General features: G+C 45.2%; 5 protein-coding genes across 7 annotated transcripts; 3 read left to right on the top strand and 2 right to left on the bottom strand.

The window, feature by feature from the left end:
- Positions 1-34,797: 34,797 nt before the first annotated feature.
- LOC133342191 (potassium channel subfamily K member 13-like) lies at positions 34,798-49,957 on the bottom strand. Its single transcript, XM_061551162.1, has 3 exons — positions 49,662-49,957; positions 47,368-48,535; positions 34,798-35,877 (listed from the first exon to the last, which is right to left on the bottom strand). Exons 2-3 carry the CDS (start codon positions 47,786-47,788, stop codon positions 34,889-34,891), a joined length of 1,410 nt encoding a protein of 469 aa, XP_061407146.1. The 5' UTR covers positions 47,789-48,535; positions 49,662-49,957; the 3' UTR covers positions 34,798-34,888.
- A 65,595-nt stretch (positions 49,958-115,552) lies between these two features.
- MSH6 (mutS homolog 6) lies at positions 115,553-144,921 on the top strand. Its single transcript, XM_061551500.1, has 21 exons — positions 115,553-115,902; positions 120,938-121,131; positions 121,599-121,780; positions 122,228-122,458; positions 122,682-122,973; positions 123,170-123,372; positions 124,940-125,179; positions 126,368-126,661; positions 127,584-127,709; positions 130,225-130,501; positions 131,651-131,943; positions 132,333-132,542; positions 133,339-133,557; positions 133,793-133,927; positions 135,633-135,813; positions 137,037-137,332; positions 138,337-138,454; positions 139,145-139,234; positions 139,375-139,529; positions 140,520-140,722; positions 141,418-144,921. Exons 1-21 carry the CDS (start codon positions 115,664-115,666, stop codon positions 141,494-141,496), a joined length of 4,257 nt encoding a protein of 1,418 aa, XP_061407484.1. The 5' UTR covers positions 115,553-115,663; the 3' UTR covers positions 141,497-144,921.
- An 8,207-nt stretch (positions 144,922-153,128) lies between these two features.
- On the bottom strand, positions 153,129-168,284 carry LOC133342376 (syntaxin-5-like). Its single transcript, XM_061551499.1, has 11 exons — positions 168,196-168,284; positions 164,832-165,110; positions 162,202-162,272; positions 161,637-161,692; positions 159,211-159,281; positions 158,223-158,339; positions 157,968-158,024; positions 157,758-157,842; positions 156,271-156,368; positions 155,408-155,529; positions 153,129-154,109 (listed from the first exon to the last, which is right to left on the bottom strand). Exons 2-11 carry the CDS (start codon positions 165,090-165,092, stop codon positions 153,950-153,952), a joined length of 1,098 nt encoding a protein of 365 aa, XP_061407483.1. The 5' UTR covers positions 165,093-165,110; positions 168,196-168,284; the 3' UTR covers positions 153,129-153,949.
- Positions 168,285-171,599: 3,315 nt separating this feature from the next.
- On the top strand, positions 171,600-174,012 carry LOC133342375 (ATP synthase subunit ATP5MPL, mitochondrial-like). Its single transcript, XM_061551498.1, has 4 exons — positions 171,600-171,743; positions 173,119-173,239; positions 173,625-173,645; positions 173,825-174,012. The coding sequence occupies exons 2-4, from the start codon at positions 173,119-173,121 to the stop codon at positions 173,839-173,841; spliced, it is 159 nt and encodes a 52-aa protein (XP_061407482.1). The 5' UTR covers positions 171,600-171,743; the 3' UTR covers positions 173,842-174,012.
- A 5,632-nt stretch (positions 174,013-179,644) lies between these two features.
- LOC133342374 (thyrotropin receptor-like) lies at positions 179,645-225,949 on the top strand. 3 transcript variants are annotated; one of them, XM_061551497.1, is made up of 11 exons: positions 179,645-180,410; positions 212,437-212,508; positions 216,669-216,743; positions 217,260-217,334; positions 218,101-218,175; positions 220,853-220,930; positions 222,024-222,092; positions 222,221-222,298; positions 223,369-223,557; positions 224,343-225,162; positions 225,322-225,949. In XM_061551497.1, the coding sequence occupies exons 1-11, from the start codon at positions 180,235-180,237 to the stop codon at positions 225,799-225,801; spliced, it is 2,187 nt and encodes a 728-aa protein (XP_061407481.1). In that variant the 5' UTR covers positions 179,645-180,234; the 3' UTR covers positions 225,802-225,949. The 3 variants fall into 3 exon arrangements, with proteins under 3 accessions (XP_061407481.1, XP_061407480.1, XP_061407478.1); XM_061551496.1 differs by having other exon boundaries at positions 224,346-225,949; XM_061551494.1 differs by having other exon boundaries at positions 224,343-225,949.
- Positions 225,950-288,358: the final 62,409 nt, after the last annotated feature.

Raw genomic sequence — 288,358 nt, 5'->3', positions numbered from 1 at the left:
TTAAGAGCTTAACTGCATCCTTCTTTAGAATTAGTTGAATACGATGTTTAACAAAGAGGCCAATTTAGATGCGAGAAACCGTTCCGAGTGCGAGACTTATCTTGTGCAAATCGCTGTAAAACTCGGAGAGAATATTGTTACTCAATTTGTGTTTCATCCATTGCGCCAGTTTAACGCAACCGTTGCTTCACTTGCAGCTACTTTGTGCGTATGTGTGTTGAACTTCCTTTGCACCGTACGTAGCCAAGTGTGCCAATCAAACTGGAAATTTTCATTCGTAGGACGCCTGTAATGCAAGCAACAATAATACAATTCCCCCTGAATTTCAGACACACTTTTTTCAGTTAGGGGCCGTCCATAAATGACGTCACGCAATTTTGGACGATTTTTGACCCCCCCCCCTTCGTCACACGGCGTCACAAAAAGTCAGACCCCCCCTCAAATATGACGTCACAAAGCTCTACCCCCCCCCCTCCCAAAATAAACATGCTTCAAATCGCTTTAAACTATTGTCCTTGTAGTGCGTATTTAATGTGGCGCTGCACTCTGATGTTGTAGGAGAAAACATTTATTTTAAAGTCGATTTAATTAAGTAGAACGCGTCTATATTTATTTAAAGTTGCGCATTATGATGTGACGTCATATTTCTCAACCCCCCCCCCCCCCTCGTCACACATCGTCACAAATACTCTTTGTTTTTTTCGGTAAAGTCACGTGACTTTACCGAAAGACGTCATTTATGGATGACCCCTTACACTATTTTTCAATTAAATAAAGCGTTGGGGTCTTTCTCATCATCTGTTCCGTGGCCATAAACCTGGCACACCGACACATGCAATTCACTTTTGTGTTCCGTGCCAAACCTATACCCCGCTCAGTCAGTCACGCCGCTTACAACCCGAATGGGTTTCGGCAAGTGGCTGGGCATCTACAGCAATTTACCAGCCGCTATACAACAACTAGAAAAACAACTCATTCTAAAACAACATACCGTTACATCTCCATTCACAATTTTGTAAATCGGGCAAACACATCGGGAAAACAAATGATGACGGAATGGAGCTATTTCTGGTACCAGATAATGATGATTCTGGCAGCTTTAGTGCAATACATGCATCTGAAGATGAACACGATTCATACACGATTTCCGACATGAATTGGTGCGTGTAACAAGGCAGCAAAAACCGACATCCTACGGTGATGTCGGTTTGACCACAAGCCGGCTACATCCACCTTGCTACGGCGTAGTTAAACAACCGCCAGGGCGACATGGAAATAGGTTGGAGGAGGGGTTACCGAGTGGGCAGCCGAGATTTTTCTCCGGGTTCAAGGGGGTTGATGGGGGGGGGGGACTGCCGGGATCAGATCACTGGGCAATTTTTTGTTGTAACGGAGAAAACAAAAAGCCAGCAACGAAGTGCGGCCTGATGAAGAACGCTTGTGTTGCGATCGAAACGTCGTGGGTTTTTTGCTTTTATTTGAGATTTTTTTTCTATTTACTATTTACGTGACTTTACCGAAAGAACCAAGAATATGAATTCCTGCAGTCACGAAAGTTTAAGTAAACATTTATTTCTAGATTTGAAGCTTTCGTGACTGCAATGATTCATACTCTTAGGTTTTTTCGGTAAAGTCACGTAGGAAAAATAATAATAAAAAAATGAATAATTTTATTTATTTATTTTCATTTTTTATAATTTTATTTTACCACCGAAAAAAACCTAAGAGTATACATTTATTTATTTAGTTGTTCACACTAAAATGGAGCAAACCCTCGGTGCGGCGCGGGGTGTTTTTTGGCGGCAGTGATAAATTTGTGTGGCCGTCTTGAATTCCCCGAATGCGCGTTCACGCAACGTAGCGTGCCCGTCGCGTACTCCGCTGGTCTTGGATGGGGGGCACTCCCCGACACTGATAGATGCCCCGGGTCCAGCTTGGGCAACGCCACAAAGGTTGTCGGTAAAACATTTTTCTTATTACGAGCGCGAGTGTTTTCAAGCGAGTGTTTAAAGGCAGGTGGCGGACGATATTAAATGATCATCTTCGCGAGAAAACCTGTCGCGCTGTCGGCTTAAATTACTGTTGAGTATCGAATAAGATAAATATTCATTACTCTCCGTTGCAGAAGTAAGAAATCGTACGATGTATATTTGCTTCGCTCGTGTTTGCGTGTAATTTACGTGGGGCGCTTGCGCGTTGCATGCATGCATTTATGCATCAGCTCGTGTTAATGGCATTACTGTGACCGAACGTACTATCTGTACCTTTTCCCCTCGCGTGCAACTCCGAAAGTAATGCGAACGCCGACCTGGCATTGTTCCGCTCGTTCAGATGCACACAGCGGAGGGTGGTAATTGGCAATGGGTTAGACCTGCATTTGTACAAGTCTAATCAGTGCCAAGCACCGAGCACCACGTGTGCGTGTGGACGAAGTGCACCGTCTCAAGTCAGCGTTAATACAAAACAAATTGTGATCCGGCGTTGCTGGTGGTCAATAACATCGGCCCTAAAATAAACATGTATACATATATTGTCCTGTCAAGTCAACGTTGATTTTTTATTACTCTGTCACCTTTCCAGTGTAGAGCTCACATGCAAGGTCCCATTGACATCGAACGCACAAGAATAATACAGAACAAAACACGTTTCTAATTAGAAAGCAGAAAAGGTATTAAATAAATATATACGATTGAAATCAACAAACAATTCTTACGTTTGTATAATAGCCGACGTTTTGTGCAACGGTCCCATCTTTATATCCGCGCGATGTGTCCTTGCAATTCGGCGCCGAGTTTGACTGGCATTTACAGAAGCTGTATGACCTTTAGATTTTTGATTGAGGGCCATGAGACCGAGGGACAAAGTGCTGGAGCGGTAGCCACTGCCTGGGAGAGGGGGGGTGTTAGTACAGGTTACTCTCGTGCTCACTCCACTGCTGCTGCTGCTGCGTTTTAGTCTGGTGCAGTCCTGGCTAAATCTTCGCCGGTTGGAAACATTTAGGCTGGCCTGACTACGATCCATCCTGGGTTTAACCAGGCTGGATTGTGTGAGGAGCTCACAAATCCTTGAAAGATCTGGGCAAAGTCCCATCGGTGAGCTCCTCCGGCAGGCAAGGCTGCGTTGGCTGGGTCATGTAGCCCGCATGCCCAGCCACCGCATGCCGAAACAGCTTTTGTTCGGCCGGATCGAGGGGGCTTAACGGGCGCGGCACAGGCTAGAGAAGAGATGGAGTGATGTGGTTCAGGAGGACGTGGAGCTGAGTGGACTTGCCGATGACTGGTACCAGCGGTGTCAAGATCGGCCTCTGTGGAGGAGGAGGCTTGTGAAGGACGCAACAACAACGGAGGGCAGAGGAGCGACGCTCACAACAACGAGCGGAGCGCCGGGTGGCTAAAGCACAGCAAGTTGGTACAGTAGGGGGCACAGGTGGTGCATCAGCCAGTCATCTCGGTCAGTCGACCCGTGGCACCTGGGTCTGCCCCGTGACCTTTTACCAGCGGGCGTTCGACACTTCACGTGGCCTCAAGGTGCACATGGCCTGGCACAAGCGTCATGGTGACGTCACCGCCACTTAGTGGCGAATGGCGATTGTTGTTGTTGTTGTCCTGGCTAGACTCCATCATGGGCTCTTGAGCCAAGTTCACGTGTAGTGTAGGTGCCTCCCGTGCCTGTGGACTCTGCCATCATGCCACCGCTTTCTGAATCACCAGAGGGAGGTGGGCAATGTACGTATGTGTTTTTAACTTCTTTCGCGCCGTACGTAGCCGACCGTGCTAATCGGAGGTGCGGGGAAAGGACAACAAACTAAACCCAAAAGCATTTCTAAAAGAAATGAGTTTTCAATCCAGATGTAAAAGTGCTTGCTCCAGTGTCTTCTTAATATCGGTGATAAAATAAGAAATGAAGTAACGGTTTGGCAGCTGAGATATGGAGCTCTGGCTCTTGGGGCTAGGCTCTGGGTCTCACCGTTCTCCATTTATAAACGGTGGCTATTCCTAAAATTCCACTGCTTCGCATTCCCTGGAGAGCAATGGTTTTACACTGCACAGTCTAATCACCACAATGGATAATCCCGGTTTGGATGGCGGTGGATCGCTTACGATGGTGACCCGGTCACGTGCCGTACGCATATTGCTGACAAGTACGGGAAGTCCTCAGAGGGGACGTTAAGCCTGCTATTCCATCTGCTTGTGGGACCGGGCATGTTCCCCAACGCCATTTGTTTAATTAGGTTATTGTGTGCTGGTGTCTCGGCCATTAAAAAAGATACCCCATGGGGCATGATGTGGGCTGTTAAGAAACAAAAGTAAGTGGACTTAGGCAGAGCACATCCCTAAATGGCATGATAGCTCACGGTCAAGGCTGGGGACTGAATGTCAGCCAAAGGAGGGATTGTGTCACGGTCAAAGACCATCAAAGAGCTCTAGGTGTAGAAGCTCAGCTCATATTTAGAATTTTTCAACATTTTTTATTTATTTACCAGGTGAGGCCCACTGAGCTATATAGCTCTTTTTCAGAAGCCACCTGGCCACAAATGATAGCTCAGCAATGTGGTTTGTCACTTGGAAGTTTACAGTAGCCTAAATACTCTAAATGGCGTGATGTTGATTCTAAATTTTGGAGGGAAAAAACTCGAGGACCCGGAGAGAGGAATCCACGCGACGATGGGGAGAGAGAGACATCCAAACTGCAAATATACAGCAGCAGGCGTCAGGATCGGGATCGAACCCACGACCTCCTGTATACCAGGCGAGGTAGTTAACATCTCGCCACCATCCAGGAGAGAGATGGATTGTGGCATCGCGGGACCAAGAGGATGGCAGTGACCATGGGGGAGACCTTCACTTAGCAGTGGATCGAGCTTCGCTGGTGATGATGTCAATCGATAACTCTTTTCCAGGAGAGATCGTATCCTCTAAGTCTCACAGCCATGTGAGTATAGTTTAATGACTTACGCTGGGCAGTGTATATTCAAATTAATAAATAAGTAAGGTATGCATAATGTATGCTCGATTCCAGGTGGTGATTATATAGTGTGAACAACAACTCCTGTCTGGGTGACAAACAAGGTCCTTCTTCTAGCCTGAGGGGGTTGGTTGGTTACAATGTTTAACAATTAAAAAAAATGTAAACATTCTATGACTTTCACAGGAATAAAAAATTAACCCGTAAAAACAAAGTTTTTCACTATAAATCCTTTATATGCGTGGCAGCTAGAGTCCTCTCGTCCTCTGGCTTGAGATGGCTGCCACCTATGGGTCCAGATGATTGCCTGGCACCATTAAGCAATTGGTAATTTAATATAAAAAAAATTTCCTAAAAAGTGTAAAATTTTGGAAAAATTTTTTCACGAAAATACATTGTCACGCACGAGTCTGTGTGCAAAATGTCAGCTCGATTGGATCACGGGATGTGGGTTAAAAAACGACCGAAAGATTTGCACGGTCGTAAGCGCGCAAGCAAGCAAGTGAACTTAATATAAAGGATTTAAAAATGAGTTGCGGTTCTAAAAAAAAAAATTCCAAATTTATCGGAGATAAATTTCTAAAGGGGGCCTCAGCTCTCTGGCTTCAGGTACCTCACAATGTAAATGTTGTTTATTCTCGAAGTTACATTGCAGTGTTCATTATTGCGTTATGCTGCGGGTGTGCATTATGAAGTAACGCCTCTACGAATCCACACCATGAACACGATCTCTCGCTATTTGTCTTGTAAGTGTCTTGCGTCAGCCACACGATCGCCCTCGCCCCATCTTCAACGCCATCCGTGGACTCGCTCCTGCATACCTCTCATTTCTCGTCTCTCCCCCCCCCCCCACCACGTGCTCTCTTGCAGCAACATCCGAGGCCTTCTGTCGAAGCCTCGTGTCAACCCTGGCTCCGTGGGAAGTCGCTTCCTCTGCTTCCTCTGCTGCCACGGGAAATCTGGAATTCCCTCCCGTAGGTCATCAATGCTGTTGACTCACTGGCCCCTGTTTAAGCCAAGGTTCAATATCTTTATCTATGGGACCTTTTTGCCAGTATAAAAATGATGAAAAATAGGTATTACTCCTTCTGGCAATAATTCAGGCGTTACTGCCATGAAGATGGCTGTCTCTTGTGGAGGCCAATCGGTTTAAAAGACGACGCATATTTGACCGGAGCCTGTTTGTGTGCATGTTTTGCCACACGTTTGTGTGTTTTTTGCAGACTTGATACCTTGACATAGGTATCTATGTGGTGTTTGAACGTCTTAACACCTGTTTTATTCCTTGAAAGGGTAAAGCCAATTCTTATTTTTTCATCGGTTTAAAATATTTTATTTTTCTTTGCCTGGGACCGTATTTCATCTGCTATGCTATACACGTAAAGTGCATGCATGGGATGGAGCAGTGGCATAGTGCTTAGCTTGGTTCCCGGTCATGGCTAACATCGGTGTTCAGTGGTATTTTAATCAGTCCCATCATCACCCCCCCCCCTTTTTTTAACAACCCACACTCACCAGCATGGTATGGTGAAGGATAGTCAAACAACCATGACTAACATAGTGGAGGGTAGGCCTTCATCCAGCAGTGGATTGATGAAGGACTTGAGATGATTGCTTTAATATATAAATTATCTTCTTTTTGTTCCCTGCTGGTGCACAATCCCCCAATTGTTTTGCATCAACGTCTTCGTGTGATTTTGTTTTGATGCTGTATACATTCAAATTCGCACGGCTGATCGTATTCTATCGCTAATGGGGTTAGGAGAGGCATGGTGTCATTCCTTTTACGTGCTTCCCGTGTGTGGAGAGATGAGCGGAGGCTTGTTTGTTTATTTAATCTTCAATTATGCTCCACAATAACGCGATATTAGTTTTTTTGTATGCGTTGCAGTATTGCTTTGCTTTTTTTGCATTGACCTGGAGAAAGCCCAGCATTATTGGTTTCACAGAGCTAACTCTGGCAAGATGACACCGTAAATATTGAAGCTTGCTATAACAATTAAATAAGTACATGTTCAACCGACGGTATATTATCCAGCAGCAATCGCTGCCGAGGAATATTTTGTCTGGAAAGTCAAGAGGTTGATGGGGTGTTTACCGGAAAAAAAAAATACGTTTATAAATTCTGTTGCGAGATGTACAAGAGGAGTCTAAATATATGTTTTATTTTTTAAATACGTGATTTTGTGTAGTTGTTTTTTTCTTGCTGCCGTGTAAGCCGCGTGTGTTATCCGCAAAGCTCCGGCAGCCGGCTTGCTGCCGAAGATTACCGCCGCGGTGATGGGCGCGGGATGCAATAAACGGTGACGATGGTGATGAGCCCCCCCCCCCCCCCGAATATTTCCTTTTGCCAGAAATTTGCCGAGAGATGATCCTGAGCAGCTTTCGCTCGCCTGCCAATCCGACGCGTCGCGGTTGCGCATTTGTGGCCGTTTTTATCGTCCTTGCGTTTGTCAGTCGTGTATCCAAAATTGTGTTAATTTTCGTCGAGAAAAAATATACCTAAATTTCGATTTAAAGCTTTCGGTAAAGACACGTGGAAGAGAAATAATAAAATAATAAAAATAAAACATGATAAAATAATTCTCACGACGTTTCGGTCACGAAAGACAGCGTCTTTCCGACAGACCTGTTCTTCACCTGAGGACGGCTGCTTGCGTTGTGGCCGAAACGTCGTGAGAATTATTTTATATTGTTTTATTTTTATTATTTTATTATTTCCCTTCTACGTGACTTTACTGAAAGAATCCAAGAAGAAAAATATACCTGTTCGTTTCCACCACCGTAACGAATAAGTAAAGGGGATTTTTTTCCTCTCTCTCTCACACAAAACTAAATATATCATCCCCCAGGGTGAAAAATACAGCGTCCAGGGATATAATAATAAGGCCTTATGTTGAGCGATTCCCCATCCTGAAATTCAAGCGGGTTTGTGTGGCGTTCGCACTGGAGAATGCCTCACTCGTTTAAAACGACACATGTTTTTTTGTGTCCTTTTCGCGAGGCCACGAGTCCTCGGACCTTCTCCAACGATGTTAAATTGCTGTCAAGAAGCCCTGTGATTAATGTGAACGTGGCGTCAGCAGGGGAGTGGAGGGGGGCTCACACATGTTTAGACACCTGTGCCGCGAGGGAGCGAGTGTCCTGCTTGACCCGAGAAACACCGGGCACCTTGCCACAGCTGTCGCTCAACAGCGTCCCCTCCGACACGTGGATCCTTCCTCCGTCGCTGCTCGAGGCGGTGCAAATGGTGCATGCCATTTATCCCTGGAAGGGATTGAGGGGGTGGGGGGATGTTGGGAAGGGTCACAATGATTGTAGCCGACGAGTCCCCTGGATTTAGTGGAAATGCAAATGTCATCTTGCAGTTGCTGGCTGGACAAAAAAAAACATGAAGAGCAATTGATGTGGGTGGAATTTCAGGAAAAAAAATTGTGCCCGTCAATTGTTACGCTGGATGACATTTCAACAAAGCCAGTGAAGATTTCGTGACCGATAAAACAGCGTTCTTGTCATTCCAATTGTCACACGTTAATGTGGTCTCCCATGGTCACAGAGCGCACACACAATCTTTGCATATCATCACAACAGCTTCGGCAATCATTACCTTGGTTACCTTTATTTTATTTCCGTACGGCAATCGGAAACAATTGCAAAGCCTCATGACATCACAATAACATTCAAATCCGGAGCAGATGACTTAATCGGGGCATTTTAATGTTGCGGTGGTTCACGCTGTGTAAGCACAAATCAGAGAGGCGCACCGCTGAGCCGATGTGCACGGCTATAATGGCTTGAATCTTCGCTGACAGCCAGCAAACTCGACTTGTACCAGCATCGGTGAATTACCAGTGAATTACGACCGTCTGCTGCTGAGGAGTGGCACGCGTCGGCGAGGTATTGTCCGCAAGAGTGGTCCGTCGTCGCGCGCTCACGGAATGGTCCCCAGATTGCACATTTGGAGCATCGGCCGGCGAATTCACGAATTGCACGACGATGCAACCCGCTCGTTTGCGGCTCTCGGGGTTAGAGTGTCACGTCGCGGGATCGTGAGGAATGGGGGGCAGCGATGGCTTCCTTGGGAGGTCTTCATACTAGCATTAGATTGATCACGAAGCATAATGGTGATGACGGTATGACTCCACACACTCAAACCGCTGACTCCTGTTCAGCGTGGAAGCACACGGGCCTCTCGCTTCTGCTGCAATAATTGTCGTCTTTACCTCCACATCTGGGTCTCTTTTTTCTCTCGACAATATTCATTTGCTGGCTAACACTACAGACAGATGGTTTCGTTGATTGACGCTTATTTCGTTCCTTCAACAAAACCGCTCCGCTCTGGTTCACTTCCGTGTATTTGTGTATATTTACCAGATAAAGAGAGGATTCTATCATCATGCAGCTTGTGGGAAAGCGGTTTGTAACGTTTCATCACAGTCCGCGTCATTTCCGTCAGCGTCATTCTCATCGTTATCAATGTGATTGTCAATATTTATTGCAATCACTATCGTCTATTGTCACCAGCGCACGTGTTATTGTGATGCTGTCATGTAGGGAATATTAAAATAAAGGCAGTTATTTCTCCGGGAAAGCCTGACTGAGTCTCATGGCTCTCGGTCTGGAAGGTTCTGCATTGGGATGCTTGGCCAATTCCATGAACTAGTATTTGGCATTGCAGGAGGATAACCCAGAGAACACCCACTACGCATATGAGGGGCTAACACTCAAAATGATGAACACACAAGGAGTCAAGAAATCTGTTTCTTTAATTCTACTACTCCACATGTTTTCGCGGTTGCGTTTGTATGTTGAACTTTTTTTTCACCGTACGTAGCCAACCATGCTAATCCGGAGGTGTTTGTATTGCGTGCTATTGGGTATTCCAGACGATACGTCGTATAATCCAAACGCACTTCGAAGAGATGACCTATCTATGGGACCTTTTTGCCAATATAAAAATGATGAAAAAATAAGTAATAGCCATCAACCTTTCTGGCTATAAAACAGATGTTAAGATGTTCAAACGCATGTTTTGCCACAAGTGTGTGTGGTTAATGCAGACTTGATGCCCTGCAACAAGGTACCTATTCGGTATTTGAACATCTGCACACCTGTTTTATTGCCAGAAACGGTATACAACCTTTTCTTATTTTTTTCATCGGAGACATAATCTGGTGCCCTGCTGCTGCTGCCTTTTTCCGACAACCTCGCAGGCCAAATCAAATCCCGGCTCAATCACGCTTATCTTCCGAAACATGATGGGATCGGTTTCATTCAGAGTTATGAAAAAAAACCATTGTAATTAAAGAAGCTTCATTTGCCTTGCCACGCGGGGGGATATTGGAAATTGATGCACGGTGGGTTTTTTTGGTCTGGGCAGAGGCGCTCCGTTTATGGCTTTGGCCAAGAGCCACTCCCTTGCCTGGTATACAGGAGGTCGTGGGTTCCATCCCAACCCTGACGCCGGTATATTTGGAGTTTGCGCGTTTCTCTCCCCGGCCCTCCAGTTTTTTCTCCCGGCCCTCCAGTTTTCCCTCCACATTTAGAATCCACGTGCTTTTAGAGTATTTGGCTGCTATACATTTCCACGCGATAAGCCACTTTGTTGAGCTATCGTTAGTGGCCAGGTCGCTTCTGAAAAAGAGCTATACAGCTCAGTGGACCTTACCTGGTAAAATAAAAAAGTAGTACAGTAGTAGTTGTGCATGCCTTTTGATTTTAACGGAGACGTGGAAGAAAGCTCAGGTAGAACGCTGCGGATTGCGTTTCTCCTTTTTTAATTACTTTGTCGTCACTGTCCATTTTTTCTCCTTTTAATGACAGTGTCATAATAATAATAACGGGAGACAGGGAGGGGGGGGGATTTTACTTTGCTACGCAAATCCATTGCGCCGGTTTTCAAATTAAAATTGTGAGCCGCATGTTTAAGATGGGCCGCATTGTGTCGCGTTGCTCAAACAGCGAGTGGCGTAACCCGCTATCCGTGCCTCGATGCTTCATTCGCCCTGCCGGTGCTGCGTGGGAAAACAAACGCGAGCTCGGCGGCTTAACACTAAATATGCGCATTAAATATTAATCGTGCACAGTTAAAACCGATGACCCTCCGTGGAATGTCACTGCTCCACCGGCTTTCTTCGCGAGCGCAAACACACGGAGCGGAGGGATGCACCGCAGGAGGAAGTTACGGGAGGCGGAATGATGAGAAGGGCTTCAGTGGCATGGCGGAGGTTGGGTCTATTTTAATCACCGTCATGGTGACGAGAATAATCCAATTGATTTGGTGCCGGTGACCCGTGTGAACGGGTGTGTGTGTAAACGTGCACGCCCTGAGACATTCATTGTCAGCATGTTTTATACGGATGTTATGCAAATGTGTTGTTTCTCTCTGATCCACAGCACTCGAAGGCTGCCCTCAGTATGCAAACATGAGCGCCTGCTTACCAATTGATTTTGAGGATTTATCTATGTTGAACTTCTTTCGCACCGTACGTAGCTAACCGTGCTCACCGTAGGCACGGGGGCATATCACAATAGCCTGCTTTAGATTTCTAATACGCGTCATCATAATGCTCAGCTAATTTTCTATCTACTGCTGCATGAAGGCCCCCCTCCCCAAGCAATCGTGATCCGTCATGGTCCGGTGCTGCTGCCGTCCCGGGTCAACCAGAGTGCCATGGCCTCACACGACCCCTCCACCTTAGGTCGGCACCCACACACCGTGTCCTGTAGGGCCGGCACTGGACAGCGTGGTGCCATCCAGCGATGTCACTACATCGCAACCGTGTCCCTCTCGGGCCGGCACTGCACCCACAACATGGTGACATTCAGCGATGTCACTACACATACAATTAGCACAGTTGGTTATGTACGGTGAGAAGGAAGTTCAACATACATGCACATGTATTTCCAAGCAATGCATCTCTACACATTTGTTTATGCAATTTTCAGCTCTTGTCCCATTTTTTCACGAGTGCGATTTTGCGACCCAATGTTACGATTCAAGATGGATTTTTGGGGTTGGATGGCGTTGAGTCAAAGAGTTGTCACGTGAACAAGCGCGCCGATCTGTGACTGCTTCAGCACAAGAGGAAACAAGTAAACCCGTAAAAACAAAGTTTTTCACTATAAATCCTTCATATGCGTGTCGTCCTCTGGCTTGAGATGGCTGCCACCTATGGGTCAGATGATTGTCTGCCAGTATTAAGCAATTGGTAATTAAATATTTAATTAGTTTTCCCTAAACAGTGTAAAATTTTGGAAAAAAAATTTCACAAAAATTAATTGTCACACACAACGAGTCTGTGTGGAAAATGTCAGCTCGATTGGATCACGGGATGTAGGTTAAAAAACGAACGAAAGATTTGCACGGTCCTAAGCAAGCAAGCGAACTTAATATAAAGGATTTAACAATATATTCGCCTGTGGAGGACGCGGGGATTGATCCCGCGACCTTTAGCATGGGAAGCGAGGGCGCTACCAACTGCGCTACTCCGCCACGGCCTGTGGAGGGGTTACGCTCTGGGCTCCTACACTGTGACGGTCAGCCAAAGCCATGAATGAGTTCTATTTGAATAAATGTAAAATATTTTGTTTTGCCTAAAAAGTGTTGAATTTTAGAAAAAAATTTTCACGAACATTAATTGTCTCGCACAACGAGTCTGTGTGCAAAATGTCAGCTCGATTGGATCACGGGAAGTGGGTTAAAAAACGACCGAAAGATTTGCACGGTCGTAAGCAAGCAAGCAAGCACGCAAGCACGCAAGCACGCAAGCAAGCAAGCATGCGAACTTAATATAAAGGATTTAAAAATCAGCTACCGTAACAACAGCGTCCGCAAAGTCGCAAACTCCAAGTGGGGATCGCGCCCAGCCACGATCAAGACCTCACTCACCTCATGCTACTCCAGCACGGAGCACGCCTGCCCAGCCTGGGAAAGTTTGTTAGTCAAGTGACCACTTCATGAACTGGCTGTGTCGGGTGGAGGAGGGTTTACGATGCAACATTTTACTCACACGTGTCGATCTGACCCCACAAAATCGATTGTGAATAATATACTTGGCACATTTCTTTTCAGCCCGTGTCTGTGTGCTTCTTATCAATGTCACAGCCGGCACTCTGCACTGATTGAAAACTTTCTTCTTCTGCACGCACATTTGTATTCTCCTTTTCACGATCATGTTTTGACTTTTCAAAGGCACTCCATCCTGCGCTTGTCTATATTTCAACGCTTTCATCCCAATCTGCCCGGGATACACGGAGTCTGCGTGTTTGAACTCGCGTCCCTTCGACAGTTATTTGGTTACGTTGAGAAAACCTGTTGCACGTTACGTTCGCTCGGCTCGTGTACGTCTCGAGTCCAACCTGGCAGCCTTCTTTGTAAAGGTATTTAATCATTCGTTGTAATTATGAGTAATTATTAGTAATGGAAATTGTTAAAATGTAAATGCACAAAACGCGCCGCTATTTTTTGTTGTTAAGCAACATAAATGCCTCGTCAGTGGATCTCTGATGGCTGCCGAGATTAAAGCCGTCCACATAAAAGCATGAAAAAAGCACTCGAAAATTGCTTTTTGCACTCTTGCTCCAACGGAGCAATAAACAGGGCCCAATTTCATGAGCGAACAGGGGGAGGGAGGGGAAAAAAATAAAGAAAAAAAACCTTTTCAGCTGGCGGACCAAAGCTGCGAAATCGTTAAATTGCAACGCGCAATTGCAATGTGCTCTCTGCCAGGAAACCTCACTGTGAGGATACGTCGTCGTGTGCCCAACGCGCTTCCAGAATAATATGCCACAGCTGGGATATCGTGGCCGTTGATAACAATATCGTAATTACGATGCAGATATTGTTTTTGAGAGACAAACAACAAAAATTGCCCCGAGGTTTATTTTCTTATTATGAAACGCCTCAATTGTCGTTCTCCATTACTGCGAAAATTTCCCTGAGTTTTTGTCATTAATTGTGTACGTTTCTGTCATCTAATCCCCCCCCCCCCCCACCCAACTCCTCTCTCCCCGGCCGCGTGAATGGGTTCGTCGCAGCCACTAGATCGGCTTCTTCTCCGCGGCGGGGTGAAGTGTGGGTACTCGTGCGTTTTCCGAGACGTCTAGGCCAGCATGGAAGAGTAGGCCAAAGGTACGCTTTAGAGAGGGCTCTCTAGCGCTCACTATAGCGGGGAGGCCCTTCAGCGAGCAGTGGCGTGAGCGAAACATTTCAGGACTGTACCTTTTTTTTTGTTATATTGGGGATGGGTCATTGACTGCTCAAACGACTGAGCAAAAACAAATTCGTTTTTTCAACCGCGTTTTATTTGCCCAAAGCAGCCTGCACGAGCCGTCTTCTGGTGCACATCTACACGGATCTCACAATGCTTATTACCCGAGTAAACACAGGGTACAGGAGGGAAATTGTAAAGGTGAGCGACGAGGCTAAAAGGTGGGCAGGTGATGCGTCGTGCAAAGTATCAGTCCCGTGTGTGTGTATATACGTACATTGAACTTCTTTCGCACCGTACGTAGCCAACCGTGCTAATCGGAAGTGCGGGAGGGGGGGGAGAAGGACAACAAACTAAAGACAAAAAAGGCAGTTCTAAAGAAATTAATTTTCAGCTTTAGATTATAAAGTGCATCGCTCCAGTGGCTTCCTAATGTGGAAAAGAAGAGAGCTCCGGCCGCGGACATGCGTCTGAAAAGCGCTCGATGCCGTCTTTGTACCGTGACAGCAAAAAGTGCTTGTCTTCCCAGGCGTATTCGCAAGCCACACAGCACCTGGAGCTCAGCTGTCCGTGGCTGCTCGGGGTTAAGTTAAGACGAGTTCGTGTTTTCGTTTCTATTATCCCTCGGCAAGCTCCGTGGGGGGAGGCTCGGGGTGAAGTGGGTTCCTTTCATTGTCATGCCTTTTCAGATGCCAACAATTTGCAGTTGCGTTTCACTTGACCCTGACGCCGGCTCATTTCCTATGAACAATCGGCGACCACAGCAGTGGCGATGTTGTGGTTCTGCATTCACGTTTCATTAATGTGATGCTTAATCAAATCGATTCATCCGCATGTTGTTGGCTATGTAAGGGTTTTTTTTTCGTACTCAATGTCCACTCGTAGAACAATGTTCATATGCCAAAATTCAGACCTATTAATTTGTCAGTTTGATTCAAATGTGTACCACCTTTCTTAGGTCCCCATGGTGAAAAGTATGATCTCCACATACAAGTCAGTCAACCCTTACGTTCCTTATCTCTCTCTCTCCTTGTGCAGAAAGGCCATCGTCCAAAGCATCGACCGCTTTTCATCCCTTCCTGCTACGGGGCAGGGTTGATGGCAATTAGCCCCGTTTAGCATGGTTGGCTGTGTACAGTGCGAAAGAAGGCCAACATACATACATCATGGGGATCTTTTCTGCCCCTATCAAAGGATGAAAAATAAGAATAGGTTTTACCCTTTCTGGAAATAAAACAGGTGTTAAGATAGATTTGAAGCTTTCGTAACTGCAAGGATTCATATTCTTAGGTTTTTTTCGGTAACGTCACGTAGGTAAAAATTTTATTTTTAAAGTCACGTAGGTAAAACAATTGTTTTTTCTTACGTGACCTTACCGAAAAACAACTAAGAATATAGGTGTTAAGATGTTAAAACACCAAATCGATCCCTTTTGCAAGGCATCAAGTCTGCATTAACCACACGTACTTGTGATGAACATGCAAACAAACATTCTCTGATAATATATGGCATTGTCTTGTCTGGTGTGGGCCAATCAATTTCAAAGACGATGCATATATTATCAGAGCATGTGTGTTTGCATGTTCAGCACAAGTACGTGTGGTTAATGCAGATTTGCAAAACGGATCGATTTGGTGTTTGAACATCTTAACACATGTGCTATCTTTGCGAGAAAGGGTATACAATCTATTCTAATTTCTCATACATACGTACATGCAACGGGGACGAGACTGCTGACGGAATGATAGCCAACATTGTGAGAAATCATCCCATCAGACGACCCACCGGGGAGATGGAGTGAATGACATCGGTAGCAGCTCCGGTCCTAGGAACGTGATGGCACGAAGGAAGCCTTCATCTAGCAGAGGTTCGACAATAGCTGATGAAGGGGAAGATATTTTCTTTGGGGTCCTTGTGCACCACTGCCCTCCACTTTCGATGAGCACGGCTGGCTACGTACGGCGCGAAAGAAGTTCAACATACATACATCCATACTGCCAATGCAATCTCTGAATGCGTTTGTCTCATTTGAGATAGGAGGTTCTTTCTTGGCCTCCTGGGGTTTACATGTACGCGAAGAGTAACCACCACCACCACGTCGCTTATCCCAGGTGGGCCCCCCTATCGCATTACTGCCCTGGTCTCCGCAGTGACCAATTACGGCAACGTCAATGGTAATGAAAACAACAACAGCAGCAACAGCGTATTTAAATAACACTGAGAGTGTTTGGGTTCATATGATGGATATTTGATGAGCCACTTTTGTTGACCTATCATTTGTGGTCAGGTCGCTTTTGAAGTAATAAGTTCATACCCCAGTGGGCTTTGTCCAGTAGGATGGGGATGGTTTCGTGTTGTGTTTGGGTGATGTGTTTACCTTTCTTACACTTTGCACTTCTATCATGTTTTTTGACTGTTTGTTGTTGTAACTTTCTTACCCGCCCCGACTGGACATCTGTGAAAAAGAGCTTCATAGCTCATCGGATTCCTCCAGTATGATTAAATATTCTGATTCCGAATGATCTGTGTCGAGTATTCTTCGAGTCGAACAACACGAGAAGAGTTGGAGAACGAAAAGGAAGGTCTGACCTCTGTTCCCACGTGGGCTGCTGCATGGAAGGTGATGGGCGGGCCTTGGTGATGTCATTGCATCAGCATCCAGCTGGGCGTGGCTAGTCGGGGGTTTACAGCCTTCAGCAGATAGGCTGTGGGGGCTATTTTGAGAGAGGCTCGATTAATTGGCTCCAAAAAAAATGTCGATTCATTGTTCGAGTGTACAAATCGTCCAAGTTCTAGATTACTGTACTGTGTTCAGGGCAGGGGCGGTTTCTTCATTAGGGCGATTGGGCGACGCACCACCAATGTCATTCAACCACAGAGTTACGCTCGCCGTTACTGTGCCTCTGGATATAGTCCAATCAGCGTCATGTCACGTTCTGTGGAGTACCGCCTCTTTTTGGGCGATTTCACTCTGGCTGAGAATCGCCCAGAGTGTTCCCATAGACTTACATTCAAATATGTTTTTTTTCGAACGGCGGGCGCTCCAATGCATTCTCTATGGCTTCCGGGAGGGCTCGCACTAACGTGCCTACGTCATCACACGTAAGCACGTTTCAGTCAACAATATAATTTGTCGCCACCTAGTGGAATCTTTAATAAAAGAAGCTGAGTGGATTGTAATAATAGTGAGTATAGAAACAAACAAGATGTATTGTAAGAGTCACTTTATTTTTCATTAATAGTAAAGAAGTGAAGTTGCCTTTACATGCTTAAGCTGTTAATTTATCAATTGCATGGGTGGACCTTATCCTTATCAATCATCCAGACATTTGCCCCCCCTGAGAGATTTTGCAGGAGCCGCCACTGGTTCAGGGAGACTGATGCAGGGAAAAGCCCTGATTGGCTGCTTGGTTGTTATAGCAACGATCTTGCGGTATTGTACAACATTTATCATCCACTGTAGTAGTTGTATATTATGAGAAATGAAATGAGAAAAAAGGATGAACGGAGAAGGCCCATCTTCCATTAAACATGAAAAAATGTTAAACACAAAAATATATTAATCAGCATTAGGGCCTTCTGAACCGATGGTAAATGTAATTATATTGTTTGGCTGCATCTTTCCATTCACGGTGACAAATGTCTGTCATTTAAAAAATGTTAAATGTGTACAAGCTCTATTACAATCCAGCAAAGATAGTTAATGATTAATTCTGCATGCATCTGGAATGAGTAACACTGCAAGTGTTGTCATTAGCCTCCCACTATAACAAATGAGTTGAAATTTAATCTGGGAAATTCTTACAACATCCACTGCGGCATCATTTTTCTCTCCTCTCTTCACACGCTTAAAAACAAATGTTCATGGAGATGATTTTAAACAAAAATGTTAAAAAATTCGAATTACATTCTTAAAGCACTTTTTATGTTGCTTTTATTTTTTACCATTAAATTGAATATTAATTCTCTGAAGATCTTAAGAAGAGGTTGCATTGTGCCAAATCCCTTGCACAGAGCCAGGGGACTGTGCACTGAGAGCTGCCAAAGGACTTAGGCCGAGGAGAACGGTCATTAAATACATTTTGCCAGCACAAGTATTGTCCAAATTCACCTGAGTGTAAACAGCCCATTAGGACGGCAAAGCAAATCCCCAGATAAAACAACGATATCTTTCTGGGCCTTCACGTGGCGTTTGGCATTTGTGCTGTCCTTAATTAGTATCTCCCGCGCGCTCGCTCCCTCCTTGACGGTGGGCAAACAAGCAGACCTTGTTACTCCGTCTCGCAGACGACCCTGGGAGACCTGACCCCATAAAATGTCTCTATTTAGTAATAGGTTTTTTACTCTTTCAACTGGTACAAAACTGACACCTTCATACAAGGGGTCATCTTCTTGGTTCTTTCGGTAAAGTCACGTAGAAGGGAAGTAATAAAATAATAAAAATAAAACATAATAAAATAATTTAGTAATATAATATAATAATATAACAATATAATAATATACTATAAAATAATATCATAAAATAATATAATAATATAAGGGGTCATGTTTGCAATAACCACAACACAAGCAGTCAAAATGCAAACAAAAAGAAACAACTCTGATAATATGCACTGTCCTTGAAGTTCATTGGTCCACACCTAAGACAGCTTTTCTTAGAGCCTCGTCTCCATTGGTGTCGGACCAGATGACGCCAAAAGACGTACAACTCAAAAACAGCGCACTATCAGAGTATTGAGAGCTCGGGGTAAGCCTTTACTCTATGAGACCTCCTTTACCAGTGGCAAAATATAGTAATAGGTTTTTTACCCTTTCAACTGGTACAAAATGTCTCTATTTAGCTCATTGAAATTTTTGTTATTTTTATTGTTGCTTCTTTGCCAAACCTGTATTGTACTTTGTGCTGTTGCAATCGCACCGCGAGTGAAGAGAGATTTCCTTTCGGAGCCATGCAGCTAGCAGTGTGCGTAACCCCATCTGAAAAATTTGACCCGGGAAAGATTGACGTCACAGAAGCTACTTCTGAAGTCAATGCAAGCGAGGCTTCTTTAGCCACCACTCGTTGCACACATTTTTAATGACCCTGCAAAAAAAAGTGTTTGTCACATATCAATCAAACTAAAATTTCCACTAGATTTGAAGCGTTCGTGACTGCAAGGATTCATACTCTTAGTTCTTTCGGTAAAGTCACGTAGGTAAAAAATTAAATAAAAATTAATAAAATAAAAATAAAAAACAAAAACAATAAAATCACGACGTTTCCGAGGCAACACAAGCTTCCGTCTTCAGGTGAAACTTTTTTTTATCTACGTGACTTACCGAAAGAACTAAGAGTATGAAATTCCCACGACACAAACTCAACCCATTTCTCAATAAAACTGTAGCCGTAATTGCCGTTGTACGTAATAGGTGACGTTCCGGGCATTGCCCTTCATCGTAATGCATAGAAGAAGATTGCACCGTCTCGTTATTTGTGCTTGTGCACCAGTGCCACACATGGTAAAACCAAACAATTTGTTGACAGTTCCACATCTGGTATTATATACAATTTAAGTGAAAATCCGAATTTAATTACGTGGAAGTGTTGGGACAGTGGTCATGGGTTTTGATGCGCGAAATCGTTGGTGACCGCGCCGAGACTGACAATTCACTCCACTTGAGAATGGGTCGCTGAGGCCCGAATTCCATCCCAGCATCTCAGCGGTCACGACCCCGAGTTCTCAGACCTGTAGGCAACCGATCAGCGTGGTTGGCTACATTCGATGCGAAAGAGGTTCAACATAATTCTAGATTTGAAGCTTTCGTGACTGCAAGGATTCATATTCTTAGGTTTTTTTCGGTAAAGTCACGTAGGTAAAAAAATAAAATAAAAATTAATAAAAGACAAAATTAAAATAAAATTAAAATCACGACGTTTCGGAGGCAACACAAGCCTCCGTCATCAGGTGCTGTGACGGTTCCACCTGAAGATGGAGGCTTGTGTTGCCTCCGAAACGTCGTGATTTGTATTGTATTTTTTATTTTACTTTTATTAATTTAAATTTTTTACCTACGTGACTTTACCGAAAACAACCTAAGAATAAGGTTCAACATACACACATACGAGCCCCACCCTTCGCAGGTAGAAATTTGATTTTTTTTATTCCTGTTACTAACGCGTAGGTTCTCGCGATTACGCTGCACAGCTCTCTACGACGGCTTTTTCGGGTCATGCCGCGTTCTCGTTCGGCACGATGTCCAACGTTTCGGTGCACGTGCCGCGGGGAGTTTCTTCAGCCTCGCTCTGTCCCTCGATTGGCAGCACCAGCCATCACCGTATGATTGAGGGAGAAAGCTAGCCGCTCGCTTCGCATCCCGGCGAAGCTGCCAGTGCGTCGAAGGCGAAACGTCGGACATCGTGTCGAACGACGCTGGGGAACAAATCCACAAACGCCGCGCAGAGATATTCCGTCCCGTTTTCCGTGCGGCGGCACGGTTGCTTCGTCGTCGGAAGGTATGGTGCGGACGAGTACACGAGCACGCGAACGTATTGTTGTACCTCGACGTTGCTCGGCAGCCTGGGAGCGAAGGTTCCGTACGTCTTGCACGCGGCGCGCCGCACTCGGTCTGAGTAGATGAAAGTTAATGCACAAAACACTGCAGCATCCTTTGAAATGTCAGCGTCATTCATTTCAATGCCCTTTGACCCGATGAGAGCAGCGTAAGAGCTATTTTCTTTTTATTGTTATTGTAAAAAAAAAACGTGCGGGTAGCCACTGCAGTGGCGGCATGCTACAAGCTGACGATTAAGGTGCGGTGCTGCTCATGTCACTGTTGGCGGCAGGGCCTCCACTAGAGGGAGCACAAGAAGGCCCTTCTATGTGGTATTTGGCCTCCTCTGTCTCACTGGCCAGACATCCCTGAAGAGCTGAGAGTTCCCACACTTTACTCCACCAAAAAAAACCTATGATTGACTCTGTAGCATACGTGTCATCATTAAAAGCCAAGGTCGATCTACCGCGAAATTAAGGTCTCCCCCCAAGTAGCCAGGCTTAGCCGATGTTGCGATGTAACAATCATCACTCCACCCCCTCAGTGGAAGTCTTCTCGGCTGCGTTCCAATCCGTCGACTGCCACTCTGCTATCATTCTTGACCATCATCCATCAGCCCTTACAGCGACGCGTCTTTCCCAGGCTCGCCGAACTTTCCTTAATAGTTTGGGATGATAGAATTAACCTGTGTGTGTTCTCTTAACCATGCGTTCATCTTCATGTCTCTGAATGCAATTCCTATCTTATTTGATCGTATTTTATATTTAGCCTCAACTCAAGGCGCTTTACAGAGTATAAAAGTGGCACAAAAAAATAAAGTGATTTTAATGGCAAAGGACGGTGCAAGGTGCCGAGGAATTGGTGACCATAACAGAGGTCACGTGGGGGTCACGAAAGGGCTTTATGGGAGGGACGGGGATTGAGTGGAGGGGCGAAGGGAAGAAATACTAAGGGATTTCACGAGTGTGGGTCTGTCAATGTTTCTGAAACCATGTGTAACAGCTGGGGCAGCACACGACGAGCACTTTACGCATTGTTACATGCGGTGCGACAAAATGTTTGTGGCAGAATCGCAGAATAGCGAGCGCAACGCTCCGCCGCTGTTGTTCGCGTTCTGTTGCGGTTTCTGTTGTGCGCGTCGTCACGATGACAACAGCAGGGGACAAACAAACAAATGGAATTCGCCGTGGCCGAATTTCAACGAGCGCATATATACACACGTAAAATTACAATCGTTAAGCACGTTATGTCCCAACGCCTTCTAATGAGCAACGCAGGTGGACTTTGACATAGCATGGCAGATGTGAGTCGTGTGACTGTTGATCGAAAAATGAGCAGTTTCTTTGAAGGCTCGGAGCCACTTTCTTCTCTGTGAAAAAAAAAATCCATAATGTGATTTTTCTTGGTTGCAGCCAATTAGAGTGTTTACAACTCCAACCGTGGGGACGAAAAAAAAAACATGCAGCTTATCTGATTTTTTAATTACGCCTAGCCCCAATTAAGCTCAAAGATCCGCGTTTTAATTGCGTCGAGAACGTGTGAGAGACGTAAACTGTGTGACAGAATCATACTCCAGTGCAAGGTGAATATGCAGATAGATGTATTTTTGCAACAACAAAAAAAACACTGGCTGGGAAAACACTGATCGGGAATACCCGGTTGCCTGTCACGAACAGCGTAGCAAGTAGGCCCCTGACCTCGTTTGTAAGAGTGTTTCGAGTTGTCTGGACGCTCTCTGGTTTCCCTCTGTGTGGCGAAATAGATGGTTGAGACGCAGTCCCTGCAATTCCTCGCTCACGCCACTGCCGGCGGAAGAACCTCCACTGGAAGTGGCTCTCCGATAGAGACCCGTAACTTCTTCTTGGTTCTTTCGGTAAAGTCACCACGTAGAATGGAAATAATAAAATAATACAAAATAAAACATAATACAATAATTCTCACGACGTTTCGGCCACAACGCAAGCAGCCGTCCTCAGGTGAAGAACAGGTCTGTCAGAAAGACAGCGTCTGAATGAACACCACCAGGCTTGGCAGCGTATATTTAAGCTGGGTTGGAGGGGGAAGAGCGCCTTGACAAATGAATTTGCATATCAAGAGGAATTTAGCATATTTATGGGAAATGCAGGTATGTGATTAGTACTACTTATGCCCGTGCATTATGCAGGATTAGCAGCATCAAAGGGATATAGAGTCCCCTTCCACCAGCTCGGTTAGCTTCGACTCTTCCATGCTTGATAATTTGTTTTTTTACCCTTCTATCTGGCAACAAAACTGACACCTTTTTTTTACAAGGAGTCATGTTTGCATAGACCACAATACCTGCAGCCATAATGCAAACAAAAAACACAACTCTGATAATGTATGCACTGTCCTTGAAGTTCATTGGTCCACACCCGAGACAGCTTTCCTTAGAGCCTAGTCTCATATGGTGTTGGACCAGATGACGCCAAAAGGCGCACAACTCAAAGACAATGCACCATCAGAGTATGAGAGCTCGGGGTAAGCATTTACACCATTGGAACCTCATTTGCCAGTAAAAAATATGATAATTGGGTTTTTACCCTTCTATCTGGCAACAAAACTGACACCTTTTTTTACTAGGAATCATGTTTGCATAAACCACAATACCTGCAGCCATAATGCAAACAAAAAACATAACTCTGATAATATATGCACTGTCCATGCTTGTGTGCAAAAAAAATAGTAGAGATGAAAACAATAGTTAGTCCAACATAAGCAGGACCCAGAGGGAAGAGGTCTTTGACGCCTAATGAGATTTTCTTGGGTAAATCAATTCTCTCTTTCTATCTACTGTACTAAAAATAATGTATAGATTCAGGATGTAAAATATTGCAATGTGTCAGTCCGCGCATGTGTCTGCCCATCTATTTGTCAGTCTACTCGAACTGTGTATAGGTTGTGTATGTATGAATAGATGCATATGTGTATGGGAAGTCTGAATGTTAGAATGAGTACATGGTGTGAGTGTGTGATCTACATCAACACTGTGGATACAAATATGGCCCAGCACATTGCTATAGCCACACTTCTCCAGCCTTACTTACTCAGTGCTGTCTATGGCACCTTTTTTGCCGGTCGCAAAATTATGAAAAAATAAGAATGGGCTGTACACTTTCTGGCAATAATGCAGGAGATGTGAAGATGCTCAAACACCAAATAGATATTTCAAGGCGTCAGGTCTGCATTAGCCACACGTACTTGTGGTAAAACATGCAAACAATCATGCTCTGATAGCATATGCATTGTCTTTGTACTGTTTCCCATTGGGCATTATCGGATCAAAGGCTGGTGAGACACAAGGCAGGTCGTCTCTGGTGTAGGCCAATCAGTTGCAAAGCCAGTGTGCGAACATTATCGGAGCGTGTCTTTGTTTGCATGTTTTGCCCAAACTTTGTACGATTGATGCAGACGCGTGATGCCTTGAAATAGCGGTATCTATTTGGCGTTTGGAGATCTTCACACCGACTGTGTTGATGTCGAGAAAGGGTAAAACGTCTCTTCTTCTGATTGCGCTCGCGATAAAAGTACTTGGCCCAACTGCCTTTGATCCTAAGCAAGGGGATGCATGTTTTTTTTTACAAGTATCTACTGTATTTCTTTGAGAAATTGTGCGCGTTTGCACTTTGCGAGTTCATCTGTGGAGAGATAAAGGGGGTAACTTTGGGGCGGGGGTGTGGTTTCAAACTTAAACATTTACGGTGCTTGCAAATTAAAAGACCCTCAACGTCTGTTATGTTACAAAACATTTATTGCAAAGTTCTTAGCAACTATGACATGTAATAGACCGAAGCTTGACTGTATTTGTGTAAAAGTAGGCAATTGTCTGCTAAACACATTTATGTTAAACTCCTTTTAACATTAGGGGCATGCAGCATGATTAATTTATTATTTTAAGTATAAAAGCAGCATATAGAAGGTTAGTAACACATGCAGCCATTGTTTCCATGACAGCGATATTGACACCGTAATTATTTTAATTCAACGTACATTTGGTGAGCATAAAAAGTGAAAATAATTTATCTTGTAAAACCAGAAATATCAAACAAATAACAAACAAAAAAAGCCATGGCCTAAAGTGCTTTCGAACAACCATCAGTCAACAGCTCGCTCGGCTAACTGCCGAACCTCACTTTGGCTAATTCTCTATTTCACCTCGGGGGCACAGTGGCGCGTGCCAAGCTAAATAATCCACAACCTGCATGCGTTCAATGCACAGATGGGGGGGGGGGGGGGTGGGGGGTCTCTGCTATGGCATCGCAACTGCAGCCATGGGAGTGGGAGCGTACTCATTGGGCAACAACAACAAAACGGGACAGAACGGTGGAGTTTGGGGGGGGGGGGGTGGTGGCAAGTGCGGCCGTCGAGTTACGCGTGGGGTGGTACACGGGATACACACACAGCTTCAATTGCACGCAGAAAGGTCGCCAAACTAGATGAACGCATTGAAGTTACCGTTGGGATTTTAATAAGGCATCTACAGTAGTTAGTAATTGTTAGCACGCAGCTTTGCAAGCTTTACCCGTGCCCACTAGAGTTTGCTCAATGGTCAGTCGATCACGAAACGTGCCCTTCCCCCCCTCCAGGAGCTTTGGGAATCCAGGAATCTAATTAATTGCCAAAGGCGCTGCAGCGCTCACTCGGTTATTGTTTTCCCTGTGGGCGCGAGTCGTACGACCCTGCGCGAACAACGCCATCGAGCACACAAGCATGTGATGGGGGGGGGGAGAAAATTGGCCTTCAATTGTAACTTCCAACAAATGGGAAATAATGCCTGGCATGCAGGGCTTCGCGGAAAAGAGAGGCAGAAAATAAATGGAGCATTTTATAAATACTGACGGCAATGTAATTATTTGCGTTTAAGCTGGTCATTGGATGATCGAGGGAAGGCCATAATGAGTTTAAAGAATTATGCGAAAAACTGTTTCGATGTTGAAATCCATGCTCATTGGTATAATTTGTGGCTCACAGCAAAAATGACCTGGGTTCAGCTCCCAACTCGGGCACTTTTCTGCGTGAAGTTTAGACGTTTTCCCCGATTGTGAAGGGGTTTCCTCTGGGTTCTCTGGTTTCCTTCCAATCCTAATAATAACAACAATAAACAATGCAACGGGTGTTGGCCAATTCATCCCAATGCCGAAAAATGACCTGCAAATTACTGGAATTATATTATGCTATGCGCCCTGCTGCAAAACAATGTCATGACCCTCCTGAAAATTGGTCCTGAGATTCGGTGACGCGCTCCTGGATAACGAAGCAAATTTCATCATAATAATAATTATAACAACAACATATGACGTAAAAACTGCACGGACGTTCGTAGCTGCTGTCGGGAAAAACGTAACACCGTGGTGATATGTCCAAGCGCATGCACATTCCCAGTGCTCGTGTTGTCACCGACCAGTCGTGACTACCGCTCGTAGCAGCAAACGCAATTTCATCTCGGTTTTGTGCCATCGTTAAAAGTTGCCGTTTGGCCGAAGATGTCGGGAGGTTGCGGGGGGGTGGAGGAATTGGTGGCAGCTGCCCGCCGCAGTGCCACACTTCACTAATGTTGGTTAACGCATCCGCCGTCCAAACACAAGCAGCGGGTGTCCCGGACTTAATGGTCGCGGTAAAGTGGCCATCCTGAAATTGGCCAATCATGGTCAATCACGTTCAGTGTCGTCGCATTTCCCACACGGAGAGATTTAATTGCGGTCTGCCCGCCCCGCCGCCCTTGTGCCGACAGGAATAGCAGAACTCTTCTTGACATCTCGGGGGGACGAAGAACTCGCGGATCATTCTCCAGCTCCCAAATAATTTCCACCGCCTCTTTTCTTACGTTGCGAATGCAATGGAGGGGTGGGGGGGAGGGAGCGTGGTAGGTTGAAATATTGCAATGTGAAACAGGAAGGAAGCGGCAAGGTACATTGTGGGTAAGTGAACGGATAACTAGCATACATTTAACTAATAAACTACAGTCATACCTCGGTATACGACCGCTTTGGAATACATCGAATTTGGTATACGTCCTGTTTTGACGAGAGAAAACTGTTTTGGGAAACGACGCGCTTGCTTGGGAAACGACGCGCTTGCTTGGGATACGACGCGCTTGCTTGGGATACGACGCGCTTGCTAGAACTTGTATGGGTCGTGATGAGTCACCGCGTACCCGCGTAGACCCCGTCCTCACCACCATCCTCGTAGGCCATCAACTCCTCTCAGCAAGGTAAAGTGATGTAAAAATTTTCTTTTATTTCAATTTATTTTAATTAATTTTTGCATTTATTTTAATTTCTGTATGCATTTTAGTAATAAGTAGTGTCTAAATTATTTTATACAACCCCGTTAATGTATAATAAGCCATATAAAATATCATTTCTTACACTCTGGAACGGATTATTTCCTTTCCCTTTATTTCTTATGGGAAAAATTTGTTTGGTATCTACGTCATTTTCGGTATAAGTCCTACCTTCTGGAACGAATTAACGGCGTATACCGAGGTACCACTGTATTTTTTATTTAAAGGTAAGGTCCACTGAACTATATAGCTCTTTGTCATAAGCGAACTAGCCACAAATGATAGCCCAACGAAGTTCGTTATCACGTGGAAATGCATTGCAGCCAAATACTCTAAACGCGTGACGTTGATTCTAAATGTGGAGGGAAAAACCGGAGGACCCGGAGAAAAGTCCACGCGACCACGGGGAGAACACGCACACTCCAAATGTACAGGCGTCAGGGTCGTGATTGAGCCCACGACCTCCTGTGTACCAGGCGAGGGAGTTAACATCTTGCCACCGCGGCGCCCTGTGTTGCTTTACATTGCCGAATTGGTTTTAAAACGGTTGGGAGGGTAAAAAAAAAAACTCGCTTTCACGCTGCTTGAGGCTCGACAACGTGTGACAGTAAGCAGGGCTGACGTTTTGAAGTGCCTGAGACAAAAAACTCGTCTCATGTTTTGCATGGGGCCTCTCAAGCTGTTACGTTAACGAGAATGGTTGGGGGGGGGGGGGTATTAGCTGAAGTGATAAAACTAAAGAAGGGAGTCCTCCGTGTTTCCTTGCAGTGCGTGAAGCACTTTGTACCCTTCATGTGTCCATGCTTTATGCGCCACCGGTAGCGGTGGGGGTGGTAGTGTTACAGATTGGATGATGATTCTCTATCATGTGGTCAATTATGTGACGATGACAAAAAAATATCTTCTTTTGCCTATAGTCTGCGGGAATTTATTATGAATGTAATAACAAAGAACTATCATTTACACAATTTTTCCAGTTTTTTTAACGCATTTGTGCTTTCGAGTTTGGAACTAAATTTGCTGCCAAAACAGGCGTTCTTAATCCCGAGTCAAGCTGATTATGGGCGATGCATAGAGAACGCATTGGCCATATATTTGATGAACACGTGTCACTTTGCAGAGATGTCTCATTGCATGGCACAGAAAAATAATAGGAATAATTTCCTCCTGGATAGTCATGGAGCTTGTGCCTGAAACGGAACTTTGAATGGGCAGTTTCATCACGGTCCGTTTTTCTATCTCAGTTCGAATAACCTTTTTTTCTGAACACAAGATACCATGTTCAGTGGCACAGTAGTGTGGTTGGCATACAGTGAGAGAAAAAAGTATTTGATCCCCTGCTGATTTTGTACGTTTGCCCACTGACAAATAAATTATCAGTCTATAATTTTAATGGTAGGTTTATTTGAACAGCGAGAGACAGAATAACAACAAAACAATCCAGAAAAACGCATGTCAAAAATGTTATAAATTGATTTGCATTTTATTGAGGGTAAAAAGTATTTGACCCCTCTGCAAAACATGACTTAGTAATTGGTGGCAAAACCCTTGTTGGCAATCACAGATGTCAGACGTTTCTTGTAGTTGGCCACCAGGTTTGCACACATCTCAGGAGGGATTTTGTCCCACTCCTCTTTGCAGATCTTCTCCAAGTCATTAAGGTTTCGAGGCTGACGTTTGGCAACTCGAACCTTCAGCTCCCTCCACAGATTTTCTATGGTATTAAGGTCTGGAGACTGGCTAGGCCACTCCAGGACCTTAATGTGCTTCTTTTTGAGCCACTCCTTTGTCGCCTTGGCCGTGTGTTTTGGGTCATTGTCATACTGGAATACCCATAAACGACCCATTTTAAATGCTCTGGCTGAGGGAAGGAGGTTCTCACCCAAGATTTGACGGTACATGGCCCCCGTCCATCGTCCCTTTGATGTGGTCAAGTTGTCCTGTCCCCTTAAAAGAAAATCACCCCCAAAGCATAATGTTTCCACCTCCATGTTTGACGGTGGGGATGGTGTTCTTGGGGTCATAGGCAGCATTCCTCCTTCTACAAACACGGCGAGTTGAGTTGATGCCAAAGAGCTCCATTTTGGTCTCATCTGACCACAACACTTTCACCCAGTTGTCCTCTGAATCATTCAGATGTTCATTGGCAAACTTCAGACGGGCATGTATATGTGCTTTCTTGAGCAGGGGGACCTTGCGGGTGCTGCAGGATTTCAGTCCTTCACGGTGTAGTGTGTTACCAACTGTTTTCTTGGTGACTATGGCCCCAGCTGCCTTTAGATCATTGACAAGATCCTCCCGTGTAGTTCTGGGCTGATTCCTCACCGTTCTCATGATCATTGCAACTCCACGAGGTGAGATCTTGCATGGAGCCCCAGGCTGAGGGAGATTGACAGTTCGTTTGTGTTTCTTCCATTTGCGAATAATCGCACCAACTGTTGTCACCTTCTCACAAAGCTGCTTGGCGATGGTCTTGTAGCCCATTCCAGCCTTGTGAATGTCTACAATCTTGTCCCTGACATCCTTGGAGAGCTCTTTAGTCTTGGCCATGGTGGAGAGTTTGGAATCTGATTGATTGATTGCTTCTGTGAGCAGGTGTCTTTTATACAGGTAACAAGCTGAGATTAGGAGCACTCCCTTTAAGAGTGTGCTCCTAATCTTAGCTCGTTACCTGTATAAAAGACACCTGGGAGCCAGAAATCTTTCTGATTGAGAGGGGGTCAAATACTTATTTCCCTCATAAAAATGCAAATCAATTTATAACATTTTTGATATGCGTTTTTCTGGATTTTGTTGTTGTAATTCTGTCTCTCACTGTTCAAATAAACCTTCCATTAAAATTATAGACTGATCATTTCTTTGTCAGTGGGAAAACGTACAAAATCAGCAGGGGATCAAATACTTTTTTCCCTCACTGTAGGCCCTGGCACAAGACCTGAAATGGGGGTCCTTCTCTCCAATGTCCCCCACCTGGACCCTGGCCCCCTGGTGCAGTTGCACTGCCTGCACACCGCGTCACGCGCTTCCAGGTGCACTTCGGCGGCCGTCTGGAACGCTCTTGCTTCCGATATTAGGAAGCCACTGGCGCTTTACACTTTTAAAACGTCTAGATTGACAAACGAATTTCTTTAGAACTGCTTTTGTGTTTAATTTGTTGTCCTTCTCCGGCACTTCCGATTAGCATGGGTGGCTACATACGGTGCGAAAGAAGTTCAACGTACATACATGCAAACACTGACCCTGGTGCATAGCGAAAGTTCTAAGTTTGGGAAAATCAATGAAGAGGTGAGGAACCAGAGTGAGGCGAATCTGGGGGAGTGGCAGCAAATGCACGACTCACGAGGGCTTCTCTCCACAGGCACACGGAACCTTCCCCGCTCAGTATAATGGGCCATGGGCATGTAACAGTGCATACATTCATCGATTAAAATCGATTCTTACGCGCACACACAATACGTGCATAAAATCATGACGGTAAGAATGTATTTCTCTTTCCGGTGTGTTTCCGAGTCGCGCTGCGTGCTGTTGTTAGGCGCGATGTGCGACGTCTTACTCCACGTCCTGGGAGCTTCGGCGGGAACTGGATGAATGGTTCCCGATGAAGCCCCTAGGACGTGGAGCGAAACGTCGGACGTCGTGCCGAACACCGCGTGGTGCGACCCCCAAAATACAACGGAGAGTTGTAAAGCCGAACCGCAAAAAAACATCTGCAGTTGTAAGAATGTGTTATTTTATTTTCATTCATGATCTTTGCACGTTAAGTTTATCATAAAATAATTCTAATTTTCAGTTATTTTGTCAGCCGACTACATGGATGTCGGCCTCCGTTTCCAGTCAATCATGGAGGTTGCTTGACCAAACTGCACCATGCTGGCCGCCGTGGGTTCACGAAGGGGCAAGAGAGAGGGCCCATGACCAGACAAACGTTGCACTAATGTTAGTCGTAGCAGGAAATCATCATCGATCTCAGGTCTCCGCGTTCACAGTGCAGCATGCTAACCACTGCGCCACCACTCGAGCGGATCGTGTTTTTGTGCGTTATCCATCCGATAGATTTTACGTGCACTACAAGGGCATGAAATAATCAACTTGAATTGTACGTCATAGATTGGGCCAATCGTAACAAGGCTAATAGGTCGGCGGATGACGATATGTTTTTTTGAAGATCAACGTTATCAAAAGACTCGCGCGTGTTGTTGGCGAAATGGCTGTCACTCTTGCGGTGGCTTCAGATAATCTGATCTTTGTGATGGCGTGAAACTCGCCAATACTTCACCAGGACCCTTTCATTCATTCGAATTGCAGGAACATATCCCCTCTGTACAATTGAAATGCTGCTATGGCTTCTTGTAACCCCAACGTAACATTCGTAGTACAAACATACCTTGCATACCATGCTGAGAGAAAAACACATCCTTATAATGGTCTATGCATTGTGGGTATCGCTTATTTCAAGTAAAATATAGCTTTGTAAAGTGGTAGATTCCATTTAAACTAAAAAGGGATTAATTATAATAGTTATTATTTTTACATGCCAGTGGTGTTTAAAGACCTGAGTTTTCTGGGCAGGAAATTATCAGTGTAAATTTTAAATGGTATCTTCATTACCATGTTAATAAAGCAATATGAATTCATGCTATTTGAAGTCTTTTCGTTAAAAAACCCCATCATTCAGCAAATATATGTATTATTAACAATTGGCACCATTGTATCAACACTTCTTACTAATTATGTGCAGCATATCAAAATAGATGAAACAGTTTGTATTTTGTAAGCTATATCATTATTTAGCAGAACTGTCCTTGCTGGTATATACTCTTTTTATGGTGAAACAGTTAATTCATAGAATTGAAGAATTGACATACCACATTCTTTTTAAAGAATGCTGTATCATAATGTTTTTGACTGCTTTTTTTATACTAAAAAAATATTCCAGACGTCATTGTCCCATGTTGAGGGACGGGATCGTCACATCATCAGAAACTAAGCCATATCTAAACGTCTGCGTATAATCGTACCAATTCTACCAAACACTCCAATAATGATTGAAAGCTGCCCAAAATAACTGGAAAAAAATATTCACGGCTATCTTTGGGAAGGAGGGGGAGGGAAGTGGAGGTGGGGGGGAGGGGGTTGTAGGAGGTGGGGTTAGGAATAGCAAATACCATGCAAGTCGCCACTTAATGTTGTGCAGATTGTGAAAAAAAATTGCATCCTTTTGTATTTTCAAAAAAAAACCCCCATCATCTTTATGGCCTCGTTTCCGTCTCTGCGAGAAAACAAATTGCACGCTTCGTAAAGTGTCAGCCAAAATGATTTTTTTTGTGCTCCCCATGGCTTCAATCCCCTTGTATTTGTCATGATCAGCGGGAGCTGACGTACGAATCCAGCAATGCGTCGTTCTGTGGACACGTCGAGCCTGCCAACTGCCACGGTCTAAATCGTCGGGCGTGCACAAAACAAAAGAAACATCCGAAGTAAAAAGCGTTCACGCAAGTGATTACAGATTAACATTAAGCGCCAATGGCGGGCCAATGGGTGAAAAAGAACGTGAGACAACATTTACGCTTTTTGCAATAACAGTCGAGTTGTATTGCCCGCCGCTCGTTAAAAAAAAGAAACAAGGGGCATGCTGGTGTCGCGATTGTACCGTGTACAACACGTGCCTACATCTTTTATCCCCTTCATGCGGTCACGTTGTACCGCATCCACGTTTGTAACCACATTTCTGATAAAATGAGAAATTCCGCCCCCCTCCCCTCCGCTGTGTGTGTGCAGTTCGTCTCTTTGTGAGTTACATCCAAGAAAGAAATGTTGTTTGAAACCAATGGCGGAGCCAGGATTTTCAGGTAGGGGGGGGGGGGGCAACCCCTCCAGCAATGAAACATGATAGAGGAGTTGTTAGTAAGTAAGGAGTTGTCCCTTGCTTTTTATTCGACGCGTGTGCGGCGATGGCGCAGCCATCGATCGAGGGTCGAATTCGAACCGCGTCGTGTGATCGGCATCGCGCTCGCTCAAGGTGAATGCCTTCAAGGAAGTCGTGTACTGTATACGCAACTGCGCACTATTCTGGGTCACTTATAACTGCTTTACCGTTACAAATTGCCAATTATGGACTCAGACTATTGTCCTATCATCTCATAGAGTTCCCTGGCACGTAATAATATGCTACACAGTGGCAGTGGGGGTCGCAAGATGCCGATTTATTACTAATAAACCCCAATGATCCGATCGAAATTAGGGATTTCGATCGGATCATTGGGGGGCACGTGCCACCCCCCCCCCACTGGCTCCGCCAGTGTTTGAAACGAACGTCTCTCGCTGTGTCTAACCAACGCTTAGGTTACACTTTCGTCATGCTCATCTTTCTTTGTCGCCCACAATCTTACAGACCACACACACGCCGTAAGCTACCCACCAAAGAATGACAGGAGAGCATTGACGGTACGAGGACGTTCGCATCAGACGCTGGCTGATTCATCTGGTAAAGTGAAAAAAATCTGGGTTTTGTTTTTTCAAAAGCAAGCCACGGTGATGTTTCCACATGTAGATTGGTTCTAAAAATAGCATTGGCATACATTAATCTCGCTCGCTCTGAGTCATATGGCAAACGCAATGATAATTGTTTTTTGCATTAACAATATAGGCTTAAGTGCAGTTTGGCTGTGGTTATTTCGACAATATAAACCTATTTTATAAGCCAGTATTGACACGAGTGTATTGCAGACAAGACTACGCTTCTACATTTCTTAGTTTTTCCCCAGCCTTTGAAAACTATTTACTTATTCAATGTTGATGTACAGCGCCTTTTGAGTACCCTTTTAGAAAAGCGCTTTATCAATGAAATGTAAGATTAAGATTTATATATATAAAAATGCAACTCCCTGAATCACATCCCGATCTATGTCTGATTCCGAGCACTAATAAATGAAGCCCACACTCTTAGCTTCCTCCTATCCATAGACAATGGCAGCCCGGCTGTCAAAACACAGATAATAACCCGAGCTCAAAGAAGATTATCCATGAGGCAAGCGTTAATGCAAAGCCTGTTTGTTTTTGTGATATACGATTCTTGTGGAAATTAAATTAAATAAAACAACGGTGGTGGCGGTGATGGGGGGGGGGGTAACATTTACAGCCAGTGGCACTTCGTTTCCTCGAATTGCCTCGGCGATGAGGTCCATCTCGGGGCTTCTGGTGTCGGCTGACAGCACGCACCAGGGAGGAGACATTGACAAGTGGCGACGTGAATGCAACGTGCGGGTGAATAACGCGACCGGTGCTGGACACCCACCAGGACGGCTCTCCTGGGGAAGTGCTTCCGATCATGAAGCCACACGATCACCAGCGCGTTCCGATTCCTCGACGGATCCCAGCTGCACGAGTGGCGAGAATGTTGACTACCTCGCCTGGCGTGCAGGAGGAGGGTGGCGGCTTCGATTCCGACCCTGGGGCCTGTTGTATATTTGGAGTTCACGTCTTCTCTCCGTTGCTCGCGGTGGATTTTTCTCTGGGTTCTCCCCCCTCAGTATTTATAATGAAGATGCGTTTAAGAGTAATTTGGCTGCCATGAATTTCCCCTCGATAAGCCACTTCGTTGAGTTATCATTTCGTGGACAAGTCGCTTCTGAAGAAAGAAAAAGCGTGGTATCACCCAGTGGGCCTTACCTGGCACAAAATTAAAACTCGAGTTATAGTTTATCAGCAACAGGCCAGAAACAACGCGCGGGGGGGGGGGGGGTGTCATTGCCTCTGCAAAATCTCCCCACCACCCCCTCACCCCGGGGCGCACAAAGCCGTCGCTTGCACGCAAAACCAGTGGCCAACCGAGACGCCGCCACCACCGCCACCACCACCCCTTTCTGCCACTCGCGGCGTCTCACCTATCCTCGCTGGTCTCCGCCAGCCGGTTGTTCATGATGGCCAACGCCCCGACGCCCGCTGCGAATCCGTTCTCCCGCCCGAGCGAGTGCGAGTGCACGGGCGAGCAGCGGTGCGCTACGCGGTGGTGGTGCCCGTTCGCCGCCTCCGACAGCTGCTTCTGCATGAGCGCCAGCGACACCTTGTTGGACGCCAGGAAGTCCTTCATGGAGATGAGCTCGCCCGAGAGACGACGCCCGTCCGTGTCGCTGTCGTTGCCCGCGCCGCCGCCGTCGTACCGACGGGGGCCCGGCGCGGCCACGGTCTCTACGCCGCCACCGCCGGCCCCACCGGCGGCGTTGTTGTTGTTGCGGCGTCCCCGCGGCACGCCGGGCATGACTGCGTTGCGCCGCTGGTTGCACGCGCGTAGCCTCGGCCGGCGTCGGCACAGGCGCCTGCAGTCGGCTTTGTGCAGCATCCACGTGAGCGTCTGCTTGATGACGATGGAGAGGACGTTGAAGAGCGAGTAAATGCAGCAGACGCCGGCGAGGATGAAGACGATGTTGCCCACGCGGTACCACGTCTGGTGGTCGTAGAGGTCGCGCTGGCCGGTCACGAGGTCGCCGAAGCCGATGGTGCTGAACGCCACGAAGCAGAAGTAGAGCGAGTCGACGTAGCTCCAGCCCTCGACGGCGGCGAACATCGCCGAAGCGGAGCACGCGATGACCACGGCGGCGATGCCCAGGATCATCATGACGTGGTAGACGGACGGCTTCCAGCCGGCCAGGCACTCGATGGTGTCCGACTGATCGGACGCCTTGCGTCCCGGCTGGATGACGAGCCGATTGATTTGCCGCCGGTGGCAGGAGCGCATGACGCACGCCAGCAGCGTGATGAGCCGCTCCAGGAAGAGGTTGAAGAAGAGGATGCCGGCGGCGCAGCCGAAGAGTCCGTAGAAAATGAGGAAGATCTTGCCGCTCACCGTCGTGGGCGTCGTCATGCCGAAGCCTGTGCCGGGTGGTGGTGGTGGCGGGCGGGGGGTTACAGAACGCGACGTCCGTGGGTTAACGGGGATGGTGGTGATGGTGGCGGCGGTGGTGCACCGCACCAATGCTTTGTCACTCCCAACAACAACAACAACCACCGTCATTCACCACTAAGTGGCGGGGATGTCGCCAAGGCGCTTGTGCCAGGCTAGGTGCACTTTAAGGTCAACGCCACAGCAGTTGCCACCTCCCCCCCCACTCTGCCACAAGCCGAGCAATTAATACTTGGATACTTGCGTAAAAGCAAGGTTGGCTACATATCGTGCGAAATAAGTTTAACGTAAAGCAGGCTGCTTTCTCTCGTGTAGGTCAATCAGTTTCAACGACAATGCATACATTTTCAGAGCATGTTTGTTTGCATGTATTGCCACAAGTACGTGTGGTGACTGTAGACTTGATGCCTTGCAAAAGGTAACTATTTGGTGTTTGAACATTTTCACACCTGTATTATTGCCATCATTTTTATACTGGCAAAAAAAGGTCCCATAGATGCAACAATCCATATCGTAACCCCTGCACACGATTTGAATAATCCTAGTTACATGCTCATGGCGAGTTCTCTTTTTGGCAAAGCAATAATCATAATGGACATTCAATCATCGCAAATAATTCCGTGCAGGACTCACACGGCGTATATTTGAGCTCAGCAACCCTCCCACCAACCCCTCAGGATATTTTTAAGCCCATTGCTATACCCCCCCCCCCCCCCCCGCCTATAAAAGATGCCCCCTTCAAAAAAAAAAGGTCCAGAACAATTTACTGCGTGGCCACCCATTAGTAACCCCCCCCCCCCCCCCCATCAAGCACTTAGGTAAATCCTACACAGGAATTAATCACAGCCTGCTGTTAAACTTCTTGGGGAGCAGTGGCACGGCGATTGGCGCACTGCATTGTGGATGCGGTGACGTGACTTCGAATCCAAACCTTGGGTAACTTTGGTGGCGAGAGACATCTGAAATGGTCATGGGGGACCGGGGGGGGGGGGGGTCTCTTGACCAGCGTGGTGCAGTTTGGTGAAACAATTCCCGTGACTGACGCGGCATTTGGCGACGTCCATCCAGCAGTGGCTTGAGCAAGGACTGTATATTATTTATTTATCAGCAACTGGCCAGATGGCACAGCCATACATTAGATGCCTTGGAAATGGAATGGTGTGAGTCCAAAAAAAACTCTGTGCCTCAATATTCTGGGGTGTGGGCAATTCAGATGCGATTTTTTTTCTTTGAAAAAACTCGGCCTTCCCATAGGAATGTGGAAATAAACACACACTCACTTAAATGAAAATAAAAACACGTTTACTTTCTCACCTTTGATCATGTAGTCTCTGAATTACACGGAACAAAATCATGCATTGGTCTCATGCCACCACTGACAATATCATGACTACATGCCCTCTCCATCGTCATCAGTATTTGTTATTCAGCTGCCACCAGCTGAGTATTTGAAATATAAAAAAGTAGATTTGACTGATTCCAAAGAACACAGGCTGAGCTGAAAGCTTATGGTACTGATTGCATTTTGCTGGTTATATTTACGAATAAAATATGCTATAGAGATTCATAATTGACATGTCACGTTCACAAAGGCACCATAATGACAAATGTAATCTTGCGTTCATAATGGCAGCGTCACAGAAACATCGAGTTAACACATTGGAGGCCGTCCTGGGTTTGAGCCCTGGTACTTGGGTGTCCGACCTTCTCAGTGTGTTTCAAAGTTGTCACGTTGGGTTTATAATAGCGATATCAGAACTGCTCTGCCCACACCATACTCTATTACAGATCAATTTTAGTTTTTTTTTCTTCAAATTTTCCACAATCTTATCCTGATGTGCTATCCGCGTTCTGTCATCAGATGAAGCATTCGTTCGGATGTGTCGTGGTGCAGTTGAACCGCTCCATGGCTACAGAAGCATACTCTACCGAGCTACATCTGAGATCCTTCAAAATGACCTCTGACCCACCGTGCCGCTGAGAGTGATGTTCGTCCCACAACAGTAAAACTCGTATTTTCAATTCTAGGAGTTGGAATTTTACCGCCAATGCTGAACCAAAATATAATGTGATGGGTTTTTTTTTGTGTGCAATCATTTGTGACCTTGCTTAGGTCATCACTCACACTTGTGAAAACCCGATCCTCTGAGCCACTCGGCTCACCTCTCTTTGGGTGTTTTTATTATTATTACTACTAAGAAAACCATGACCAACAGTTATAACAATAACTCATGGGACCGCCTTTATAAAATGTGAAACTTCACGTGAATAAACTGGTATTTTGCCGTGTCGGGTGGTGGAGGGTTACGACACATTTAGAAATAACGCGATCTAAACCCAAAAACGTAGATTATGAATAATATTGGTCGCGAAAGCCTACGTGTTAAACTGGTATTTTGCTGAAGGTCAGCCCTGGGGTGAATCTCCAGGTGAACTAAATGACGCTGTTTAATATGCACAGCAGTCAAGGAATTTAAAGTGCCCAGCCCCCATGGAGCCGAGCCATATCATTACTTATTAAGAAGTATCTGCACCAATTAACATTAACATTTTAAACTAGCCCCCAATTGACTTACACATTTGTTTTGGCATCGTATGTTTTGGTCTCTGCTACCCGATTAGCACCTCCCATTAGCATGGTTGGCTACCAAGGGCGCAAAAGAAGTTCCACGTACGTGCATTACATACCCTTACAATCATAATCTCTTTATCTGCACTTGCCTTCCTGAGGAATCCTCCCAAGTCCCGACATTTTATATCGAGATCCAGTCGCATTTAGCCACCGCTTGAACACAACTGTATAGTTGTTGCCAACGTTGACTATGATCAATCCACTCCTGAATGAAAGACCCCCCCCCCTCCCCACCTACTCAACTCAACTCAACCCCCCCCCCCTACCGTCATGCGGTGATCATGCGTGGTTTCAATCGGTAGGAATTGAATTGGCATGGTGGCCAAGGGCTGCTGATGAAATAGCAGCTAGAGGATACAGCGTGCTCGAGAAAGTGTCACGGCCATGTGGAGGTCGGTGCAACGAGGTCAGTCCGTGCGCAGGATGCGAATTTTGGCATCACGGGCCCAATGGCGGATGGAGACGGTACATGAGGCCTTCATCCAGCAGTGGGTAGATCATGGCTGACGACGACGATGGTGGCGTCCAATTGCACGGTATCCTCACGGTTACGATAATGTGCCCATTCTAGATTTGAAGCTTTCGTGACTGCAAGGATTCATATTCTTAGGTTTTTTCGGTAAAGTCACGTAGGTAAAACATTAAAATTAATAAAAGTAAAATAAAATAAAAATCACGATGTTTCGGAGGCAACACAAGCTTCCGTCTTCAGGTGGAACCGTCACAGCCACGACAGCTGTATCAAGTAAATGAGAGATTGCAGGAGCTACCACTCCGTTTATATAATGGTTGGAGAGGGGGGGGGGGCAAATAAAGCACACTTTTTATTCATATAGTAAGGTGAGTAAAAAGTGTGCTTTACTTGGCCCTTCCCCACCCCCCCTCTCCAACCATTATATAAACGGAGTGGTAGCTCCTGCAATCTCTCATTTACTTGATACAGCTGTCGTGGCTGTGACGGTTCCACCTGAAGACGGAAGCTTGTGTTGCCTCCGAAACGTCGTGATTTTTATGTTATTTTACTTTTATTAATTTTAATGTTTTACCTACGTGACTTTACCGAAAAAAACCTAAGGATAATGTGCCCATTTGTCTGGTGTAAAGCCGTCAAGAATTACAGCAGCTGTACTTTACAAAGAGTTCGCTAATTCTGAAAGGCACTGGATAACACATTATAGGTACCGTATTCAAGATGCGTCAGTGTTGATAACTCATGAGTAAGTGAATTGTGCGTTTAATGTGTCTCTTAGGAAAGCTCGTTTAGACTCTAAGAAACTAGGATAATAAAATACATTCTACCGTCTGATAGGGAATAAAGAAACTTAAAGTAATGAAACTTGATCTGAATTAAAAGTAATTAATCTTAGAAAACACAACGCCATTAAACGATGTCCGTTCGACCACAAAATCTGTCAATATTTTTTCATCATGGTGATTTATTTTTATTTGTGGGGTGCCGCTGTGGCGAGATGTTGACTCCCTTGCCTGTTATGCAGGAGGTCGTGGGTTTAATCCCAACCCTGACGCCAGTATATTAGGAGTTTGCATGTTCTCCCTGTGGTCGCGTGGATTTTTATCTGGGTCCTCCGATTTTTCCCTTCACATGTATAAACATGCGTTTAGAATATTTGGTTGCTATACATTTCCACTCGATAAGCCGCTTTCTTGAGCTATCTTTTGTTGGCCTGATCCAATGGCGGAGCCAGGATTTTCAGGTAGGGGAGGCAACCCCTCCAGCAATGAAAATGATAGGAGTTGTTAGTAAGTAAGGACTTGTCCCTTGCTTCTTATTCGACGCGTGTGCGGCGATGGCACAGCCATCGATCAAGGGTCGAATTCGAACCGCGTTGTGTGATCGGCATCGCGCTCGCTGAAGGTGAATGCCTTCAGGGAAGTCGTGTACTGTATACACAACTGCGCACAATTCTGTGGGTCACTTATAACTGATTATCTTTACTTATTTCCAATTATGGACTCAGACTATTGTTCTATCATCTCATAGAGTCACTGGCACGTAATAATATGCTACACGATGGCAGTGGGGGTCGCAAAATGCCGATTTATTAATAATAAACCCCAAATGATCCGATCGAAATCCCGCCAGTGGCCAAGTCGCTTCCTAAAAGGAGCTTAATAGCTCAATGGGTCTTACCTGGTAAAAGTAGCACAGTGGTATAGTGCACGAGGGGTTGACTCAGTTTCTTCATTTCTATCGGACTGATAAAAAATTAGTAGCACTGTGGGAACATCACTCATCATGGTTTCCCTATAGAAAATAAAACTTGCTCCCACCATAGAAATGTGGAATTTCCACCGCTGCCTTTGGGATGTATATTCAGACAACGAGTGCAGCCCATTGCTGAATTGAGTGGGAAACCACTTTCGACCTTTCAACAAGATTATATTTGTATTATTATTAGCATAGAGAACCAAACGGTAGAAGAGAGTGAGTCAATCCAGTGTCCTGTAAGTGAGTATGGAGGGACGTGTGTAGTGCCATCTGCAAGGCATCCCGAGGCCATCGCTGATTAAGGTCCCCATGTGAGTGGAAGGCCACTCTGCTGATGACGCAGCGCGTGGCGAGAGAGGTGCGCGCGGCAGAGGTCGCAAACAGGTTTTGATTCCTTACCCGTACCCGGCCGCACCAGGGTCGCAAACGGGTACCCGTACCCGGCCGCACCAGGGTCGCAAACGGGTACCCGTACCTGTACCCGGCCGCACCAGGGTCGCAAACGGGTACCCGTACCCGTACCCGGCCGCACCAGGGTCGCAAACGGGTACCCATACCTGGCCGTACCCGTACCCTACCCGTACCCGGCCGGACCCTACCCATACCCGGCCGGGTACGGGTACCGGCCGGGTACGGGTAGCCGGGTATCGGGTAGGATACGGGTATCGGGTTCCTGATTGCGACCTCTGGAATGAAGCCATGTTGCAGGCGCGGGAGGGTTGATTCTAGGAACTTGAATTGTGAGAAGAGACAAGACGTTTGGATATGAGTGACAAACGGTTACTCACCAGTGACTCACGGTCTACCCGTACCCGTACCCGGCCGCACCAAGGTCGCAAACGAGTAGCCGGGTATCGGGTAGGGTACGGGTATCGGGTACCCGGTTGCAACCTCTGGCGTGCGGTGTCTCCGTGAGGCCAGAGAGAGAGAGAAAGAGAGAGCGTCCTACCAACAAAGATGCAATTGTACCCCATCTCCTGAGAGCCGTCGGTTCACATCTTCTGCACAATCCTATCTCACGCGCGCAGACGACGGTCGCCGAGTGACTGACGTAAATTCTAATCGTGTCCTACGAGCGATAGACAGGTTAAACGTGGCACGTTTATTGTTAAAATTATAACGAAGATCATGTCTTTTTTTTACAAAGATGGGGCCTGAAATGTGTCAGCCTGCAGATGTAATGGTTTTACTCAGAAGGCAGAGTTAGTCTGAAGTTTAAACGTTTCTTTAAGTCTCGTTTTGACAACTTAAAACATATTCACTATCATTCGTGATGAAAGTAAATCACCATCTCTATGGGCAGCGATAATGCAAACGCATTCAAGGTGTACAGTACATGGACGCCAGGTTGCCACCTATGGAAACCTGGCGTGCATGATGCCCCCCCCCCTCCAATCCGATCACCCTCCTGCCAACTCAGCCCCACAGCCTACACGCTCTGTTAGGCATGGTGGGGTCGCCCATCAAAGCAAAGCACCACTATCCAGGCTCGACCCTGGTGAAGCTATTGAGGCTCTCACGAGATCGGGTATGATCCGGGTGATTCGTTCCTCGGCAAAAGTCGAAGTGAATTTTCTACTCCTGTTTCTTATGGCGAGGATGTGAGTCTACCCGTAGAACACCACCACTGTTGACTCCTCCCACAAAGTGGTACTCATTTATCGACCCCAGAGGGATGATGGCCTGAGTCAACCCCCAACCAAGAGTTGAACCCCCACCCTTCTGATTGCGAGCCTGCTCGCTCTACCGCTGAGCCTGCCGCCTGACCGATGATGTGTTGACTTATTTAAACACATCAACATATGTATTATTGAGAGATAAAGAAAAATAAAACTGCTTTAAAAAAAGGCACGCCTTAGAAGCATCTCCTGTCACCCAAACAGGCGCTTAAATAAGGGATGCTGAGGTCTGACCCTTGCCGTTTTCCGTTGGTCCATAAATTATTCCTCCCACCCCCCACTGACCCTTTGACCTCGCAGCTCATCATCCCTGAGATTTCGCTCAGACCCGACGTTCATTTACACTGCACAGGCATGCGAAATGTTAACTACCTCGCCTGGTGCCTGCACCAAGCCACACGCGGCTCCTTTGAGAGAGACGAGAGTCGTGAGACTTCTCTGCCAGGCCTCCAGCAAAGCAGCCAGCCTTGGCACGCCGAGACGTCACATGTTCAAGCTGCAGGGCAGCTGTTTGCTCCCAACTTGGCGAATTCGCGGTGGCGAGACGTTATCTGACTCGCCTCGTATACAGGAATGCGTGGGTTCGATCCCGACCCTTATGCCTATTGTATATTTGCAGTTTTGAGTGTCTCTATCTCGGTGGTCGCTTGGACTTTTCTCCGGGTCTTCTCGGATTTTCCCTCCACATTTAAAAACATGTTGTTTAGATTATATGGCTGCTATAAATGTCCACGTGATGATAAGCCACTTTGTTGTTGTTGTTGATCAATCATTTGTGGCCGGGGTCGCTTCTGAGAAAGAACTGCGTATGGCTCAGTGGGCTTTACCTGGTTAAAATAAAAATAGTTCGAGTGAATAGTGAATAGTAATTGAAAGCGCTCGCTGGAGCCACGTGTCAGGCAGTGGACATTGTTGACTGGGCCCCATCGCCAGGGCTAACGGCGCACTGCCCCTGCGCTCGTCGCTCGCGGTGCAACCATTCACTCGCCCACTTCTATACCCTGAACTCCCACCCGGCAATTTGACGAATTGCCAAATTGCTATGGCCACAGAATACTGTACTATATCAATGTCTTTATAAAAAATAATTGTGATGAATGCAACGGTCACTAGTGGCTGCAGGGATCACGTGAACCCATTATTACAACATTTATCCATTTGTAGGCTTTTTGTCATTCTACTCCTTGCGCAGGTCACGAAGGTCATTTGGCCAGACTGCAGTGCACGTTTGGTGAAGGTGGGACGCATTGAAGCGAGACCATAGGAGGTACAGTACAGCAAATTAATGTTTCTGCACTGCCCTCTGCTGTCCACCACGTAGCAACGAAGTCTATAACACCTTAAATTTCGATTTAAAGCTTTCGTGACTGCAGGGATTCATCTTCTTGGTTCTTTCGGTAAAGTCACGTAGAAGGGAAGTAATAAAATAATAAAAATAAAACATAATATTATATTATTTTATTATAATATTATTTTATTATGTTTTCTTTTTATTATTTTATTACTTCCCTTCTACGTGACTTTACCGAAAGAACCAAGAAGATGAATCTATAACACCTGCCATGCACAGTGGTCACCCATGCAAAGCGCTATCCAGATTGAACCCTGCTTCGCTTTCGAGATGAGATGCGATCGGGTGCACTTTGGGTAATTTGGTCACGGGCAAAACACAACGGAAAATATTTTTCATGCAAGGCAATTCGATGCATGTGTCGTGAGCTTTTATTAATCGATGTGAATCCATCAATCGATTGATAAATACACCTTGTAACCATGACCACATTTTAGTTTTGGAATTGTATTTTCTGTATGAAGAACAGTAGATCAATAGCTGTGATGAAGGTACTATCATTGGTTGGCAAGTATGCGATGCCACAGCAAAAGCCCTTTGTGCTTGATCAAAGTGGGAAGCCTTGTAATCCGCTGTTGATTAAAACTACGATGCAATCCATACTTTTTTTTGATTTAAAGCTTTCGTGACTGCAGGGATTCATCTTCTTGGTTCTTTCGGTAAAGTCACGTAGAAGGGAAATAATAAAATAATAAAAATAAAACAATTAAATAATTTTCACGACGTTTCGGCCACAACGCAAGCAGCCGTCCTCAGGTGAAGAACAGGTCTGTCATTCAGACGCTGTCTTTTCGACAGACCTGTTCTTCACTTGAGGACGGCTGCTTGCGTTGTGGCCGAAACGTCGTGAGAATTATTTTATTATGTTTTATTTTATTATTTTATTATTTCCCTTCTACGTGACTTTACCGAAAGAACCAAGATGAGCAATCCATACTCTTTGGTTCTTTCGGTAAAGTCACGTAGGTAGAAATTAAACAAAATAAATCACGACGTTTCGGACGCAACACAAGCGCCCGTCATCAGGTGAAAATCGCGTGAGCCGCGATGCCAGCTGCCAAACTTATAATCAAGATATGATGCAATCGTTAATTTGCTCCGCATGATTTCGTGCTTTGAATTCCCCCGGTGGTGTTGTCTGGATTGGGCACTCTGCTTTAAAAAAAAAAAGTTCGGCTGCTACTGAATTACAGCACAGAGAAATTGTAACACAATCATGCTCATTGTGCAGGCTAAGGTCGACTTGTTCTTTAGAATGTAGGTTTTGATTATGGATGTACTTATGTATATATAAAGACCACGATAACCAAATCTCCCGGAATGTGCACAAACTCTTCAGAGCCCATGTGACAACCCGGATTTGATTGGCTCTGTCGGTTGATCGTGGGTTATAGTAAACATATGCCACTATACCTGGACTATCTAACCCAAATTAAACGAATTATGCATTGTCGGAGCAGGGTTGAGCCTGGATAGTACTGAGACAGGCACCTGTACATAAAACAGGTGTAATAGGCTCTGTGGCTACGTTGTGGGCAACAGATGGCAGTACTGTACAGTACTCTCGTACTCCCACGTCTATGCTCCCCCCCACCTTCACGCCCCCCCCCCAACCTTCACCAATCCACACTGATCGGCGTGATGAAGATGGGCAAAAATGAAATTGTCAAATGATTCGCATGGTGTGAAAAGGCCCTCATCCATTCGCGGATTGATGAAGGGCTGCCCATGTCCATGAAAAACACCAACAACCTCGCACACCGATGCAGAACAAATTGCATTGGAAATTTTTTAAAATGTGTTGCGCTGCCCATACTGGGAGACAACGGAAGACATTCTCATTCAAGGTTTGTCCTGCCACGAAGCCAGACGTTCATATTCGCACCTCATAGGTTTCAGTGTCGCTGTCGTTTCAACTCACAGACACCGTAAACGTCAACACCAATAGATCCTCATTGTGCAGTCGCCCCTCCGTCGGTTCGCAGAGAGAGCTCTGTCGGGCCAAATGCTGGTAGTGCGTTCGGTAAAGCACAGATGATGTGATAGTTAAAGTGTGATAATGTAAACTGCAAATGGCAAAGAAACGGTTTGGTTTGGTTTCGATTGTCCGGAATCTTATCTTGACAAATGTTAATTTCCGTCATGTTTGTGTGTGCGTGAAAATGCACTGATTGCCTCCACTGCCATTAATGGAGGAGAATCACCAAAACAATATGTTTTGGCTGTTCCACAAATTGGTAAGTAATCTAGTTGTTATGACTGGCTGTGAAATTCCAGCGATTTCCATTTTTTTAACGAGAAAAAAAAACATTCAACGGCTATAATTTTGCCCGATTCCATGAATGACAATTTGTTTTATTCTTGTGGGAGGAAACCAGAATACAGAAATAAATAAATACACACTCAAGGGGTAACACTCAGCAGTGCCATCTCCTGGCCCACCCAGGCAGGCCCAAACAACCAAGCTGTTGTATCTCCCCGAGAGCTGATGGCGAGACGAGGTGCACCATCGACTTGTGGTTTGCTTATAATTCGGCAGCTCTTTTCCTCAGGGGTTAAAGCTCATTGCTCCGCCCTGGGGAACATACGTGAAGGCGCTCTCCCAGAAGGAAAACAAATACCTGTTGACCTGTCTAATGCACAAGCAATTGTTTGGCCAAAGCAAAAATCTGCACAATGCTGAAGGCACCCTACAGTTTAAATTGCGTGGGTGTATATGTGTTCTTTTTAAAAGCTACAAAGCCAGCAAAATTTGGCTCTGTTCCTTGTGAGGGGCACGTAGATTTTAATAGGTATCTGCTGTGAACTAACTTTGATTTTCATTGGCCTGAAATAAAATATGAACCTACTGCTGTGTGTAGTCACTGACAATGCGGTGACACAGCGTGTCTCACAACAAGCTACAAGAACACCGTCTCTTACAAGCTTGTACCCTGTTGCTCTGATGATGACGAAGCTGTGACATGTTATTATAGACCTTGATTTAGCTTCTGCTGTGATGCTACTGCTGATGATGCTGCTGCTATTGATCAGAGCTGTCTCAAAACGAAGTATGGCTTTACACACATGCTCGGCGGAAGAGGACTTCTCGTGAAAAAGACAGGCATGGAGGGAATACACTGGAGGGACAGAGAGACAGAAATAGAGACGGACGCATAGAGAGACATGGGAGGGACAAAGAATAGAGAAAATAGTCGGAATGTTGGGCTTCATATAGAAACAAGGCCCCTGCGTATGCACCCATATCGCCCTTGTGTAGAGATGACACTGCTGCTGTCGCTGCCGCTAATGTTGTTGCCAGTGATGATACAGCTGATGATAATGATGGTGATGCTACTGCTGCGGTTACTGATAATAATTATTAACCATCTGCGGCTGATGACGATTACGACTAAGTATTCTGCTGCCACTTCTGATCCTGTTCCTGCCACAGACTATCGCAATGCCGCAGCAGCAGCGGCAGCAGCATGCCGTTCGTTACGCCACTGCCACTGCTTCTGCCCGCTAGCTGTCGGTTTTTAATCAACGATGCCACTGACACCGCTGTTAGCCGTGCGCCGAACTCACCGATCGTTGAGACCACCGTGCCCACGAAGTAAAAAGCCCCCGTGAAGTCCCAGCGGGGGCGCAGCGGTGCCGCCCGCACGCCGGCCGTGGCGCCCAGCTCAAAGTCCCGGAGAAGCGCGTCGAGATCGGCGCGGGGCACTCCGAAGTGACGAGTGAAGTTTTCCAGGCGGTGCAGCCAGCGCTCCTGCGCCACCAGCTCGGAGGGTCGCTCCAGGGCGGAGAAGACGGCCGCTCCGCACAGCAGGTAGCAGAGGATGAGCGCGGCGAGCAGCGCGAAGCGCGCGGTGTCTTCGCCTCCCAGGGACACTCGAGCCATGGTCGTGGGGCTCCTGCTGCTGCTGCTGTTGCTGCTGCAGCTGTAAACGTTGTAAATGCTGCTGCTGTTGACGAATCTTCCGCGGGGATGCGGGCTCTGGCACATTGAGCGAGCCGCCCCGCGGCCTGCGCTCCCTCACAGAGGTGCAGCCCCGTACCACAGTGAGCACTCGCCGCGTCGCGACGACGGCGCAGGTTTGACTCGGGGGGGGTGGGGGGTAGGCAGGTGTGGGTGCTAGTGGAGAAGGGGATTGGGAAGTGAATGCTGCGACGTCTTTGTTAACGCACCAAGCCCCCACGGACGACGCATGCTACTGTAACGTTCGCCCACATGGGCTATTAGAATACCATTTTTTCGAACCGCAATATGCAGAGATAACTATTTCTACACGCATGGAGTTGTCAACAATGTGTTCGCTAGTTTTTCATGTCTTTCTCGGTCAAGACTTCTATCCGATTATAATTTCTTGACCAGGATTGTAATGTCGCCACCATAACACTGCTGATATGTTGAACCAGCCTACTGTTGTGCTGTATTATCATCCTATAGCATGCTCCAAATAGGAAACCCGTATTGTAGATAGTGCTCAGCGCATCAATGCCACTGGTGCAGCAGTTCACGTCCCTGTTCCTTGGCGCTGAAGTCCATGTGGCTGTCTTTCGTGCTGAAGTCTGTGTCGCTATCCTTGGTGCTGAAGTCCGTGTCGCTATCCTTGGTGCTGAAGTCCGTGTCGCTGGCCTTGGCACTGAAATCCGTGTCGCTTTCCTTGGCGCTGAAGGAGTCGACTTCTCAGTGAGCGCCGTTGTGCAGTGGGCGTCCATGTGCGATCACATTCCTCATAATCACTGTGCCCTGTGTGAGCGCACAGCACAGCCGGTTGAGGAATGTGTGCATGTATGTATGTATGTGTGATAAGTGTGTGTTGTTTTGTAACCTCTCTAACGAGCATCCTTCACAACCCTCCTCCTCTCCTCATAGACCCAAGCTCGTTATTCTATCTGTTGTGTGCATATAGATAGGCTCGTTATAGCATGCTTCATTTTTTCTACGAATTTGTTTGACTTTTTATTTCTAAACATTGCTTTTGCATGTTGTTATAGGACGAATTCCGTGTTGTTTTTTCGGCGTACATTTACAACTGTTGTTTATTGCCGTATTTACGCTACTCACACCACTGATATGGTTTTTTATTGCTTCCCACGTTTCAATTGGAAAATACACAGCTGCTCTCTTAATTGGTTAATTGCCGAATTGAATTTGTTTAAAAGCACATTTTATAAATGAATATGTACTGTATACGTTACTCCATATACAGTCTATTTGATTTCAGATTGACATTATTGTACTTTTAAACCAATTGCTTGGCTGCATTATTATTATTATACACTCGCCTAAACCCTGCTTCTTGTGAAAGGCAATGCTATATAATCCATATAGGTTATAATTTAATCATGGTATATGATTAGTTAATATATGTATTACTAAAACAGGCAAGAGCTCATTGAAACTGAATGTATTTCCCCCCTTCTGAGGCTTGGCTACAAACGACCAAACCTATATCGGTTTACTTCAATAGAGACATCCATACAGCATTGGTGGATGCGTTTTTAAGACATCGTTCACAACGGGCTGCCACGCACACCAACTCTCCCAGGCTCCATCCACACTGCTGTGTGTAGTTGAGCTCCGTAATGCTGCGCTAAGGCTGGCGGTGGGCGGATACGTCGTGTAAAAAGCACCTATCAATGTTACAGCACCACGCCACTAAATCTAGAATACATATTTACAATAGTACATACTATATATATCCCGCAGCTCCGATTAGTACGGGTAGCTACGTACGTTGCAAAATAAGTTTAACATACACGTGATATCCCGTACACATATGTGCACACGGCATATCGTAAATAAGGGAGTGCATTATGACCAGAACCTTAATGAATGTGAATCACGAATTTAATGCGGCAGTCTTACTCACCTCCACGATCAGAACACGCGTGATCACGGTGCACGCTTCACGCGTTGTGCCGCTTGCCTTCTCGATCCCTCCTCTTTCTCTCTCTCTTTCCCACCTATCGCTCCTCTCCCCCTTTTGTGTGAAGTTTTTTTTTTGGGGGGGGGGGGGGGAAACAAAGCCGAACCAATAACGAGAACCAGCGTCGCCTCAGATCCCGACATGGAGCTCCTTCGTGGTCAATCAAGCTCCAGTCTGGCGCACCACCGAACGCGTTTCAGCAAAGGCGCACGCTGACCAAAGCCACATCATCATTATCCTCATTCTCCTACACACCGCCGCATATGGTAGCGCTCCCCAACCCCGCACGGTGATCAACAGCCGCACGCCGCCCTCTCTACCCCTGCTGCTTGCTACCCCTTTCCATCTCCCCGCCCCTCTTCCCCACAGCCCGAGGGAATCCCCCCACCCCCACCCCACCCCACCCCCATCTCGCTCCCCCCACTCCCCATGCCCTAGCCCCAGCCTCCACCTTAAATGAAAGACGTCTCCGACAAATGACACCCGCATTAAAATAGAACACGGATCGGTTGCGCATATTAACGCCTTGAATTAATCGAATCCTGTCGGAGCACTGGGCCCGCGCTGGTAAAACGCTGGGTTCGAATCCGGGATGTGCGGTCGTCTTATAATGAGTAAATAGGGTTCTGTGGTGCAGCGACTTCACAGTATCTGTTGAATCACCAACCGCCCCTCCACCACCCCGTTGTTTTTATTTATTAATGTATTATCTTCATGCCGAATATCCTATCTCACGATTGCCATGCAGCAAACACCTCTTATGGGCCGGGAAATGCGAGGTGCGCCGCCTATTGTGGATAAGAAGCGAGGGAGAAAACGCGACTCGCGAATATTTATTTAGATGACGATATCCTCCTCACAGATCGTGTTCGCACCCCGTAGCACGGAGTGAGATCGTCCTTGCCCTTCTAACATCTGGTAATTCACTCGCGTTGGCTCGAGCTCAGCTGACGGCTGCTGATGAGATCCTGCGTGTCGAAACCAGTGGACAGTTTTTTTTTGCTTGTCTTGAATACATGCTGCTAAAAAAATATTTCGCTTCCAGACGGCCGCGCCGCTGATGAGATGTGCAATAAATACTTGTGTTTATTGCTGCTGCTGCTGTTGTTTTCTCGTGCAGAGACGGGTTTGTGCAGGAGGCGTGTTGTCTGCGTACGTTTTGTGTTATAACAGGAGGTGGTGGGGTGCTCGCTGAGAGGATTTCAAGCGGCGCACGGCTTCGTGTCATGCGTGATGTGATGCCGGCGGGTAGCACGGTGGGGCAGGAGAAAATAAATAGATCAACAAACACAATAACCTCCCCCCCACCCCCCCCCCCCCAGCGTCGAACCTGTCCGATGTGTTTGTTGTTCGGCGTGATGCCCCCGACGTTTCGCTTCGCGTTCTGCTGGGGGAGCTTCTTTAGAAGTGGAGCGAAACGTCGGACAAGATATTCCGTACGACACACCGGCAACTAACATCGCAGGAGCTGTACAGCGCAATTGCGAGACCCTACGCAGAAGGACGACCATTGTTATCAACTGTAACAATACCCGTGGTGCTACCTATTGTGTTATTTCGTCTCCCACAGACACACGAAACAATGTCACCCCCGTGCGTCTCTAGCACTTGGGGATGAGAGGGACAGACGAAGCCCGGGCGCTGTTTGTAAAACAGCTCGAAATTATATGGCAGTGCAATCAATGGGGACAAGGCGCACTCATTAACATATATTATTCAAAAGCGTCCCCGTGGCTCGGTCAAAGGTGCCTTCGGGATGAATGCATTACGGGCCGCGTCACAGGAGCGGTGTGTGTGTGTGTGTAAGAGAGTGGTGTGTGTGTGTCTAAGGGAGCAGTGTGTGTGTGTGTGTCTAAGGGGGCGGTGTGTGTGTGTGTGTCTAAGGGAGTGGTGTGTGTGTGTCTAAGGGGGAGGTGTGTGTGTGTGTCTCAGGGAGCGGTGTGTGTGTGTGTGTCTAAGGTAGCGGTGTGTGTTTGTGTGTCTAAGGTAGCGATGTGTGTGTGTATCTAAGTGAGCGGTGTGTGTGTCTAAGAGAGCGGTGTGTGTGTGTGTGTGTCTAAGAGAGCGGTGTGTGTGTGTGTGTCTAAGGGGGCGGTGTGTGTGTGTTTAAGGGGGCGGTATGTGTGTGTCTAAGGTAGCGGAGTGTGTGTGTGTCTAAGGGTGTGCGTGTCTAAGATAGTGGTGTGTGTGTGTGTCTAAGGGTGTGTGTGTGTCTAAGGGAGCGGTGTGTGTCTAAGGTAGCGGAGTGTGTGTGTGTGTGTCTAAGGTAGCAGTTTGTGTGTTTGTCTAAGAGAGCGGTGTGTGTCTAAGGGAGCGGTGTGTGTGTGTGTCTAAGGGAGCGGTGTTTGTGTGCGGTGTTTAAGGCAGTTGTTTAGCTGTCGGCGCGTTTAAGTTAATCGTGTATTTTTCACCGCGTTGATCTCTAGAGCAGAGTTAGTGTCCACCTTTGGCTCAGCGTGGTTCTCTACACACATTGACACGTGTCGGCATTGGCATCTGAAGCGTCCATACAGATAGGAAACCGCGGTGGCTAGCAGATGTTAACTACCTCGCCTGGTATACAGGAGGTCATGGTTTCGATCCCGATCCTAACGTCTTCTGTATATTTGAAATTTGCGTGTCTCTCATCATCATCATCACGGTGGCTAGAAAATGTTAACTACCTCGCCTGGATACAGGAGGTCGTGGGTTCGATCCCGACCCCGACACCTGCTGTGTACTTAGAGTTTGAGGGTCTCTCTCATCATTATCACGGTGGCTAGGAGATGTTAACTACCTCGCCTGGTATACAAGAGGCCCTAGTTTCGACCCCGATCCTGACGTCTGTTGTATATTTGGAGTTTGAATGTTTTCTCTCCCCGAGGTCGCGTAGTTTATTTCGCCGGATCCTCCGGGTTAAAATCAAACATTCATAAAAATCTAACATTCATTTAAGGTTATTTGGCTTCTATACATGTTCACATGATAAGCCACTTCTTTGAGATATAATTTGTGGCCAGGTCGCTTCTGAAAAATAGTTGGAAAGCTCAATTGGCCTTAGATGGTAAAATAAAATAATTAAGTTTTTGTTTAGTCGCAACATCATATACAAAGACAAAGATCCCCCATGATGCCTTAAGACTGTTGGGGCAAGTGTTGTTAGTGAGCACCTTTAAAGGCCGGCGCGGCACACGAGGGGGTGAGTGGCCAACACCACGTCCGGCAGCCTTTGTCTCCCCAGTGGCGATGTCTACACACCGCACCAGGTACTCATTTGAGGCCGATTCGACCTAAGGGGAGGCCCAGGACCGGTTCAGATAATCGTCACTGATGTATTGACGCTAACCGTTACACGACCGCTCCCTGCACACTCACACGTGTACGTCCGTTCGTCTGTTCGTGAAACACAATTAAACCAAGACATTATCGTACGGACAATGGCACCACATTTTGCCATGGCTTACTTTCTCTCTGCTAAATCCAGCAGCTGTTTAAACAAAACACAAAAACCTGACACCTGGCCCCCTAGGTCGGCTCTCACAGTGTCGGACCCTCTGGCTTTGTTTATGCAATTGACACATCTGTCAAGGACCCCTCTGACAGTCTCATTACCAGCATCCGGATTCAGATCTTCCTTATGGTGCCGACATCTGAATTACTCCTCCAATGCAGGTCCACAAACCTTGTCGATGCTTATCCTATTCTACACAAGCCCTTGCGGTTCATGCCACCGAATCATCGCTCATACGGAATAAGTCGCTTCATCCAAGTAGTTTGCGAAACAAGCTGAATTGTGCTTAGCGCCTGAGGTCTGATGTGATATCGTGCAGGCGCTAATGCGGCGTGTAGGCGCGTTTGTTTTGGCTGTCCCCTTATGTTCCGTGTTGTCGCCTTCTGTTAGCATAGTGAGCGAGGAAGGGCAGTGCTGGTTTGGCGGGGGCTGTGATGGAGGCGAGAGGGAGGGAGGAGGGTTGAAAGGACGCGAAGTTTCTGGTTGACGGTGCTGTATCGTTTCACTCACGAGGTCTTGGTATTTATTAAAACCATAACTCAGTTTACAGTTACATTGTGGATGAAGTTATTTTGAAGAGCCTTTAGATGTATGCATTATTTGACTCATTCTAACATTCTATAATGATAACATACAGACGTTTGGCAGTCAAGTTCCGAATAAAAGCCTTCCAAAAAAACCGTATCAGAATCTTTATTTTTTTTTTAATCAGACTCAAATCCCACGTGCTATGAAGCTATTTCTCACATATGTCCGGTCAAAGAGGCTGTTTAACCTTACTTCACCATGCTGGACAGTGTGACTTGTTGAAGGGAGGGAGGGTGCAGGATGAGTTCCGACATCACCCACCACTGATGGGGCATCGAACTCAGATAGCCGGGAATTGAACTCCGGGGTTCATAGCGCAGTGGTGACCTTAACCACTACCCAATGTTCCATCAAGCCACTCGCGAATAAAACCCACGTCCAATCGCAAACAACCTCACAGAACCGTCCACACGTGTTCACTCACCCGCAGACAACGGAGTGCAATATGACCCAGCCACCACTCTCCCCTCCTTCAGAAATTAGTGTACGTGGAGCGTCGTACACGAACAAAACATTTGGATGCGGTCGATCGATATTGATTCTGAGCCTAATCAGCTGAGAACCCGCGCGGTAAACCTTCAAGGCATCAACGTTTACTCCGTGAAATGTATTGGCGCGCGGGGTCGTGAATGATGACTCCAACGGGGGTGGTTGTCTCGACCAGTACTGTTGACGCCACGGAATCATCGCTTCCTTTGTATATCCTACCTTGAGCGTCACACCAAGGGCAACAATAATTCTATTTCCGCGTGCTGTGGTCAGCATTCCCCCCCGTCATGCCATCCAAGTGCGATGCTGTCGTGTAATGAGCCTTTAAAACCACGCTGGTTGCTACACGCCGAGTCTGGTGCAGTAATAGGGTGCTTCAAAATCATGTGAACACTTACATGGGACTATCGTTTTCGGTGGAAAAAGAACGGCTAATGCACTGTAACATGATAACAAATGTACGTTCGTAGCTTCATAAACTCAAAGAGTCTCCACTTGTTCGCCATCATTGTCAACGCGTGCCTGGAATCTTCTCCAGGTGGTCTCCAGAACCCGGGAGGTACATTTCTTGTGATTTTGTTGCAAATTCTCGGAAGTGTTCACGTTGTTTTGAAGCACCCTGTGTAAGTATGACGCTTCCATCGGCCGCTTCTCATCCGCTCCCTTTCGTATCCCCCGACCCTGTCCGCTTAAGGGTTTAAGTATGTGAACATTTGGGTTTATGAGTGTCCGCTTATGCCGGCTTATGGTTGCATTCGTCAATCTGCATGTGGCTCCGGTTCATCGCTGAATCGTGTTGCCATTCACGTCTTACGGGTTCACCCGGGAGGTGAATGGCACATACTTCACCGCGCCGGTCAAGGCAGGGAGCATCGACGAGGGAGCATACAGGGTACAGCGCAACAATACAATGCTCTGCACTTGCCCCTCCACTGCCCACAACGTAGCTCTGCAGCATCCTATGGTATATATTATGCATGATGGCGGTCACCCACCCAAGCACTATATTTAGGCTCAATACGCCAGGGATTCCGAGATCTGACAAGATATTGGGTGCGTTCCGTGAGATGTTATCAAAGGCCAACAATAAAACGTTGCTTGAACAGATACCAGATATCTGCTCCATTACCCCCGGCGCGCACTGAATTGCCCCAAGATTTCCAAACGGGCGCTCCATTGCACGACACTACGCCAATAACGCAATTGGCATAAATTGAGAAAATAAAATAAGACAATATAAAAAAAGAGCTTTTACCCGCTCATATAAATGCAATTTACTCGGCAACGTGTATTTCCCAATCTACCGGCAACGTAACAGTTCACACTCATCAGATTCCTCGGGACGCCAGGACGGAACGCTCTCGCGATTCTTTAAACCAGAGGTGGGGGGGACGGAGTGAGTGGGAGGGGAAGGCTGCGATGACTTCCCTGTTGCTGTCATGACATTCGTCGTTTGTCAAAATAAGTGGGCCCCGGGTGCTCCCCTGCCTGCAGCTGTCCGTGGCGAGCGCTCCCCACTCGGCTCCCCCGGTCCGACGAGATCATCAAAGCGACGCTCGCTCATTCTGGATTTGAGTCTTTCGTGACTGCAATGATTCATATTCGTAGGTCTTTTTCGGTAAAGTCACGTAGGTAAAAAATTAAAATTAATAAAAGTAAAATAAAATTAAAATAAAATAAAAATCACGACGTTTCGGAGGCAACATTAAGCTTCCGTCTTCAGGTGGAACCGTCACAGCACGATAGCTGTATCAAGATGAATTGATACAGCAAGCGTGCTGTGACGATTCCACCTGAAGATGGAAGCTTGTGTTGCCCTTGAAACGTCGTGATTTTTATTTTATTTTTATTTAACTTTTATTAATTTTAATTTTTTACTTACGTGACTTTACCGAAAAAAACCTACGAAAGCGACGCTCGCTCCTCGAGGAGCCAACGACAGCCCCCAGCAGCCCCCAGCGAGTCACGAAGCCCCGTGTCCCGCCGTGTATTCTCCTGGGGCCACAAGATTGCGCAGGGATATCTATCGCTGCCTCGCCTTGCCCACTTATCTGCTGACCTATATTAAATCCCCCCCCCCCCGCCCGCCTTCACAGCAGCCGCCGTGTACGCCATCCATGTTCACCGTGTCATTAAGTAAACGTTCTACACGAGCCTTGTGCACGTCCAAGGATGGGTGTGTTGCAGCGAATCTGAAACTTGCAGACGGTGACGTGCTATTCATTACATTAAGGTGCGTGAAATTTGTAAGGGCGCGGGGACACAGACCTATTTAATTTAAGGTATTAATCCCTTGTTCATCACGACGCCCGTTTTACTTTGATGTCTCAACAGCGTTACGGAGATCGCGTGACCTGAGGGTTCTGCCTTTGTAGTGAGGGTTGTGAGTTGACGCCAAGGAGGGGGGAGGAGGCGCCTCGCCCCCCCATGTGGAGTGACGTCACCCGCTAATTATTATGAATGGGGGGGGGGAGGGTGCTCCATGTGAACTGACGTCACCTGCTCATGATTATTCATGAGGGGGAGGGTGCTCCATGTGAAGTGACGTCACCTGCTCATAATTTTTCATGAGGGGGAGGGTGCTCCATGTGAAGTGACGTCACCTGCTCATGATTATTAATGAGGGGGGCTGGTCGACGTGGAGTGACGTCACGAGCATTGTACACAGACATTCTTGGCTCATTATAGTAGGTAATAATGGGGGGGGGTGCTCCATGTGAAGTGACGTCACCTGCTCATGAATATTAATGAGGGGGGTTGGTCGATGTGGAGTGACGTCACGAGCGTTAAGGACGTTCCTGGGTGATTGTAGCAGGCATTGTGTCGCCGTCATCACATTTTGTTGGATCCCCAAATCCTTTCCTACCAGCCCCCATCACACACCACCCTCCCTCGGCTATCAACCCCTGAACTCATTCTAGATTTGAAGCTTTCGTGACTGCAATGATTCATATTCTTAGATTTTTTCGGTAAAGTCACGTAGGTAAAAAACATCTCGACGCCCCCCACCAACCCCTCCCTCCCTCCACCCCTTACCCCACGAAAAAATGGAAACGAGAAGCGTCATTATCTTCACTGCATGTCGTGCTATTCATCATTTCGGGTCAAATCAATAGCCGCTTTGTCTTCCGAAGGCGTAGAAGGTTAATCGTTTGTAATGTTGCTTTAAGCCATCGTCGACGGTGTCCCTCGAGAATATTCTCGCTGTTTCCTACAAAATGTACCCGGTTTTACATACGTGCACATACACATCCACGTGCGCGTGTGTGGTCGCGGGTATCGGGGTGAGGGAGCGGTGGCGCAGCGGTTAGCGCTACGCTGCAGCCACGAACCTGACGACCCGGGTCCGATTCGCGCTCACGGCCAACACCCTAGTGACGATTATCTGAACCGGTCCTGGGCTTCCACGAGGTCGACTCAGCCTCAACTGAGTGCCTGGTGCGGCACAAGGGAGACAAATACTCTTAGTTCTTTCGGTAAAGTCACGTAGGTAAAAAATGAAATCTAAATTAATTAAAAAAATCACGACGTTTCGGAGGCAACACAAGCTTCCGTCTTCAGGTGAAACTGACAAAGACGGCCGAGCGTGTAGCTGCCCACCCACCCCCTCGTGTGCCGTGCCGGCCTTCATAGGTGCTCGCTGACAGCACTTGCCCCAGCAGTCTGTCAAGGTTATAGAGTACAGGGGATCTTTGTTGTGTGTTTTGGGGGGGGGGGGGGGGCGAGCAGTGATTAGCCTGATGCAGATTGAATCCAGCGACCCGAGTTTGATTCCCAGCTATGGTCGACATCAGCGGTGAATGATATCTGGTTGGCAACACTTGTCACACTAGTTAGTCTGTATGGCTACAATGGGCCGCTTTGCCGTTGTGCGTGTTCTTGTGTGCGTCAATGTGTAGTGGAACACAATGCTTGGGAAGATATTGCCTACTGTATAAGGGAATTGAGGGGCTGTATGGTAGAGGAAGCCACCGAAGCTATGCACTTTAACATCTAGATTGAAAACTCGTTTCCTTAGAACTGCTTTTTGTCTTTAGTTTGCTGTCCTTTCCCCGTACCTCCCGATTAGCACGGTTGGCTACGTACGGTGCGAGAGAAGTTCAACATACATGCATACAGAAGATCACAACGGTGAACTTCAGGGATGAGACTTCCCACTCACTGTGCTGAATGTGACTACCAACAGCACCACTGACAGGACAGAGCCACTCGGCCCTGCAGCTCGTGGTTGTGACGTGGTGAGAGTGATCGGCTAAAATACACGAGGTTGTCAGTCGAGGTAGTTAAACTGCAGTTCAGGGAGTTGAAAAGGAGATCCAATGGGTGGAATAGCAGTTAAGAGTCAGTTAAGCCCGGAGAAGTAGAAATAGCGGTTCGACTGTGAAAGCTCTACATAAAGTTGTATTGTAATATAAGCGTCGGAGTGATAGTAGACACGCCACGGAATGTTCCAAGTGTGGAACAGTGTGTTTTATTGATTTTTTTTCAAGTCGTTTTATCCATTTGGGTTCAAAAGTGCAATATTATTTGAGTCTTCTCTAACTTTTTATAAATGGTAAAAAAAAATAGGCGACATTACACACGCACGTTTATCTTAACGGGCGCAAGTTTGTTCTACTTATCCGTCACGTGTGTTGTTCGGCCATACCTCACCGAACCAGTCAGTGCAGCTCAGCGAAGAGAATTGGGTGCCCAGAACCGGTCCGGATATTACTCGCCGCTCGTCACGAATCAGGCTCTGGTCACTGAGTTCACAGCACAGTGCGCTCACCACTGTTCCACAAGCTCGTCGCTTATCTTAATAGGCGCTCTCTCGTAGCGCATACTCCAACATTTGCAACGGTTCAATGGACACCTTTGACTCGGTATGTCTACAAGAAACACTTGAATGCGTGCAATTCCAAACACCTGCTGCCTCTTTCACACTCAGCAAAATCACGACCCGCATGTCACGCGGGCCACACTGAGAGGTCCTGACCAGAACTCACTTGGCAATCCACGCACAAAAAATCTCGAAAAACAATCCATTTCCAAAATTACGTTTTTCTTTTCAGAGGCCGTACGATGACCTGGAAAGGAGGCAAAAGCCAACAACCCAACAAAGGATTTGTCCGATATGCGTTTGGTATAAGGCAGAGTGATAGAGAGAGAGAGGGAGAGTAAGGATTTCAATCCATTCATCAATCCATCCATTGGGGCCAATGGAGAACAACTGCAGACGACGCAGCCGCGATAGCGAGACGCCACCAAAAGTGCTGCCCAAAGCTGTCAACGCAAAGGATGCAGGTACGAGGACTCCAGCGGGTGTGCTGCCGATCAGCACCGCAGGCCGAGTCGGTTCCATCCGATCCCTCCGCGCCTTGCAGTTGAAACAATGGAGCAAGTTTTTGTTGTTCAAAGTCCCCTCCTCTGCGTGCATCCGACGGTGTGAGCGAGCGCACCGCAGTTGGTCAGTCGGCAGATCGTGCGAGGCGGACACGACTCCCGAAGACGTTCCCGTGTGTGCGTAGGGATGAACGTACGTAGCCAGTCGTGCTATTCGGAGGTGCGGAGGAAGGACAAGAGATTACGCACGAAAGAAGCGGCTGTATAGAAATTAGTTTTCAATGGCGCTTCGAAGAGGAGGCCAATTATTCCCACGGGAGGGGTTCTACAGAGCTCCTTCTAGTGGAGGCTCTCCACCAGCAGCAGCAGTAGCGGCGGACCTGAGCGAGACATCACAGGGCTACACCGTGACATCTAAAAAAAAACGCGTGCGTGTTATAATTACATTTATTTATTGTAACCGCGGCTCAAGGTCCGAACTTTACGCACGACCCGGCGCTGCGGAGGGTACAGCGAGCGGCACGCGGCACGAGTCACGAGTCACCCGGCAGCTTCATCGTCGCCGTGATGCCCGCCCCCCCGCCCCCCCCAGAAACCGGCGTCGCCACAACGGCGGTGGCGGTGGCGAGTCACGGCGGAGCGGACCGCTCCTCCTGGTGTTTGACAACAACAACAACGACGTCGCGCCCACGACGACGACGGCTCAAGTGGGTACCGCGTAATTGGTGAGGGCCACGGCGGCGCCGAAGCCGCCAACGCCGCCGCGATGGATGGAGGCGATTCAAAAATAAATAAATATATACAACCGGCTTTGGTGATGCTTTTTTATATTTTATTTCGGTGTTTTGTATTTGCCTTTGGCAATCGATGAATGGACCCCGAGTAGGCTTAGCAAACGCTGTGTAAATTTGCACACGCGTGGCCTTTCGCTGCTGGTGACGGCTCGTAATTTATCGCCGCTCCATTGTCCCCTGAATTGTCCGGTCCAAAGAGGGGGGGGGCTAAGTCGGACGATTGGCCGATACGGGGATTGCAAGATGTTGGGAACCTAGAGCCCTCCCACCCCAACACTCTCCCCCCCCCTTTCACGGAGTCTGGAAGTCGCTCACCGACTGACCCTGGCAGTTTTTTGTTCTTCTAAGCGGCTCCAGATAATGTGGCACAAAACGTTCTTCCGGGCGAATCAAATAAATGTCAATAGGGGGGGGGGCGGGGTGGGGGGCTTGCTAATTAGCGGATTTTTCATCAGTGGCAGGACAAAAATAAATAATCAAAAGGCACGTTTAATCCATCTGATATTGTTTAACGGTGATATTTAAACAACGTTTAATGAGTGTCACGTGGTATCGCGCAGTATCCTTGTTGGTATCTCTGTAACCGTTTGTTTATTTGTAGCGGGCAGCTTAGCAGAGAGTCTGTATCGATAGGGCAGCCTGTTGGATGCAGACCGAGATGACATCGAAGAAAGAGGTGAAAAAAAAAACACTGGATTTGATAACGACAAGAAACTCACCAATTTGCTGAGAAAATACAGATTTAAGTGAATGCATATTTTCCGTCGGGAGGTGTATTGGAGACTTTGAACTCTGAACGTGACAACGGAACAAAGGCTAAACACGTACAAAATTAAGCGTGACGAAGAAATCGCACTGACGGACAGAACCAGCAATGCGTTCATCGCAGCAGAAATGTATATTTATAAACATCGCATTGATCGTTAAGGAAAGCAAAGTGGCCTCTCGCAGAAACACATCGGTCAAAGGGACGGTGGCGAGTGGATGAGAATGGTGATGGAGTGACTCATGTACGTGTGGTTTAAGTACAATTTTATGTAAACCTGGATTCAGCATTAAGCAGAAATGCTCTTTCCATGTCAGCATGTACCAAATGTACTCCTGACTTATTTTATGATGCAATAACTGTGTCATGTTAAAGAGCAATAACGTCAGTTTAAATGCGATAAAAAAAAGTTTAACAGGACAAAGGGACGCGACACATCTGTGTGCTTCAAAGGGGAAGAAAAAAAATATCATCGGTGACATTGCGGGAAATGGCCCCTCGTGTTGTTCAGATGCGTGTTGAACTTCTTTCACATCGTACACAGCCAACCGCGCTAATCGGAGGTGACAGGCGGAGGAAGTGAACGCCCACCGTGGAGATGGAGTGATGAGATCGGCAGATGTGCAGAAGCGATATGGATTGTGGTGTGTAGCAGGGCCACGAAGCATGTAATCCCTGTGGGGTAGGCCTTCATCCAGCAGTGGATAGATCATGGTTGCTAATGATTCATCATCATCATCATCAGCAGCAGCAGCAGCTAGAATCTTACACACACAGGCCTCAATAAAACATATATTTTGAGATAAAGACCATTAAAACGCAAGGCCAGATTATAAATGCATGAAAAATTACCAAAAAGGGAAATGAGACAAGGTGAGATCCCTTTCCAAAAGTTAACGATAGTTACGTTAATTAATTGAACGTTTTTGTTCTAAGCATTTATGGGCAGAGAATGAAGGCAATTGGGTGGGAGGGGTAGCCACATTTAATCCCACCACGAGGATGTGTCTCTGCAGCAGCAGCTGCAGCAGCCGTTACAGAGGCAGTCACGAATTCGTAATTTTGCTTTGTGTTTCACAACCCTTTGTGGTTTCCATTTTGCTTCGTGTATCGGTGTGAAATAAGTTCAAGGTACACATATACAACCTCGACCAACTGCTGATTAACAAGAAAAAATCGAGTGCTGTTGGTGATAAACATTGGGCCCACCATTGTACAGTAGAACATTTATAAATCGAAATTGGCGATTACACGATGTTCACAAATTGTATAACTGCAATTGTATTGACGGAATAAACCGGCCAAAAACCACAAATCTCTCATCGTGGAGCCACACACCTGGGCCGTGTGCCGCAGGACTGTCCAACATGAACTTGAGGCCACATTAATGAGACGACGTTGAAATTATAGTGAAGCGAACCATTATTGTACTCCAGTTGTGTCCTTTTTTTTATTCCCAATGTTATGCAGATTAGTTGCTCTCGTTTTCACGAGCTGAAGAATCCATTGGGATGTTTCACGGATCGATGCTATGGTCCACGGAAGTAGATTTCACAGAGCTATCTCTAAGATCCCTTCAAGTGATCTCTAGTCCACTCAGCACTTTCCCACCCATCTTGCTACAGAGGGTAAGGTTTGTGACGTGACAGTAACCCCGAATTTTTAAATTCTCAGAGCTATATTTAATTCAGACAAATTAATGCAAGAACAATATTCAATGTGATGTGGCTCCTCCTCCTCCTCTTCTTTATGCGAGTAGTCATTCTTGACTAAGCTGAGACAATTAACTCTCTTCCACAAGAGGACTTGATTTAATCACGAGTGGCTTCTTGAATTCGAACCCAGGATCTCGGCGTTGCTGGCCCAAGTTCAAGTTCATGTATTAGGTATAGCCATGTGAGCCATTCGGCTCTTGAATCGGGTGCAACCGCAACAAACAAAAAAATAAAAACATGAACAATAAATCTTAAAGTGAACATGTGACTGAGTGCAAACAGAAAATCCAAGAAAAGACAGTAAAATATTGCAGAAAAAGCACCGTACACAAAAATGTGCAAAAAATCCCAGTGAGATGCAAGTCAAACAACAATAACCACAAAACAACTTAGATTAAGGTCATCAGTCTAACTCTGTACTACAACAAACAAACATGGGCAAACCAAAAAACTGATCGAAAATCACCAAAATAAAGCCATAAAAGCAATTAAACAGTGGTTATAGGAAATGTGGCCGAATTTTCACAATAAACGCCGTGAACATAATGTACTACCACCAAACTCTGCAGCCATAGCTGGCTCAGCACTCTGACCCCTGAGCCTTCCGGCTGGATCCGTGCCATGCAGCTGAATGCAGCATCAATGCAGTTATGTCACGAGGGCACATTGACGGGCACACCTTACTGACTTCAAAGATTGATTTTCGCCTTGACCAAAGCTTAAAGCTCATCTAAAGCAGCTTGGAACACAGTCTAATTGCATGTCTATAAGAAAAGAGCTGCTCGTATCGAGTTGCGTCTGCATTTAATATATCACTTTGCAGTATCTATATTGATTAACAACAACAGATTGTGTGTCTCTTACAATCGTAACGATAATATCGCCTTAAATTTTTGTGAGCATTGTAGGCACAGATGACCCGTTACAGTAATTGTGCTTCCATATGTGTACTTTAAACAAGAGGAGAAGATTGGTGTGATGTGGCGAGCACACTGCTATGTACCCAACTACCTGCGTTAGATTCCTGCCTCCATCCGGCAATGGATTAGCAAAAATTAACTCGTAAAAACAAAGTTTTTCACTATAAATCCTTTATATGCGTGTTCAATGGGCCACAACCTAGCCCACCTTGGTCTTTGAAACGGGCGGCTAGAGTCCTCTCGTCCTCTGGCTTGAGATGGCTGCCACCTATGGGTCAGATGATTGCCTGCCACCATTAAGCAATTGGTAATTAAATATAAAAAAAAATTATCTAAAAAGTGTAAAATTTAGAAAAAAATATTTCACGAAAATTAATTGTCACGCACAACGAGTCTGTGTGCAAAATATCAGCTCGATTGGATCACGGGAAGTGGGTTAAAAAACGACCGAAAGATTTGCACGGTCGTAAGCGCGCAAGCAAGCAAGCAAGTGAACTTAATATAAAGGATTTAAGAAGGGCTGCGAATTATTATTACTGTTATAATATTAATCATTGTCATTATTACATTGATCAAACTTTCATCACGTGCCTTGGAGGCATCGCCGCACGCCGCGTCTTGCAACAAACGCACTCCGAATTTTTCCGGTATGTCTCCGATTGCTCCCGCTGTTCCGGACAGCTCGGTGGCCCAAGTCAGAAACGTTTCCTTGACAACATTGATGGAGGCAAACGCATTTGATGCACTTGAATAAATCTCTTTTTTGAGACGTATATATATATTTTAAAAACAACGGATGTGCTTTCCTGAGACATCTGCACCCGAGAGAAAAGCTTACGCGTGGCGACCTTATCATTTAGTGCCCAGCCTCAGCCCATCCCACACACGCCGAGATTGATGGAGTCGCAAAGGTCTACGCAAGGGATGGATTCATCCACTAAGGGAAGCCAGTGGGGGAGGGGGAGGGGGTGGCACGTGCCCCCCCAATGATCCGATCGAAATCCCTAATTTCGATCGGATCATTGGGGTTTATTAGTAATAAATCGGCATTTTGCGACCCCCACTGCCACTGTGTAGCATATTATGATGTGCCAGGGACTCTATGAGATGATAGGACAATTATCTGAGTCCATAATTGGCAATTTGTAACGGCAAAGCAGTTATAAGTGACTTACAGAATTGTGCGCAGTTGCGTATACAGTACACGACTTCCCTGAAGGCATTCACCTTGCAGCGAGCGCGATGCCGATCACACAACGCGGTTCGAATTCGACCCTCGGTCGATGGCTGCGTCATCGCCGCACACGCGTCGAATAAAAATCAAGGGACAAGTCCTTACTTACTAACAACTCCTATCATTTTTCATTGCTGGAGGGGTTGCCCCCCCCCTACCTAAAAATCCTGGCTCGGCCAGTGGATTCATCAATGATAAAAAATGACAATTGGGAGTTGTGCCAATTTTTTTCTCTTGTGAGCACTAAACTTAAAACTAAACAATTTTAATTTTACCAGGTGAGGCCCACTGAGCTATATAGCACTTTTTTTAGCAGCCACCTGGCCATCAATGACAGTTCAACGAAGTGGCTTATCACGTGGACGTTTAGCGCAGCCAAATACTCTAAACGCGTGACGTTGATTCTAAACGTGGAGTCAAAAACCGGAGTCGCCTGTAAAATAAAAATCCACGCGACCACTGGGAGAGAGACACACCACAAACTCCAAATATACAGGCGTCAGCCAGGGTCGGGATCGAACCCACGAACCTCCTTGCATACCAGGCGAGCGAGTTCGAGCGAGTTATCATCTCGCCACCGCGGGGCAAGACCCACATCAGAAGACGGTGGTTAAACTATGAACAGAAGGTCTCGGTTGCCTCGTGTTGACCACGCAACGTCCGCAGGATTTCACGGAAGCGAAGGAATGAAGGTGAAGTAGCATCGACAGCATTGGCCATGGCGCGCGCCCCCTTCCCACCTCGCTCGTAATCAATACAGGTACAGTGGTGTCTGTTATGGATGAGCTGTCAAAAGGCATTCCCATCGAGCAAATCTTCATCGCAGCGTGTGCCACCGGTGGTCACGTGGGCGGGGTCGGGGGTAGGAGGGGATGGGGGAGGGGTGCTTCTGTAATTCGCGCTCCTGTTATCTCGTTGCGCGACACTTTCACGCCCGTTGTTCAGATAAGAGAAGTTACTTTCATAAATAAACACGGAGAATGTGATCCGCTAAGCACACCCCCCCACCCGCCAGCATGCTGCATAGTCGATGAGATGTTGTTTTACTGCTCTGCATCTGTGAGTCGAGATGTGCCCAACCCACGAGCCAAATCCATGGACTTCATATTCTTAGGCTTTTACGGTAAAGTCACGTAGGTAAAAAAATAAAATTAAAGAAAGTAAAATAAAAATAAAAATCACGACGTTTCAGAGGCAACACAAGCTTCCGTCTTCAGGTAGAACCGTCACAGCCACGACAGCTGTATCAAGTAAATGAGAGATTACAAGAGATTCCACTCCGTATATATAATGGGTGAGGGGGGAAGGGCCAGGAACGGCACACTTTTTATTAATATGGTAAGGTGATGCTTAAGACTAAGAATAGACTGCATAACAAATGACTGAGCCTTTGTTATATGAATCCTTGCAGTCACGAAAGCTTCAAATCTAGAAATCCATGGACGCTTCGCGCTGCTTATCGCAGGGCGCTGCCGACGCTTTGGCTGATGTTGCAAGGAAGATCGGAGCACACGGCGGAGACGTTTCTCTTTGAGAATTCCATTTCGCCTCTCCACCTATACATTTTTTAAAAAATCCAAATTGGTGCAAAAACGCCGTCGCGCGCCGTCGTGTGCGCCTTGCGGTGCGTTCGGAAGCTCCAGTGGAGAGGCTCTCCGGCCTCCCGCTAGAAAACGGTCCGCGGAAGCAGATAGCGCAGCACCGCGTCTGAAATGTCACCAAGTGACCTCTTACGTCCGCGTTAGGGGGGGAGGGTAGGGGGCAGAACCGTCCTGGCCGTTCTGCTACGGAGAGTAATGTTTGTCATACGACTGTCAACGTTTATACTGCATATATAGATAAAAATCGCTTCCCAAGCGCCGTTGAAATGTCAAGTACGACGTACACGAGCGTGTTTATATACACTCTAGTGTGTGCGTGTGTGTACGCACACAGCGCAATATATACACATTTGACATCCCACGTCCCACCGTGATGGACGTGCGATGATAATCCCACGGTCTTCGGAGCGATGAAGGCAGCAGCACGGCGGCTCTGCGGGGTTGACACACGCCAGTCAGCCAGTCAGCCAGCCAGCCAGTCAGGCAGGCAGCAAGGACGCTTTTTTGTCAGCTGTGGTTTTGTCCACTTTGACGGCGCGCTCCTACCTCGACAGTCGCGTCTCCACGTGGCCTCAACCCAGCTGGACGCTGAGCTCGGTCTCAAATCAAAGAGGTATAATAATAAATAAATAAATCAAGGGTGAAGGCGCAGCCCTGCAAGTGCTTGTCCACGCCACCGTTGGCAGACGGGCCTCTGCTTTGAGGGATCTTTGGAGAGTCCCCCAAGAGCGTATTGGGTTTGCCTACTCTTCCGCGCCCGACAGATTATATATTGCCAAGTGAGGCAGTACCCACTGTTTACCCTGGCACGTGTGACCTGCCGATTGACTCACGTAGGTGCGCCTCACTTGCACTCCTGGGTGGACAGAGACGGTGGTTGGGCGAGGGGATTACAGCTGCCGCGCTGAGAGGTCGACCTGGTGCTTTGTGGATTGCGATGTCCTGCTCGCCAACCATTACACCAGGGTGGCGTGCCCGTTTCGAATCATGTAATGTAAATACCGGTTAGGCTGTGGCTTCGATCGGTTGACTGAGACTAATTGAGACCACATGCGTTGTCTCTGCCTCTGACCACACATCAGCCGGAGTGCGCCTGGCCTTGTCAGATGTTGCAAGCTAAGCAGGATATATTATCCTGGACAGTGCTCTGATGTTAGACCATCGTGTATACAACGGGCGTGGCAGGCTCCTGCAGGGTTACCCTGTGGACACAATCCATTGTTGTACCGTGCTATGCTCCGTGGCCGTTCATGCTCCCCGTTTTACCAACCCCCGCACTGACCGCAGTGGTGAAGTGTGGTCGATAAGCAACAGACGCATTGCGTGGCGCGGCCCTCGTCCGGCAGTCAATCGGCAAGAGGGTCCGTACGCGAGTATTCTCGCACGCGCCATCACTGCAATCGGGGGTGGTGGTGGTGGCACAGCCATAGACAGGGTTGGCGGATCTCATGAAAACTTCACAGCCTTCTGGGCTTCCCAGGCGGGCCGTGTAGACGTGAAGAGAGTTCGGCAAGTAGGTTACGTTGTCCCCTTCTTGGTTCTTTCGGTAAAGTCACGTAGAATAGAAATAATAAAATAATAAAAATAAAATCGGCCACAACGCAAGCAGCCGTCCTCAGGTGAAGAACAGGTCTGTCAGAAAGACAGCGTCTGAATGAACACCACCAGGCTTGGCAGCGTATATTTAAGCTGGGCTGGAGGGGGAAGAGCGCCTTGACAAAGGAATTTGCATATTAAGAGGAATTTAGCATATTTATGGGAAATGCAGGTATGTGATTAGTACTACTTATGCCCGTGCATTATGCAGGATTAGCAGCATCAAAGGGAGGGGATATGGGAAATGCAGGTATGTGATTAGTACTACTTATGCCCGTGCATTATGCAGGATTAGCGTTGTCCCCCTTATGCGCGTGGATATTCCCCTAGAACGGGGGGGGGGGGTACCATTGCATCTCACGGTGGACAGTGACCCCCATGCGGGGTCAAGCAATGAGATGCATTGAGAAAATGTTGGCAGGAATTCACGTGTGAAAGGCCTCCTTGATGAGTCAATACATTCTGGAAAAAGAAGAAAGGAAATTAATTTTAAAAGGTCACCGTCAATTCAACTGGGACTACTTTATGTCGGCAGGGACCCCCTCCCCCCGGCAGAGTGATGTTGCCCAGAGAGGCACGGCCTCCCGTGGATTTGACAGCAGTCCTGATCACGCTACCTAACGAGGGTTTGAATAAATCAGGCAGGGGTGGGGTGGGGGAGGGTGTGGGAAACATAACAATACGCGTCCCATGGCTCAAATATCTACTGCTCTGTAACCAGAGAAAAACAACAAGCTATTTCGGCCGCCGCGTCCACGAAATGAAAACATTGAGAAGGGCGTGCATTTCAACATTATCCGCTCATCTTTGATAATGCTTGCAATTGGTTTTCTAACCTGCTGAAATATCACTTCCTGAAAGCAATATTTGCTGGAAATAAATCCCCCTCCTGCCTCCCCCACCCCCCACCCAACAAACCCCATTATTAAATTCATAAACAACGAAGCCTAACATTTCTGGATCTGATTGCGCGGCCCGTATTTACAATTATCGCATCATACAACTCAATTAGTGTGAGAAAACGTTGCATAATTAATTTAGCGTATTTCAATGAATTAAATTATTTCGTAATGACAGGTCTTTATCGGCGTACGTGGCAGAATTTTTAAATCTTGGCAGGTTTGTGTGTGTTGCGAACCAGTAAACAATAGGAGGATGCGATGGCGTGCTGATGAATGGGTGGGTGGGGACATATTCAGTGGGTGGTGGGAAATTTCCACGAAAAATTCTTAAGAGCTCACGAAAGAAAGACAAAAATGCACGACTAAAATAAAAACAGTTGATCAATTTTCATGAGAACATTATAAACGATGCTAACTTGATACGTTGCTACGTTTATAGGGTCGCTTTCATTTGGATTATCACGCGTTTCTATGTACGGCGCGAAAGAAGTTCAACAGACATTCCTACATTTCACCCCCGCTCCCCCCAGCTTTCTGCGCGTGACATAAGTGAACCCTCCTGTAGTTGCTTTGGATGGAGTGCGTTCAGGCAGCGAGAGTTGGAGGGGGGGGGAGTAATTGGAGGGGATGGGTCTATTCTGCTGTTGGTGTCTCAGGGATAAAGATGCTTAAATCCGCCCTTGCTGATGCAGTGTCGCGCACAGCCGGGCGCCTTCTGACCCGCTGTGCGGTGCGGCACCGAGTAAACCACGACGACACTTCTCTGCAGTAATACCCTCTCGTCCGCATCTCCCCTTTGCTGAGCCACGCGCGAATGCGCTGGGTTTCTCAATGTCATTCTCCCGTTGTCCTGTTTCCAGCAGCGACAGCTGGATGGCTCAGCAGTCAGCTCGCTTTCCGCTCAGATGCTGTGTGTGTGTGTGTGTACGGTCGCGGCGGGAACCAATCTCTCTGCCCCCTCCCCCACTCCACAATAACGGTGGTACTTGGCAAAGAAAAGTCTGTTGTGAAGTGAATATTGAGGAGCTTGCGGCATCATTCGCAGGACTTGTCACTCCGGGTGAGTGTCATGCCGAGAATTTTAAGTTATTCGCAAGAGAAGTGCCTAGCGTGTGCATGTTGGGTTTATTTCACGGCATAGCACACTGTATTTCGCGATATTAAACTTTGCGTAAATTACGTTGTGATTTAAAAAATTACATTTTCTCTGAATATTTGTTTTAAATCAATGGTGCAATCACATTGTTATTTTTTAAAGGTATACAAGCAATATTTGTACAAAGACGGCAAACACATTTACACATACATGTACACACACAAATGGTAACATGCTTATATCATTGTATCTATGTTCACATATGAATGGTGACAAATACATATATACATACGGAGGACTGACAGTGATAGATTGCTGATCAAGGTGAATGAGTGGTGTTAATTAGATGTTTGGATTTCTATTAAAGATAACATCAGGGTCGAGGTGACCAGGTCGCTCGGAGGTCAGAGCACTGAGCTGCCACCATTGACATCCTGAGTTCAAATCCAGTTGCTGTCCGTGGTGCTGACGTTAAGAAAAACCCGCCACTTTTTAAATCCTTTATATTAAGTTCGCTTGCTTGCTTGCTTGCGTGCTTGCTTGCTTGCGTGCTTGCTTGCTTGCTTACGACCGTGCAAATCTTTCGGTCGTTTTTTAACCCACTTCCCGTGATCCAATCGAGCTGACATTTTCCACACAGACTCGTTGTGCGAGACAATTAATGTTCGTGAAAAAAAAAAAATTCCCAAAATTTTACACTTTTTAGTTAAAAAATTTTATTTTACATTTATTCAAATAGAACTCATTCATGGCTTTGGCTGAACGTCACAGTGCAAGAGCCCAGAGCGTGACACGTCTACAGGCAGTGGCGGAGTAGCGCAGTTGGTAGCGCCCTCGCTTCCCATGCCAAAGGTCGTGGGATCGATCCCCGCGTCCTCCACAGGCGAATATATTTTTAAATCCTTTATATTAAGTTCGCTTGCTTGCTTAGGACCGTGCAAATCTTTCGCTCATTTTTTAACCCACTTCCCGTGATCCAATCGAGCTGACATTTTCCACAGACTCGTTGTATGTGACAATTAATTTTCGTGAAAAAAATATTCCAAAATTTTACAATGTTTAGGGAAAACAAATTAAATATTTAATTACCAAATGCTTAATGGTGGCAGACAATCATCTGACCCATAGGTGGCAGCCATCTCAAGCCAGAGGACGAGAGGACTCTAGCCGCCACGCATATAAAGGATTTATAGTGAAAAACTTTGTTTTTACGGGTTTACTTGTTTAAAATTTTCTTGCTGTGGTTTTCACACCTGATGGTGATTGCTTGTGTTGCAATCGAAACGTCGTGAGAATTTGTATTGTTTTATTTTTATTATTTTATTATTTCCCTTCTACATAACTTTACCGAGAGAACCAAGAATATAAAAATGTAAGTCCCAGCTTTTTAGAATAAAAAAACATATATTGCTCCAAATGTCATGCGAGGAACATTGCTCTGTGGCAGGTTGGAAGGGAAGCTGTTACCTATTAGTTATGTAGATCAGAGATGGCTTTAATATAGTTAAGAATGAGTTCTGAAGTAGTTCTATGATATCCGCTTTGTTCTTTAGACAAGAGGCTTGCGGTGCCCTGTGAGAATTTAGATCAGATGTTTCATCTCGTGGCATTGGCACCGATAGCAAACATTTAAATAAAATTGTGAAAATTACCAAAAAATGGTAATAAAGCATCATGGTTCAATAGGTGATATGAAGGCATTTACTTTTATAATTTTCAATTACTGTATGCAATTTCAGGAAAATGTGTTTCTTCACAATTGTGTTTTGTAAGGATCCAGAGGATTATAGAGCAGCTATTATAGCCACTTAGCAACGGGGAAACCTTCGTTTTTTAAACAAGTAACAATGAGATCCACATTTACCTGCAGAAACTCTTACTAGTGACCCGAGTAGCTTAGAATATCATTATATCCCGCGATGCCAGTAGACTTTATTCAAACTACAGCGTCTGAATATATTCCAACGAACACAGCTTATATAACGTTTATGACATTCAAACCCAACACGCGTGCATTTCATGTACAATAAAGTCCCCCAAAATACTTTTTTTTTAATGTGAGTTATGGAATTTAAATGAGGCAGGAATAAAATAAAGAAATATTTTTTATTTTATTTTAGCTGTTTGGCGAGAGAGAGGGGGGTGGAAAACGAGGAGACGTAAAATATTACGACGCAGCAATTTTCCATCAATCTTTATCACTTAGGGCTTTCCGTGGGCAGCGTGTCAGACTCTCGTGTTCCAGGGTGACCTAAGTGATTGACTCTGCGAGCCTGAGCGCCACACGCAGAACATCAATCAACCCGCGGCTGATTGTCAAGGAAGCCGTCCTGTCAGCTGCCCTCCACGAGTGATTGATTCGGCGAAAAAAAAAGAAAAGAGAAAGCCACTTGGCCGGCAGCGTCTCCGAAAGGCACCATGAGCCTCCTCCTGATACGCAGTCGTATACGCCTGCCTCTCTCCCAGATCGAGATCGATAAAGGGCACGGGTGCAGCCCTGAAACCGCTTGCTCAAGCCACTGCTGGCAGAAGAGCTTCCACTACGCAGAGCTCGAGGGACCCCCCCCCCTCCCCCGCCCCACCCCTCCCACCCCGCCACTGGAGGATATCTTGGTCGACTCTTCCACGATGACGAGAGAGACATGGAAGAGGCATGAGCACCCACACTTTATACCAACACACCAGACGTGACCTGCCATTAATGCTGCTGGGTGTACTGCGGGAGGCGTCGGGGGGAAGGGGGGGGTTGAGAAATTTTAGATCGCTTCAACTTCCTCGCCAGGAGATGGAATCGGACCGTCGGCGTCCAGTGTGCGAACCGTCACGCCAGGGCAGCGATTTGGATTCTCGATTGAACAAATAATTTCTTCAGAACTGCTTTTTGTGTTTAGTTTGTTGTCCTTTACGCGCACCTACGATTATGTACGGTTGGCTACGTATGGTACGAAAGAAGTTCAACATACATGTACAGACATACATCGCATAACAACAATTAACCGTGTGTGTATATTAAATATACGGTATTCCCTCGTTATTCACTAACTTGTTATCCGCGAGTTTGGCTATCCACGAATCGAATCTGGAATTCTACACCACTGCATCGAGAGAGAGAGAGAACGCGATGAGCTAAAAGTGATGAAAGAGATATGCGATGAGATCAAAGATGAGATAACGCGATGAGAGAGAATGTGATGAGATAAAAAATATGTAATTTTGGTAATTGCATGTATTTAATATAAGTAATTCATAAAAAAATATAGGTTTCTTTTGCAGGCTATTGTGATCTTCCGCGAAATTTGCCGTTCACGAGCATCTCCAGAACGTTTCCCTCTCAAATAACGAGGGAAATACTGTGTACGTATCAGGAGTATTATCAGGCAAGCCTTACAGCGAAAAAATATGTCTCACTCAGATAATCATTCTGCACGTAACGATGAGATCCATCGTGTTGACAGCTCAGCCCACGAAACCACCGTTGTCAGTGACGTTACTATTCTGCCTTTTACAATGAACATGTCAAGATATACTTAACCCAGCGGAGGGTGACGCAGAGAGTCTGTGTCATCGCCGTGCATATGTAAACCATTTACACTTGACTCGCTTGATTTCATAATTATCAGCAATTACGGGGCAATTTAATTTGTTTCTTTGCCAAATGTGGCTCGTGATCACGGTGGCAGCGGTGTAAAGTTAAGCGCGCCTCGCCGGCGCATCTACGGCTCTCATTTGCGACCCGTCTCTGCTCGCGCTCGCGCTGGCGCTGGCGATGTGAGAATTCTCGGAGCATTCTCATGGCAGCCATCAACCCTGAACTCTGGAGCAACTCGAGCCGGCTGCTCATTTCTTTCCTGCGAGACTGTGCGGCTCTGCGCAGCCATCGCGTGAACTGCGAGCCGTTGAGCGTCGCGGCGTTGTCCGACGCGAGGGATTCCTAAACGATCCACGTGGATTCGTTCTGCTCCATGATGTGGCATTTAAATTACACTAATCATTTAACTATATATATAGATCTCGATTTAAAGCTTTCGTGACTGCAGGGATTCATCTTCTTGTTTTTTTCGGTAAAGTCACGTAGAATGGAAATAATAAAATTTATAAAAATAAAACATAATAAAATAATTCTCACGACGTTTCGGCCACAACGCAAGCAGCCTTCCTCAGGTGGAGAACAGGTCTGTCGAGAAGACAGAGTCTGAATGACAAGCCCCAGGCTTGGAGCGACTATTTAAGCTTGTAGTAGCTAAGTTCAAGGCAGGTTAAATAGTCGCTCCAAGCCTGGGGCTTGTCATTCAGACTCTGTCTTCTCGACAGACCTGTTCTCCACCTGAGGACGGCTGCTTGCGTTTTGGCCGAAACGTCGTGAGAATTATTTAATTATGTTTTATTTTTATTATTTTATTATTTCCATTCTACGTGACTTTACCGAAAGAACCAAGAATATATATACAGATCTATCTATTTTTTCCAGGTAAGGCCCGCTGAGCTCTCTCGCTTTTTTTCAGAAGCGACCCGGCCACACATCATAGTCCCAACGAAGTGACTTATCAACGTGGACATTTAAAGCGGCCAAATGCTCTACAGGCAAGTTGATTCTCAACGTGAAAGGGAAACAAACGGAGGACCCGGAGAAAAAAAAAACACGCGACCACGGGGAGAACATGCCAACTCCAAATATACAGTAGCAGGCGTCAGGGTTGGGATGGAACCCCCGATCTCCTGTATACCAGGCGAGGCAGTTAACATCTCGCCACCGTGGCGCCTCATTGAACCCTCCCCGAGTAAGATGCCAGATTTACACTGCGTCACTTCTGCTTTGCGAACGTGGTTCCCTCCGCCCAATCCCGGGTCAGTGCGGCCCCCGCTCCTTTGCAGTGCCTCCCACCACACAAAGACAAATATCCCCGTCTTGCTGCACAGATTGTTAGTTGGAGAATAATGATGTTTGCGAGCGCCTGTTAAGGCTGTCGACATGGTGCACGTTTATTTAACTTATTTCCCCCCCCCCATTCTCATTACCCCCTCCCCCCCAGCCTCCAGCCACTTTACCGGGCGACGGTTGACGAATGTGTCGATGACGCGTCGCTGTTCTAGGGGGGGGGGCGTCCATAAATGACGTCACGCGATTTTGGACGATTTTTGACCCCCCCTTCCCTTCGTCACACGGCGTCACAAAAAGTCAGGTGTTATGTGCCCCCCCCCCCCAAGTGCAGATGTCATACAGCGCACGCAGTACTCATTTCAGGCTCAATTGACCCAGGGTAAGTTCAAGGCAGGCTTTGATGACCACGTGTCACTTGTGTTCATTGTGCCAAATTTCCAGAGGATATATTTCCCACAGAATATTTGTTTCCGCAAGAAATCAATGTTTTTCAGGAATATCGGTTCCCGTTCTAAATATGTGTACGTTCTTATTTTTTTTGGGGGACGACGACGACATAACAACCTCTTACCCTTAACACTAATTGGAACAAATGTTCTCTGATGGGATCAAATATCCATTTCCCCTGTGGGCCCACATGCTCACTGAATATATATAATCGGCAAACATGTTGTGTCCGGCGTTTGCTTCTCACGGTGCGAAGGTTTGCGAGTTCAAATCCTGTTTGGGGGGTTGAACGGCCCATCAGCCCCTCAGGGGTCGATAAAATAGCTACTACAATGGTGGTTGTCCTATGGATAGACTCGTCCTTGTAGGAATGCAGAATTCCCACGACTGGCTCAGGGATATCAATAAGACGCCAGCGCAGCCTCAATGCTCAACTGAATAGGAAAGCATGACAATAGAACATGGACAATTCATCACTGGTACAGCACTAGTGTGTAGTGTATAGTGGCTTTTATAGTAGTGTTGTGTATAATGTAGTAATCATCGAACTGTGAAGTTCCACAAAACGAGAGAGAGAGAGAGAGAGCGAGAGCTATCTGTCACCGACCGCCCGCGAGATGGCATTTACACTGACGCACAACCAAACAAGAACGCCGTCGCCACTTGTAGCAACGTGCACATGCATCGCTCGCCGGAGCGCCAATGTCTCTTTCGACTTAACAACTTAAGAGTGAGCTGCTCGTAGCTCGTACGAGTTGAACCGATCAGTATTTGTGTTGTTGTTTTTGTTGTTGTTGTTGATGTTGCGCTTAACCTAAAACAATTCTAACGAGGACGTGTTCCGCTTGTTGGCATCGCGAATAACGACAATGGATTGTGCTCATTCGTGTCCGCCGCTAAGGCCCCGTGGGTTATGTAACAGCGAGGAAAAAGGGTTTTTTCATAATAAAAGTTTTTATATTGGGGGGGGGGGGGGGGTTAGATCGCGTAAGGATAAATGTGTCGTTAAACCCGCCACCACCCGACACAGCCATTTCGTCACGTTTGTCACGTAAGCAAAACGTGTCAATTCGTTACGAGTTCAGCACGCCGGGGTGTGTTATAGAGCAAGCCCACAACATTTACAATGTTTGTACTTTAACACGTAGGCTTTCGCGACCATCATTATCCATAATCGACATGTTTTGGCTTAGATCAATGTTTCTTCTTCTTCTTCTAAACTGTGACTGTGGGCGGGAAGTGGATGCAGCGATGACTGCTTGTTTATTCTTGTCTGTTGTGTTGAGTTTATTTTGTTGCCAGTGAAAGGGTAACACGCCGAGGATCGCGTGTGAAATGGGGTGTTAAACGTACGTAGCCCTGCGCGAGGCGTGGGTTCGTGTGATGTAGGGGTAAGCGACATAGAACCCTGGATAGATGCTGTTCCCCCCCCCCCACTTCCCGCACCTCCGATTATCGCGGTTGGATACATACGGTGCGATGAAAGTTCAACATACATACATCTCTACGTCTAATCGTGAACGCTTCACTGAGCCTCAACACACTTTGTTTTTCCAGGAAAAAATCAGGGATTTCTCCGTGAGCATCAATGGAGCAAACATTATCAACACGACATAATTTTGGTCATTTTGTCAAGACGGAAATCCGGCTTTGTTGCCGCCTGGCTGTGCAATGCCAATCATTGTCAATTGTCTACGAAGGAATGTCTCGATACATACATTTCAGAAGCGTCCTGACATTGTAACGTATGGCCAAAATCCATTGATGAGTGTTTGGCTTTGTGAAAAGGCATCAGAGGACCCAGAAAAAAGCCCCCCATGAAAGTGAGGGGAGACCACTGAAAGCTCTGTCGAGATGGCCTCAAGTCGCAACTGTGCTTTGGGATCCTAGAATGGAATGCACATTATGGCCAAAACACCAACATCCAACCAATATCTTCTCGGTTCTTTCGGTAAAATCACGTGGAAGGGAAATAATAAAATAATAAAAATTAAACATTATAAAATAATTCTCACGACGTTTCGGCCACAACGCAAGCAGCCGTCCTCAGGTGAAGACAGCTGTCTCCCCGACAGACCTGGTCTTCACCTGAGGATGGCTGCTTGCATTGTGGCCGAAACGTCGTGAGAATTGTATTTTTATTATTTTATTATTTCCCTTCTACGTGACTTTACCGAAAGAACCAAGAAGATGAATCCCTGCAGTCACGAAAGCTTTAAATCGAAATCCAACAAATAATTTTTGGCTTTTCCCATTGTAAGAAATTGAATGTGATTCTTTTTTTGGCAGCTCGGTCAAAAATTCTAAAACGCATGCCCCTTATGTCCCCGCAGCCTGACCCCTGACCCAGCCTACGACCCCGCAATCCTCCCACTCCTCATCTCCTGTCTCCCTCCCGTTCCCACCAAGGTCGACACTTTGACTCTTCTCTGGCTTATCACCGGCAGCGGCCACACCACTTAGCCACCTCCGTAATATCATTGTACCGCGCCAGTGCACGTCGGACTTAACGATGCATTTGGGCGCCTTGTGAGATCATCACTGTGCACTGATTGGCATCTCCTAGCATGGAGGATCGCCAACCTGCGACTCCAGGGCCACGTGTGGCTCTTCGACGGGCTGCTTCGTCACGTGGTGTACGTATTCACGTTGCATTGCGGCTCTTGAAATATTGAGTTTTCAGTCGAATTCGAAGACAACAAAAATGTCCCTTCTTGTTATTTTAGTTGTAGATCCCTGGCCCTGTACGAGGCGTGGGTTCGTGTTGTGTCGTGACTTGGGCTGGTGGTTCGCGTGCTTTCACGATGCATTCGAAACGGATGCGGAATAAGATAATTTGGAAATTTGTGATATTAGATCTGTGACCAGCCTCAACCACGGCTCCAGAGAGCCCCCACCCCCAACCTAGAGGGAATTTTGGCCTACTCTTCCATGCTGGACAAATGTCTTGTAAGAGGTGGCAGTACTGTACCTACAATAAACCCACTATCACACGCCGCCATCTGCCTATCGACTAATTGAGGTGTATCCATTTACACTGCTGCGTGGCCAGCAGGCAGTGAAGCTGAAGACACTGTGCACCACTGTTTTCACTGCCGCTTCAGGAGATCGAATCTAACCGGCGACCACCCGATTGCAAATCCAGTGTGCCTATCCACGACACCACGTCAGCCTCCACACACACAGGCGCACGCACGCACCCTTCCACAGAGCGCATAGACGAGGCCAATAGAATGTGCACGATAATGCAGTTCACTAACCCTGCTGATGCTTCGTGTTCAAGGCAGTCCATGCTTCTATTCATTGTGTATTTAATTGTTGTGTGTGTGTGTGTGCGCACGTGCGGGGGAGCGGTAGTGCAGCGGTTAGCGCGCTCGCCTACGAACCTGGCGACCTGAGTTCAATTCTCGCTCACGGCCAACATCGATAACGCTTATCTGAACCGGTCCTGCGCTTCCCCTAGGTCGACTCAGCCTCAAATGAGTACCTGGTACACATTTGAGACAAAGGCGGCTGGGCGTAGTGCTGGACACCCACCCACCCCCTCGTGTGCCGTGCCGGCCTTCATAGGTGCTCGCTAACAGCACTTGTCCCAACAGTCGGTTGAGGCTACACGGGGGACCTTTGTCTGTCTGTATGTGGGTGCGTGAGTTGACCACGGACTCGCGTGCGGGGGTGATTTATGAAACGAGGAGGCACCGAGGACCTCATTCTGGAGGTTGTCGCCGAGGGTGGACGTGCAACAGATGGTGTTTGCTGCTGCTGCTGTACAGCTTGGCAGACGGCGGTCAAGTCGGGGTCATTCACCTCATCCTCGTGTCTGTGTGTGTCTGTGTGTCTGTGTGTGTCTGTGTGTGCTTGCGCTGCTCGATTTGTTGCATGTTTATTTAACTGATTCCCCCCCCCCCCATTCTCATTACCCCCTCCCCCCCCCAGCCTCCAGCCACTTTATCGGGCGACGGTTGACGAATGTGGTTGATGACGTGTCGCTGTTCTAGGGGGTGGGGGCGTCCATAAATGACGTCACGCGATTTTGGACGATTTTTGACCCCCCCCCCTTCCCTTCGTCACACGGCGTCACAAAAAGTCAGACCCCCCCCCCTCAAATATGACGTCACAAAGCTCTGCCCCCCCCCCAAAAATGCTTCAAATCGCTTTAAACTATTGTCATTGTAGTGCGTATTTAATGTGGCGCTGCACTCTGATGTTGTAGGAGAACACATTTATCAAAAGTATATTTAATTAAGTAGAACGTGTTGTCTATATTTATTTAAAGTTGCGCATTTTGTTGTGACGTCACATTTCTCACCCCCCCCCCCGCCCTCGTCACACATCGTCACAAATGTCTGACCCCCCCCCCCCCCCAGGTGCGTGACGTCATTTATGGGCGGCCCCTAGATTGCCCCAGGCAGACTGGAGCTTACGGGCGGGGGGGGGTGACGACTCGTCGATGTTTGCGTTGCGCGAGGATTGGTAGGATTCAGAAGCTCGCGCGATACGTGGCACGTGAATCGATGTGTATCTGTTTGTGTGCGTCGTGTAAATGGGTTATGCGCAATTGCACAGCCCCCATTACATGCAGCATTACACCGCTAGTCAATGGATAGGTTCGGCCCTGCAAGCAATTGCTTACTGTGAACGACGGTCAATGGAGGCAGCTATTGTACGTACGTTGAACTTCTTTCGCACCGTACGTGGCCAAGCGTGCAAATCGGAGGTGCTCAAAATTATATGTTTTTGTTTACCTACTCTTCCACCGCGGCCAGATGCCTTGGAGGAGGCGGCTGTACCCACATGTTTCACCAAACCACCGATAGGTGGTTTGAATTGAAATTAAATGGCTTTTCGATTTAAAACTTTCGTGACTGCAGGGATTCATCGTCTTGGTTCTTTCGGTAAAGTCACGTAGAAGGAAAATAATAAAATAATAAAAATAAAACAATAAATTATTCTCACGACGTTTCGGCCACAACGCAAGCAGCTGTCCATTCAGACTCTGTCTACTTGACAGACCTGTTCTCCACCTGAAGACGGCTGCTTGCGTTGTGGCCGAAACGTCGTGAGAATAATTTTATTATGTTTTATTTTTATTATCTTATTATTTTCCTTCTACGTGACTTTACCGAAAGAACCAAGACGAAAAATGGCTTTAATTGTGTTTTATGACCCCTGCAGTCGACTAACCCAGCGGGCGAGTGCAGGAGCACGTGAGATGACACGTGACGTAGACGTCGTCGTCGTCATTAGCGCGCTGCCACGTGGCACCCCCCTTTCAACTCACATTCAAATCTTGGCCACGCACGACACCATACAGGCAACTGCTACGTGAACTTGGACGCAACCCCATCCGAGGAGGTGGACTCGGCCTAAAATGATCCGTAAGCACGGCGTGAGGCCGACACCAGCGACCGGGAGTCAGAGGCAGCAGGGCATGCGACGTCGCTGCCGGACGTAACAATAGGTGCTCTCTCATCATAGCTGCTAAACCAGGGGTCGGCAACCTGCATGCGGCTCTTTAAGGACCGATTCCGCGACATTATTTATTAAGGGACCACCACGGTGAATTGCGGGCTCTTGAAATAGATTTTTTTTTTACCGAATTCGAAAAAAAAAATACTCATCTTGTTATTTTGGTTACCGACCCCTGGGCTAAACAAAGGATGACGTTTTGTTGTTGTTGTTGTCTTTGTGTCATGTGGTCGTTGTCACGCCACTGACAAGGGGCGGCTCTTGCGCTCAGCATGTGCGCTGTCCGTTTGGGCCCTCTGCAAGCGGCGAGTGCGCGCACCATCCACAGCGGCACAGCGCTGCTGCTGCTGCTGCAAGCCTCGGCTGTCCGCGTCAAGCCGAGCACTGTGTGGGGGCGTCGTCCTCCCTGCGTCCCCCGATCGTGTCCACGAGCCCAGAGCGAATGTTTAAAGGTTGTCTCGGTACTATTACAAACTACAAATGTAACCAAACTATTTCTTTTTATTTCACCAGGTAAGGCCCCGCTGAGCTACTGTGATTTGTAGAACACCTGACATTGCATGCAATACTTTCTTAGTTACAATGTGAATGTCCTGATACGACGAGTGCAATATTTGAGCCAGAACTGACACACATTTTCAGTTGACGTGTGTCAACTTCGGGGAACTGTGGTGTAAATGACAAAACCGTGATTTTATAGAGCGTCTAACCGTGACTCTTATCTTAAGATAATGTTTAAACCGGAAAATGCGTATCACATGGATTGAAAGGTCCGTGCTATATATATTTGCAAGATGCTATTTAAATCATGAATGTATGTTGAACTTCTTTCGCACCGTACATTGTCAACTGTGCTAATCATATTATGGACGGGAGACAGTCTGTCATGGGCAGACAGAAATGAAAGTCTTGCGCCGGGAATTGAAGACGGGCAGAGAGCGAGAGAGTATCGTATTAGCACTGTGACAGCGTTTGGTCTGCAAGTGGGGAGTGTGGAGATGGTGGATGGTGTGCAAGAGGAGGTGAGAGATGGGGAGACAGACAGAGAGAGAGAGAGATACGGCCGTACATTAGCAATCATGAATCTGATCATGGTAAGATGCCACACTCGTATATGGAACTGCGTTAGTCACGGCTAATATATTTCCTTTAAATGTAATTAATATAACAATTTACAATTTACTATTAGATATTATAATAGATATATCTTTGTCTGCAGTGAATGTTTTGGTTTATGCTTTCGGATATATCATCTTGTATCGGCAATGTTCTTTTGATTCATATATGTTATAAGTAATAGGTTTATATGATCCCTGCAGGCACGCAGGCTGCGACAAATACCACAACATAAAGACAATAATTCGCATTGCATTGACCATACGTCTGTACAAGCCACATATCTCTGCACATGTAAATATCTCCAATGCTTAATTGCAAAATTGCTGTCTCAATTCAGTCGGCAAAAAAACAGCATTTCCTCTTTCGTAACGACTTGGCTTCCAGTACAGCTATTAGCTTTGCATTACATAATTTGAAAGGGTCACCCATAATTTACACTCGTAAGCAAACACTGTGTACATATAATGCACACGTGGGCAATCAAATAAAAAAACACAGTGACAATTAGCTCGTAGCGAAAAACGCTGATTTACGACCACCAATTAAATCCAATAATCAATTGCTCATTGATGAGGGTGGCTGCCGCCAATCCGAGGAGACTCTTGTAGGACACTGCTCTCCCCAGTGAGATCCTCCTCTCGGTTACAAACGCAATTTCCCTTTCTCGGAATCTCTGAGGGTGAGACAAAAGATTGCCCTGAAATTAGATCGCAGACCCTCTCGAAGCTTTGGCAAAAGTGGAGTTTCCAGAAGAGAATGCTTTGTTTTTTGCCCCTCGCGCTGCCTAATAAAATAATCGATGTGATTGTGAGCGAATTGAAAATCCATTTCGTGCCACACACAGCAGTACTGTCAAATTGAATTTTGTGCCTCCCAGCTGTGCTTTGCAAGTGACGCTGAGGGCACCTTCAGTAATGATAATGGCGGAAGCGTACTTCCAAAGTTATTCTCATCACGGCATCATCATCATCATAGTCAGAACCGGCCCTAGACCTTTGGGGGCCCTAAGCTAAATTTGGTTGGAGGCCCCTTTGATGTATGATTTTTTTCACCCACGAGCCAGCAGTGACTCTAGTGGGCCCTCTGCTGGCCACGGGGCCCTTTGCAATTGCAAGGGTCGCTTAGTGGCTGGGCCGGCTCTGATCATAGTAGTCATAGTAGGTAGTAGTAGGTGGCCACCATCACCACCAAATTCACACTGACGTTTGCCATCATTAAAACAGAGACCATGGATATATCTGTCCTTAGAAACTGTTTTGTTTTCCGGACTGATGAGATTTATTTTGATCGTGGCATGTCTTGTTTCCACAACATCTGTATGGTGTAGACCAAACTCAGAAAGTGTGTGATCTTTATATGGTTGGGGCCTCCCAAACTCACCCCTGAAGTCTACCTAATTATTTAAACACGTAATTCAAATGATTCTCTTAATTGAGCTAATGAAACAAAGGGTTATCTTACTTTTTCACATACCCAAAACCTTAATTACTCATTGCTTATCTTTGGTTCTTTCAGTAAAGTCACGTAGAAAGAAAATAAATTTAATAATATAATACGACGTTTCGATTGCAACACAAGCAGTCGTCATCAGGTAGAACTGAATTTGAGAGAGAGACACAACACACGGACACGGAGACACACAGACAGACACACAAGCAGAGAGAGATACACAACATAGACACACAGAGAGAGAGAGACACACAACATAGACACACACAGAGAGAGACACACACCACAGAGACACACATAGAGAGATACACAACACAGACACACAGAGAGACACACAACATAGACACACACAGAAAGAAACACACAACACAGAGACACAGAGAGAGACACAGAGAGACACACAACATGGACACACACAGAGAGAGACACACAACACAGAGACACACAGAGAGAGACACACAACATAGACACACACAGAAAGAAACACAACACAGAGACACAGAGAGACACAACAGAGACACACACAGAGAGACACAACATGGACACACACAGAAAGAGACACACAACATAGACACACACAGAGAGAGACACACAACATAAACACACACAGAGAGAGACACACAACATTGACACACACAGAGAGACACACAACATAGACACACATAAATACTCATTGTTCGTTAAATTCATACATCATTTTGTTTCGAAATACATGGAATCGATTAATATAAACACAGTTGGATATTTAGGCAAAGACCGATTTTGATTCAGGAAGGCTATCATGATCAAACTATGGGATTTCCATAATTATCATTGGGGTTCACAAACGTTTTCTCGGCACGGTATTTGGAGTTTGCATGTTCTCCCGGTGTGGTTGCGCGGTTTTTTAATCTGGATCCTCTGGTTTTCCCCTCCATATTTATAATCAACATGCGTTTGAAAGTATTTGGCTGCTATAAATGTCCACACGATAACCAATTTCGCAATCATTTGTGGTCAGGTCATTTCTGAAAAACGAGCATTAATAGTTCAGTGGGCCTTACCTAGTAAAATAAAAAAAGTAAAAAAAATATTATTATCGTCGTCGTCGTCATCATCATCGTCGTCATCAACATCCTTAAATGCCAGAATCGTTTTCTATCGCTGTCAATCGCGCGTCACCATTGCCGCCCATCATCAAACGTTGACATCATCTGGTTTGAAATCGTCGTAGGTGACGGTGCCTGCGGCTGCTTGGAGTGAAGTCACGTGCCGTGCGGGTGCGGCGGCAGGCGGAGGGGATGGATGCCTGTTGCCATGTGTTGCTCTTGTGCTTGGCAACTGTTGCCGTGGGCGCTGTGGGGTAGAATGTGGAGGTCCGTTCATTCATCCACCCACCCGCCTCCAGCGAGGTGACACGAACCCACCTGGCTCCATCCATACTGCCGAGTACATCTCTTCATGACATCATCAACACAACAAACAAGCGAGTGTTTGCAGAAACGAACTCTTCAATTGTAACTAGGCAACCCGCTTGAGGTAGGGAAATTGTCAACAGAAAAATAACAGATCGTGAAACGAGAAATAATGCTTGGGAAAAAAGATAAAAAATATGATATTTGACTGGAAAACTATTATTTTTCGTGGAAGATGTAAATTGATGCATTTGCTAACAATGCGTGGATTTATAATTGTTAGTTTAGGAATCGATGTATTTGCGTATTGTAAGTCGCGGGGTCACGCGACCCTTGCAGCCACTAATCAGAAGTGGCACAAATTGAATATTCAACACTCTTCAGTGTGCGACTGTGGTCATCCAGAACAGACCAACATTTCACGATGCAAGTCCCCGATCCACAAACACAGAGGAGAGACATCACAGCGATGCACTCGGCTCCTCCTAACGCGGTTGTCTGGACTTGACGACGTGAATGTTGAAATTGCTCTGCATCGACTTCATCAGCTGTCCCAAAGACGAAGAAGAAGAAGAAGAAACGGCGCCGTTCACGGGACTTATTACGACGTCAAAAAAATCCACTGCGGTATCGAATCGCTCCCAACGACGCATCACCACAATTACATTGTGCTCACCTATAGGTGTAGGAGGTGGGAAGCGACACGTAAATAATTACACCGCCACACACACACACAAACAAATACGCATTTACATGTAAATAGGCAATGCTCATACAATTTAAATTATATCATTATAAAGGATTTGATTCGGATGATTGTAATAGCCAGTGTGCCTGAAGGGGATGCTTTCGCAACAAAGCAGAGGAGCTGGGGGGGGGGGGGGTGCACAGCGTGGCGCTAATGAACCGAGTGGCTGAGGATGGGGCATCCCGTGTGGAAGTGGCAGTGGAAATTGAAATTAACCATTTTTGTTTGTCCAACAGGTCATCATTGCCTTGGGCTTGGCGTCCGAGCAGCCAAAATTCACCAACACAGCTGCTGTCCGCTGTCCGCTACGAACACGCAACGGCACGCCGGGGAATGTTCTGTAGCCGCAGGCGTCGGATTCGATACATTTCTGTGAGATATATATATACGCGTACGTATTTATTTGTTCTGCACGGGTTCGTCATTCGCTGATTTATTCCACAACAACGCGGGTGCTCGTTATTATCCCCCGAGGTCACACCCGTGGGGGGGGGGGGGGCATCGCAACCTCTCCAGATCCGCGCATAAATTTGAGCTGAAACGCAACGCTCTTTGCGGAAGAGCACTGCGCGCTACGAATCTTGCATCCAGATTTTGAGTCTCAGCTCACGGCCGGCATCAAATCATTCAAAAGAGTCATTGATCAGCTCAAGTCGAATCCCTTACTTGCAGTGCGCACCTGCCCTGACATGCGAATGTGACCTCGGGGAACACCGTGAAACGGTTGCATAAGGTATTATCGCACGCCGACAAATCGGCTAATTGGGTACATTTTTCTTCACCTCCGCTTGGCTTTGCTTGTGTGACACCTTGCGCGTTCGTTGTGATGGTGGTAGGGAGGGGTAGTGTAGCGGTTACCGCGCTGGGCTACGCTACCCGGTGGCTCGAGTTCGATTCCCGCTCACGATCGGCACCAGTAACGATTACACTGTGTAGCACAATTTTTGTTCCTGGGTACTAAGTGTTATTTCGTAATTGCTTATGCCTAAAAAGTATAGAAAATGGCTATTATTCCCCACAAACTTTGCTTTTGTGACTAGGACAGTGATTTTTATTTAAATATCTATTTTCAATGATTAAACAGGGCGAATTTGTGTCTTTTCCTTCACATAAAGTCAGAAAACAACAACATATGAATCAAAATTAACATGTATTTAGACTAAAGTAATACAACAATTACTACAAAATATTTAGAAGTGAGTAGTTTTTCGAGATTTACGATAATACTGTAAATCACTTTCACGAATCAGCCCCCAAATGTAGTGTCCCATCATGTTCTCGTTATACTGTCGTTGGTAGCGGCGTTCAAAGTCCAGTATATCCTGTTGAAAGCGCTCGCCTTGCTCCTCCGAGTACGCTCCCATGTTCTCCTTGAATTTATCAAGATGAGCATCAAGGATATGGACTTTGAGGGACATCCTACAGCCCATTGTGCCGTAGTTCTTCACCAGAAGTCTCAACCAGCTCCACATAATTTTCGACCTTGTGATTGCCCAGGAAGCCACGAATCACTGCGACAAAGCTGTTCCAAGTCACTTTCTCCTTACTAGTGAGCTTCTTGGGGAATTCATTGCACTCCAGGATCTTCCTCATCTGTGGTCCGACGAAGACACTGGCTTTGACCTTTGCCTCAGACAGCTTAGGGAATAAGAATTGAAGGTACTTGAAGGCTGCCGACTCCTTATCTACAGGTCTGACAAATTGTTTCATAAGGCCCAATTTGATGTGCAGTGGTGGCATCAGCACCTTCCAGGGGGTCCACCAGTGGCTCCCACTTGACATTGTTCCTCGCCACAGAGAACTCGGTCCACTGTAGCCAGTCTCGCCTGATGTAGTACACCTTGGTGTCCCTGCTGTCCCAAAGCCAAAGATAGCAGGGACACTTGGTAAACCCGCCTTGGAGACCTATCAGGAATGCCACCATTTTAAAGTCTCCGATGACCTCCCAGCCATACTCATCATACTTCAAGGCGTCCAACAAGGTCTTGATGCTGTTGTAATCCTCTTTGAGGTGCACCGAGTGAGCCAGGGGAAGAGACGGCTACTTGTTACCATTATGGAGCAGCACGGCTTTGAGGCTCCTGGATGAACTGTCAACGAAGAGGCGCCACTTATTCTGGTTACAGGCGATTCCGATTGCCTCGAACAGATTGGTCCCATTGTGGCAGAAGCAGAGCCCATCTTGACGGGTGAAGAAGCTGCAAAAAGGTTGGTGACACTTCCTCTGATCTGCGACTTGCACACTTTCATCCAGCAAGTTCCACTGCTTGAGCCGAGATGTCAAAAGCTCAGCATTGGACTTGATGAGACCAAGATCGCTGATCAAGCCGTTGAGGTCTGTTTGGTTGGGGTAGTATGGGTTTCTCTCTTCAGCTCCACCTCTGAAATTGTCATCTGGATCTACAACGTCTTCCTCGCTCTCTGACTTGCTGCTCTCTTCTAAAGACGGATGCTCTCCGGAGGAGTGGGTACGGGGCGCTCAATGCAGTGTGGCACCAGGGCGATGGATGAAGGAAGGTCTGGATATGTGATAGCAGGTGCATTCTTATCAGTCCGACGTTTGGATGGGTCCACCATACAGAAGTAGCAGTTGCTTGAGTGGTCAGTGGGTTCCTGCCAAATTCTTGGGATAGCGAACTTTATGGCTCTCTTTTCCCCTCTGTACCATCCTACAAAGATACATGAATTTCACCCATGACTAATGTGCAAGAGATTCTCGCAAAAATGTTCATATATGATATATTTTTTCAATAACATTGAAAATTGTGAAACATTTTAAAATTAGAAACTTTTACAATTTTATTAATTTTAGAACATAAAATTCCGAGCAACAATTGTCCATATTCCCTTCCAGAGTTTTTTTTTGCATTGCTCGCAGGTGAAATGAGGTGCCCAGGGTTTGTCTTGATCCCCGACAGGCATGCCAAAATATGCCTTGTAGGCCTCACACATCTTAGCAGATGCTTCCACAGAGTACTTTGTCGCTCTTGTCTTGATAAATTGGCCGCAGACATTGCAAAATATGTCTGCCGAATGCTTGCAGTCTCTTGATGCCATCTCAGAAAAATGCAGATATGTATCCACTTGGGCAGCTGGAACTAAACTGAACTGGTGGGATTAAGGCTCCTGTATTTATACTACTTTTGTTTTCCTGCAAAGTTCTAGAATGTTCGAAAAGTTACTTCAATTTTACTCAGCACTGAATCTATCTGGAATGTTCTGGAAAATAGGTACATTCCAAAATATCACTGTCTTGGTCACAAAAGCAAAGTTTGTGGGGAATAATAGTAAATTTCTGTACTTTTGAGGCATAAGCAATTAGGAAATAACATCTACTCCCCAGGAACAGAAAAAAAATTGTTACACAGTATTATCTAAACCGGTCCTGGGCCTCCCCTATGTCGACTCAGCCTCAAATGAGTACCTGGTGCGGTGTGTAAACATCGCCACGAGAGAGACAAAGGCGGCCGGGCGTGGTGTCGGCCACCCATCCCAACAGTCTCTTCAGGCTATACGGGGGATCTTTGTAGTGATGGTATGTGGCATCGACCTGGGGATAGCGGTTAACAGGAACGCATGATGCAGTATTGGTCGCTGTAAATACTGAACACTACAAATCATGAAAATCATTGTCATTATCGTCATTATTGTCATCCATACAAAATCATCGTTGTGATTTATCATCAATTCATCATCATCATTGCGATCATTGTGATCCACCACATACTGTATCGTATTCATCATTATCATCATTATCCTCAGCATCGTCATCATCCATGCATCATTATCGTGGTGATCAATCAACATCATCAGTCCACTGCAGAAAAAAGCCTTGCTCATGCTCAGCCATGAAGCACTATCCAGTGCATCCACAATCCATCTCTCCCTACACATGCCCTCATGTCACTATGATCAATTATCATCAAGTCCACTGCATGACAAAGGGCGTCTCACGTTGCTCCGCCACACATTGTCCTGGGCAGCGGCTAATGCACCTGAAGGCGCGCGCGCCCCGATGCCTTTTTTAAAATCCTTTATATTAAGTTCACTTGCTTGCGTGCTTGCGTGCTTGCGTGCTTGCTTGCTTGCTTATGACCGTGCAAATCTTTCGGTCGTTTTTTAACCCACTTCCCGTGATCCAATCGAGCTGACATTTTGCACACAGACTCGTTGTGCGTGACAATTAATTTTCGTGAAATTTTTTTCTCCAAAATTTTACACTGTTTAGGGGAAAATAAATAAATATTTAATTACCAATTGCTTAATGGTGGCAGACAATCATCTGACCCATAGGTGGCAGCCATCTCAAGCCAGAGGACGAGAGGACTGTAGCCGCCCGTTTCATGATGACGCAAATGTTGACTAACCACATGGCATGAATTCCCTGCCCCCAAGCTGTACACTGGAGACTATTTATAGAGTAGTTAAATTGAAGCCGCCAGGTTCTTGAAAGTGGTAAAACGGGTCAACGCTAGTGCCCTCGGGAATATACGGGGCATGTCAAGAGGTGATCTTTCATTTTTAAATCCTTTATATTAACTTCACTTGCTTGCTTGCTTGCTTGCTTACTCAAGAAAAACAGAAATGAATAATAAAATGAAACCGATGCCACGCATATAAAGGATTTATAGTGAAAAACTTTGTTTTTACGGGTTAATTTTTTTACGAAATCTGTCAGCCCGTCGCTCGATGTATCCCTCGTTTGCCGTCCGTTTCAAACGTTCCAGCGACTCGGTTACAATCGTCGAGCTCAACGACGTGATGAAAAAAAAACGCTTCATGTAATAACAACGACGTTCATTTTAAATGTGAAATCACAAGATTCAGTTAAAACGAGCCTCAACACACATGTATGAATAGAACTACATAAAGCACTTTTTTGCCGAAAGTTTTTGCTCAGAATAAATGTATTCTGAAAAAAAGAAATAAAAGAAAATATTACTTTTGACGAGGCTGCTGGCACGAAAGAGGAAAGGATGGGGGTGGGATGCAGTCCCACCCCCACCTGCTGTAGGGCCCGGCACGCAATTGATCCCGTGGTCTATAAGCCTCACCGGGGGGTGGGGGGGGGGCTTTGAAGACATGAAAAGGGGGCCGACATTCAGGGCCCAAAAGGAAGCATTGGCTGACACCTACTCTGGTGCGCACGCTCCACGTTTGATCGAGCAAACCTTTCCGCTGGCTTTGCGATTCGAAAACTTTGGCTGGTCCGAGTTGTGTTGTTAGTTCCGTGTATCCGTCGTGGCTACGTGAATGTGATACTCATGTCGTGGTCAGTAAAGATTTTTTTGGTGGAGTTTAAGAGAGAGAAAATACAACGACAACTATGCCAATTCACTGGTGTGCAGCAACGCTGGTGCAATTGTGACCCGAGTTCAATTCTCAGTCGTGGCTAACATCGGCGGTGAACGGATATGTGAAGTTTCGATTTAAAGCTTTCGTGACTGTAGGGATTCATCTTCTTGGTTCTTTCGGTAAAGTCACGTAGAAGGGAAATAATAAAATAACAAAAATAAAACATAATAAAATAATTCTCACGACGTTTCGGCCACAACGCAAGCAGCCGTCCTCAGGTGAAGAACAGAGCTGTCGGAAAGACAGCGTTCTAATGAACACTGCTAAGCTTGGCAGCGTATTTTAAGCTGGGTGGGAGGAGCAGAGCGCCTTGACAAAGGAGTTTACATATCAACAGAGGAATTTAGCATATTGACACTAAATAACTGCTTCTACCCTACTACCATACAATAAACCGATGTGAAAAAACTAGGTATAAACTACATCAATATAATCAATGTACTCAATATACTCTCCAATAAGTTGAGCTATTAACATTAAGCAACTGGGTATACACTACACTATATAAGGTATGAACGTTCAGAGTTTCATGGAGCTTTGCTGGTTTGTTGTTGAAGGAGCTGCACCGCTGTTGACGTTGACATCAGGCGAACCAGCGGGCATTCATTGGCGAGGACACGCCAGCTATGATGATGGCACTCAGAAAATTGAAACCGGTCCAAGGGTTTGACTGCTTGAACGTATGTTGCTGGAAAACATTGGCTGAAGGGCATAAATATTACTGCGTTTGACTATTTTTCGTGATGAAACAGACCCGTGTGAATGTTATTAGTCTTTACGTTGTCACCCACAATTCAACGAGACAGCGCATGACATTTTGTCTTACAATGTTGTGGATTTACACCATCTCTGTTGGAAGAGAGGCAATGTACGATATTTCGAGATATTTGTTTTTATTGATTCCATACAGGACATTGTGTGGGATTGTGCATGATATGAAAGAGAGGAATGTAGAAGGGTTTTTTTCTGATTGCCATTGAGGTTTTAGCCAACCATCACTGTCCTCGTTTATTTAAGGATGCATTGCCCAAGAGTTCAAATGTGTTTTTAAGCCACACTTATTAAAAGACTCCAACACTGGTTCCTTATGACGGTGATGGAGAAGCACATTAAATGATATTCATTGTATCATGTTGTGCTGGGTCATTTACAGACACCATAATGTACCCGACCCCATTCCCAACGCATCCTTGTATCCAGTGTCAATCCCCGAGTCTATTTGCCTATTACTGAGGGTTGCTGATTTGGCCATAACATTGCAATGCATCGTCCCTCTCTTGCAGAGGCGCGCACCGTGCTATGATTGCCATCGTTCACGAGCTAGCGCATCTGCAGTCCCCCTAATAACACCGCATGTGACATCCGCATCGTTTCACTGCAGACGTCTATAAGGCTAAGCGGCGTTGAGTCTGGTTAGTACGCGCACGGCTGAACACCGGAGCCTGCCAGGCATCGCAGGCACGGGGCCTGCGAGGTGGTCCAGCGATTCGCAGTGCTGAGTGTCACCCCCTCCACTCGTTTGCGCGGTGGTCTTTCTCTCGCTTCGCCGGTTTTTTATTCGGCCGCGTTCTTGAAATTCCGGTTTCCTTGTCTCTCGAACTCTTTGCGCTTCATTGGCGCGCGTTGATCTGGCCGTGACACGGGAGCACAGCGGGGCACCCCACTCTCTTGCGCCGTTACGATCCTCAGCGCTCACGGAGGTCAGCAGAAGCGCATCGCCTCCTTCTCGACGCAGGCGTCGACAGTTCAAGTTCAAGGTCATTTATTAGGTATAGCCCTGTGAGCCATTCGGCTTTTGAATCGGGTGCAAAAGCAACAAACGAAAAACAAAAGCATGAACAAAAAACATCTTACAGTGAATATGTGACTAAGTGCAAACAGAAAATGCAAGAAAAGACAGCTAAATATTGCAGAAAAAAAAGCACCGTACACCAACGCTGTGTGCAAAAATCCCAGTGGGATGCAAGTCACACAACCAACAACAACCACAAGACAACTTAGATTAAGGCCATCAGTCTAACTCTGTACTACAACAAACAAACATGGCTAAACCACCAACATAACGCCATGAAAGCAATGAAACAGTGAAGGGGCTGGGACGGGGCTTGAACCGGTCCGCCCCGCGATGGTGCCAGGGAGGGCCCGGATCCATCAGGGCGCTGCTTCACATTTGACATCCCCGGCCTTGCCTCTCACGGTCATTGCCAAGAGCATTAGTGCACAAATAAAACGCCCTTAATGATACGGGTCCGCGGGTTAAAACGAATCCTCCACGACGATAGGATCACAATCATCGTATTTCTGCGACGTAGCTGACAGGCGCGCAGCGTGTAATGACCTAATGTTACAAGTTAAGAGCCTTAATGCACGTAAATTAACATTTGACGCACGTAAAATGTTCGACTCTGCCAAACAGCAAAGTTAATCTGCGTCGGCGCAGCACGGAGAATCGCTGGGTTTCACAGAGAGTGCTGCTTAACCAATGCTCATTCGCGTGTCCCCGACTCGTAAAATTACCTGTAATCATTTCAAGGTAGCGTTTATCTTGTTTTAGATGCGTCACTGTGAGAGGAATGCATTTGCTACTTCGCGTATGTGTGTGTGCATGTGTTGCTTTATAACACAGCACTTAGGACGATGCATTTTACATGTGGTGCTCTCTCTCCTGATATTGTGAGATATTGTGCTTCCCGTTGATATGCGCTGGTTGTTTGTAACTCAGGGGATGATCCTGAGCGCAGCAACAAAAAAACACGGAAGAGGCGCACACTCGCACACGTTTGGGGACAAGAAGGATGCCAATCGACGAAGCGGTCACTCGAGAAGGTAAAAGCATACTCTTAGGTTTCTTCGGTAAAGTCACGTAGGTAAAAAATTAAATTACAATTAATAAAAGAAATAATAGAAATTAAAAGATACTGTAAATCTAGCTGTGACGGTCCCACCTGATGAACGGAGATTTGTGTTGCCTCCGAAAAACGTCGTGATTTATTATTTGATTTCTATTATTACTTTTATTAATTTTAATTTTATTTTTTTACCTACGTGACTTTACCGAAGAAACCTAAGAGTGTGAATCCTTGCAGTCACGAAAGCTTCAAATCTAGAACGTAAAAGCACCCAGTCGAGACGAATTCGTGGTGAACGTGGCGGGCGGTCGCGTTCCCTTTGACGACTAAGACGGCCGCGTTTGCTGAGCTCCTCGTGCTGATGACCAAGATCCCACTCGCGGGTTGGTGTGGCGTAATGGTCACTTGCGTGCCCTGGATTCTTGTGCTGCTGCTGCTGCAGCTGCAGCATACGAAGCTAGATATGACATTGCTGACGACATTTTGCTTTGGAATACATATATAAGCTCTCCACGTGTCACTTAGAATTAGTTAATGCACAGGTGCAAGGAAGAGGGACACTTTCTAGATTTGAAGTTTTCGTGACTGCAAGGATCCACATACTCTTTGGTTCTTTCGGTAAAGTCATGTAGGTGAAAAAAAAATTAAAAATTAAAAAATATAAATAATCAAATAAAATCACGACGTTTCGGAAGCAACACAAGCTTCCGTCATCAGTTGGGACAACCACAGCAAGAAACAAAAAATTACTGTCGTGGGCAAAGATTATATCAGGTAAGAGAGGTGAGGAGCCAGGGAGGAGAGATGCAGGGTGTGAGACACAATGCCCGAGCTGGGCAATGAGAGGTATACTGGATGTGGGGTACCGGGGTGTGGAAATATGTTTTGGGCCACAGACCCAGACACACACTCGGATGAAATTAAGCCCTCTCTATATACAGTATTGTACCGTCACACCATAATGCCACCCGCACGGTATTGTGTGAAAGAAAATAAAAAAAATCTTCCTGCCATTACGAGAACACGTGGCAGGCAATTTCTGAGTTAGTGGGATATATATGAGTGATAAAATATATTTATTTCTCACCACAATATATGCTGTCGTTTTTGTTGCGTTATTACATAGCGTACATTCGTACCAAATTGGCACCGTGTACAGTAACGCGCTCCCTCGAAGCAATCTTTCTTTCATTTACAGGAACACTCCGCGTCACGCGACGAAGCAATTTAAGCGGCACTGAAAACCGCACAAAGTGTTATTAAACAGACACGGAAAACAAAAACCACCGACCATTAACGCTCGCAATTAAACCGTGCCTTCATATAATTATGCCCCATTATCAATGATGAACGATGGGAGATGGTCCAAGAGGTGTTTGCGTCAGAAGAGCAGCAGCGTGCGCTCACTCTGTTTGTCTCGTGTCAGGGCAATGTGTCTGGCCAGAATTCATCGTGAGCAATTTGCTCGAGGGGTTAAACCAGCGGTCGGCAACCTATGGCTCGCGAGAAAAAAATAAAAAAAATAAAAAATCAGTTTGGAACTGATTTTAAAATACTTGTGATATTGCTTAATAATACTGTGTCTTTTTAAAGTAAACAGAAATTAGTTTTGAAGCTAAATTTCACGGGTCACGGGTCCCGTGACCAGAAGTCGCATTAAAAGTAAGACATATTTAATGTATTATACGTTAAAATACTATATGGCTCTCAATTAAAGATATTTAGAAATATTTGGCTTTTATGGCTCTCCCAGTCAAAAAGGTTCCCGACCCCTGGGTTAAACCGTCGACTGCGACAGTGCTGAGTTTCGCTCTGTCAAACAAACCTGCGTTATTTTTTTGCCTTTGCATATTTTTCAACGGCCACCAACTTAAATATGGCATGGCGTGCATGTTATACCTGCTTAGAAATAACAACCGTGTGATGTCAACGGATAGAAATCGAGGGAGGCTATTAACGCCCGCCAGATGAAATCATGAACACAAATGCACGAGGTCAACGACGGATTGTGGGATTCCAAAGCCTGTCGTGCTGTTTTCGTGCAAGGAAAAATATACTGCGCATGCACTATTCCGGTTGGGGGAAGGACATTTGAGCATGCAAAGTCACTCGCTGACACAACTCATGGCTTCGGAATCTCACATACGACTGTGCACCTTTTTAAATCCTTTATATTAAGTTCACTTGCTTGCGTGCTTACGACCGTGCAAATCTTTCGGTCGTTTTTTTACCCACTTCCCGTGATCCAATCGAGCTGACATTTTGCACACAGACTCGTTGTGCGTGACAATTAATTTTCGTGAATTTTTTTTCTCAAAATTTTGCACTTTTTAGGATTTTTTTTATATGTAATTACCAATTGCTTAATGGTGGCAGGCAATCATCTGACCCATAGGTTGCAGCCATCTCAAGCCAGAGGACGAGAGGACTCTAGCCGCCACGCATATAAAGGATTTATAGTGAAAAACTTTGTTTTTACGGGTTAATTTTTTTTGTTGTACGTGGTTAACATGCGACGTTCGCATTGCTACGCCGCACTTGCAAGCTCAGCGGAGTTACGCTTGAGTGGCTGCCATTGCTTGCCAGGTGCTGTAGTCAAGGGGCTGTGAGGTAGCCACGTGGTGGCGGTGCTGAGTTTCGCCCTGTCCAATGATGCTGGGTTTCTCTCGGTGTCCTCCAGTTTCGTGACACATTAAGCCACTCGCTCGTGGAATTGGCCAAACATCCCAACAATGCAGGACTCTCCTGAAAATGAGCCTTTCTCGGCGCAAAAAAAAAACGCGCATCGATGTTTTGTCATTTGTTATTATTACTGCTACATTTAAAATGTGTACAAAAGGAAGATTTGCTCGAGGTATGCTCCAAATGATTAATTAGACACTTCTGTCGGTGGTAGTGTTTGTGTTCACAGTGACAAGAGTGGACTTGCCATGTGCAAATATCTCTGTCGCTTCGAGAGTTTAATTGTGGACATGCGTCCTTGATGACTTTGGTCGTGATAATTGGATGTGGCGCGTGAAGGAAATAACACGCAGTTTATAGAAATAGCGAGTGAATTGTTATTTATTTAATTGAGAATTGCTATTGAACTATTTTATTTATTTTCCACTTTATTTTTGCAAAAGCTCTTTGTAAAATGTATTTAGAATTATACTTTTTCTCCTCATTACTATAAATGTTTCCTTTTTACCATAATTATCTACCAATCGTGCTATTGGTCTCATGAAACAAATTTCCCTTCATATTACGGAACGGCCTTGGAAGATGAATGGACACAACTACTGCCGAATTCAGTCCAATAGAAGTCTATAACCACACACGAGTCCACATTTTAAACGTTCTGCCAATTATCAGTCCTGAAATTATGTTTAAATAAAACTAATTCAATGGCTTTCTCAGCACTAGAATGAAGTAAAATTATGCATTTTTTTAAATTATTGTTTTGTTCTGTCCAGGCATTGCTAACTGAGTGGGGACAATAAACTTACTACGATTGAGAATTTGCTTTAATAATGTCTGGATTCAAACTCAGGGCATCAGCAGTGCTCGCTTAGTGCTCTGATCCCTATAGTACCCACCCACATCTCGGGTGCAGCTCTTAAAGGCACAACGAGCATTGCACCTTTAAGAATCATTATCCAATGTTCGTACCGCCTCTTGCCACGCGGCTGCGCTCCTGTCTCCGTGTTGATGCTTGCTTTCTCACACCTCGTTTGTTGCACACATTCGGTTAATTTAATTCGGCGGTGCTCTCAAAAGTGCACCGGGACATTTAACGGCCGTGCAGGAAATGTATTTTTTTTTGTATTGTAGAATAACAAATAAACTTACAAGTGTTTGCGTTACCTTGTAAATCAAATAGCATTCGGTCCTTCGCAGTGTCTCGGCCTTTGGAACCCACAATGTTTGTTTAGACAGGACAATTCTGAGTCCCGTGTTGGTTTTTATGGCTGCGCATCATGAATGTTGTACAACTCAGCTGTAGCGCCCAGTTGCTAAGCTATCGAGTATGCAGGCAGTGCAACTGCACCAGGATCCATTCCCAGCTCGCTACGCTGCTGGTGATGCTTGCACACAACGGCCAACCGACACGAGGATAGTTGTGGCAGTGTTCACAAGTTGACTGAGCTGTCCGTCTGTTACTTCTGAAACAAAGCCCTATTCATTTGTGGTCGTAGCAGTAAAACTTTGTAATCAGGTGAGAGCCCATTAAAGATAAAAGTCTCTATTTCAAGGGAAACCTGGGCTACAGAAAACAAACACGACAATTTGAAAGATTTACGTATACCATATCAGAATAAACGTTATCTACTGATGACAATTTACCATAACAGGCAATAGAAAAAATCCTTATAGTACACCTAACATTAAGCAATAATGCAATTCACTTGTGTGAAATAAATAAAATATCAGCAAAGCTGTCAATAAAAATTAGGCAGGAGGAAGACAGCCTGTGACCACATCACCCAGAATGCACCTTATCTCATCACATCTCAGAAGCCAAGCAGAGTAGAGCCTGATAGTGCTTGTATGGGTGACCAACATGCATACCATATTGTATAGGCTGCAGGGCTACGTTATGGGGATCGCAGGTCAGTGTATAACAACCAATCGTTTTCATGTAGTTAGTTCTATGCTTGCCGTGTCTATGCTCCCCGCCTTCACAAACCCACACTGGTCAAATAACCGCCAAGGACCCGTACGACGTTGAGCAGCCCTCATCCAGCAGTGGACTGACAAAGGAGTGGTCCATGTAGAGGAGGAAAAAACTTCAGGCACAGCATTAATCCTATCATCGTGTCCTTGGAAAATGTAAAAACTGTAAGCAAAGGTAAACTTCAGCTGTTGGCACAAATGTCGGGTGGGTGACCGTGTTGTAGGAACAGTTGAAGGTTTATTTTTGTAACGTAAAAAGGACAAGGTTGCAGAGGTGGGACAAAGTCATTGTTATGCAAGTCCAAGTCGAGTCTGAAGTCATCAAATTCATGACTCGAGTCTGACTCGAGTCCAAGTCACATGACTCGAGTCCACACCTCTGCAAGGTTGTAATTGACAAATGCCTAAGAAAAGAATAACAATGCTTGCATTTTGTCATTTTTAACCGACCATAACATTACATAATATAATGCATCCATATCAGAGGACACGAAAATCCTTGGGTAAAAAAAGATTTTAAAATTTCCTGCCATAGAAAATAACTGATTGTACAGTGGGGGGGGGGGGGGGGACTGGTGATGGTTACATTTGTGAAGACATAAGGTGAACCGCTTCACGGTTCACCTTATAGATCCAATGAATGTTGTTGGAAAAAAAAGTAGGCCATTGTGTGGTGGGTATCACAGTACAAACTGATCAAATTAGAAAAATGACCTGCAAACGACTAAATTGGGTAAAATGACATCGCAAAATTGTCCCCTATTGACAGACTCTACCCATCTGTGAAACAACCTTCGCCATAGCCTTAGACTTTTTGTAAACAATTCGAGGATGAATCTTGATTAAAAGCTTTCGTGACTGCAGGAATTCATACTCTTTGGCTCTTTCGGTAAAGTCACGTAAATATAAATAATAGATCACGACGTTTCTATCGCAACGCCGGCAATCGTCATTTCTATTTACGTGCCTTGACCGAAAGACCCAAAGAGTATGAATTCGAGGATGGTGACTGCCTGCCCTGTGCTGCAGGCTACGCGTTCCCTGGCCCGCTACACCCGCTGCCCCACCTGTGCCCGCGTCCTGCCCCGTACCTCGATAACTTACTGTTCAGGACATCTGGCAAAGGCTGATGATTCTGATCCATGAAGTGAAATGGGTGACATGGTCACACGAGGCTTAACATCTCTGGGATACAAACAATCCCAGGGCATACCATGGGAAGAAGAATATCTCAGAACACCGGAAAGTGGGGAGAGCTACATGCAAATGCATCGTCTTTGGTGGTGTGTTAAGCAACTGGCAAAAAAAACTGGGACTTTAGTGTTTCAGGAATACGTGCAGATTTACCAGGACAGCTAATATCAAAACAAAATTTACGATTCTGTAAGAAAAAAAAACCTCACTAAGGATAGGTGGCAACCCTGGGTCACAGGCACCATGAAAAGATGATGAAAAGAAAGTGATTACAACCAGCACCTCTCCATGATCTCTTGCAATTCCTCTCTTCGGACCGAAGCCAATTACTGTCGTGAGTGCAACAGAGGGAGATGTGAAAGCCACGAGGCAGACGATTCCGAGCAAGGTGAGAGAGCCCGCACAGCTCGGGCCTCGGGTAGCATTGAAGAATTGAGATTTTTGGAGTGGTCGTGCTTCCTCTCAATCAGCACTGCCCCTATTTCCATGCTATAAGTGCCAAGAAACTAGAGCACCCTGAGATACAAAAAAAAAACCCACGAGGGACAGAACACTCCAATTCCACATGGACAGGGTCAGCAACGGACTTGATGAAATGACAGAGGCATGCACTTCGGGACCGCTGCGGGTGATCCAGCATACCACGATTCATCTTCGCGTGTCAAACTATGCCAACATACAATATATATACAGTTCCACGCTATAAAAAAGACGGTGGGTGATTTTCAGGCAGCAATCGGGTACTCTGGAAAACTGCACTTTAATATTTGCCAAGTTACCCAGCCATCCAATGACAATACAACGTTGCATTACCGACACGCCGAGGTAGAGAGATGGCTCGGTGAAATGGTCGCGTGTGTGACTATGAATAGAAAATGAAAATTACACGTACACATACTGCCCCGGGTGCGGCCGGTTAATTGGTCAGGGCAGATATGTGACGGTGGTCTATGCGACGCTGGACTTGATAGTCGGCTCTATGGTGACCAGTCGCTGGGAAATGAGCAGTGGTGTTCCAATGGAGAGAACGGTCCTGCAACAACAACAACAACAAAAACCCAACAGGGAGGGTGAAATTTCCACGCCGCCCCCACCATGGTCGTTTGAGCAGCGGCGCTGACTCCTTTTGCGAATGCCGTGAACACCCAGAGCGCAACGACTCAGGTGGCTGAGCGCGGTTCAAAGTTCAAAGTTCATTTATTAGGTATAGCCCTGTGAGCCATTCGGCTCTTGAATCGGGTGCAACCGCAACAAACAAAAAACAAAAACATGAACAAGAAAACATCTTAAAGTGACCGTGCAAACAAAAAATCCAAGAAAAGACAGCAAAATATTGCAGAAAAATCACCGTACACCAACCCTGTGCAAATATCCCAGTGGGATGCAAGTCAAACAACAACAACCACAAGACAACTTAGATTAAGGCCATCAGTCTAACTCTGTACTACAACAAACAAACATGGCCAAACCAAAAAACTTTTCGAAAATCACCAAAATAAAGCCATAAAAGCAATGAAACAGTGGTCATAGGAACTGTGACCGAATTTTCGCAATAAACGACGTAAACAACATGTACTACCAAACTCTGCAGCCATAGCTGGCTACATGAGTCACTCCACAACAGCAGGAGCATCAGTCGGAGTATCAACATTTTTCAATGCCCTGCGAGTGTAACGCCGCCACCCAAAAGGTCTTCGCTTGCAACGTGAATCCTGACCGCTGCTAGCGAGCGTTCACTGCATGAAAAGTAGTAAATAAATATACACATGAAAATGAATGTTATTGTTTGTAGGATAAGAGGGGTATGGTGTATTTGAAGGTATAACATGAAGTTGGGTGAAGCAGTGGCACAGTGGTTGTCGCATTGTGCTGTAAAACTGGCGACCTGGCTTTGATTCCTGGCTATGTCCGATAACAGTGGTGAGTGAAATTTGAAACAGTCCTGGGCCCTCACTCCCATTCACCAACGCACATTGATCGGCGTGGTGAAATATGATCAACAAAAAATTAAATAAAAATTAATAAAAAAAATGTTATTTCATTTTTTACCTACGTGACTTTACCGAAAGAACTAAGAGTATGAATCCTTGCAGTCACGAAAGCTTCAAATCTAGAAATGATCAACAAACCCCGAAGAGGCTCGCATGGTGTGGGGAGGGCCTCGTCCACCTGTGGATTGCTGTGAATTGAGAAAAGTGTTGTGCGTGTGCACCCTTACTAATTGGTGATGTGGCCATATATATCAAATAGAATCCCCTGCAAATTGTCACACTTAAAGTTATCTGTTTAAACACTGTTGTTATTGTCGGTATTATTAGTTCTCGTCATATGATAGGAATGAGACTCAACATTGAAACACACTGCAAAAAATACAGCGTGCACGTTTGTCACGTCCACTTCTCAAACATCACATCCTTACTCGCACGAGTGAGGATCGGTAGTGCCGATGTGCGAGGCAGACAGCGAATGCGTGCGAGTTGACACTTGGGAGCTTTGAGAGACATTCGCGACCATTAGCAGCGGGCTGGACGGGTCCGCCACGGTTAGTTGGACGGCTGGTCATGTCTGGACAGCATGGAATAAGTCAAAATCCTGTCGAGTCGAGGGCCCTTCTGCCAGCAGCTGCGTGAGCAACATATCACAGGGCTGCACATTAGCCACCTTTGCCGGATACCGTTAGGATAATAATGTACAGCATGTATGTTTAACACGGAGGCTTTCGCGACCAGTTTTATTCATAATAAAGGCTTTTGGGTTAGATTGCGACGCATTTATACTTACGCGATCGAACCCAAAAGCCTTTATTGTGTACAGTATGTATGTTGAACTTTTTTCACACCGTACGTAGCTAACCGTGCTAATCAGAGGTGCGGGGAAAGGACACACGACTACGGAGAGAGACAGGCAAACTCCAAATATACAGCAAGCGTCAGAGTTGGGATCGAACCCACGACCTCCTGTATACCAGGCGAGGGAGTTAACATATCCTAGCCACCGTGGCAGGCGCTTATACAATTGCGCCTCGAATGGGTCGCACTTTGCAGCGTCATTTTTTGAGTGTGCTTCGGAATTCAGAGCGAAACCTTCTCTCAAGATATTCCAAGGCAACTCAGCTTTCCAATTAAATTATCCGTTGACGATGCCACTGGCAACGGTGCGCAACACACAAGCAGCAAAAACAACGCAACACATTTGTCAACACTCATTTCTTTAAAACTGCGTTTTGTGTGTTAGTTTGTTGTCCTTCCCCCGCACCTCTGATTAACACAGTTAGCTAGGTACGGTGCGAAAGAAGTTCAACATACATGCAACAACACGAAGGGCCGTTGCCCGAAATGTCGCCGATTATGTGTTTTTTTTAAGCCCAGTGTTGTTGATGAATGTGTCGCGTCCTTTTGTCGGATTAAAGTTTTAATGGCATTTAAGCTGACGGTATTGCTCTTTAACATAACGCAGGCTCTTGCCTGGTGCCGTTGCACTTCGTGCATCATAAAATAAGTCACAGGGGAACATTGGGTACATGCTGACATGGAAAGAGTGTTTCTGCTTAATGCTGAATACAGGTTAACATAAATTGTAGTTTATAAATCCATGTTTCTGGTCTCATCTGCGATCTGCCTGCCACGCTTATTTATCGCCACGAAGTGCGGGAGGCCCACAACAGTGAATCAGAACGACACATTATTTTGACAACTTGCAACCGCAGTCCACTAAATCCTATCGCAGCCTGCGTGCGCTGCTGGCTTGAAGGTGAGGGTGAGGTGGAATGCGGATCGCTTATATGAATCTAAGCTAGCCCGTGATTAGAATCTGCAGCGTGTGCCACTTGACTGATTGCTGCAGATGTGACCCTCGATTCATGAGGTGTTGCTTTGACTTTGACAAAAAAACACTGTGGGGTGAGTTTATTCACGTGTTGACGTATTAACGTTATTTTCAACACCGCACCACGGATTCCCAGGAGCGCAGCATTGATTTCAGTGACCGGTTGGCTCATGGGCTTTAATACAATGTCGAGAACCCTGAGCCGACACTGCTGAGGTCCTGGTTTCGAATAAAGGTGTCAGCCACCCATGGCTAAACACCATCTTCTCAAGGGTCTGAAATTGGTTATAAATGTCTGCACAAAAAAAAATATAATCGTCATCAACAATCATGATTTATCCACTGCAGGATAAATGCGCCTCCATACCATCGCCATCCCTCATTGTCTTGTGATGTCAGTGATCCGTAAGCCAATTGCATTGCTCAGTCTCCGCTGTGGTCATCCTCTCAGCCATATCACATTTTTTTGGCTGCCATTCCATCACCAGTCTCGTCTATCATGGCCATCTTGTCTTCCATCCCCATTCCCACTCATGATAAATACGATCAATCGGATTTGCACTTCTCTTATCCACGTGTTCCTCTCTTTGCAGGGCATATGCAGTAATTGAACATTGTCATGTTTAGGCACATTGTTATATTGGTTTTCATAATCAAATTAAATGTACCAAGCATGCATTCCGGCATACTCTCACATGCCTCTTCACACCATCATTTTGACTTCAGTACACCTTCAATTAAAGACTCTGGACTTGAACACCCTCTTGTGATTTCCAGTTCGGTCTCTCCAATAATTAGTTTCTTTTGTTGAGAAAACTTTCTGTACGTGACTTTTGTTTTTCTGGTATTTATCTACAATATAACCCAATGTTGCAGTCTTCATTGCTAAATTGTTCAGTACAATCCTGTAGTTCATCTCTGTTGGTTATTTATAACGACTGTGTCCTCAGAAAATTCGAGATGGTTCATACTTTCTCCATAAAATGTTCATGGGTTTATTGCCAAATACATTTTTCAGATTTGTTTTTATCACGTCGCTGTGAATGGCCTTGATGAGAGTACATCCCGTGGCCTGACCTCCTCGGCTAATTTTAGTATGAAGTTATTTTCTACATGTAACTGCAATTTAGCTGCTTAAATTTGCAAACATAGTTTCCATAATTTAGATATACATGGCATAGAAAATATTATTTAGGCCTCACTCTGTGAGGGCCCGAATGCCTGTATGAAGTTCTACTAAATTAAATTCATTTTTATAGTCTCCAAAATACATTCCCACGTTATATTTGATCTTCATTTGTTTGTTCTAGAATATGATTGTACTGTTTTACATTCAACGTATCATCTCAGTGTAGCTGTTTCATCTTTATACATTATTTATATGTATATAATTTTAAGGCCTTGGTTTGTTAGAGCTTTGATGGTTGCATCTAGTTTGCTCTGAATAAAATGTTGTACACTACAAAAGTCAGGCATAATGGTATTTGATATGGATTTGTCTCCTCTGGAATCTGAAAATATGTGCTTGATAATACAAAACAATGTTTCTCCATCCTGCTTGCTCACGTGGTTGATTGGTCTCTAAATTGCAAATAATTACATTTTATATAATCTCTTCTGAGAAACAAAAATAAAAGAAACAGGCTAATGGGTGTTTAATTACTAAAATGTCATATCTCGTTCTTGTAATATAAGAACAAATGAGGCATAATTTCACAATTGAGATAATTTATTTCTATGGAAACATTTAGGAAATAGGTCTACACATTTGCAATTAACAGCTGATCCCACTTATTTGATGGTATCCACATGTATTCCACTTGGTCTGGAAACTTCGCCCTGTTTTCATGGCAATTGTGCTGTGAGAATAATTCCATGATGCGAATATATAGTCCATTAAAATTCACACAAAGCAATGCCTCACCTCATTTTAGAGCATGGCCTGCATCAAATGATACCACATAACTACTTCTGAGATCCCTTAAATTGACATCTTACCCACACTAGGAGACATTGTGCTTTCCCATATGTCCTGCTGTCAGGGCCAGATTAAGGTTCTTGTAGGGCCCAGGCACTTCTGTTTCGTAGGCCTTCAGTTATAACTTTCTACCTACAGTTCATTCTACTGCCCATGTTACTTCTGTCACTCGCTTGTTTCATGCGGTACTTCGTCCAGCTGCTGGAAAAATGTCGTGACTGATACGTTAATTATTTAGTCTGTGCCATAATTCGATAGGAGCACTCTGTGTGCCGCAGATAAGCAGATTTAATTTGAAATTATTAAATTAAAAAAGGAAGGTAAGCCTAAAAATATTGTTATAAGTGAAAAGTTCTTCAGCTATTTTACTATGATTATCATATAGAATGTCGCAGCTTTAAAGGGATGCCGTTCATTATAATCGATAACAAAACAGATTGAAAAGTAAATTTCTCTCACCTTATGAAAAAAAGATTGACATTGGCATGACTCGGTCTCTCTGTATATATAAATATATTTATTCAAGATTATATTTTGGTAAAACGTTTTTTTTATCATACAAAAAAACATGGTCAAAAATGTTACGTGTAGGCCCTCTAGTTTTCGTAGGCCCTAGGCATGGTGCACCCAGTGTGTCTATTGGATAATACAGTGTCGTTAAACCCGCCACCACCCGACACAGCCAACTAGTAAGGGTTGTCACGTAAACAGAACATGGCAATTTGTCACTAGTACAGCACTAACCGGTGTGTTGGAAAGCCAAGCCACAACATTTACAATCTGAGGGCGATATTTCGCCAGTAATTACAACGAGCTTCATCAGGTGATAGCCAAATTTGTAGAGAAGTCCACCTGTTTCGTTCCTTATAAAGAGGGATCTATACAAGGAATGAAACAGGAAGACTTCTCTATCTAAGGATCGAAATTGGTGGACTTCTCTATAAATCTGGCTGTCGCCTGATTAAGCTAGTCGTACTCGGATTGTAAATGTTGTGGCTTGGCTTTCCAACACACCTGTGTGCTGTTCTAGTGACGAATTGCCATGCTATGTTTACGTGACAACCCTTACTAGTTCGCTGTGTTGGGTGGTAGCGGGTTTAATGAAACATTTATATATTTACGCGATCTACCCCAAAAAAACCTCTTATGGATAATATTGGTCGTAAAAGCCTATGTGTTAAACTGGATAATATGGCCATACTGTACAGATGTTCGTCGCATGGCAGTCAAATAAAATACATTTTTTTATTTGCTTGCCAATACGATATTGTGTAATGTTTATTTGAGCAAACATTAGTATAGGGGCTGAGAAAATTAAATAAATACACTTAAACAAACCTGGTTTAAACAAGAACGGTTTAAATCTGGCCCAGTGTTTTTTGACTTCTGAGCCACCCTGTCTCCTCAATCTAATACTTTTTTTGAGTGGTTTAAGTGAATTCCTACTTCACTGTGGGTGTGATACCAGTTAAATGGGTTAACAACCCTTCAGCTATACCCATGAAACTGCAGCACATAAGCCATTAGTGAATGAAAACCACTGTTCACAACTTTGACAGCCATGCTCGTGCAATTATCGTCAGGGCAATGATGTTGTGCAGTTGTGAATTCCCAGTTGTAATTTTGCTCGCTATGGTTGAGACTGCAGTCGTGACCACGAACTGAAAATTCTCGTCAATAATCCCCATCGAGTAACGGAATATTGAGCTGGGCTCGCCCCATAGGGAGAATGAGCGAGAAGGTAAATTGGAAGTTACGTGATTTTAAATCAAATACTGTACACAACAAATTCGTCAACAACGCTGCCTTCATAGGAAAAAAGGTATGGTGATGTTTCAGGAAATGGCCCTTCTTTATAGGAAATGTTATCTACGTGTTATGTGTGCTTGTACACGCCACCGTCCACGAAGTACCACATGGACTCTTCGCCATAGGTAAGGTAAAAAAGTGCCACGTCAATTATTTCACGCCTCTGCTACTCGAAGGCCCTCAAGAATGGCGAACTCTAGTGGGCATTTCGTTGACCACGTTGACCAGATGTGTTGCAAGAGGTGGACGTATCCACACTTGACCCCAGTGGTTCTGAACCGGGCGGGGTACGCGAACCCATAGGGGTACGCATGGCAATGCCCCATGGGGGTAACGTGAGGTGATTTATAAATGTGTGAAATTATATCATACATGAGAGTTATTGGTGAATAATCGCGTATGAATCTGATCATATCAAATAAGTTCGGTAAAATGTTTTTTTTATCCATATGGTAACCTGGTTTTCACGAGCAACCATAAAATTGCGTCGTGCATGCAGAGCGTCCGTTGACATTTTTGTTCATTCGCTTGCAGTTACTAACTGGTTCGGATTCCTCGCAAAATGGACAATTGGTTAAAATATTGATGTTCATTATTCATGCATTTATTTTTCAGAGCAATTTAGGTTCAGGCAAGGTTGGGGTACTCGGTTGAAACAAAATTCAAGAAGGGGGAACTGCTGCTTTACCCCACCACAACCGACTTGATGCTGACCTGCTGTGATGCACAGAAACTGGGGGGGGGGGGGGGGGGGGGGGGGGGTTTGGGGGGGGGGTATCACACCAACGACCTCAGGACTGTAAGTCCATTGTGCCAACCATGACAGCATTGCAGCTCCCATTGTCAATTGTGGGTGGAAATGTCCCCCCTTCCTGATAATCCTTGAGAGGGCTGAGGAGGTCAAGGAGTGCTGCCACGATCGGCCCTTTCCCTTGTATGCTCCCCATTTGATGCTTTGGATGTGCTTCGGTCACCACGTAAGCCAGGATATAAAGCCAGCATGTCCTCGTCCAGATTTTTTTTTCATTACACAGATCGGTTTGTTCATGTGTTGCCGAGTACTCGATTGATAAAGTAAATACAAACGATGGAGGCAACGAAAATGCACTTTTGCAATGTTTTTAATGCAATACCTTTCCTATGACAAGATTTAACAAAAAATGCGAAGTGGTGCTTGAGCTTTACAATCAAGTGGCTTGGCAATGAATCCAGCAGTTCGTGTTATGGCGCAATACGCTTGAGCTGTACGACGAGTGAGTAGAAACATGCGACGCTACTTCACCACACTGGTTATTGCCAGCTGGCGAAGATACTCACCTGAGGCGGGGAAGCACACGGTGAAGGGAGGATGGCCGATAAATAAGAAAAATAAATGATGAGGCTGAGAGATTTTGTACATGCAACAACACACCAAATTTTTGTGTTTTGTTAAATATATTTGTTTTCAGCCTGCGTACATATTTATGCTGCAATGGGATTTATTGTCACTTACAGATTTGAAAAATAATAATAATGATAACGACAGAGTGGCAGCCGAGGAACGAAACTCGTGCTGGAAGACGTCCAACCGAGATGCAGCGGATGAGATCACGGCATGGGTAGATCTTACTCCAGTTGGATCGCAGAATGGTGAGAGGCGGGGTGGCCTTCATCTAGCAGTGGAGAGGCGGCGACGGCTGATGGCGATTATTAGCACGTGCACAACTTTCTGCGTTGGGTTCGGTAGGGCGGTCTCGTCTCATTAGTGCCAGATTTGAGGCTTTATTCCCAAGGTCATGCTCACTGGCCAGCAAAGAAGGTAAAAATAAATGCAGCTTTCACAACATCGTGAAGAGAGAGACATTTTTTGAAAAATATATCTTAAAAATTTACACACGCTAATTAGTCTTTGGAGACTTTCAAATCAACGCTGTACGGTAATGATAAAAGTTCCTTGGCGCTTAATTTTCACCTTGGGTGGCCTGCCGAACGTAATTATCTGAAGATTATTTACGTGAAATATTTTAGCAGGAAGCGGAGACGAGGTGTACCACAATTTACTGCTTAAGGCCGACGATGACATGGGGTTATTTTGCTATTTGACTGTATCATTTCAAATTGTTTCATTAGAAAATGGCAGAATAAACAAAATGTATTTTAGGAATGTGATTCACTCAAATAGCACGCGCACACACAGATACACGACGAGTTTAAAGGTGATGGTTTTAACTGAGTTTATAGGACAATGATAATTCTGATTGTTATCCTACTGGACGCAATGTGATTTGGATTGTTTCGTGTCCAGTTGTAACTGCTTCTCAAGAGTATGTGTCAAACAATAGGGACATGCACATCTTGAGAGATAGAGAGAGGGAGATCTTTTATGTTATTTTCAGAGGGGTACAAGGCTTCAGGGTGAAGAGGGAAAGAAGACACCTCGTTGAGGCAGTCAGTCATAGCGAAAGAAGAAGAATGTCCTGACTCTGGACATGAATAAAGGAAAAGTCTTAAATATGCATAGCGCAATTGAAGGCGCAATCTCAAATCAACTTTAAAATCATCCTCACTGCCTTGCTGATCATCCATGGCCTCGCCCCTGCCTACTTCTCCCTTCTCATTGTAACAACTCGCTCCCACCACGTGCTCTCTGCCCAAGCAACAAGGCCTTCTATTTAAACCCCCGTTTAATTATTATTTGCTCAGTGAGAGGTCGATCTTTTTTTTGCTGCTCTATGCTCTAGAACCCCCTTGCCCCAGCCGTCCGTGCTGTTTGACCACCTGCCCCCGTGTTCGAGTCCAAGCTCAAGACCTCCCTCTGCCTTTTTTCATTTGCCTTTGACCGTTACATTCTCTCTATTTGAACAAATTCAGCTTCATTTACCCGACTATGTTCATATCCCGATGTTATTGTACAGAAGGCTTTGATTGCTACAGCAGAGGGCGCGTGAGTGGGTGTAGGAAAACGGGGAGGAGCGGAGTGAAACGAGCGTGGAGAAGTGGGGGGGGGGGAGGTCAGTGGGGACTTAAAGATGGTGGGGGCAATCTCATTGTTGATCCGGGATTGAGTTGCAAGCTATTGAAGGGATCTGAGGATTTGGGCGATGTGGGTGAAGAGTTTGGCTGCGACATTCTAGATCATTAAGTATTTTATAGGTAAAGGATTTCTGTAGACGTCATAGGAGAGTTAGAATCGTGACTGCACCGCACGCTTTCAAATGCTCTTCTGCATCCGTCTGGAATGCTCTCCCTTCCGATATTAGGAAGCCACTGGAGCTATGCACTTTTAAATCTTGATTGAAAGCGCATTTCTTTAGAACTGCCTTTTGTATTTAGTTTGTTGTCCTTCCCCCGCACCTCCGGTTAGCACGGTTGGCTACGTATGGTGCGAAAGAAGTTCAACATATATCCATACAGAGGGAGGTGGTGACAATATTTATCTCGGTCGCAGCAGTAGACGGGACAAATAAACAACCGTTGAATGATCACCTTTGAGAAAGATGTCAGTTTTGGCAATGTCTAGTTGGATGAAGTTTGAACCAATCCACAATTCATCTTCTTGGTTCTTTCGGTAAAGTCACGTAGAAGGGAAGTAATAAAATAATCAAAATAAAACATAATAAAATAATTCTCACGACGTTACGGCCACAACACAAGTAGCCGTCCTCAGGTGAAGACAGGTCTGCAGTCACGCAAGCTTTAAATCGAAATTCAATCCACGATTGTCAGAGACTACAATGCAGGTGGGTTTTGTTGAGTCGATGAAAAGCAGAGCTCGGTGACATTAGCAAAGACGTGAAGGTTTATGTTGAAGCTGGAGGATGAGCAAATGCCCAAAAATGAAATGTCATGCAACACCACTGCAGACAGGTATTTTTGTGAAGATGACAGCTCATATATGGAAAAATACAAATATTAATTTGAGAGGCCAGAGTAGAAGCAGGAGAGATGTGTGCCGGAGACACCTACACAGTTATGGTTCCATCAGTGGTCTTTGCAACCGTTAATTGGATGTCCTTTATATTTTGTGATATTTATTTTGTCTATTCTCATGAGTAGTGCTGATGAATGACTGCACTTGCAATGTGAGATAATCCCACTGCTCGGAGGAATTTGTGCAGATTGTCTCATTACCCCTCGCTTCCACTATTTACTCGTATTGCCCCGCTGGGGATTGTGCTGAACACCGGTTTAATGCTTCCTGGAAAGACAAAGAAATATTAATAGATTTTTTAAAATATTGTAAAAGTTACTCAATAGATCCACGCTGGGATCTGGGGGTGTTAATGTTGAAAAAGGTCATTTTTACTCCGTGCATTTTTTAAATGAATGCCAGCGAATTACAAGCATTTAGATTGTTGTGCAATGCTATATTTAATTATCGGCATGTAATAACAACTTACAACAGTACTAAGTTGTTATGCACTGAGAATTTATATATAAAAAAATAAATATATCTTTGGCACAGTCAAAGTATGTATTTATGGTCGTAAAACACATGTACATTCAGGTGAAAAAACAGCACGCTTTAAGTTTGATAGATGTTTATTTTGCTGTTCATTGCACCGCTAAAAATAAGACTTGCGAAACGGCACAACTCTGTAAGAGCATGCAATTTGTCATCACAATTAGCCACGGCCAATCCGCTGCTGAATTAAGGCTTTCGCAGGCCGCTTGCCATCTCTCGCAATCCTCGACGTTAAAATGCAATTTTTAGTCGGTTCTCATTCTCAATGGAACAATCCAGCAATCGTGAGATCCCTGGTCAAACGGAGAGCGCGCACCACGTGTCACTCCAAACAGCTCACACGCTCTGTTGGATGCAATTAAATACACCCATTGTTGTTAACGTGCACATCTTGCAAGCGTGACTTCGCACTCGGCAAAGGCGGGTGCATCTTGGCAGTTGCAGTGATACGGGCTGTAGAGGTCATTTGGGTCTGTTAAGCCCATTCCACCGTGGACCTCATGGGACTCCTCCTGCTAAAAGACATCCTCTAACCACTATTGAAGGAGTACGGCTCGGCCCAATGAATGCTCATATACGTCCCTGGAGAGGCTCGTGAAAAAGACGGGACACGGAGTCAAACTTTATGATCGACGTGCCCTTCAGCATTCGCAATGTCTCCTCTAAATTGTCTCGACACCTCGGGTGGGAGACAATTCCAGGAACATGGCGGTCGATTCAGGGGGGGTGGGGGATGGTGGTGGAGCGCTTGGCAAGTCATTTTGCATGGCGCGGCGTTCACATTCCCAGGTGCTGGGCTCCACGCGTGAAACACTATCAAGAATAAACTAAACAATTATTTAATTTTACCAGATAAAGTCCACTGGGCTCTGTAGCTATTTTTCAGAAACCACGAATGATAGCTCAACGAAGTGGCTTATCACGTGGAAATGTATAGCCGGCAAATACTCTAAACGCATGTTGATTCTAAATGAGGGAGGGAAAAACCGGAGAACCCGGAGAAATATCCACGCAACCACGGGGAGAACATGCACACTCCAAATGTACAAGCGTCAGGGTCGGGAACGAACCCACGACCTCCTTTATACCAGGCGATGTAGTTCATATCTCGCCACCGTGGCGCCACAGGGATTAGGTTTGATGGTAGCAATGCACATCGTTATTCTGTGATGATAATAACCAAAATTACCGAAACTGATTTATCAGCGATGCAGTGTTGTCTTTCAACCATTATAAAGCAGTATAGCATACACGTTTGGGATCCCCTTAAAAATCCCACCACCTCCCCCGGGCTGCTGCCGCTAAAGCCCCTGCTTTAATCGAGCCCTGCAAAGCACAGCATCGCAAACGGAGCCCTCAGCCATCTTGACCATACCCTCCCACACCCTCCCTCTTGTGGTCGCTATTTCGTTTTTTTAAAGTGGTCCGCAGCAGTGAGCGACGTGAAGTTGGAGACAGCCTGGCACATTGTAGCAGCTGTTGGTGCATCGCCTGTTTTCCTAATGAGACATTGCGGTGCAAGTGGCGCTTTTGCCTGGTTTTAAACGAGCACTGCTGGTAATGCTTTTAGGCAATATCCAACTGGCTCTGTTTATGAAAAGCTCAGGTCCAGACAGGTGGCACATGACATTTGGTGTGGCAGGTTATGCACAGTGCCACGCACACCCATATAATGAGGCCGGTACAAAGGCATGCTCTTTAAAGGGATATGAACCTCCGTGATTTCCAAGATAGGGGCTTATTAACCATCTGCAAGGCACTAATATATCTCCTACCACTTAAGGGATTGTCTCACATCGGTGCTCGAGCACTCTGAACTATTGACACTGTGCAATTGTTATAGTCGCTGTTATGTGACATTAAATTGCAGGATGCATATCAAGCAAGCACAAAGCAGAATTCTTATGAAGGGCATCATCCCAGTGGCACACATGCGAGAGGCATTCATCGCACCCGAGCAAAAATGTTTTCTTTGGTCAATATTGCAGCATGTCATTTCAACCACTTATGATAATTTCAATTGTGTGGTTCATCTTTTTACCGAACAAAAAAATGAGTGGACATTATTCATTCAATTATTTCTCTTTTAGCCACCACAGTCTTGTCCATAAGATGTATCCTTGACTGCCAACAAATCCTGGCTCCCTGTCAACATTCCCAACACACCCAGTGCTGTTCCATGAGCTCTGAAGATTGTTGTTGTGACTGCCATCAGCAAAATCCCACATTGGGATCCAACATCCCTGCAAATTTTCATCCTGCCACAAACCTCCCCATGTCCTTGGAAAAGTCATATATCCCCAGAAAGCGTTATACAGGAACGGTGTATCCCAGCTCACCAACATGGCTTGAGAAAGCATCCAACAATCGATCGAAAAATGTATGTAACCTGTAATTGTAATGTATCGCTTTATGAGTTTTCACAATGTAAAACTTCATTGGAAATTATCGACTCATATGCGTACGATGTGATGCTTATATCTTTAGTGCAAGCTAAATTTTATTTTGATGAAAATGGTGCCAAGTCATCAAATACATTTTTCCACGTGGAACTCTTTGATGGCAGTGCACGCTACCTGGTCTAAGAAAACAGCTCTGAGATGGGACAACGGTAATTCTATACTGCAGTTACTTATAGAGGCTTCGTGTTCACCCTGGTGGCACACTTTTAGAGTTATACTCCTTGGTTCTTTCGGTAAAATTACGTAGGTAGAAAAATAATAGATCACGACGTTTCGATCGCAACACAAGCAATCGTCATCAGGTGGGACAACTACGGCAAGAACAAACTGCTGAAGTAGGCGAGAGATCTGCCGTGGCACGAGGTTATGTAGTAGGCCTCGGCAGTAGCGGGGGGAGAGCGAGGCAGAAAGTAGACCCCGCAGCAGCAACCGACGGCTTAGGCGAGGTCCCTCATCCAGCAGTGGATTGCACGCGTGCGTCACATGATAAGCGTGTGAAGGCCATTCGTGGCACAGTCTGTGCATAATTGTCCTGAGACCATCAACTCAATGCGCTTGGCAATCTGGTTTAACCGTGGGTGGAATGAACCCTGGATTTGAACTCAGGTTCTCAACGGTGTTGGACATTTTTAAATCCTTTATATTAAGTTCACTTGCTTGCTTGCGTGCTTACGTGCTTACGACCGTGCAAATCTTTCGGTCGTTTTTTAACCCACTTCCCGTGATCCAATCGAGCTGACATTTTGCACACAGACTCGTTGTGCGTAACAAGTTATTTTCGTGAAAAACAATGTCCATAACTTTACACTTTTTAGGAAATGTTTTTTTATATTTAATTACCAATTGCTTAATGGTGGCAGGCAATCATCTGACCCATAGGTGGCAGCCATCTCAAGCCAGAGGACGAGAGGACTCTAGCCGCCACGCATATAAAGGATTTATAGTGAAAAACTTTGTTTTTACGTGTTAATTTTTTACGATCCCTCTAAGCCACCAAACCCCACCTTCTCCTAGATGCACGGCACTGTTATTGTGCCACAAATCCTAAAGGACGGGGGCAACATCGTTGTCGTTGCAATTGTGTGCGGTGTAAATCTTGACTTGAAGCTTGCCTGACTGCAGGAATTCATGTTTGTGCGGGGTCTTTCATTCATTCATTCGCTGCAAAGGAATGAAATTCCCAAACACCTCATTGGCCAGCGGCGCGTGACGTCACGTTTATAATTTCGCGGGAAAAATCACAGCTGACCGCGTGTGGCAGCAGCAGCAGCAGCGTCGGTAACTACACCATTGGCAGTGTTGTAAGAACAACACCACTCTCGTTAAGCTTCAGCCCGCACGGTCTCCTCAACATGTCACAGAAGAACACGCTCTTCAAGTACTTCAACAAATCGCCGGGCCTGACCACCAAGGCCAAGAGCGCTGGCTCGCCCACCGAGGCCGACCCGCCTCCCCCGGGGGCCTCGTCTCCGCCTACCGAGAAGGAGCGCGGTCCGCGGGCAGCGAACGCTAAGCAAGAGCGCGGCTCCGATGGGGCCCAGGCCCGAGAGGCGGCGAAGGCGCCAAAGACGCCAAAGTCTTCGGAAGAGAGGCGAGTTTAGGCGCGGACGTGCAGTTGCGTTCCTGAACATTCTGCGTGCGGGATAAACGAGAGCGATTAGTCTGTTAAATATAGCAGTCTACTGCAGATACGGGGAAGAAGGGCCAGAGATGGTGGAGAGAGATAAAAAAACAATAACAAGAGAGCGATATTATGGGACAGACGCGGGGGGGGGGGAGGGGAATACCGGACAGATATAAGGAGAGACACGGATATAAATATAAAGTTGCATGGAGAGACGGACACGGAGACACAAATACAAGGGGACAGGCACCGCGAGACACAGACATAGAGAGACAGATGGACAAATACGAAGACTCAATTTCTCCTTCATAAGCCTATTGTGTGCTGATTTTTTTTTGTCATGTCTATATTCCACAGCGACGCTAATGATTATTTTTTAGAGATACTGTAGTCGTACACCTTTGCAGGCGGCCAGGGTACCGAGGCAATTAAATATTTTATTTCTGGGACACTATTTTTGTCCAGGGGTGTACTTAACTCCGCGACTGGGGTCCCAATCAATCCGAAATCAGTGCCAAACTCGGCGATATCGAAACGCAGCGAGGACGATTGCGCTGAAACCCTGAACGCTCGCGGTACATTGTGTACAGCTCGTTGAGATGAGTCGATTGCCGCATCGCCGACCATCAACAGACTAAAAACGACTGCATCACGGACATAGTGCGAGAGCCGGGGTACTATGGTACCGCCATAAGGTTCAGATCACGGAGATGGGGACAGACAACATTTAGACACGCAGGAGACACGTGTAGATAGCGATGGAGAGAGGCACCAGTCCCACCATAACACCCGACTTTAAGGGTCATTCGCACAAACTCGTCGATGTTGTAGCAAACATTTCTTGTTGCTGATATCTGTCATTGTGTAGCGACTGCAACCTCCCAGTTAGCACGGTTGGCTACGTACGGTGCGAAAGAAGTTGAACATGCTGTACATACAGACCGTGAAAGATCCATAATTTCATTAGCTCCACGGTGCAAAGTGGACACATGTTTCTCACACTACCCAAACGTTATCAATAATGTTTTGAGCTGTTAAAAGATGCTGGCTGGCAAGTTTCACTTAATTGGCTCTCTCCTGCGTGTAAACGAATGCACGAAATACAGCTTGGTTGGCATTTGTCGCATGCCAATTTGAGTCTGAAGACCTACAGGGTTCATGAATGATGGAAAATGTTGCAGGAGGAATGGCCGCGGAATACGGGTGCTAGTTTTAATTTCCAAATAAAAATGTGCAAAGGCTAAAGACAGTTGATAACGTAACTCTGGTTTAAAGAAATACGTTTTAACAAAGTCTAATTCGAAAAATTGTTTTTTGTTCCTTACTACAGCTGTTAAAGTTATAACTTATTCCTCGCGTGCAACTGCATTTTTCGACTTTTTAACCGTCCCATTGCATTCTAAGTGCATCTATTCGGCAAAACATAAACGTCATACCCAAGATGCTTTTTGAAAAGGTCGTGCACGTGTTTGTATTCACCCCTGCCGTTTTCGGTAACACTTGAAAATGTAAAAAAAACATCATCTGTTGGCATTCCAGTAAACGTGTCGGTGTGTGTTCGCCGTTGTTGCTACACTGCTCTCCCATGGGTTTTCGGTTATATGGCGCCGTGTTCGTTATCGAACGCGTAGCCCATGGAAAGACCGATTACCAGAGGTGGGACAAAGTCATTGTTATGCAAGTCCAAGTCGAGTCTGAAGTCATCAAATTCATGACTCGAGTCTGACTCGAGTCCAAGTCACATGACTCGAGTCCACACCTCAGAGGTGGGACAAAGTCATTGTTATGCAAGTCCAAGTCGAGTCTGAAGTCATCAAATTCATGACTCGAGTCTGACTCGAGTCCAAGTCACATGACTCGAGTCCACACCTCTGCCGATTACCTTGATTCGAACAAAACTGAGGTTTAACCCCCCTCCCCCCCCCAGGTAATTGGCTGCGTGATTGTTTGCACGATAATGGTGCAGAGCGGGAAGGCCACACAAGTGTAGGTGTCGTGTATGTGGGACGCCATGTGGACGAGATGTTAACTACCTCGCCTGGTATAATACAGAGGAGGAGGTCGTGGATTCGAATTCCGACCTTGACGCCTGCTGTCTATTTGGAAGTCTGCATGTACTCCCCGTGGTCGCGTCGATTTTTCTTCAGGTCCTCCGTTTTTTTAAATCCTTTATATTAAGTTCGCTTGCTTGCGTGCTTGCATGCTTGCATGCTTGCTTGCTTACGACCGTGCAAATCTTTCGGTCGTTTTTTAACACAGTTCCCGTGATCCAATCGAGCTGACATTTTGCACACAGACTCGTTGTGCGTGACAATTAATTTTCGTGATTTTTTTTTTCTCCAAATTTTACACTGTTTAGGGAAATGTTTTTAAATATTTAATTACCAATTGCTTAATGCTGGCAGACAATCATCTGACCCATAGGTGGCAGCCATCTCAAGCCAGAGGACGAGAGGACTCTAGCCGCCACGCATATAAAGGATTTAGAGTGAAAATCTTTGTTTTTACGGGTTAATTTTTCCCCTCCACATTTAGAATCAACGTGCGTTTTTAGAGTATTTGGCTGCTAGTACATGTCCACACAAGCCACTTATTTGGGCTGTCATTTGTGGCCAAGTCGTTTCTGAAAACGAGCTACATGGCTCGATGGGCCTTGGTAAAATAAAAATAGTTGATAGTAGTTTTTTATATCCTGTTCCTACTCTAAAACCACGCCCACAGATTGCGCGCTCACTCCACCTGTCAACAATGGAGACGTTTATCAACTGCACACATGATTAGAATCTGTATGTATGCTGGTGGAATCCGATGAGCTATAAAGCTACTTTTTAAATACAAACGTCCAGTAGGGGCTGGTCAAAAGGTTACAACAAACGATGACAAAAACACGATAGGAGTGCAAAGTATAGGAATAGTAAACAAATCACCACTGCCCCCTCCTCCCAGTGGCTCCGCTGCGGAGGGAGTGGTGGTATCAGCCTGCCAGCAAATTGGTTCCTGCAGACACTTCAGCTGTTATTTGTTACTTTCTTTGAACCTATCTACGTGACTTTACCGAAAGACCCCAAGAATATGTTATTACAGTACTGTATAATCAAAGCATGCCCTCTGCTGTTCAGCAGATGCTACTAAACCCCGACATTTACTTACATGGAAACACGTGTCCCGTGTCTTGTGTTTGTATCCTCAATTGTATTGTTCTAAACGATCCACATTAAATAATTTACGATTTTTATTTCTAATGTATCCATGAATGCAATTTAATTCCATAGGAATTGTTGAGTCCCACGACTGTTTTCTGGAGGGTTCTTGGAGCGGAAATATTTGACTAACACTTTTTTAAGGGTTGGCTTGTGGGAGGAAACCAAAGTAACACGGAGAAACCCCTCATTTTCTTCTCCTGGTCACCTCTCAGTCCCATTGTCGCCCATCCAAGAATTAACCAAGACTAAAACCTTGCTTGGCTTGCGATATTGATGAGATCAGATACGTACGTGTTGTTTGCTTTGGCTAGCCATCGAGCAAAGACTGGTCGGATCACTGCATCACGCGCTTTCAGATGCAATTCTGCGGCCGTCTGGAACGCTCTTCTGATGTTCGGAAGCCACTGCAGCTATGCAATTTTAAATAATCTGGATTGAAAACTAATTTCTTTAACTGCTTTTTGTGTTTAGTTTTTTTGACCTTCCTCTGTACCTCCATTTAGCATGGTTGACTACGTACGGTGCGAAATAAGTTTAACATACATTTTCTCATAGGGTAAGCCACACATGCCCTTGGCTATGGCTACGGCTATCGAAAGCCAAAAGTCAAAGTGTGTTTCCCCACTGAGACAAACATGTGGTGGCGCTCATCTCCTGTTTATGACCCTGGGCAGCATTTGTATCTAGGACCACCAGTGGTGACTTCCCTCGTAGCGGCACTCCTCATTGTATTGACCCTGGAGGGATGTACAGCTGAGTTCACCCCTCTTCCCGGACAAGATTTGACCGATCAACCCTCGTGATTGATCGGTCTTTGCCGAGCCTTGTTCTCTAATCACTGAGCCACCCCCGCAACACGTGGTTTCTGCTTCAACAGATGCAGTAAAACATTTTTGGTGAAAACGAATTCGTTCAGACTTACCTTTGAATGTCAAACCTTTGGTACCCCATCGTCTTGAGTGAAATATCTTCAGGCTGTGTGTTATATTTTGTTAATGATGCGACCTGTGATGTGTTTTTTGGAATTTCTATTACCCGTGTGTGTGGTGTTAATATCAAAACTATTTTTAGCGCTTCAGCACCTGCCACGCAGATTTTGAGGCACAATTTAAAAATAGATGATGGCGACGATATGAATGGTTACTCAGGGGTCTCTTAAGAATTATGTCTAAATGTGTGTTTACCAGGAGACAGTCGTGTGTAAAGGGCAGTGCAAAGTTACTAAACTAAACACTTGAAAGCAGAGTCGGTGCATAATCGTAACATTTAATGGAGCTGAACGGCTGCTCAGTGCCTATGCCTGAGGACACTGCATGTTTTCACGATAATTCTAAGATCGCTAAACCGATCACTACGAAACTCACCACACAGCCTGCCCAAAGTGGTTGCATTTATAGAATGTAAATGCGTTCACGTGCGTGTACCGCCACTTTTGTCAGCTGACTGCTGGATGAGGGCCTCCCCCACACTGAGTTATGGGTGGGCTATTTACGCGTAGGCTACCATGCTGGCCAGTGCCAGTTGGTGAAGTCGGTGATCGGAGACATGGGCACATAGATCTACAGTGTACAGCTGTTGATATTGCTGCACGTAGCGCCGCAGCCATCTATGACAACCTGGCATGCATGTTCGTTGCTCATCCAAGCACTCTCCTCGCTCAAGCATTCTTAGCTTTCATTATTTGACATCAAGCGAATTCCGAGTGGTTTGGCCAAAAACTGAGTAATCCTAGATCGCTGGAAGCAACACCAAAATGCTGACCCATTTGTGTTTTCTCTCCTGTGGGTGCAACGTTTCAGTGAGTTCCAACCAGGTGACTTGCTGTGGGCCAAGCTGGAGGGATACCCGTGGTGGCCCAGCCTGGTGTATGACCACCCCGAGTCCGGAGCACACACACGGGGCCGCGGAAAGTCCCTGAGAATCCACGTGCAGTTTTTTGATACTCCTCCTACCCGCAGCTGGGTCGGTGCAAAGTACTGCAAGCTCTACAATGGTACGCCGCACGTTTGTACACGTTGCATCCCTTGTGTATTAATTTACTACTTGAACGAGGACCTCCTAATCTCCATGACCGACGGGATCTGGAGACAGCCTTAAGTGGGTTTTTTGTGGTCGAGCTGGACAGCTCTCCGATGTGTTTTTGGGGCTGCAGTGCGTGCTTGTTGATAGGAGCGAATGTCAGACACTTCGCTGTATGTGCCGGTGGCTTCATTGGGAACTGGAGAAACCCCAACCTGTTGGCACATTACAGTAATGCAATTGTATTATAAAGAAAGTGATTTCCTGCGCACATATATATTTGAGCCAGTGATGATCACCTCTTTACAGCCCTAAGCCAGTGGTAAAAATGATAAATTCCCATGTCCATTGGACAACTGATGTTGGTTCGCTAGCAGTGGTTCTCAACATTATAGTACAGCATCGAATTGCAATTCAATAGAGTTGCACGCATCTCCGTAGGATCCAGCTCAAAGGAAGCGCAGAGGGGAGGCGTCTTCTTCAGCACCAATCCTCAGATCCTGGGGGCCATGAAGCAGGCCGACAAGGCGATTCCGCTGAGCATGGAAAAGCGCCTAGACCTCGCCGTGTGTGTGGAGCCGTCGGATGAAGAGGACGACGATGAAGCTGATGAAGAGATGGAGGCATGACTCTCTTCATTGTTTCATGCTTAGCGGTTGAACTGATTTATTTACAGCAAATGCTTCACTTATTTAGTGATGTTTGTTGTAATGTAGATATCTTTGCATGTGCGTTGGGAATTAGAATTCAAGACTGCTTAACCAAAAGCTTCTCAAACTGTAGTCCTTACTACCTTCCCTCTCGGTGCAATCTTCCTTAATTTCCAACCAAAAGGTGCATGTAGCGTGACTACAAAAATAATATAAAAGATTGGTAATCGCAGTAAGCAGCACCAATGGCGGGTAGTCGGACGAGGGTTGCGATTTCCTAATTTCCACAAATAAGCCTTTTCTGAAACATTGTTGGGGAAAAAAAAAACACGCGCACATCAATAACCGAGCCTCAGGTGTTTTCTCTCCCGAGAAAACCAGCTGCTGCGCGTCTGGTTATTAAAACACCACTGCGTGCAGGTGGATGCGACTGCGTCGGACGTGGAAGCGAACGGAAAGGGTGACGGCGAGGAGGAAGAGGAGGAGGACGACGGCGGAAGTGATGGCACCGCGTGCGAGACGCGCACCCCTTCGCGCTCGACGCGCAAAACGGCACTCGAGAAAAACGGTCGGAAGAACAAGCGCCGCCGCATCGTGATGCCCTCCGACACCGAGGATAGCGACGCCGAGTTCAAACCGGACACGGTCAATGTAAGCGCCTGTTTGTAGATCGTTGTGAAGTGCGAAAAAAGTTCAACATCGACACATACCTACACATACATTGTGCAATCGCTGCACTTTTGTTGTCCTTCCCCCGCACCTCCGATTAGCATTGTTGGCTATGTACGGTGTGAAAGAAGTTTAACGTACACGTGGACCTAGAGACCCGCGAACCCGAACTGCTCTGATTCGTGTTGTGCCGCGTGCTCCGTAGGCGAGCAGCGACGAGGCGAGCAGCGGTGTCGATGAGAAGGAAGCAAGCGAGCCCGAGTCCGCCTCCGACCCGGAGTCGCCCGTCAAGAAGCGCAAGCGCACCGCAACCAAGGCTCCCGCCATAACGCCCAGGCGCGAGCCGATGATGCTGGGTCTGAGCAGCGTTGCGTCGTCCGGAAAGGCGGCGACCCCCAAGCAAGCCCAAACGGGTTCCAATGCCAAGGCCAAGCTGTCCGCCTTCTCGTCGGACGCCCTCGAGAGCCAGAATGGCGGGGGGCAGGATGGCGGAAAAGGCGAGTCTTCATTGTGTGTCTGCGCTGCGTGTGTTGGCCATCGCGGAGAATGATGCTCGTTTGTCTGCGAAGTTGCATCTAAATTTCCGTGACGGCAGAGGTTTATACGCGCAGGGGTTGCAGATAATAGGATTTTTCACGGACTCTGCATCTGATTTTGGATAACCTGAATTTGTGTGTGAACATCCATCCCAAGAGGGTGGCGGGTGGGACCATGAGAAGCTGGACTGGCTGCGGGACGGCAAGCGTCGCGACGGCAAGAGGCGGCTCCAGTCGGACCCCGAGTACGACCCTTCCTCCATCTACGTCCCCGATTCCTTCCTGTCCGCGTGCACGCCTGGCATGCGGCGCTGGTGGGAGATCAAAAGCACGTTGTTCGACACCGTGCTCTTCTTCAAGGTGAATTCAAACTCGCCCTCCCCACACTCACCCAGAAACCAAACACCCCCCCTCCCCGTTGTCCATGCCCAAGTGAGCGTCATGTCTTAAAGTCTCCAAAGCCAATTTCCACCACTCGTCGTCGGAGGTTTGGGTTACTGAGACACTCAGCCCATCTCCAAGGTGGCATGTCTTAATCCTCATTTTACATTTTTATCCCTCTCTTTTGTTGAAATAAATTTGCCTAAACATTACCAGTCTCAGCAGAGGACATTGGGGTTGTGAGAGAGGTAAGAATAATAATGCCATGTTTTATCAGAAAGCTTTACTTGAATCTCAATACCTATTGAAAAGGATTCTTCATTGCGATGTTTGTCCTGTTTCATAGTGGAGTGTTTTGTTTGTGGAAGAGTACCGCAGCTTGTAAGGAAATGGAAGTATTGGTGATACACCGGTGCAGGTATAACACTCCTGTCCTCCTGAAACAGTCCGAAATCTAAATTTGAACTGACATTCGTCTTCCGACTGCTTCAACATCACGAGAACTGATTTTGACACACCACCACCCCGCAAGATTTTCTGACTGGGGTTGCGAATTGCGGGAAAAGAACATTTTATTGTGAAAAATGTGCTTTTATTTTCATACCGCGCACCACCGGTGTACCAGTTTAACACGTTGTAGGCTTACAATTTGAGTACGACGTTTTTTCCGACAATTACAACTAGCATCATCAGGCGACAGCCTATAAATGTTGTGGATTTGCTCTCCAACATACTGGTGTGCTGTACTATTAACGAATTGGCAAGCCTTACTAATCGGACGTGTCGGGTGGTGGCAGGTTTCACGGCACATTTATATTCGCGCGATCTAACCCAAAGAAAACCTCTTATACACCGGTGCACTACCAATACGTTCAAATAGCGCTCCAAGTCGACAAGTGCACGACCCCACGAACTGTACTGCCTCCTCCTGGCCAGCAACGGGATCGAGAGTTTCACAAATCCGTGAGATCAACCAACGCTCTCCGCCAAACGTCATCGTTGAGTTTGTTTCAACGGGTGAGAAGTCAAGCGACTCGGGGAGTCGGTCAAATTCGTCAAGGACAATTAAAATAATTGGAGCAGAACTGTGTTACAGGAGAATTCAAAATAGTGCACAAATATATATTGGTGTTAAAAAAAATCCCATAATATAATATTGCTGGTTTACAGGTGTCAGTCCACACCTATAAAAGGTGGGAAGTGTTACCTTAGGCCAGGTGGCTCAGCAGTGAAGCGGACAGCTCACAAGAGGAAGGTTGCAAGTTCAAATCCTGGTTGCAAGTTCAAATCCCGGTTGCAAGTTCAAATCCCGGTTGCGGGTCAATAAATGAGTACAACTTTGTGGGAAAGTCAGTAGTGGTACTATAGATTAGACTTGCGAGCACGAGAACAATATGTAATTTTCACCACTGATTCAGGGCTAGAAGTGTGAGATTAGCACCGCGGCAAATCGCTTTGACGTTTCGTCTTAATTGGACGCAGTTGACGGAACGAGCGTTGGGCAGCTTTTATCGTTTGTGACTTTGTTGGTGTGGTGCGTCGGCAGGTGGGCAAGTTCTACGAGCTGTACCACATGGACGCGCAGACGGGCGTGTCGGAGCTGGGCCTGCTCTTCATGAAGGGCTCATGGGCCCACTCGGGCTTCCCAGAGATCTCCTTTGCGCGCTTCTCCGACGGGCTGGTGCAGAAGGGCTACAAGGTGGCGCGAGTGGAGCAGACGGAGACGCCCGACATGATGGAGGCTCGCTGCCGCACCATGGCTCGCCCAGCCACAAAGTTTGACAAGGTTCGTCACCGGCAGTTTTATTTTTATTCAAAAGAACGTAAATTTAGCTTTAGATTTACATTTTCTCCGCTAATTATATCAGTGTTGTTCGGGTTTATTTCACGTACAGGACGGAGGGTTTTTTTCTCATTTCAAATCAAAATCAGCTTCTGTTTAGGGAGCAAACAATCTTCACCAAATTAAGTTTCAAACTTATTTTCTTCATTGGGCTTGTATGATACTGACACTGGATGTGGCCGGGTGGCTAGAGGGGTCAGAGCACTGAAACGGTACTGCCGAGATCCCAGGTTCAAGTCAGCGTTGGAACCCCAGGGTCTTGTGTGTGGTGAGCTGATGTGTCAGGCCAATGCCGGCAAAATAATACAAATCAATCCTTGACATATTTCTTCAGTTAATTGGTAAAATTTCAGTGCTGAGAATTAAAATATTCCAATAGAGCATGACGCAAAATGCAGTTCCATTTCTGAAGGTTTTATTTACTTAATTGCTATAAATAGGGTTTAGCTGTTAATGTGATTATGGATATTATTAGTATTGTACAGTATTGTGCGATGCAATTTGGATGCATGACCGCTATATACAATCAAAATTATTATGAGTTTTGTGATATGGTCTTTCACCTCCGTTTGGTAATCTGAGGCATTGCATGGCTCTCGAAGTTCCAATTGGACACGTCTTTGTTTAATAATTTGATCCTAACACTTGGAATTCAGTTTGGGGGAAAAATACAACGTAAAGAGAAAAGAAAAACGCTGACACAAAGTTGGGTGCCACGGTGGCTAGGAGATGTTAACTACATCGCCTGGTATACAGGAGGTTGTAGGTTCGATCCCGACTCTGGCGCCCATTCTTCCTGTGGTCGAATGGATTTTTATCCGGGTCCTTCAGTTTTTCCTTCTAGATTTATAAACATGCGTTAAGAGTATTTGTTTGGCTGCTATACATTTCCACATCATGAGCCACTTCGTTGAGCTATCATATGTAGCCAGGTCACTTCTGAAAAAAAGCTACATAGCTCAGTGGGTGTTACTTGGTAAAATAAAAATAGTTGAGTTTATTTGTATCTTGCGCAATTCGCGAAAACGTTGCTCTTTGCACAATTCTGCTTGGCTCAATTGTGCGGGTGGCTTGGTATCACGGGCATTGCATTGAAATAGGCCGACAGCCGCGAAACTTTTTTCCGCGCAGGTGGTGAAGCGCGAGGTTTGCCGCATCATCACCAAGGGCACGCAGACGTACAGCATCCTCGACGGCGATCCCTCAGACGCGCAGAACAAATTCCTGCTGGCCGTACGCGAGAGGGAGGGCCCGACCGGCGGCAGTGGCAGCAATGGCGGCGCCAACGAGACGGGGGCGTCCGTGCGCACGTACGGCGTGTGTTTCGTCGACACGTCTGTCGGGGATTTCCACCTGGGCCAGTTCACGGACGACCGCCACTGCTCGCGCTTCCGTACGCTCGTGGCGCACCACGCACCCGCGCAGGTGAACGACCATGGAGACAAATCGTGCATACCCGTGGACTCTTTCACACTTTTTGTTCAACGTGTTTGTCCTCGAAGTGTTCATTCGAGTAGCTGTCAAGGGAAAAAAATATCTTTCTTTAGCGTGAGATGCACCGCAAAACACACATCACCTTCCCAGCACAAGAGTACTCGCTGAGGTGTGCAGCCAATAGCGCTGGGAAGACGAAGGCCATCGAGTGCTGGCCACACACACCGCCCTATTCTGCATTGTGCTTGCCTTCATAATAGCTGCGCACTCCAAGGCTATACAGGGTGGAGTTTGGTTTTGCATTGTATATAGCGTGTGCATCTGTGTGTGTGTAAATATAGGGAGCGGTAGTGTAGTGGGTGGCGCAATGCGCTATGAGTCCGGTGACCCGGGTTCGATTCTCGCTCACCGCCACCACCTCCATCAGTGACGATTATCTGAACTGATCCTGGGCCTCCCTCAACTCGACTCATCCTGAAATGAGTTCCTGATGCGGCTGGGCTTGGTGCTGACCAACCACCCTGTCGTGTGCCGTGCCGGCCTTCATAGGTGCTCACCAACAGCACTTGCCCCAGCAGTCTGTTAAGGCTTCACGGCAGTCGGGGGGTCTTTATTTTCGTGTAAATACGTGGAGAATGATTTGGTGGTCGGGTGTGGAACAAATCCAGAGTGGGTTCAAAATGCAAGGAATAACAAAGCGGGGGCACACAGGTCACGGGAGGTAGGGGTTGCTCTCGAAGTTCAGAGGGGCCTAGGACAGGCTGCAGGTCTCAAGGCTACCCACCTCTATTTTCCCACGCTTTGCTCCCTGCATGTGAAGCCTAAATGCATCGGGTTTTACAGTTTTTGTTTTGAAATGGGTGTAAGCGTGTTTTTGTTGTTGTGGTTATAACTGATTCTCTTTCTGTTCTAGGTATTGTACGAGCGCGGGGGCTTGTCAGCCGAGACGCAGAAGATTGTCCGTGTGACGCTGGCATCGGCACTGCAGGATGCTCTGACGCCCTCCACTCAGTTCTGGGATGCCACCAAGACGCTCAAGGTGGGTTTGAGTGTGATCTTTCGTACGTACGTTGAACTTGTTTCGCACCGTACCTAACTAACCGTGCTATCGTCTTGGTTCTTTCGGTAAAGTCACGTAGAATGAAAATAATAAAACAATACAATTTAAACATAATAAAATAATTCTCACGACGTTTCGGCCACAACGCAAGCAGCCGTCCTCAGGTGTAAATCGAAATTTAACCGTGCTAGTCGTATGTTCAGAACACGCATCGTCAATCGAGGTTGAATTTGTGGCTGGGAGGCTTGGGGATTGAGGCGTAGTTGTTACCTACCGTCTGTGTCAGCGCTGACGTTCACCACTTTTTTCTGTGTTGTGTTTGATAGCCTCAGACCGATTAGCAGTGATTGCCCAAACATGTGCAATGTTTTATTTTACAGATCGCATCTCTGGGGGATGAAGTATTTTCTGTTCAGACTTGCTGTACGCAGTACAATGGGTTGTTGTTGTTGTTGGTTGTTGTATTGAGATCGGCCTCTTGAGGCACTGGGATTGGTTGAGTTTTGTGACCTTAACTTCTTTAGCCAATATAATATCAGGCTCGACCAATCGTAGGGTGTTAATAAAATGGATGTTTATTTATTGAAGGACAGCGTGTTGTCTTGGTGTGGTCTGGGGCTGTTTTTGCTGTTGCTTGCAGCCTTGCCCAAGCTTAGCTTGGGAATTGGTGCACCTTTATTTATTTTAAGTGATTGGTTTACCCTTTCTATACTTTGCATTCATATCGTTAGTTTGTATGGTTTGTTGTAACTGTGACCCACCTCTACTGGACATCTATGAAAAAGAGCTTTGTAGATCATCGGATTTCTCCAGGATTAATAACGATTTTGATTCTCACTGCAGGACCACAGTCGCAATGTGCAGCAGTAGGTGCAAAAATTTTACATCTGCAAGCACTTGATACAATAATGCAGTGAATAATTTTATCTTTGGAACCTTTTTGCCAGTATCAAAATAATGAAACAATAAGAATATGTTTTACCCTTTCTGGCAATAATACAGTTGCGTCGGAAGCAGAATTGGAGCCGATGAATTTTGATGGTCCGCTTGAACTCGTATGGTTTGTGTCTTGCCAAAGCTTTCTAATTATAGTGATTGTACTTGTCACTGTATGGTGCCGGGTTTGCGAAGTCACAGCCGGTAGCGTTGTGATTACGGGCAGCCCGGGTTATGGGCTGCAGTACCAACTCTAGCGGTGGTTGGGTGAGCGCTGGTTAGCGCGGAGGCACCGCGAGCAGTGTGCGGTGCCGAGGGGGTGTCAGCCAGCCAGGGTTACTCTGGGGCACGACTCTCTGGCTGACCTGTTGTCACGTGACCGGACGATACTGGAGGGAGGCCACCGGTGGACGAGGGCCGAGTGGTGGTCACGTGGTTTCGAGGGGCTCCCGGGAACATTCGAGAAGGAGTTCGAGAAGCCTGGAAGGTGGGCGGGGCTGAGGGCGGAGCCAGCCCCAGCCCGGGAGCATCTAACGAGAACTCCGTGAGGATCTCGGGGTTCTTCGTGTGCTGGTGTTACGAAGATCCACGTGGGGGAGAAGAAGCCTCTAGCCATGTGGTCCGGGACCCAGCTTGTGGTCCGGACCGGGATAGCGAACCATATCTAGTTCTGCCATAGCCTGGCTCGATGGGCATTCGAGACCCGAGCGTAGTTTGTGTTACTTTACGTGTTGGTGTTAATAAATAGTGTTGCTCCCGAGATAACGTCTGCGACTCAGTTGGATTCACTACATAATGCAGACTAGTGTAATGGACATGGGTGTGAAATGGTGAGTTATTTCTAAACGTTTTGTTCCTGCATTGACTGCCATTTATCTGTTGCCTATAATTAGATCTGTAGACCGAATTACTTTCAGTCATTCATAATTAATTATGTCATTTGTTTGAGACCTGGTTGAAATCGATGCCACAACATATAACAAATGTGGGCTCTGAATCATTTAACGGGAAACTAAGTCGAGCCAACTTCTAAGTCTCAACCTGCGGAAGAAGCATGACCTAAACGCATTTGACATATTGGAAAATGGCAGTCACCTGCAGATGAGGGTCTGGGCAATTGACTGCACGAGATGTGGACCCGGAGTCTTTGTATCGTGGCTGCAATAAATGGCAGTCGCACAACGCTTCGGTGTTTAATTTCTCCCTTCGCCTTGCTGATGGTGCCAGCTTGCCCAACAGAAATTGGGCAGGAGGCAACACGGTAGAGTTGAGTGGCTCACATTCAGAAGGTTGTGAGTTTAAATCCTGGTTGGAGGTTGACTCACAACCCTCCCATCATCCCTCTGGGGTCAATAAATGAATGACTACTGTATGGGGGAAGTCAAAGTGATTATTTTATGGAGGAACTTGCCCTAGCCATAGCAACGTGAGGAATTTACAGCGCTGGTTCAGGGATGTAAACAGTAGAGTAGCCCATCTCCGATGCTTATTTGAGCTCAAAATCATTTCATTGTTGACCTTTGTCTCAATTTGCTTGGCAATGTGACCTGGCGAGCAGATGCTTGCGGAGGAAGGCTACTTCAAGGTCGAGGACGAGCACGGAGGCAGCAGTGGGGGCAGTGGCGGTGCCCTGCCGCCCGTGCTGCGCGCCATGACGTCCGCCAGCGACTCGCTGGGCTTGGCGGCGGCGGACGAGGCGGAGCTGGCGCTCTCCGCCCTGGGGGCCGTGCTCTTCTACCTTCGCAAGTGCCTCATCGACCACGAGCTCCTCTCCATGGGCAACTTCCGCCGCTACCAGCCGCCCGACCTTGCGCTCGCCGGCGACGCGCACAACGGTGGTTACCGCCAAGTGCCCAGCTTCTCTTGTTGTGTGTCTGTTTCTGTGAAACAGAGCTGTATAGCTCGGTGGGCCTTACCTGGTTACATAATTAATAGTTTATAGTTGTACGTTTGATGAATTTCTTTCGCACTGTACGTTACCCAACAGTGCTAATCGTGGGTGCGGGGGAAGCACAGTAAAGGATATTACGCAGTATAATACACCAATGGTAATTGAGGCATCGCTGCAATAGACAAGTGAGAAACACAGCACGTGCAACATGTACATAGGTAGGTGTTTAGGTGTTTGTATGTTGAAATTCTTTCGCACCGTACGTTAGCCAACAATGCTAATCGTGGGTGCGGGGGAAGCACAGTAAAGGATATTATGCAGTATAATGCACCAATGGTAATTGAGGCATCAGTGCAATAGACACGTGAGAAACACAGCACGTGCAACATGCACATAGGTAGGTGTTTAGGTGTTTGTATGTTGAAATTCTTTTCACCGTACGTAGCCATCCGTGCTAATCGGAAGTGTGGGGGAAGGACAAACTAAACACAAAAAGCAGTTCTAAAGAAATGAGAGGTTAGGAGCCTCGATTCCTAGCGATGATTCCTTTGCATGATCACAATGCATGGTAAGCACCTATCTTAAAACGAGGCATGTAGCGATTGTTTATTTTCCGTCTCGTTATTGTACCGTCTCTATTGTTTAATGTTTTTTCTGTATGGTTGTGTTCGCATGATCACCCTAAATCTATCAGAAAAAATATAATGTTCACTTAATTTGCATAATTCCTTCATAACTGATGATTAATATCAGGAAGTAAAATGTGAATCAAATGTATCATTACTTGCCAACTTAACACAAACCATCTGCGCATTCTCGGCCATGCAAACCTGTTTAATGGTGTGAAGAGACGTGTGGCAGCAGGGAGCATTGATTATTGTACTGTACGTTGAGTCGTGATGAGGACGAAACCGGTCAACAGTTAATGATGTTTCACTGCTGCCTGTTGGTTGTCCACACAACTCATTATGTTTGAAATCAAAAGGACAAAACGACTTCGCTGGCGGTCTGGATAAGGCCGGAATCATTTTGCTACTCGCAACGCACGCGTTATCGTCCGCTAACCATAGCGCTGACGGTGCGTCGCACCCAGGCCACCATGACGGCGACGAGGATGATGATGAGGAGGAGGTGGGCAGCACGGGACTCGCGACTCGCCGCATGGTGCTGGACGGCGTGACGCTCACCAACCTGGAGGTTCTGCAGAGCAGCACGACGGGCGGCGTGGAGGGCACGCTGCTGGTGCGCCTCGACTCGTGCCTCACGCCGTTCGGGCGCCGCCTGCTGCGCGCCTGGCTGGTGGCACCGCCGTGCGACCCGCGAGCCATCGACGACCGCCTCGACGCGCTGGAGGACCTCATGGCCGTCCCCGACAAGGTGGCGCAGGTGAGCGCGAGGGATCGTAACGTTACCGTTGTCACCGTAATGTTGCTAGGGGGTCTGTAGCACTAATAGTTAAGTTTACATTGTGCTTGCCACGAATGAACCACAATACCTTTCTGATCTCGTCAAGGAGCATAAACCATCACGCAAACTCTGGCCCATCCTCCATTCAGCCGACAACTCCCATGTAATCTCGAGAGCATGAGCCGCTCCACGCAGTTCCTGCAGAAGCTCCCAGTGCGTGTAGCGAGAAACGTCTGACAGGCCGAACAACCCCACGGTACAACTCCCAACACATCCGAGAGCAATGCAGGGAGCTTCCTTTGCCGTGGTGGCTAAAGTCACATTCTGCGGCTCGGTGGTGCCTCTTATGCGGTGGTGCCTTGCAACAGGTGAAGGATCTCCTGCGCAAAATGCCCGACCTGGAGCGGCTGCTGAGCAAGATCCACGGACTGGGCACCCCGCTGCGCGCGAGCCGCGACCACCCGGACAGCCGTGCCGTCCTCTACGAGGAAACGGCCTACAGCAAGCGCAAGATCGCCGACTTCCTGTCCACTCTCGAGGGCTTCCGCGCCGCCAGCCAGGCTGCTGGCCTGCTGCAGGCACGCACAAAGACAAAGACCCCCCCCCCCCCCGTATATAGCTTTCGTAGCTTGCTGCATAAACCAGTGCGCCACTGTTCTGCGCTCTCCCGCTACACTCTCTCCCACACTCACACACGCAGCCTCTCCAAACAAAGATAAAGACCCCCTGTATAGCATTAACAGACTGTTGGGGCAAGTGCTGTTAGGGGGTGGATGGCCAACACCACGCCCGGCCGCCTTTGTCACATAGCATCAGGTACTCAATTGAGTCAACCTATGGCAGGCCCAGGACCGGTTCAAATAATCGTCGCTGGTGTTGGCCATGGGCAGGAATCGAACCCGAGTCGCTGGATTTGTAGCGCAGTGCACTAATTGCCAAACTACCGCTCCCCACACACATCTCCCATATATAGCCTTCGTAGCTTACTCCATAAACCACTTCGCCACTATTTTTACACTCTCCCACTACACTCAATCCCACACTCGCGCACACACTCTCCTCCACTCACACACCCAGCCTCTCCAAAGACCAAGACAAGTCTACATTGAAAACTCATTCCTTGATAACTGCGTTTTGTGTTTAGTTAGTTGTTGTTCCCCCACACCTCTGATGAGCACGGTTGCCTGCGTACGATGCGAAAGAAGTTCAACGTACATACATACTCGTCTGAGAGATCTGAATGGAGGTGACAGTAGCAGCACAATTTAGATAAAATTAGGTGGAAAAGTCCAAAGATGTGTGGCAGCGTACGCTGCACCGCGCTGCTTTCTGGCCATGTGTAATAATTCACCGTTGTCGTTTCCTGCGGCCCAGAAGTGCGTGGGCGACTTCAAGTCGCGGCTTCTGCGCAAGGTGGTGTCTACGGAAGACGGGGGGCACTTCCCAGACCTGTCCCCCGAGCTGCAGCGCTGGGACACGGCGTTCGACCACCAGAAGGCGCGCAGCTCAGGCGTCATCACCCCACGTCCAGGCTTCGACCCCGAGTATGACCAGGCGCTCCTGGACATCTCCGCCAACAAAAAATTGCTCGATGTACGTGTGTGCCTGTATGTGTTTGTGTGTGAAATTCCTCGCTTGGTATAGAGGATTGCAACCGTCTTTGTTCAATGGCTAACCAAAAGCCGCTGCAAGGATGACCAGAGTTTGCGAGATGGTTTATGCTCCTTGACGAGATCGGCAAGGTATTGTGATTGTATTTGTGGCAAGCACTTTGTGTGTAATGAGTGCGACCTTGTTGCTGTTGCTGCTGCTTCCCTCCCTGCGGCAGGAATACTTGGAGAAGCAGCGCAAGCGTCTGAGCTGCAAGTCCATCGTCTTCTGGGGCACTGGTCGCAACCGCTTCCAGATGGAGGTGCCGGACGCCGTGGCGCAGAGGAACACTCCCGAGGAGTACCAGCTCAAGGTGTGTTCACACTCGCACCTCGTCTCTCTTACCCTGTCAGCAGGGACACATTTGTCAAGAGTACTGAGCCGAGCTCTTCTGAAACCAGGCTCTCGCGTCTCGCGAGCTGATGATCTCAGGCTCGGGTCACCGATGACGTTTTTTTTTGTTGCAACATAACAAGAGCCTGATACAAGGCTCAAACTGAAACAAGAGGAATTGGATATAAAAACTCCGTGGGCTAAAGCCCCAACTCGCTACTCCTAGGGCTAAAGATGGGGAGGAGATAACGCCGCTCTCACTACAACTGTCACACGGGGAACCGGTGACATTTATTGAGCAGAGAACCTTGCTCGCTGAGTTGCTGACTGTTCTGTAGAGCTGGACTTGAAATTGTCTGCTCAGTTTGAGTTCAGTACGGAATTAGTTTTATTCAAAGTCAAATACACCCAGTGTAGACATTCAGTTATTTTAATCCAATCTAGATTTGAAGCTTTCGTGACTGCAGGAATCCATACTCTTTGGTTCTTTCGGTAAAGTCACGTAGGTATGAAATAATTTATTTTATTTTATACCTACCTGACTTTACCAAAAGAACCAAACAATATTGATTGATTTTCTTCTGCAAGATTAGCTCATTTGTAATGTTCATTGATAATGGTACTGCTTGGGGAATGTGACCAGCCCATTTGTCAACCCACTGCTGGATGAAGACCTCCCCCATACCTTGCTTGTTGTGGGGCAATTTAACCATACTGCACCCAGCTGATCCGTGCGGATTTATGAAGGTGGGGAGCATAGACGCAGGAATATAGAAGGACAATCCAAAAAATGTATTTTGCTATACTTCCCTCTGCTGCCCATCATGTAGCTCTGCAGCAGCACTTGATCATTGTTACATTGCTTATGGCTTTATTTTGGTGATTTCGAAAAGTTTTTTGGTTTGGCCATGTTTGTTTGTTGTAGTACGGAGTTAGAATGATGGCTTTAATCTAAGTTGTCTTGTGGTTGTTATTGTTTGACTTGCATCCCACTGGGAATTTTGCACAGCGTTGGTGTACGGTGCTTTTTTTCTGGAAGACTTGGAAGTTTTTTCCTGGATTTTTCTGTTTGCGCATAGTCACTTTAAGATGTTATACCAAATAAATTAAACTGAAACTGTCCAGGCTATATTGTATTTACGTTCAGAGATCTGATGTGACCAGATGTTGTTCTGGGTGATTTCAATTTTATTTTGTTGAATCGGGGTGAGAACTCAAGAGACCAGCATCGTCTCATTCGCAAGAGTGGCCTGGGTCACCAAATGACAAACAGAACAATTAAATCAAAACAAAAACAACCGTATCACATGACGAATTGAAAACCTTGCACGCTTTAATTCCCTGCCACGTGAATTTACTTGGACAGGCTGCCTTCAGATTAAGCACGGAACAAATTGAAAAACTAAGCAACAGAAACATTTTCCATTTAAACAGATATAGGGTGACCATAGTACTAAACAAACGATGTACGTCTAATGCAATTGCAAGTTTTGGTTATAGGCAGGAGAAACATAATGGGGGAAAATGCATGAACATGCAACATTTGTACAAAGATCTCCACAATTCAGAATTGAACAGCAACACTGACAAGAAACCAAAGTCGTCAGCTCTTGCTCCTGCTCCTCCTGGCCCCTCCCTCCCTCCACATACCATCAACTCGCCGCCACCTCCCCCCCCCCCCACAGTCGACCAAGAAGGGCTTCCGGCGATTCTACTCGCCCGAGATCGAGCGGCTGATGGCACTTCTCTCGGACGCCGAGGAGCGGCGCGACATAGCCATGCGCGACTGCATGCGCCGCCTCTTCTACAACTTCGACACCAGCTACAAGCAGTGGAGCGCCGCCATGCACTGCATGGCCGTCCTCGGTAACTGCTTCGTTTTTTTTACATACTCCAGGGTTTTGTCTGCTAGATGGAGCCTCCAGGAATAAAACTCGTGACTTTCACGGCAGACTCAAATGATGCCGCGTATGTACGAACGATTCTGGGCAAGTATCAAGTTTGCTGCATCTGTTTGCTGTGGAGTAAACGGTGGACGAGGTGCAGTCATGCACTTGCTCATGGCAACTTTTGGTGGAACGGGGAGAGAACCAGAGAGACTCTCTAGAGAGAGTATTTTGGTCGACTGTTCCACGCTGGTCAGACGTCTTGGAAGAGGTGGGAATATTGATCGATTATAATTATCTCTGGTGTACCCATTTATACTGCTGGGTGGACAAGGGACCTGGGGTGGGAGGGGGGGGTATAAGGGATTTAAGAAACTTTCACCATGATTACAGCTACCGTGCCAGAAGATGGAATCGATCTGGTGACCTCTGGATTGCAAGTTGCACGGTTGGCTACGTACGGAGCGAAATAAGTTCAACATACAGACACACATTCAAGTCGAGTGTGAGCACCATGACACCACAGCAGCATCGCTTACGTGTAATGTTTGATAAAGTGTCTTGACAATTTTGTCGACTCTATAAATAGTCTTTATCGAGTAACATCTAGTGGCTTTTTTGAGGTGCATATAAAGCAGTGGATTATTTTCCTTCGTGGTGGGCAACCTCTCGTGCACACAAAACAAAGACAAACATCCCCCGTATATGTAGCCTTAACAGACTGTTGGGGCAAGTACTGTTAGTAAACACCAATGAAGACTGGCACGGCACACGAGTGGGTGGGTCTTCAACACCACATGTGGCCTCCCCAATGGTGATCTTAACACACACCAGGTACTCATTTGAGGCTGAGTCGACTTAGAGGAGGCCCAGGACCGGTTCAGATAATCGTCACTGGTGTTGGCCATGAGCGGGAATCGAACTCGGGTCGTCGGGTTCGTAGTGCAGTTCTATACTACCGTTCCCCACACAAACAGCTCGGTCACACAAAACATGATGTTGATGCCAGGTCAAAAGTAGTGCAGCCAAGATGCTTGCGGGTGACATACAAATATCATTTGCAGGCCATTTCTAAGCGGTAAACCTCACGTGTGCATGACATCGGTTAACGAAGTACAATACTCAAAACAACGGCGGCATGGGCAGATAAGAAATTACAATACCCCCCCCCCCAACCCCCGACTTTGTTTTATATCGACACAGACGTGCTCCTCAGCCTGGCTCACTACAGCGAGCAGGGCGGAGAGGGCGCCAACCCCATGTGCCGCCCGAGCGTGCGGCCGCCCCCCTCGGAGGGCGGCTCGTCGGGGGGGGGGCCCTTCCTGGAGCTGCGTGGCTCCCGCCACCCCTGCGTCTCCACCACCTTTCTGGGCGACAGCTTCATCCCCAACGACGTGGTGGTGGGCCTTTCGGACGGAGCCGACGACGACGGTGGCGGCGCTCGTTGCGTGCTCGTCACGGGACCCAACATGGGCGGCAAGTCGACGCTCATGCGCCAGGTCCGGGGAAAGCCGGCGAACGCAACCATTTTCGCAATCGTCGTAACGTTTATTTTTATTTATTGAGCTTGGGTTTATTTGTTTACACAGGCGATAACGTTTTGCCAGTTTCGTGAATCTTTTGTAAAGAAGGTCCGTGATGCGTGAGCAACTAAAACAACAGAAGACAAAAATGTCGTTGTTGCTGAGAATGAGCGAGCACAGGTTTCGTTGTTAGGTTTTTTGTGTGGTTGTGCTGCCATAGTTTTGCAATGTGTTTTCGGGTTGTACCTTGCGCTGTTCGGCACGTCAGATGCTTGGCTCCACGTGCTTCAGTACCCTAAAAAGCTACCATCATGCCAAACGTGCCCTAACAACATGTGGTATAACCACAAAAAAACGAGAGAACCATTGTATTGTGGCCCTTTACGACAACACCATTTACAGTGGCTATGCAACGATGCATCCGTTTTTATCTATGAGCCCACTGTGAGTCCACTGCTGGATGATGGCCTCCTTGCGCCGTGACACTCGTAGGGGTCTGATGATAACGTCGCCACGCTGGTCTATCATTTCCATAAAAAGAAAACGCTAATGTTTACATTTTTACAGTTAACAAAAACGTACACATTCTTTGGGTCTTTTGGTAAAGTCACATAAAGAATATTAATTCCTGCAGTCACGAAAGCTTTAAGTCAAGATTAAAAACTTACAAAATGTACTTTTCAGTATGAAATAAAAAATCAGGTTGTTTATTTTAACATATCAATGCTTTATTAACACCGAATCCATCTGAAAGCGTGGTGTAAAATAATTGAGCCTTATCTTTGTATATCTGTGAAACAAAAATCTTAAAGCGTTTTGCTTCTCCTTCTCTACCGTGTCTCTTGCATGACAAAAAAGAAAACCTTTTCCTTTATTCCACCAATTTTGTGTTACCGCTCGGCTCTGGCGGTATGAGGGGGGGGCGGCATGCGACTCGTTGACCCCGACGATGGTGAGAACGAGGTGTGGGTCTTCCACAGGCGGGGCTCATCGTCATCATGGCACAGCTGGGCTGCTACGTGCCGGCCGAGGCGTGCCGCCTGACGCCCGTGGACCGCGTGTTCACGCGGCTGGGGGCGTCTGACCGCATCATGTCTGGTGAGGCCCGTGCGTGCGTCAGTACCGCGGCGCGAAGGTTGCCGATTCTCTCTGTTCCTAGGTGTCCGTCGGTCTCGGCTTGTTGACAATGCTTCAAAATATTGATCGATTGCTATGTTGTTTCCCCCAAAATGTAATTATTGCGTGGTATGTAAAATGTGTCGCTTTGTTTCAAAGTGTTTGGTGGCTTCCGCAGTGTAACGCTAGATCTCCTCGCTGGAGCCAATATCAGCCATCGTAGGGCAGCGCCCCTCTGCCTTGACTGGTCCTGACACCGGCCTCGACTCAAGAAGCTTCCACCTCCGTGATGGCATCTCGAGTCCTGGCCTGGAGTCCAAGACTAGTGATTGTCCAGCTTGATCAATTTGTCCAGGTTTTTACTTATTTGTGCCGATTTGTTCCATTGACTTCCCTCACGAAATAGTGACTCATTAGATTGATTCCTTGACAAGTGATGGGCTGCGGGAATATGATACACGCACAACAGTGTGCGCCACCGTTCCGCCCCCATTAATTGAATATGGCGGTGTGTTTGCGACGACTGTGCTCCTAAACTTACACGGCAAGTTATAAAAACAACAAAGTGTAGAGGGCGTCGTTGTACGTACGTTTCTACGTACGCGTGTCGAACTTGTTTCGCACCGTACTTTGCCAAGCGCGCTAATCGGAGGTGCCGTGTGCGACGCGCAGGGGAGAGCACGTTCTTCGTGGAGCTGAGCGAGACGTCCAGCATCCTGCAGCACGCGACGCGCCACTCTCTCGTGCTGCTCGACGAGCTCGGTGTGAAACCCCCCCCCCCCCCACATCGCACAACACGATGAACGCGGAACCAACGCGGAACCGACGCAGCGCGCGAAGCCCAAGCCGTGATGCTCACGGTGCCGTTTGTCTTTCGTTGGGTTTTTTTTTGCGCCCCCGAGGCCGCGGCACGGCGACGTACGACGGGACGGCGATCGCGAGCGCCGTGGTGCACGAGCTGGCCGAGGGCGTGCGCTGCCGCACCCTCTTCTCCACACACTACCACTCGCTCGTGGAGGACTTCGCGGCCAGCCCACACGTGCGCCTGGGCCACATGGTACGCGCCCGCACGTTTCCCCCCTCCGCTTCGTCGTCACGGTTGTTGCACGCACTAAACGCCTGATGGTTGCTGAACAAAAGCACCCCCCTACCACGTGCGTCTGGGCCACATGGTACGCGCCCGCACGTTTTACCCTTGTCAACAGCATTAACATATTATAATGAAGTTGTTTCACGCTGTTACGCGCCTGATGATTGCTAAACGCTATTGGAAAGCTTTTGACATAGTTTCTGATCACCAACCGGGCTTGCTTGAATCAATGCTGGTGGTGAACCGTCAGATGTTATCTGTGAGGGACCGACTCTTTACGATTTTAAGTTACAAAATGCATGACAAAACATAATTATTGGCGTTGTCATGGACAACATGAGTAGCACAACAGGTAAGCAGATAATATGTACTCTCCATTCTCCCCTCTCTTCCCCCACGCTTTCCCACTCGTTTTCCCGCACACTTGCACTGAGATGAGTACTTCACCTCGCCCAGTCACTCACCTCTTGTTTTGTACCTGATGCTTGAATGAATTCATGTGGTTATGCACGTTTGCATTTGTATATTTTTATAATATTTTTTTTTTTGTTAAACAGGTCAGCGACTGTGGGCGAAGCAGACTTATTTTACGTGTGTGTGTCTATATTTATGTCATGTGTCTAAATGGTGAATTTTTTTATCTCCTACTGAGATATGGTCGTCAGCGGACTGCATTACAGAAAATTGCATTATTACGCTCCAATGCCCACGCTGCCAATTTTCACCAACCTACACCGACCAGCGTTGGTCTAAGTATGGCCTATTATCCTCCACGATCCACAGAGTGTGCAGAGGCCCTCATCAGTGGAATGACTTAATGGCTGTGCATGTGCTTCAAGCAAAACAATTCCGACCTCATTTTACGTTTTGCGCGCGTAACTGCCGGAGGATTATATCTGTGTACGAGTGCCGAGGCGCTAAGTTGGGGCCCGCCGGGGATACGCCGGGTTCTTGCAGGCGTGCATGGTGGAGCAGGAGAATGACGACGACCCCAGCCAGGAGACCATCACCTTCCTCTACAAGTTCGTTGCCGGCGCGTGCCCCAAGAGCTACGGCTTCAACGCCGCCCGTCTGGCCGGGCTGCCCGACACGGTTGTGCGGGCAGGACACCGCAAGGCACGCGAGTTCGAGAGCAACACCAACGCCCTACGTGCATTCAGGTGCCGCCGCCACTCACGGCCAAGCCGCTCGCTCGCTCACCGCGCTACCTGCCAACACGCTCGCTCGCCGTGCCAGACGCTCGCGACGCGACGCCACTCACCGCACCACTCGCTTACATCGTCACTCGCCGTGCCACTCACCATCTCACCACTCACCGCCATGCCACTCACTGAGCCACTCACCACGCCACTCATCTCTGCTATATGCTTTCTGCCCCTTTTTGGTGTGGTGGCAGCTCTCAGCTGTGTTATTGATATTGGGCATTCTCCATGTCAGAGCAAAATGGGGGGCGAAAATGTCGCTTTGAGAATGGGATGATTTTCCATCGTCTTTATGTCCTTGCTGGCATGGATATGGTTTCGGTGAACGGTTTTCTGTTGCCTTGGGTCGAATTTCCTATGTGTTACATTCTGTGGATGTTATTTTTTTTTGCTGCTACTGTATTTTGGACTTTGCCGGTGTGGATATGGTTTGGCCAAACAGTTTTGTCTTGTTTTGGGCATACTTGATTCACATTGTACACGTGTAACCAAGCTGATTATCTACTGCATGATGCCTTGAAAACATCAGATAACATTTGCTCGGCTTAGTATTTTTCCGACACGGCAGTAGTAAAGGCTTGCGGCGCGCCGGTTTTCTTTTAGCTGTCGTAGCCCTGCGAGGTGACCCTGTGCGCTGTGGGGTGTCTTTGCAGGATGCTGTGTTCCATGTCGGAGGGGAGCTTTCACCTTGAGAAGCTGAAGGACATTCAGAGGATGATCGGCGAGCTGTGAGGGCTGATGAATGTTTGCGCTCCTTTGCTTTCTGCGCGTGTTCCCCTTGCTGTTTCGTTTCAAGAGAAGCAAATATTACAGGGCAAAATACAATTTGATGTACGCTTGTCAGGGAACAATTATGCGTTTGTAATGGCTACACTTCCTTAGTTTTGTAGAATGTGGACTTTACGTGCCGACGAGCTGATTGTTAAAAATAATTCCGTGAAATCTGGTGGCCAAAACTAGGTGCAAGAATGTGCGGCAACACGCGAGATTATTTAAATCCATCGCCACAAGTAATCTGTAAGTGATGGGATTTTCATCGTCATTTTCATATTTTAATTATTGTTGACGAGGCAAGCGTGGATGAGGTCAGCATAGTGTAAAGGTACAAGCCGTCTGGATGTGGGGGTCCCAGAGGCATAGTGCAGCAGCGAATGTTGATGGCTTACTGATGAGTGCTCATGCGGATGAAACCGGGTCCATTTGTCCGTTTCACTGCTGCCAAGTTGGCATGACCACATTTTCTCAACCCTTTTGATCCGTTGGTCCAAATGACATTTGCCACACGTATTGAGCTTGTGGTCTGGATAAGCTTTTGTACTTTCAATGCATAACTTAGTATTTTACAGATTCCCATGTGATGCTATGTATTTGAACGGATAATTGTTAATGAACAAAAGATTAACAGTATTAACGTCAGGAGGATACAACTGGCTACAGAACAAAAGAAAATTCACTGACTGTCAATAAAGGAAAATAGACAATATTACAAACATTTAAATATGTTGTAGAATATAAAAAATATTTTATAAAAAACTATACATGTTGTGATTCAACTACCGATAATTTGATGAAGCGCCAGATTTCAGTTACAAATCGATCAAGTGTTGTCTTAGTTTTGTCTCTCCTCATGCCAGTCTCGTATGTTCTATTTTGGTTTGTTATGCCCATTAGCCTAAATATATTTGCAGATTAGAATATAATTAACATTGATCATAAATAATTTAGATATTTTTACACACATTCAATGCATGTATCAGGATCATGAGAATCCATTAAAATAGTTCATCGGTGAATTTTTGTACAGGGCTAGTTAGATATGTACCCGTACCCAAGTAGACTGTTTGACGTCGGTTTTTGAAGCGTCATCATCAGCCATGATCAATCCCCACCACTGGATGAAGACTTCAAGCCATTGCCGGCGGTCATGCCATGCAACAATACATCGGGCACCTTACGCAAGCCGATTTTAGATCTCCTTGTTCCCTCCTTAGCTTGCCTACTTCGTTGGTCGTCTCGACCACCAGCCGTCATCCCTTATCGCGAGCTGTTCTGCCAGAGCACACTTTTCTTAACGGTCAATGTTGGAATGTTCTCTAAGTCCGTGTGCTCTTCTTTCTGCCTCCGATTGTAATTGCAATCGTGCATCTCTCCGTTCCTCTTTGCAAACATTAACGCGCTCCGTTTGCTTTGTCAACGTCCGTGTTTCTCGTGAGAGAAGAATACTTTAAAATCCCAACCAGAAGTGTTGAGCGATATCACTGCAATAACTTTTGTTGTTGTTTAAACACAGGACTGATGTCGGTAGTGCGTGCCTGTGAATGTAAGGCCTTTGTATCACTACGTTTCAACCTCGTGTTGAGCAGCTTGGAGTGCAGCGTAATTACTATCTGCAAATGAAAACATTTTTGGATTGCGTTTTCCAGTTACGCCGACCAAAACGGCCGTCCACGGATGAGTTTATTGTTGTTGCAACGTCTGTTTGATGGCAATATTGTAAAATTCGGTGCAGCAACAATCTTATCTTCAAGTAGGCTTGAGGGGCCTCCACGTTGTGTCTTCGCCTTATTGTGCCTTAGTTAAATATATAACGAGAAGAAGTTGTACATTTTGTGAGTTTACTCTCCAACACACCACTCTACTAAACTAACTAATGGGCACGTTTTGTCTAAGTGACAAACCTTACTAATGGGCTGCGTCGGGTGGTGGTGGGTTTAACGACACACATATATATTTACGCGATCTAACCCAAAAAAACCTCTTGTGAAAGAAAAGAAAGATTAAGCGTTGATGCGATGTCATGTCGGCGACACTGGCGGGGAAACGCTGCGGGTGCTTGCTTTGTGCAGTGTTTGTGTTTGTGGCTTGATGTTTTTTTTCTTTTCTTTAAACGTAATGAGCCCTGATATACACGTGTTAGGCCGTCATTTCTCAGGTATCCGAGTGGTTTCTATCGCGAGCCGATCGTCTCCACTCATTCACACGTACGTTGGACCGAGGGACGGCATCTAGGTTAAGTAATGTGCATGACATAGTCCAGCTCAATTTCACGTTTGTTATACTTTGTTTTCACTCATGCGACGTTTAGCTCCTGAACAAACACAAAAATAGAATTGTAACTCGGTTATGAAACGTGTGAATGTGCTTAGCCGTCCTTTGTTATTTTGTGTTTTTGTTGTGTTTGTCAAAACTACATTGTGAAAGGATGCAAAGGTCTGTCCTGTCACTCTGGTTCCTCCAGCAGGAGTAGAATTGTCCCAATAGCTCGCTCGCCTCTGTAAATGCTCTACGGCAATGCACAACGAGTTTATGTACGGTATTGCTTTTTTCTCCATTTAGCGACGTCCCGTAGTTTATATGGAGTGCTTTGAAGCCGATAAAATCTGGTCATACCGGCAGTATTTGCTTGACAATCAGATGGAGTAGCGAGAAAGTTGAAACAGGTCCAGTTGCTTAAACAAAATGCTGCTTGATAATATTTGGAAAGCCAAAAGGGGGATTACTTTGTTTTAAGTCACCAAGTTGTGCTTGTATATATTCAGTTACCCATGGTTTTCCGTTTGAGAGCATAATGAGTGTGTGTCAAGTGGAATTCGCCGAGAGTAAATGCATGCCCGTGTCAAAGAACCACTTTAATTTGCGGAGGGGAAAATCGGGCCAAACAAAGGGCTTGCATTAGGCACTGACCAATGACGGACACCTTTAAAAGTAAATGTTAAATAAGGCGTCATTGTACGGCAGGAAATAACTCACAAGGATACGTATGACTCGTGTAGTTTCAACACTGGCAACATTTAATGCAAACGTTGCAGCTTTTTTTTGTTCAGTTAAGAGTGCAAGATGTAATTTTGAGTTCATGAAAATATATTTTTAGATCATTCCAACACTTGTAACGCTTTTTCTTCTGTACATATGCTTTTCTTGTAAACGTGGACACCAATTTGCTTTTAAGTGCAACTCTTTACCGTTTCACGAACGTCTTCCACGTGTAGTAAACATGCCCAGAAAGTACTCTTGAACCGTGTTTAAGTTGCCAAACGTTAACGTTGAAGCCAGCTGCCAATTGGGCTCACTAGACGACGTTTCGATGTTGCCATTTGTGTTGTATATTCATTGCGTTCAGGTAGACATCGTTTGAAATAAAGTTACGAAGAAACCAATTTTGCTTTTTGACAATTTGGTGACCTTTTGATTCACTAACTTGAGTTTGTTGAGATGCTTTTATTTTTCAGTCGGGCTATGGCCCGCACAATGAACATCAACATGTTCAAGGAGAACGCTGATGAACAGTGGAACAACGTGGACTTGGAGGACGAAAATGTATTCCAGACCCAAACAAAACGTCCCTCCTGTCTGACATTCCTTGACGATTCTGGTGTGTTCACCATCATCTGCAACAGAACATCAACAGAGGCCGATGCATGCATTACCATCATAAATAGAAAAATCTACGACCAGCCACGGCGGAGCGATTGTGGCCATGTAAGCCAAACTATGGGGCCATAGGGTAAATGACTGCACTCTCCGCTGCTTTAACAAAGGACTAGCGACAACGACACGAACACTCTTCTCAAGCACTCGTGGCGAGCAGATCTCGACAATGGCATTTAGCTGCTGAACTTATCGCCATGCGTAATATTAGAATGCGTTCAAATGTAATGTGTCGTAACAATGCAAATTAAACATCTAAAAGTATGCGTATGTAGGCTATTTTCTTGAACTGACATCTGTAATTGGATGGACTTCTACGTGACTTTACCAAAAGAACCAAGAAGATGAATCCCTGCAGTCACGAAAGCTTTAAATCGAAATTGGATGAACTAAGGTTGGAACAAGTGGAGCGCGATGTATATTGATTCTTAAGCTCGCAATACATGGATTGTATCGCGTGCAGGAATCCCATGTGTTTCAACTTGAAAGTAGAGTTTGCAATGTGTCACCCCTGCAGCCCGCATGAGGCTATTTTTCACCGCAGCGTTAAAACATTTTACATCGTGCTCTTCCAATGCGACGATTCATGAAATATTTCAACCTGGAATTATAACCGACACGCTCGCCTGATCCAAGGGCTGTTTAAACAGTTTAGTGAAGCGTATTTAATTGAGCGATTTTGCACGATGGAAACTAAAGAATCTATTATCAAGCACATTTTGGATGACCTTGGTGGGAACACATTTAACCACACATTGGAAGTTATAAGAACTGGAGGGTTGACCTACCCAGAAAAAATAAAGTTTGTCAGCCCTAAATCTCTGCGGAAAAGGATATGGCAGGTCCGGTCACCATCGATGGAAGATGAAGAGCATTCTGCAATCTGATGCCTGCAGTCACCAGAGCCAGACCATCAATTATGGAATCCAGCACTGCCCGCACCGCCGATTCGCGGTCAACATCACTGTCATCCACAAAGCTTCCGCAGAGGCGACTGAATGGCTTGATAACCTTTAAACACACAATGTTGCAAGTTTCACCTTTGCCATATGAAATAATTCGTCTTCTAAGTTCACGATCTCGGATATGTGTTTTTTTTACGCCACTTTGAATAGCATCACGTTTACCATACACACATTGCCCCGGTAATGTTGATTGTGTCGCTACGTACAATGCAACGGTGACGTTTTATAAATTGTAATTTTAACAACGCATGGCTCGTTGAGCAGAACGTCTTCTGATCTCCCCCCAGGGGTTCGATGCCACAGCACAAGGGAGCCTGGCGCTTTAATATAAAATGCACATTTAATATTTATTACGCTTTTTTAAAGTATTGTAATTGTCCCCCTTTGTTCATACTGATTTGTATAATTGGTGTCGTATCATGAGACCGTCAATTCGGGTCTCAAAGCAGTGCAACCATCATGTTAGAGAGTGGCATTTGGGAGTGGATATCACAGAGCTTACCGGGGTTGAAGACTTGTGAAGACGACGGGTTCCATTTCCAAACCGCAGCAGCCCCGACCCAGCGTCGGGGCCTCCCTTTTATCCTCCCCAGCGTGGCCTGGCTCCGCCCTCAGCCACGCCCCCTTCTGGAACCTCCCAGAAGGTTCTGGGCTCTTCCCCACGTGTCCCCTCACCTACATCCGTTACAATCACGTGCCCTACTGGCAGACCTGCCGCTGTATCCTCAAATGCCCTTCACTGCTAGCAACCGAGGCTACGGACCCCAGTCGCACACTTTACCGACCCTGCTGGTAGGCCGGGCTATTACACCCACGATCCCACTCTCTACCAGTAACCAGCGCTACGTGCCGTAGTGGCCCATTCGATGTCACTACACTCGTATGAATGTGCTAAATAAAGATACCGTAATTTGATCTCGTTTGCGACCCTGGAAATTGGAACGGATAACTTGGAGAGACAACACAAAGAGATGACGTGCATAATAATTATTAATAACCTCAGGGTTGCGCTGTACAGCTCTCCAATGGATTTCCGTGTTGTTGCTGCGTGTGTCGTTTGGCACGCTGCGAAATATCAGACGTCTTGTGAAAAATAAGAATAGGTTTTACCCTTTCTGGTAATAGAACAAGTGTTAAGATGTTCAGCCACCAAATAGATACCTTCAGCAAGGAATCGGGTTGGCATGTTCACCACACACCTATGGTGAACACACTTGTGGTGAACATGCAAACCAACGTGATCTGATAATATAGTGCATCGAATTTGAAACTGATTGGCCTACACCAGAGACAGCCTTTATGGCCCTGTCGCACCAGTTTCAGAGCAGAGAACGCCAAAAGGCGAACAGCACAAAGGCAATGCCACACGTATCAAGAGCATTCATAGCTCGGGATGGTGTCAGCTTGACTGCAGAGGTCTGATATCATGGGACCTTTTTTGCCAGTATAAAAAAATAGGTTAAACCTATTCTTATTTGTGAATACTTTGACATGCCTGCGAATCCACGTGGTTTACCCGTATTCTTGTACAGCGATATTGAGTTTTCAAGTCATTATGGCGGACAGCCATTTCAATACAGGCAAAACATTAATTGTCTTTGTTCGTGTTTCTCCCTTGTGATGGGACTGTTTAGGATGAACGTTGAGATGTATAAGGGGACGGGGTGACGAATAACACTGGTCAAAAAAAAAATCTGGCCTAGACTTTTACAGCTGTTTTAGACTAATTTCATGGTGCCGATTCCAAATCTTGATTCCAGATTTGCTCTATCACATCTCATTTTTATGCTATCGGCATACCCCATTTTCATTGATTTTACCCGAAAATAACTCTGTCACTTATGATTGCAAGTTGTTGCAATATTTGATTTCTCAAAAACCTGATGTGATAGACAAAAACTGATGCCAGATTTGGAATCCGCACCCCAAAATTACATTAAGACCGTTGGAATACCTTATGCTAGAAAAAGTGTGTTGACCAGTGTAAGGTCTGAATTGGTCTGTAATGAGGTAGGCACTGATACGGGCTTGACAGGTTTGCTTTTGTAAGGGAAAAAATGTTCCATGATATTAGACATCTCGCTAGCTTGTTGAGCTGCAGTCAAACGGACCGTTCTGCATTTTTACAGCGTGACGATCTGGAGCAGCCGCAGAATACCGCCATCGGGGGGGGACTCGACACGGTTGTCAACGTACGGTGCGAAAGAAGTCCAACGTTTGTACTTCACGCAGCCTCTACTCGGCACGTCGTGAACAAGGGACTTTGAGGGCCGTCTAAGACATTGAAGATTGCAGCGCACCCAAGTGGAACTTCATGCGGGCAATGGGGATAAGTATACAATTATATTACATTTCCAGAACCTTTACAAATGGCAATGGCCCCATAGTTTTATCATGTGTTTAATATATAAATTTAACGAGTCATTTAAAAATTTAGAGCCCTGTTTTGCATACTGTGGATTAAGGTTTGTAAACATGTTTAAGCCAAAAAGGCTGAAATTATTGATAAGGCGTGGGTTAAATTATTCAAGCCAGTTACTGTCTACCCACAAGGCATTGTACTACCATGCATTAAACTCCTGCAACTTGAGGCTGCTTCAGCTCACGCAAGTTTACAACCACATGCAAGAACTATGAAGTAATTGTATGTATAAACGGAGTGGTCGCTTCTGCAATCATTTACTTGATACAGCTGTCGTGGCTGTGACGGTACCACCTGAAGACGGAAGCTTGTGTTGCCTCCGAAACGTTGTGATTTTTTATTTTATTTTACTTTTTAATGTTTTTACCTACGTGACTTTACCGAAAAAAACCTAAGAATATAATTGTATGTAATTTGGTGCTATGCTCGCATACCACTACAGTGCTTGTTACCTAATATATTTTAAGCACAAATAACTTATATACTTAATTGTATTTATTTTTTGCGGTTTACTTTCCTTTCTTATATTGTGCAGTTTTTGTAGTCATATTCTTGGTTTTTTTCGGTAAAGTCACGTAGAAGGGAAATAATATTATTGTTTTATATTTTTATTATTTTATTATTTCCCTTCCTACGTGACTTTACCGAAAGAACCAAGAATATGAATCCCTGCAGTCACGAAAGCTTTAAATAAAAAAGTTTTTGTATTGTTTGTTGTAAGTTTCTGACCAGCCCCTACTGGACATCTGTGAAGAAAAGCGCTTCACAGCTCATCGGATTTATCCAGGATAAATATTCTGATTTTGGTTTTGACATTATACAGATCCCGTTTCCCAGCAGTTGTACATCAAGAGGTGAAGCAGTTCAGTATGGGATACTGAACAAGTAATCGAGTACGTACGTAAAAAATGTTTGCATTTGGGGCCGTCCATAAATGACGTCACGCACCTGGGGGGGGTCAGACATTTGTGACGATGTGTGAGGAGGGGGGGGGGGGTTGAGAAATGTGACGTCACATCAAAATGCGCAACTTTTAATAAATAGACAACACGTTCTACTTAATTAAATATACTTTTTAATGTTTTCTCCTACAACATCAGAATGCAGCGCCACATTAAATACGCACTACTATGACAATAGTTTAAAGCGATTTGAAGCATGTTTTATTTTGGGGGGGGGGGGGGCAGAGCTTTGTGACGTCATATTTGAGTGGGGTCTGACTTTGTGACGCCGTGTGACGAGGGGGGGGGGGGTCAAAAATCGTCAAGTCGCGTGACGTCATTATGGTTGGAAGCTGCAGCCAATTGCTCGGCCCTGAACTTATTTGCCTTTTAAAAACAGAGACACAAAAATGTCACAACTGAAATAATGCTCTCAAAATTTAAAAGGTTAAACTCGGGTTTGATGGCCAGTAGTTTTATAAACACGTATTACATGCTGCATACAGATTAACAAACGTTTCATCAAGATATTTACCAAAGTATATTAAGTGCTCGAGTGTCGTCAACGCTTTTCATGAAGCAAACGTTTATTTTCAACGTGTACATTTAAACATAAGAGGTTTATGGGTTAGATCGTGTCAATATAAATGCATTCATTGATAGTTCGTTTACACTTAAAAAAAATGAACACGGCAAAGACATTGTTAAAGATGGACAGTGCACAGCGATCCAGATTTTTCAAACCTTTATTTTTCAACACGTGTGCCCGTTTTTAAGGTTTCTTATGTGTATGCCCCCTGCCGAACGACCTGATTTTATGAATACCTTACACTACTTAAGATTTCGAATATCTTCCCAATACTCTATTGAAAATAAGTGCCTGAATATGCATAGCGTGGTTGTGACCACAGTCTATAAAGCACCGGTTTCCTATAAAAAAAAAACCTTGCCTCACTACTCCCTGGTCTTGCACTGATGGCTCTGGTAGAACCCGACGCAGCAGCGTCACTCAAAATCTGTTTCAAACACCAAAGGTCTAGAACTGTTCTAGCCTCACGTCAGTTCTCTGCTGTCGTCCCCTTAATGTGGAACTCTCTGTCCCTTTGCACATCCGCAACATCAAATGCACTCTTGACTTTTAAGAAAAATCGAAAGGCCCTCTTCTTATCTGTTGGGCTCAGGCTTTTGAGCAGCCCGAAGCTTTGCTCCGCGCCTCTTAAGGTTGTTGACTTGTCTGCAAAATCTGGCGCGTTTATAAATGTCATTATCATTATCTCTTTCCGCGAGTTTGCTTATTAAAATAAAAATAAATCGTGTTTTCAAAATAAAAGTTAAATTATATACGAGTCCATGGATACAAAAAAAATATTTTTTCACACTCGTGGCTTAGAGGTCAGCACCGACCAGATCCTGAGTTTGAATTCAGACAGCTGTCCGTGATTATAACGTCCAAATGACGGGCCACTTTGTTGAGCTAACATTTGTGGCCAGGTCGCTTCTGAAAAACAAGTTAACACCTCGGTGGGCTTTGTCTGGTAGGATGGGGTTGGTTTAGTTGTATTTGATGTATTTGTTCGGGTGATTTGTTTACCTTTCTTGTACTTTGTACGACTATCATGTTTTTGTTTGTCGTAACGTTCTTATCCGCCCCTACTGGACATGTGATAAGTAAACCCGTAAAAACAAAGTTTTTCACTCTAAATCCTTTATATGCGTGGCGGCTTGAGTCCTCTCGTCCTCTGGCTTGAGATGGCTGCCACCTATGGGTCAGATGATTGTCTGCAGTATTAAACAATTGGTAATTAAATATAATATTTTTGTCCTATAAAGTGTAACATTTTTGAAAAATTTTTCACGAACATTAATTGTCACGCACAACAAGTCTGTGTGGAAAATGTCAACTCGATTGGATCATGGGAAGTGGGTTAAAAAACGACCGAAAGATTTACACGGTCGTAAGCAAGCAAGCAAGCAAGCGAACTTAATATAAAGGATTTAAAAAAAGAGCTTTCTCGCTCATCGGATTCCTCCAGTGTTAATACATATTCTCAATCTGCAGTGAAGTTGTTGATTGCAGCCCGATGACCAATGACTTGCACAACAAAAACAAACCTCATTCAATCTGGCTCTCCAAGTTATGACTGGATGTTACTTCTCAGAAAACCACGTTGATAGCAAAATCAGGATACAACTGGAGATAAACGCAAATAGTATTTAAAATATATATTATACAATGAATTAAATGTGTTTAACATTCGGTTTCATTACAATGGATTCTTACGCTCACAATCATCCCTGCATTCAACGGTGCCAGTAAGAACATGATTTTTAATGTGCTTGACGAGTGTGGTTTGTTCACGTGACCTCTGCAGGCACAAAAGGCACTGCAATGTATCACAATGTAAAACAGTAATTTATTCTTAAATATAATCACGACCGCTTAACTGTGACAGTTCATGAAACCAAGAGGGGCCTAATGTCTTACAGGTGGCGTCCATCCCAAGACGTCTACTTTTGATGTTATCGTACAAGTAATGAACGACTGTTAAAAAAATACCTAGGTGAATACATGTAGCCAACAGCGAGTTAACACATTCCTGCGGAGGGAGCTGGTAGGAACGTTGGGTTGCTCGGTCAATGGCCAGGGTCAACGGCGGCGTGGTGTATTCCGCAAATATGCCCGACTGAGGGCGGGCACAAGCCGGCGTGAGTAGGTTAAACGTTGAGTTTTATAAGGGCACCACGGGGTGACCAGCCCCTCCCCACCCAGCCCCACCCCTCCCACTCCCCACCCAGCCCCACCCTCCTCTCCCCACCCAGCCCCTCCCTCCCCACCCAGCCCCTCCCTGTACGACGGACGGATACAATAATCCCCTGTGTGCTGGTGGAACCAGTGGGTTCCTACCAGTAACACTCGCCACTACATGACTACAAGACAAATAGCAGCTTACATCTTGTTTCAAAGCCTTGCACAAGAGTGATACAAATATTAGTCCATCTCAGTGAGCTGTGAAACACTGTGTCAATGAGTTATTCAAGAATAATTGGTCCTTGGGAATGACAACAAAAGTTAAGGATGAAACACTATGGAGTAGGCTTTTTACAATAAATCGATGAAACTATAAATTACTGCGCTCACATTTGATGCTTCAAATCGTGCGCATTGTAATTGATTACTTACAATTCACGTACATTTTATGCAAATATTACATTTTAAATCATGAAGCAGATACGACCTAACAAACAAGAAACTGTAAAAACGAAACCAAAAATAAATGGATTCTCGAATCGAATGGCGATGCTAAATCGGGACAATTTACTTAACGTGTGGTCAAGGCAGGAGTGGATCATCACATCTGACAGAGAGCTGAACAATCTGAATTATACAACTGAGGCACAGCTGAGGATGAATCTAAATTCTGATTGTGACATCAGTGCCCCGCAAGTGCACCCAACAGTGCAGTCCTTTTTTTATCGGCGCTTCATGGCACACATTCATTGCTTCGGGGGACACACTAAGCACAATTGGCGGCAGTGTGGTGCATGGGCAGCTATGGGGTTTTATTGGAATGGTACAGAGTAATTTTACAGTCAGGTGGGTAGTAATGCATGATCTTCATCTTTTATTGCAACATTTGCACGAGTCAGTAAGTACAGCTTGATAATCCAAAAATCGATTCTATTCAGTTCACATTTAAACCAGTAATTAACGACGTATGTATTTTTAATCGGTGGATACTCAGCCCAGCCTGGATGTTGTGGTGTGCCGACGTAAAGCTTGAATGTATAGGTGTAACCACAATAGGGCTCTTTTGCAAAAAACGAACTTGTTGATTCTTTTATATCATGAACAAACACCACCTTTGCATTGTGGAACACATCAATGGACAAGAAGAGCTAAGAAAGGGTTAGTACTTCCTGTGCAATTGATCAAGACGTGCAGCAGTTTGAGTAGGCATCAACATTACAAATATAATGGTGGCACAACTAAAAACCTGCTGGAGATTTTTCATCCTCCATGGTGAGCTGCCCTCCGCGATCCTGCTTCCGTAAAACCGTTGAGAGCGGCACGAAGTGGATGCATGGGACTGTTGTACGTTGGCTGAACTTCTTTCGCACCGTACCTAGCCAACCGTCCTAATCGGAGGTGTGGGGGAAGGGCAACTTAAACACAAAAAGCAGTTCTGTGTTCATTGTTGTCGAGGGCTTGGCAACACAGACGCGACCGATTGCGTACGTGTCCTGCCATCGCAGGCATGAAGAAGTCTGTGCTGGTGGCTTCGTTATTGCTCGTCCGCAGGTACTCGCAAAGACAGGCACGTGGTGCCACGAAGCATCCCGTACGCCTGGACGCCGAGGCGAATCTTTTTTTTTATCTTCACCGACGCGTAGTCGCCGCTCGCAGTACACAGTCGTGCGAGGTCGCCCACTAGCCCAAGAACATCGCGACGATGATGAAAATTAGGATGAGGATGGCGAAGAGCTTAATCATGAGCCATCGGTTGGAGGAAACGGAGCGAAAATACTTGAGAATCTCGGTGTGGGCGCCTTCCACGTTGAGTTGTGTGTCCTCTATGCTCGAGTCAATTCTGAGAAGGGACACACGCCAGTTGAATGAGAAAACTCACGAAAATCATTATTAAGCAAAACAGATAAAACAACATACTTCAGAGTAAATAAGAATTGACTCGTCAGGTCCAAACAACACTACAGATTAAATTGCGCTCAAATTACTCCGAACCAATTGTCTAATGATCCCAAAAACACGAACATCTTAAATGTGATTATTATTATGCAAATGACTGCAGTGCTCATTTCGCCAAACGGGGTAAACAAAGAGCGAACTTTACGATGTGTTTCTGGTGATATGCCGGGTGTTGTTCAGCAGGTTGTTGACATTCTCCCCACATGCTGGGGATAACTTCAGCTCCCAGCACATGGGAGTAAAATATTGGGGCATTATTGCCGAACAACACGCGGCACAACCCTAAAGCACATCGGAGAGCTACACTGGACAACTGCAAAAGAACCTAAACAATAGTAAAGAGAACATATATATTCAGTTTTAGGATTGCTAAATCAGTTTTTCCCAAAATGTTCAACTGTGTGCAACTGCTAGACTCTTAAGTATCAAAAATACTCGACACATGCTTCAAATGCACTGCTTTAAATGTAAAAGTACGTGCACAAAGATGCTCGGCCTATGACAAAATCACCCAAGATGTTTCCGACCTCGTCAAACCTCATGCCGGGCATGGTTGAGCCTGAATAGCACTAGGATGGCTTCCCACCAGGCGCAGCAGGTTGTGTTATAGGCTGTGCGGATGCACGGCGGGGCTGCACAGAACAAACCCCACTCTGACCAGTGTTGTGAGGTATGGCCAAATGACCTCCATGGTTCACATGGCATGGAGATGCCTTCATCTAGCGATGGATCCACAAAGGGCTGCGCGTGTTCAAAGACTTGTCCGCTTAGCACAGAACGTTCTTGCGTGCCGTGATTCTCGCCTGCGACCCACAACTTTGGAAGCAAGCGTATACAGGAGGTCGTGGGTTCAATTCCGACCCTGATGCCTATATATTTGGAGTGTGCATGTTTTCCCGGAGGTTGTGTGGATTTTTCTCCGGGTCCTCTGGTTTTTCCCTCCACATTTAGAATCAACGTCACGCGTTTAGAATATTTGGCTGCTATAAATTTCCACGTGATAAGCCACTTCGTTAAGCTATCACGGTGCAAAACAAGTTCCACATCCATACATAAGTATTGAGACTCGGTGAAGCTTTTCTGGATAAATTACAAGATGATTATTATTTTGAAGAACAATTCCTAACGTGCTGAGACCCCCCCCCCCACCCACGTGATTAGACGCTGTGTGAATCCACTGACCGTTGTATCGTCTCCTCCTGTTCAGTGACCATGTGGGCGAGCTGCTGGAAAATGGATCCCAGCTCCACAATGGTCGACTGAATGGCACTCATAGCATCTGTTCGCTCCTGTATGTACGACTCCTGGACAAAACAGGCACTCGTTAATGCGTGCACAATAAGGGACAGATATGTTTTTGTCGAGCTCTATTATTCTACTCAAGACACTGTAAATTGCAAGGGAAATTTGACTGAAAAGAAATATACAAACAAATTGCTTTTTGAAAAAATCTTCAGACATGGGGTTGAATTGCGAAAATCCAGATCGCAAAAATATATCGCCAAAAAAGTTTAGAACGCTGATTTCAGCACTTTGATATGCAATATGCACAACAAAAAACAAACCTGTGAATTGAACATTTGTACTGTTGGCACAAGTCGCTTTTTAAAATATAACACAATTTGAATGTATTACAGTGTCTAAATGCGAACACATCTCACAACCTTGTATATGAAGAGAGATGCAGAAAATCAAAGGCATGGAAAAAAAAGGCTTGAGCCTGACCTCGAACAGGGAGTCTACAGCACGGATTGCTGGGGGAAGTGAGTTCCAGAATGCGGGAGTTAAAGACTGAATAGCCTCCCACTGAATACTCGAATTCTACTCAATAAATACATCGCTACGTGAGATGAGCTCTCCTATGAACGTTTCCAGACCACACGTAGCCAACCGATTAGCATGGTTGGCTACGTACGGTGCGAAAGAAGTTCAACATACATACAGTGAGGATAAGCAATGATAACACACTCAAGGCACGTTGCATAGCTTTGAAACAACAACGGTGAAGAATTATGCACGTGTGTGTGTGAACGTGGCTGACGGACCTGTTTTGCCAAGAGTTGTGCCTGTGGGGATCTCTGCGTGTCCATGTCGATAGAGACTTGCCCCCCGAGCGAGCCGTCGTCCTGCATCGCAGCCAGGCCTGTGCGCCGACGCGAACGCACGAGGGGTCATGGCACTGCCTCGTCACTAATCCACGGCGCACGCAAGGACCTCTGCGCAAAGCTTCAACTTGGGATCCATTGAATTGCTTGATGGCGCAGCCCTGAAATCAATTGCTTGTTCATTACCACTTCTGTCGTAAGTGCCCTCCGTTAGAGGGAGCTTTCGAGAGAGATGGCATTTGGCATACTGCTCCACGCTGGCCAGACATGTTCAAAGAGGTGGGAGTGCCCATACTTGAGCCCACAATACATGACCTGCCGATTGACTAATTGTGGTGGGTGGGCAGAGGCGGGTGGCTTTAATACATTTGCACCACTGTTTCAACTGCCGCAGAGGGAGATTGAATGAATCAAGCTGGTGACCTTTGATGGATTTATCCAGCTTTTTTTGTATTAGACAGCTCCATCCTGTAAAATGCATGAATTAATTAATTTGCCAGCCATGTTGGGTAGGATGTGCCTTGACGGCCATGTGCACCCATCCAGCCAATCGGAGCATTTGTAGCATAGGCACCAAAATACGTTTCAATTTTTTTTAACAGAGGTGTGCTACGCGCAGCTTTATTTATTCGGTGTTGCGGGCTATTTAAATTGGTGCAACAACACGGCAGTTTGCATTCATATAAGCAGTGTTATCTAAGGTACAAGATCATGCCGTGTTTAGTAAGCTTTAGGTATTTACGCTGAAACGGAGTACATTGATTGCATAAGTCTGGCACCAGGTGGAGTTGGCAGGCTGTAAACATTGTTGTTGCATACTTGCACATGGCCTCTCCTAAAGTACTCTACATGCTGTCGTTTACACACGGAACTCATTATTTATAGCATACCACGCAAACAGCCTCTTCACCATATGGTGAGAAATATAATTGGAGGACATCATTAACGAGCTGCAAATAAATATATATAAAACATGTTGTCCATATTCAGATGCTCCAGAAAATGGGACGTATCCCACCCCAAACTTGTGCCCGGTGTTTAAATTATGAAAGTATGATCACACACACACATAGCACATATCGGATTCTGAGACATGCCCACAACTTGTACTTTAAATTAAAGGGGAAAAAAGTTTGTCCTATAATCCAGCGAACATGGTTACAGTACTCTTAGAAAATGCAAATACGGATCTTCTGGTTTTTCCATCCACATTTAAAATCAACATCACGCATTTAGGAGTATAAAAAATATTAAATGTCCACGTGACAAGCCACTTCGTTGAGCTATCATTTGTGGCAAGGTCACTTCTGAAAAAGAGCTCTATAGCTCAAGTGGGTCTTATCTGGTAAAATTTATTAAAAATACAAATTAAAAGTCAGAAGAGGCTGCTGGTGTGCGGTGTGTGGCTTGGAGGAGGTGAGGCATACCATGTCCTGTCACCTGCGTGAATGGAACGCCCATTGAGGAACTCTGGGCAAACTGCTCTTTCCTCCTCTGCATCTGCCTCAAGCTCTAAAGACAACATGGAGTTTTGACAGAAAATCAGCAAATCGTACTATTTTTTGTTTTTAAATCATACATTGCCATAATCAAATGTCACGTAAAATATCACAGAAAGCAATCCATTCAATGCTCACCTCCGTTCTAACTTCCAGAACCGATTTGAATTCATTTGACATGCCAGCAAGTCGAGACTAAAAAAAAGGCCCAGAAAAAAAACACCTAAAAGTTACACAACACACACCACAGTGACATTTGTTCATTTCATGAACTGGTGAAAAACGTGATTTGGTGCCTGCCAAGCCTTCTTCCATCCATGCCAGGCTATGACTATAGCCGGGAGCTTGTTACAATGAGTCACTCTGACCCTAGCGGGTGCCACGTTGTCTTACCTGCAGTGCCACGACCACCGTGCTGGCGTGAGAGTGGGCATGCCGTCCATTCTGAGCACCACGGCTCCTCACGAATGCCTGCAGTTGTGCGATCTGCTTGTTCAGGCTGTTTATGTCCTGCAAGGCAGAAAGGAATTTTGCATGGCGGGTGCTTACGGAGCTATCAGAAGTCAGCTAGGAGTGAGGCTCAGCTGTTGAACAGAACTGAGCTTTGAATTGTTAAACAGTTGCATATACATCCATAAATACTATTTTAAAAAGTACTCTGTGAAAGAACAAAAGCTGATTACACTGATATTGTTTTTGTGCATTACCTACTATAATCACCCAGAAATGTCTGTCCGTCCCCCGTGTGTGACGTCACTCCACATGAGGCCCACCCCCCACGTGACGTCACTCCACGAGGCCCACCTCCCTCTTTAATATTCATGAGTGGGTGGATTTTTACACTAACGCAGAAGATCTAGCTGAATTAAATAATGTATTACGCAGTCGCTTCAAGTTATGACGTTTCTTTACAAAAAGTGACGGTAAAAAATGAATCTACGCAGCACAGTGCTACATCTGTGCGTGACGTCACTGCAAAAGAGCCCCCCCCCCCCTTTAATTAATATTCATGCACGCGTGGAAATTTACGCACAAGGTCGCGCACTCCACATGCCGCACCCCTCCCCTCATTAATAATCATAAGTGGGTGACGTCACTCCACATGCCGCACCCCTCCCCTCATTATTAATCATGAGTGGGTGACGTCAATCCACATGCCGCACCCCTCCACAATAACCATGAGGGGGTAACGTCACTCCACATGGGGCAACCCCCCCCCCCCCCTCATTAATAATCATGACCGGAAATCATTTTTCTATTGAATATTTCAGATTTACTGCAATATACACCCGTCATTGGATGTGCAAAAAAGCTCGCTACATTTATTTGACATACGTTCGAGTAAGCCTTCTATAATTCAAATGTAGAAATCAGGTTTTACCTGTTTGATGATGTAGGTGAGTTCCCCAATCTCTCCAGATTTCTCATCTTGAAGTGACATATTTTTCGTCACTGCAACAGCCAACAAGACAGTGACAGAATGCATCTTCTTTATTTTCTTGGCTAAAGAGTGTCTATGGTTTACGGTTAGAGGTTAAGTGGCTAATGCTACCCTCAGCACTTATTGCTATCTTGAGAAAAATTACATTGAACCATCAAGGACACCTCACACATTTTCACAAACACTTAAAACCACGTACAAATTCATATAAAAAATGCCACATAGCTTATTAATAACACTGTGTCTAGATCAGACAAGGCAAAATAACACTTGGCATGGCAATATGATTAGTGCACTTGCGCTATAACATGTGCTGGTCCTTTTGCACGTTAATATACACAAACACACGCACGCATTTCTTCGCGTGATCAAATCGTCTAACTAAAATGTCTGCTTAATAGACTGGTGTGCCAGCTTGATCTCATTACCAATGCTTCAAAGTCATAGCAGGCAGCCTGGCACAGGTGAGGTGCGTAACTACACGAGCTGGGTTTGTTTTGTCCTTTAACTGCAACTCAAAACCACGGCAGTCCATTGCCTCTTGAGCCAGCCTTTGTGTGATGATAAGAAAAAAAAACATTACAGCCCTTTGTCGATTCACTACAGAATTAAGGGAGCTTTACTCCATGCCGTTAATGGGGGTTGTTTGACAGTACCTCACCATACTGGTATTTGTGAGTTCGGTGAAGGGTGTAATCCCAGGATCCATTCAGATATCACTAGCCACTGATGTTAGCCGTGGCTGGATGTTGAACTCGGGTCTCTGTCGGTACACCCATTGTGTCATACGTAATTTAATTATGTATTCTATTTTAATTTATTATGACTATATAATAAGATCAGCGGGGACTTATTTTCGGGGGAGGGGGTGTATTTTGTTAATTTTACCATCAGTCAGAACTAGTTTGCATATCATCGTAATCATATTGCATACATCTGTTGCAATATTATTCCGATTAAATCTCTCAACACGCAATGAAAGTTTAAATGAGGTGAATGCAGCATCGACTGTCTTGTTCATTTAATGGATAATTTATAAGCTATTACAGTGTTGAAAAATGAGTGCCATTTAACACATCCGTTAAACATATACAGAGCTTTGTAAATATGAACATCAAAAATATTCAAAGCCATTGTTGAGATTAATGTGTAAAATTACTTTAGTCAGGTTTGTTTTAATGTACATAATTCGGAGCCTGTGCACTTATTAAGTAGGTAGATATCACTACTTGGCAACTATTTACATTCTCTTAAGGCAATCCGGAAAGTAAAAGGCACCCCACTCGTTTGTTTTATAATGGTGTTATGGAGCGCCGTCTTGAGGAAGATGATTATGACTGCACTTCTATAAAAATAGGAAAATATGATGTATTCAAGACTATTCTGTATAGCTGCTATGGAGAACGATCTTAAGGAAAATTAGCTCCGAACATCTAGACTAAAACATGTCTTCCGGAATAAATGCATTCTGCGGCTTGCAAGGCGCATTCCTATTTTGTTTTAAAATATTGGGGAGGAATAAAAGTGTGTTATTCTGGAGAATATTGGAATTTCAAAAAACGGTAATAAGTGCGAGTTAGCTTGGGGGGGTAATTTGTGCCATGTATTCCAATAACCTCAGCAACCCCGCACGTCAAATGTGCCCAAAAAGCACACTGCTCAGCGGCCCGTAACGCCTCGTAAAAAAAAAAAAACACCGCAGGAAAGCCTGGCACAAACATTGCTGCCAAGACCCATTACGGAAGGCTGCCACTCGTCCAACACCACAGCGGCTGACGCGGGTGGGGTGGGTGGGCAATCCCAATGGAGGCAGGAACGTCACCGTGGCTTTTAGCGTGGCAACGTTGGCATTCCGAGTCTGCGGAATCCGTTTGTTTGAATTCCAGAATGTTACATCGGGTCTCTTTTTTTTCTCCCCATCTCCTAATTCCATCAGTTTGATTGCACGGCGGAAAGTGCCAATGTTTGTGAAGCTGAATTGGATCTGCTGCATGCCAATTCCAAATATATATACTGCAATGCTCTGCTTATGCATTCCATTGTTTTGCATTGTGATTGAGCACGCAGTAACATTTTACGCCATCCTCTTAATTATCATAATATTTACACTTAAAGCAAAAACTGCCATATTCTTTGGGAAGGGTACGAGCAGGAATTATACAAAAATAAGAGCCTCATCTTTACCAGACATGGAATGTGCGACGGATGATGGATGAACAAACAGAATTGGTTGCAGGTGTTAATGCTCGGGGTCATGAATGCAGAATGGACCCATGCCTCTCATAAGTGAACACATTGGCGATGCATCCAACGGTACATTCCTGTCTCGGTGCCATCACAAAATGAGGGCCACATGCCAGACTTACAAAACGTCAGTTTTTCCAGCTTGCCAAATGTGTTGCTCAAGTCCCTTCCAATTCGCCTGGGAGAAAGGGCAGCAGTAATTAGTGCTTTGCTTGTGCTTTTTGGCTTCATCCTCCCACTGCCAAGCTTCTAAAACGAGATTAATAACAATTAATGTGTTTGCTTTTCTGTTGCAGCCAATTCAAATTGCTTGCCTCCATAACGGATAGACTGCACACTGCAGATGAATTCAATCCAAGTTAACAACTCCCGCTGTACTTAAATGCAATTAGTTTTTAATCAAGTTAGTTTCTGCACGTCTGTGCAAGCAGAAAAGCCACGATGGCCGAATTAAATCCGTTTACTAAATTGTCAAAATTCCAACAAAAACAGTAATTTGAACAAATAATAAATCTGCAAGCAAACGAGCAGGTGTGTTTGTTCTCATAGTGCTGTTTCTTTAACATGAGATCACTCGGTGTATGTGCTACAATAGGTGTGCAATGTATTTTATTGCAGTCAGCTGCACAATATTTAAGTGCGAATTCAGCTTAAAGTAACAATTTACTCATAGCTGTCCCAACTTACTTGGCCATTAAGCTGAATTCGCTCATCTGTCTTAAAGTTCTGTTGTTCTGACCGTCAACATAAGCTCCGTTCTGCAAAAGAAAAACACTTGCAAAATTAATTTTATATTCTCACGTGGCTTTACCGAAAGACCCAAAGAATATGAATTCATGCAGTCAAGAAATATTAATTTTAGTTATGATATAAAAAATGAGTCCTTTATCAGCATACTTCTCTATGAAGGGCTCCCCACACCATATCAGACGTGGAGGTTGTTCAACCATACTTCACCATTCTGGTCAGCATGGGATGACGAAGATGCGGGGTGGCAGGGCATGACACCACTGATGTTATCCATGACCAGGAATTAAACTCGGATTCATAAGCACGGTGCGCTAACCGCTGCACCACCACTCCCGTGGATGTTAAATATATGGCAATTACTGATAAGCCATGATGCTTATTATGCAAATCCCAGTCTGTAGACATTGTGCTTGGTATGGGTAAACTGAGGATCAAGAAAGCAACTCTTGCCATCACAAACATAAGGATTCTGCCAATTTTAATGAAAGCGTGTACTTTCAGGGCTTGCACTGTCAGCAGTTTAGAGGCACAGGCTGGGAAGCATTTACCACCATATTCATTACTAAACACTTCAGTGTATACACACTTGGAATTGCAATTGATGAGCCAGCATTTGTTATTGATGACATGGGAAACCTTTTTTTCTCCATCGACCTGCAAGCCACCGTGACTTCAGTTCTGATTCCATCAGAATCCTGTAATTCAAATCCCAGGCAACTTAACCCCTCATCCCTCTGGGTTAATACAATTTACATTGCGTCATGGGGAGTCAACGTTGGTTATCATTTGCAGAAAGTGGTCACTCGCCATAGAAATGTGGAATTTCCACAACTGGATTTGGACGGCCAACAATGATGTGCACTCCCAAACACTGTCTTGGGTATGAAGATACTGGATTTTTAAGGCAGACAATACCACGAAACGAGGTTTTATCTACAAAATAAAAACGGCCATTGTTTCTCTGCAACGTCTTGAGATGTGGCTACAATTGCATGCTATCATGGCCATCAGCCATCATCAATTCACTGCTGGATGAAGGCCTCTGCACTATACCACCCTCTCTCTCTCCGAATCCTATTATGTCCACCTAACACCTGCGCAAGAGCTGATTCTATTTGCGTCATATCAGTGGATGTCTTCTCAGATGCGTTCTCTTCCCTGGCTGCCAATCTCTCTTTATTCTGGACAATCTGCCATCATTCCTTCAAGCATTCCCTGCCCAAGCCCATTTACTTTATTTATTTATTAGACCCATTGCACATGGGTCCAATACTCGGTAGGGGGTAGGGCGACCTGTGGCTTGTGACCTCTCTAGGGTAAGTATTCGCATGAAGGAGGAACAATTTCTGGTTAAGTGGGAGGAGGGGAGTGGAGTAGGGCAACTGGAGAGAAAAAAATGAGCGCAGGTTCCAGGACTGGCTGCAAGGTGGAGGGGGTCAAGGTGACGTCATTCATAATAATTTCCCTCTGTCCTCTCCCTCGGATTCTTGTCAGTCTATTCGGGAGCCGTTCACCTCCTTTCTCCGAATTCATTCTCTTTCCATCCTCCTAGAGAAGCTTCCGGGGTGTGCGGGGGTAGGTTGAGTGGGCTGTTAAGGAAATGATCCCATACTGCCTCCAAGTATGTCTCATTTCCTTTTAGTTTATGGGGAGGAGTGAATTGGGGGGTACCATAGTCCATTTACTTTGATTGGACACTACCATATCTCAAACCAAAAGAAAATAGCTATAATCTTGCAAATACATATAAAGGCTCTATGTCCGAGGTTGGCATGGGTTTGACGCTTTGTTCATGAAAAACACATTTTTATACCTCTAGTCAGGCACTGTTATAGTGCAACGTTGCTACATTATTGTGCTAAAACATATGGGAATAATTTCACAGTACTATGACGTAAGTCCTATAAATACATCCCTGATCTCAAAGTCTTGCTTCTCATTAATGAAGCCTCCAAACTCGTGCCAGATAGCCTGGAACATACTGCCTAGTAGGCATGTAACCTTCTGGCAATGTGTTACCTTCCGTTGATTAATAAATAAAAGTTAATTCTTAAGCTTACAACAATATTAATAATTTCAACTTGTAGCGTGCAGTATTCGCTAACTCTCGAAGAGAGGGAACGACTCAGGGGTGCGTGGAACCACGGACAAGCTGGTAAGCAGCCAGGTAGTGAGCCGCCACCAGTAATTGCCCAAGCTCTGCTGTCCTCTATATATTAAGGAGTTATTTGCCAAATAATGAGTGTTAACATACGAGGAAACTGGAGCACCCGGGTAAAACCCACATGTGCGACGGGGCTACACTCTATCCCATATAGATGGAAGAGGTGGAGTTCACATTTTTGTTGTACGGTGTTCTCCTGGCAAGGCAGGGTATAGCCCCTTTGCACCCTAGCGAGGGGTGTTTCAGAACATTTGTGTGATCCATCAACCCTCTCCTCCACAGTGCTGGAGTACAGGCATGTCCCATCACCGCCAATATACACATACTGTCCTTTTTCAATCCACTGGCTGGTTTTAGGATTGTGTATATTCCTTGCAGTGCCAGGCAATGTCTGCTCGCTCACATGTCTGCCCTTCATGGACTTGCAGGCTGCCAAGAATTCCGAAGTCCGGTCCTGGCCCGACGACGCACCCATGGCCGGCGGGCCAAGCTGGCTCTGCGACGTGGGTACAGCCTGCGGGGGCGCCGATTCCAGTGATGATCTGGCCGGGTCAAGGGTGCCTGGGACGGAGGCCGCTGGGGCGGAGTGCGAGAACATCTGCTTGGGCCCCAAGTAGATGCCCTGATCGGTGCTGCTGGGCCCATGTCTCCGTCTGGCATTCATCACGGCTCATTTAGTGTCCTTGCAAAAAAAGAAAATAAAACGAGCATTAATTTGCGTTGAAACGCACGTGCCGCACGGTTTGCGAGCCGGTGTGTTTTCTTTGCGACACTGTTTTTGTTGTGCGGTGTTTCAGGCACCCCTTATTAAAGGAGGCATTCCAACATCAAAGCATTAATAAGGCCAATACTTACAACAGAGACCATTACTCAAGGTGTGCAAATAATTAAAGCAATTTTAGATTTTTGCAAGCTCAATGTTAAATAGTTCAGTTATTTTTAAACACTGTCTAAATAGAAAATAGCTGAATTTTTAACGCTCTGGTATATTTAATAGCAAACACGTTTGAAGACCCACTGCAATCTTGCTGGTTTGTCAGTCCTTAGTATGTCATTATGTGAGAATATATTTCTAACTAGTGTGCGGTTATGTCAGTGCAATATGAGTGAGGTAAACCATGAGCATGTTTAATATTTGCATATTGTTATGAATATGAATTGCCTGTTTGTATTATTCAGGTGTTAACATATATACTACAAAATATTCAGAATGGCAACATACAAATACTAACTATAAAGAATAGAAGTAGTTAAAAGTAATATCCTTTCTCTAATAAACGTGAATGCACACCTCCCCACTTGGAGGTTTACTTTATGTAATCTAAAACTTATGTAAAGGATTAGCGTGTACTATTGTGAATTGTGTCCATACAAATATGGCTTAACAAGACCAAAGTTTTCTCAGCATACAGTCTAACCACGTAGCAAGTCATTTACACTTTACTCCGATATAATTACGTGCCGAACTTCACTCTTCCATGCTTGGCCTCGTGGCAACACTGTCAGTCAGCCGAGTTCCACCTCACCCCCTCTACCAGAGGAATAAAGCACACAGACTCTTTGTGTTGAACAAAGTCCCACATTTTATATGGAGGGCTCTTGCCAATAACTGGGAAATAGCAGAATTAGTTTCACACATCTTACTATGCTGATACCCAGATGCTCGACACTGGTTGAGATTCTGCTTGCTAAAAAAAATGCCTTAGGGTTTTTATATATTGGTCTGGAAAGCCAATTGGATGTAGGAAAAAATAATGTCTTATTTGTAGACAGATTGGAGTTGTGCTTATATTTCAATTTACATATATGCTACTGTAATACCAATCAGCAGACCTATTTTATTATTTCCCTTCTACGTGACTTTACCGAAAGAACCAATAATACCCATGAAGATTTTGATTTAAAGCTTTCGTGACTGCAGGGATTCATATTCTTGGTTCTTTCGGTAAAGTCACGAAGAAGGGAAATAAAACAATACAAATATAAAAAAATTTCTGTGAAATCCACAGCAAGAAAATTTGAAAAAAAAAATCTTGCTGTGGATTTCACACCTGATGATTGCTTGTGTTGCAGTCGAAACGTCGTGAGAATTTTTATTGTTTTATATTTGTATTATTTTATTATTTCCCTTCTACGTGACTTTACCGAGAGAACCAAGAATATACCTATAAAGATGTTACATTTCAGTCCCAAACATAGGCCCTCCCTCCCCCTCACGTTGCCACTGAAGGCCGTCACAAGCCATGTCTGTCATGGGGATTGTTTGACCATACTTCACCTCGCTGTTCATTGCGAACTGGTGAAAACGAATTGAAAGGTGATCACCAGGACCGGTTCAGATGACTAACTATTGCACTCTCGCTCCGATCTGCTCCCTATCTAAACCTATGTATAAACTAGAATACAGCACATTAATCGGTGATACTGCTGGGTTGGCAGAGGGGCACACAAGCATAATAAAGCAACACAAAAAACTCACATTCGTCAACACTGTGGCCTTAAAAGTTAAATATTAAATATGCGACGTTTCAAGCAATGACCCTTCTTCATAGCAGATAGAGGCCCCAGAGATGAAGTGGATAATTAAATCACGACGTTTCGGGCGATTGTGTTGCGCCCGAAACGTCGTGATTTATTTGATTTTCTACCTAAGTGACTTTACCGAAAGAACCAAAGAGTATATGGATTCCTGCAGTCACGAAAGCTTCAAATCAATAATGGATAATTAACGTTGGAGACTGCATTGGACTACCCCGGTGGTTCTTAACCCTCACTTAAGCCTTGCAACCCTTTTAGTTCTCATCGTAAATAAATGTATGATGTTAATAAATACATAGGTTTCATGAAAAAGTAGTTGTACTTAGGTGCCAGTATTTAATTGGTTTCGATTATTTTTTTTTAATCTGGCATGTCTCGCACCCCCAGTGAGTGCGTGAACCCCAGCTTACTGGTCTACTCCATGGGTCTGGGTGATAATTGAACGTACTATTCATTGCAATTAACAATTCAGCTGAGTTCGTGAGAATTCCCAAGCCTCTACAATGCGTGACAATTGTTACTGCCAACGCGACAGCGCCGAGAAACGCGACTCAAAATCGTTGGCGTGATCTGACAGCTGTTATCTGACACACACAATGTGTGTGCGTGTGTCCAATGACAATAATAAAGCTACGTAAATCTGGTATCACACTATAAGACGCGCCGACAACTCTGGTTTTAAACGAGAGGGTACACGTATTATAATACGGGGCGTACGGCAAAGCCCATGGATGGCCACGTCACATGTCACCGTGGCATTACACCGTGCTGCTGTCTATAACACACACACCGGAGTCGTTAGAACCGCACATCTTTAGCATACCAACAAAACAAAACAACCGCAACCTTTGTGTGATGAAACAAAAAATGTGTTTATGAAATATCGCGATGATGTCCTGACGGTGTTGCCACGTTAAACGCGGGATTTTACAAATGCAGCAGCAGCGGTCACCGGTTAGCTCTTAAATCCCTCCACCCCGCCTCTGCCCAGCCAGCAGTATATGCAACAACACGTCCACGCGTCCACCACACTGACACGTCAATGTGGTGGTGTGGTAACGTGTGGGTTATACAGCACGTCGCAACCTCCTATCTAACTGGCGAAGCGTATCGCAATTACCCTCCGAACTCGTACAGCAATTAGCGAGAGCACCCTTTAATCGAAGGCCCTCCTTCCCCCGACGGCAGGTGGTGGTGGTGAGAAAGCGATTGCAGGGCTGCGCCTTTACCTCGTGTAACAAACAGCTGGCTAAGAGGACGAGACTCTCGTCCCAGGCTGGATCACGGCTCTCAGATTTCCCAGTGCTGATGCGCGCCGTTCCACGTGGGCTGCTGGTGGGGGGGGGGGGAACCCCGGCGAGGTCACGTGCGGCGCCCCGCGTCCAATTGCCGCGCGTCACGCGCGCGGGCGCCGCCAATGCGTTGTGGGAAATTCGAACGCGGAAGTAGCAGGCTCCGCCCAGTCACTCCACGTGGAGGAGGAGCCGGTTGTGTAGCACGTGGGTTAGTCACCGGGGGCCCCATCACACGAACAATAAGTAAACCCGTAAAAACAAAGTTTTTCACTCTAAATCCTTTATATGCGTGGCGGCTAGAGTCCTCTCGTCATCTGGCTTGAGATGGCTGCCACCTATGGGTCAGATGATTGTCTGCAGTATTAAACAATTGGTAATTAAATATAATATTTTTGTCCTATAAAGTGTAAAATTTTGGAAAAAAAATGTCACGAACATTAATTGTCACGCACAACGAGTCTGTGTGGAAAATGTCAACTCGATTGGATCATGGGAAGTGGGTTAAAAAACGACCGAAAGATTTACACGGTCGTAAGCAAGCAAGCACGCAAGCAAGCAAGCGAACTTAATATAAAGGATTTAAAAATGTTTTTGTTCCTGGACATGAAGCAAAGTTAATGATCCCCACACCAGTAATAACACTGTAACAAAAATTGTGTTTTGTTCCTGGGTAATAAGTGTTATTTTCTAATTGTTTGTGCCGCAAAAGTATAGAAAGTGGCTATTATTCCCCACAAACATTGCTTTTGTGACCAGGACATTGATATTTTGAAATTAACCTATTTTCAATGAGAAAACGTGTGCATTTGTGTCATTCCCTCACGTAAAGTCCTGGTCACAAAAGAAAAGTTGGTGGGGAATAATAGTAATTTTCTATACTTTTTAGGCATAGACAATTTAAAAATAACACTTAGTACCCAGGAACAAAAATTATGTTACATATTGTAATTCATCGGTGTGAGCCGTGGTCAATCCGCTATTGGATGAAGCTCTGTTTATGTTGACTGACAGTCAACCATCTCAGTCAATCCATGTCACCTGGGTCTGCACACCTGTCAACCCCTTTTCAGTGCCTGCCATATTACAGACTAATTCAGACCTTATTGGTCACCCCGTGTCCTTATAAATCTCAACGTTCCATCACAAGGGAGGAAAACAAATAGACAAAACTGTTTATGTGCCCGTATTGAAACGGCTGTACGCCGTATGGATCGGAACAGTGATTTTTCCTGTACAAGAATACGAGTATATCGTATGGATTGACAGGTATGGGTCTGTCCCGTGACCTGTCAGCGAACCTTCGACAACTTCACGTGGCCTCAAAGTGCACCTGGCCTGGCAGAGGCGCCGTGGTGACGTCGCCATCACTTAGTGCGAATGGTGGGTATTTGTACGTTTGTTGAACTTATACTGGTAAGAACCTCCTGGTTACACCAGCCCACGAGATTATTGTGTCCGTCGTGCAGGGAGGGGCTGGGTGGGGAGGGAGGGGCTGGGTGGGGAGGGGCTGGTCAACCCGTGGTGCCCTTATAAAACGCAACGTTTAACCTACTCACGCCGGCTTGTGCCCGCCCTCACAGTCGGGCATATTTGCGGAATACACCACGCCGCCGTTGAACATGGCCACTGACCGAGCAACCCAACGTTCCTACCAGCTCCCTCCGCAGGAATGTGTTTTCGCACCGTAGGTAGCCAACCATACTAATCGGAGGTGCGGGGGAAGGACAACAAACTAAACACTAAAAGCAGTTCTAAAGAAATTCGTTTTCAAATCAGATTATTAAAAAGTGCATAGCTCCGGTGACTTCCTTTTTTCAGAAGAGCGTTCCAGATGGCCACAGAAGCGCATCTGAAAGCGCACGAAGCAAATTAAAGTATTTGTTCTTTGGCTTAGCCATACACCACTGCGATGGTCCGGAGTGGGGGTGATGGTTTATGCTCCTTGAGATCATTTTTATCTTTATTTATTTTATTATTTTTATTAAAAATGTTTTATCTTTATTGATCTTTATTTTATTTTATTATTTTTATTAATTTTGATGTTTTACCTACGTGACTTTACCGAAAACACCTAAGAATGACTCCTTGAGATCAACCGCTGCTTCCTCTCACGATCCTGCGATACAACGAATCCATCCAACAATCCGACCTGACATGAACCGAGTCCATCGCTCCGTCTCCGCGATGGATGTCCGAGGACGAGTTCCATCCGTTGGCTGTCACTCCGTTATAATCCTTGACCATGGGAGCGTCAGTTTTAAGTTTTAGACGAAGAGTCTTTCTCGCGGCCACTGGCTGTGGTATGAAAAACGGCATTTCGTTGAAACGTCGCCTATTCTATTCCACTTTCAGGCATTTGGTATTGGATGTGTGAAGTTGTAGCTTTCTTTAACAGGTTGAATGATGCCCACGTTCGTTCACGTAAATCAACTGAAAAGTGCGCAAGGCATGGAGAGACGCACGCTTGGAATTACATTGCGGAACATGGATTCGAGGACATAGCAGTAAAAAAAAAAATATTCTTGGTTCTTTCGGTAAAGTCACGTAGAAGGGAAATAATAAAAATAAAACATAATAAAATGATTCTCACGACGTTTCGGCCACAACGCAAGCAGCCGTCCTCAGGTGAAGAACAGGTCTGTCGGAAAGACAGCGTCTGAATCTGTCCTTCACCTGAGGACGGCTGCTTGCATTGTGGCCGAAACGTCGTGAGAATTATTTTATTGTTTTATTTTTATTATTTTATTATTTCCCTTCTACGTGACTTTACCGAAAGAACCAAGAAGATGAATCCCTGCAGTCACGAAAGATTTAAATCGAAATTTAATAGTTATTGTTTTTGTATTTTTCATATTTTTTTATTTCCCTTCTACGTGACTTTACCGAAAGAACCAAGAATAATAACACTATTATTTTATTATTTCCCTTCTACGTGACTTTACCGAAAGAACCAAGAAGATAAATCCCTGCAGTCACGAAAGATTTAAATCGAAATTTAATAGTTATTGTTTTTGTATTTTTCATATTTTTTTTATTTCCCTTCTACGTGACTTTACCGAAAGAACCAAGAATAATAACACTATTATTTTATTATTTCCCTTCTACGTGACTTTACCGAAAGAACCAAGAAGATAAATCTCTGCAGTCACGAAAGCTTTAAATCGAAATATTGTAATCCAATTAATATTAAATCCGCAGCACTCATTCGCTCGCCATCTTACTACGGGCGAGTGCTCATTGGAGTCCACGGGCGTTTGTCGTGCAACGTCATCAAGTAGCGACGCGCGGCCTCTGACCGAAGTCCCCCGCCCCATAGAGTAACGCGGCAGGGGCCCTCCCCTACCCAACATGGCCGCCCCCAATCGCTGGGTGACGTCCTCCACGTGCGACGCGAAGTCGCCCTCTACCCCCCCCACACACCACAATCCTCAACGCGCTGTGAGCTTCCCACTCTCCTCCGCCCTAGGTCAACCTCGCCAGCGGTGGGCTTCACACACACACACATCGCTTTTACCTTACGAGTTTACGGCGAATAGCTGCGGGTTTCTTATCCGTGCCATTACACGGCGTGGTGCGTCGTTGACGTTCAATTGTCACCGTTTCTCGTCTTTTTTTCTTGTACCGGGAGGTGCCCTTGGACCGTGGCTTCGATGAGGCCTAAATGTTCTTAGCCTGACCCGGCAGTATATGTGTCAAGGGAATAATACCACGATGTTATCTTTCATAGTTTGTGTTATCGGTTGTAACGTGATGTTGTCGTTGTAGTTTTGTATTGCTTTGCGCTGTCGTGTGGCAATGGCGACCACTTGGAGGGCATTCATCCAGCAGTGGATCGATAATGGATGCTGATTGTCAACGATAGTGCTCGTTATGGGTTATATGGGTGGACTGGTCCCCATCGTGGGAATGTGGAATTTCCACCACTGACCCATTGCAGATATGCGCCGTAACTATGCCTCTGTAATGTGATTTTGTCGATTGGGCTTGCTGTTAATGAATTTGGCTTTCGTTAAAGGCGATGTGGGATTCCTTTACTGCCTCAGAACTAAACGTAGAGATGAAACAGGAGGAGGATTTATCCACAAATCTGGCTGTCGTCTGCTTGATGTTGTAATTACTGGCGAAACGGCGTACTCAGATTGTAAATGTTGTGGATTTACTCTCCAACACACCGGTGTTGCTGTACTAGTGACGAATTGGAATGTTCTGTGTACGTGACAAACCTTACTAATTAACTGCCGGGTGGTGGCTGGTTTAACGACACATTTATATCTACGCGATCTAACTCAACATACCTCTATTATAGATGAGGCTTGTTTTAGAATGTGCACAGTTTAGCTTAATTTGACTTTACATGTAAATTGGGCCCCGATTTTGATGATGAGCGCGATGCCTATACATCTCTGGGTGTGAAGACAATTCTATTATTGAATCTAAGTAACTATTCTCCGGATTACAAGACGCATTGTTTTAGCTGTATATAAAATACAAGTTGGTTTGCGTCATAATCGAGTAATATGTATTGTCTTCCAGAAGCCGTGTTGCAATGTAGCTGTTCAGAATCATCTTCTGGAAGACGGTTGCCCTTAGCAATTTCATTACCACCCAGAGGACAGAAGACCACTACCAGAATAGTTTTACAAAAGACATCGATCCCCCATTTTAAAACCGCTTGTTCAGAGTCATAAACAGGAGACGAGTATGAAAAAAAATGAAAATAACTAAATTAAATCACGACGTTTCGGAGGCAACACAAGCTTCCGTCATCAGGTGGAACAGCCACAGCAAAATGACTGTAGTGAGTAGAGGCGGGTCAGCTATGTGTCTGGAGACTCAATTTATATTTTGTGCGTGTAGATGTCGGGCTTCTTCACACAGTACTGGGGCAAGATGCGACCCTATTACCTCCACGCCCATCCCCAGGTGTGGGTGGGTGTCGGCGTTATGTTCCTCCTCTACTACAAAATCTCATTCGGAGGTGAGTGCCCTCGTGTGCCTTCAGATTAGCTCTGCTATTTTATCCTTACATTGTACAGGAGAATGTTAACGTGTTTAATTATGGAAAAGATAAGTGGTTTCTCATTTTTGAAATATTTCATGCTACTTTGTAATCTCGTCATGTAATATACTGTATTTTTCTTCTTGGTTCTTTCGGTAAAGTCACGTAGAAGGAAAATAATAAAAATAAAACATAATAAAATCATTCTCACGACGTTTCGGCCACAACGCAAGCAGCCGTCTTCAGGTGGAGAACAGGACCTGTTCTCCTCCTTCTACGTGACTTTACCGAAAGAACCAAGAAGATGAATCCCTGCAGTCACGAAAGCTTTAAATCGAAATTCTGTATTTTGTTTTATTTTCAGGCAACAAAGCAGTGAAGAGCAGTGAGTACCTTTTTTCCATGCACATAAATGGAACTGTTTTGTTAGTTTACTGACAAAAACACTTATGGTGTCTTCATACGTCTATCAAATAAAATGTGTTTTATTGGCCAAAATATTGATCACGCTTTGTCATAAATATGAACTGCACTGGGAGTTGAAGCACTTTTTCTCGTTTCCAGGTAGCTCGGGTCACTAATGTAAATGTACCCCCATGAAGACCAACCACATTGCTGCACATCTCCCTTCAATGGACCATGCGCCTTGGTTTAGACTTTGTGCTGGATGCAACAGGAACATTGATCACTGAGACTGTCATTGTACCTATTGTATAACCTCTGTCACAATAAAATGTGAAATCGAAATGTTATTTCTCGTATTTACATCTGCTATTTCCATCACAACAGTCCTCATTACAGTACTTCAGTTGATAAATTGGGTATTGTAAAAATATCTCCACTATGCGATTGTATTTTTGTTGTAAAAACATTAAACAAGGATGGTTAGGGATATTTCATAAACTGTAAGATTGATAGATATACCACAAAACATATTTGCTTGAAAATACAAATTAACCAGGCTAATAATACATTTAAAAGTCAGACTGGCTGTGGTGCATCTCTAAAAGGAGATGGATGTCTTGACACGATATGCCCACAACTTGTGTCCAACAATAAAATTCACTTGGAAAATAACAGCAATGACCTTGAATGTTTGCACACCAGCTGTTAATTCACAGAGATGACCCGTTTATCAGACCAATCACCAGACAATACTTCCTGCATGCATCATTTGACCATGTCTATAGTTTCACTGCGATTGGAATTTCCACAACAGGACCAATGAAGTGAAAGTATACATATTCACAAATGCCCTGCAAAAATAGGCAATGGATAACACTGGTCAACACACTTTTTCTGGCATAAGGTATTCCAACGGTTTTAAGGTAATTTTAGGGGTGCTGATTCCAAATCTGGCATCAGTTTTTGTCTATCACATCAGGTTTTTGAGATATCAAATATTGCATTTTCAATAAAAACTGCAGAAGAAAAATATTACATAAATGTGGATATCTACATAAAATGATATTATAAACACACTATCCTAAAAATACAGCACCATATTTTAACACTAAAGCAGTCACTGACTCGCAACAACTTGCAATCATAAGTGACGGAGTTAATTTCGGGTAAAATCAATGAAAATGGGGTATGCCGATAGCATACAAATGAGATGTGATAGAGCAAATCTGAGATCAGATTTGGAATCGGCACCCTGAAATTAGTCTAAAACAGCTGCAAAAGTCCAGGCCAGAAAAAAAAGTTTTTTTTTGTTGACCAGTGTTATCATACATGGCAATTACACATGTTCTTCTCGAAGTGTACGGTGAAAAGGCAATGCAACAGATTGCATTGAACAAGGTACCATTTGTATTCCTGTGCAAAAAGTGAATTCAGTTCTTTATCAATCTGCTTGAAGGCCTCTACACCGTGTCGGTAATGGAAGTTGATCCGACTTCACCAGGCAGTTTGGGTTTGTGATGAGTGAGCCCAGGACTGCTTCTGCTATGTATGTTGAACTTCTTTTGCACCATACGTAGCCAACCGTTATAGGCATCACTCAACCACTTATATTAGTGACAAGGAATTAAGCGTTAAGTGGTTGGTTTGATAGTACACTGCTTTAAATATTCTCCATTGCTCCCTTTGATCAAGTATAGTTACAGGGGCAGACCTGCAATTTCTTGCTTGTGCCACTGGTGGCAAAAACACCTTCAATTGGAGCTCAAGATCCCTTCCAGGGGTTATTTGGCCTACTCTTTCACACTGGCCAGATGTCTTGAAAGGTGTATGAAACTACCGATAAATGTCATAACATATTATTCTCTGTACTTAATTACTTCATTCTGAACTTTAACGCAAAGAAACGCTAGTACATGAACATAATTCACAATTTACTGTACTCGGACACATTTCCTTGCACTTGGGTGAGATCCAACATACATTCACAACGCAAATCGGAACAAAAACATGCAAAATTAAGTTAACATGAAGCTCAACCATCGTGGATGAGTGCATTCAATTACAAATTCTGCGGCCCCCCATTAATCAGAGTTTCTGGTAGGCACTTATGCAACTAAGTAAAAAATACACATGCGAAAACATCCCCATCGTGCTGTTAAACCTCCAATGAGTTCAAATGTGTGGCAGCCCTCACCGATGCCTTATCGGAGAAAGTGTCCCCCTCTGAAAATGAGTGAAGAACACTGGGTTTAGCTCGACAAGTTGAGTTGTTGGATAGACTTAGCTCGTGGTGATCCTGGGTCACCTGTTGGCCGCTGTTACATGGTAAACGAGTCAACAGTCCGGTTTTATAATCAGAATATTTATCCTGGAGGAATCCGATGAGCTATGAAATGTGTTCAAAGATGTCATGTTAGGGGCGGGTCAGCGAGTTGCATCAACAAACCAAGAAAAACGATATAAAGGTAAGAGAAAATGTAAGCAGGTCGCGATAAATATAAGGTATCGAAGTACACATTTTACAAGTACGTGAATTCCTGTCGATTTGTCAACACCAAATGCAAGCTTGGGTAAGGCAGGAAAACCACATTCCTGCGGAGGGAGCTGGTAGGAACGTTGGGTTGCTCGGTCAATGGCCAGGGTCAACGGCGGCGTGGTGTATTCCGCAAATATGCCCGACTGTGAGGGCGGGCACAAGCCGGCGTGAGTAGGTTAAACGTTGAGTTTTATAAGGGCACCACGGGGTGACCAGCCCCTCCCCACCCAGCCCCATCCCTCCCACCCAGCCCCTCGCCGCCCAGCCCCTCCCCGCCCCTCCCCACCCTCCCCACCCAGCCCCTCCCTGCACGACGGACACAATAATCCCCTGTGGGCTGGTGTAACCAGGAGGTTCCTACCAGTATAAGCATAGTACAGTACGCTATCTAGATTCGCGATTTGTACTTTCGCGCGAGTTTTCAAGATCCTAACCCATGTGGATGTCGAGGCCTTCCCGTATATGGGATGAAAAAGTTAGAACTTCAGTGAAGTTGCACGTTTCGATGGTGGGATATGTGAAAGGAGTTTTTTTTTTAACCATAGCTTGTACGAGTATATATCTGCTTTGAGAGAAAGCACATGTGGAAAGTTTTCCATTGAAGGTATTGCAGAAAAAACCTGGGGTTTAGCCAACCTAGGCATTGCAGACGTGCAGTAAAACGATGTCTTTTTTATTGCCTTTGAATATAAGCAACAATTGCACCACACTTGGTGAGCCGAGTAAACGTTCCTGTTTGGCCAGTCAGAAAGGCTGTCCCAGTGTCTCAAATCCTACGTGAAAATCGGGATTTTGTATCGAACGTAAACACGGACACACGGGCATGGGTTCGATTACAGGTTCAAGCATGGGTTTCGATGCAAGCGCGAGTTTGAGCGAAAATGGGTTTTAGAATGGGTTCAAGCATGGGGTAGAGCACGTGTTTGAGCAAGCATGGGATTGAGAATGGACTCGAGCATGGATTTAAGCATGATTTTGTTTTAAAAACTCATTGGTCGCGAAAGCCGACGAGTTCAACCCTGCATCCATATTCCACGGACTCATTCCTTCGTGCTGCAGCGCCATCTATTGGTATAAATTATTATATATAGTGTGTGGCTTTTTCGATTTAAAGCTTTCGTGACTGCAGGGATTCATCTTCTTGGTTCTTTCGGTAAAGTCACGTAGAATGGAAGTAATAAAATAATAAAAATGAAACATAATAAAATAAAAAATATTATTATTTTATTTACGTGACTTTACCGAAAGAACCAAGAAGAGTGTGTGGCTTGTTCGTCGGGGATATTCATTTACCAATTCAGTCGTAACGAGATTTGTTGGAATCTTCTGTTCGTGTTCCGATTTGTCCTGATATCCACAAATTTTTTTTTTTGTCATGCACGTATTGGTCACAGCTGGATTGGTGGGTTTGTTTGATGATTAAAGTATCAGCTGTCCCAAGGCTTGTACGATTAGCAGTGGCATGAATGTTATATACACGAGCGAACAAGAGTCGGCATGGTTTTCATTTGATCAGGCTAGTGCTCATCACCTCGAGAATGTGGGGGGAAGGGGGGTGGATTGGATTCTGTGTGCAGCTTAGAACGAGGCAAGCACGCACGTTTCAGAGCAAGCTTTCCCAAACTTCAGTGCCAGTGACTCATCACAACGCTATGCATTTTACCAACTTGCGTTCAAATACAAGTCAAGTCGTTAGTTACTCTTCACGCCCCTTACAATGTCTAAACAACGTCCCACCGGACGTTGAGAGCGTTGCTTCAAATTAAAACGGTACAGCAATTGCTCTGTTTTGTGGGACACGAGTCCATATGTCGCGGGCGAATTCAGAGACACGAGTAGGAGGCGTTATCCCTCTTGTTTATTCCGGCTCTCACAGCCATAGGGGATAACTCCATACCGGGTCTGGACAGCCAACATGCTTCCAGACCCACAGCTAGAAGAGGCGAAGACCAAGACGACAGCAGCATGACGAGTTCCACTCCCGATGGCAGCAGCCCCGACTGGGAGTCGGAGCTCGCCTTTTATTCTCCCCAGCGTGGCCAGGCTCCGCCCTCGGCCACGCCCCCTTCTGGATCCCCCAGAAGGCTCCGGGCTTGGCCCACGTGTCCAACTGGTAGAGGGGGCTGCTCCCCCTAATTCCAATGTCTACCAATCTCCCAGCGCCACGCGCTACAGTGACTCATTCAATATCACTACGCATACAGTAAGATTCTCCAAGGTCTCTGTTACCATGTTCTCCAGATTACAAGACGCTCCGGAAAGCAAGACGCACCTAAGGCAGTTATATAAATATGGGCACACCCACCTAATTATAAGACGCAGTAGTGCGTCTTGAATATAATAGGGTCATCTGTATGTGAGTTATCTACACAATAAGACGTAGAAAGAGTTTAACTTAACGTCACATGGGACTCACATTTGCACACTTACACGATGTTCCAACATTTGCTTGAAATATGGGTATCACGTCGGGGCAATTGTTTATCAATCATCAGGCGCGTGCGGTTTGTACACTCAATTTGCATTGTATTGTAAGAGACTGGTAAAAAGCGGACAGACGTGTTCCCGTGCGTGGTGGTTCAAGAGGAACAACCAGGGTTGAATTTCAACCAGGAGTATCGGCGACTCGAGACAATATGTCAATGCCCGGCGAGATGTTAACTACCTCGCCCGGTATGCAGGAGGTCGTGGCTTCGATCCAGACTCTGACGCCTGTGTATATTTGGAGTTTGCATGTTTCTCTCCGTGTACGCGTGGATTTTCTCCGGGTTCTCCGGTCCCCGTCCCCCCATATTTAGAAACCTTCCTTTTAGAGTATTTGGCTGCTATACATTTCCGCGTAATGAGCCGCTACGTTGAGCTATCATTTGCGGTCAGGTCGCTTCTGAAAAGAAGCTATACAGCTCAGTGGGCCTCACCTGGTGAAATAAAAAAAATAGTTTAGCTTATTGTACCTCTCGCTGTGGTTGTGACCGCCACTCGCGTACGACCCACCCCAGCCAGAGACCCGTGAAAGATGAATTGGGGCATTAACCCCCTGGGAATGGCGTTATGAGAAACGCATCGGACGACACTTGTTGGGATCTTTAACTCAGCAATGAGCATTGGAGAGGGGTCGCTGCTGTTATGTCAACAGCCCTGCAGCCTCAATCAACGAAGAACGAACTGACGCAGGGTGGGAACAGCAAGAAGGGGAGGAGTGTATGGGATGGGGAGGGAGACTTGGCCCTCTGCTATATAAGAAAAATCTCAGCAGCAAATCAAAAGGACCGCGTATAACCCAACCAACCGCACTGTGGGGTTGGGTTTATGGCAGATCCGTATTAAATATCCTATGCCTCCTTACTCCCCCACCCACCCACCCACACACCCCTCCTACCATCCACAAACCACCCCCGACCGAGCCTCCTCCGTCTTAAAACTACCCACGGTAATTAGCCCGATCGAGACCGCGTGCGGAGGAGCAGTGCGCATTCGCCAAAAGGATTTAACTCGTGGGCTAAATTCGAGTCCTCGCCGCGCTCCAAACTCTTGAAATCTCTTAACACGGCTGTATAACAATACTATTTACACACACACACACGCGCGTATTCGGAGCAGGGATTGCCGCCGGTGTATTTACTCACACAGATACAGACGCGCGCTTTCGTAATTACACGCACATGCGTACTGCGTGTGCGCTATGTAAATCTTGCAGACTGTAGAATGAGATCGTAGCAAGGCGACATAAATAGCACAGAGCGCAAAGTAACTGAGTTGAGCACACACACACACATGTGCGAGCAAGCCCAGCGTTACTCGCAGAAGCTATTCAACGGTGTTAATAGGCTGTAAGTTTTCAATCGGGTTAACAACCCTAAATATCACAGACCCAGCCCGCCTGCTCCCCCCTGGGATGCTGTGCTCACCGACGCGACTCGGGAAGGGACCTGAAGTTTGACCTAAGGTGTAGTAGCAGCGGGTGACATCCTCCGACACACGTAGCTGTAAGTAGGAATAACAACACCAGTTGCTCGGCATACGCAGACGAGAGATGTGGGTTGGAGTATCGGCGCTGACGCCGCCGCTGCTGCTGCTGCTACTGCATGTCGTGGCATGTCAATCCTGGCTTTGTCCGGCCAATTGCCGATGCTTAGAGCAGAGGGTGGAGTGCGTTGGGATGAGAAACCTTGACATACCGTCACCTCTGCCCAGGGACAGCATCTTCTTGTGAGTACAATAGCTCCCACGTTTGTCCAATCTGTCCATCCGTTTGCTCCGCGTAACATCGATTCTTCATCGATTGATTCCGTCCAACCAATCCATATGTTTGTTGGATCCCCCCCCCCCCATGCATCCCATGTCCTTCTGTCTGTCCCTCCTGTCTATCCCTTGATTGTCCGTCTGTCTGTCAATCTGTGCGTTCGTTCGTCCATCGTTTCCGTCCACCTGTTCAGCCATGTGTCCGACTCTGCCGTGCATCCCATGTCCATCTGTCTGTTCGTCTAATGCAGGGGTCGGCAACCTACGGCTCCGGAGCCGCATGCGGCACTTTACGGGCTGCTTCTTGACAATATGTACATATGTACAGTATGTACTCAGATCCATTGCGGCTCTTGAAATACTGAATTTTGTACCGAATTGGAAAGAAATGGCTCTTCTTGTTATTTTGGTTGCCGACACCTGGTCTAATGAAACGTGCGAAAAAATGCAAAGCCACATATCACTCACTATTAATGTGCTTTATCAGAGGGCTCTACGATATGGATGACCTTGTTTAGATTTTTTTTTAATGTGACAGTATTACAGACAACAGGTGTTTGTGATGCGGGCAAAAATATCGACTTTGTTAAAAACGCAACATTTTCATGGGATTAAAACATTTCCAGGCGCACTACCATCTCTTGGTTGCTGACAATGTATTCTTATAACACAGCGTTGTATGCGTTTCACTGTATGTGTACATATGGTAACTGAACACGTGTTGAAATGAAAAATTACAAGGCAACTGAAATTAAGCAGTTTACTTGACTTCATATGAAAAATGTTGCCTCGGCAGTATTTAGTCGTAGTGGAGTGTGTTACACAGTATCGCATTGACACGTGCTGTATTGATAACTAATTGCACTATTGCAGTACGTTTAAATGCGCATTGTAGTAAGTTCTTAAAAATGTGTTTTTTTACGACCGAAAATAATAATCCACTGCTGGATGAACACCTCCCCAAACCATACATTACCACGCTGGCGAGTATGCAGCAATGTAGCGGGCTCGTGAAGGGCTGGTTCAGATATGAACCATCCCCGATGTGAGCTGTTGCTGGAAATATAACTCTTGTAAAATTTCGATTTAAAGCTTTCGTGACTGCAGGGATTCATCTTCTTGGTTCTTTCGGTAAAGTCACGTAGAAGGGAAGTAATAAAATAATAAAAATAATTATTTTATGTTATTTTATCATGTTATGTTATTATGTTATGTTTTATTTTTATTATTTTATTACTTCCCTTCTACGTGACTTTACCGAAAGAACCAAGAAGATAACTCTTGTAGTTGGGTTTAACGAGGGCATTAGCCACTGTGCCAACACTCCACACCCACCGACCTTATTCGCAATTACTTTTCTTACTTAATTACTGCTGTATATTAATTTGCCTATATTACATATTAATTTATTGTAAATTACGTGTTTTGCACAGTGACGAGCGCGTACTTTACAACGAATCCTTGCTTCTTGAATTTAATTTCTTACAATGTCTGAGAGTGATGAGCTCTATATGGACCAGTCCTGACCCCCTCCCCCCCCCTTCACCAACTTGCGCTGGCCAGCGTGGTGAAGTATGGTCAACATTTATAGTCCACAACCACCCACGGCCGGCTTTTGTGGATAGGCCTTCATCCAGCAGAGGATTGGAAAGGGCTGTAGAGTAAAGCTTCAATGCTACTTTTTACCACTGATGTTAATAATTATTATACTTTCATTTTTTATTGCGTAATTCATACTAATAGCATCCCATAACGCTGTTCTTTAATTATATATAATTACCAAATCCCATATACAGCCACTACCAAGGAAATGAAAACCCTGCTTTCAAGGAAACTCGAAAATAAATAAGCAAATTAAGAAATGGCACCAAAAACAAAAAGAACAAAGAACAAGAAATTGATGTGTAACCAATGCACAAGTTTGCCTTACTTGGGAAAAAAAGTGTCAAACTGATATATGTATTCTAAAGGTGGTCTTAACATAGAATAGTAATTTATATGCTAATAACTATGGTTATCATCAAAGTACGAATGGATGAATGCTTCTCCAAGCAACCCTGTGATGTAATAATCCACAATTATTTACCGGCCATCATAATCACCGCCGAGCGGTGTTCAAGCAATACATAGATAAATAAACAGTTAAGAGTCTATTTCTCCACGAAAAGTAAAAAAAATGTTTTTACCCATTTGCACCAATATTTTTCAGCAGCATGTGTTTAAATAGGCAGACTCTGGCCCAGTTTGGATTTTCCGAACCTACTCACATCCAATAAGAGCAGCATGCTTTCTTGATGTCACAGACCACATCCATTCACAAACAGCATGGGACCCATTAGTTTCATGGAAATTGCATTCGTAAACATAATTTTGTATACAATCCATAATACTTGCAATGTACACGTCAGAAAATGATGCTACACAACCACCATGCCATCATTTTGACACACAGAAAACGTTTTACAAAGCACAAATGTAGTGTAATGGTTAACAGCTATTTTTTTAATAATTGAAATTTGTATTGCAATCTTTAATTGTTTTTATTTCTTATATATTGTTAGGAAAAATAATAATACTTACAGAAAATGTAATGATCATTGTGGATCTATATGGTACAATTTATCACGGTATCGTCACATCGTGGCAACCCACTAATTGGTTGTATCGGGTGGTGGTTGATTCACGACACGCACTCATATCGACACACGATCTAATTCATAACACCTTTCTTATGAACCCAATCACATAGTCTACACAGGTAAATATACAGAAAATATATATTAAATAAGTAGGTCAGCCCAAACCGCACGCCTGATTATCTGACAACCTGACTCATCATGCACATCATCTGCCTCTCTACACACACAATAAACATTCAAACAGATTTACACTTATACTTTAGCTCTTCCACACGTCCTGTCACGGGCTGGTAGATTAGTACAAACCAGCGCTACTGACCTGAACAATCCCATGCACTCAAGTGTCTTATGGAGATTGGTGAACTCAAATTATGTATTAATTTCACTGATCGTACATAAATTAAAAATTGGCCTTGTTTTAGCTTCATATGGAGTTCCTGAATTTGCTGTGCCTGCTAAAAGCCTTTTCATAAAACATGTCTGACACTGCTAATACTGGACTATAACATTGAGATGGATTCTAATATAAGCGTGTCAATACACTCATCTTATCCACATGGTCCTTTAAGTGGCTAAAGTAGTCCTTCGCCTTGATGCAGTTGTTTGATTTCTCTCAGAATAAACGTAAATAGGTGTGACCTGATGTGTACAGGCTAATGAAGAGGCGCTCAACCCAAGCTTTAAAATGTGAATATATTGTATAGCCAAATCTAGCACAATGTGGCGAATATATCAATTTTTCTACGTGTTCTATTATTAACAAATTCATTGTATACGTTGGCTTTCACGACCAATCCTACGATTCCTGATTAGTAAATTTTCGGTTATATCGTATGGGTATAATTTTAATAATTATACAATCATTAAAAAATGCTTACTTTTCAACATTCTGTTTTGCGGAAAAACCAAAGCATATTTGCCCATAACAACTTCATTCCATTGCCTGTGTCGGGTGGCCGAGGGTACAGATGAACATTGGCATTATAACTATTCGATATAACCCAAAACAAACTAATTATGAACACTTTTAACATGTTTTAATAGACACTATGAGATCTCTTTTACCAGTGGCAAAATAGAATAGTAGGTTTTTACCCTTTTAACTGGTACAAAACTGACACCTTTATTCAAGGCATCATGTTTGCAATGACCACAACACAAGTAGTTGTGGTCATTGCAAACATGATGCCTTGAATAAAGGTGTCAGTTTTGTACCAGTTAAAAGGGTAAAAACCTACTATTCTATTATGTTTTAATAGTATAGTGTGCTCCACGAGTCAAACGTAAGCACGTGATATCGTAAATGCAGATATTTTGGTTATTCACACGTTCTTTACAAATGTCACTTGTTTACATTTTTTGCTGATTTAGATGTCCTGATCATAGCATTGCGTGTAATTTGGCTAGACAAACTCTTTTTGCGGTTGGCAATTTTTCGTCATTGTTATATAATTGTTGTGTTATTTTTTTTCTTTAAAAAGCCACGAAACAATGAATCGCTTTTCGACACAAAAGCACGTGTGCGTATATTTAATCCCGCTGTGTTTTTTTTGGCCCAACAAAGAAAGAAAAATATAAGTAAGACTAATACTTCAGATCACACAACACTTCATGCAGTCTAGTCGGTGGGGGAAGCGTGCAGGCTTTGATTGTTGTCCTTCCGTCTAATAACCCAGGTCCACTACTCCATATAGTAACTGTTTTGGCAATTATAGGTGAGGTGAGCTGGAGTGATGGGTGGTCGCAGCAAATACACTTGCTTGCAGTGACAACACGCGCAATAAGGCCATAATCCCAAACGTCTCTGCTGGAACCCGGCGCAAGCAATATCTTGCGATTGAATGGATGTGAGACATTCATTGTTTTGTTTTCATAACCTTGATACAAATCTGAAATGAAGTACAGAGGTGGTGGTGGTGACACATTCTTATAACCCAGTAAAGACAGAGGTTCTCTGCAAGCCATCTGGCTATCATGAGAGATTCGTTCATGAGGCGATCCACATATACAAACACAGAGACAACTTTAACCGAGAAGATGGATTCTGGCTCAGCAATCATTGGAAGGACGTAATAAACCATTTCGATACACATTAGGGTGTGTAGAATAATACATAGTGTGATATTAAATGTATAAGATATAGGTTGGTTTACAGCAATACAGTATATAATTTAGTGTTGGGTTTATCTATGGCAGTATATAGTACGGTATATGCTCGTGTGATGTAAGAGAATAAGGTTTAGATGGAAGCATATTATAGAATTTTTACGAGGTAAAATTGTAATGTATTACTTGCTGTTAGTAACTCAGCTTATTATAGAGTATAGTAAGTATACTGATGGTGCGATGCAGTTTATACTTTAGTTTTTTATGTAGTTTATACTTTAGTTTTCTACGTGGTTGTTGAGTAACTGCAGCTACATATCATTAACATTCCTTTCCTTTGTTACTGCTAATCCCTGCACCCCCCTTGGTTGCTGCTGATCCTGCATAATGCATGGGCATAATATGACTTTGACACCCCCCCGCCCAACGCCTACGCATTTTCCATGAATATGCTAAATCCCTCTTCACATGCACATTCTTTTTGTTAAGGCGCTCTTCAACCCCCAATGCAGCTTATATATAAGCTCCTAGTTTGGTAGTGTCTCATTCTTCACCTGAAGACGGCTGCTTGCGTTGTAGCCGAAACGTCGTGAGAATTGTTTTATTATGTTTTATTTTTATTATTTTATTACTTCCCTTCTACGTGACTTTACCGAAAGAAACAAGAAGACAGTAATATGGAGTTGAGGTTGGTGGATCAACCTCGGATTATCATGATGTGAAGCGGTTGCAGGAGGGTTTCTCACACATGCAAAAAATATTAAATAAGGAATTTTCCCAACATCCAAAGCAGGTTTTTCTTCCCGAAAGAGGATCTTGATGCGTAGTTGAGGTTTTCCTGGATATAATACGTATTGATATTAATACTGCTGGTACACCAAGGTATAATTAATTGCATTTGTTTGTATGTTTTTATCCATAATTATCTAACATTATTTTCACATTTGTTCAATTCGAAACGATGTCTTCAAGAAACGATTTGTACTCGTTCAAATACATTTTCCGTAACATTTGACAATTTTAATGCAAAGACTTTATTCTGTTCGCCAAAAAATAACGTAATTATGAAATTGTACTTTTATTTGAAATAGTTCCATTCAGTAATTGTGATCCACATCAGCAGCAATGTAACAGAGTAATCTGCCAGAGATCCAAATACGCATCTTGTCTCGTGAGATGTTTGACAGCACAATCGGTATGAAGTATAAAAAAATACGAAACAAAGTAAAAACAAGCCATGTAATGTAATATCTGCATTACCTGTTGTGCCCGTAGTTCCTATTCAATGTGCGTCATCACGAATACATCCACATGAAAAGAACCGAATCAGTCCAGAGTAGAAAGAGCTCATTTTAAAGTAAACTGCCACTTTAAGAATCCAAGCACTGGATGGGGGAATGTGGCTTGTATAGTCAGCAAATGATCTCCACTCACTTGCACAACACGGACCGAACAAGTGGCACTCGTGTTCAGCACAGTTGGACTGATTTAACCCAATTTCAACGCGACGCACTGAGGGTCAGGGTCAGTGCTGTGAGTCAGCACTCAATACAGGCGTAATTTCCTGGCACCGTGTACAGCGAACGATGCCAAAAAAGAACCAAAAGTAGAAACGCGGCGTGTATAGCACTCTGGGAGAGAAACATTGTGTTGTCATTTGTTGGTTAAACTGCCAGAGTGGGAATTTTTTGCCAGAAAAGTTAGAACGAAAGAAAAAACTAGATTCGAAGCTTGCATGACTGCAGGAATTACTCACCTGAGGACGGCTGCTTGCGTTGTGGCCGAAACGTCGTGAGAATTATTTTATTATGTTTTATTTTTATTATTTTATTACTTCCCTTCTACGTGACTTTACCGAAAGAACCAAGAAGAGAAACGGTCAGTGTGGTAGGCTGATTCCTCAGGATCAATGAGAGAAGTTCAGAGGAAAATACCAAGATAGTAAGTAACGATAGACTAGTGATAAGGAGGCGATTTGCCACGAGGGAGTGAGCTATTGGAGTGAATGGGTGAGTGCTGAGGTGTATGGTAGCGCAACTGGAGATCTAGACATGTACACACACAAGCTGGTACCAGGGTATCCTCGCGACAGGGTGAAGCTTTTTCTCAAATGTAGTTGGGATAAACAAAGTAAAACTACATCACGTGAGTGACCAGAAGCCTCATTAGATTTTGCCCTCAAGCACCTCGCCATTTTCGCCCTCATTAAGTTTATCCAAAGAATGAACAAAAAAACCCAATGTGTAAGGATCATATTACTTGACATTTTTCTATAAAAAAAGAATTCTTCGTCTTTAGCTCCCACTTTCAAGTTGAGAAAAAATGATAGGAACGTGAAGATAATTGTTTTGAATTCTAAAGCCCAAATTAGTAGCAATGTCAACATTTTTCATCCGTGGTATTTTTGCGCTCGGTCAAAGGTTGTGCAAAGCTCGCCATGACTATGATAGGTGCCTGGTTTCTTCTCGCCAGATCGAGCCACAGGTTACTCGAGTCCTGTGACTAATTGACTGACTCGCAGATGGACAAATTACGTTTTCTCTGATACACATATCCACGTGGGAATAGTATGATGGGAGCACTTTAAAAGTAAAACGCAACAAGTGCTAATTGTCAGTATCCTTTGTGCACCAAAAGTTACAATTAAACGAAGAACGTGGTCATTTTACGTTGCAATTGGGTCTATCTATATATATAAAATCGTTCATGTCTGTCTGTCTGTGTGTGTGTGTATTTCGGCCCATACGCACTTTCATTGGACGGCGGTTGCCCCTGGCAACGGCTAGCCACGCCTTCGCCGCTTTCATTGGACCTGGCAACGGCTAGCGACGCCTTCGCCAAGGGCTGCAGTTTCATTGGACGGCGGTTGCCCCTGCCAACGGCTAGCCACGCCTTCGCCACTTTCATAAGCTCCGTATTTAATTAAATAATAGCCATTACTCAGTATTGTTCGAGCGCTAGGTGGGGGGTGGGGGGGGGGGGGGACCCGTACCCAGCGTCAGCCGGGTGGGAAAATCAGGCGAGGCAGGAGGCTCTGCACGGTGCTAGGCCTCGACACCCACCACGCCACTCTGAGGTAAATTCATCAAAGTTTTTCCTACTCTTCACTACACCCCCACCACAATGTGTGCTATTAATATTACTTTTAAACCCAACGCGCCAACAATCGATTACTTTAATGTTCACTGTACAAATACTCATTAAGCTGGGTGAGCGTACTGCCAGTCTATCATGTACACTGTAGCCTGCTTATTAAGCTCGGTGAGCGTACTGCCACTCTATCATGTACACTCTAGCCTGCTTATGAAGCTGAGTGCGTGTACTGGCAGTCTATAATGTGGACTCTTGCCTGGTTATTATAATCGATTCTTTATATGTTCTTTGTACAAACAGTCATTAAGCTGCTTGAGCGACCCCAGTTCGATTCCAACTCACGCCCACCACCGCTGACGATTATTTGAAACGGACCTGGCCCTCCCCTAGGTCCACTCAGCCTCAAACGCGTAACTGCTGTCGTGTGTGAACATCGTCACTGGGGAGACAAAGGCGGCCGGGCATCGTGGATCCAAGTCCCGGGCGAAGCCGGGTCATGTGTATGTGTGTTTATGTGTATGTCTGTGTGTCTCTATGTATGTGTGTATGTATGTGTATGTATGTGTTTGTGTGTATGTGTGTGTGTATGTATGTGGGTTTTTTTGTATGTCTTTATGTGTATGTCTGCGTGCATGTGTTTGTGTGTATGTATGTGTGTGTGTATGTATGTGTGTGTATGTGTTTCTGTGTATGTATGTGTGTGTATGTATGTGTGTTATGTGTCTGTCTGTGTGTCTGCATGTATGTGTGTGTGTATTGTGTATGTGTTTGTGTGCATGTATGTGTGTGTTTGTGTGTATGTGTATGTCTGTGTGTGTGTATGTGTGTGTATGTGTGTGTATGTGTTTGTGTGTATGTGTGTGTATGTATGTGTTTGTATGTGTTTGTGTGTTTACGCTCGCATTACACAAATGTGTTGCAGGTCTAAGGCGTTCCTCGCGCAGCATTGCCGCTTTATTATTGCAGTCGTTTACTGCCGTGCGCACCCTGAAAGTCGTGTGTGTCTGCAGCAAGCGCGTGTATGTGTTCCTATGGACGCGCGCGCGTGTGTTGTGTAGGGGGAACGGTAGTGTAGTGCTTAGCGTGCTGTCTGTGTCTGTGTGTGTGTGTCTGTGTGTGTGTCTGTGTGTGTGCGTGTGTGGTGTGTGGGGAGCGATAGTGTAGTGCTTAGCGTGCTGTCTGTGTGTCTGTGTGTGTGTGTGTGTGTCTGTCTGTCTGTGTGTGTGTCTGTGTGTGTGTCTGTGTGTGTGCGTGTGTGGTGTGTGGGGAGCGGTAGTGTAGTGGTTAGCGTGCTGTCTGTGTGTCTGTGTGTCTCTGTCTGTGTGTGTCTGCGTGTGTCTGTGTGTGTGTCTGTGTGTGTGTCTGTGCGTGTGTGGTGTGTGAGGAGCGGTGGGTGTAGTGCTTAACGCTACGCTGCGCTACCAACCCGGCGAACCCAGTTCGATTCCCGCTCACGGCCACCACCGGTGACGATTATTTGAACCTCCCCTAGGTCGACTCTGCCTCAAACGAGTAACTGCAGTAGCGTATTAACATCGCCACTGGGGAGACAAAGGCGGCCGGCCGTGGTAGATACAAGTCCCGGGCGAAGCCGGGTAGTACAGCTAGTATGATATATGTGCACAGTACAGTCATCACTTGCTCTGGTGTAGATGATTAAAATATCTTCTTGACTGATTTCAAGGATGAGTTACATGTTGATTATGTCCAGTACTGTGTGGGTGGAGTGGTGGCAGAGTGGTTAGCATGCCGTGCCACGAACCCAGGCATGGATACATCGGTGGTGAATTAGATGTGATCAGGCCCATAGGCCCCCTTTTCACCAATCTCCAGTGATCAGCATGGTGAAATGTGGCCAAATGACTTCCATGCCTAACTTATTTTGGGGAGCTTTTCATTCAGCAGTGGATTAACAAAGGGATTAAAACGGCTTAAAATAAACAGTCCTGTGTTCAACTTAGGAGCCCTAAGTTGAACACAGATTAGCCGTTCAATTGCTTTGTCTCGGATTTGGTGAATTACAGATAACACCGCCTTCAAATGTATATTCATGGCAGTGCAAGGTTACATGGTCCATGGTTTGGAGTTCGTAGCTGCATCATAATGCTTAAGCGCATGGAATCTCACACTGTGACCCAACAAAAAAAAATCCCTTACAGAGAGGCTGTAGCACACCTGCATACACTCAGGGTTCGGGTTACTCGCTGGGGTTGGATTGCTGAGAGGGGGAGATGGCGAGGCAGCAAAGGGGGTGGGGGCCGAGCATGAGGTGGAGCAAATTGATCACTGTGGACCGCTATACGAGGCTATGCAGGCCAAGTCAGTCGTAAACATGCGTCAGGTTATGTACATAGATTGCTTATTAAAGAGATCAACGCAAACCGATGCCATCAATGCGTCCTAACCGTGTCTGCGCGTAACGCGCCACTGCAATTTGCACCAAGCTTGACGTGCAAATATATAATCACAACAACACATTGACGTTTCCTCCCTCCTTGCCAGTTAAAAGCCATCCCCAGTCATAAACAGTCTTGGTTGGCACCCAATGAGCTAGAGCAATCACAGCTTGTCAATTCTCATGCTTACCCACTTGATCTCTCTTTTTCGATTTAAAGCTTTCGTGACTGCAGGGATTCATCTTCTTGGTTCTTTCGGTAAAGTCACGTAGAATGGAGACGCTGTCTCCCCGACAGACCTGATCTTCACCTGAGGACGGCTGCTTGCGTTGTGGCCGAAACGTCGTAAGAATTATTTTATTATGTTTTATTTGTATTATTTTATTATTTCCATTCTACGTGACTTTACACTTGATCTCTCTTTTAACTTGCATCTACCACCTACCTATCTGACACTTTTCAGAAAATCACCATGTCAATTTGTTAGACAAAGGTGAGGAATAACGTCCTCTTCAGCAGTGATTTTGTTAAATTACCCAAAGGATGGAGCCGTGCATCCACGAGACCCGGCACGGTGTCTTTAGTATACATCTTACAGCCAGCACATTTACACTTAGATAGAAACACACGGTTGTGTCCAGGAGAAGTTCAGGAGCTGAGATGGCTGGCAACCAGAGGTCGCAACCGGGTACCTGATACCCGTACCCTACCCGATACCCGGCCGGGTACGGGTACGGGTACCCGTTTGCGACCCTGGTGCGGCCGGGTACGGGTAGACCGAGAGTCACTGGTGAGTAACTGTTTGTCACTCATTTCCCAACGTCTTGTCTCTTCTCACAATTCAAGTTCCTAGAATCAACCCACCCGCGCCTGCAACATGGCTTCATCCCAGAGGTCGCAATCGGGTACCCGATACCCGTACCCTACCCGTACCCGGCCGGGTACGGGTAGGGTACGGGTACGGCCGGGTACGGGTACGGGTACCCGTTTGCGACCCTGGTGCGGCCGGGTACGGGTACGGGTAAGGAATCAAAACCCATTTGCGACCTCTGCTGGCAACCCTCATGAAAGATGTTAACTCCCTCGCCAAGTATACATGAGGTCGTGGGTTCGATTCCGACCCAGATGCCTGCATATTTGGAGTTCGAATGTTCTCCCCGTGGTCGCGTGGATTTTTCTCCAGGTCCTCCGTTTTTTCCCCTCCACATTTAAAGAATTTGACTGCTTTAAATTTCCACATGATAAGCCACTTTGTTGAGTTATCATTTGTGGGCAGGTCGCTTCTGAAAAAGAGCTATATAGCTCAGTGGGCCTTACCTGCTAAAATAAAAAAAAGTAATAGTTCAGAGTTTTTAAGGTTGTAAAAGGTTTTAATAATGCTTACATTAATTCGTTTATATTTACACTGGAACTGCTCTCTTATATGTGGCAAAATACCCTCCTCCTACAAGTATCACAATCAGCAAAGTGCATTAGGGGCCGTCCATAAATGACGTCACGCGATTTTGGACGATTTTTGACCCCCCCCCCCTCGTCACACGGCGTCACAAAAAGTCAGACCCTCCCTCAAATATGATGTCACAAAGCTCTGCCCCTCCCAAAAACCATATATTCCATTTTGGAAATAAAATATGCTTCAAATCGCTTTAAACTATTGTCATTGTAGTGCGTATTTAATGTGGTGCTGCACTCTGATGTTGTCGGAGTGTTTTTATAACAATTAGTGTTGTTATAACAATTCTATATTATTTAAAGTTGTGTATTTTTGCGTGACGTCGCATTTCTTAAACCCCCCCCTCGTCACACATCGTCACAAAAATCTGACCCCCCCCTAGGTGCGTGACGTCATTTATGGACGGCCCCTTAAAGAGGTTTTATTTGATTTTCATAAACTGTGTCCTTAGTTGCTGAATAAAATATGCATCTAATGCAAACAAATATCAATACATAATGTAAAATGTCACAAGTCATTACAAGTCAAAGCTGCATGAGTGTGAATAATAGGCTAAACTTTCACATGTACATACTAATAGTCATCCTTGTGTTGAGATGTAGAACCACTCGGAGATGGAACTTCATGTAAGGGCTTACGCCGTTTATGAAACACTGTTAATACTCTTCTTTTTGGTTCTTTCGGTAAAGTCACGTAGAAGGGAAGCAATAAAATAATAAAAATAAAACATAATAAAATAATACTCACACTCACATTCTAAACTCACACCAGAGATAGGTGTACCCTACACTTGCTCCTTCCCATGGACCCCCGAGCTCGACTCGTCCTAACCTCGGCTATCTCTATGGCGTCTCTCACTCTGACCGGGACGGGAGCTCACTCACTATCAGTCGGCTCTCACAGGCTTATTAGAGCTCTACTCTCGGCTATCTCTTCGAGACCTCTTCCAGCCGATCCACACTCCCTGGCTCCCCACAACGACCCTGCTTACATCACAAGGGTCCCCCTTGAGTACCCCCTTACAATACCCGTGACATGAGGTCATCCCACTACCCCGTGGCGTCATCATGCTACTCATCAACACTTGTTTAACGAAATGAAGACGGTGTAGTGGAAAGCACATTTGTAGGTGGCTCTTATTATGGTTACATTTGTTTACACAGGAAAGCCTCATTGAGTCTCAACACTTTTTCAGGTAGGGTCCGACTAAGTTTCCACGGGAGGGAATGATGCTGCCGTGTGTAATCCCCATTAGGTAATTTGCAGGTCATTTTCCAGCAATATGTGCATGTATGTTGAACTTATTTTTTATGCACCGTACATTGCCAACCGTGCGAATCGGAGGTGCGGAATGAGCAATGGGATGTTGGCCAATACCAGTTACATTTTGTCTTTTTTAGCCATTGAAGGAGAGTGGAGAAACCCGAGGAAACCCTTGCAGAACTGGGCGAGAATGTACACACTCCGCACAGAAAGGCACCCGAGTCGGAAATCGAACCCAAGCCCTTAGTTCCTGTGAGGTACAAGGGTTACCCACTATGTCACCTTTCCGTCCGGGTATAGAGCAATTGCAGATAGCATTATGTTTATGGTCGGCGGAAAGCTTAGATGAAAGTGCCTCCAAATTTGACAGTGATGCTACGAATGGAAACTGGTTCTTTACAAACAACATCTTAACACGTATCACAGTGACTAATTGTCAGAGGCAGCCTTGTTGAATCACATTACTGGAGTGCATGTCACGTAGCTATATTGTGAGTGCATTCACCACAACATCCCTCTTAATGGGATGGAGATAAAAGTCTGAGTCACGTCGGTCTTTAGCAGTCTTTGTGCTTAATCAAAGACTTTGGCATTTGCTTGTTAACGATGTAATTGTGTGCCGCGATAATTGCACACATACAACATTGGATAATTCCAATAGTTAATTTGCACACCAAAGGTCTGCAATATTAGTAACCTTCCCTATGCAACTAATAGCTAATTGGTGTGAGGTAGTAGAATAGTGACGCACTGTACAATGAACCCAGATGCATGAGTTAGATTCATGGCCATGGCTAACATCAGTTGCAAGACATATCTGAAATGGTCTGGGGAACTCCCCTTCTATGATGTGTTCCTGACCAATTCTTCAACGTGGTGAAGTATGGTCAAACGACCCTCACAACTGACATCGTGCAGCGAGGCCTTCATCAAGGACTGGATTGACGAGGAGCCGTAATGCATTGTTGCGTTCCCACCTGGTTCACTAAAGGATGGCGAACGAACGTACGTACGCGGATTGGTGAACGCAAACACTTGTATTACTATACGTTTGTGAAAATGTATATTTCGTTCGAGCACCTTTGTCAAGGCAATACTCCTGCTGCCGTTTCAAGTCTCAATCTCAGGCGAGCGTAGCGGATGAAAGTAGGGTCACTAATAGGCCACAAATGTAATTCTCTGTACAGTGAAACCTTGGATTGTGAACATAATTCGTTCCTGAAACATGCTCATAATCCAAAGCACTCGTATATCAAAGCGAATTTCCCCATAAGAAATAATGGAAACTCAGATGATTAGTTCCACAACCCAAAAATACTGTATTCATATAAAAAATGAATAATACAAAATATATATTTTTATTATTAAAATTTAATATAAAGTAATACAATTTATTAATTACAATTAATCGTGGCTGGTGTGAGGGAGGAGAGAGAGGAGAGGAAGAGGAGGGTTATTGTGTAGGACGACTTTCACTGTCACGGGGGCCATTGTTGCAGTACAGTTACTAAAGAACAGTCACTACACTTGGACACAAAATAAAAACATGCTTTATGCACACACACGTGGTCACAACACTACAGTAAACAGTATACACTCGCACGGATGTTGACTATACGAGTGAGGCACGCCGACTGAGACCGAGCATGGGAGATGATTACCCACAATCCCGCAGCGAGAGAGAAGAACCATTGGCTCAGTTGTGATCACGTGACGCTCGGCAGACACAACGTATACATGTACTGCTCGTATTGCAAGACATCGCTCGTTTATCAAATTAATACTTATCAAAAAATTGCTCGTCTTTCAAAACACTCGCAGACCAAGTTACTCGCAATACAAGGTTTCACTGTAATTCTTTCCAACGTGCAACCTTCTAACGCGTCGCGTGCCCTGTGGGGTGTGCGACCCGAATAGGGGAGGTGCCAAAGGGGGTCACAGACCACAGACGATGCTCTTTGATTCGTCACGGTGTTTATACCACTCCACAGTGCTCTCCACACCCAACCTCCACTCCACCATCTGGCCCAATTTACTCCCCTTAAGCCACTCACCCCCCACACACACAGCGCTCGAGCACATCCGCCGCTCTGATGAGAGACACTAGCCAAGCGGCCAGGGGCCGAGCAGCCGGATCCACTCTGTCCCGTTGGGCGGTCCCCTGGGCGCCCTGTCCACGATTAACAAAAAAAAGAAAAGCCCTCCCACGTTCTGTGGCGGGCTGAGCTCTCCCCATCTACCCACCGGTAGCGGTGCTGCCCTGCCCTGTCTCTCGGCCTCAAGACCCCCACCACCCCTCGATCCCCCCCAAGCTCCCCTGGTAGGTATGCAAAGCATATTATCAACCAAAGGCCCAGTCTCTCCACTCCTGCCACCAAATCTCCCGTATAGCCTTAATTGACTGTTGGGGCAAGTGCTGTTAGCGAGCACTTTTGAAGGCCGGCACAGCACACGAAGGGGTGGGTAGCCAGTGCCACACCCGGCCGCCTTTTTTCTCCCGAATGGCCAAATTTACACACCGCACTAGGTACTCATTTTGAGGCTAAGTCGACCTAGGGGAGGACGGGACCGGTTCAGATAATCATCACTGGTGTTGGCCGTGAGCGGGAATCGAACTCGGGTCGCCACACACTCACCTCCATCGTGGTGGGAATGAGACGCAAGACACCTTGCAAAATGCGTGATAGAGGGGCGTGCTGTAAAACAGACGGTTTAGGGGGAGAGCGGACCCGCCAACCAAATGCAATCCCTACTCATAATTCCGTAGCAACTGGCCAACCAGCTACGGGCATTAGTGCTGTTCATAATCCTAACTAATGAGCCAAACAGTCACTAGTACTGGCCCTCATCCCATAATCCTAACCAACTATCCAGCAGCCACTGGTATTAACCCGAGTCCTCATACTAACCATTCCAACTCAACACCCCCCATTATTGAAGTTGTACGTATACAGGGCATTCTGATTTCCAAGACCCTCCTTTATTGCTCACAGTATCTTCAATATAATTCTCGCATTCTCAATCTCTCCTCCTTGTCTGGTATGTTTAAAACAATACCTTTACCAATCACTCATTCGCAATGGTGGAAACTGCCGGTTTTTACATTTGTGCATTTGAATGGATAAGACTGCCAAACGTGGAAGTCTGTGGTTAAATGGGAAGCAGCGGAATGGCAACGTGATAAAGCATATGCACGTTCCACTTACACACTGTTCATATTGTAAAAAGGATCTGGCCAAAGAATCCAAGGCAGCAGCTGTTACGAATAGAGAATGTAGGTTTAAGAAAGAGGTGCGTGTATCGGTGTACAGCTGTATCCAATTGGGTCAATGCAAGGGTTTTTTTCTGTCATCTACAAACTATGGCCAATGCGGCAGCCCATGACAGATTGGTAATAGCAAAGGTTACGCAAATTCATAAACCAAAGAGGAGCAACATCCTCTAATTATAACCAACCTCCCTGATGGGTTGGATGGAAGAAATGTCACTCCGCTGATGAGCCCCAGAAGGGCAAAACCTGGCCAAAGGTGTGCACGTATGAAAAAAAATGCTGCTGTTCAGCATAGGTCCGGAAATTTGATAGGCCAAGATTTTTAAATACAGAGCGCTGCAGTGATTTCATGCTTAGAGTGCTGGAGGAGTTGGCGGGAGTTGGCGGTTCAATCTCTCGGTGTGAGAATCGAACCAAAAAGGTGCAGGTTACTTAAATATCCTCACCTCCTGTCAAATCCAACAGCATAAATGGGTACACCACAGTTAGTCAATCGGCTGCTTGCGTGTGGTGGGGTAAAGTGCGGGTACTTCCACCTCTTTCAAGACATTTGGCTCGTGTGGAAGAGTAGGATAAATACCCTCTTGGGGAGGCCCTTACACCAGTAGGACCAGGAGGTATGCAGTCAACAATGCTTGACTCAGGGAGGAGGACGCCCCTGCCATGCATAGTCCCATGGGATGTTGGCTATCAACAACAAGGCAACTCCTATGACTAATTGGGAATGGGACGCAAGCGTAGGATTGATCACCCTGTCGCTGGCCGCCTTTGGGGAGGGTGTATAGTATGAAAGGCCGAAACACCCTAGGACCCAAAGGTTCACTACTGACGATGCGCTCCCCAAATTTCACCAGGCTCACTGTTTATGAACTCTTGGAAGTGCTTGCACAAAGGATAGTAACATCTCATCCTGTGTTCTTGGAATCTGAGCAAGACATTGCAATCCTGTACCTTTACCTTTTTATTGCCCAGAATACTCCACCACAGCACTTGTCAAGACATCACATTGATGCATTAATTGACGACCTTAATTTATTTAGTCAGATCCATTCATAGGTAATTGATGTTTGTTCAATATTAGGCTGTTAAACTATGGCGATTGACTGGGAGGTAGGGTGGGGGTTAAACAAATTGTTACTGCAAAGTTGGTAAAGGGCAGACAAAGATGGAGAGAGTTGATTTTGCCTCTCTCATGCTGCCAAGAGGGGGATTTACCGATTTTCAGATTAATCTGAAAAACTAGAAAAACGGGCCTCAATACAAATTTTTAGATGACCTGGCAACATTTTTTTTCGGATAGATCCGAAAATATGGTACCACAGGAATTGACGTCACTTCTATGATGTCACATCCGCATTTTTACCGCCAAGAGTGGTGTCACGTGGAATCTGAATTGGCCATTACTAATTCCAAAATCCAACATCTTTAAACCTCACTCACTCGTTAGAGTGAGGGTGTCAATTGTCACTGACAACGAGTACAATGTCACGTTCCCATGGCCACTTCAGAATCAGAATCTTTGTTTATCCTGGAGGAATCCCATCAGCTACAAAGCTCCTTTTCACAGATGTCCAGTCGGGGCGGGTCGGAAAGTTAAAACAACAAACAATAAAAAAAACACATAATTGGAGTGCAAAGTAGAGAAAAAGTAAGCAAGTCACTAAAAACAAATAATAATAGTATATTAGTACAGATTGCGTGAGTACATCAATTACCACCAATTTTTCAACACTCAATGCAAGCCTGGGCAAGGCAACAAAACAACAAAAACAGTTCCAGACCACACCGAGACAACACGCAGTCCCTCAATAATATTGCTCGTGAAAAATTGAACTATCGACACATAGGCAAGGATCAAAGTTACAAATCACATTGGCAAATGTGCTTGCATCCAGTGATATCTGTACATTTAATAATTCTGATATTAAAGGAGGAAACAAGGTTGTTGCAAAACTTTGGTGTTACAACAACTATAGATTGCCTTTTATCACGGTTAAAATACATCTCCGATTAGCACGTTTGGCTACGTACGGTGCAAATTAAGTTGGACGTCTTAGGTTTCATGGGCTTGACAATGGGATTCACGAATTAGCTAACTTTTGCACAGATTTGCCAATAAGGATTTTATGGATGAACAGGGCCCAATGTAGATTTCTTCTTGCGTCACGTGATGTGAGATTGCATTTTAAGTAGCGGTCACAATGTTGGGTCCTGAATGGTAGGTACATCCAATGCAAATTGAAGCACAGAATTATGAAGGGGGTTTGGTCTGTTAGTGTTTCGTTAGTAGCTGATCTGTAAGCAGCGTCACAGTAGTCAAAAAGTGGTAGAATGATAGCTTAAACAATTTGCAGGTGTAATAGAATGGGAAAACAGTGTTTATTTCTGTATGAAACCCTAATTTATATTCAATGAAGTCGAAATCGTGTTGGAGATTATGTTTTACTTCGTTTGGAGATTTATCCGATCATGGTAATGACAGTGTCATCAGCACTTTGAAGTGGGCCAGCGGATTTGTGAACATGGCACTTGGCCCAGCGGTCTGGACTATTTATTGGCTGCATGGAGCCAGCTTACCCTCTTTCATGAGCGTGCCAGCCCTCTCAGCTCCTGAACATCTCCACGACACAACTGTGACATCACTGTGTCAGCACAGAAGAGGGCCACTTCACACACTTGAGTCTCCATCTAAATGGAAATGCGCACTATCAATTAGATTTTTGGAAACAGCCATACCAGTCATCTCAGAGGGCTGTTAATTTTTTAATTAAACGTACACATGTTTTCTACATGCGACCGTATTTCAAAGGCTGTCGTGGGTGAGAAAAAAAATCACTATGCATGCATAAACAAATGAGTTCACAAGTGCAGTCAAATTTACAATAAGATGAATCGCCATTGGGAACGCAATTTGAATCCAGCAATACATTTCTCACTTCATACCAGTCTATATAAACGTGATGCTTGGGTCGGGATTTATAAAAAAAAAAATTATCTTGTCTTTCTCTGTTTGCCTGTAAACATTTGTGTAGGTTCTTGGTTAACAAAGGCATTACACATTAAAGTGATTCCCAGCTCATATATAGCATCGACGCGGTGCTCATAATCTGTTACAGCCCTGATGCAGTGGTGAAAAAATGTACATTCATATGGCAAAGGAGAATGTATCCATAGGACAACCACTGTTGAAATCCCCACAAAGTGGTACTTACTTTATCGACCCCAGAGGGATGATGGATTGACAGTGTGCTGTGCAATGCTGCATATATAAAACAGCAATTTAAACATTAAACAACTCGGGTCCACACGAAACTTAATTAGCCTACATTTGTGCTTTTTTAATTACACATGACTCAGCAAATTATTCTGTATTTGAAATAATGTATTGGTTATGTCTTTTGTCTGTATCTTTATTCTTCAATGTTGACATATCAAATACATTGCTTATCCCACAAGCTACATGCTTCAGTGTAAAAGTCTGGTTCAAATTCCTCTGCAATGTGTTTTCGGGTTGTACTGCGTTGCTGATAACACATTCCTGCGGAGGGAGCTGGTAGGAACGTTGGGTTGCTCGGTCAATGGCCAGGGTCAACGGCGGCGTGGTGTATTCCGCAAATATGCCCGACTGTGAAGGCGGGCACAAGCCGGCGTGAGTAGGTTAAACGTTGAGTTTTATAAGGACACCACGGGGTGACCAGCCACTCCCCACCCAGCCCCTCCCCACCCTCCCCTCCCACCCAGCCCCTCCCTGCACGACGGACACAATAATCCCCTGTGGGCTGGTGTAACCAGGAGGTTCCTACCAGTAAAATGCCCACCGTTTCACTCCACGTGCCTGGAGCTTCTTCAGGAATGGAACAACACATGGCACTTCCTGAAAACGCATCGGGGAGCTACGAATCACAACCACGAAGTTCAAAAGTTTGAAGCAATTTCTTTGAGCAAATCTTTTGAGGACGTCACCTTTCTTTCCGAAAATGACAGAGCACCCGCGTTTGCCATTTGAAATATATTCGTATAATTTGTATGCTTGTTCACCCCTCAGACATCCTCACTGAGTCTCATGACAACTTTCCCAGGAGGGTCCTGCGAGGGGATGACGATTGCTGCACAGGTTGTAGATGAGTGATTTTGTGGGTCATTTTTTTTCTTCCAAATTTGTGAAGCAGATAGTCGCGTATTTTTCTTACGGTTGATACGCGCACGGTGTTATAATCAGGGCGGCCGCTGGATTCACACCGTTTAACCTCTGGAAAAAAACAACGAACGTGTTTACCCCGCTGGGCCACGCCACCGTCTCGCATCAGCCATTGCACGAGCGTGGCTCTTCATATCACTCCCCTCCCAACATTTAATTAGCACAAAATCCCCACAAATAACCCCCGCCACACAACATCGCTGACATTTTAACCTGACTGACAATATCGCTTACTCCCAATTTTTACACGGGGTCAAAACTAAGCGCGAATTTGCATAACAATAATCCGAGTCATATGAACAATTAATGTTTGCACGTCTATTAACATACGGAGGACTAATGCTGAATCGGTTTGCACGCTGCGTTTTGAACGCAGTGACCTGGGTGTAATTATTGGACTCGGTTAACATCAGCGTCGAGCGACATCTGAATCGTTCCTGGCCAACATCCTCATGCCCACCCATTTCACCAGCCCACGCTGACTAGCGTGCTGAAGTACGGTTGAGCAACCTGCATAACCGACATGGTGTCAAGAGGCCATCATCCAACAATAGATTTACAAACAGCTGTAATTCATTACTATGCTTACCATATAGTGGAGATACACCCCCAACCACCCATCTCTCACTAAACCTCTGATTAGCACGCTTGGCTGCGTATGGTACGAAAGAAGTTCAACATACAGTACATACATACATAAACACAAGGACTGGACATTTACATTTCATGTAGTTGTTCAATGGCTTCCTCTTCGGATAACCTACATGTGTCCGTTCTCCCTCTCGTAACTGTGAGGTTTCTCCGGAACATGCGTGTGCCATGTGTCGCATGCACCTCTTACGTGCATCGACAAACCTTGTGGAGGTCATGTCGGCCATCCCCAACCGCCAAGCGAGCAAGCTGGACTTCCTAATTAAGGATCTGATTCCAATTAACCCAGAAACTCTCTGACCCCTTGGGCGAGGCGGGGGGGGGGCAATAGTTGTTTGTAGTTGGGCAGTGTTGAGGTTTGTGGAGGGGGGGGGGGGATAAAATGGGTGGTAGAATTCCAGCGACTGCTGGACAAAGCGAAGAATCGGATTTCACAAAATATATGGTCATTTCCTGAGCAGACGATGTACAGCAATTCAGAGAATGGCCAGTCAGCCGCAGCAGATAGGGTTACTGCTACCTGTCCAGGTTAATATGTCACAGCCAGGACCTACAATTTAGAAAAAATGCGAGGAATGAGTTGGAACAAAACTGCGTGTATTTTGGCGACCATTAAAGGCAAAACTATTGACCGGCAATGATCTGCAATCTACAGTTTGACATTTACGTTGAATTTAATGTTTTTTTAATGTGTATTGTACATCACGCGGTATATTACTGGGAAAACTTCGTACAGCAAAGCAACACCAACCTAAAGAGTTTTTTTAATATATATAAACAATGATGATACTGCTTTGGCAGTGGTGCACAAGTAAAAGTATCAAATACTCATCTCGTTTGTAAATAACACTGCCATGAAGGGAATTATATACACCGAGAAAGGCAACGTTTAAGGCAATAACCCTTCTTCATAGCTGCTTCTTCTTCATAGTAGAGGTGTTCTCTGTTTTTAAGATGGACATTGCTTAAAATGTCACCAATTTATACTTGTTCCTTTTTGTGCAGCGTTTTTGAAGAACATGTTTAGTTTTATTGTAACGTTTTCTACAAACATTTTACTTGTTAGGGTTTTACTTAAATGATGTAAAAAATATCTACATCTGTAGTTGTGGCTGGCAATGTGGTTCTGAAGCTGTATTACAAATGTATTTTTGTAACAGCTGGCTTAACTCCAAACACTGACCACTACTTCAATGCATTTCCAAATACTTTATTTCCAAACTTTTATTTTTTAAAGCGTTGGCGTTTTTTGATGAGGGGAAAAAAATGAGTTGAAAAGAAAAATGCACACTTCATTTTTGTACCGCCGAATGTTTGCTTGGCTGTTGGTAAATTTTTTTGGTATTTTTGTGACTGCTGAAAATAATGAGGGCCCGCGGTTGGTAGGAGTGACTTCAGGCTTCGCGAGTTGAGTAGGCCTCAACCAGGCTGATGTTCTTAGCTTAAATAACGACACACAATGCCAGTGATATTTGTATTGTTATAATAGAGGTTTTGCTACGTGCAACAAACAGGCTTTTAAGTTAAGCTCTTAATATTGATACATAATGTATCTATGAAAGGAAATGCGTACTGTTTGCATTTGCGGTCGTATGCTGCATTCACGAAAGCCTGATGTTAGGCTGGCATGGGCATGAATGCTGATGGTTGCTCAGGTCTTGTGCTTTAGGTCAGCTGTCGGTTTAATGAAATCCAGTGCCGCATAGAACATTGGGCAAATGTTCTTTTGGCATTTGATAATAAAAAAACAGCAGCATATCGTTGTGCCTGGATGTGAACGTTTTCAATCGGTGCATATGGCCAGAAAATGCGTGCGGTTTTGGAAACATGGACAACGTGACAAGAAAGGGGCAAAAGCATGGATTGCACACACATGTAAAGTAGGAGCCGACACCAGATTGCAGGGGTCTCGTCCTTTATTCCTTTCCTTCCATCCACACCTGTCCCCCAGCCGTCAACAATATCGTTCCCGCCAAAGGCCCCTTCTTCCCGCCCGTTCTCTCCTTATATCTCCTCGATCACCCCTCCCACTAACCCATCTATTGGTGGGAATCCTTCCCCTAACACCCCTACACACACATCGAAGCATGGAGACATCCACACTTGGAATTGTAGCGAAAGACAGAAAGAGGAAATGCATGGACCAGAGAGTAAATGCAAATTAGACACATAATATTGGCCGCAAAGTAGCACAAGTGGCCTTGGGCACGAGGTATATTTAGAAGGAACGATGGCGCATGTACGCACTGGTCACAGAACGGCAGCAAGGCGAGGGGACACACATGAGAGGGAGCACACGTGAGAGGAAATGGAGCAATGGAGTCGGTGAATCCCGATGAATGTATGTATGTTGAACCTCTTTCGCACCGTACGTAGCCAACCTTGCTAATCCGTAGGAATGAGGTGGATCTTGGAATCGTGGGACCATGAAAAGGGGTGACAACTTGAGGAAGCCTTTATCCAGCGATGGATACATCACGGTTAATTATGATAGATTTTCCTTTTACACTGTGAATCATTGATTATAGTTCCTATTCTTTTATTGGTAATGTATGTCATTAGACCCATGTGATGACAAGCTGTCTACCTTATAGCTTCGCTCAAGAAGAGCTTTAGAGGCAGCATGTTATATTTGAAAATAATAAAACATATTTTCCTTTACAATAAAACATCCCCACGTTTTTAATACTCACAAACTGAACACACGTGCAGATTTTAAGCACATTCCAAGCTCTTTTTTTTTTCTCCCCACAAAATAATTGTTTTGATAGTGAGGCTTACTGGTAACATGCCGTTATGCCCCGAGAGGAAAGGTTTCAATAAGTTCAGTTCGGAAACATGGAACACCGTGACAAGCGTGAACAACGCATGGATTACACGATGACGTTGACAGAATGAGTAATGCATGGATCGGAGAAGATAAAATGCAAATCAGAGACATCAGATTTAACACGTAGGCTTCCACAATTCTGGCTGTCGCCTGATGATGCTGGTTGTAATTCATGGCGAAACGTCGTACTCGAATTGTTAATGTTGTGGGTTTACTCTCCAACACACCGGTGTGCTGTACTAGTCACGAATTCGCATGTTTCGTTTACGTGACAAACCTTACTCATCGACTGTTGGGTGGTGGCGGATTTAACGACACATTTATATTCACGCGATATAAAAGACTGGATGGGTTTGGGCAGAGTGTATTACTAGAACAATGAAAGACTAAATGAGAAGCACATTGATCATTAACAAAGACTTAATTGTATGTTGAAACAACAACAAAAAATCGGGACATCAATTGAATGGATGATGACCGGTGGGGGAGACTGGTGACGGAGTGGCAGCTAAAGGAGGAAAAAAAGACTCCTGAGAGGACAAACGCCGCGGAGATGGAGCAAATGAGATCAGTTCCCGTGCAGGAGTAAGAATGATTGTGGCGTCGTAGGTTTAATGGGGAATGGTCACAGAAAAGCTGAGGCCTTCATCCAGAAGTGGATAGATAATTTTGATATTGATATGGTTCTAATATCCAAACACTCATCGAACTACTTGTGTAAAGTAGGAGAGGTTTTACTATTAATCCAACAAGAAATAGCAAACAATCGAAGTATTGTTAAAATCCCATTTCATGCACTCCGAGTATCGTCAAATGAAACTGATTTCCTGCTCTGCTGAGGAGTGAGGCATTGGTGCTCATTTTTTGATTACAGCCCTGAGCTAGTGGTGGAAATTACAGATTCCGAAGGTGGAGGAGCTCCTATCGACGGGACAGTCACTATACACTTCTCCACAAATGGATAGTCTGTTCTCCTAGAATACGTGTTTTCAAAACGCGTATTGGATACAACGTGATGAATGTATTAGGAAACATTTTTTTATAACGCGGATGTGCATTGGAACACATTCCTGCGGAGGGAGCTGGTAGGAACGTTGGGTTGCTCGGTCAATGGTCAGGGTCAACGGCGCCGTGGTGTATTCCGCAAATATGCCCGACTGTGAGGGCGGGCACAAGCTGGCGTGAGTAGGTTAAACGTTGAGTTTTATAAGGGCACCACGGGGTGACCAGCCCCTCCCCACCCAGCCCCACCGCCACCCAACGATTGTTGGTGCTCAATGCATCCCTATTATCTGCATATTTTCACACCTAAAAAAGAAGAGTGATCCAGAGGTTGCAGAAAATGCATCATCTTATCCGCATTTAATCTCAAAAGTAATAGGATTCACATTCGGAGAAATTGGCAGCGCCCTATAACGGCGATGGGATCACGGCGCACAAATGCGACGTTTGGCCCACGCGTCAGAGGCACCGAAATAGAAATTGTCAGAGTGATCTGGTGCCCAAGTGCTAACCTGATCCTCAAACACCAAAGGGCATGGGGGTCACGGCTGGCGGATGCACGTGGGGGGTGAGGGGAGGGGGTCCAGAGGTGGAGGGTCACAGGGAGTGAGGAGCGGAAATAATTTAGGATATCAGGTCAGGTTCAATGACCTGATCAGCGTCAGCCTCTCACCGGATCGCTGCTACGGGCAGTGCAGTGGGAAACCCGCTGCCATCAAATAACAACGTACGCACACATACAAAAACAAAGATCCCCCGTATAGCCTTAAAAGACTGCTGGGGCAAGCGCTGTTAGCGAGCACCTATGAAGGCCGGCACGGGTCGCGAGGGGGTGGATGGCCAGCATCACGCCCGGCCGATCTTTTCCACCACACCAGGTACTCATTTGAGGCTGAGTCGACCCAGGGGAGGAGGCCCAGAACCAGTTCAGATAATCGTCACTGGTATTGGTCATGAGCAGCAATCGAACTCGGGTGGCCAGGTTCGTTGCGCAGCGCGCTAACTGCTACACTACCGCTCCCCACGTATGCGCACACGGACACACACACACGCACTTGTCAGCTTGCTCAGAGTGTAGCACAACATTATAATGCTCCTACTTGTCTGTTCCGTACTGTTAGTCATTAATGTTTTTATTTAAATATATATACAAGCAGACCCATGTGCGTGTGTTTCCAATATTTTAAATAGAAGCCCAGATGGAGTCGTTCATTGCCGTGATATTTTGTGCATATGCAGCTTCTGATGTACATGCTATTCGCTTAGTTTAGTAAATACAGTGAGCAGCGTCCTTGCGATGTACCCTTTAGAATGTTACAAACTTACATATATCATTAGACCTCCTTTGCCAGTACCACAATATAATAATAGGGTTTTCCCCTTTTGTATTGTAGCTAATGCAAACATGAATCCTTGTAAAAAGGTTTCAGTTTTGTTGCCAGGAAATAGGGGAAAATCCCAATGTTACATATGTTGTTGAATGGACACCATTGGAGTGTAACGCGTCAATTTTTTTGCACTGATTGCAGATGAAGTTCAATTTTGATGTGCACATATGCAATATCTGCCCATCGCTTCTTTGATGCGTCCTTAAGTGCATTTGCAAAAGAAAGGAACGCGTGTGCAGAACGTATCGCGAGTTTCATAAGTTAATGAGCACTGCACATGCATGGAAATAAATGTTTAGAGGGTCAATTCCTATGCTGGAACCCAAAGTGATGTGACGACTGTTCATTTTGCTTGTGCGTAAGTGTCCGTTGCCGTTTTGCTGCTGTGTACCCGCTGTCCCGTGCGTTTTCGGGTTATCCCGCGCGTTGTTCGGCACGATGTCCGACGTTTTGCTGCACTTCCTGGGGAGCTTCCTGAAGGGTTTCTGACGAAGCTCCCAGCACGGGGAGCAAAAACGTCGGACATTTTGCTAAACAGCAAACCCGACATCAGCGTCACTATGCAGCATCCTGTGCAAAACAAAAGAATACATTTCCGGGAAGGATAATAATGGAAAAAGCAACAGAGTATAATAACAAGGGCACTTTTTGAAGACAGACCGAGATCACAAGGCAGTGATAGAGAGGTGAGTTGAGGATCGGGTTGGAGTGCTTAAAAAATATATATAATTTTAAAGTGAAGAGCAACATGCATTTTGCCTTACGGAGGAAATATTTGTTTTGGATAAGTGCATATGTCTACGTATGCCGGGTTTTTCCTGAAAGAAATAATAGAGGCTTTTTAGGGCATATAAGCGAACTAACAATCATATCAAATAAAAGGTGGCTAAGTGTATTTGTATATTGATTGGTGATAAGTTTGCATTGCTGAGTAATTAGTATGACGATCTGTGATTGCGTAGTTTTGGGGGGGGGGGGAGGGGGGGTCGGAGAGAATACCTCCGTGATATTCCGTGATCAAGATATTTCCCCTAAATTTCAAAGTCACCGTGGTCTGATGAGACCGCGGTCCCAACTCCAGTGCACTGGAGTGTGCTTCGAGTTGACCCCAGTTCGAATTGCAGAACAACGCTAGTCAATTGCAGCAAAGTGAACACTGAAATGACAACAACAACAACAAAAATGGGGCAAGGTGAAAGATCACGCACAAGAAGCGTGGAGAGATTACACGCTTCGAATCACCCCGAGAGATGCACCACCTTCGAAAGATCCCCAACCCCCCCCAAAAAATAAGCCTGTTGTCTTGCTAGTCAGGGTTACTGCTTAAATCGTATGACCTCCCCTGAACCTCCGTTAAAGGTAAGTGCTCATCTTCGACACCTCAGCTTGCCCTCGGAAACGATTGTCGACAGGTATCGGCATACGGCGTTAATGAACGCGGCTTCGTTCACCGAATGTGTTTTTTAAATCCTTTATATTAAGTTCGCTTGCTTGCTTGCGCGCTTACGACCGTGCAAATCTTTTGGTCGTTTTTTAACCCACTTCCCGTGATCCAATCGAGCTGACATTTTGCACACAGACTCGTTGACAATTTATTTTCGTGAATTTTTTTTTACATAACTTTACACTTTTTAGGAATTTTTTTTATATTTAATTACCAATTGCTTAATGGTGGCAGGCAATCATCTGACCCATAGGTGGCAGCCATCTCAAGCCAGAGGACGAAAGGACTCTAGCCGCCACGCATATAAAGGATTTATAGTGAAAAACTTTGTTTTTACGGGTTAATTTTTCACCGTCGCTTTGAAAATAGGACCCGCGTCCCGTTGTGTACAAAGAACATTTCTGCTGGATTTTGTCTTCAATCGCCGGATCTGTTGAGACGTAACGATGCTTCGCTAGGTAAATGATATAATCATTATCCACTGCTGTTCTCTAGCTGTCACAGATTATGAGTCTCTTTTCGACATCGCAATACAGTCGTCCAGAAGTATTAATCTTAGATGGGAGCCTGACTTCTAACTTCTGGTTAGTATGTCCTCAGAAGTCACAAAGCCCTCTAAGTGGGTCGGCATCTCATTGCTCGTTGTTCTGAAGCAGTGCATTTTGTAGGGATGGTCAAATTGCATTGACTCTACCGAGATCAGACCTCAGCCCACTTTTCCTTATTTTGCACTACCATCACCGATTAGTGGCAAATTTGAGCCGCATAATACCAAGGCAGACATCGCAGAGAGCATGTTATGGAGTGCACACTTGGGCAGACATTAAGGTTAACCTTGTTAATAATTTGACAGAAGATTGTTGTACAAAACTACCCATCAAACAAACATTAAAAGTAAGGACAGTTATAAGATTTGGACTTGAGCCTGCAATTGTTTTTCTTCCACTTGGCAAACAATTCCCACCCTCAAAATACATACATCATGATAAAGGCCTATAGCCTAGGCTATAGGCTGAGCACGGACAAAGCAAATAAAACCCATTACATATTTGTTATAAAATACTAAACTGCTTATTGTATTCATTTGTTGTAAGCTGCATTCGAGTGGTTTTCATGATTCTCATGATCCCAACCGAGAATAAGATTCTGCCGGCCTAGTGGAATCACCACTGGGATGTAAGGCTCTCAATGGTGGATTCCAGCAGCTTCGTGTGTCTGTAGCCTTGGTTATACACGTGTCTGCTTCGTACATTCTGGCTCGGCATGGGCCCTCCATTCTTGCCAGAATGAATTCCACATCAGAATTCCAGTTGGAATCGGGCCAAATCCACATTGTGGGCATCAGCGGGGTTAAATATCCCACACTAACACAGCCACCTCGCTCGCCGAGCTCGACGTTGCTTCTCTGCGATCTCTCACATTAACACGCTAATCTCTCACATTAACATGCTAATCTCTCACATTAACATAGCCGCCTCCAGCCACACGTGGAGGCCGTTCTCCTATCTTACATTAACAAGCTAATCTCTCACATTAACACGCTAATCTCTCACATTAACATAGCCGCCTCTACACGATCGTCGTGGAGGTCGCCCTCCGATCTTACATTAACATCATTAGCCCCACCCACTTCGTTTATGACTCTTGGGCTACACCCATTTTAAACCTTTAAAACAGTGTGCTTCAGCAGCTTTCCCCCTCTTTTTTGCCTCCTGATGACGATCGCTTGTGTTGTGATCGAAACGTCGTAGTTTAAAAAAAAATTGTTATTTTCTTTGAACCTATCGACGTGACTTCTGCAGTCACGAAAGCTTGAAGTCAAGATTCTGATTCCTGTTTGGGAGCAGCAGATTTTCAAGACAATAAACACATTGGAGTGTTTTAACCTGCGCTGTTATTTTACATTTTCTCTTCACCTCTGCTGTTGTAGTCATCAAATGAAATGTGACATCAGAAGTACAAATTGCGTTGGAAGTGGGTGAGTGACCTCCCAATTGGCCACAAAGTGATGATTGAGTAATGGGCTTCGGCATATCCCACGGGCTCATTTATCAAATTGCTCGAATGGATTTCATACCATCCTTGTCACTTATAGATTTTCTTGTTTTGCTACAATTGGAGCCCCTGCTTTTGAGACAGCTATCAAGTGAACCGTTTTTGGTCTGTGTGCACTTGTGTATTGGTTTCCGTTATGATGATTTTACATATGTAGTGTGATGGACGGACGCACACACTGGAGTTGGAGGCAACACGTTTATATTACAACTCCCCAACAGGGTAACTCACTAAACGTACACTGGTTCTACTGCTAAGTGATAGCTACACAGTTAACTATGTGAGCAGCGGGTTAACTACCCGTACGGGTCAGTCATTGAGGCTTTTCAGCGTAAATAAGCGAGTTAACAATGATATTAAATAGAGGTGCCTAAATGCATTTGTAAATTGATTGGGGATAAGTTTGCATTGCTGAACAATTATGAAAAAGATGTGTGATTTTACAGTTCTGGGGGGAAAAACAACTCCAATGATATTCCGTGATCAAGATATTTCCCCTATATTTCAAAGTCACCGTGATCTGATACCACGTTCCCAACCCCAGTTAACTAGAGTGTACTTTGAGTTGGTCCCAGTTTGAGTTGAAGAACGCGAGTTGATTTAAGCAAAGTGACGTTTCCGTGATTTATCCGAGTTTGCCAAGTTATTGCGCGAGTTTGACAGATTCAATTTTTAAACCTCAGATGTTAATCACCTCGCCTGGTATACAGGAGGTCATGGTGTTGATCCCGACCCTGACGCCTGTACATTTGGAATTTGCATGTATTCCCCGTGGTCACGTGGATTTTTCTCAGGGTCCTCGTTTTTTTCCCCTCCACATTTAGAAACAGGCGTTAAGAGTATTTTGCTGCTATGAATTTCGACATGATAAACCACAGCATTGAGCTATCGTTTGTGTCCAGGTCGCTTCCAAAAAATGGCTTGTATAGCTCAGTAGGCCTTACCTGGTACAATAAAAAAAAGTGTAATAGTTTAGTTTAATAGTTTTAAATGGTATGTGAAATGTTCCCACGGCCCACAACATTACTGACCGTAATACATTTGAACTTCTGCTCATTCCGAACTGCGATGAAGAAAATTCAGGCCAGGCCCATGAAAGTGAAACTGGCCTGTTGAATTTTGGCCTCCAGCCCGTGATGACAGCCAAGTTTATGGAAAACGTAGAAACGGTGCCTGAGAGGGGGGGGACGGGAGGCAGTTATGGGTGTGAGATGTTGCTTGTGTGACCTTGTTAAGGCTCCTTGTGGAGCTCACTTTCCACCGGCTGTGGCAAAAAACGGCGGAGCGGCTGCGAGTCTCACGACCTCTTTGCAAGTGCTCGTTGCTTCAGAAAGCTTTTCATGTCATGTTTATTATACTGTTTACACTGAACACAGCAGATGACTAAACTCCATAACGTTCATTCTGACCTTCGAGTTACGAGCCTGAAGGGCCTACAGTCGGGCTAAATTATTGTGCTTCGCAATGGACGACGGAAACCATATCTGTTTTCTTTACTTAAGTTATGGAATGCTGAACAGGCACAACTGAAAGTGTTCACGTTCAAAGGCATTTACGGCAACCTCATGAAACACAGCGAACTTTTTTCATTTTCTAAATGTTACACAGGAACGGCTTGTTTTTTTTCGGACGGTTCAGAAAAATTTCCAAACTGAAAAGACGTAACCTCGTCAAAAGTGTGCCCATTACCTACGTGGCAGTGACCCGGTAACCACCTCGAGTTGCATAACCCTGGGAGTGTGGCAATTGCCTTCTGTCTTCTTGGTTCTTTCGGTAAAGTCACGTAGAAGGGAAATAATAAAATAATAAAACATGTACCGTTCCGGCCTTCATAGGTGCTCGCTAACAGCACTTGCCCCTACAGTCTGTTCAGGCTATACGGGGGATCTTTGTATATTGAACTTCATTCACACTGTGCATAAGCCAACCGTGCTAATCAGAGGTGCAGATGAAGGGCAACAAATGAAACACAATAAGCAGCTCCAAAGAAAATGCTTAAATCTAGTCCTAAAGTGCATCGCTGATGTTGGCCGTGAGCGAGAATCGAACTTGAGTGCGTGACATCTCATCAACACGCCAGCATTTGTGTGCTTTGTATTTAAGAGTATTTCACCTGCTGCCGGTATTATTATTTAATTTTGTCAATATATATTTTCCAGTGATTGTTGCAAATGTGCTTCCCCCCCCCTCTGTGCTGGACACAGAAGGTTCATGGACACGATGATAGAAGAAATTCCGGGGGGTGCCTTCAGTGACCTTCCCAACATTACAAAAATGTGAGTGCACATTTGCATTGTCCTGCGACTTGCGTTTACAGCCCGTGCTGCATCCAAACATTGGCTCACTCCGGCTCGGTGGTGTCTGTAATAGGATTTCTGTGATATAATGTTCATGATACCATACGATAGGAAATCCCACAATACCACAACAACAATATCCGTTTCCCCTAACACTTGGAATTGTATTTTGTTTCTATCGCATTGTTTTTGTGTTTTAATATACTTCCAGTATGAATATATTTTACTTAAAAGTTTTCAATTGCAGTTTATTCAACAAAAGCTGCCTATGAGTCTTCTAATCGTTGCAACTTTACTCTGCATAATGCCTTCAATGCACATCAATCTACAGTGATTACAATACCGTTGGTTACGCAAGAAGTATGTTGGTAATTACATTTTACTTAGGAAGTTCTGACAATTACTCAGGAATATATTTAGCAATAGCTTTTGTATGTATGTTTAACTTCTTTCGCACCATATGTAGCCAACTGTGCTAATCGGAGGTGTGGAGGGAGAACAACAATGGGAATGAAATATTTTAGATGAATGTAACTTAGATAATGATGGGGTTTTTTCTTCCAATTACTCGCCTTTTGCCCATCCAAGGACGGGTGTATTGCAGCCAATCTGAAACTTGCAAGCGAAAAGCAGACCGCCACGTGATATTCATTCCATTAATGCGCGTGCAATGTGTCAGGGCGCGGTGACACAGACCTATATAATTTAAAGGTCATAATCCCTTGTTCATCACGACGTCCTTTTTACTTTGATGTCTCAACAGCAATACGGAGATCACGTGACGTGAGGGTTCTGCCTTTGTAGTGAGGGTTGTGAGTTGACGCCGAGGAGGGGGGAGGAGGCACCTCGCCCCCCATGTGGAGTGACGTCACCCGCTAATTATTATGAATTGGGGGGGGGGTGTCCATTTGGAGGACGTCACCTTATAATGATTATTAATGAGGGAGGCTGTTCGATGTGGTGTGACGTCACTTGCGCATGATTATTAGTGAGGGGGGGAGTACTCCATATTGAGTGACGTCACCCACTCATGATTATTAATGAGGAGGGGTGGGGGGGGGTGTCCATTTGGAGGACGTCACCTGCTCATGAATATTAATGAGGGGGCTGGTCGATGTGGAGTGACGTCACGAGTGTTAAGGACAGACATTCCTTGGTGATTTTAGTAGGTATTCTGGGTCTTATATTTTCTATATTACTCCCCCCCCTCCCATCCCCCATTATCTTCCTTACAATGTAATTTTTTTCTCCATTGTTGATAGTGGGGACATCCACATATGATCCTTCATGAGTGATTAGAATCTGCTTGCTTAGAATCAGTGTCACCTTTCCTACCAACTGGACTAGATTTTTTTATAATAACCATCTTGTTTATGAACGTAATGAACAATTTCCCGTATATCCGATTAGCACGGTTGGCTACGTACGGTAGTAAATAATTTCTACATACATACATTTGGTAATATTGAAATGTTACTTGCATCGATCACACTTGGCTGTGTGATCACTTCCTATGTTGCATTTTCTGAAGGCAGAGACCTTTGGGCTGTAATTTAAATCTGTAAATGATGAAAAAATGCAGCACAACAGCACCAATAAGGTGGCTGGAAACAAATAGATTTAACAACACACAACGTGCTAATGTAGTCCCCATAGTGGAAAGGTACTCGTCCTCTCCATGTATGGTATTCCCAGAAGCATATACTGTTGCGGCAGTGAACATTGATAACTGTATTGATGAATTTTGACTTGAAACTTTCGTAACTGCAGGAATTCATATTCTTGGTTCTTTCGGTAAAGTCACATAGATAGAAAATCAAATCGCAACACAAGCAGTCTTCTCTCTGCTGACGAAGACCGCGTGTGTTGATGAAGGACCGCTTGTGTTGCGATCGAAACGTCGTGAGTTTTTTGCTTAATTTTTAAGCTAATTTTTTTTTATTTCATTACATTTTTATTCTCTATCCACGTGACTTTACCGAAAGAACCAATAATATGTATTGATGAACCTAAACGAGAACGAACTGGTCTTCAGTTGAGGCTGTTTTTATTGCTGCTTGTTGGGATGTCTGCATTCTCCCAACTCTGAGTTGGTCAAATAAATAAATAAATAAACGGCCAAACATTTAGTTCTACTGAGCTGGTGGTCTGGATGAGGCTCAGGAGTTCTAGTCCGTGTAACGCACCCCTTTGTGTGTTGTTAAAGCTGAGCACTGTCCATCAGAATCAGGTCAATCCAATATTTATTTATTTACAATTTCTCTTTTAATCTCTCCATGCAGTGTCCCCATCTGGGCTCTTTGTTGTCCACTTTCTATGTTCTCTCATTTTGAAAAAGGCGTTCATTATCTTCATGTCCCTGCCATCCGTGAACTCAAGAGACCACCTCCGCTCTTGTTCACCAGCACGACGCCAAATTCATCGTAAAAAAAGATTCAATTCTTTATGCATTTGGTCTACTTCATCTTCGTGACTCATTGTTTGAGAAATCTTTTTTAAAAAAAGGTGTAAATCTGTTTTTCAGCTAAGATGTACATTTAATAAGTTTATTGTTTAAATCAAAAGCACATCATTTGGATGAAAGTCGTCAAAATGCGGTGGTAATTCATACATTAGCTTTTATAAGCTTCACAGAAACTGAAAGCCTTTAATGATTTGTAAAGATGTCTGCAGTCACTGAAAGGGAAATTGAACAATGAAGGCTCGCACAACCATGTGATTCGCGGCAATATTAGATTAATACCATCTCAGTGTTGCCTTCTCACAAAGCCAGCTGCCTAGCAGCCCTGTAACACCCACACACACAAAGGCCCGTTTTTTAGGTGCTTGCTTGAGTTGCAATGAAAACGTACAATTTTTTTTCTTCCAGGAAAATCATGTCATGCTAAGCTGCGTTATGAGCCGCCGTAGAGCCTCCCTGGCAACATTTCTCCACTTGGCCCATTAACCACCGCTTTGGAGACGGGCAGCAGAAAGGGAAAAGAACCCTCCTTTTTGGTGCCGCGGTTCTGTCAAAATATTTAGTCCAAAACGTTGGCCAGGATAAATCCTGGGGGCACGGGTCCCGTTGGGGAAAGCTATTGGATATCGCGCGGTAAAAAATTGGCTCCAGGCCGGCACTGTTGCCCCAGGAGTGTGGCCGTCTTTCAGTGGAGGGGCCGGGCCCGCAAGACGCCTCCTGACCGCTGACCTCGCGTCAACCGCAGCACACAGAGCGCCCTCCTGTACGAAGGCGAGGGATTACGACACGGGGGGTGGAGTGGGGTGGGGTACGCTAGGGGGGCACGCTAGGGGGGCACGCCGCTCCTTCCAGGGGGGGAGGGGTGGGGCTGGCCCTGGCCCTGGTGGGGAAAGTCGAACACTTCACGCAAAAGCGGAGGGATTTGAGAAGCGATTTAGTTTGGCACCAGCTGGGATGGTGAATAAAAAAAAATTGTTTTTTATAAAACGGCCGTCGAAACGAAACGCAACAGGCACTTGGGGCCCTCCCGACGCCGACTGGAAGCCTCAAACCTCAGCCGCACGTCACGGCGGATTTATTTAATTGAATTTTCAGTCGCTGAAAAATCGCTTCGAACGACATTTGTGGTCGCTTATAGCCAGACGGATTTTCTACCTACAACTGAGCGTTCAACATAACCATAATCGAGTATTTTCCAGCTGTGCGTGAAAAATAGCCCATATTTGGTCTCTTTGGGCAGCCCTGTTGATGCAATTTGTGGGTCACCTGACACCATCAATGTTTAAGGCAAAAACAAAACAAAAGCTGCTATTGCCATCAAATGGATTACATTACACCCTGTAAAAAAAGCCTGGGCAGTATATATATAGCACATACTTGATATATTACGCACAAGCCAAAGCGATTTCCTGCTCAAAAGAGTGTGGAGTGCCGCGCCTTCTCCTTTTCTCAGACCTGAAAATACTTGTAGAAATTCCACGTTACTGTGACGAGGAGTGCCTTCCCCACAAAGGCGGTACCTATGTGATTAAACCTTGGCGGGTTTAAGGGTCGAGTAGAAGCCCGACCACCAAGCCTCCGAGAATGATTTCGTTCTGCCACCTCCAGTCTCAACCAACACCACCCCCACCCACCCCGTGTCCACCTTCTTTGATGCTTTCTCTCAATCTGTTTCCAGATTTTTCTCCATCGCCACCCAGCTGCGACACGTTCAGGCGAATGCTTTCTCCAACCTCGTGGAGCTCAAGTACCTGTGAGCATTGCAACGCAGACACACATCCGCTAATCCCGCAGGCACATCATTTAGTAGCACTCTCAAGTCTGTTTGTTGTTCACGCTGAGCGATCACTTGAAGCTCATTGCATGAATTTGTCTAAAATTAGTACAAGTCAGTGTCCGCGATAACACGTGAAATGCGTGCGCAGGCTGAACAGAGATTGAGGCACGTGGGTGCCATGTACTGTAGAAGCATCCAGCAGCATCCCGATGCCTTGTGTGATGGTGCCACACCGCGGCAGTCACACGACCGCTTATTTTTACTCGCGTGACGTAGATGCGCTTGCTCGATCAAGTTATATCCATTTCGCATCCGCGTTTAAAAAAAAGGTGTTCCCTAATATACATTCATCGCATTATATCCAATTTGCGTTGTGAAAACACGCATTGTCGGACAAAAGACTGTACTTTCATTATTTCAATTCTGTACTATTTTCTAAAGAGGGTGTGAGTTTTCTTTCTTGTCGTTGATTTTTTTTCTTTCCATTTACAGAGAAATTAAACACGCAAAGAATCTTACTCACATACATCCGCTAGCTCTCCAAAACCTCCCCAATCTCAAGTATCTGTAAGTACTCCTGACGACTTTACAATACGTGTTTTTATTATTTAATTCACATTTACATGACATTTCCTTTTGGGCATATTTTGCTTCATTGCGCTAATTTTTTGTTCAGAAAATGTTCTTGGTAAAATGAACACCGATTCATAAATAACGCCGCGAAGTTTCCTGCGTTGTTAATGTCTGCCATAATTAGCGTATCAGCAGGTGTTAGTTGAGCATTGAATATCCATTGAAATCGGACGAGAACTCATTTCCACTTGGGGCCAAACATATTGACGAGATTTTGTCTGGAGGCGAGGAAACGGGCACAATGAATAATAAATGACAATGCACAATGTTCGACGAAAAACAATTAGAAGGAAAAAGGTGCAGACCTGCAATTGCTGGATTACCACCACTGCAGGTAGAAGCGCCTGCACTAGAAGGGAGCTGTAGAGAGCATCACTTGGGGTGGTGTCTTGGTCTATTCTTCCCCGCTGGCCTGGCATTTGTTGACCATTATATCGCTTCTGAAAAATAAGTCAAAACCTCAGTGGGCTCGACCAAGTGGCTTATCGCGTGGATATTTAGAACAGCCAAATACTCCAAGTGCATGTTACTGAATGTGGAGGGAAAAGCCGGAAGACCTGTAAGAAAATCCACACTACTACGGGGAGAACATGCAAACTCCAAATATACAACAGGCGTCGAGGTCGGGAGTTAACATCTCGCCGCCGCGGCACCAAACGTTGTGCATCGCTGACGCCGCTCTGCTCTGTTTGTCACTCAGCACCATCACCAACACTGGGATCAGCAGCTTCCCGAACCTGCGATGGGTCCGCTCCACGATCATGGGCTTCATCCTGTGAGTGCATCACCAGCGGCTGGCCGCATTGATCGCCGGCTCCAAAACCGCGCCGAGTGACCCCGGATTTGTTGTTGACTCCAAAGCGAGCTGCACCGTCACCACCACCACCACCACCACGCGCCCTGCACTGTGAACACAGTGAAACGCCTCGCAGCCGCACTCATTTTGCCCGAGAATCTTCCCCGTTACTGGAGATGTCTGGCATCCTGCAAATAAATACGTTGACATTACATTTCTGTGTAAAGTGATACCCCGATTTACATCTCACCCGTTTTATTTTTATTGCTTCATAAATACGTCATCACTTAATTCTCGATTTGAAGCTTTCGTGACTGCAAGGATTCATACTCTTAGGTTTTTCGGTAAAGTCACGTCGGTAAAACATAATAGTAATAATAATAGAAATAAATAATAAATCACGACGTTTCGGAGGCAACACAAGTTTCCGTCATCAGGTGGGACCATCACAGCTATATTTACTGTCTCAAGTCGTCACTTCATAATTGCCACAACTGATTTGCGTCGCCTCAACCCCACGGCGTCATCCGTACTTTCTTGTATCTGTCGCCTCAGCCTTCTCCTCCACCGACACTGTAAATCACTTTGATTTTCATCGTTTAGATATTCGGTGCATCTTTCAGGAACGTATCCCGGACGTAAACCGGCGTATTACTGTAATTAACATCGAGCACATTTAACGAACACGTAGTCCCTCCCCTCTCCCAGCCCCCTGTGAAAACAGACTCTGTTCCGTGCGGTTCACAGGTGTCTTGCTCCTTCCTACTCTCTCCCTCTCTTCACTATCCTATCATCATCATCATCATCACTGTCTCATCTCCGACATCATCCTTCTCCCCTTCCGCCCTGTCTTGTTCGGCCCTCTTTCTTTCTTCGTTTCTGCTGCTGCTCATCTTGTGCCGTGCCCTCTTTGTCCATTTTGGGGAATTTCCGTCACAGCATCCCATCCTCTTGCTGTTTCTTTCTCTTTTTCCATTCATTGTGGTGTGCCCACGGGTACGAAGTTCCATATGAATAATTTAATGACATTAAATAAATCCGACAATTACCCTGAAGCAAATGTGGAGGGGCTGAGGTTCACTGGACGGGAAATGTGGGAACGTTTTTTTTTCTGAAAGAGAATTATTTTGTTTATGTGCGTAATACATTTCAAATATGAAGGGGAAAAAAAAAACGAGAGAGCATACCAACATAGCATGTGGCGTCCAAGGAAATGGGTTTACCCAATTCCATTTGACCAAATTCCATCAGATAAGTACACAGCTTTAGAATTGATAGTGCGCAAGTGCATGTGGATTGTAAAATATTCATCAAAGTGATCGGGGAAGGAATGTTACATTTCCTATTGTTGACAAGCGCATCTCAAATTTCATTAAAATGTATTAGCGTGGAGCTTTAAGCCATATCCTGTCAAGTGCAGGGAAATTACTTTGGCCATTCTTTCTGACTTGCATCAAATTCTGACTTTCTCGAGTCCAGATTTGGGACGTTTTACTGCACAATATTATTTTGATTTATGTTGTAACTGCATCTCAAGATCCTATACATAAATAGTGGGCATACTTATTTTAATAAGAGAAGTAGTCACAGGCAGTGGGAAAAAGATGGTCTTCAGCTTGGGCTTGAACAGGGATAGGAAGTCAACAGTACAGATGGCTGGGGGAAGGGGTTTCCAGACCAACTGTAAATATTAGGTAGACAGTTTGATCGATGTACAACTCATCTTGGCCACAGTAAAATATTTTTACATTTGGAGGTCCTTCAGTTTAAAATAATCTAAATTAATGAAACCATATTCTTAACCCCAAATGATCCAGAACTCTCACATTAATCACAGAATGGATTGTAGCCGTACGATGGAGCGACCGGTGCGGGCTAGAAACACCTCCTTGAAGAAGGGTTAATTTATATTCTTGGTTATTTCGGTAAAGTCACGTAGAAGGGAAACAATAAAATAATATAAATATAAAACAAATTATTTTATTGTTTATATTTATATTTTTATTGTTTTATATTAATATTATTTAATTATTTCCATTCTACGTGACTTTACCGAAAGAACCAAGAATATGAATCCCTGCAGTCACGAAAGCTTTAAATCAAAATTGAAGGGTTAATTTGTTCAACTTTTTTTGCTCTCATCGTGAGACAATTGAATAAGGCTCCGATCCGAGAGCCACGTGTCTGCCATGCATGCACGCATCGATTAGCCAAGGTGGGATTTGACCAGTGTCCGATTGCCATTGTCTGTCCGCTGATAGGGTGACGTCTTTTTAAATCCTTTATATTTAGTTCGCTTGCTTGCTTGCGTGCTTGCGTGCTTGTGTGCTTGCTTGCTTGCTTATGACCGTGCAAATCTTTCGGTCGTTTTTTAACACACTTCCCGTTATCCAATCGAACTGACATTTTGCACACAGACTCGTTGTGCGTGACAATTAATTTTCGTGAATTTTTTTTTCCAAAATTTTACACTGTTTATGGAAATTTGTTTTAAATATTTAATTACCAATTGCTTAATGCTGGCAGACAATCATCTGACCCATAGGTGGCAGCCATCTCAAGCCAGAGGACGAGATGACTCTAGCCGCCACGCATATAAAGGATTTAGAGTGAAAAACTTTGTTTTTACGGGTTAATGTTTCTTTGTTTGCCCCAGGGAGATGGCTGACAATCTCAACATGCCCCTGATTCCTGCCAACGCATTTGAAGGCCTGAGCTCCGACACCCTCATACTGTGAGTGTGCCACCCAAACACATCGGTTCATTGGTTGAAATGTTTGTCTTGTACATACATGCGGGATATTTTTGCGCGTTACATTATTAAGGGCATTTTCATTTGATCATGATGACAGTGATGATGATGCACACTAACAAAAACATTTCAGCTATGTGAGACCATACCATGGAATGGAATTCAATAGCAGTGGCGTAATGACGATACCAAGGGGGCGTATGAGGACACTTAATTGCTTGGTAGAGGATTCACATTCGTTCTCTTAGCTGCCTTTGAGATTGTAATGTTACACTTCATAGGCAGACAACAACATCCTTGCGTGGCAAATGGATGCACGCTTGAGGAAGGCATTGCTCGGTAGGTGATCTGATAAACGAGAAGCAGCTGCAGAAGTCTTGATCACATGACCATGCAATTGAGAACTCGCGGCTTCCCTTGCCCTGTGAGTAAAACCAATTAATATCCAGCTGTAAATTAGGGAGCCCAAATGTACTCAATTTGGTTCTCAACATTTTCTAGTTATACGCATAGAAATCACCAATTTTAAAAAAAAATTCAGTTTTGTTCAGGCATTTTGGAATATTATGACACTCACTGATTCGGTCGCAATCATACAATTGTACGTCAATGTCCAAGTGTAGTGTGCACTCGGATACAATGATCACAAGTAATAATTTAGAGTCATTTGTCAATCCACTTCTGGATGAAGATCCTGCACGTGCCATGTCTTTCACGGGGGTTGTTTGACCGTACTTCACCAAACTGGTCAGTGCGGGTTTGCGAAGGGGTGGCACCCAGGATTGGTTAAGATATTATTCGCTATTGATGTTGGAATGTCCAGATTTTTCCTGCCACGTTTAATTTACACATGCTGCATGTTGGGTCGGTCACAAGCTATTGTACATACGTTGTAATTCTTTCGCACCGTACCTCGCCAATCGTGCTCATCGGAGGGTTGCTGGCCGGTTTGTCACAAGGGATGGCAATGGTTTGGGGGAGCCTTCATCCAGCAGTGGATTCATGATGGCCGATGACGATGATGGTCAGAACAATGATTGCCCACATCTCGTTTGCTTACATCGTTGTACAACAGGAGGCTGTACAACAACGGCATCAGAGAAGTGAAGAGCCACGCATTTAACGGCAGCCGACTCCACCGAGTGTGAGTCATCTCTGGCAGCTGCACGTCATTCACGTTGTACCATTTCATTTCGCACCACGCGTATATGCGCCGCGCGGTATATCTCACGAAAGTCTGTGCTCCTCCGTCTTGTCATTCCTCCCGCGTAGGGAGCTGTACAGAAATGAACACCTGCAGAAGCTCGATAACAACGCTTTCGCCGGCGTGCTGAGAAGTCCGGACTACCTGTACGTTAAACAGGGCGGCTCGTGCACACGCACAGACACACTTGCAAGAGAACGTTGAATAGTTTATTGTTATTCGAGATACTGACATCAATTTAATATGAATACATGTAATAGACTTATAAGTTTGAGTTATTTTGTTCATGGCCACTATAAGATATTCTCGAATTATTAATATATATCTACATCGCCCATCGTTGATTACAGTCAATCAAATTCGGCGTTCAAACTCTGAGAAAACGTTTTCCAACACAGCTGTAGGGATGGATGATGACACAGCAGAATAAACAATAGATGTTTAAGTTCTAACAAGGGACACTTTGGTTTTCTAGTGTAAGACTTCACAAAAAAAAACCCCACAGATAAAAAAAATCTAATGGTGGTAAGTCTGGTGAAGGGGCGGACTTGTCATTTTATCAGCAACTGGGGTTTCTCCTAAAACAGCAAGAAAGTACCAATTAATATTGACAACGATTTAAAACGTATAAGTCTAATTCATATATTCACATCAAATCCTGGTTGGAGTTTGACGAAGTCCATCATCTCTTCGGGGTCAATAAACCTCTTTGTGGGGGAAGTGAGGTTATCCTATGGATATCATCTGCTCGCACCATAGGAATAGAACGAATTTACACCACAGCAATCAGGGTGATTAAAACACATTCGTGCGGAGGGAGCTGGTAGGAACGTTGGGTTGCTTGGTCAATGGCCAGGGTCAATGGCGGCGTGGTGTATTCCGCAATTATGGCCGACTGTGAGGGTGGGCACAAGCCGGCGTGAGTAGGTTAAACGTTGAGTTTTATAAGGGCACCACGGGGTGACCAGCCCCTCCCCACCCTCCCCACCCAGCCCCTCAGAGCATGTTTTTTTGTTTGCATGTTCACCACAAGCATGTGTGGTTAATGCAGACAGGATTCCTTGAATAAGGATTCCGTTTGGTGTTTCAACATCTTGACAACTGTTTTACTGCCAGAAAGGGTAACACCTATTGTTATATTTTAATACTGTCAAGAAAGCTCCCGTATTGTTCTAACTCGTTTTCCCGCCCTCCACCGCTGCGTGGGACCTACCAGTGACGTGTCTTGGACCGCCATCGAGTCCCTGCCAAGCCAGGGCCTGGACAACCTGCGCATCCTGCGAGCCGAAGCGGCGACGCGCCTCAAGCATCTGCCACCAACGTCGGTGCTCAAAGCCCTGCTCAACACGTCGCTCACCTACCCGAGCCACTGCTGCGCCTTCCGCGGCATGAAGCGGCAGCTGGGGTGAGCCTTTTGCCCCTTTGGCTCCTTGGCAAGGCCGAGCTGTGGCTCATTTTCTTTCGACGCTTTGTTTTTTGTGGAGGCTTCCACGGGCCGTCCCCCCCAACGGCCGCCCTGGTCGACACTTGCGGGAACCTTGAACCCAACACGAATGCACGTGCCGTCTGCGCCGCGGTGGACGTAAAATAGATTCCGCCGAAAATTATTCGAGAAAGAATAGTACCGGTCGGTGTCACAGTCCTAATTTGGTCAAGTTTCTAAATTGCTCTTAAATTACTTTGCAACTACTTACATTCAATACATGGATAAAACCTAAACATTACTATTGTCTCTTTATAAGGCCTTTGGGCCTACTGTGCTCTGAAACGACAAACCAAAAGCCGCAAAAATATTGAAGAGCTTTACAGTGCAATCATGAAAAAACCTTTGCAGCTGTATGACGATTACTCTAAGCACCTTCTCACTTAGAAGTAAATAAGAACAATCATAATTAAAACACAACATTGCAGCGGGCCCCTACCCCTTCATCCATCACTTATCCTCCCCTCCTCCGGTACATAGCTTAGTTGCATTGGGTCGGCTTTTTTCGATGGGAGATCCTCCAACTGAAAAATGTAACTGGATGTATCAGGTCCGTGAGTTGTTCCATAAAAGCTTAAATACAAATTAAAAAGCAATTGTAAATATTGCTTAATAAAATAAAAAAAAATACAGGCTCGTTTAAAGAGAAAAAAACACACACAACATTGCTTTTGCGTGTGTTTTGCACTCTCTCGCCCTTAATCAAGAAGGTCGCTGGAGCTGCATTGCAACCAGACGACCATGTACCGCTCGCGCATACGCAGGGCGGCGGCCCTGACGCCGGGCAAGGCGCCTCCACTCGGCATCGACGCCAACGGCAGCAGCGGCGAGGCGTGGAGCTCCGGGGAGGACGACCGGTCGGCGCAGAGCGGCCACTACTACTTGCCCTTCCTGGAGGAGCCCGAGGACACCAACGTCGGCTTCGGGGAGCAGATCCGCGTCACCAAGAGCAAGGGCTCGGCCACCTTCGAGCACTCTTACGGCGGTGACCCGTTTGAGTTCTGCATCCCGCGCGACATCACCTGCTTGCCCAAGCCCGACGCTTTCAACCCGTGCGAAGACATCATGGGCGACGAGTTCCTGCGGATGAGCATCTGGTTCGTCAGCCTCCTGGCGATCGTCGGCAACCTCTTCGTCCTCCTCATCATCCTGACGAGCCACTACAAGCCGACGGTGCCACGCTTCCTCATGTGCAACCTGGCCTTCGCCGACCTCTGCATGGGCATCTACCTGCTCATCATCGCCGGGTTCGACCTGTACAGCCGTAGCGAGTTCTACAACCACGCCATCGACTGGCAGACGGGGCCCGGCTGCAACATCGCGGGCTTCGTGTCGGTGTTCGCCAGCGAGCTGTCGGTCTACACGCTCATGGTGATCACGGTGGAGCGCTGGCACGCCATCACCTTCGCCATGCGCCTCGACCGCAAGATCCGCTTCCGCCAGGCGCTCGGCGTCATGGCCGGCGGCTGGCTGTTCTCGGTGGTCCTGGCCGGCATGCCGCTCTACGGCGTGAGCAGCTACTCCAAGGTGAGCATCTGCCTGCCCATGGAGGTCGAGACGTTCGTGGCGCAGGCCTACGTGGTCACCGTGCTCTCGCTCAACGTCCTGGCGTTCGTGATCATCTGCGTCTGCTACGTGCACATTTACGTCACCGTGCGTAACCCCAACTACATCTCGGGCAACCAGGACACCAAGATCGCCAAGCGCATGGCCATACTCATCTTCACGGACTTCATCTGCATGGCGCCCATTTCCTTCTTCGCCATCTCGGCGGCGTTCAAGCTGCCGCTCATCACGGTGTCGCACTCCAAGATCCTGGTCGTGGTGTTCTACCCGCTGAACTCGTGCGCGAATCCCTTCCTCTACGCCGTCTTCACCAAGACGTTCCGTCGCGACTTCTTCATCCTGCTGAGTCGCCTCGGCTTCTGCGAGGCGCGAGCGCAGCTCTACCGCGGGCAGACGGCGTTGAGCGTCCACCCGTCGGGCGTGCGCAACGGCAGCTGGACGTCGAGCCACCGGGGCAGCGGTGGGACGGTGTACACGCTCGTCGCGCTCAACGGCAGGGACGGCGCGGCCGGCAAGGGCGGCGGCGGCGGCGGCGAGGTGCCCGGCGTCGTGCCGCCGTGCGCAGCGAATCCCGGCACGTGCGTGCGGTGCGCCCTGTGAGTGGCCCGGAGCGCCATCTCTTCCCGTGGCTTTTTTTGTGATTCTGAGACCCTCGGGGCAAGCTGAAGGTGTCCATGTACGAAGTGCTGTTCAAAAGTGAAACTATCTTTGAGCAGAACATAAAAAACTCTTACGTCTTAGCGACAGATGTGGAACTTGGATACGCGTTTCAAACTGGTGAAGCTTCGATTTAAAGCTTTCGTGACTGCAGGGATTCATCTTCTTGGTTCTTTCGGTAAAGTCATGTAGAAGGGAAGTAATAAAATAATAAAAATAAAACATAATAAAACAATTCTCACGACGTTTCGGCCACAACGCAAGCAGCCGTCCTCAGGTGAAAACCAGGTCCGTCGAGGCGACAGAGTCTGAATGAAACAGCACACGAGCTTGGAGCATATATATAAGCTGGGCGCATTGACAAAGGAATGTGCATATCAAAAGGAATTTAGCATATTTATGGGAAATGCAGGAATGTGATTAGTACTGCATATGCATGTGCATTATGCAGGATTAACAGCATCAAAGGGAGCTGCAGTTACTGCTGCTGCAGCAGTTGCTGCTGCTGCTGCAGTTTCTGCTGCTGCTGCAGTTGCTGCTGCTGCAGTTGCTGCTGCTGCACTTGCTGCTGCTGCTGCACTTGCTGCTGCTGCAGTTGCTGCCTTATCCATTTTAATATAACACTATGTATTATTCTACCCACCCTAATGTGTATCATACTGCTATATGTTTACTGTACAATTACGACACCATACATTACTCTGCACACTGCACCATGCCAGTGAGTGGAACGCGGTCTGAAAGTCACCGTAAACGTGAACACAATCAGTTAAGATCCGAAATGGTTTATTACGTCCTTCCAATGATTGCTAAGCCAGAATCCATCTTCTCGGTTGAAATTGTCTCTGTGTTTGTATATGTGGATCGCCTCATGAACGAATCTCTCATGATAGCCAGATGGCTTGCAGAGAACCTCTGTCTTGGAGAAGTCAATGTCATGTGAGCCCACTGAATTGTAACAGTGATCTGCCACGGCTGAGGTGTTTGTCCTACCGTGTTTCAGGTCCGCCTTATGTTCACGGATGCGGTCCGAGACATGTCGTTTGGTTTCTCCAATGTAACTGCTACCACAGAGGCAACTTAGTTTGTAGACGCCAGGGTACTGTATGTCTGGAACCACATCTTTTACAGACGGGACCAGATCACGGATTTTATGTACTGTGTTGAATCCTGATTAAACACAAGATCCAGGTCCGATTCAACACAGTACATAAAATCCGTGATCTGGTCCCGTCTGTAAAAGATGTGGTTCCAGACATACAGTACCCTGGCGTCTACAAACTAAGTTGCCTCTGTGGTAGCAGTTACATTGGAGAAACCAAACGACATGTCTCGGACCGCATCCGTGAACATAAGGCGGACCTGAAACACGGTAGGACAAACACCTCAGCCGTGGCAGATCACTGTTACAATTCAGTGGGCTCACATGACATTGACTTCTCCAAGACAGAGGTTCTCTGCAAGCCATCTGGCTATCATGAGAGATTCGTTCATGAGGCGATCTACATATAGCAATCATTGGAAGGACGTAATAAACCATTTCGGATCTTAACTGATTGTGTTCACGTTTACGGTGACTTTCAGACCGCGTTCCACTCACTGGCATGGTGCAGTGTGCAGAGTAATGTATGGTGTCGTAATTGTACAGTAAACATATAGCAGTATGATACACATTAGGGTGGGTAGAATAATACATAGTGTTATATTAAAATGGATAAGGCAGCAACTGCAGCAGCAGCAAGTGCAGCAGCAGCAGCAAGTGCAGCAGCAGCAACTGCAGCAGCAACTGTAGCAGCAGCAGAAACTGCAGCAGCAGCAGCAACTGCTGCAGCAGCAGTAACTGCAGCTCCCTTTGATGCTGTTAATCCTGCATAATGCACATGCATATGCAGTACTAATCACATTCCTGCATTTTCCATAAATATGCTAAATTCCTTTTGATATGCAAATTCCTTTGTCAATGCGCCCAGCTTATATATATGCTCCAAGCTCGTGTGCTGTTTCATTCAGACTCTGTCGCCTCGACGGACCTGGTTTTCACCTGAGGACGGCTGCTTGCGTTGTGGCCGAAACGTCGTGAGAATTGTTTTATTATGTTTTAGTTTTATTATTTTATTACTTCCCTTCTACGTGACTTTACCGAAAGAACCAAGAAGATGGTGAAGCTTGTTTTTTTGTTTTGCCAGGCCAAAATCAGTATGTTTGGAAAAACATTTTGATACTATATATATCCTTTAGTTTCAAGTGTAATGGATGGGTGTGGGACATCAACCATATAGGGAACAACTTTTGGATACAGGAGTCATCCCTGCAACGTTTGGAGAAGGAGTCTCACTCATTAGCCCGTCAATGTGACTATTGGACATCAGCCCCTCTGTGGCTCGTTGCCATGACAATTTCACGGTGCAGAAGAACCACCTCTCGATAATTTCAACTGCACGCTGAGAATTTTCGTGAGATAAGTTCTCTGCAAAAAAAATCCAGCCAAAGGAAATCTGCATCTGTTTTTTTTTTTGCCCACGAGGTTCACTTTTTTTTAGTCCGTTGAGTCGAATGTAACTTGAATTATTACCGCTGCTGAAGAGGTTTACGGTTAAATTAAATAGTTTTAAACAGTATGAGAGTTATAAATGTACACAAATTTGGGTACGTATGTAAAAAAAAATGGAGAAAATTTTTTTGGTATTTTTTAAAGCAATCGTCAGTGTTGTCAGTGCCAGTTTTGCAGAGTTTGACTCGCCAGGTCATGTCATCGCTGCGCATACAATATGCATCATCTTGATAATTTTTTGAGTGTATTAAGAGGACAGAGGTGAACGGTAATCCTGGGAACTCACATCACTGACAATCGATTCCCCCTCCATCAAAGGGGCATTGGTTCCACTATCAGTGTCGAGAGAGATTAGGTACCCACACGTTTACCCACCAGGTGTGATCCACCAATCGAGTTGTACGAGTCACACCGATGAACAAGGCTGATGGATGCCCCTCCACAGGCCTATGCTCGAAGGAGCTCGGAAGGAGGGGATGTTTTAGGAGACCGAGAAACACTATGTTTTCAGTATGGAGGCCAGGGGGGGGGGGGAGGGGGGGTTCCTCCACACATCGTCCATAATCCAAACAGAAAATGTGTACAAATGTAATTGCAGTTTACCGTACTTTTGGTGATTTTTTATTGTGTTCGCGAATGTATTCATATTCTGTAATTAATTTGAAGTTGTCGGGTGTTGTAACGTTATATCTATTTGCAATTGTTCGTACACTTTTTATCTCTGTGGTGCCTGTGCTATTCGACTCGATGCCATTTGTTGTCTCTTCACAGTTACTTTAAGTTGCGTATTTTTCTATCGTGTGCGGAAAAAAACAAGTTTATGGCGCGTCATTCAGCAACCTGCTCAAGCCGCAGCAAACTATTTCAAACGTATGGTCAAAAATACAAGTCTGTTGCGCTAGTTTTCGCTTGCTCTCCGATTTGTTTACAGGTTGTACCGCGTATTTCTCATTCATTTCGTGAATCAGAATCTCCAGCACGTGGAGTGGAACATCCGGCATAATGCGAACAGCAGGCGGTACGACCCCAAAAACGCATGGAAGAGTTTCCACAGCAGGACAGCCACCAAGCTCTACGCGTGTAGTTTTTTTGAATGTTAGAATTCCAAACAGCAAATGTCTGCACTGGGATCCATGGACCTCTTTGAAAGCCTCTGAACTGCAACATTTTTTGTGTCCGATTTAAAGCAAGCGAAAATTGTAAGTGTTAATTGCTCAATGACGAACGTGTGACCTCAATCATAAAGGTAACCAATACTATGCTTGCTTGCTAGCGATGGCCATTTATAGGCCCTATGCGACGTGAAAATTCAAGGAGCTTGCAATAGATTATTGAGAAACCCCTGCCCCCCCCTCCACACACATTTGTACGCGTGCAATAGCAGCTATTGACTGCAGGCCACACTCACAATTATGAAATAGAGAGGTGGATGAGAAGCAGGTTGGAGTACGTTTAGGAATGCTGAAGTGGATAATGAGACGCCACATAGCAATGCGCTTCAAGGAGAATGTGTTTAATCAGTGTGCACCACCTGCGCATGGATTCAAAACACAATGATGATGAATGAGAAAAAATTCTAAAGAGTGCGCAAAGGAGCATGGAGAGTTGCACGCCTGGAATACGTTGAGAGCCAGGAAGAGGAACACGTGGATCAGAGAACTTGTGAAGGTGAATTACATCATCCAAACTATAGAAAAAAAAGTAAGTGGGCTCGGGCCGGATGCGTCACGGATGCAAGGGACGATGGTCAAGAATAAGAACGGAGTGGCAGCCAACGAGTGTGGAGTGCATCTGAGAGAACATCTCCCCGTAGAAGGGGACGGCTGCTTGCGTTGTGGCCGACACGTCGTGAGAATTATTTTCTTATGTTTTATTTTTATTATTTTATTACTTCCCTTCTACGTGACTTTACCGAAAGAACCAAGAAGATGAATCCCTGCAGTCACGAAAGCTTTAAATCGAAATTATTCATCCTTGATCTATAGGATTCGGGGGGGATGCGTCAAGCGTCCGTACGCAGGGGGGGGGGGGTGTAAAAAGTACGCGTGCGTACAGGGTGGGGTCAAGTTTTGACAGATGTTTGCGTACCTACACAATGAATGGCGTTGGCCTTGAGCAGGAATTGAACTCGGAACGTCGAGTTCGCAGCGTCGCACACGAACCGCTGCCAACATAAATCAGCAGTGTGGGGTGTAAACCGTAAATGCTATATATTAATGTTCCCTTTGATTTCCCGTGTTTGTGTCTTGGAGTGTGTTTGTGTCTTTGTTTTCATAAAGATATGTGACTGGGTTTGCCTCTTCTTAACTTTTTATGTCTCACTGTCAAATATGATACGAAAAAACACCGTCGCAGCAACAACACGGTCATCGTCATGATCAGCTGCTACATCATCCTAACAGTCACCGTCATCATCATCATCATCACCACCACCACCATCATCAGCAGTGATCCCTGCTGTGATGAGACTCGGGAGCGTTGGAGATTCTCGGCGCTCACGGATGAGTTCTCATGCGCACGTACAGAGACAATGCTGGTGTTGAGTCACCCTGCCAGGTACTCGTGTGTGACCGAGATGTTGGCCGTGAGTGCGAGACAAGTGGTTGGGGCGGGGGGGGGGGTCCATCTTCTAAGCGTGGTGTACGCGCCTGTGCGACAAAGATCTGTAAGAACCCTCTTCTTGGTTCTTTCGGTAAAGTCACGTAGAAGGGAAGTAATAAAAATAATAAAAATAAAAATAATAAAATTATTCTCACGACGTTTCGGCCACAACGCAAGCAGCCGTCCTCAGGTGAAAACCAGGTCCGTCGAGGCGACAGAGTCTGAATTCAGATTTTATTACTTCCCTTCTACGTGACTTTACCGAAAGAACCAAGAAGATGAATCCCTGCAGTCACGAAAGCTTTAAATCAAAATCTGTAAGAACGTTCTCGACATCGGACGCAAGTTTGGTGTACGTGTAATCTTCTAGGAGCGTCTAATAAGCCATCTAATGAACCCACCCTCAACCAGTATATATATACAAGGACTGTTTTCTTGGAATTTCTCTCACTTGATACAGCTATTGTGCTGTGACGGTTCCACCTGAAGACGGAAGCTTGTGTTGCCTCGGAAACGTCGTGATTTTTATTTTATTTTTTATTTTACTTTTATTAATTTCAATGGTTTACCGACGTGACTTTACCGAAAATAAGTATAACCCGTAAAAACAAAGTTTTTCACTCTAAATCCTTTATATGCGTGGCGGCTAGAGTCCTCTCGTCCTCTGGCTTGAGATGGCTGCCACCTATGGGTCAGATGATTGTCTGCAGTATTAAACAATTGGTAATTAAATATTTAATTTGTTTTCCCTAAACAGTGTAAAATTTTGGAAAAAAAATTTCACGAACATTAATTGTCTCGCACAACGAGTCTGTGTGCAAAATGTCAGCTCGATTGGATCACGGGAAGTGGGTTAAAAACGACTGAAAGGTTTGCACGGTCGTAAGCAAGCAAGCAAGCACGCAAGCAAGCAAGCGAACTTAATATAAAGGATTTAAAAAGCTAAGAACATCTAATGAACCGTCTAATAAGCCGGGTGGCATCAAATGGAGCGGGTGGATGTAGCTCACAATCAAAAGAAGGCACATTGCATATGCAGTAGTTGTACAATATTCATGTATGTGTGTGGTGTTTGTATATGCACATGCAGAATAGTATTGTTGATTTGATGTGACCTACATAAACATCTCTACACAATGCCACCTCCAATGGATTGTGATTGCCTGTTACGTAGTCCTCAGATTTTCAATTAATCTTACAATACATCCCTTTCACGCGTGCAAATTACGGGGTTACTGCAGATGCGTGCATTTATACAGGGTGATCTATTTATAAATACGCCACCAATTTCCAATGACCTTACTTCTCAAGTAGATGATTGAATGTTGTAGAAACAATGCAGGGTGCGCGAAGAGTAGTTGAAAGGATTTAATGAGTTTATTGAGATTAGAGGGAGACATGCGAAGGCTATGAATATAAATGTATGTATGTATTCTCTATAATTTCTAGATTATTAATCTGACAATACATCCCTTTCACACGTGCAAATTACAGGGTTACTGCAGATGCGTGCATTTACACAGGGTGATCTATTTATAAATACGCCACCAATTTCCAATGACCTTCTCAAGTAGTTGATTGAATGCTATGGAAACAATGCAGGGTGTATGATGAGTCGTTGAAAATATTTAATGACTTTATTTAGATTAGAGGGAGACATGGGAAGGCTTGAACATTTTTAATGTATGTCTTCTCTATAATTGTCTACGTTATTATGTGTGGGGTGTATACAGATTACCCCGTATATACAATGCGGGCTTCATGTCTTTGTTACTACGGGGGTAAGTGTTTTGTTCTTTGTTGGATTTATGAAAAGGATGGCAAAACAACAACGGTTAGGTTTGTTTTTTTTTGTCCTGCTACATTCAGTACAGAGTAACACGTCAAAGATACATTTCCCTTTCGCTGCAGTTGAATATTTGTATATTAATATGGGGAGAGTGGTTCGTGAGAGCTTGGATGACTGCATCATTTTCTACAGCGTTGCATTTTTGTTGAGTATGCAAATGATAGGTACGATGGTATTTAAAATTAATTAGTCTTTATTAAAATCTGAACATGTGGTCAATAGTAGCGAATATGTTCCTAAACCCTACTTGCTCTTATGATTTGTCTGGCCGATACATGTTTAGCTATTCTATTCGCAATGATCTCTATGACCAATTTATATGCGTTGTTAAGCCTGAATTACATATGCATGTTTTTGACATGCAACACGTACCAGAGTAAATATTAAAAGGGCAGTCAGCCAAGGTGACACACACTTTCACCAACGTTATTCACAGGGGCAGTGAGATATATTTTCCAAAATATAGGATTTTTCCATTGCGTAAGCAATGTGGGAAACGTGAACCATGTCAGACTTTCTAACCACACAGTCATTATAACGCCCAGTGGGAATTAATTACTTGCTAGCACGGTGGGCTACGCTCGGCGCGAAATAAGTTCAACGTCCATACATACGTAAGAACTCGGCTAAAATTACGTACAAATTCGCTAAACAATTGGAGCTATGTCACAGGGCCACAACTTTGAAAGTCAGCAGAATCATTGTGTTCCTATAGGGCAGCTATTGAAGGCAGACTGGAATCAACATCTTCTTGGTTCTTTCGGTAAAGTCACGTAGAATGGAAATAATAAAATAATAAAAATAAAATATTATAAAATACAATTCTCACGACGTTTCGGCCACAACGCAAGCAGCCGTCCTCAGGTGAAGAACAGGTCTGTCGGAAAGACAGCGTCTGAATGAAACGTCGTGAGAATTATTTTATTATGTTTTATTATTATTACTTCATTATTTCCCTTCTACGTGACTTTACCGAAAGAACCAAGAAGATGAATCCCTGCAGTCACGAAAGCTTTAAATCGAAATGGAATCAACATGATGAAGTAAAGGGACAGACAAAGAGCAGGTTGGGAAAGATTTTGGAGAGCTGAAATTAATCGTGAAATGTAACATGTAAATGTGTTTAGAGATTATATTTTCGTGAAATAAATGCATATATTACCTGAAATGACATGTATATCAGAAACAATAACAATGAAAATGCATCGTTGAAATATATACGTAAATATATAATAATAAAAATGCATAAAGCACCCGTAAACAATAGTTCTCTGGGCGCTACTCATGGAAAGGCGGAAATAGTTAAACATCAACCAAGGAAAGAAGAGTTTAATACGTAGGAAAAATAAAAGCAAAAACAAACCTGTATCATGGAAGGAAAGAATTGAGAAAGTCGTTTGAAGATAACGAGAGAGAGAAAAAAGCCATTTTAACAGACACGTTTTTAGTCGAGGTTTGATCTCACTGGTCAACACACTTTCTCTGGCATAAGGTATTCCAACGGTTTTAATGTAATTTTGGGGTGCTGATTCCAAATCTGGCATCAGTTTTTGTCTATCACATCAGGTTTTTGAGATATCAAATATTGCATTTTCAATAAAAAACTGCAGAAGAAAAATATTAAATAAATGTGGATATCTACATAAAACTATATTATAAACACACTATCATAAAAATACAGTACCATATTTTAACACTAAAGCAGTCACTGACTCGCAACAACTTGCAATCATAAGTGACAGATTTAATTTCGGGTAAAATTAATGAAAGTGGGGTATGCCAATAGCATAAAATGAGATGTGATAGAGCAAATCTGAGATCAGATTTGGAATCGGCACCCTGACATTAGTCTAAAACAGCTGCAAAAGTCCAGGCCAGAATTTTGTTGATGTTGACCAGTGTTATGTGTAAAGTGTCTGAGAAGTCCCCTGACCTTGAAGAGGCAACTGAGTTCCAGAGTTAAGTTGCCGCAATTGCCACGGCACCGTCACCCCCCCAAGTGTGAAGCCTGGAGACCGTTGGACAGCGAGCAACGCACAATCTGAGGACCTTAATCACCTCGATGGAATATATGGCTGAAAGAGGTCATGAATGTAGGGAAGTAGCAAGTCCATCTAAGGCATTGAATACCAACAAGATAATCTTTAAATCCCTGCGGGTACGGGAGAGGTAGCCAGTGAAGAACTTTTTTCGCACAAGCATTTGGTGGCGCTTTGTCTTCTGGGAGTGTATCCTGTGAGCAGTAGTGGTTCAATACCAGCAGACTCTGGACCGGTTTTGACATTTCGTGCAGAGGCAGGCTTGCTTGAATAATCCTGAATAATGATGATGAACTTCTCGACGTTTAGAGGCAAGGGCCATTTCTCTAAGATATGGGGTCTTTTCGATTTAAAGCTTTCGTGACTGCAGGGATTCATTTTATTGGTTCTTTCGGTAAAGTCACGTAGAATGGAAATAATACAATAATAAAAATTAAACATAATAAAATAATTCTCACGACGTTTCGGCCACAACGCAAGCAGCCGTCCTCAGGTGACGCTGTCTCCCCGACAGACCTGGTCTTCACCTGAGGACGGCTGCTTGTGTTGTGGCCGAAACGTCGTGAAAATTATTTTATTATGTTTTATTTTTATTATTTTATTATTTCCATTCTACGTGACTTTACCGAAAGAACCAAGAAGATATGGGGTCTTTAAAGGCATTTCTGGAATTAGAGAAAACATTTAAATGGAAAATTAAAAGCAATTGCAAGGTTTGTTTCATTCATTTATTCATCGCGTGATTAACAATGCACACTGAAAATATAACGAACCCAGTTTCAAACATTTCATGTACATTTTAATATACATACAAACAAATCAGGATTGCTGCTTGTTAATATAATACAGTTTGACTCTCGATTGTCCATGGGCAGAATATCCAGGCCATGGATTAATTGCCCCTCCTCACTTGTTGAGGGTCTGTTAACTCAGTGCCCATGTGACCGCAAACTTGTTGGTAAGTAAACCGGTTACTACTCTTAAGTTTTTTCGGTAAAGTCACGTAGGTAAAAAATACAATTAAAGTTAATAAAAGTAATAATAGAAATAAAATAATAAAATAAAATAATAAAAAATCACGACGTTTCGGAGGCAACACAAGTCTCCGTCATCAGGTGGATTTGCTGTATCAAGTGAGCTCGCTGTGACGGCCCCACCTGATGACGGAGACTTGTATTGCCTCCGAAACGTCGTGATTTTTTAATTATTTATTATTATTTTATTTCTATTATTACTTTTATTAATTATAATTTAACTTTTTTACCTACGTGACTTTACCGAAAAAACGTAAGAGTATGAATCATTGCAGTCACGAAAGCTTCAAATCTAAAACCGGTTACTTTCAGAAACAATGAAAAGCAGATCACGTCTTTACCCGCCACAAACCATACATGTTTATAGCCTACTTTAAATATGGTTTGCATTATTAGTGTGTTTTATTTATTTATCCGGGCCACAATTCCTCCCCGTTACTCGGGATAATCAAAAGTTTACTCTATATATGTCCTTTAGTCTATGGTCAGGATAGGGCTATGCGGTACCGTATATATTCAGCAAAGTAGAATGCGTTCCTAAGAACCCATAAGTGCCTGGCGAAGTGCTTTGCATTGACCCTAAGATAAGTCTCTGGTACCTAAGCCGAGTTACATGTGTGTGTGTGATACACCGTCATAGGGGAGGGTGACTGCTTCAATTCAACCGCAGCCAATGAGGTCCTTATGTGGCGATGCCCAGCTGCTTACAATCAGGTTGGCTTCACAGGTATGCAGAGTTCCATTGCTAAGCAGGCTCTCCGAACTGTATTCGTTCCTGTACTTAGTATGGAGGCGAAATCCTATGCAACTCCAGTATGAATGTGTTTTCCCACTCACGGTTTGCATGTTGATATTGTCACGTGACGTACTTTTGCCCTCTGTTTTATTGCAAAATAATTGCAGTTTACACGGCGTTCAGAGCGACTGTGTTGGTGATGGGATTGCTAAGCCTCGATGGATCATCAGCCATGATCCGTCCACTGCTAGATGAAGGCTTCCACAAACCATCGCCATCTCTCGCAGTCCTGCAATGTAACAATCCTTCTAACACGTACAACGGAGGTGAGTTCATCCCTCCATCTCCTTGGTGGAGGTATTTTTTAAAGCCGCGTTCTATCATTTGGCGGCCACTCTTTCGCAGTCTCAACCATCCACCATCGTCCATTCGAGTGATGTGTCCTGCTCACGTCCACGTACGTGTCTTGTTGTGAAGTCACACTCATGTCCCAAACGTGTGGATGTTCTATAATCGGTTTGCTCCTGTTTCTGTGTCATTATAACTCAAAGTATGCAACACTGCATGCTTCTTTGAGCACCTTTGAACCTTTCTTCCATTTAAAATGTTCATACTGGTAGGAACCTCCTGGTTACACCAGCCCACAGGGGATTATTGTATCCGTCCGTCGTGCAGGGAGGGGCTGGGTGGGGAGGGTGGGCCTGGGTGGGGAGGGGCTGGGTTGGGAGGGTGGGGATGGGCTGGGTGGGTTGAGGGTGGGGCTGGGTGGGGGGTGGGAGGGGTGGGGCTGGGTGGGGAGGGGCTGGTCACCCCGTGGTGCCCTTATAAAACTCAACGTTTAACCTACTCACGCCGGCTTGTGCCCGCCCTCACAGTCGGGCATATTTGCGGAATACACCACGCCGCCGTTGACCCTGGCCATTGACTGAGCAACCCAACGTTCCTACCAGCTCCCTCCGCAGGAATGTGTTTTAATATTCTCCAGCTGGTGACTTGAATCACGTGGAAGAATCTGCGTGCTTTAATTCACACATAACGGGATCACAGCACTATTCAGCTACTTACAGGTGCTACCATTCAGCAGTGTTAAAGCAACAAAAGGTCTTAAAACGAATCAAGACTGAATAGCAACATTTCATCGAAGCATCACGCGATTTAGAAAATGTCGTTGGTTCCAAATCATGAAGCAACAAACACAAAGTGCCTGCTTCTCGGCCCGATAAAACAGGGTAGGTAATGCCAGATAAAAAAAAAAATACGTGAGAGGGAGATTTGGATCAAGACCTGATTCACTGGAGTCGGCGTGGAGTCCAGAAAGTCTGGATGTGGCATAAGGTCACGGCAAGCATGATCAATGCTTTTTTTTCCTCCAAAAGGAAAATAGATTGTGGAACTGAAATTTACAAATCACATCAGTCTTATCTGTGACACATCTACGTTTCACCCCCCCTCCCCCCCATTGTGCACCCTTAAAATAGCATTCGAAAAAAATCCAAACCACCGTAATTCATGTTTAACCTTTTATAAAAATCGCTAATTTACATGCTGGTTTAATACTTGGGTGGGAACCTTTTTTGGCGCAGAATTTTTAACGTGCTGTAAGTGCGCCTTTCAGCTGTAGCCTTTTTGTAAATAATGTTTCACTATGAGACATCTCCTTTACCAGTGGCAAAATATAGTAGTAGGTTTTTACCCTTTAAACTGGTACAAAAACTGACACCTTTATACAAGGCATCATGTTTGCAATAACCACAACACAAGCAGTCAAAATTCTAACAAAAAGAAACAACTCTGATGATAATTATATACCTTTTGGCGTCATCTGGTCCAACACCAATGGAGACTAGGCTCTAAGAAAAGCTGTCTCGGGTGTGGACCAATCAACTTCAAGGATAGTGCATATAATTATCATCATCAGAGTTGTTTCTTTTTGTTTGCATTTTGACTGCTTGTGTTGTGGTTATTGCAAACATGATGCCTTGTATAAAGGTGTCAGTTTTTGTACCAGTTTAAAGGGTAAAAACCTACTACTATATTATGTTTCACTTGCAGTCGCTGTAGGTAAAAATCTCCATAACGGTTGTACATTCTGCCATCTCAAGCCGTGACTGCTTTATAGCGGGTCTGCCTCTTTTCGTGCCGATCCACATGTGTCTCAACTCACTATTACAGCATTGGACACCATTTCTGTCACTGCTCCCTGACTATTTTGTTAACGGCTCGCAGTGTGTTTACCTAAGCAGAGTTTCATGTTGTTAAATAGAAACCTTTGGAGGATAGGTTGATTTAACAATGTATATTTTTTTAAACGGCGAGTGTACGCCGGCGTTTGCTTTGCGGTGATTAGCACATCGTGTTCAGTTTGGTTTCCAGTGATGTTTCTAAGAGGTGGCAGAGAATTCTAGATAGTTCTGGGAAAGAAGCTACCTCTATGCTTGTTCGACTTGTGAAGTGTGTGTGTGTGTGCGCACGCGCATGTGCTCACAACAACGAGCGGTGCGTCTGGCGGATAAAACACAGTAGGGGGCACAGGTGGTGCATCGGCCAGTCATCTCAGTTATCTCAGTCAGTCAACTCATGGCACCTGGGTCTAGCTCATGACCTCCTGCCAGCGGGTATTCGACACTTCACGTGACCTTAAAGTGCACATAGCCTGGCACAAGGGCCGTGGTAACGTCACCGCCACGCAGTGGCGAATAGCGGTTATTGTTGTTGTTGTGTGCGTGAATATGTTAGAATTCCGTTAAAATCTTGACAGTCATATTTCTATAATTGGCTTATTATTTAAGAGATTAGGCAATGTCCACAGGCAAGAGTTCAGTGAATTCACGAAAAAAACCTCAACACAATAATCAATAGCACTGCTCTAAAGATAAAACGTATATAATAGCTGAATTATTAGGCAATAGTCCTTCTTCACAGACCATAAAGAGGCCAGAGAGGTGAATTAAATTAACAGAGCTTTACACGCATAACACTGCTGCTGTTCCATATGTCATGGCAATAGAGCCTGCATGCGGTGTGAGGGGACTAGTGGCCACGGAAGGTAATGACAGGGGAGACAGCCTACAGTGCGAATTTCCTAGTGGCCACGGGAGGTAATGACAGGGGAGTCAGTTGTGAGTGCGAAGGGACTGGCGGCTACGGGAATGTTCGAGAAGGGAGCGTGGCCAGGTGACGGGAGAGGCCGGTGGAGTCTGCCGGTGGAGCGAGCGTTCAGAGTCGGCGAGAATGATCGAGAAGGGGGGCGTGGCCTCGTGTTGGTATATAAAAGGGAGATGCGCGGGAGACTTGGGGCTGTTGCAGTGGAGGTCTCCGCCTGATGTCAAGCGAATGTGTCTTCAATAAAGTGCCATCTCAAGAGAAGTGTGTCAAGTCGTCATTACACAAATACCGTACTCCATCTGTGTCCAAAATAATTTACCACTTACGCGGAATATGTGGTGTAATATTTTTTGTATATTCTTTTCACGTTGTGGTTTCTGTGCCTTTATTATCCTGCGACTCGCACACTCTTTGTGAATAACTGGAGACGTTGAATGATCAGTTGGTGAAAAATGTGTGAATTTATCAACAGAGTTTTCTCACATGCTGGTTATAATTATTCACACGAGTGGCATCACAAATATAACGGCACACATCTATTTGATATGAATGGCATAATGAGTTGCTTTGTGAAAACCAAAGATGATCATGTATATGTATTACAAAAAAACACCAACAAACAACACGAGGATGACGTGAGTGTAAATGAGATGCAGTAATTGTCGCGTCTTATTTTGATCACGCAAATAAGTATGCATGAAGATGAGTGGCGGTGCGATCAGAACAGAGCAGAATGCAAATCTTAAAGACTCCATTCTCCCGCCTTCCTTAAAACACTTAGCAATTACGCATCCAACCACAAGTTGTGACTGTTATCGTCAAAATGCTCACGGTTATGGTTCACGGGAAAATATTTACCCCTGCTAAATAAATGAATATGTAAGTGGGTGCACACGTCCATCAAAATCCACATTCGTGGGGTGAGTAGCAACAAATGTCTTTGTCTCAAACAGAAGCAAATTGTCGTGGATGTGTACGTGTGTACGTTGGACTTCTTTCGCACCGTACGTAACCAACCGTGCTAATCCGGATCCGCGGCGCTTGTTTGGCGTACGCAGATAGGCTGCTGTGGGTGAAATAGATTAAAAAAAAACAAACCCATCAGATATTTATTGTGGCAAGGGTTCGCCTGGAGGTTTCATAACGGCGGTGGGGGTATGAGGCTCGCCAGCGGAGGTGGAGAGAGTTTGTTTTTGAAAGGTGAGACGCCTCGGGTCGGGGGGAGGGGGCTCAGTCGTTTGTTTAAAGGCCCTCTTGCAAGAGTTTCACGGCAAAACAACCGCCAGTTGGAGCGTTAATGGCCGAGGAAAGGTGGGGGGGGGGGGGGACAAGGTACGGGACGTTGTTCCCAGCTGGACACTTGGAAGTCCGGGGCATCTCATCTCTCGCTCTCTCTCTCTGGAAGAGTGAGCGTGCGACACGTGTTGGATGTCGTTCACGTGTACCGCTGTTCTCCACGAGTGATTGTGTCCGAGCTTCGTCAGCCGCAGCTTGTCAGTAGCAGTCTCCCACTGTGTTTCAGGGACAGTGGCATAGGTGGCGATTAATCATGTTATTTTGTGGACATTCACATGCTACTCGACTACTACTACTAAACATTGACAATAGAAACAAACCCCATTGGCTGATGGTATCTAAAGATTGTCTTGTTTTTTTTTACATCTTATATCTCATCCCTGCGTGAAAGACGTGTGTGTGCTCCAGCAATGAACCAGTTAATGTTTGTTTTAAATGAGAGAACTTAAGTTCGACTGTTGCAGGATTTGGATTGTCATTCTTGTTGTTGTTGTTGCTATCGTCGTTGTCAACTTGTAACTTCCTGCTGCTGGGCAAATGCCTCCCCCCATATGTTTCCTGCTGTCCAGTCGCGGCCTCCCGGTGTTGGTTAACCCCTCTTGAAATGTAATGCAAACTGGAGTATTCTTAGTCAAGCGGAGAGGGAAGAAAAAAACAATAACGCAACACACGCATTAGAAAATACATTCAATGGCTGCACCTTTTTTGACAAAAAAGGTGTTTCCATTCTTGTCATTTTTGTACTTGAAAGTGTGAATTTGCATTCATATATGCAGCAAATATATACTAATCCTATAATAAGGAAGACTGATTTAAGTTGCCAGGAATAAAGAAAACATGTAAGATATACGTTTATAAGTGCTATGAAAACAAGCTATGAGCGCAGAATAGCTTGGAATGTTATTCTCATCTCTCCTAGGATCTTCGGTGGGTTGCTTGAAAACTTTAAGATTTAAGTCAAGGCTAATCAAGTAGATTTGTTTATCCAGACGAGAACTCGTGGGACCGTGATTGAACGTGGTCAAGTGTGTGTTGGGAAACTTTCAACGAGCCACCTGAGTTGGATTCCTGGCGACAAGTGATATCGGCGGCGAGTGAAAGGCCTCTTTCACCGAGCCACACACTCACCATGGTGGTGAAGTATGGTCAAACAACCCCAATGACCACCGGCAGGGGATTGTTCAAGCCCAATACATGACACACCCAGCACGCTAACATATGCAGCATATCCATATGCACACACCAAACGCACATTTAATACATACAACGTTGCACCCACCCACAAATAACCTACAAAGGAAGCCAATGTTATTTTTGGCTAAAACGTGCAGAAAAACGTCCAACTTTTTTTTTTATTAAACGCTCCAAATACATAATGTAATCATTCTAAGTAAGCTGTTAATTATGAAATAAAAATGCGGCAATATTTTACGATATGTTTAGTTCCAGGGTGTTTTGTTTCCATCGGCCAAAAATGTGACGAGCGTTTGTAATCGAAGCCACAATGGTACACCGCGTGATGCCGAATGTTCAATACAATAAGGACTGTTGAGCAACTGGCTGAATCTGGCGCGTGAGACATCCACTCTTGAACATCTTGGGGGCTCTGTATAATTGATAAGAGGACGATTTGGTCTCTTTTCATCGACCTGTTCCTGATGTGACTGTGCATTCCGCTCCTTTAATAATAATAATAATAATTGACATTTATTTGTAAGACGCCTTCCACTAATGTCGCAATGCGCCTTGTAAGGTTAAGGAAAGGCCAAGAGAGAAGACGAGCTACATAGAATAAACGAAATTCACAAAATGTGGTTTTAGACGCGACTGAAAAGTATCCACATTGTCGGTTAAACGAATTTCCAACGATAGGGAATTCCACAACCGAGGCGCAGACACAGCAAATACACTTCTCATCTCCATTCATTTCTCTTCTCTATCTCTCCCTATTCTGTCTTGCTCCTACTCCTGTTGCCTATGGGGCTCTTTCCTATCGCCACGTGTATTCGTGTACCGGTGGCTTTGCCCGCCGCGTACCCTTATCCCGCGCGCCCCTGTACCCCTCGTTGGGAAGTACAAATAAAAGTAAAATTTCGATTTAAGACTATCTCCTCGACAGACCTGTTCTCCACCTGAGGACGGCTCCTTGCGTTGTGGCCGAAACGTCGTGAGAATTATTTTATTATGTTTTATTTTTATCATTTTATTATTTCCATTCTACGTGACTTTACGGAAAGAACCAAGAAAATAAAAGTAACAAAATACAAAAATAAGTAACAAAGAAAAAAAACAAATCTCCGCCGCAAATAAAAACAAATCTGCCCGCATAAATTCCCACAATGCTTTGGGTTGACGCCAAGAATAGGCAGCCCAAAGGCTGCCCGCGAGGCAGGTTAATTGTTTGCACGTGCCTCGGTTTTGACCTTCCAACGCAAATTCCAGGAAACCTCCACCCTCCCCCCCCGTAAAAAAGTCTCGTGTCAGCTGTTGTCAACACCGCCATCCGTAGGATTTCCCCGACGTTTTCAACTTTCAACAGAACGGGGCGGAGGGGGGCATGGAGAGCACCCCCCCCCAAACTCACACACTGCAACCGTCGGCCCCAACAAATCCCCTTCAGCCCCCCCCCCGGCCCCCATTTATTTAATGAGGGCCAAGGCTGCCCCGTGCCTCAGGGAATTAACATGTCACCACTCGCAGCGACTATAAACGACTTGAATAGCTGGAATTGTAGGTTTTTTTTGTATTCCATTCACTACTGGCTTGAGAGGAAATGTTGCAGCATGGCCTTGGAGCGCACATGATGCGCGTGTGATTTTGCCTGCAATCGCTTTTACGTGATCCGGTGATTCTCTTCTTGTTGATGTTGCTGCCTCGTCTGAAACACCGCGTGGTTTCCGCTGCATCGAAGGGGCAATGCTTAGAAAGCGTGGCCAAGAAGGTTTTAAGGGTTAACGGTGAAGTTAAATGAATGTTTTTAATTATTAAAACCCAGTGTTTAAATCTTAAATTATTCTTTAATATTTCAAAAACATACTGAAAAAGGTAACTAAAAACAAGATTATTCTCCCGATCGCATTAAAAAAAATATTATACATTTTAAATATTGTAGCCTGCCTGAAATATTGTAGTGTTACCATTGAGTTTTGCTCCTGGTATACGGAAATAATATTCAGTGCACAAATACCACAAACCCATTTTGTGTTTTAAACGCATTTTATTAGGCCCTGTATGAAGTAGCACAATTATGCGTGAGTGTATGCATGGGATTGTGTAACCATTTGTGTGTATGTATGCATACCTCCGATTAGCACGGTTGGTTACGTACGGTGCGAAAGAAGTTAAATATACATACATACTCAGTGGGGAGTTCATGTCGTGCATCTGCCAGGCATCTCAGTCAGTTAACCCACAACACCTGGGTCTGTCCCGTGAACCTCCTGCCAGCCAGCCTTCGGCACTTTGCGTGGCCTCAAGATGCACCTAGCCTGGCACAAGTGCCGTGTTGACGTCACCGTCACTCAGTGCGGTTGCATATATATGCAATGTGTGTGTGAATGTGGTTGCGTGTATATGCAATGTGTGTATGCACAGGTGGTGGAGTTTCATGGGCAGTTTCTCTCAGGAACTTCGATGAAATTATATCTGGGCACAGCGCACTGTGTTTAATGAACAGGCGAGCCGTCTCTTGGGGTGTGTGTGTCTGATTTCCACGTCCTTCTTCCTGTCGATATCTCTCGCCGTCTCTCGGACCCCTCTTCCTCCACACGCATATCATCATCATCGGCTACCGCTCGCAATCGAGGTTGTTTGCCTTCCATAGAAAAGCTTGGACTATCTGTGGGTCCGAAGATTTGCTGAAGAGACCGATCTGGGTTTGACAGATTATGACGCACACGTGTGTCCAGAAATAGTGGTTGGCGGAACTGGATATGTAAGTCTACGCATCTATGCCTCACTTAGTGTTGAGGCAATTCTGTATTTGGTCCCCCCCCCTAAACCAAGTGGCGTAGCTATCGAGGGTGCAGGCGGTGCAACTGCACATGAGTTCCGTTAGCTGGAGGGTGAGTCCAGGTGATGGGATGCAAAAAAATCGGGGAAGAGTGAACAGGAGAACCATTTAATTCCTTGCACGAGGGCCCAGTTAGGGCCCACGCCAACCCCTGCCGCCTTGCCTCAGAACCAGCTCCCTCTCTCCCCACCACTTCCCCGCTATGATTACATTTGCCCGACTGCCCCAAACATTAAGTTTGTTCCACCGTTTGTCTGTTGTGCGCGCATGCGAGCAAAGGTGGGCAAAGCACTCCCAAGAATTGTGTTTATACGAAATAGAAAATGCTCTGGTGAAATGTATTTGGAGCACTAAATACTTTAGGAAATGCCTGTTCAAAAATACAAATGGCGTTTTAACACGGAATTTTAAACAAATTACAGTCATCTGAAAAATATTCTATAAATTAGTATATTCTCATAATAAACAAAACAAATTTCATACCTACTAGGAAATAAACATCATCATTGTTTCCTGCAGGCTCAAATGGCACATTTATACTAACCACACTGCAACCACCATTGCCCTAGTTTTCCAGCATCAAGACAAGCTCCATTAAAAACAATAAAACCGGCGTTAAGATATTCAAATACCAAATGTAAACTGTTTGCAAGGAATCAGGTCTGCATTAACCACACGTACTTGTGGTGAACATGCAAACAAACATGCTCCGATAATATATGCCATTGTCTTCGAAACTGATTGGGCTACACCAGAGACATCTTTCATTATGGCCTTGCCTCACCAGTGTCAGACAAGAGAATGCCAAAAAGCGGACCGTACAAAGACAATGCACGATCAGAGCATCTGTAGCTCGCGGTGTGCAGCTATATCATCGGACCTGTGATCGTAGCCTGCGTTCAATGTTCCGAGAACAAAGATGTCTCTTGACAATCTTGAGTTTGTCTGAAAGAATCAATACGGTACTCTTTAATTGTATGTCTGAAGTAGTGTTGCATCGTATGTGTGATTCCTGGAAAGACCCACTTCTCTGTAATTACTGTCAATCATATCTATATGCTTTCCCCCAACTCCTTATTCTGAAAAATGTGACTATCTTCATGTCCCTACTAGTTACGAACTTTTAATAGGAGCTATCCTCTCTCATTATCTCTCACTCTCTCGCTGATGCCACACTTACCAATCATTCTCTCTTCTCCGCTCGATAAACCTGCTTTTGCGTTGAAGTCTCCCATTACGATGCTGCAGTGTTTTTCGCTCTCATTCTAAAAGTTTATTCGCGTCTTCATACATTTACCCCACGTATTCTTCCGCCGTGTGATTGTGCTGCAGAATAGCAGACTTATTGTAGGGGAGCAGCAAGTTGTCCAAGGTTTGTATGACAGTTCTTTAGCCAGTCCAGGGTCTCTGGGATGATGTTGTGGACGACTTCTATACTTCCTCCGAATGAGCGAGAGACGCACGAATTGACGAGTTTGTAACGTTTCGATTTAAAGCTTTCGTGACTGCAGGGATTCATCTTCTTGGTTCTTTCGGTAAAGTCACGTAGAATGGAAATAATAAAATAATAAAAATAAAACATAATAAAATTATTCTCACCACGTTTCGGCCACAACGCAAGCAGCCGTCCTCAGGTGGAGAGCAGGTCTGTCGAGAAGACAGAGTCTGAATGACCTGCTCTCCACCTGAGGACGGCTGCTTGCGTTGTGGCCGAAACGTCGTGAGAATTATTGTATTATGTTTTATTTTTATTATTTTATTATTTCCCTTGTACGTGACTTTACCGAAAGAACCAAGAAGAGTTTGTAACGCTGTCCGCAGCCACAACGAGAGGGGGCTGCTTTTAATCTTACACTTATGGAGGAGATCAGCGCACTTGCACCATACGTCTCCATGGCATGCTCGTAGCTTAATTACACACAGTGGTTTGAGAGCGTTAATATTAGCGTGGTTAACGTCGTGCAAAGTTGCCCTTAGGGGCCGTCCACAAATGACGTCACGCACCTCGGGGGGGGGGGGGTCAGACATTTGTAACGATGTGCGACAAGGGGGGGGGGGGGGGTTGAGAAATGTGACGTCACATCAAAATTCGCAACTTTAAATAAATATAGACAACACGTTCTACTTAATTAAATAGACTTTTTAATAAATGTTTTCTCCTACAACATCAGAGTGCAGCGCCACATTAAATACGCACTACAATGACAATAGTTTAAAGCGATTTGAAGCATGTTTTTTTTTGGGGGGGGGCAGAGCTTTGTGACGTAATATTTGAGGGGGGGGTGTCTGACTTTTTGTGACGCTGTGTGACAACGGGGGGGGGGGGGGGGGGAGTCAAAAATCGTCCAAAATCGCGTGACGTCATTTATGGACGGCCCCTTAAGTGTAAAAAATGTATTCTCCCTCTTGTACTTTGCTCTGTGCCTAGTGACACAGAGGCAAGTGGCTCCGTTCCCGAGTCTCCACTTTGCCCCGCTTGGGCCATCCTCCTGCCTGAGAGCCACACTCGCCGCATGCTCCTTGGCCTTGGTCTCGCCATCTCGTCGTCGTCGCTTGATTTTGCAGAACTCGCCTTCCCACACCCTTGTGACGTGTCCTCCCGGCTGTGTCCCCACCACCTCGGCCACGCACTTCTCCCGTCTTGGTATTCATTGCTGCGAACCTTCATGTGTTTCTCTAATCTTCTCGGACCTGATTATGGCACGTTCTTGTTCGTCTTGTGGGCCGCCTTAATTATTCCGCGCAGCGTCTCTTCCTCGAGGTTTATTTTTTGTCACGTGCACGGTGATGCGCCGAGCCTGGTGTGACCAAACGAACAAAAATGCTTCTAACACCATTCTTGCCTTAATAGGTGCTCGTGAACAACGTGTATGCATACACATGTGTTTTTTAACGCTACATTTAGCTACATTTTACACGTCATTATTCTCGAGGCAACAGCTGTGCCTGCTACCGCGAGTTCAAGTTCCATAGCTGTTGAGAGAAAAAAATATACAAACATTATTATAGGTTATTTGAAGCTTTTGTGACTGCAAGAATCCATACTTTTTGGTTCTTTTGGTAAAGTCACGTAGGTAAAAAATAAAATAAATCACGACGTTTAGGGCGCAACACAAGCGCCCGTCATCAAGTGGGAAAGCAATTGTGTCTCACATACATATTGTGAGACAACACCACACGTTGTTCTTCCAGAGCCACCGAGAGTGCTCACACAGATACACGACACTCGGCGTGGTGTCGTGATTGCACTGCGGGCACCTACCTCACTTTGTAAATCAGTGAAAAGTATTTGATGGGACTTGAACCCGGGTCAGCAAAGCCTTTGAAGGCTTCAGAGGCAGTCAAACACCCATTACACCACACGGGCTCACAATTGTTTCGAATGTTCAGGTTATTACATCTTCGACGTTTTACAAAACCTTTTCCGTTGCATGTTTTACAATTTGAAAAATAAAAATGAAATTTTTTTCGGTTGTTTGAATAAAAAAAAAATTCGTGAAAAGATGTGAACCCACGACTCTAAAACTGCAACCAACATACTCGATGATGTCCTCGCATAATTTGTAAAATAACTAAAATATAAGCCGGGATTTGAACCTGGGTTACCAGCTTCTGGGGGTAGCCATGCTACCCGTTACGCTACGAGAGCTCTGTGGTAGTTTAGCCTGTTCTGGTTGTTAGATTACTGTCACTTTTATTTAAACGGCCAAAAACGACATGGCTCAGTAACATCAAAACATGGCTACAATTAACAACAGCACAAACTCTACACGCCGTGCTAGACCGGGACCAATATCATCGTGAAGTCGCACACGCCGTTAGGCAGCACTAAAGAAGAAGATTGTGAAAAAACAGGATTCAACCATATTCCCACGGCAGTTTTTGATCGCCATGGAATCATTGAAAAACGACTCCGAGCTACGCACACTCGCTGCTTGGTCCACCAAACGGTTCTGCACGTACCCAGTGGCCGCTTTGCAGAGTAACACCGTTTACAGACTTCACACTGACATGGCACCGTTTTAAATGTTCACCGCTGACGGTGAGATCTTGGGCCAAAGCTACCTCCAGACGGGACAAGGAGGGAGTCGCGGGTGTTTTTGGTGTTATTTTTTTTATCTATAAAACGAACCTATGTACTCGTTAGTTCTTTCGGTAAAGTCACGTATGTATAAAATTAAATAAATAAAAAATGTACAAATAAATCAAATCACGACGTTTCGGAAGCAACACAAGCTTCCGTCATCAGGTGGGAAGGCCACAGCAAGAAATTAAATTTTTATTTTATTTTAACCTACGTGACTTTACCGAAAGAACCAAAGCGTATGGATCACTGCAGTCACGAAAACTTAAGATCTAGAACGAACCTGTGTGTCGGGAGCCCACTGAGCTATGCAGCTCTTTTTTCACGACAGCTCTTCGAAGTGGCTTCTATCACATGGGTATAACAATAATAAAAAATATCACGTGATCTAAACGCACGTTTCTAATTTTGGAGGGCAAAACCGGAGGAACACAGAGGGAGAGAAAAAAAATCCATGCGACCAGCACCACCGTGCGAATTTGCAAGCCTCATGCGTCCCAGGCGAGGGAGGCAATGTCTACTTCGCCACCGTGACGCAGAGGTCGCAAACGGGTTTTGATTCCTTACCCGTACCCGTACCCGGCCGCACCAGCGTCGCAATCGGGTACCCGTACCCTACCCGATATCCGGCTACCAGTACCCGGCCGGGTATCGGGTAGGGTACGGGTACCCGATTGCGACCTCTGGGATGAAGCCATGTTGCAGGCGCGGGTGGGTTAATTCTAGGAACTTGAATTGTGAGAAGAGACAAGACGGTGGGAAATGAGTGACAAACGGTTACTCACCAGTGACTCACGGCTTACCCGTACCCGTACCCGGCCGCACCAGGGTCGCAAACGAGTACCCGTACCCGGCCGGATACAGGTAGCCGGGTATCGGGTAGGGTACGGGTATCGGGTACCCGATTGCAACCTCTGCCGTGACGCCCTCTAATCATGGATTACTAATCAGAGGATCTAGGGCCATCACATCAACACGGTTGAGAACCACTGAGTTACGGGTGATGTTGTTCGTAAGTCTGTGTGCAAGTGTGTACTGGACGTATACTGTACAAAAAGAAAATCGAATTTGGTAAAAAAAAAAAATCGAATTTGGTAAAAAAAAAAAATCCATATTTCAAGAGCCGCAATGCACTGTGGTGAATAAGAGACGGCTCACGTCGCGGGGCAGTCCTTACACAGCCGCAGTCCTTAAAAAGCAGGTTACCGAGCCCTTGTTATAGGCCGTCGAGGTAGCTTGCATCTTGATCGCTTTAACTGCAAACATTCCAAAACATATTTCCTTAACGTTTCAACCCCGAATAATAATACGGCCTCGAGGCTGATTGGTTTCACTCACAGGGCAGACAAGCTCACTCAAAATGTTGTATTTATCATTCTTGCCTTCTTTAAAGGTGCTCGTTCACAACGTGGTATGCCGATGTTTATTATGCACGCTACATTTAGCTACATTTTACACGTCGTTATTGTCGAGGCAGCAGCTCTGCTACCGCAAAGTTCAAGTCCTAAGGCTGTTTAGAGAAACAATGATACCAACATCACGGGGTGGACACGGACCCATTATTATAGGTATCGCGTTCAATGGGCTGCGTTTGGTCATTAAAGCATGCTGCACTTAAGAGACCCTAAAAAATCATGGCTTAACAGGTCCCACTTGACAAAGCAATACAGGGAAAGATCACCGTGGTCATTTTCCTCCTGGCCAATAGGAAATGTTCACATTTTTTTGGAGTTCATGGAAACGCTCTCTGAGAAGTGTTACGGTATTAAAAAAAGCCACCGCCACTGCCGCGTTACGTCACGCACGGTAATGACTCACCCACCGGTCTCCGTACCATTGCCAAGTGCAACTCTCGTCCTAATTACATCGGTTTGCTCCACGCGTGAGTAAAGCGAAATATTGAGGCATCATGCATCTTACGTTTTCCTCCACTTGAGAGGAAAAAAAAGGCACCATCCTCATGCACATATGCATGTTTGTTGAACTTCTTTCGCACCGTACGTAGCCAACCGTGCTAAATCGGAGGTGGGCAAGCAACGTGCATTTCTTCACGCAAGCACGATGATATCACGAACAACCTCCCCAACTCCACCCCCCTACTAAAGAACACGTAAAAATGTGTTTTCTTTACAAGAATAATGACCTTCCAATTACACAAATTGGCCACTCTCCATATGTTATTTTTTGACATTTTGTACATACGCCTATGGCAAAACAGTGTCCAATATCAGCCTCCAATAACCTATACCCCACACACCCCCGCCGATTAAAGTATCCTGTCACGAAAATAAAAATACAGCAACACCAGCCTTGGCTGCAAGCACCGCCACGCAGCGTTGCGGCCCACCACCCTCCCTCCAAGTTGAAGTTCAAAGCACAACGACTATCGCAGACAACAACAACAACTAAACAACAACTAAAACTCGGCAGAGATATACTGGCGACTATTCATAGCCACCAGTTGCTGGCGAGGAGAGAAAACGACTCGTGCTGAATTTTAGTTGTGTAACGAGCTACGATTTGGGGGTAAGCGCGACTGCGAGCCTCTGGAGAAACAACCGCAGCTTTGTTGAGCGAGTTTGTTGAGCGAGTTTGATGGCGGCTCGTGACAGCTCCAACCAAGGGCAGGGTAATCTGCACCTTCATCGGGAGAGGGGAGTGGGATGTGCTTTGTTTAATCCCGGCAAATGGCTTGACACGTCTTTGTCGCCGCCGATCTACTTGTTGGGAGCCACGGTGGCGAGATGTTAACCACCTCGCCTTGTATACACGAGGTCGTGGCGTTCGATCTCACCCCCTGACTTTCGCCTGCTGTTTATTTGGAGTTTGCGTGTCTCTCTCTCCGGGTCCCCCCGGGTCCTTTCCCTCCACGTGCGTTTAGAGTGTTGTGGCTGATATACATTTCCACATGATAAGCCACTTCCGTTGAGCTATCGTTTGTGGCCAGGTCGCTTCTGAAAAAGAGCTATACATCTCAGTGGGCTTTCTTTACTTGGTAGAAATAAAAAAATAGTTTAGATTTAGTTTACTGGGGTGGCCGCACGCAGACCCACATGGTTACAATTCTTTATTTTTTTCATCTTCTTAAAGCGCAGAAGTTTTAATGGCCGAGTTGCCAAGCCAAACTCCGTTTGCACAACAATACTAAACCGCCTGTGGTAATTATTCGAATCCTCACTTCTCCGAGATCAAATGCTCAATGATGTGGCTGGGCTGAGTCAAAGAGAGTCAGTTGTATTTTTGTTTCCTTTCTTTTTTTGTTATAAACCACTGAAGGATGGTTAAGGAGTGGTACAAAAGCCAGAAGGCAAGCCTCTCACGAGGCATACACACACTCATGGTCAAGATCTCGTGACTTGCAATAGCAACTAAAACGCGCGTTTGTTTGTGCTGTCAATGCGAAATTAAAAGTGACGAATGGAAAGTTCTAATGGCACGAACGAGCAATTGTAAACTGCTGACAAGTGAAAGATACGCGATAGGAAATGGACAATCATATGATCGTGAGCACTTCTCAAGCAGCCATTGATCACCCACACAATCTACAGGGCTTAATGCGAAGCGATGTGCACGATGCTGATCACCCATTGGCAGAAGACGTTCGCGTAAACAGGAATATCGTCGGAGATGGAAAAAGCGCACGAAAAAAACGAAGGGGGCTCCCGTCTGTTTTTTTTAAAGATGTAATAAACACTCTTTCGTTTGAGATTAATGTAGCAAATGTGAACACATGGTTTGGGCTCTTGTCACGGAGGTTGTTTAAACACGCTGGGTGATGGTACCGCATGCACAATTTCTACCGAAACAAGTGGACCGATCCCGACCGTGTCCGAGCAACACGTGGAAGAGGAGGAGGGTGTTGATGTCTCCTCCTTAAACGGGAGATTGAGAACTCCACCAAAGTGTGAATGCGACGAGGTGCAAGCCGTCAAACGCACCCCACTGATGACTATCCCAATACAGCACGCGTACTCTGGTGGAACTAGTGCGCTCCACACAGCTACCCCAATATAGCACGTGTACTCTGGTGGAACTAGTGCAGTCCACTTAGCTACCCCAATACAGCACGTGTACTCTGGTGGAACTAGTGCACTCCACTCAGCTACCCCGATACAGCACGCGTACTCTGGTGGAACTAGTGCAGTCCACTCAGCTACCCCGATACAGCACGCGTACTCTGGTGGAACTAGTGCAGTCCACTCAGCTACCCCAATACAGCACGCGCACTCTGGTGGAACTAGTGCAGTCCACTTAGCTACCCCAATACAGCACGCGTGCTCTGGTGGAACTAGTGCAGTCCACTCAGCTACCCCTATACAGCACGCGTACTTTGGTGGAACTAGTGCAGTCCACTCAGCTACCCCCAATACAGCACGCGTGCTCTGGTGGAACTAGTGCAGTCCACTCAGCTACCCCCAATACAGCACGCGTGCTCTGGTGGAACTAGTGCAGTCCACTCAGCTACCCCTATACAGCACGCGTACTCTGGTGGAAATAGTGCAGTTCACTCAGCTACCCCGATACAGCACGTGTACTCTGTTGGAAATAGTGCAGTTCACTCAGCTACCCCGATACAGCACGTGTACTCTGTTGGAACTAGTGCACTGCACTCAGCTACCCCAATACAGCACGTGTACTCTGTTGGAACTAGTGCAGTCCACTTAGCTACCCCAATACAGCACGCGTACTCTGGTGGAACTAGTGCAGTCCACTTAGCTACCCCAATACAGCACGCGCGCTCTGGTGGAACTAGTGCAGTCCACTCAGCTACCCCGATACAGCACGCGTGCTCTGGTGGAACTAGTGCAGTCCACTTAGCTACCCCAATACAGCACGCGTACTCTGGTGGAACTAGTGCACTGCACTCAGGTACCCCCAATACAGCACGCGCGCTCTGGTGGAACTAGTGCAGTCCACTCAGCTACCCCGATACAGCACGCGTGCTCGTAGAACTAGTGGCCTACTCCACTCAGCTACCATCCTGGATGCTGCCGTGAAATGGCTTACAACGTGGAACTTACAATTGCAGCCCTGTTGCTTTTTTTTCACGCGGCATACGAACAAAATTACTAAAATAAGTATTTTAAGCTTGCTGGAATAGCCAGCTCAACTCGCAAAACTAGCCGAACCAACAAAACGATCTGGTAACGCTTTGCAACTTAAAGCTGTGCATAACCCGATAGAGAGGCAATGGCTATGTCCGCTCAGCGCGTACTGCGTGCGGACGTTCCTTGAGATCCCTTAAACAGAATCGGCACAGACAGGCCTCCATTTATTCAGAAATCGTTCAACGCCGCAGCTCCGCGCAACTGCGGGGCGGCTTGTTTACACGACGGCGCTGTTTTGCTTCACAGAACATTGCCGCGTTTATTTTAACGTGGATGTCAGCTTGACCATAGCATTACACGCCTCGCGAGATCTGTAAAGTCCCGAGGCGAATGAGGCGCAACTTAACGTTGCCGAGCCAGCATGGTGCCACTTTTTTTTTACTTTCCTTTTTACGAATCAAAGAAATGAAGGCTGAGGGGGGAGGGGGGGGGGGTGACTTAAATGTCTTGATCGCCAGGTGTCCGGATTTGAGAGTTGTAAACTCTTCAGCGAAAATGCCGGGCGCTTCAAAAACATGTTAACACTTCTGAGAATTTGCCACAAAACGACAAGAAATGTGCCTACGGGCTCTGGAGACCACCTGGAGAAGATTCCAGGCAACGTGTTGACAACGATGGCGAACCAGTAGATACTCTTTGACTTTCTTAAGCTATTAACATACATTTGTCATCATGTTACAGTGCATTATTACCCGTTCTCTTTCCATTAAAAACGATAGTCCCATATAAGAGTTTAAACACATTTTTGAAGCACCCTGTACAATCCTGGCCGATGACGTCCCGTGCACACGTCATCGGCAGGGAAGGGGTTTCTCGGTTTCGCGTTTAATTGCCGAATTTTTTCCACCGCGCTCGCATGCCGAGGAGTCCACGGCGTTTCTCGCGCCGAGCGCAGTCCAGTGATCTCGAACAGATTTGCAACGTGGGCGCCGAGCGTTAGCTGTGGCCGTGCTTTCTACACGCAAAGGGCAATGATGAGAGCCCCCCGCCCCCCCCAAACCGCCTCTCTCTCTCTCTTCCCCTGCCCGCCATAGACCGGTAACGTTTCGTGGCCGGTGGAAACACAGTGCATGCCTGAACATCCTTTGGGTGGGGGAAAAAAAAAGTAAGTAATGGTAACATTCAAGAAAATAAATATCGAAGACAATTCATAGCCTGCTTGATTGATAACGACACCATGAGGCCAGGCACGCCAGCTACAACAATGACCATGTTAAAAGCGTCCAGTACAAATTAAAACAAACTACGGCTTTTTATCATGCTCTCTCGTGGCTACAACAGATGTCAAATATTCTGCGTAATTTCCCTCAATATGCAGCCTTTGTAAATTGTTTATCGTTCTTTTTTTAAAGATCCATTCACCCCCTCCCCCCCGTCTACAACTCTCCCCACACAGCAATCGACAAAAGGTTACCATATATGGACCAACAATCGGCCGTGCTTTGCAAAGCATGCCACGCAGATTGCACCAGCAAAGTCTCATTTAACCTCCCAGAAAAGCAACTTATAACGAGGGGTTTTCAATTATTCTCATGCATGTACTACACATCAGCTCGGTATGGCACGGTAGTTTTATGCAGTTTTATTTTGGTCTAACTTTGTTTGATCAAGTGTACCGAGTGCCAACAATTAGTTTAAAAGAAGGAAACGATGACACAAATATAAATGTTAAACGTATATTCATCAGAGGTTTTTTTTAGGTTAGATCGCTAAATATAAATGCGTCGTCAAACCCGCCACCACCCGACACAGCCAATTAGTAATGTTTGCAACGTAAACAAAATATGCCAATTCCTTACTCGTTCGGCACACCGGTGTGTTGGAGAGTGACTCTCCTCTGATCTATACTTAGATTATTATTCGCAACCTCTAATGCATTTTCAAAACTTCTGTTTTCCACGTTGTTGCATGGATAAGGGGATTTGATGCATTGTCACGCGTTTTGACAAAGCAAACAATCCACTGCTTGCTGATTGCAAGGCGGTCAAGAGGAACGTTCATTCTAGAAGTTCCATCGAGGTCACGTTCCTGAGCCTCGTGCCCAGACATCCATCTGTGGATTAAAGCCGCACATTGAAGTTGTTGTTTTGCTTTGCAGGTAAAATGGGTTTCTTGGCAAATCATTATTCCGTCGCCCGCCTTGTTCACGACAAAACCGTTTTCTGCAGGCATTATACTCACCGTCATCATAAGAGCACTCATTTGCTTGCACGTCACTACGCCACTGTGAAGGAGGGGGGGGGGGGGTCATGGGGCCACCGGTGATGCTCTGACAATCTCTCACCCTTGGCGATCTTTTGCGATGTGCACACTGTGTGCCGCTGACCTCCCACTCTCAAGATGCCTTCCTTGTCCACGATGCCTTCATTGTCCAGGCGCTCCTTCGCTGGACCTCTCCTCATCCTCGTCGCCTCGACTGGGCCCTGCCGGATGGTGCTATAAATAGCCGCCTGTGCTTTTCGAGTGACGGTGGTCAAAGCACCGCAAATTATCTCTGCTGCTTTCTCTTCAGCAGCGGTCCGTGTGGCTCAATCTTTTTAGTCGGCTATGCACGAATTGACTGATTTGCAATGATGGGTCTATTTATTTGCAATGTTTTTGATCTGCATTTTTACAGATAAAAGAGGAGTCGTGCAGTAAAGACATCCTGATTCGCGCATTTATCTATGTGTTAAATGTTAAATAACATTGGTTATTTTAATAGGTAATGAGGATCATACGATAGGTGATAGTGCCCCCTGACATTAATGCAAATAACAAGGCATCAACTGTATCGATACAGATTTTTTTAATGGAAACTTCCGTGCGATGGAAAGCAACGGCTATTTTTGTCGCTTAATTTTGTGATTGTGCTGTGATCAGTCTAAAATAATCTGGCCGAGCCGACCTACACGAAAGAAAATCTATTTATTCAACATGGATTTATGTTCGTGCAAATATTTTTGATTCTCACGTGACACAGTTGTTTTTGTGCTGTTTTCTATTTGCCTTACTGCTGTTTATTTTGTATTTGTTTCGATTTTGTCGTTGTGGTGACCCCCTCCCCCCCCCCCGCCGCCACGTGTTCACTCTTGCAAACGAAACGATCCGGAGGCTTTCGCGACCAATATCATCCATAATATAGGTTTCTTTTGGATTAGGTCGCGTAAATATTCACTGCTGTTTTCCCATCTCGTCTGTGTAAATATTTACGCGATTTAACACGAAAAAAAACTGTATTTTGGAGACGATCAAGTCTCCCGAGTTCTTACCTGGTCCAACAAAATAAACTTGAAACTCTTCAGCACCGTGTTATGAAAACCTACACGGCCAAAATTTCCCACATCCGTAGCCCTAATAGCTCATTCATTTTTAATTGTAGGCATTTCAAAAAAATATCCACGGCAAGCTGATTCTGAGGACTGTCAACGTTCTTCGTGACCCTTATCGAGATCACGTTTCCTGCACCCCACCGCCACTGCACCAAGACATTTCAAATATGCACTCTTTATTTTCTGGAATGTGTTTATAGAATATCCCGAGAAATTGATCTTCGGGCAATTCGTTGTAAACCGTGCGAGGGACCTGCGGATTGCAGTGAAGATCATTGGTTGGTTTCCCATCTCGTATGTGTTGAATTGTGGAGACAACACAGGAGATGGATATTCTTGTTTCATCTTATATACTATCAGGGCGAGGGCTGCTACTGAGGGCCTATTAAGGCTGTGGCGGATAGGAAGCTCAGTGGTCAGAGCACTGAGCTGGTCACACTGAGATCCTTGGTTCAACATGCAGGCAGCCACACGTGATTAAACAGGGTTCTCAAGGGCAGTGAGTGAATTAGCTCAACTTGGTCCCCAATAAAAAACAAGTTCCAGCTACGATAAATACAAATATTGGACTAGCACGTGACAAACATTACTCTCAATGGTGGCAGGATATGCAGGAAAGCGTCGTGTGTGGTCTATAGGCAACTTGAAGGGATCTCAAATGTAGCTCTGTAACATCTGCTTTTATGAGCCAATCTCCAACACAAAGGGTTGCACTGCTTTGATAGAGTTACAAATAGACACTCTGTCTCATGCCGTGATGTACACATCACACTTTGGATAAAGATAGGCATACAAACACAAAGATCCCCCATAGAGTATTGGAGTAAGTTCTAGATTTGAAGCTTTCGTGACTGCAAGGATTCATATTCTTAGGTTTTTTCGGTAAAGTCACGTAGGTAAAACATTAAAATTAATAAAAGTAAAATAAAAAAAAAAAATCACGACGTTTCGGAGGCAACACATGCTTCCGTCTTCAGGTGGAACCGTCACAGCCACGACAGCTGTATCAAGTAAATGAGAGATTACAAGAGCTACCACTCCTCTCCAACCATTATATATACGGAGTGGTATCTCTTGTAATCTCTCATTTACTTGATACAGCTGTCGTGGCTGTGACGGTTCCACCTGAAGACGGAAGCTTGTGTTGCCTCCGAAACGTCGTGATTTTTATTTTATTTTACTTTTATTAATTTTAATGTTTTACCTACGTGACTTTACCGAAAAAAACCTAAGAATATTGGAGTAAGTGTTGATGGCGAGCACTCATGAAGGCAGCATGGCACGCCAGGAGCTGAGTGGACAACACCACGCCCGGCCGCCTTCGTCTTCGCAGCGCTGATGTTCACACACTGCACCAGGTACTAATTTACAAACAAACATTCTGTGCAGAGCCGGAACCAACCCGTGCTACCTTTGGGGCTAAGCAGGGCCAAGGGCGATGTCAGTCAGGAACAAGTCAGACACACCGTCACCACGCCACGTGCATGCGTCTTGATGTCACGCATTGTGCATAGCGCCAGCGCCACCGCTTGGCTTCTGCAGTGGTACAAATAAGAATCCAGGGCCTACTGACCTATCACAGCCTGGCTCGGCTTTCCAGCGCGGCTCGGATGTGCCAGTGGAAAGAGGTACGGTATATGTTTCTATGGCCATGGCCTGTCTCACCATGGACACCAAGTGATGATCTTGAATCACTTTGTTATCGAACTAGGGTTGGTGGTGCACGCCTGTGATCCAGCGAGGCGGTCAGGAGATGGCAGTACAGAAAGTGGATTTGTGAATCCGTTTGTGCAATACGTTAAATATCTTATCCCCTTGCATATGAGACATTTATCGGAAATTTCGAAAAAAAGCACACACAACACTCCTCAGTTGAATTTTCCAAATAGCCGAATACAGGACAACTCCTTAAAAAAAGTTAAGCGTTGAGTTTCAGTGAAGCGTCCCTGAATAAAAAATAAGATTTCATCATAGTTCTTTCGGTAAAGTCACGTAAGGTAAAAAATGAAATTACAATTAATAAATAAAAAATAAAAAATGCAGCAAATCTGGCTGTGACGGTCCCACCTGATGACGGAGACTTGTGTTGCCTCTGAAACGTCGTGATTTTTTATTTTTTTATTTTATTTTTATAAATTTTAATTTCATTTTTTACCTACGCGACTTTACCGAAAGAACTAAGAGTATAAGATTTCATCGATCTTAGAGTGACGAAAGACCAACTCGCTTGCGAGGTGATTGCGAGTTGAGCACTTTAAACAGAGCGCCGTAGGGGCCGAGTATCGGAGCGAACCCATAAATAATCCACGAGCGGCGATTAAATGACTTTAAAGGGAACAGCCACAGTGCCTGGTCTACACTTTATAGCCCTTCATCACACAACCCCTTTCCAATGGTCTACTCTCTCTCTGTTGTTGCTGTTGTTATCATTGTTTACCGGCTCCGTAAAGCTGTCAGCATGCCGAGCCTCTGGACTGCACAACACAAGCACTGCTTATCAACTCGGGCTGAGCGGGCTGTGTAAACTACGGACAGAGCTGCGAGTTGTGGAGTATTTAAAACAGGCATGTCCAAAGTCTGGCCCACGGGCCAATTACGGCCCGCGGACAGATTTCATACGGCCCGCAGCTTCGGTCTTATAATGTGTTATTTATGGCTCGTCAGTTTTGTCAGAATAAATACATCATAAAACTATTGGAAATTTAAGGTATTCTATACAGTTTGTTCAATGTTATCTGACTGAATGAAAGGCAGAATTGCGTTTTTAGAGTTGTTCACGTCTGCCTGAGTGGCTTATATTTGGTTACATTTTCATTTGAAAAATAAAGGTAATTCATCTTCTTGGTTCTTTCGGTAAAGTCACGTAGAAGGGAAGTAATAAAATAATAAAAAAATAATAAACTTCCCTTCTACGTGACTTTACCGAAAGAACCAAGAAGATGAATCCCTGCAGTCACGAAAGCTTTAAATCGAAATAAAGGTATTTGTGACAATGAAAATTGTTTTATAACAGTGTGTATTCCCGCGTAACTTTTGTGGTAAAAAAAATGTCAAAAGGAACTATTGGCCCCCGGGCATCTTCACTTTATCAAATGTGGCCCTCTTTGCAAAAAAGTTTGGACACCCCTGATTTAAAACGACGTACCGGATCTCGACAGCGCACCCCCCATGTGTGAATGTTGAGTTCAGTCTGAATCAAATTTCACCCCTAACTTTGGAGATGTTATTCTTGAACGAATTTGTACAGTCTCGTAACATTGCAATATCCATGGTTATCCGCGAACAAAGAATTACTGCTATGGTTAGTTTGCATTGTAATGTTTATACCAGTCGAACTGAGGTTATTATCACGATTCAGGAGCTAGACGTTGTCGTGTGACACTTGGGCTACACTTTCACTACAACTTAAATCAATAACCTGTTGGCATTTGAGCATAGGCGTTTGAGATATATGCGAGGAACTGTGTGGCAATGAAGGCAGGAAGAGAACGGAGCAGGTAAGTCCTGTTGGTCTGATTCAGTAAATAAACAAGTAAACCCGTAAAAACAAAGTTTTTCACTATAAATCCTTTATATGCGTGGCATCGGGGCGGCTAGAATCCTCTCGTCCTCTGGCAGCATTAAACAATTGGTAATTAAATATTTTTAAAAAATTCCCTAAACAGTGTAAAATTTTGGAAATTTTTTTTCACGAAAATGCATTGTCACGCACAACGAGTCTGTGTGCAAAATGTCAGCTCGATTGGATCACGGGGAGTGGGTTAAAACACGACCTAAAGATTTGCACGGTCCTAAGCAAGCAAGCGAACTTAATATAAAGGATTTAAAAACATATTTGTGCTAGGTGGAACATGTATGTATGTTGAACGTATTTCGCACCATACGTAACGAACCATGCTAATGAGAGGCGCGGAGGAAGGGCTCTTCCTGCGTGTGTCTAGGATGGAGAATGGTCGGTCAGGGTGCAGAGACCGGCATTGGGGAAGACCTCAGGCCCAGAGTGGCGTGATGACGACATTATCAGTGGCGTGATGACGACATTATCAGTGGCGTGATGACGACATTATCAGTGGCGTAGTGACATCATCAGTGGCGTAGTGACGACATTATCAGTGGCGTAGTGACGACATCATCAGTGGTGTAGTGACGACATTATCAGTGGCGTAGTGACGACATCATCAGTGGCCTAGTGACATCATCAGTGGCGTAGTGACGACATCATCAGTGGCCTAGTGACGACATCAGTGGCATAGTGACGACATAATCAGTGGCGTCGTGACGACATTATCAGTGGCGTAGTGACGACATCATCAGTGGTGTAGTGACATCATCAGTGGTGTAGTGACGACATTATCAGTGGCGTAGTGACGACATCATCAGTGGCCTAGTGACGACATCAGTGGCCTATTGACGACATCAGTGGCATAGTGACGACATTATCAGTGGCGTAGTGACGACATAATCAGTGGCGTAGTGACGACATCATCAGTGGCCTAGTGACGACATCAGTGGCCTAGTGACGACATCAGTGGCATAGTGACGGCATCATCAGTGGCATAGTGACGACATTATCAGTGGCCTAGTGACGACATTATCAGTGGCATAGTGACGACATCATCAGTGGCGTAGTGACGACATAATCAGTGGCGTAGTGACGACATAATCAGTGGTAGTGACGACATAATCAATGGCATAATGACGACATAATCAGTGGCGTAGTGACGACATTATCAGTGGCCTAGTGACGACATAATCAGTGGCCTAGTGACGACATCATCAGTGGCGTAGTGACGACATTATCAGTGGCCTAGTGACGACATTATCAGTGGCATAGTGACGACATTACCAGTGGCCTAGTGACGACATAATCAGTGGCATAGTGACGACATTACCAGTGGCGTAGTGACGACATCATCAGTGGCCTAGTGACGACATTATCAGTGGCCTAGTGACGACATAATCAGTGGCATAGTGACGACATTACCAGTGGCGTAGTGACGACATCATCAGTGGCCTAGTGACGACATTATCTGTGTTAGTGACGACATCATCAGTGGCCTAGTGACGACATTATCAGTGGCCTAGTGACGACATTATCAGTGGCCTAGTGACGACATTATCAGTGGCCTAGTGACGACATTATCAGTGGCGTAGTGACGACATCATCAGTGGCATAGTGACGACATCATCAGTGGCGTAGTGACGACATTATCAGTGGTAGTGACGACATAATCAGTGGCGTAGTGACGACATTATCAGTGGTAGTGACGACATAATCAGTGGCGTAGTGACGACATCATCAGTGGCATAGTGACGACATTATCAGTGGCGTAGTGACGACATCATCAGTGGCATAGTGACGACATTATCAGTGGTAGTGACGACATAATCAGTGGCGTAGTGACGACATCATCAGTGGCATAGTGAAGACATCATCAGTGGCATAGTGACGACATTATGAGCTCAGGGGGTGTGGCGAACGGTCGCACCTAAGGCTATATAAATAAATTCAAACCGCGTTTTAAACAAGTTATTTTACACCGTAGTTGAAACCATATCTCATGGCTGTTCCATGAATGGAAAATAAATGGAAAATAAATGGAAAATCAAAGATTCACCAATCTGCGACTGTGGTAAAGCCCAAACCATCAAACACATCACCTGCAGTGCACCGTCCGCACGCACGCTTGTGGACTCGCTGCCATCCATACAGCATCTACTGTCGCCTAGGATTGATTGAAGGACCTCAACATGCAACAATGACATCATCTATACGAACTGTTGCTTACACGCCATCAAGGGGGTCCCAACTCGTAGCTTTGGCCACCACGGTGTGGTGTGGGGGGGGCAAGGCACCCCCTCACGCCCGTTACGCTACTGCTAAGGTCAGATGTTGCGATACTGTGAGGGCAGATCTTGCAGGTCGCGGCGTCGACTGTACAGCAGCTGGGGGGGATCTGGGTGACAAGCGTGAGCGAGGCATTGGTGGCATCAGTGCAGAGGTCGCAAACGGGTTTTGATTCCTTACCCGTACCCGTACCCGGCCGCACCAGGGTAGCAAACGGGTACCCGTACCCGGCCGGGTACGGGTAGGGTACGGGTATCGGGTACCTGATTGTGACCTCTGGGATGAAGCCATGTTGCAGGCGCGGGTGGGTTGAGTCTAGGAACTTGAATTGTGAGAAGAGACAAGACGTTGGGAAATGAGTGACAAACAGTTACTCACCAGTGACTCACGGTCTACCCGTACCCGTACCCGGCCGCACCAGGGTCGCAAACAGGTACCCGGCCGGGTATGGGTAGCCGGGTATCGGGTAGGGTACGGGTATCGGGTACCCGGTTGCGACCTCTGCATCAGTGGCTTTGGTCGTGGTGACATCTTCACCTTGACTGATCCACAAGGGAGTGCTTCTGCTACCGCGTTGGGCTGAGTGTTTCACGTCACCATGGCATTGTGCACAGGATGCACAAGTCTCTCCTGATGCGAACGTACCATGTCTTTGTAAAATAATACGAATTTGGTCAAATGTTATGGTGTTTTAATGTTTTTTTTAAGCATGTTAATTTGTCATCATGGATTTATTATCATGTGGCCTTCAAACTAAAAACTATCACAAAAAGCGGAACTACATTTGTATTATAACCTTCCATACAAACAATCTTTATATATCTAGTTATTACATATCGCATTATTGTATGATCAGTACATGGGCAGTGAAAATAAATATTTCGTAGATTCCAAAGCCACATTCTTTTCAGTGCTAATTGAGTATTTTCACGCAACAAAAACATATTTCAAAAAATCTCTTTCAGGACTCGAACATGAACAAAAGAAGTTTAAATTTAAGAGCAGGCAGATGTGACCAGGTGCTTGTAAACCACTCTTCCAGAGTACTAATCCTACTCACTCATCACACACAAGTGCTCGCCGCAAATGAACCACAACACCTTGCCGATTTCGTCAAGGAGCATAAACCATCACGCGAACTCTGGTCACCCTGGCAGCAGCGGCTCAACCATCGAACAGAGAGAGTCACTTCTGCGTCTGGAACGCTTTTTCTTCCGATATTAGGACGCCACTGGAGCCATGCGCTTTTAAATCATCAAGATTGACAACTTATTTCTTTCGAACTCCTTTTTTGTGTTTAGTTTGTCATCCTTCCCCCGCACCTCCGATTAGCACGTTTGGCTTTGTATGGTGCGAAAGAAGTCCAACATACATGAAAGATAAAGATCCCCCGTATAGCCTTAACAGACTGTAGGGGCAAGTGCTGTTAGCGAGCACCTATGAAGGCCGGAGCGGCACACGAGGGGGTGGGTGGCCAGCACCACGCCCGACCGCCTTTGTCTCCCCAGTGGCGATGTTTACACACCGCACCAGGTACTCATTTGAGGCTGAGTCGACCTAGGGGAGTCCCGGGACCGGTTCAGATATTCGTCACTTGGTGTTGGCCGTGAGCGGGAATCGAACCCGTGTCGCCGGGTTCCTAGCGCAGCGCGCTAACCACTGCACCACCGCTCCCCACCACATACACACGCACGCACACACTCGGCTGCCAACTGCCCAACGCGTCCCAACCTCTCATCTCTCCCAGACTCTGCTGCGGCCGCCACCTCTCAAAGCGGAGCCCGAGCTCTTGACAGGGTCAGACCGCCCCCCCCTCCCCCCCCCATCGTGGCCACGCACGTCCAGTTGCCAGGGTCATGTCCCTCGGCGTCTTTACAGACGAGTTCCCCTCCACACCCCCCAACACCAAGGTCTGCCGCGGTCGGCGTTGGAGCAACGCGGCACGCGGCTTTTCTCCGCCGGCTCGCTCCACTGCATCGGTGACGCCCGGCGGAGGGGGTATTACGGGGCCCACACACATGAGGGGGCCAGGTGGGGCCCCCAGATATGAACTGTGGCTGTGGCGGGGGCGGCGGGGGTGTTTACAATCTACCAAAATCAATACACGCTTTGAAGGCCTCAATTCAACCACGTCAAGCATATGGTTCACATTTGGCGTCGGGTAAATAAAGGGGTTTCTTTGTCCCGAGCCAAAGTAATTTTCCCAGCCCATGCATACGGAAAAGCCCGTAATGTCGGCACTTGACACCTGTACATTACGGTTAAGCTAATTTGCCCATATCTGCGCGTAAATGTGTGCATCACAAAGGTTCGCAGTCTTTTGCGGCAGACTTGAGTTGTGCAGAGGGAATCGGGGCCAGGGGCAGGAGTGTGGTTCTAACGTCAAGAAAGCACGCACATTCACGTTGCCCAAAGTATCTTTGTTTTACTTTTTCCCGTGGCTAAAATTATGTCCCGGTAATACGAGCATAAATTTTGTTTGGGTGCCCCCTTTCTCCATACTTAGCTAAGGCATATTTTTTCTAAAACAAAGTATTACACCATATTTCAATTTTTTTTGCCACGAGCCAAGCAAAGCGAAGGAAGTCAACACAGTTTTTCCAGCACATGCTAATCCTGCCGTGTTTGCCAGTAAGGCTTTGGCTATTCACTGCGACATGCGGCTGGAGCGTAGCCATCCCTTCTCTCTTCCCCCCCTCCTCCTCACCCGCCAAAAGCCAGACCCGGCGGAAAAAAAAACACAACAGGCGCGCACAGCACGATGCATCAAGCGACCTTTGGTCCGTAAGGACATTTTTTTAAATTCAACAATGGTCTAAAAGTCACCTCGATTATATCGAGAAAGACAGACGAATGGTGCAATTATGTTCTGGAAATCAAAATGGATTTTATGTTTATGGATTTGACTTTAAATAATTCTTAATTCACGCGCACTAAGCACCATGATTTATAATAAAGGGTCAAGTACATTCTTGATTTGATGTTCAATAACATGATAGTCAGATATGGTGGTGGCTTTGGGAGGTCTTCATCCAATAGTTGATCGAACATGGCTGATGATCTTTATTACTCTCATCAAGTACAAACTAATCTGATGCTTTCATTCTCCACTCAATCATTAAGTAACAACAATGTCTCAAATGATTAGAATCCACATCTACTAAATTTATTGCGTAAATTGCCATTTTTGATTACCACTACAGTATCATTGAATATAATCCATCACATGCCGCTTATTTAATCTCAAACGTAGTCACGACATCCTGAATGCATTGTTTCGACAAAATATTCAGGATGTGCACATTTTTATCGTGTCTGTGAATGGGGCAATTTTTGGTATAACAATTACTTTGTGTCACCTATTAATTATGTAATTCTTAATTAAAGCAATAAACGGTGCTTTTATAAACGGATTAATGACGTGATAAACAAGAATAGGCTTTGGCCTTTCCCGCAATAACACAGATGTTCAAACGTTCAAACACCTGTGTTATTGCCAGAAACGGTAGGGCATATTATTGTTTTTCTTCATCATTTTGATTCGGGTAGAAAAAACATGTCCGTAGATAAACTAAGAACAATAACAGGGTCCAGTACTATAAATTGTCAACCCATCCATCACCGTCAGCCGCGATCAGTCGACTGCTGGTTGAAAGCCTCCACCAAACACTTCGCCATAATCACTCACAGTGCTGCAATCTAACGATGTCGTGACATCAGAAAGTCAAACATGTAAATGATGATCTCAGATATCACTCGATCATTTCTGATGTTAGCCATGGCCGGGAATCGAACTGAGCTTTGCCAGTTCTCACAGAGCCTTCAGTGATTTATCCACTGCGCCACTGCGCCACCCATTACAAGCGCTTCCAATCGGTTACACGGTTACAAACAATGTAAATTGTGTATTCTTGGTTCTTTCGGTAAAGTCACGTAGAAGGGAAATAATAAAATAATAAAAATAAAACATTATAAAATGCAATTCTCACGACGTTTCGGCCACAACTCAAGCAGCCGTCCTCAGGTGAAGAACAGGGCTGTCGGAAAGACAGCGTCCGAATGAACACCACCAAGCTTGGCAGCGTATATTTAAGCAGGGGTTCAACAGAGGAATTTTGCATATTTATGAAAATGCAGATATGGGATTAGTCACTACTTGTGGAATGTGTAGGTGGTGGGGGGGGGGTCTCAAAGTCATATTATGCTCGTGTATTATGTAGGATTAGCAGTAATAAAGGGAGAGAAATTTTAATAGTAAGGAGCTGCAGCAGCCAAACCACCACGTAAAAACTAAAATATAAACTGCATCAATATCATCAATATAAATATACTCAATATACTCTCCAATAAGCTGAGCTACTAACAGTAAGTCATACATTACACTTCTATGTCGCAAAAAATATATATAATATACCTTCAGCTAAACTTCTTACATCACACGGATATACCCCGGCATAATACACTGCCATAGACAAACCCAACATTAAATTATACACTGCGTTACTATACGCTGCCAAGCTTGGTAGTGTTCATTCGGACGCTGTCTTTCCGACAGCCCTGTTCTTCACCTGAGGACGGCTGCTTGCGTCGTGGCCGAAACGTCGTGGGAATTATCTTATTATGTTTCATTTTTATTATTTTATTACTTCCCTTCTACGTGACTTTACCGAAAGAACCAAGAAGATTAATCCCTGCAGTCACGAAAGCTTTAAATCGAAAAGTATAAATTGTGTTTACATTCATCTTCTTGGTTCTTTCGGTAAAGTCACGTAGAAGGGAAGTAATACAATAATAAAAATAAAACATAATAAAATAAAATAATTCTCACGACGTTTCGGCCACAACGCAAGCAGCCGTCCTCAGGCTGCTTGCGTTGTGGCCGTCCTCAGGCTGCTTGCGTTGTGGCCGAAACGTCGTGAGAATTATTTTATTTTATTATGTTTTATTTTTATTATGTTTTATTTTTATTATTTTATTACTTCCCTTCTACGTGACTTTACCGAAAGAACCAAGAAGATGAATCCCTGCAGTCACGAAAGCTTTAAATCGAAATGTGTTTACGTTTTTTTTTATATAAAAGAATATACTGCAATATAAGCAACTAGAGCAATGCATTATTGTTGTCCACTGTAAGTGGTGAAATAAGTTCAGGGTGTTTAAAAAATATGGACCCAATTTCAGAGATATAGTCATTTCAAATTGAGTCCATTCTTTTGAAACACCCTGTACAGTATTAAGAATTAAGCAGAAATATTAAATGAACAATGGCGCTCTCTAGTGGCCATGCGTGGCATGTTTTTAGTGCCAAAAATTTACATTTTCTGAATCAAATGAACAGTGAAAATCGACTTACTCCATCTGGGAAACAGATTACCGCATAATATAAAATATAGATTACGACAAACATGACAAACATAACAAACGTAATTGTTTATATACTGAATAAAAAAAAGAAAATACATTTTGTAAAAGTTAACATTGGCTTGCATAGATTCATTTTGGTGCTTTCGTGACTGCAGGAATTATTCTTTGGTTCTTTCGGTAAAGTCACGTATAAAGATAAATAATAAATTAAATAATAGCATACGACGTTTCGATTGCAACACAAGCAATCATCATCAGGCATAATGAAATAGCGACATAGAATCTAACCAGAAAACTATAGACAGACATATAAGCAGACAGATATCACCAAGATACATAGAGAGAGCAACACAGGTACAGAGAGGGGTGATCGTCTCTGTGGAGTGGCCTTAAATAGACAGAGGGGGGCGGAGGCAGAGAGAGGGAGGGGTTAGAGAAAAAATGTACATGTCAATTTTTGACATGTAAAGTTATTATTTTATCTTTATACGTGACTTTACCGAAAGAACCAACGAATAATTGCATAGATTACTCATCAGTATCCAAACTGTATCTGCCGATAGATCAAAGCCTTTCACCCACGCAACTTGCGCTGATCTCAAGTAAAATTGCTAGCCCAGGGTGAAACGAGGAGGCATTTTGACACCGCGAGTCTTAATTTCACATCTAAAAATAACCAGCCACGTTTCAGCAAACATCACTCGACTATATTTAATTGCACGAATTGCACATAATGGCACCATATAAAATCCACTCACATCTCTTCGAGTAACAATAATTATTTTTGTACATATTTCAGATACGGGTTGAAGTGGGGAGTAACAGCAGAGTGCACAGCACCACGAACTCGGCGACCTGAGTGTGATTCCAGGCCGTGGCGATGACGTCACTGCCGAGTGATGTCTGAGCCGGTCCTCAGCCACCCACCCCTCTCACCAACCCGCATTGACCAGCGTGGGGAAGTATGGCCAAGCAACCCCCCTCCCGCCCCCCCCACTACTGACGTGGTTTGTTGAGGCCTTCACCCAGCAGTGAATTGAGACGGTGCTGTAAATTAGTATCTGTATATCCAGAATCAGAATCAAATAATGTATTTATACTGGAAGAATACGTTGAGCTATAACTCTATTTTAAAAACATGTCTAGTAGGGGCATTTAAAATCACAACATCTTTTTCACCTATCAAAGTTGCAGAGGACAGGCCCAAAACATCTAGGGACCGGAAACAAACAGGTTACCGTGAGAACTTGGCAACCGAGACGATAGGAGGGAATTCCGAAGAGGAGCAGTGGGAGGCAAGTGGCAGAGAGAGAGAAGCGTTGCGACCTGCAGTGTGGTTGGTTGTACACAGCGCTGAGAATATGAAACAGCATAGGTCTTCTTATTCTTCCTCGGGGCCGATGTAGAGCAACAACTAGAATTTTACATTCAGGTGGTTGAGCCAGATGGATGTGTCAGCAGTAGCAGAGCTTCAAGCGTGCGTGGAGAATGAGGAGCGAGCGAGCGAGAGAGAGAGTGAGCTAGAGGGGGAGGGTTTACATAAAGCCAAGTTTTTAAATTTTGATACAAAATAAAATTACGAAATGATGAACGAAGCAAAGTGCCGAATACACCGAGCATCTTCTTGTTTCCACTGATCGTAAAAAAAAGAGAGAATGAGGAGCGAGTGAAAAACATTGCCGGTCGCTGCCACGAGGAGGGAGAGAGTCTGGAGTGTATTCGTAGTTTACACAGCGGCGTGCCTGCAGAGCCGCCGTGGAATCCCCGGGGGGCTCCCCATTACGCGCCCAAACACAGGTTCGTGTAGCGGCTTTCCGCAGCGGTGTAATAGGAAAAGGGTGTTTAACGCCTCTTTGATTTATTACGCTTAGCACCTTGTAAACATTTTTTCCCCGTTAAGTATTGAGATTTAACTGAAAATGAAGCAAGGGAATGAGCGTCGTTGCGAAAGGGTCGTCGATACGCCGCGGTGTAAAATGAGAGTGAAAGTCTAAAATCGAGGTGCTTCATTGAAGCTGTTACAGAGACAAGTCGCGCATATCGATGGAGCGCTCAAAACAAAAACATCTCCAGCGCGTGTTTGCTGCACGGAGCGTGTGTGCACACAATGCGATCCAGGCTCCAGAGATGTGGACGAGGGAGGGGATTCAGGTGGAAACATTTCAGATTTTTAAGCGCATTCTTAACAATCATAATAATCATCTCTATTTGATTTAAAGCTTTTGTGACTGCAGGGATTCATCTTCTTGGTTCGTTCGGTAAAGTCACGTAGAAGGGAAATAATAAATAATAATACAAATGTAAAACAATAAAAATTCTCACGACGTTTCGACTGCAACACAAGCAAAACATCATCAGGTGTGAAATCCACAGCAAGAAAATTTGTGAGAATTTTTATCGTTTAATATTTTTATTATTTTATTATTTCCCTTCTAAGTGACTTTACCGACAAAACCAAGAATAACCATCTCTATTTTCCGATGAGCCTTTCATATCGAAATATTTCAAAGGGCTGTAAATGAAAAATAATAGATGCAATCTAAGTGAAATACAAACCTGATAATAACAAAAACAAGAATGACATCTACGCTCGAATTAAATGGAAAATGAAGAAACCATCTACGATGAAAGCGAATACTAATTACTCAGTGATCCAATCAGACAAAAGGAAAAGCCAATGACTAACAATTGGTTTCCAAGTTGGATTTGAAAGTGCTGCTGACAGTCCAAATTCCTGATGTTGGGAGGGGTGGGCAGTGTCACAGTCTGTGGATGTATCGCAGCAAAATGACCATCACCCAGAATTCACCTCTTTAGGATCGGTATGGAGAGTAGCGGCCCAGATCTTTATCGGATTTTCACATCAAGTACACGACGTTCTGATGTCAAATTATCTTCGTGCTCAGAAGAGTCACGTTGTCGGATGCCACCACGGTGCCAGCATTCTTGGCAGGGAAGAAATAGCGGATATTTTTGGTCACTCCGAAGCAAAATATATTGTTTTAAACCGTCAGAAATGTTAATATTTGGGTCTGATTTGGGGGATTTTTTTTTATTCATACAAAAATCAGGAGCATGTATGTTGAACTACGTAGTTAACTGTGCTAATCGGAGGTGCGGGGAAATCGTCAGCATCACCATACAGAACTCACATCCCTAATGTGTACGCACGTCCAATTGCACGTGCTCTGAAGGATACGGTTGCCTGAATGTGACAAATGTGAATGCAACGTTACCACTATCAATTGTGCAATGTTACCACTATCAATTGTGCAATGTTACCACTATCAATTGTGCAATGTTACCACTATCAATTGTGCAATGTTACCACTATCAATTGTGCAATGTTACCACTATCAATTGTGCAATGTTACCACTATCAATTGTGCAACGTTACCACTATCAATTGTGCAACGTTACCACTATCAATTGTGCAACGTTACCACTATCAATTGTGCAACGTTACCACTATCAATTGTGCAACGTTACCACTATCAATTGTGCAACGTTACCACTATCAATTGTGCAATGTTACCACTATCAATTGTGCAACGTTACCACTATCAATTGTACAATGTTACCACTATCAATTGTGCAACGTTACCACTATCAATTGTGCAACGTTACCACTATCAATTGTGCAACGTTACCACTATCAATTGTGCAATGTTACCACTATCAATTGTGCAATGTTACCACTATCAATTGTGCAACGTTACCACTATCAATTGTACAATGTTACCACTATCAATTGTGCAATGTTACCACTATCAATTGTGCAACGTTACCACTATCAATTGTGCAATGTTACCACTATCAATTGTGCAACGTTACCACTATCAATTGTGCAATGTTACCACTATCAATTGTGCAATGTTACCACTATCAATTGTGCAACGTTACCACTATCAATTGTGCAACGTTACCACTATCAATTGTGCAACGTTACCACTATCAATTGTGCAACGTTACCACTATCAATTGTGCAACGTTACCACTATCAATTGTGCAACGTTACCACTATCAATTGTGCAACGTTACCACTATCAATTGTGCAACGTTACCACTATCAATTGTGCAACGTTACCACTATCAATTGTGCAACGTTACCACTATCAATTGTGCAACGTTACCACTATCAATTGTGCAACGTTACCACTATCAATTGTGCAACGTTACCACTATCAATTGTGCAACGTTACCACTATCAATTGTGCTACCAATTGTCAACGGTACCACTATCAATTGTGCAACGTTACCACTATCAATTGTGCAACGTTACCACTATCAATTGTGCAACGTTACCACTATCAATTGTGCAATGTTACCACATCAATTGTGCAAACGTTACCACTATCAATTGTGCAACGTTACCACTATCAATTGTGCAACGTTACCACTATCAATTGTGCAACGTTACCACTATCAATTGTGCAACGTTACCACTATCAATTGTGCAATCGTTACCACTATCAATTGTGCAACGTTACCACTATCAATGTGCAACGTTACCACTATCAATTGTGCAATGTTACCACTATCAATTGTGCAACGTTACCACTATCAATTGTGGCAACGTTACCCTATCAATTGTACAATGTTACCACTATCAATTGTGCAACGTACCACTATCAATTGTGCAATGTTACCACTATCAATTGTGCAACGTTACCACTATCAATTGTGCAACGTTACCACTATCAATTGTGCAATGTTACCACTATCAATTGTGCAATGTTACCACTATCAATTGTGCAATGTTACCACTATCAATTGTACAATGTTACCACTATCAATTGTACAATGTTACCACTATCAATTGTGCAACGTTACCACTATCAATTGTGCAATGTTACCACTATCAATTGTACAATGTTACCACTATCAATTGTGCAACGTTACCACTATCAATTGTGCAATGTTACCACTATCAATTGTGCAACGTTACCACTATCAATTGTGCAACGTTACCACTATCAATTGTGCAATGTTACCACTATCAATTGTGCAATGTTACCACTATCAATTGTGCAATGTTACCACTATCAATTGTACAATGTTACCACTATCAATTGTACAATGTTACCACTATCAATTGTGCAACGTTACCACTATCAATTGTGCAATGTTACCACTATCAATTGTGCAATGTTACCACTATCAATTGTGCAATGTTACCACTATCAATTGTGCAATGTTACCACTATCAATTGTGCAATGTTACCACTATCAATTGTGCAACGTTACCACTATCAATTGTGCAATGTTACCACTATCAATTGTACAATGTTACCACTATCAATTGTGCAACGTTACCACTATCAATTGTGCAACGTTACCACTATCAATTGTGCAATGTTACCACTATCAATTGTGCAATGTTACCACTATCAATTGTGCAACGTTACCACTATCAATTGTGCAACGTTACCACTATCAATTGTGCAACGTTACCACTATCAATTGTGCAACGTTACCACTATCAATTGTGCAACGTTACCACTATCAATTGTGCAATGTTACCACTATCAATTGTGCAACGTTACCACTATCAATTGTGCAACGTTACCACTATCAATTGTGCAATGTTACCACTATCAATTGTGCAACGTTACCACTATCAATTGTGCAATGTTACCACTATCAATTGTGCAATGTTACCACTATCAATTGTGCAACGTTACCACTATCAATTGTGCAACGTTACCACTATCAATTGTGCAACGTTACCACTATCAATTGTGCAACGTTACCACTATCAATTGTGCAACGTTACCACTATCAATTGTGCAACGTTACCACTATCAATTGTGCAACGTTACCACTATCAATTGTGCAACGTTACCACTATCAATTGTGCAACGTTACCACTATCAATTGTGCAACGTTACCACTATCAATTGTGCAACGTTACCACTATCAATTGTGCAACGTTACCACTATCAATTGTGCAATGTTACCACTATCAATTGTGCAACGTTACCACTATCAATTGTGCAACGTTACCACTATCAATTGTGCAATGTTACCACTATCAATTGTGCAATGTTACCACTATCAATTGTGCAATGTTACCACTATCAATTGTGCAACGTTACCACTATCAATTGTGCAACGTTACCACTATCAATTGTGCAACGTTACCACTATCAATTGTGCAATGTTACCACTATCAATTGTGCAACGTTACCACTATCAATTGTGCAACGTTACCACTATCAATTGTGCAACGTTACCACTATCAATTGTGCAATGAGGAAAAACTCCTATTACCCGCGACTCCTATTATTCGCGGAACTGTGTCATCCAAAAGAAAAAAACCTTTTACCTGCCGCGGGTCTATTCATCATACCGCCCGCGATTTATCCACGATTATTCCCTCGCAGACAAGAGGAGCAAAATCACGAACAGTATGATCTGTGTAATTCGTTCCCAAATCCATCTTCATGTAGAGCAGAGGTGGGGAACCTTGTTTCTGCCAAGGGCCATTTGGATATGTATAACATCATTCGCGGGCCATACAAAATTATCAACTTAAAAATTAGCCCGTTATATTTAGTCAAACATTTAATTAACTCGCCCCTAATGTGATGGCTGGAACTGCTTCTCTTTGCGAGGCGTGTGATGTTAGCTGGCTATTGGTGATGTTGCTACTCGCAGCTGCTTTTCCAGGTTTGCTCCTAGATTTATTGAATTTCGAGTCCCGCCTGCGGTTGCCTTGGCAGGGCCAGACCCAAATGATTCCGCGGGCGTTGTACGGCCCGCGGGCCGGACGTTCCCCATCCCTGAGTAGAGTGCTTTTTGGGCGGCAGGGCAGTGCAGTGGTAACTCGCGCTGCTCACAGAAAGAACGGCCTAGGTTCAACTCCCCGACTCGGTCACCTTTCCTGCCATGTCATTTGTATGCCCTTTTCTCCACGAGTTTTCTCCACGTTCTTCTATTTCCTCCCATATATAAATGAATAGATAAATAGCTAAATACATAGGTAAATAACCAAATAAATAAACACACAAACCAATAAATAGATGGACAAATAGATACATACAAATATAAACGCATACACAAATAAATAGGTAAATATAAATATAGACCCCTCCACGATGTAACTGGTGTTGGCCGAACATCTCAGTGCTTAAAAATGCCCGTAAATTTACTCAACTGGGGTTACACATGACATCAACATCACCCCAACTGCAGCAAATCGCTTGACAGGACCCCCCCCCCCCCCCGAAAAAGAGTCTTGAGACTCTGCTTGGCTCTGCTGGGTAAACGAGCGTATTAATTAGTGTAACCACAATAATAATAATCTTGACTTAAAGCTTTCGTGACTGCAGGAATTCATATTCTTGGGTGTTTCGGTAAAGTCGCGTAGATAGATTCTACGTGACTTTACCGAAAGACCCAATAATACAATAATATCAATAACAACAACAGCAGCAACAACAACGATAACAGCCTTTTGTTTTTGACTCGCACAGGATATTGTATTATCCCCACTGGAGAAGCACGTTCATTGAGATGATCGATGTTTATGGACACTTACATTTTTGTATTCCGTTTTCATTTCAACAACAAAATTCTGCTCTCTGCAATAGGTTTGAAAATTTATTTGAATTCGGAATCGTTTGGACAAACACGGACATGTGCCATGAAATATCTGTTAATAAGGCACAATGTCCAATAACGTGTCTGACCTTCAGACAACTCGAACCTCCGCTAAGTAATCTGTGACCTACGCAGCCACCGATCTGCTATCGGTTTGCGTTTCAGATATGATGATACAAGTTGTGGTGTAAGTGTCAGAGGCACAACGGAAGCCTAGGGTCGTTTGCCTTCACATCGTACACACAACTGCATTCGATATTAAACAAATTATTCAATGATGGTGCTGCCGCTGCTGCGTTGGCAGCGGTGTACAAGCACAAATAACGAATACAAATTCGTCAATAACACAGTGGTCGGAAATTGAAAAGAAGTATATAATAGGCAACGTTTGGACCATCTTATCTGACAGGCACTATTTTACTTTACTTTACCGAGTGTGAACATCCCCAGTTGTTTTTTAACAGTACCCTCTTCATTGTTCAGCCAGCATTGGTATAAACATGGGCATTTTCGTTTTTTTGTCTATCATGTGTATCAGACTTCCCCTCCCCCTCTCTGTCCATTGTGTTGGCGTGTGCAGCAGCAACCGCGTCCAAGCCGTCGTTCAATTTTTTGGCCCCGCCCGATGAGTTCTACTAACATTCTGATGAGCCCCCCCTCTCCTCCCCCCTTCAACTTGCTTATAAGGGATTACATCTTGAATCATTGCCTCACTTGATGCAGCTAATTCGGCTGTGACGGTCCCACCTGATGACGGAGACTTGTGTTGCCTCCGAAACATCGTGATTTTTTGTTTTATTTTATTTTCATTAATTTTGATGTTTTACCTACGTAACTTTACCGAAAAAACCTAAGAATATGATTCCTTGCAGTCACGAAAGCTTCAAATCTAGAATTAGGCAACGTTTCAGCCAGTGGTGTTCTCTCACAGAATATAGGGCCATTATATGTGCCATGAAGAAGGTACATTGCTCAAAATGTCACCAATTTTATATTTTATATCAAGGCCTCAGTGTTATTGGCGAATGTGTTGATTTGTTGTTGTTGTTGATATTTGTGCCTGTGTGCCACTTCCAAAAGCGGCATCATCAAATAATGTCCAAAAGTGCATGTGGTATTGCCAAAACTCAGAAGATTGGCAAATTTGAGGCTGGTTAGTACTCGTATGGCTGACCACGAGCGCTTGCCAAGATGTCACCCCGAATATGTGCGAGTTGTATGCATGTATGTTGAACTTCTTTCGCACCGTACGTAGCCAATCGTGCTAATTGGACGTGCAGGGGAAGGACAACAAGCTAACCACAAATATAGTTGCATCCAGGTTATCTGGCTTCCTCTCGTTATAAAGCAAACAACAACAATAAAATGCCTCATCAATGGAAATTGTATAAAAAATTCCAATGTGGGAGGATGCCCGTGACAGAAACTCATTTCACTTCGTGTGATGATGAGGCCCTCTTGGATAAAGAATTTGCACGAATACTGTGAGTGCGTTCATTTTAAATAGTTTGGCCACAGATCGATGCCAAGGTCCGGGTTTTTCTCATGTTTAATTCCTCAAGTAGCACAGGTTAAGGTGTATTTTGGAAAATAAATTCTTTCTAAGTTAAGCTCAAAAAGAAACGCGGCCCTTGTCGAGAGAACGTTAAAGAAACATCAGCTACCGAGTGGAGATTTTGCTCCATATATCAGCGTGACAATGCAACAACCGAGTTCCTCACGACTACCAACAAGCAGCCAGTTTCTCGTGCTAATTGTTATTAATGAACGAGCGTGGATTTGAAATATGCATCGGGGGGAAACCTTTAAATGAATGCCTGCATTTCAAATGCGGTTTATGTTTTAAAATAATATTCTCCCTCTTATTCTTCGGGAATGTAAATTGTTGGCAGAAATGTTTACGTAAATAAACTGCACAGTGTATTGCGAGGAGTTGGGGCGGCGGTGACGCGGTGGTTAATGCGCGGCACCATGGACCACGTGGACCTGGGTTTGATTCCTGACCACAGCTAACATCGGTGGCGAGCGATATCTAAACTGGCCGGCATTGTGTGAGTAAGGTCGTACAACTCCCCATGACTGTTGACACGGCACGGGGAGTCCCGCATACAGCGGTGGATAGAAAAAAGGTTGTAAGACCATCAATAATTTTCGATTTAAAGCTTTCGTGACTGCAGGGATTCATCTTCTTGGTTCTTTCGGTAAAGTCACGTAGAAGGGAAGTAATAAAATAATAAAAAGAAAACATAATAAAATAATTTTATTTTATTATGTTTTATTTTTATTTTTATTATTGTATTACTTCGCTTCTACGTGACTTTACCGAAAGAACCAAGAAGAACCATCAATATTATTATTATTTTAATTATCCTCAACACATCCCGTGCCACTGCTGTGCAGCTCGTCGACGTTTTGTTGGGTTTGCATCGCGTGCTGTTCGGCACGATGTCCGATGTGCCGGGAGCACGTGGAGCGAATCTGAAGCTAGCACGTGGGTGCGAAACGTCAGACAATCACGTCATACAACATGTGATCCAACCCACCCCCCCATTTTGATCCAACTCAACTGAACGGGGATGCGGAATATCTTTTCAGATGCTGCATCAGAGTTGATGGAAATGAACGCGGAGTGTTTTTTTTATTTGTTTCTTTGCACCAAACGCACAAAAAAGCATGAAAGCTGCACTCGAGCAGTCACTGCAGAACACTGTAACCCATTTTTTTCTTGGTTCTTTCGGTAAAGTCACGTAGAATGGAAATAATAAAATAATACAAATAAAACATAATAATTTTATTATTTTATTATGTTTTATTTATTTTTATTATTTTATTACTTCCCTTCTACGTGACTTTACCGAAAGAACCAAGAAGATGAATCCCTGCAGTCACGAAAGCTTTAAATCGAAACTGTAACCCATTCTCAGCAACCGGCTTAATTCGTATCACTTATTCACATAGCGGGTTTCTTTTGTTGCTGTCACATTTAATCTAGAAAAAAAGGGGGGCAGCCTCACAGGAGCGCAATGCAGAAGAGCGCGAGCTCCTGATCTCAAGGGCATGCTCCAGGCAAGAAGGCGACTTCGACTGCATGCTAACGACAACACCCTGAAATGGGACGTGTCGGGCACGGATGAAATGAGGAATGCAAACGATTAGCGAGACATTCACGAATAGAAATTAAGTGCGCGAATTAGCATGTTTGAGGGAGGCAGGGAGGAAGGGAATACAAACGAGCTGAACGTATCAACCACCGCTGACGCTTTTGCAAAAAAAAATGTACCACGAAAAGCAGATTTCTCGTTTTAATAGGGCGGGCCTGAGCAGGCCTGGGCAGGCTGGCAAACTCGGACGGATGGAGTCGTCCCGACTCCATCCTCGCAGTCCCTCGATATCGCGATCCATTTCGCTCCCGCGCGTGAGCTGACGGCGGAGCGACGTGAGACGTCATCGCTCCATCTCCGCTATGGTGGTCTCATTCTCTCAGGTGCGTCCCTTCAGATGGCTGCCAGATCAGAAGGGAGTAGGGGGGGGGGAGCTGAGCCTTGAGCAGCAGCCCTCCTTCTCAAATCCTCACAGTTAAATATCATAAAACTGCTGCTACTAAATAAACATTGGGGGTGAGAGCTTGAGCAGCGAATCACATCGTTCATTCTCCCCCTCGTAACCGCCACAAATCACTTTTCCCTCTTCATATTCCCGTCATCATTTACTGTCATCAATTTCGCTTTCACCGAATTCATGCGTCGTCATCATCATCACCACAGAGTCGCCCCCATTGCTTCCTCTCATCAATTCCATTCACCTCATCAACACCATTACATTCATATGTACCATTGTTAATTATGTGCAAAGTGCCGTGGTTAAGGAGCTATATAAATCATTTTAAGATAATATTCTTGTACGCGTTCAACATTTTTTTAAGCGTAACATTGGCCGTGTCATGCCTCCTACCCCCCCCCCCCGAGATGTTATGCATGTGCCCCCCTTTAGAGAAAGCCACGCTACAGGGTTGACACAGGGACAGATGACACATTCTGAGCGGTTGTACACTTGCCATGGAAAAGTGCAGACGTTGCAGCCTTTCCCATTGCAAATAACTCGCGCGCAGTTCATACATTGTACCAAAGGGATGTTCAAAAGTGGTTCGTTAATTTTTCCTCCACGAGACACATTTACGCGTGGTGTTTTCAAACGTAACACGGGTCTTAAATCAAACCGAGCAGCGACGAACAAAGGAGTCGCGTGTGTTAAAATAAAAACGTGTGACGCAAACTTGAAAGGAAGAAAAAAAAAGAGCCGATGACTAATTTGGAAATGTGCTCTGTCTTCAAGCCTTGCACACACGCAAGGAAAAGTCATAAATAATCAATAAAGAAATTTAGAGCACTTATTCCCAAGCACCTGAGTGTGACATTTTATTTGAAAGGACCCGAGTTTCCAACTCGCAGTGGACATTTTACAAACAGGAAAAGTGAAGTTGTTGACGTTGAGAAAATTAGGGGCGATAAAAATCGATATTTCAACTCCAATTTCGTAAAAAAAATTTTTTTACCACAATCTCGACCTACTTTCTGAACAAGAGACGAAAGAAACAACCCTCAATGCTGTGTTTGCCACACATTTGATCTTGGCGAGTGTGCCTGTACCGCCTAACCCCCTGACTAGGGATGGCTTCCACCTCTGAGCCACGACATAAATTGTATTGTGAGATGTTCCTCGTCCCACGATATGCCCCCATGAAATATCCCATGATACGTTCCATTTAAAAGCGATTCAAATATTTCACAGTACATAACGCCTAAATTTTTTCTTAAAAATATATCGCGATAATCGTCACGTATTTTGTTGGGACACTTTGGTAAACACACCGTGCGTGTAAAAATGAAATAAATTCGCACACATGCAGCCAACGAACTAAACACAAAGACAAAGATCCCCCGTGTAGCCTTAACATGCTGCTGAGGCAAGTGCTGTTTACGAGCACCTAATGAAGGTCAGAATGGCACACGAGGTGGCCAGCACCACGCCCGACCGCCTTTGCCTCCCTCGTGGCGATGTTCACACACCGCACACCAGCTACTCATTTGAGTCAACCTCAGGGTAGCCCAGGACCGGTCCAGACAATCATCACTGCTGTTGCCCGCGAGCAGGAATCGGACTCGGGTCGCCGGGTCCGTAGCGCGGCGAGCACTCTCTCTGTGTCTGTGTTTCTTAGCGTGGTGGTGAGTAACCACTCACCACGCTACGAACCACAAACGCCACAAACACCGACACGGCAGACTCCAGCAGGGGTCTCATCCGCGACGGAGCCTCCTGTGCTTTGATTTTAAACAGGCACCGTCAGCCGGGCACCCCGCTCGCCTCCGCGATGGGGGAACGATCGCGTTACGCTGCCCCTCCTGCCTCGGCGGGGCCCCTCGCCCATCCAGAGCGGACAGCATTGATCACGGCAGACCCTGCGGCCTCGCGAGGTTTCCGCGTGGGCCGTGGTGAAAGCACAAACTGGGGCTGGTTTTTTTTTTCGGTGCGGCGGCTTTGGGGTCAGGCGCGCAACGATGGCGCCGGCGGTCGCGGGCAAAGTTCGGGAACTTTTGTTCAGGGGGCGATGAACGGTTGAGGTACGGATCCTCGCCCCCCCCTCCCCTCCCCCACCCCGATCTCTTGTTCAGTTCTGGTCTCGCTGATCGGGTCCATGCAAGGGGCTTTAGGGGTTACAGCCATGGGCCACGGATTTTGAGGGGTGCCTTCCCTCCCTCCCTCCCTCCGCACACAAAGCTTGATAATGGTCGATACCCAATAGTGCGGTACTGCGATCATTAAAACCACAGCATCGCTACGTGTGGGGCTACCGATCGCGTGCCGAAATTAAAACAGTTGCTTTCGTTTAGACTTTTGATTTCGCTTCACAATTCGTGTAGCACATTGGGTGGAAAAAATAGTAGAACTGAAATAACTCAGGTTAAAGCAGCGAGGGAGTGTTTTGGGTATGAGGCCATGGGTTGTGTTGATGAAAGCAGTCGAGAGAAGGAATGAAATACACAAAGAGGAACCCCCTGAAAACTACAACAGCCTAAGGCCCCCATCAAATCCGGCCCCGCATCCTCCAGCATGTCCAACACGTCAACCCACCAGCAATTACCTTCATTCATGCAGGTGTGAGCGACCGGAGGTGAATTGTCTGCGTTCACACGCGAGATGCGTCACGAAGGAGACATGTTGGGACATCTGTTACTTTTGATACGTATTAATAGTCGCGATGTTGAATGTTGGCATTTTTTGGCTGAAACGGAGAATAATTACCGACACTCGCCAATGGAGACACGGGCCCCTTTGATATCCACTATTCAGGACTCAAATGACTCCTTGCAGAGATGACTCAGTGACAGACTGCCTTAGTGCTGCTCAGTGCCCAAACCACTGGGCAAGTCAGCTGCCAGTGAGGCTTAAATCTCTACGGCATATATATAATATATATCGTTATTGTATAACACACGGGAGGGAATGCGGCTCAGGTGGACATCCACAGCGGAGATGGAGAATTTCAATCAGGTCATGTGCAGGTGCTAGGTGGATTGACAACATCGCAGGACGTTGAGAGATGGTGACAACACGGAGAGGCCTTCCTCCAGCAGTGGCGAGATCATTGCTGACGATGACGTGATTCCTCGTATGGACATTGTAACTTCAATCAGGTCATGTGCAGGTGCTATGTGGATTGACAACATCGCAGGACGTTGAGAGATGGTGACAACACGGAGAGGCCTTCATCCAGCAGTGGAGAGATCATTGCTGACGATGACGTGATTCCTCGTATGGACATTGTAACTCCCGTTTTTAAATCACACGCATTCGCGTTTAGCCTCAGCAATGTTTTGCCTCGGACATTTGTAAGCGATTGAGCGTGCCAGAGTGCCAATTAATTTTGAATTAATAATCCAAAACATCTGCGGATTGGGATGGAGCGATACATCACCGTCATAATCACACACCTGGTTCACACCCAGGCCACGCACCACGGGGGCAATCATGCACAAAGGAGGCTGTTATGAATTACCCATCGCAAGCTCGGGTAAGGGGGCGGCAATTTTCCACAGCGGCACCGCACGGACGCCGAGAGGCACGCGCAGCAAAACGCGGCACAAAAGTGACAATGCTCAGCTTTGTCGAGGATGAGCTCATCGATTCCTGTTACCTGTTAAGAGCTCCGGCAGAACATTCTGCCCCACTCAGAGCCATGCCAGGGGAGTTTAAGTAATGTGGATTCAGTCAGGGCTGACCTGGTTGTGCCCTCGAGCCAATGTGTCGACAACCCACTGATTGGTAATAACTCCAGAGGCCGGCCTCTTAAGTGCAGGCGTTGGACTCACTTGCAGCAGCAGCCTCAAAACGAGGGTCCGGACCTTTCACCTGATGCACGAACCCTCACAAGCATTGCCACCTCTGTGGTACAAGCAACCGGGGTGCATCATGGGAAGAATAATACAGGGTCCCGCAATACCGCAATAACGGGCAGGTACATATAAAGGATTGCGTTGAGTGGTTGATTATTATGAATAACAATATTACGAAAAATAATAATGTAGATGCTTGCACTTATATTTCCCCATAATGTTATGGGATCTCTCAGGATGTAGTATTTTGGCCTGTGGCAGCCTGTGTCTAGCAACTGACAAAACTCGGGACTTGTAACATCTTGCGAAACTTTTGAGATTTTCCAAAACAGCTTCCTCAAAAGAAAACAAAAAAGAGACAATCCTGGGGAAACCCAGGACAGGAGACAGATTTAGCCCTCACCCAGGAGGGATGATAATAACTCCCTGCCAATTCCCGTTGGTCTTGTTGGCTAAATGCCCTCGCCGCTGCACTCAAGGCCAAACTGGGCCCCCTCGTGAGACGCTACACTGAACGGCAAGGTCCTAAGCGGGGTTGGGAGAACACGTGCGTACGTTGCCAGCGGGCGTGAAAGTAGTGCTCTTGCATTGCACACTCGGATGGCGTAGGAGCTGGTGGAGAAAATGAGAGCGGTATTGTTTGCATTCGCCGGTGTAACTTCCCAGCGAGAATTTACCCAACGAAGATTGGTTCAAATCAAACAGGCGTTCGCTGTGCAGTAGAGCGAAACTATTTGAAATGGTACCATTTCACATTTTCAATCAGTGGTGTTTGCATAAGGTAATTTATGAAACTCGGTGCCACCGTACTAATGAGTTAAAATGATATTAAATTACTTCTATCTTCAGCTGATATCCAATTACAATGAGAATCGTGACAGCAATTTGAAAAGTTTAACATTCGGGTTTGCCTTCTGCCTACGTAGAAATTCTGGGTCCTATGACAAAGATCACCCGTACAGTCTGAACAAACTGTTGGGGCAAGTGCTGTTCGCGAGCACCTATGAAGGCGGCACGGGACACGAAGCGGTGGGTAGCCAACACAACGCCCGGCCGCCTTTGTCTCCCTAGTGGACCAAGTACTCATTTGAGGTTGAGTCGACGTAGGGGTGACCCAGGACCGGTTCAGATAATCGTCACTATTGTTGGCAGTGAGCGGGGAATCGAACTCGGGTCGTTGGGTTCGTAGCGAGCATCATAATGCTCAAGTATCATGTTTTGCACTGTGATGTTGCCTTGGCTTCTGCAATGTGCCACAGCTATAGGGTAATCAATAGTGGTTCTAATCAAACGATTGCTCTATCAACTACAAAGGACATGTCGGACCATGGCTATATTTTATGGAAAGCAATTACATTTAAACGCGAATTTAAAAGTAATAGCCGCAATTAAACGTTGGCATGGGCTCTGGGGTGTAATCGATCCAGATTGAATGGCAAATGTACGCAAAAAGTGTGAATATTTCCCAAATTAACACGCGTGATCCACTGCACCCATCTTGAACGCCTCATCGCAATGCAGATCTCAAGGAAACGAGGGGCATTGTCATTGATGTCGCTCTGTACAAGTAACCCGCGGTGTCGCGGTCCGAACACTGAACTCGCAAACCAGAGGTCGCCGGTTTCATTTTGATCTCCCTGCGGCGACAGTTGAAACAATGGGGCATGTTTTTGGTTGGTTTGGTCCACGCGTGGGTACGCTCAGAGTCAGTCGATCGGTTTAACACGTAGGCTTAACACGTGTGTTTGCGATGCATTGTGGGTGCTCCCCACCTCTTCAAAGACATCTGGCCCGTGTGGAAGGGGAGGCCGAATTCCCTCTAAATAGCTCTCTGTCTATGTTGTGTATCTCTCTGTGTGTGTCTATGTTGTCTCTCTCTGTTTATGTGTATGTCTGTGTGTCTATGTTGTGTGTCTCTCTGTGTGTGTCTATGTTGTGTGCCTCTCTGTGTGTGTCTCTGTGTTGTCTCTCTCTGCTTGTGTGTCTGTCTGTGTGTCTCCGTGTCTGTGTTTTGTCTCTCTCTCTCTCAAATTTAGTTCTACCTGATGACGATTGCTTGTGTTGCAATCCAAACGTCGTATTCTATTATTTAATTTATTTTCTTTCTACGTGACTTTACCGAAAGAACCAAAGAGTAGCTCTCTAGAGCTCCCTATATTGGAGGCCGTTCTACCAGCCGTGACCTGAGAAAAAATTGCAGGGCAGCTTTAGCATCGCACTTGACGGAATGGGAATTTACTTGGTTAAGTGGTGACTGGGATGGTAAATTGTACTTCACACGAGAATTTAGAACTTTAGGCTGATCCTGCCCTATGCGTGAAACCAATCGACCTCCAGAGCCATTTCTTTTTGGTACTAAAATATGAAAATGTTGATTGTCAAATGTTTACGGTTATGAGCATATACTCGAGTAGATACGTGTCAAATGTCAGCTGCAGCATTGTTGTAATTTACATCAGACACTGAGTCGCGATTGTCTTCCATTCTCTGGCCAGGCTCATCAATCGACCGACCATCATGCCGGCTAGCAATGTGTCCTGGCCAAGACCGCTTACTTTCCTTAATTAAACAAACACACATTTTGTGATGCTGCTTTGGCAATGGTGCACAAGCACAAATAATAATTTTTAAAAAACTCAACACATTCATCAATAATACTGCCCTAAAAATAAGAAAAATCATATCCTGCAATAGGGCAGTGTTTTCAGGCATCGGTCCTAATGTATCGCACATCTGTTGCACGTGACTTGTTTTGCTCACATTTATCTCGAGCCCACTTCTGCAGCTCTACTTTTTCAAGTTCTTCAATACATCTTCTTGGTTCTTTCGGTAAAGTCACGTAGATGGGAAATAATAAAATAATAAAACATAATAAAATAATTCTCACGACGTTTCGGCCACAACGCAAGCAGCCGTCCTCAGGTGAAGACCAGTTCTGTCGGGGAGACAGCGTCTGAATGAAACACCACCACGCTTGGAGCGTATATTTAAGCTGGGTTGGAAGGGGAAGAGCGCCTTGTTAAGGCGCTCCTCCCCTTCCAACCCTGCTTGCGTTGTGGCCGAAACGTCGTGAGAATTATTTTATTATGTTTTATTTTCATTATTTTATTATTTCCCTTCTACGTGACTTTACCGAAAGAACCAAGAATACACATCCCTTACGTTAGCCATACGCCGGCAATTCAACTCAGGTAACCGGCGTCATAGGGTAGAGTGCTAACCAATGTGCAACTACGCTGCCTTTTTATATACAAATACCGTACACTTAATGTAATCAGCAGCATATTTATTACGTTAGATTATAACATAATTTTCATAACGATGGCACTTAAAACTAAGGCTGACCTTTGGTACGTGTTTTTTTTCTTCTTAATTTGTGTTCGTATAACATTTAAACCGCCTGCTGTTTGCTCCACACTACCAGTAATCGATAACAGGCGTCATGTGCTTTCGATCAGCTTTGGCGTCACACGCTTTCGTTATTGAAAATCCCTATTCACATTGGGCTTCATCAGCCTCATCTCTTCTTCCCGTCCAGCCCCCACTGCGGAGGCTACTGGGTCCACAAACTTAGCAGTAAGCAGCTGCTGACACCCCCCCCCCACCCAATATTTGTAATCATCATCATCATCTCCCATCTGTTGCTGACGTTTCCGTGTCATTTTTAATTTTCAGGATCCCACCATTTAAACATTCTGGCTTTCAGATGTATCCAATTATAAAGCACACAGATGGCTATCTTTGTGCCAACTTTCAGCTTCCCTTTACTTCGGGAACTTAATTAGAATGTGCATCACTCACTCGTTCAGTGAGTCATGATCAGTGGTAATATTATCTGTAACAGAATTATGTATGAGTGTGTGTGCGCGCATGTAAAATGCACAACAATAAAAACACACAAGTAGGCATGCAATACTGTGTATGAATACAATAATTGCACAAAACTATATATGGCTTTTGATTCTCAAAATATCCATGTAATATCCATGTGTGACTGAGATGTGACCAAAGGCACTTCTTATTAAAACTTGTTCAGAGAATCCTATTTAAACTTCAAATAAAAATAATATATTTTTGGCATCGGTTGAAAACTGTACATTCGTGAATAACCGTCGAATGTAGAAATAGAAATGCCGCCATAGCCAACACGTATGCATAAATATAACCGATTGCAAGGTCACAGGTATGGAATTCTTCATCGTAGGGGTGCCGCGGTGACGAGATGTTAACTCCCTCGCCTGGTATACAGGTGGTGGGGAGTTCGATCCCGATCCCGACCCTGACGCCTGTATATTTGGAGTTTGCATGTTCTCCCCGTGGTTGCGTGGAATTTTTTCCAGGTCCTCCGGGCTTTCCCTCCACGTTTATAATTAAGATAAATTTATAATATTTGGCTGCTATACATTCCACATGTGGCCAGGTCGCTACCGAGCTCGGTTGACCTTAGCTGGTAAAATAAACCAAAATGTAATAGCTTAGTTTTTACAAGCAGCGTTTCAGATTTCGATTTAAAGCTTTCGTGACTGCAGGGATTCGTCTTCTTGGTTCTTTCGGTAAAGTCACGTA

Source organism: Lethenteron reissneri, chromosome 14 (genome assembly GCF_015708825.2).
Source record: "Lethenteron reissneri isolate LAM-NWPU_2019-01 chromosome 14, ASM1570882v1, whole genome shotgun sequence".
Taxonomy (NCBI): Eukaryota; Metazoa; Chordata; class Hyperoartia; order Petromyzontiformes; family Petromyzontidae; genus Lethenteron; species Lethenteron reissneri.
The sequence above is the reverse complement of the archived record's forward strand: the minus strand, read 5'-3'. Positions and strand labels throughout refer to the sequence as shown.

Coding starts and splice junctions, on each gene's coding strand:
- LOC133342375 (XM_061551498.1), top strand. CDS start 173,119: ATGTCGGGCTTCTTCACACAGTACTGGGGCAAGATGCGACCCTATTAC. Junction 173,240..173,624: donor CTACAAAATCTCATTCGGAG/GTGAGTGCCCTC, acceptor TTTTATTTTCAG/GCAACAAAGCAGTGAAGAGC.
- MSH6 (XM_061551500.1), top strand. CDS start 115,664: ATGTCACAGAAGAACACGCTCTTCAAGTACTTCAACAAATCGCCGGGC. Junction 132,543..133,338: donor AGGCTGCTGGCCTGCTGCAG/GCACGCACAAAG, acceptor CCTGCGGCCCAG/AAGTGCGTGGGCGACTTCAA. Junction 140,723..141,417: donor AACGCCCTACGTGCATTCAG/GTGCCGCCGCCA, acceptor GTGTCTTTGCAG/GATGCTGTGTTCCATGTCGG.
- LOC133342374 (XM_061551494.1), top strand. CDS start 180,235: ATGTGGGTTGGAGTATCGGCGCTGACGCCGCCGCTGCTGCTGCTGCTA. Junction 180,411..212,436: donor CCCAGGGACAGCATCTTCTT/GTGAGTACAATA, acceptor TGCTGGACACAG/AAGGTTCATGGACACGATGA. Junction 220,931..222,023: donor AGCTCCGACACCCTCATACT/GTGAGTGTGCCA, acceptor GTTGTACAACAG/GAGGCTGTACAACAACGGCA.
- LOC133342376 (XM_061551499.1), bottom strand. CDS start 165,092: ATGAATGCCAGACGGAGACATGGGCCCAGCAGCACCGATCAGGGCATC. Junction 158,340..159,210: donor TCACCTACATCATCAAACAG/GTAAAACCTGAT, acceptor TCTGCCTTGCAG/GACATAAACAGCCTGAACAA. Junction 157,843..157,967: donor TTCTGGAAGTTAGAACGGAG/GTGAGCATTGAA, acceptor TGTTGTCTTTAG/AGCTTGAGGCAGATGCAGAG.
- LOC133342191 (XM_061551162.1), bottom strand. CDS start 47,788: ATGTGCCAGAGCCCGCATCCCCGCGGAAGATTCGTCAACAGCAGCAGC. Junction 35,878..47,367: donor CACGGTGGTCTCAACGATCG/GTGAGTTCGGCG, acceptor CACCCGGCACAG/GCTTCGGCATGACGACGCCC.